This window comes from Ambystoma mexicanum, chromosome 4q, assembly GCF_040938575.1.
Source record: "Ambystoma mexicanum isolate Mex_15411 chromosome 4q, UKY_AmexF1_1, whole genome shotgun sequence".
In the NCBI taxonomy this organism is placed as follows: domain Eukaryota; kingdom Metazoa; phylum Chordata; class Amphibia; order Caudata; family Ambystomatidae; genus Ambystoma; species Ambystoma mexicanum.
In genome coordinates, this window is record NC_090928.1 from 1,297,893,700 (window position 1) to 1,298,182,057 (window position 288,358).

At 48.3% G+C, this 288,358-nt stretch overlaps 1 protein-coding gene across 6 annotated transcripts; it reads left to right on the plus strand.

The window, feature by feature from the left end:
- The first annotated feature begins 16,251 nt into the window (after positions 1 to 16,251).
- Positions 16,252 to 170,566, plus strand: LOC138468396 (zinc finger protein 850-like). Of its 6 annotated transcripts, XM_069608941.1 has the most exons (6): positions 16,258 to 16,868; positions 28,194 to 28,291; positions 28,370 to 28,541; positions 34,366 to 34,427; positions 108,627 to 108,697; positions 163,248 to 170,566. In XM_069608941.1, the coding sequence occupies exon 6, from the start codon at positions 164,890 to 164,892 to the stop codon at positions 167,125 to 167,127; it is 2,238 nt and encodes a 745-aa protein (XP_069465042.1). In that variant the 5' UTR covers positions 16,258 to 16,868; positions 28,194 to 28,291; positions 28,370 to 28,541; positions 34,366 to 34,427; positions 108,627 to 108,697; positions 163,248 to 164,889; the 3' UTR covers positions 167,128 to 170,566. The 6 variants fall into 6 exon arrangements, 5 of the variants coding, with proteins under 5 accessions (XP_069465042.1, XP_069465043.1, XP_069465041.1 ...); XM_069608942.1 differs by lacking the exons at positions 28,194 to 28,291; positions 28,370 to 28,541 and adding an exon at positions 88,334 to 88,393; XR_011268254.1 differs by lacking the exons at positions 28,194 to 28,291; positions 28,370 to 28,541; positions 163,248 to 170,566 and adding an exon at positions 156,652 to 157,233 and having other exon boundaries at positions 16,252 to 16,868.
- The last annotated feature ends 117,792 nt before the right edge of the window (positions 170,567 to 288,358 follow it).

Sequence of the window (288,358 nt, forward strand, 5' to 3'; positions counted from 1 at the left end):
CTTTGCAAGAGAGTAAAATGTATGTGACATCCAGCGGATGTGTGCAAAAACTGTATGGAAATCATTACTATGGCCCTCATTACGACCCAGGCGGTAAGGGGTTTACGCCGGCGTAAACTTCGCCGACCCTTACCGCCTGAGTACGAGTTCCCGTAGCGCCATGGCGGATTTAACACCTGCTTTTAGCAGGTGTTAAAATCCATGGCGCTAAGGGACCTTGTTGTTAATTACGCCACCGTAATTTACGGTGGCGTAATTAACGCCTTCCCCACTCCCATTATGCCCTATGGGGCAAAAATGGGAATGGGGAAGGGTAAATGGGGATTGGGGACTTACCGCCCCGCCAAGGTCGGAATGGGGCGGTAAGTCCGCCAACCACCATGGCGGAGTTGGCAACTTAGCGCCATGGACCATGGTGCTAATAGCACCATGGTTCTCCGCCAAGGTCGTAATGAGGGCCTATGTGTTAGGCAGAATCCTGTGCAGTTCCCTTGGGGAACACTACAAGAAGATTAAGGGCCTCATTACACGGTAGGCGGTAAGGGTTTACCGGTACCGGTAAATCCTTACCGCCTTCCTACGAGGTCCCTTTGCGGGTTGGGGTATTTAACACCTGCTTTTTGCATGCGTTAAAAACCAACCCGCAAAGGGACCCTGGGAGCTAATTACGGTACCGCAATTTGCGGTACCGTAATTAGCGCCTTCCCCATTCCCATTATGCCCTATGGGACAAAAACGGGAATGGGGAAGGGCAATGGTGGAAGGGGGAATTACCGCCCCGCCAACCTTGGAATGGGGCAGTAATTCCCCTTTCCACCAAGGCGGTGCCGGTATTTTACCGGCATGAACCATGGCGCTAATAGCGCCATGGTTCTCCGCCTACCGTGTAATGAGGCCCTAAGACTACAGGAGTAAGCAGTACACCCAATTGGTAGCAGTCTGCACCACCCAGATTTACCTGGTAGCTGTGGCTGAGCAGCCAGACTTCTCTCAAGAAGAGTTAGGTAGTATACAGAGGATACAAAATAGGGCCAGAAACACAGTGGGCCTCATTACGACCCAGGCGGTAAGGGGTTAACGGCAGCGTTAACAGCGCCGACCCTTACTGCCTGAGTACGAGGTCCCTTAGCGCCATGGCGCTTTTAACACCTGCTTTTAGCAGGTGTTAAAATCCATGGCGCTAAGGGACCATGGAGTTAATTACGCCACCGTAATTTACGGTGGCGTAATTAACGCCTTCCCCACTCCCATTATACCCTATGGGGCAAAAATGGGAATGGGGAAGGGTAAATGGGGATTGGGGACTTACCGCCCCGCCAAGGTCGGAATGGGGCGGTAAGTCCGCCAACCACCATGGCGTAAACGTAGTTTACGCCATGGTGGTAAAGTCACGGCCCAGGCGGTAACTTACCGCCTGGGTCGTAATGAGGCCCAGTGGAACAAACAAACACTGACCAGAGCTTGGTATCAAAAGTATATAATTATTTATTTAATCACACTTTAGGAAATACACTAGCACTATAGATCAAATAAAGTTCAAACACAATCAGAAAAGTATACACACCTCCCTTAAGAATTATTAGACAAGTCTAAGTCAAAACACCACTATTTTTTTTTTTTTTTGTAACGTTAGTTTATTACAACAGAAAGAAAAACTTTTTGTTACATTTGTGCCTCAAGTCCTCAAAGCTTTTACTAGCTAAAATCACTAATTATATTTCAAGTTGTTTAACTGTAGTGCGTCCATAAAGTTTATTATTGCGCAGGTTAACTGAGTATTAAAACCTGCGATCAGGTAGCACCACCAGGAATCCATGTTTCCTGACGAGGGAGCAAAACGATCTAAATGCAGACTACGCTGCGCTGTAATGGCATCACAATCCAATATTAGATGTCTCACTGATTCTTGGCCAAATTTGCAGAATCTACATTTTGCCGTCTGCACCAATGGATCATTTCTCAGGAGCTGTATCTCCCTAGTTTTGTATAAATTAAGTCTCATCCGCAGGAACATGTTACGATGGTATTGTGATGGAAATTTCTCCAAGTATTTTGGAATTGCATCAAGTTTATTTAGCGCAGTTCCAAGGTCCAAAGAAGTTGTCAGTTTATTTCGTCGTTCTTCATTTCTTAGCCAATTATGGTGACGAATTTTTTTCTTCGCAATTTGGGGGAGAAGTATTACAGTCTCTACAGAAACTCCAGCATCTTCTAATACAAGAAGTAGTTTTTTCTCCCACTCCTTTAGTAACAAAGCAGATGAATGTTCAGAAACAGAGTGTAGTATTTCATAAGGTTTTACTACCGTCTCCATCCGCATTTTCCTAAACATGGAGATTGATTTCCACAGAACAGTTCCATATAGGGCCTCAATACACCACTATTTGTAAAAACAGATGCAAGCGCGTAACTTAGATGGCACTCCAATAATTAAGTTAAAGGGAGAGAAAAAGGCAGGTCATGAAAATAAAACAGTTCCCAACACTTTTCTAAGACCAAAACAAGTTAGTGAAGGCAGAGTCTACTGTAGAGCCAAAGTTCATAGGCCAGGGCCACTTTAAATGCAGCAAGGCGAAATGTGCCCAAGATCACACCGTTTAGAAATGCATTCAAGTTTTTGTAGAAATGTTCAAAAGAGGTTGGTTTGATTCAGAAGGTAAAGTTAGAAGGTCTGGGGGCCAACCCAGTTGGAAAGCCAAGGATTTAAGGGTGACTTTTAGCAAACCGTGGAAAGGGAGGCCAGGTGGAACACAGTACCTTTAAAAGTGAGAAAGCCCCAGCAGTGGCAGTTGTTCCTGGCAGCGGGTGCAGTTCGTGGTTTCGACCAGGGGAAGAGAAGATCTCGTCGAGGAGGAAACTTGGAGTTGTTGCACTGCCCAGGGAAGAGACCAGCCGCGGAGTTCGTTCAGTTAAAAGGTGCGTTCCATTTATTCGCGGTCACAGTGGTGAAGCTTGGCTCTTCGGCCGTCGGATGCTTGGCACTGGCGATTCGACCAAGGGACATCCTGGAAGGCGAATGGCGAACTGGTTGTTCCAACCAGCTCAGAGGGAGAAAACTCTTACAGCAGAAGATCTTCTCTTGTCGGGAAAGTGGTGAGGTCGTTGCAGTAGGGCTCCACCGGAGGTGTCGTCGTTGCAGATGGCTCAGCTTCTCCCCTCTTCGGATTTCTTAGGGCCTGTTGCACTTCTGAAGTTCCAGTCCCAAAAGCCCTGCTTTTATGCAGAAAACCCCCCATTCAACAGCCTAGCTGTCACTCATACATGCTAAGTGGTGAGCCGGGCAGCTCACCACTGGGCCAATCAGAACAGAGTGTGACTTGGGTTGCTAAGGCAACGCAGTCCAGGGTGCCAGTTCCCCCACCCACACATCATGTGAATCCCAGACAGAGTGGCACCAGTTGGGGGGCTTCTGTGGAGACGGACACAAACGCCATTTCGGAAAAGAGTTCTGGCGAAAAGACCCAACCGGTGATTTTATATTAAATAAATAAACCAGCGGTATCTTTAACATTGCACCAAAAAGTGGTGCGTTTAAAACCAAATGGAAATCCCATAGGAAATATTCCGGTGGAATATTTTGCGTGGTAACCACTGCCACCAGCCAGAAACTCGACAAGGGGGGACTGGACAGTGCCCCCTTGGAAACAGACCCAGGGGCAATCTAATTAACCCCTTCCAGTACTTCCACAATATGATGGTTTGTACTGGTTCTGTTCACAATTTTTGGACTAATAAAGCCAATGGTGACTTTACATGCCCTGGGAGACAGTAGTCAGTCCCAGGGTATGGAGTCTATGTTTGGGGGTCACTATGATACCCCTGTGTTACTGCACTGAGGGTGCTGTGTAACACATATACCAAAACAGATGATACCCTATGGAGTAAAAGACCCCATAGCCCATAAGCACATAACAAGTCAAAGACATACCTCAAATCATGCCTAAGAGTGGGAGGAAAAGAGTCTCACTCTTAGCAGGAGAAAAAAACAAACCCCAAAACTCCAGCAAAGCTGCTGGGGGACTCACAAGGTTTGGGAAATTAGCCTTATAAGAGAATTCTCCCTAACACTATGGGGCAGCTTTCTGCATTGTGACAGAATACACCTTTCATTATTTCTCCAAAGTCTAGCCATTTGATCTCTCCTGTATATATTTAAATGTTGACATTTCAAAAGCCTGGTCAATTACATAGTAAAGCAAACATGCATTGTATTGTGTGTTTTAAGGTTCGATAGCAGAAGTGTCTTTTGATGTTTAATAAAAGTCCTCATTTCCTGGAGCTATTACTACCCAATGGTATGCCAATGTTATGATACAACAGTGTCGAGAGACAAGTACTCCATGCTAAATGATATATCTAATCTAATGGTCAAATGGTTATTTACATAGCACTTTTGCCAAAAGTGCTGTACATAGAACATGTTTATCACAATTATCAACAAACCAAAGTTGGTACTCCTTTATCGACCTCAAAAGTATGAAAGGCTAAATTGGCCTTGCCAGGATTTGAACCTGCAACCTACAGATCATGCACAGATTGCAGCAATGAGTGTTCAACCGGCTGAGCTATCTTATTGGCTAACATCCTTCAGACTGAGGTATAATAATAACAGTACCTAGATGTGGGACAAACCATTCATGAAGTCTACATAAAGTTAAATACCTATCTGGATTATCACAGGGACAGGTTTTGCTGAGCTTCTATTTCAATTACCAATGTAACTTTCATTTGTTTGTTTTTGAACAGTGCTTGCACTTCCCGGAGAGTCAGGTTTTGGATGTTTTAATTGTAGTCTTAAAGATTTGAAACGCTAGAATGGTGTAATGACAATCATTCATCCTTGAGCAAAGACTCTGCTGCCACTGACCATTTATAGTATAGAACCCCATTGACTGCAAGGTTGAATGGATGTAAACTAGACTGTGCATGGTCCTATGAAAAATACAATTGTGCAATATTGGTTTGCTTTCACTCGGGAAAAAAAGCATAATTTGTAACAAAATATTAATTCTCAATTGCAACTTAGTTTTCCATCTTATTGATTATACAATATTAAATTCTAGGAAAAATATATATGCACTTTGCTTCTGTTTGCTCCATTCAGCAGAAGCTGAATGTAAAGAAATCATTCTTTTTATCACAGTGTGCAGTTTCTTTTTTTGAAAAGAAGCCTTCTGGTTTCTGTCAAGTACCCTGACCTTTGCACTGCCTCTGCTGTAAACCTATGTGTAAATGTACACAGGAAATTAATAAAGCTGTCGTATTTACAAGATTTTCATGCGTAAAATGGCCTAGTACGCACCTTATCTGGAGGCCTGTGTGAAATACTAAAACAAGAATAGAATATTGAACTTGTCATGCTCAAAAAGAAAGACTAATTGATCAGGGTTTATTTTGCCTTGATCAGGGCTTACTCAGTAAAATCAATAGGTTCCAAAATTTGTTTTGCCTTGAGCCATATATGATAGGCGTTGAGTTTCTGACAAATGAGAAACCTGGTGCGTCAGTGTTTGAACTCTATTGTTAAGGAATACTTTGTATCGTAGTGGTTGCGTGTCACAGAAGAACATGTTTTCGAAAGTCTCCAGTGTTAACCATTGTGGATTGTGGAACAGCCAGGAATACTTTGTATCGTAGTGGTTGCGTGTCACAGAAGAACATGTTTTCGAAAGTCTCCAGTGTTAACCGTTGTGGATTGTGGAACAGCCAGGAATACTATGTATCTGAGTGGACGCGTGTTTAAGGAAACATGTTTTCGAAAGGCAATTCATGTAAAATGAATTGAACGAATATTGAACAGCAGATTACATCAAAAATAAGTCACAAGCAAAACCCATAGCTATTGCATACTGAACTGAATGGAAAACTTGGCAAGAAAACAGAACTATTACATGTTCAATCCAGAAGGGTACTGTCGGGTCCCCATTTAGTATTTCTTCCAGACTGAAGTTCAGAGTTAGGCAGAAAAGTGTTTGGCGCAGGAAGGATGAACATTTTAACTTTACTGTTTAGGGTGGCAATCCTGGGGAAAGACTTTCTTTTCCTTAATATTGCCTTTCAGGAAACTGGAGTGGTCCCAATCCAAAATGGTGGGCATGCAGAGTAACTATGATTGGCTCAGGGGAGTTGTGAGGTAGTTCAGAATCTATGGAAGATTCTAAACTGCCTTTCATTCAAGTCAAGCCCGAGGAGGGTCACAGGCACTGTTATGTCCTGGCCTGCGGTCATGCAGCCAGGCAGACCAAGGCTGGGGACACCCAGCCGACATACTGGGGGCACCCAGCTGACATCTGTTGAAAGGGGGCACCCTGCCAGCCCGTGAGCACACAAACTGTTCCATGGCCTGGGGGCACCCAGGGCAACAGCGCTGGAGTTGCCCAGCAGGGGCACCGGTGCCTACACGCAGAGTTGCCCAGCAGGGGCTCTGCAACGCTCGTATCTAGAGTTGCCCAGCAGTGGCACTAATACCATGGGTGACCATCATATACAGCGTTGCCCCGCAAGGGCACTGGTATGTAGTAGGGCCCGGCAGCAGCGGGCCCTCTGCCAAGGCATTGCGCTGCAGCAAGGACACAACCAGGAGTTAGGATTAGATCGACTGACTAGCCGGAACTGGCTAGTCCCGTTTACCATGTGACCATAGCACAAGCCCTGGGAGATACCATGCTCCCAGGAAGGGGTGACACATCATACTCCACCTTTTCCATAACAAACAAACAAATGGGAAACACCATTGGACATTGACTCAACCAAATGACACAAACAGTAATATGCACTATCACAGTTTCGCATAGCCCATTGACTGGGCCATTATAAGCAAGTCCAGGGTCTGCAGGCTCCCAACTTTCATGAGGATGGCTACTGAGCCCAAATTACGCCATTGCGGGTCCGCAGGATAGTCCGACTTCCGTTGACATCTTTCAGGACAGTTCAGTTCACTGTTCAGGGGCTGGCAAAGCCGTACCTGGGGCACAAAGGGCTACCTCGACCATGTGCTGATGGCAGAATGACAGGCCACTCATCTCACTCTCCCCTCCCACACGGCTGGTAGCAGGACACTGCCGACGGCAGAGAGCGTACAAGCACTCACGAGAGCTGCAACCCTCTTCCGCTCCTTCCTTCCTTCTTTGGCAGTCATTGCCCCCCTGCCCCGCAAGGTTGGTGACAGCACATCAGGTGCACACTGGCTGGAGCTTGCCACTGTATATTGGGCATGGGCAGCCACACACCTTTCTTATGTGCATTACATTGCTCCAACCCGGAGCACATAACCTTGCCTGGCATGTTGTATGAATGGGCAGTGTCTTGCCCTTGCACATCAGCCACCTTTTTTTCTTGTCCACTCCATTTTTTTTCATTCATCGCCAGCTGGGCCCGGTATGTAGCTCTCCTGAGGGTTGGAGGCATGTACCTCTCATGAGGGTTGCAGGCCCTCACGTGGTATTCAGGCAGGGGGCACACAACACATGTGTAGCCTTGTTTCCCCTGTTTTCATTTTGGAAGCTCCGAAACTTGGAGCATTTCAATTGTCCCCACCAAAGAGCCGAGCAGCAGGGCCTCTATTTTCTAAACTCTGATACCGGAGCACCTTGGTGTTCACCCCTGGGCAGCACGGAACTGCAAAAGGACTACATGCCTTTACTTTGATTGCGCCATTTCACCGCTAGGAGGCCCGGGATATTTCTTTCCTCGCCCTGACCAGGAGCAATACCTCTTTTCACCGCCCGCCTGGCCCGGGAACATACAGGTGCTTTGGCAATGCGGCCACTGTTAGGAAAGATTTCTTAATTGTAGGTAATTTTCCTTCCATGTGGCAACCCCTAAACTTTTTGCTGTTGTTTTCACCCTGATCTAGACTTTGCCAGAGAAGCCCAGCCTTCCGCCGCACTCCTCTGGGCTTTCGCTCCATTCTTACGGGGAAACTGACATGCCCTTAATACAGTCAGTACCGGAAAAACGTTGTTTTTCGTAGTTCTTTTCTCATGTTGCAGCTTTCGTGCAACATGGCACAAGAGGGCACTGTAAGCTAAGTTACTGCTCTCTAGCGTCTCTAGTCACTCTACAGGCCCTAGACACTCTCATTGGATTGTTAACGAACGGTGCAAGTGAATCACGGACGGGACTGGTGGCAGCGATCGTTTCTTTGTGTTTTGAGCTCCTTTTGGCTGTTTAAGAGCGTTTCTCGCACTTAGCCCAAAATGGTGGCCTGGCTCCCAAAATGGCCGGACCACGAGGCTCTTTGTCCTGCCCGCTGACCGTCTTGCCCCCTCCACGTTGCCCAGGTCGAGCCGACCTGGGGCCTTCCTTATTTGTGCATGTACTTTCCCGCGAAATACAGATGCTTTCGCAGGCTTCTACAGGCCTTGTGTGTGCCTCCAGGATGTGGGCTGGGATGTCTGGTCCCAATACACATCCTGGGTGCCAGAGAGTCTAGTGTGTCTTCAATGCCTGGGACCACCGTGGTCTGTGATAAGTCCACGTATGGAGGGAGTGTTTTGTGAGCAGATCTCCCATTGGGTCCTCTCTATTTTGGCACGAAGGGAACTCTGGATAAGAGCAAGCTGGAAACACCACTACCATGTCGATCTCCTGAGTTCTCACGAACGACAGATACAGGAGCCAAGTATCCTGCAACTAAGAGGCTGAACCGAGGAATCGCTGGTGACCCGCTGAAGGGCTGCTCCTCTGACCTGCTGTCGCCCTGTGAGACCATTCTGCCTCTGATCGAACGAGAAGGCCTGTACTGGTACTTCGACCCTTTGGAATAGTGGAAACAACTATTCTCGGCATCTTCATCATCTCCTGCACATAAGCCTTCGGAGGCGTCTCTGGGCCATCCAGTGGACTGACAATCCTACCCAGGAGTCTTGCTCTGTAACCGCTGTCAGGTTGTTGCTGTATTCCGAGTCCTTAGCACTCTCACACGATTCGTACACTTGGCATTCCCAGGTCTGAAGTGAGAAGTGTGCATTGGGCTGAAATACACACGGCCGCTGCGTTGCCCTGCTGTGGTAACAAACTATGTGGGTTCACTGCGTTTGGGACATCCTCAACTCTAACTTCTGCTGCCGCGGAATCTACATGACGCCAAGACATCCCCTGCTCGTATCTGAACCTGCCAGCACTGAAACTGACGCGGAGAAGCCTGGGTCTGCCTGCAGCGGGGAGCGGTGAGTAGCAACGCTAGGAACCGGTTGCCCTCCTGCAGTAGCCTGTAGCTTTTCCTTGCTGTGTTAAACAGCACGCCTTTTTCGCACTCGCGCTCTGCTTCTGCCCACAAGTGGAGGCCGCGCTGAAGTAGCAGAGATCTGTTCGTCCTCCTTTGTTCACCGCTCTGAACTGCCTGATTCCCTTGAAGAGACTCCCCTTGGCCTGTTGGCACCAGCGTGTGCAGGTACTTTTGAGCACAAGGCTCCACTCTTCGTAGGGCTCGGACTTCCTTCTAGTTAGGTGGCCTCTGAAGGCGAACTGGGTCTAAACGATTACTTGCACTGACTGTTTTCCTCCCCATCTAGGTGGTCTGCATATTTCGTGCTTCTAACTCTTTAGACCCTTCGGTAATTGTATATATATTGTATTTGATTGTGATGTGTTGGTTTACTTGAGTTTTACTGTGATTCTTTCATATGGTCAATGTTACAGAGGCCTTGTGATAAATGTGTCTATATTTTTAATATAACACCTGCTTGGAGTAATTTGTAAGTGTCCTTGCTTTGTGTGCTCATTGCGGGCCTCACCCCTCTTGAGACCTAGTCTTGACCGCCGCCATCGCTACCCTGATTGGTCTGGCTTGTCCAGAGGTTACCCTGTTCCAAGAAACTAGGCTGGCCTTCTGAACATCTGCCCCTCCAAGACAGAGTTCAGAAATCCATCTTAACAGCCACGTACAGGCATGCACCGCCTCTTGCGGGGTGGGGACTCACCCTGCAGTGCAGCCGCACACACCCCTCTCCATGCGGCCACTGTGTCAGGCTGCACACCCACTTTCTTCTTCGCTCCGGAGTTTAACAGCGGGGCCACTCCCACCACTCACCGGTGGGAGATTCCTTTGTGTACAGCGGCAGCACCGCCTGAAACACTCTCCCGAACATGCGGCGGAGACCGCCCAGCATCTTCCTTCTTCTTGGTTGGGGGGAAACACTTGATCCGCCTCCACATGGGCACCTTCTCTCCTTACTTGTGGGGGGGAGAAAACACCATGCAGACCCCTCGCAGGACCCAGCACTAGATGCCGGACAGCCATGGCGGCCTCCTCCTCTTCTTCCCTCAGGCACCGCAGCCCGCACCTGAATGGGCACAGGGGCCCAGACCTCCTCATTGCTAATGTTATGTCCTGACCAGCGGTCACGCAGGCCAGGCAGACCAAGGATGGAGGCACCCAGCTGACATCTGTTGACAGGGCGCACCCTGCCAGCCTGTGACCACACAAGCTGTTCCATGGCCTGGGGGTACCCAGGCCAACACCACAAGATGGCGCTGGAGTTGCCCAACAGGGGTACCGGCGCCTACATGCAGAGTTGTCCAGCAGGTGGTCTGCAACGCTTGTATCTAGAGTTGCCCAGCAGGGACACTAATCCCATGGGGGACTATCATATACAGCGTTGCCCCGCAGGGGCACTCGTGTGAAGTAGGGCCCGGCAGCAGCAGGCCTTCTGCCAACTGCACAGCGCCAGCATTGGGCTGCAGCCAAGGACAAACACAGGAGTCAGGATGACATCGACTGACTAGCCGGAACTGGCTAGTACCTTTTATTATGTAGGTCACATGGTCACCACCATGTGACCATAGCACGAGCCCTGGGAGATACCATGCTCCCAGGAAGGGGTGACACACCATAGGCACTAGGTCCTCCTGAGAAAGTTTAAGGGAAAACCAGAGATTAGCTGAAGACAGAAGCAAACTACTAGAAATCAACTTTCAGAGTGATCCAGTATAAAAGAAAACGGATAGGTGAAGTTTTAAATCAGAAAACCTTTATCTTGAGAAGGCGTGTAGAGAAACATGCTTTGAACTGTATTTAAGTGCCTTGCCTTGTGGAGGAAATGTAATTAAGACTGTGCAACTCTATGCTTTTCGTTGACTTTCAGTAACATTGCTGTAATAGTTAATAGAGGGATTGTGGAGTCTAATGTGCGTGCGATAAACTGCGTAAGGTTCGAGTGTCATCTCATTTGTTTAATGGGGCGCGCACATGCGCATAGCCGGACGGAGAGGATCTGAGTAAAGGACCCTAAGGCGCGTCTTTGCGTCAATTGCGCGAGTCGGAGGAAGGCGGCTGCGTTCGTTGAAAAGGCCTGATTAGGACTGCGCAGCCACAGGAGAACAGTCGTGGGAGCCTGAGGCGTCGGTTTCCGGTTTTGTGCCGGAAGTGGGGGAAACCAGTGTTCCAGGTGGCGCGCTGAGTGAAAAGCAAGTTTTTAAAAACCGGAACAGGCACGGTTCAACTTCAAGTTTCGTTTGGATACAGAGTTAGAAAGTGAAAATGTACTTTCTAAGATCCTGCGGAAACTCGAGAATATTCTTCAGTTTGGGACACCAGACAAGCAGACATTTATTTTTAGAAGAGTATCAGTAAATTAATCGAACCAAGATTGGGTAAAAGATAAGGAAAACAGAAATAAGCAATTCTGAAAAGAAAGATGTTAGATATCTACAGGAAGAGAACCAAATAAGAAATATATTCAGGAGTTAGGAAGTCTAAGAGTTTTTTGTGATACAGAAGTACTGTTATTGGCAGCACCAATGCATTTCTGGATTTCCCAAAATAATTTTAATACAAGCAACATACAGAGAAGTGTACAGAAGCAAACAGAGTCTAGAGTTCACACATCCTGTACAGAAGAGAACCTCCTAGCATGGGCCGGAGGAAGTCAGGTAATCAATGGTTTGGGAATATAACTCTAGGAAGAAATATTTATGGTGTAAAGATCGTGTAACTATAAGATGTATTCATTTGCAGGTTCCCTGAAGGTGCAAGATATTGGAGACTGAGGCTTTCGAAGGGAACCCTTGAGATTTGAGACATTTGCAGACTTGAGGACAGTTTCTCAAGGTTCTCTTATGTTTAAACTGTGTTACTTGGAACTTGGGGAAGGGAACCCCAAGTATTGCTTAAAACTATATCACATTGAATCCAAGGAAGGTAGTTTTGAGACTGTGTGTGGAATTGTTGGATACTTGGGGATGGAAGCTGAAAGGAAGCTGCGAGCTGGAGGAAGCTCCGAACTTTATGTTTAACACTGTTTCTTTTGGTTGCTGAGATCCCTGGACATTGTACAGATTTAGTTGTTATGGCAAGTGTAGGTTTTAGACACAGATTCTTAAGTTGAACTCTTTGACTCAGACTTTCCTTAGTTTTATTTAGGTAGAGAAATCTCACCTTAGCATAGGGCAAATTAGGCCTTTTTCAACTATGACATGTAAGTTAATGAAGTACATTATTTTGATTTCTAAATCTGCCATTTATTTCTTGATTCGTGATGCCTTCACAAATGGTATCAGAGTGCGATGCAGCTCAACCATTGATGGGAGAAACTAAGTCCCAGAGCATCAGACTCCCGAGTAGCCACTAAAGGCTCTTTTGGGTTTGATATCTGTAGTAGTAGGGATTCAGGTGACACAAAACTGATTCCCACTGATTTGATTTGGATTCCACCCCCTGATACATACATTAGACTAGCACCCAAGTCAGGGTTAGCGTGGAGATTTGGGATGGATGCTTTAGTTTAGGTGATAGACCCACACTTCCTAGGTGATGTTAAGGTCTTGTTACAAAATCACGGAAAGGACTCATCCCAGATTCAGCAAGGGTATAAGGGGGCCCAAGAGGTCACCAGAGACTTAAGGAAACAGCTGGAGAGTAAAGCACCCAGAGGGGAAGCCAGAATTTTGGGGAGGCTAATGAGACATCTGGTGACCTTCCCAACCATGAACCCCGAAAAGATTGTATGGGAGAACCAACTACACCTCTGGATTTAGCTGTAGCCCAAAGGAACGACCCCTATTTAGCCAAGGCATTTTCACAAGTGGTGTCAGAGACGGAGACAGAGGTCTGTGAGAAAGGGGAACCTTTCTTCCTTCTGAAACATGGGTTTCTCTATAGGGAAGGCACCTCTACAGAGGGCACGTTAAAACTACAGTTGGTGATCCCAGAAAGAGTCCAGTCACATTTGATGGGAGATCAACCGGAATACTTGAAAATGCAAGCTTACTTAAAAGAAGAGAATGGACTCTGACATTAAAACTATCATGCAGACATGTGTGACCTGCCATAAAATGAACACTCCTATACTGTCTGCTTGTTCCACCAATGGACTAAAATCCCAAGAAGCAGAGGCTGGCCTAAAATATTTTTGCGGGCCACCTCTCCAAAGTACGAGTCCATGGGAAAACACTAACATTCCCAACCAGATAGACCATCATGTAGGGGTAGCCTTTCAGGCTTTGAATTCACAGGCCATCCTCCCCATCAGAAAGTCCGTAGAGGGGAATGATTTCCATCTTTCTTGTCCCCACAATTGTTGAGTGCCGGAGAGGGACAAAATAATATTATCTTTGGGTTTACATCTTAGTTTTCGTTATGGCATGGGCTCTATGTGCTACCCCCTAGAGGAAAAGGATTAAGAATACAGCCTATATTATACTCTCATGGGGAGAGGAGTTAAATTGTGTACTTTTGAATTTTTCTGATGACGCCATTGAGATCAAACAGGGCCAGTTAGTAGGAGTTTTAAGGTATGAAATCTCATGGGAACCTTTTACCTATCCATCTTTGAGAGAATATTCTTTGGGAAAAATATCCGGCAAGGAGAGGAGTCAAAGTCTTATATCTGGTCCTTTAGAAAGAGAAAGTCAATTCTCCAGTGGGAAATATGTTACCAGAATCAGTCCACCCCCAAGAAAGTTTGGGAATCCATAAATCCATGAAGGGCAAGAGCTGGGAACCTGACATCAAAAGCTGAACGCTGTGTGACTTGCGCTGCTGGAAGCAGTGGTCGAAGTGGGCGGGAGCGGTCGGGAGCGGTGCTCCTCTACTTCTTTTAATTACATTTTACAGTTCCTATACTTTTATTTTAAAAAGAAACCGTTCCGGAATAGTTTAATTTTAAAATAAGTGTAGGAAGAAGTCATACATGCCAACCCCCCCCCGAATTAGGCAGGAGACTCCCGATTTTACAGTGAACAATATTGGTATTTTTCACATTCTCCCGCCTAAAATAATTATTTTCCCAATGCGTTCCTATGGGAAAATTGTTGTCTCCCGATTTCTTTTATGAAATCTCCCTCCCAGGTGCATCAGAATGTTGGCATGTGTGAGAAGTTGAAGCTTTCACTTTCAGTGCACTGCACTGAGTTCCCCAAAACAGCAGGAGCATGTGTCTTTGGGTTTGTATGTTTGTATTATGCGTGGGAGGGGGGTGGTGATGGGGTTTGTGGGGAGCTGTGCAGGCTGGTAGGGAACATAGTTCCACTACTTCTTTTCGTACACTTCGACCACTGGCTGGAAGAGCTGTTGTTAAAGGGACCTGTGAGTTTCTGACAAATGCGCAAGTGTTTGAATTCTATTGTTAAGGAATACTTTGTATCGGAGTCGTCGCGTGATTAAGAAAACATGTTTTCGAAAGTCTCAGAGTGCTGGGCACTTCATTTAAAGTGAATCGAACGAATATTCAACAGTGGATTAAATTGAAAATGAGTCATGAGCAAAACCCATAGCTATTGAATACTGAACTGAATAAACTGTCCCTTCCCATGCATCTTCCTTCTCAAGCCATCCGCTCAGCCACCTCCAACTCTCTGAGGGTCAGGCGCTTCTCCAGGCAGAAAGTGGGAGGTAGATCTCTGTCTTCAGCTCGGGCCTCCCTCTGGAACAGCCTCCTGACCTCTCTCAAACTTGAGCAGGACCACCTAAGGTTCTGCAAGCAACTCAAGACCTTCCTTTTCACTTCCTCTTTCTCTCTTCCTTGCCCCTGCTGATGTCGCTGACTGCTCTGCGCACTGTTCACCTGGCCACCCCTCTACTTGGGCCCAGGATCCTGCATGACCAGTTGCCCTTGCGCTGCCTCTGGACTTAAGGGTCTGTATCTGCAATCCTACAGTCCCCTCTCACTGCACTTATAGGCCACCCTCTGGCAGCACCTATTGAGTTAGCGGCACTGCCCCACCCCCCTGGCACTTCTCCCGTCCCTCTTCCCTGTACTTGCGCACTTGCACGATCTGAATGACAGAAGGCCTAATAAGATTGCTGTTTTGTCCTCCTGTTTTCCCCTACTTGTCTTGTCACGCCTAGAAACGCTTGTGTACATGAGCGTTATGAATGCCTTATATCATAAAAAGATGTATTTTTTGTCTAGGAGTCACGTGTTCTTCCCAGGTCCTGCGGTTAATGCTCTGGGTGTGCCCTGGTGATTAGTGTCCCGCATTGTGCCCGGGTCCTGAGTTATTAGTGTTTCGCACACTGCCCGGGGCCTGTAGTTAATTGTCTGGATGTGCCCTGGTGATTAGTACCATGCATTCTGCACAGGTCCTCCGGGTAATGCTGTGGGCGTGGCCTGATGATTAGTGTCACAGACTCTGCACACTTCCCTGGTGATTTGTGTCATGCATTCTGTACAGGTCCCTGGTGAAAAGTGTCACACATTCCGCACAGGTCCTGTAGTGAATGCTCTGGGCCTGCCCTGGTGATTAGTGTCACATGTGCTGCACGGGTCCTTGGTGACTTCTGTCACGCATTCTGCCCGGGCCCCGTAGTTAATTTTCTGGACGTGCCTTGGTGATTAGTACCATGCATTCTCCACATGTCCTCTGGGTAATGCTTTGGGCGCAGGTCCTCTGGGTAATGCTGTGGGGGTGCCCTGGTGATCGCTATCCCGCATTCTCCACATGTCCTCTGGGTAATGCTTTGGGCGTGGCCTGATGATTACTGTCTTGCATTCTACACAGGTCCTCTGGGTAATGCTGTGGGGGTGCCCTGGTGATCGCTATCCCGCATTCTGCACATGTCCTCTGGGTAATGCTTTGGGCGCGGCCTGGTGATTAGTGTCACAGACTCTGCACACTTCCCTGGCGATTGTGTCATGCATTCTGCACAGGTCCCTAGTGATTAGTATCACACATGCCGCACAGGTCCTCTGGGTAATGCTTTGGGCGCGGCCTGATGATTAGTGTCACGCATTCTGCACAGGTCCTCTGGGTAATGCTGTGGGCGTGCCCTGATGATTTTTGTCACAGACTCTGCACACTTCCCTGGCGATTGTGTCATGCATTCTGCACAGGTCCCTAGTGATTAGTATCACACATTCCGCACAGGTCCTGTAGTGAACAGGTCCTCTGGGTAATGCGGTGGGCCTGTTCCGGCGATTACTTCAAGTTTTCGCAAAAGTCCTGCAGTTAAGTGGTCTGGTGAATAGTGTCACGCGAGTTGCGTGCTTAATATCTCCGGTCCCCTGACTCCACTCATAGTACTAGGAGCGGACTCTGGTCTGAACGGTACCAGGAGAGACATCCCAGCAGCAGTAACATTACAGCTGAGTTCAAGGGAGCAGAGGGATAAACCCGCAGCATTCAAATAAGGAGAGACATATCCCAGACGTGTTTACATGATAAGAGACACCCCCGCACTGTTCAGATAAGGGGAGAGACATCCCAGGCGTTCTCACACTAGAAGAGACATCTCGCCACCCCTCTGAAGCAGAGAGAGACACCCCGCAGCGTTCTGAAGCAGAGAGAGACACCCCCGCAGCGTTCTTACATGAGGAGAGATATCCCGCCACCCCTCTGAAGCAGAGACACCCCCACACCGTTCTTACATGAGGAGAGACATCCCGCCAACCCTCTGAAGCAGTTAGAGACACCCCCGCAGCGTTCAGGTAAAGTGCACGGGGTTATGCTGTTGTTGAGGATTTCAATAGCGCTGTCCTGCACCTGTGAGGGTGCATCGAGTCATGGGGGGTCTTGTCTGTCCTGCCTTCCTCGCAGAAATGTACATAATGATGAGGCAGGGCTCCCACTATAGCCAGTGCTTGTACTATTGCACTCCATTCCCCACCGGTGTGACGCTGCTCACCACGTGTGTATCCCCTGAGCACAGGAATTCAGGGCAGGGCAGCACCACAGGCGCTTCAGGCAGCGGCAAGGTGCTTCAAGGCGCTTTGGCTGGATTACTGTCAGGCAGGCAGGCCCTGGACTCCGCGGGGCTCGCTCAGGATGCAGCCTCGGAGGCAGACCTTAGTACTACCTGGCTTGTCCCAAACCCACGAGACGTGAACAACCTCTGCTGAGTTCTCGGGTTTACACATCTCCCTAGGGGACTCCATGCTCCCTGACTCAGTGCAATTCCTCGGCGTGGCCTCAATGTCCTGCATTCACCAGTGTGGAATTCCTAGTGCCCCCTGACTCAGTGCAATTCTATGGCAAGACAGGAGGCTCCTATTATGCATTCAATCTTTACTCTGACGACACAGCAGCAAAGAAGAAAAACTTTGAATAAAACTTTTTGAAGAACATTTTTACAACTTCAATAAACAATATATAAAATATTACCAATCCAAAATGGAGGACAGGTCATGACCTCAGAGTAACCAATGGGCATTGAGCCAGTTCCATAAATGTCCCTTCCTCTAACACCAACCCCTCTTTCTTTGCTGCTGACTAACACAGCTAATTTACTCCTTCTAGTTCGTGCCTTACTGTGCATTGTATGGAGTATAGTGTGTTCATTTAGTGTTACTTTGTTTCATATTGTTAGAGCTTGAAGTGTTTTATAACATTGCCGGTAGAAATTGTCATTTCAACTTCGTTTTACTAGTGGGCTGAAAGCGGCGTTCGTGCTCATACGCTGTCCTCAGGTCAAGAGTGTTACATTGTGTCGCCGCTCCGTGTGGAGCGTGCGCTTGGTAATTGTGTCTTTTCTTTTTCGTTGTAAGGCGTTCGCGCCGTGTTAATTGCGGATAATTTACTCGTCGCTTACCTTCTCAACCCGGGCAGCGACTCGTGCAAGGAATTTTCCCTCAGGAGAAGGTTTTGTTTATTTTAGCCCGGCCTTCCAGAGCGTTCGCGCTCCTTTCTGCAGCCGGGCTCGTGACGCGTGCGGTTTATTTAAAGAAGCTGAGCTTCTTGCCGACACAGGTCACGGCAATTAAGATTTACTGCTTGGATTGTTCCACACGCATCGCATGTGTTTGTTTGTATACGCTGCTCGGGTATGATAAGAGGCACGCAGCCTAGGCCTGCTGGTTTGTGCCTTTGACTTGTTAGGTGCAGGGGCATTCCAAACATTTATAGCACCTTAAGGAGTGGTTTGTTATTTTATTTCATTTAATTTCTTTTTGTTTCATTTTATTTTAAGTGCTCTGTTTGATCAGCCTGCTCGGTTGTACCCACTCCTCTTACCCTGCTCGGGTGTGTTTGTATACTAAGCCTTATTAGGCAGAAACCTGTGCAGTTCCCTTAGGGACCACTGTAAAAGATTTAAGACTACAGGTGTTTGGCAGTAAACCCACTTGGTAGCAGTCTGTACCACACAGATTCACTTGGTAGCTGTGGCTGAGCAGTCAGACTTCCCTCAAGAAGAGTTAGGCAGTATTCAGAGTATACACAATAGGTACAGAGACACAGTAGCACAAACAAACACTGACCAGAGCTTTGGTGTAAAAGTATATTGGGACTTACACTAGCAAAAAACGAGGTAAGTAAATTCAGCACACAGTCATTATCATATATATACAACCCTATTCACTTATTAGACAAGTCTTAGTGAGAAACACCACTTATTTTCAGACAGAGGTGAGCCTTTAACATAAGATGACACTCTAATAAGTTATAAAGAAAGGGAGGGAAAAAGGCAGAGTTAAGGAAGCACACAAGTTTCAATACTTTTAAAAAGAACCACAGTAAGGCAGGATAGGCAGAGTTCTACTGGAGAGCCAGGAAGTCAATTGCAAGGCCCACTCTTGAAGAGAGCAAGCAGAAGGTGTCCAGGTTCACACAGTGGGGTTATGCCCAACGAGTCTTGTAGATAGTTCCCACAAAAAGGATGAAATTAAAGTCAGGAAACGTTAGCTAGGTTTTCCCAAGCTAGCCCAGGTTTGAAAGTCAAGGCTTTACTGTCACCCCGAACGATCTGTCGCAAGGGAAGCCAGGCAGGACACAGTACCTCAAGTGTGAAGGACGCTCCAGCGGGGGCAGTTGTTCCTGGCAGCAGGTGCAAGTCGGCGTTTAGTCCAGAGGAAGAAGAGGTCTCGCCGTGGAGGAAAGATGAAGGTCGTTGCACTGCCAGGGAAGAAACCAGCCGCGGAGTTCTTCGGTTAAAAGGTACTACCCTTCTCTTCGCGGTAGTGGTAAACCGTGGTATTCTGGTTGCCGGGGTGCTTGGCACGGGCAAGGCGGCCACGAGATGCTCCAGGAAGGTGAAAAGAAGGCAAAACTGGTTATCCCCACCAGTCAAAGGAAGAAGACTCTCCTGTCATCGGGAAAAGCGGTGAGACGGTTCAGCAGGCCTCCACCAGTGGTGTCGTCATTGCAGGTCGGCTCAGCTTCTCCCTCCTAGGATTCTTAGGTCCTTTGGCGACTTCTGAAGTTCCAGTCCCCAAAGCCCTGCTTTTATGCAGCACACCCCCATTCACTCAGCCTAGCTGTCAATCCACTTGGGCCAATCACACAAGAGTGTGACTTGAGTTAACAAGGTAACTCAGTCCAAGGTGCCTAAACCCCCTCCCACATCCCCTGTGGTACCCAGACAGAGTGGCACCACTTTTGGAGGCTTCTGTGGAGAAGCCCGCCAAAAAGTGGAACAAAGGGCTCGACTTGGGTTGGAGTCACAGAAGAGAACACAAACGCCATTTTAGAATCGAGTTCTGGCAAAAAATACCAACCGGTGAATTAATATTAATTAAATAAACCGGCGGTATGTTCGAGGCTATAAGAATTAAATAATTAAAGTTGGTAGCCTCGAACAATGGGAAAATCCCATAGAGATATATTCGCGGTCGAATATAAAAAGTAGTATCCACTGCCACCAGCCAAAACTCGATCAGGGGGGACGGAGACGTGCCCCCTCGAACAACAGACCCCGGGGCAATCGAATTGCCCCAACCAGTACGTCCACAATATGATGGTTTGTACTGGTTTCTGTTAATAATTTGGGACTAGTAAAGCCAATGGTGACTTTACATGCCCTGGGAGACAGTAGTCAGTCCCAGGGTATGGCGTCTATGTTGGGAGGTCGCTACCCACACCAAAAACAGAATTTCTCTCAGATTGTTAGCCAGAATAGTGGGGATGTTGTCAGCTTCCATCCAAGCTATTTTCCCAGCCCCTCTTCATTACAGAGCGTTGCAACGTCTGAAAGCCCGACATCTTCGCAGATGTCTTTCTTACTCTCAAATGCTGGTGCTGTCCCCGGAGGCCAGGGTGGAACTCCTTTGGTGGCTCAAACACATGGAAGCCTGGAATGGCAAAGCAATTTTTGGTCCCTCCCCGAATGTAGTTCTGGAGTCTGACGCCAGCAGAGCAGGTTGGGGAGCCAGGTTGGGTCAGGTCTCCACGGGAGGAAAGTGGTCCGCGGGGGAGAAGGAGCTTCATATCAACTGTCTGGAATTGTTAGCAGGGTCTTTTGCAGTCCGAAGTTTCCTAAAGGATCAGGGGAATTGTTGTGTACTCCTTCGCATGGACAATGTCTCAGCAGTGAGGTATGTCAATCATTTGGGAGGGACCAGGTCCAAGGTCCTAGCAGATCTGGCGATGGAATTTTGGCATTTTTATCTGGACCGCAATATTGTACTGAGGGCAGAATACCTTCTGGGGATCAGCAACGAGGTAGCGGATTGGAACTCCAGACACCTCCAGGACAAAAGGGACTGGATGTCAGACAGGGGCCTCTTTGCCAGGATAGCATCCCTTTGGGGTCAGTTTACAGTAGATCTGTTTGCCTTGAGACTAAATTGTCAGGTGCCCAAGTTCTTCAGTTGGAGACCAGATCCTGGCGCTCTAGCTACCGATGTGTTTCTTCAGGACTTGTCAGGTCAGAGGCTGTACGCCTTCCCTCCCTTTGCAATGATACCCAGGGTATTGGTTCAAGTTCACAGACAGGAAGTCATGCTGGTCATAATAACCCCCTTTTGGCCTTCCCATATTTGGTTTCCGGCTCTCCTAGAGCTCTCAGTAGACATTCCTCGTCTTCTTCCTTTTCATCCTCAGTTACTAACGAACCCGGGAGGTTTCCCCCACGAGCTGGTCCTTCAGGGGCACCTCTCCCTTATGGCATGGAAGATTTCAGCGCTTCCTGGTGCTTCCGAGGACTTTCACAGGACTTTATGTCAGTCATCAGAGACTCTTGGGCCCCCTCTACCAAGGTGGGATACTCTTCGGCCTGGAACCGCTGGGTTAGCTGGTGTGTGGTTAGACACCTCGATCCCATTTCTGCCCCTCCTGTAGAGGTGGTTAATTTTTTGGTGGATTTATTTAAGGAAGGCAAAGCTTAAAGAACCATTAATGGCTTTAGATCTGCTATTTCAGCAGGACATCTTTTGGTAAAAGGGGAACCGGTAGGTAGACATTTTTTGGTACGAAGAGCCCTCAAGTCTATTCGTATCAAAATCCCTCCAATAGCCTAAGTATTCAGTTCTTTGGGATGTTAATTTGGTATTAGATCTCTTTAGAGCCTGGCCCCCTAATGAGGATCTGTCTTTACAACAACTTTTCTCCAAGTTAGCAATGTTGCTGTGCCTGGTGTCTATCAAAAGAGTGTCAGATATCAGAGCTTTAGATGTGGATAATAAAAAGTTTACTCCTCAAGGAGTTACCTTTTTTGTTTCACGAAGAACAAAGTGTATGACTTCCTCAATATCTTATCCAGCTTTCCCTGAAAACAATAAATTGTGTGTTATAGCATGTTTGAAATGTTTTGAGTTAAAAACTGTGAGTCTGCGGCCTCCTAATACCTCTCCGCTGTTGATTTCCTATAGGAAGCCCCATAAACCGGTATCCCCTTCCACTTTGGCCAGATGGATTAAGTGGGTCATGCGGGAGGCAGGAGTTGACGCTTCCTCTTTTGGTCCCCATTCTGTCAGGGGTGCTATGGCCTCTAAAGCCGCCTGTTTGGGCGGCAGCCTAGAACAGATCCTTAAAGCAGCTGATTGGTCAAGAGAGTCAACTTTCAAAACGTTTTATCATAAACGCATTGCTCACGTAGCTGTTAATGTTCTGCAAGGGCTTTGAACTTGCATAATAGGAGCCTCCTGTCTTGCCATAGAATACCTAATCCCCCACACTAGCGTGAGATGGGGGTTTAGATTCTATTAAAGACAAGGCGGCGAATATTATCCCAACCACCCACCCTTACTTGTGTTCTGGTTATTTCAGATTTCGGGTGAGAGTTCAAGTTCGCCTGTTTTCATGGAATCACCGCTCCCGGTGCTACGCTGAGGATTGCTGCAATGATTATTCAAGGATGGACAGCTTCAGAAAGAGGAGTTGGTGTTAGAGGAAGGGACATTTATGGAACTGGCTCAATGCCCATTGGTTACCCTGAGGGCATGACCTGTCCTCCATTTTGGATTGGGAATATTTTATATATTGTTTATTGAAGTTGTAAAAATGTTCTTCAAAAGGTTTTATTCAAAGTTCTTTCTTCTTTGCTGCTGTGTTGTCAGAGTAAAGATTGAATGCATAATATTCGCCTCCTTGTCTTTAATAGAATCTAAACCCCCATCTCACGCTAGTGTGGGGGATTAGGTATTCCTGGGCATGGCCACAGTGTCCTGCATTCACCAGTGTGGAATTCCCAGTGCTCCCTGACTCAGTGCAATGTGTGGGCGTGGCCACAGTGTCCTGCATTCACCAGTGTGGAATTCCCAGTGCTCCCTGACTCAGTGTAACATGTGGACGGTGCCACAGTGTCCTACAGTCACCAGTGTGGAATTCCCAGTGCTCCCTGACTCAGTGTAATGTATGGGTGGGGGCACAGTGTCCCACATACACCAGTGTGGAATTCCCAGTGCTCCCTGACTCAGTGTAATGTGTGGGCAGGGCCACAGTGTCCTACCATCACCAGTATGGAATTCCCAGTGCTCCCTGACTTAGTGTAATGTGTGGGCAGGGCCACAGTGTCCTACCATCACCAGTATGGAATTCCCAGTGCTCCCTGACTCAGTGTAATGTGTGGGCAGGGCCACAGTGTCCTACCATCACCAGTATGGAATTCCCAGTGCTCCCTGACTTAGTGTAATGTGTGGGCAGGGCCACAGTGTCCTGCATTCACCAGTATGGAATTCCCAGTGCTCCCTGACTCAGTGTAATGTGTGGGCAGGGCCACAGTGTCCTACCATCACCAGTATGGAATTCCCAGTGCTCCCTGACTTAGTGTAATGTGTGGGCAGGGCCACAGTGTCCTGCATTCACCAGTGTGGAATTCCTAGTGCTCCCTGACTCAGTGTAATGTGTGGGCAGGGCTACAGTGTCCTGCATTCACCAGTGTGGAATTCCTAATGCTCCCTGACTCAGTGTAATGAGTGGGCAGGGCCACAGTGTCCTACATTCACCAGTGTGGAATTCCCAGTGCTCCCTGACTCAGTGTAATGTGTGGGCATGGCCACAGTGTCCTGCATTCACCAGTGTGGAATTCCTAGTGCTCCCTGACTCAGTGTAATATGTAGGCGTGGCCACAGTGTCCTGCATTCACCAGTGTGGAATTCCTAGTGCCCCCCTGACTCAGTTGGGGTCATTACAACCCTGGCGTTAAGGGTTTAACGGTGCCGTAAAAGGTGTCGGCGCCGTTAAACCCTTAATGCCTGATTACGAGGTCCCTTTGCGGGACCCGACCTTAACGGCTGGTTTTACCAGCCGTTAAAGTAGGGTGCCGCAAAGGGACCTCGGTGCTAATTACGGTACCGCAATTTGCGGTACCGTACTTAGCGCCTTCCCCAGTCCCATTGAGCCCTATGGGGCAAAAATGGGAATGGGGAAGGGCCATGGTGAAATGGGGAAATACCGCCCCGCCAACCTTGGAATGGGGCGGTATTTCCCCATTCCACCATGGCGGACTCGTTACAACACCGGCACCAACCATGGTGCTAATAGCACCATAGTTTAGCGCCGGGGTTGTAATGAGGGCCAGTGTAATGTCTGGGAGGTGCCACAGTGCCCTGCATTCACCAGTGTGTAATTCCTATTGCTCCCCTGATTCCGTGTAACGTGTGGGCGGTGCCACAGTGTTCTGCATTCACCAGTGTGGAATTCCTAGTGTTCTCCTGACTCTGCAAGGTGTGGGCGGGGCCACAGTGTCCTACATTCACCAGTGTGGAATTTCTAGTGCTCCCTGACTCGGTGTAATGTGTGGGCGGGGCCACAGTGTCCTACATTCACCAGTGTGGAATTCCTAGTGCTCCCTGACTCAGTGCAATTCCTGGGCGTGGCCACAATGTCCCAAATTCACCAGTGTGGAATTCCTAGTGCCCCCTGACTCAGTGTAATGTGTAGGCCTGGCCACAGTGTCCTATATTCAATAGTGTGGAATTCCTAGTGCCCCCCTGACTCAGTGCAATATCTGGGCGTGGCCACAGTGTCCTGCATTCACCAGTGTGGAATTCCTAGCGCCCCCTATCTCAGTGTAATGTATGGGCGGGGCCACAGTGTCCCACATACACCAGTGTGGAATTCCAAGTGCTCCCCTGACTCAGTGTAATTTGTGGGCGGGGCCACAGTGTCCCACATACACCAGTGTGGAATTCCTAGTGCCCCCTGACTCAGTGGAATGTGTGAGCGGTACCACAATGTCCTACATTCACCAGTGCAGAATTCCTAATGCTCCCCTGACTCAGTGTAATGTGTGGGCGGGGCCACAGTGTCCTACAGTCACGAGTGTGGAATTCATTGTGCTCCCTGACTCAGTGTAATGTGTGGGCGGTGCACACTGTCCTGCATTCACCAGTGTGGAATTCCTAGTGCCCCCTGACTCAGTGTAATGTATGGGCGGGGCCACAGTGTCCCACATACACCAGTGTGGAATTCCTAGTTCCCCCTGACTCAGTGGAATGTGTGAGCGGTACCTCAATGTCCTACATTCACCAGTGCAGAATTCTTAATGCTCCCCTGACTCAGTGTAATGTGTGAGCGGTACCACAATGTCCTACATTCACCAGTGTGGAATTCCTAGTGCCCCCTGACTCAGTGTAATGTATGGGCGGGACCACAGTGTCCCACATACACGATTGTGGAATCCTAGTGTTCGACTGACTCTGACTTGCACTGAACAGAAGTAGGTACAACTTCCATTAATTTTCATCAGCTGCCCTCTGGGTGAGATTTGGCACATTATGTGAGAGTGGGGCAGAAGCTTGTCCTGTCGGACTTGTCATGAGAGGTTGCTGTGTTTGGGAAGAAGCCTCAAAACACTAAGTGCTTCTCATCTCTCACAAAGGCAACCTTTATTCATTCCACATACTTCTAGGCATACTGTTTTTTCAGAAACAGCCAGGGCAGCACTAGGAATTTCACACTGGTGAAAATGTCATCCCTTATTGTGTTGCATGCATGCCTTACTAACTTTGTGTGGCATTTTTGGGCTAACCTTTTCTACTTTACTACTTGCATGTTCTTTTTCCTTGGAACAGATATACACACTGTACATGTAGCCACCACGATGGCTAGAGAATTTGATAATTGGGGCATAAATGTTTCCCATTAATAAGTCTGAGCAACAGAGCATACCACAGGAGAGAAAATGCTTTTTTGGGGGTACTGTGTCTCTGAAGAAATGGCTAAAAAGCCAATGAATTTCCATTTGGTTCTTTAGGGTAACACATGAACAATTCCAAATGATGCATAGTCACTAGGAGTACCCTACCCACATGAGCATTTTCCAACTCATTGTAAGGATGCCAGCTCCAAGATATATATGCCTGTATTTCTGTTGTAAGATCATATTCATGTTAGCTTTGCCCAATAAGGCCAATAGCGCAACAGTGAGAACACACCCATGATGGCTTTTCCCAATGAATTTACAGACTTTGGCGAGGACCTATCTATGATGGCAGTGTAGAGTAGCAGGTGGACGCATTATCCCCAACTCCCGCCCCTCACCGCCAAAATACTGCAATAGTAGGAGAAGAGCCCTATATGGAACTTGTGTTTTTCCAATATTGCCTCGACTGTACGAAAGACGATATGCACTCAGACAACCGTATTGAATGTATCCCCGCACTGAGAGAGTGGAAGGATGTCGTGTGGAAGGATGTTAGCACGCACCATTGGACATCATGTAATGCTGAGTGAAATCTGACGAGGGCAGAGTGTTGTCATAAAGAAGATATCCAAGGACATACTGAAATGATATGAAAATACTTAAGAGTGACAATGTAACTGAAGCATTAAGAGAAACATGTTGTCAAGTAACTGGTCTCGTCGCTGATGAGGTCGTGAAGAAGTCTTCCTAACCTTGGCTTTTGTTGACTTATCCAGTGTGTTGCCGGAAGAATGAGTGACGTGAGAAGCCATCTCTCTGCCCACCACTTGCTAGAACTCGAGGGGAGTGCAAGGAGAACTCCCCACAGCATGGGATAGCTTCCCCAGATTTACGTGGTGTAGGGACAGCGCAGAGATGCTGGCCCGGGAAGCTACAGGGTTGCAGAGTTGCTGGTAACTGATGATGTCAGCACTGGTTTCAAATCAAGTGCTGAAGACTAGTACAGGAAAGAGGCACAGCCAAGGAGGGTCAAAGAGTATCTGGCAATAACTACAGGCAAAACCAGGAGGACCAGGAAAAAGGTAGACAGCAGATGAGAGAGAAGGCAGAATCAGTAGCAAGTCAGAGGAAGAAGTGATGGTCAGACTCAGCCAGAGGCCAAAGGAGAGCACAAGATATAATGGCCACAAGCAAAACAGACCAGAGTGTAGAAAACACAGGCAAGTGAAGATAAGGCAAGGCAAGGAACACTCACACTTACGGAGTGCATTCAAACGCATCCAAGCCGTGTGAAGGCATAGTTTATATACTCTGTGCCACGGGCGGCGTTGCCATGGTGCCATAAGGCGCTGCTACATCTGTGAATGTGCGAGAGACTAGTGCAGAGTCCTCACGCAAGCTCACTGGAAGCAACATGGTGGCGCCCTGTATGAGGATGCTGGTGTCATGCCTGCTGGTTCACGTTTATCACGTTTATCCATTAGCAACGTGCCCGGCATCAGAAAACGGACAAGTATTCCATTCGCTCATAGATCAGCTGCGAGACCATTCTTCCCGCAATGGAAACGCTGGCACAGCTTGTTGCAACGCTATGCTTCAGTCGCACGCAGCACTGTAACGCTGCGTTCCAGACAAGCTCTCCGATCACGTGACTCGCATCCTGTTGCATCACGGTAGGCTATAAGGGGCGCATCTATTTAAACTGCCCGCATCTGGACCACCGTGCTTCTGATTACGGTTTTTCCCCAAAGCGTTTTCGTTGTCACGCCGTCAGGCGGTTTGCATTTGATTCCTGTTGCCGACCCGTTTTTCTGCCTACATACCTTCCCTGGATTTGCCTTTCATAGTGTTACGTTGCTTGCTGTTCACGGTCTGGTTACTGTACCTTTGTTTGGACTTTGCTGTTGTGCCCCAACGTTATCGACCTTGGCTCATACACTGGACTGTCTTCTCTTGCTGAACTGTACTTCCTCTGCCCGCACGTTACCGACCCTGGCCCGTACACTGGACTGCCTTCTATGCTGAACTGTACTTCCTCTGCCCGCACGTTACCGACCCTGGCCCGTACACTGGACTGCCTTCTATGCTGAACTGTACTTCCTCTGCCCGCACGTTACCGACCCTGGCCCGTACACTGGACTGCCTTCTATGCTGAACTGTACTTCCTCTGCCCGCACGTTACCGACCCTGGCCCGTACACTGGACTGCCTTCTATGCTGAACTGTACTTCCTCTGCCCGCACGTTACCGACCCTGGCCCGTACACTGGACTGCCTTCTCTTGCTGAACTGTACTTCCTCTGCCCGCACGTTAACGACATCAGCCCGCTCATTGGACTGCCTTTTATCTGTGGATTGGTCTTCCCCTTTCAAGCTACAGTGCACCAGACATTGGGACGCCTTGCTGATATACCAAGGGTGGACCAACCTGACTCTAGCACGAACCTCGTGCCGCCCGGGTACAAGTCCCCTACTAATCTACCCTTTTTGTTGTTGTTTTTCCTCTACTATCCTCAGATCCTGACACCAGTGCATTCGTCGTCCTGAAGACCCACGGAGGAAGCAGGAAGAGGCGCATACCTGTTCATACCGGAGCATGACCCATTACCCACCAGGTCAGTTATACGGATTTGGGAACCTTGGGATTTCCATTAGCATAAGGACCATTACTGAATCTTGCCCTTCTGTTTCAGTCCGGTGTGTTCCTGTACCGATCCACTACCCTTCCAATTGATCGGCTCATCTGGTTCTTGCCTTTAATAGCCAGTGGGGCATATCAAAGGCGGAAGGTCTATTCTCTACAATAGACCAGTGTCTCCGGCCCAGAGCCTCAAGGTCCGGACCGCATTCCCCCCGGGTTTTCTGGTGAGTTATTGGTTTTTATGGCATTGTTGTGCGTAACCTGACAGCTGGGAGAATGATGGATGCCGGGCCAAACTCCAGGCCCTGGCACACGATAGCCAAGACACCTCTCTTTCCTCCCGAGTCCAAGGCGACATCGTGGGTAGTACCGCCAGGTAGGTCTCCATGGGCCACAGCGGTGACAGGTCTGGGACCAGACACATTTATGAAATTATAAAATGTATCATATATACAGAGAAGACAAAGTATCTTGCTGATCAATAAGTGTAAATGAGCAGCAACGCAAGGTAGACAAGACGAGCTTTCTATAGAGGACAATATGATGTAGCAGGGACGGCCATGATAGGAAAATGGACGCCGGCTCGTGCAAAGATTCAATTCATCTACCTCAGAAACAGACCAGGGTTGCAGAGTTGGAGAATTAGCTTTGTGTGCAAAACAAAGAGGAGTCTATTTTGGCCTGGGATCAAGGATGCAATTTCAAGGAATAGCTGCAAAGCACAAAGGAAGGCAGACAGGTAAGTCATTGTTAGGGAGAATTCTCTTAAAAGGCTGATTCCCCAAACCTATAGAGCCCCCCAGCAGCTTTGCTGGATTTTTTGGGGTTTGTTTTTTTCTCCTGCTAAGAGTGAGACTCTTTCCTTCCCACTCTTAGGCATGATTTGAGGTATGTCTTTGACTTGTTATGTGCTTATGGGCTATGGGGTCTTCTACTCCATAGGGTATCATCTGTTTTGGTATATGTGTTACACAGCACCCTCAGTGTAGTAACACAGGGGTGTCATAGTGACCCCCAAACATAGACGCCATACCCTGGGACTGACTACTGTCTCCCAGGGCAAGTAAAGTCACCATTGGCTTTATTAGTCCAAAATTGTGAACAGAACCAGTACAAACCATCATATTGTGGAAGTACTGGAAGGGGTTAATTAGATTGCCCCTGGGTCTGTTTCCAAGGGGGCACTGTCCAGTCCCCCCTTGTCGAGTTTCTGGCTGGTGGCAGTGGTTACCACGCGAAATATTCCACCAGAATATTTCCTATGGGATTTTCCCATTCATTTTACCACTTTTTTGGTGTAGTATAAAGATACCGCCGGTTTATTTCATTAATATAAAATCACTGGTTGGGTCTTTTCGCCAGAACTCTTTTACAAAATGGCGTATGTGTCCGTCTCTGTAACTCCAACCAAGGTCGGGCCCTTTATTCCACTTTTTGGCAGGCTTCTCCACAGAAGCCCTCCAACTGGTGCCACACTGTCTGGGATTCACATGATGTGTGGGTGGGGGAACTGGCACCCTGGACTGCGTTGCCTTAGCAACCCAAGTCACACTCTGTTCTGATTGGCCCAGTGGTGAGCTGCCCGGCTCACCACTTAGCATGTATGAGTGACAGCTAGGCTGTTGAATGGGGGTTTTCTGCATAAAAGCAGAGCTTTTAGGACTGGAACTTCAGAAGTCGCCACTGGACCTAAGAAATCCGAAGAGGGGAGTAGCTGAGCCATCTGCAACGACGACACCACCGGTGGAGCCCTGCTGCAACGACCTCACCACTTCCCCAATGACAAGAGAAGATCTTCTGCTGTAAGAGTCTTCTCCCTCTGAGCTGGTGGGAACAAGCAGTTCGACATTCACCTTCCAGGACGCCCCTTGGTCGAATCGCCAGTGCCAAGCACCCGGCGGCCGGATAGCCAAGCTTCAGTCCACTGGAACCGTGAATAAAAGGAGTGCACCTTTTAACCAATCGAGCAACTGGGCAGTGCAACGACTCCAAGTTTCCTCCTCGACGAGATCCTCTCGTTCCCTGGTCGAAACCACAAACTGCACCCGCTGCCAGGAACAACTGCCACCGTTGGAGCTTCTTCACTTTTAAAGGTACTGTGTTCCACTTGGCCTCCCTTTCCACGGATTGGTAAAGGTGACCCTTAAATCCTTGGCTTTCCAACTGGGTTGGCCCCCAGACCTTCTAACTTTATCTTTCGTATCAAACCAGCCTCTTTTGAACATTTTAGCAAAGACTTGAGTGCATTTTTAAACTGTATGATCTTGGGCACATTTCGCCTTGCTCCATTTAAAGTTGCCCTGACCTATGAACTTTGGCTCTACAGTAGACTCTGCCTTCACTAGCTTGCTGTGGTCTTAGAAAAACGTTGGGAACTGTTTTATTTTCATAACCTGTCTTTTTCTCTCCCTCTAACTTAATTATTGGAGTGCCATCTGAGTTAAGCGCTCGCATCTGTTTTACAAATAGTGGTGTTTTGACCTAGACTTGTCTAATAATTATTAAGGGAGGTTTGTATACTTTTTCTGATTGTGTTTGAACTTGCTTTGTTCTATAGTGCTTAGTGTATTTCCTAAAGTGTGTTTTAAATAAATAATTATATACTTTTGATACCAAGCTCTGGTCAGTGTTTGTTTGTTCCACTGTGTTTCTGGCCCTATTGTGTATCCTCTGTATACTGCCCTACTCATCTTGAGAGAGGTCTGACTGCTCAGCCACAGCTACCAGGTAAATCTGGGTGGTGCAGACTGCTACCAATTGGGTGTACTGCTTACTCCTGTAGTCTTAATCTTTTTGCAGTGTTTCCCAAGGGAACTGCACAAGATTCTGCCTAACAGTCATGGACGTGAGACATATTTCTTTTAGATTAAAGAAGAAGAAAACATTCCCAAGAGCCAAGTATTGGACAATTAACAATGGACAAGGCTCCTACAAGATGGAGTGCGCAAGTCTCTAGAGGTCAAAAGGAGCAATGGCACCCAGCATAATTGAATTAAATAGCAGTAAATAAGAGGTTGAAATGGACACATTTGCGGTCTCGGCTCAAGTGATTCAGAAGTCGAAAACAAGGGCTATTCATTAAGCTTTGGACAAGGATAGTGGTATGCTCACACTCCCATTAATGTCCCAGAACAGAGAGCAGGCTACAAGGCCAACTACAGATGGGAAACTTTGGCTCATGGCCGGACCGATGAGAGATGATGAACTAATTGGGAATGTGGGAGTAATCTGACGTGACTCAAGCACCTCTGTTTCGTTTCGCTTACGTGCTGCTAGACGATCTGAAAGTCCAAGGTTGGGTGGGAATGCCAACCAATAAGTGGGTCTATGCGGCAACCTGCTATACAATGTTGCATAGACCAATTTGCTGCCATTTTGTCTGCTATAATCAGTATTATATGTATTTAGAGGAGTTTTGTGGTGTCCCTCATAGATAAGAGACAGCCAATGAAGTACTAACCTAGATATGTTCCCCTAACAAATCTCTCCCGTCGAGGGTGACATCATATATGAAGAATTTTGGGGTATAACACCTCTGTGGAAGAGAAGGAGAGAGGGAGAGAGGGAGAGAGAGAGAGAGAGAGAGAGAGAGGAAGAGAGAGAGAGAGAGGAAGAGAGAGAGAGAGAGGAAGAGAGAGAGAGAGAGAGAGAGAAAGCCTGCTTTATTAAATTGAGAATAAAGTAGTATTTTGCCATATTTTCTGAGTCTGTCCGATTATTTGGTCTGAGATCTATATTGGTAATCCCATCTAGCACAAGAGATACTTCAAGGTGCTAGAGCATAGCAGGGGAGTGGCGAAGGTGGAGGCGAGTTGGGAGTTGATGGTGTGGGGGAGGCGGTGTGATGCGGCATGTGGACAGAAGTATACATTGATGGAGCGGGAAGAGAAGGCAAGTGAGGGGATTTCAGATAGAACTGGGGTCTTAAGGGAATACAGAGGTGAGACCCATAAAGGCAGAACCATTGGGCACAACTGAATCTTCTAATGCTTCATCCCCACCACCTTACTCCTTTTGTCCTCCTCCGTCTCAAAATGTTCCATCTCTCCACCTCTTTTCTGCTCTCCCCTCCTTTTTCTCTCAACATTATTTCTTCTCTTACTGTCCTTCTCACTTCTCGTGATCTGCCCCTTTGCCTCTTCAGTTCTCCCCTCCTCACACTCCCTAATGCTCCTCCTCTCCACCTCCTCACATCTCTCCCTTTCTTCCACACTTCTTATCTCTCTCCTTGCCACCACTTTACTTCTCTTACCCTCACCCTCTCTTCTTAAAGTCTTCCTTTCACCTCTTTTCTCTATCCCCACCTCGTCTCTTCCCCGTATGTGCCTTCTCTCCGTCTCTTTACTTCTCTTTACTTCTATCATACTTCTCCACATGCCTCCCTCATCTCCACCTCTCCACTTCCTTCTCCCTGCAGGCCACTCCCTAGGCTTCTACTCTTCGCCGCTTTACTTCTCTCACCCTCCTCATTTCCGCATGTTCCTCCTCTCCATCTCTTCCACTATTCTACCTCTCATCCTCACCTCTCCTGATGTTCTGCCTACCCACCGCCTTGCTTCTCAAAGCTGACCCACAGCCAGAGAGCAGATGAGCCAGAAACGATTTCCTTTCACTAATGCTTTCAGCAGAAGTGACAGTCAGATTGACAAAACAAATACAACTTCCTGAATCTGAAATTATGTCTGTAAATCCATGTAACATATGCTGCTACTGTGAGCTCTCAGCACCTGATATCGCATTCAGCCCGTGTCTACCAATGTCCCATGGACATGACAGAAACCAGACTGAGCCAACTATACCAATACTAGAGGCAGCCTGCTAGTTCCCAGGCTTATGCATTACCTGTCTGACATCCAAGCACAGTTCTCTACCGTTTGAGTGTCATGGCATCAAGCTTATGCATGTATTTCTGCCTAAAGCGATTGGGTTCCAGCAAAGGATGGGGTCCTTCACAGGGAATGCCATCTGGATGCTGTGGAGTCCTCGCCCCTCCGCTACAGCACACATCTGATTCCTCAGTTAAAGTCATCATGTGTGCTTTGGTTCCCACTGAATAATCAGTTAACCTGATGGGGTTACTCAATTGAGAGGTTTAGGGATTGACCCCACTGTTAGGATGGGAGCACCCTGGGAATAGCTCGGCTCCGGCATAAGTACCCTGCTGGCGGACTTGCATCGAAAGACCTCTACTCTGAGAGAGTTTGGAGGCCCGGTTGGGTGTCTGCTGTACTTTAGGATGGCAAGGGAATTTTAGGACCCATTTGGACTGTTACTGCCTCTTATCTCAGCAGACCCCTTAACTTCAGTGTATGGGGACGACTGTAGAGGCTTTGCCTCCTCTATCTACAGTCTTGCTCAGAACACTCCTCTCCTCATCCCGCCCAATTCCCGATGGTTCGGGCAAATTGTGGGAGAGAGATCCAGACTTCAGTTTCTCTGATGTTCCATGGGAGCTGGCATGTTATTAGTCTAACTTGGTCTCCCTGAACTGCAGGCATAAATGTGTCCAAGGGAAGATCCCCCAGAAGTCCTCCATCCCCGGCCAAGCTGGCTTCCTTCAGTCCTGGCGGAGGCTCCGGCTGCCCGTGGGAGGCTGTGTCAGGGGCCAGAGTCTTCCATGGTTGTGTCCAGTAGTCCAGAGGTGATGCTGTTCAATACCTCTCAGATTGAGGGAGTTTTGGGGTTTTGGTTTAGGACTCGATCCAGTAAAGTGCCTGCTGGGGGTGGCGGGAATGGCATGCTACTGGGACCCTAATCATCATTGGTGGGGCCCAGATGAAATTGTCTCATTTGAAAATAATGATTAACTACAGAAGGGGAGAGTGGGGTGCTTGCACTGTGGCTTAAGATCCTAGAATGCAGTGTTCTGTACTTGTTGGCGTTTATGCACATATCGTACTTTCTTACTAAGTATTATTTTTTCCAGGAACTATTAGAAGAAATATTCAATGTGTAACTATTTGTGCGGTGTCAGGGATGGGGGAGCTCAAGATGTCCGCCTGCGGTCTGTACACATCCCTAACTTATCATCTTTGGTTCCCTGTGCAGGTGGCTCGTATAGCGCTAACATGCCAGTTTATGGCTGCTTCTAGGAACAAGCAGAAAGTCAGGTATGTACCACTTCACTGTGGCCTTAACGATGTTAAATAGCCCCTGAGAGGGATCGTTTCACGTGTGAGTTTGCCTGTAAATTCAGTATGTACTGTAATAAACTGTCTGCTGTTTCTTTGCTAGGAGAAATCACTTTTAAAAATGTACTTAAACTTGCAAAACTCAAGTGCAACTTGTGGACTGTTTAGGGGACAAGTGTACTGTGAATAAGTACTGCTCTGCTCCTAATTTTATTTAGCAACACACGCAATTCAGTAACTGCTAAAATCCCCTAACTATTGTAAACGGCTAATTTATGTAAAGGCAGCGTTTTACATGTTGGCCACTCTTTTTGTATTGAAATAGTCGCATACAATATGCTGGGCACCCAGAGAGCGTGTAGAACATGTTCTCTCTTCATGTGTGTTGTATGCCGTGGCACTAAATCTGTGTGCATGGTGTTTTCTGACACTGCATTGAAATGAAATGAAATGAAGCCAGACCGGCTAACTAGGAGTTCGGGTTTAACCTGGCGGGCGTAACGCCACCTGCCTGCAGACGGACCCAGAATCACTGGCACCATTACTGCATGGTGCCGGTGTTTCCACTTCCCCATTCGGGATTTACAGAATGCCTGCTCCAGAAATACCGGATCACCGGGGCTGTAATGCCCCGGTAAATCCGGTGAGTCTGGAGCCAGTAAATCCCTACGGTCCAACGGTAGCCTGCCGGTTTACCAGCACGGCTACTGCCGGTTTTGTAATGAGCCCCGATATTTTATTTATGTCGCGCTCGTACACAAGTGTTTCAGAGCGTGACCAGGCAAAAGGAGGAGAACAAAAACAACGATCTTACTAGGCCCAGTGACATTGAGAACGTGCGAGTGCCTGGGAAAGGGGAAGGCGGAGAAGTGGGAAGTGCGGAACAGAGGAGAGACAGAATAAATAATAAGTAAAAATAAATAAATAAAATAAAAAGTTGAGCAACATTCAATGCTGTGTTATTACTAAATGCACTGTAACAAAGGCATGGTATCAACAGTAAGACAGACACAAGTGAGCACAGTTAAAGGGTGTTTATTGAACTTCAATAAGGGTTTGAAAAATGCCTATCTAATCCTATATCTAAAGATGGGCGCAAGCTACGATCATCAAATAATAATAATGCAGTCGTAGTGGTGTGTTTCCTGTCAAAATAAAAGGGCCTATACTAATAAACCTATTGCCAATTCTTACCTCTGAATACAAAAAGTGTGGGAAACAATGTTATGCAAAAGAAAGAAGTGTTCGAGAAATGATATGTCAGGATATTGAGGCCGTTGGCCTCCCATCGCCACGTTTTCAGCATGGGACACGGCCGTATACTTGAGCTTTGCACAGTCTCTGGCTTCTCTAGCACAAGGGTGCAGTTCAAACATTAGCATCAAGGCCTTCTGTATCCAAGTCTCTTTGCCTTTCAAAGTCTCTTCTTTCAGAGGGCCTGATGCGACAAACAAACAATAAAGTCCCTTTCCTCTTAGGATTTCACACGCACTCAATTTTTCAGGTGATTCACCCTGGACACCCCTCTGCCGGCTCAGATCGCCTTTAACACAATGCTCGTAGGATTTTCACGTATCCAATTTCTTGGGTGATTCACTGTTCACCCCGGATGCCCCTCAACCGGGCTCAGATTTGTTTTAACACAATGTTCAATCAGTCTCCCTCGCCGGGCTTCGACCAGTTTAATTCACTTGAACACAAACTTGCTTTAACCCAAAGATTCAATTGATCTCCCTCGTTCGGGCTCGGACCAACTTTATCTACTTTTTCATCAACTTTCTTGGCAGTATCAACATCGAAGACTTTCGATTGTGCATGGGATTTTGCTCGACTAACTGCAGGACCACTTTGATGCACAGTTCTTAGCTACTCTTTCACCTTTGTCAACTCTCAGTCGGATACCTTGCAGAGACCTTAGAATGAGCATGCACGTGGTGCCGGACCACACTGTGAAAAGATATTGTATATTGGTTTAAAAGTTCAATCACTCATCTGTTGTTCAATTTTACTCGCCTTGGTTATCACATACATTTAATACACTGTTCGCTTCAGCGCTCACAATACAATGTTGTTGCTTGCAAACTTAACTTCAACACAGACCGGTCTGGTATCGGTCTCCCCAACTCACTGGTTGTGTTGATTTCACTTGCGCTGCTTTGTTCTTGGAGCCAAGGACAGTACCACAGCAGCTGCCGATTCGCCCCACCTTGATTAGCGACGCAGGAGGGCCACGAATACCTCCGACACACAATGCAGGATTCTTCAGCCTGGTTTGCTGGTCTTAGGCTTTCTATTCTTGTGGTTTTGTGAAAGTAACAGTTCCTTGTCAAAAACGTCAAGCACACTTCCTTCCTTGCATTCTCCTTCTGTTTCGCCATCTTTCTCCTCATGTTAAACTGCCATCTTGGAACTGCTGTTTCCTTGTGTGCTTTGCCTCGCTCAGAGTGTGCTCTAGTGCTCTGCCTTTTATCCGTGTGGGGAAGTGTAATGGAAGTCAGGTGTGCATGATGGTCAGTAATTGCCTGACCCTGCCTGGCCATTGTATTGGGACACATCAGGTAGACAGCTCGGATGTTAGTCTGTTTTCTCTCATAGCGGGCTGTCCGTGGGAAAGTGTTTGTGTTGTGAAAGGGGTGGGGTTGAGTTCCTAAGTATCCTACCTGGTAGGATGGGGGTATAGGTGTTACAGGGAAGGGGATACTGCGTCTCACCATTCAGTGTCCCACTCCCACTCCCTGAAGACTCCTCACTCAGGTGATCCTCCTGCACTGGTTCACCCCCAGGAACAGGATCCAAAAGTGATGGCTGTGTCCTGGCCTCCTGGATGACAGATCCACGGGGACTAGTGGGTGAAACACCTACCTTCAGGTTTCTCACATGCCCTTCCCCTATGCGAGGTGGATATAGTTGGTTTTTGGCCAAGTTCTTAAATTTGAAGACCTGGAAAAGAACAAGAACAAGATATATCCAAGGAATCTCACATATTTCGCAGGTTTCTTTCCCTCTATGCTGGCAGAGGCGAGGTGTTCCTATTTTTCTCACAAAGGTATCCCAAAAACTGGTCTTGAGGGGGTGACCCTGGATTTTTGGGCTCCTTATGTCTTGTGGAAGGTTCTTGGTAAATGGTAGGTTCATGGTGTTCTGTCTCCTTCCAATCCCATATTGGAGAGTTTTGGGAATAACAGAGTGCCAGTAGGCTTGAGGTATAAATTCCCTAGGGAGCCCAGGAACGATGGCTGATCAGATTAGGATATTAGGCATGACTCGACCCTGATGTTTATGTATCTTAGGATATATTTCGTTATCCCCCTGTACACAAGTAACTCTAACTAGGGTGGCATTCTCGAGGTCTGTTGTGACCAAATTGGCCTTTCTAATGAGTCAATGAATGCTTTCACGTGTTTCCCATTTACCCAGTTCTTTTCATATGTGAAGTCAGCTGAGGACTGACACAGACATATGTTAAAGTTTTCCAGCTTGTCTTTGGGTACTTCTCACTCTTCCCCCTTTAAACACCCTATTTACATGGGATCTTCCTTTAAATTATTTGGACAGTGTCTAGCCAAATGGCTAGTTTCTCTACATGAAAAGCAAATAGGAGGAGGTGGTTTGCTTCTTTTAGGTTCCTCCCTTTTACTTTCCTCTCTACTTCTGGGCTCATGATTTTTAAATTCCATCCATTTCTTCGGTATCCATTCCTTAGTTATATATGGTCCTCCTCCCCTGTCTGATACCTGGGGATGGGGCCAGTGAGTAGGTTTTTGATTTTTCCACTCCTCACCTTGGTTTACCGAGTCGAAGTGTTTGGCCTCATCCGACTAGTTTTGGGCCGTCTCAATAGCCATGGATAGGGTAGGTTGATTTAGTTGTAATACTGCCTTTTCCAAAAAAGGGAGAAAAGAATTGGTGAATTGTTCTAAAGTAATAATTTCTACCAATTCTTCCATTGTTTTGTTAATATACAGAGCAACTGTATTTTTAATTTGTTCTCCCTTTTCAAGGGGCGGGGGGTTCTCCGGGGTTTAATCTAATGGCCCTTAATTTTTGCCGATAGAAATTACAGGCTTGACCTACTTTTTTCAAAGGCCCCTCTTTTATGGATATAAAGGTAGCTCCCTGGGCAAGATTAAGCATCTGGTTGGCGGTTTGTAGCTCTCCTTTCAGCAGAGGTCCAAGATAAGCATTTTCTTGATTTTCTTCCCATCCCAATTGTTCGGCCAATTGTTCGAAATTCAGAGAGAAATTCCCTAGATCTTCGCCATCCAGGTATGGCTGAAGTATCCCTTGAAGTAGCAGGGGTCTTGCTTGTAACTCAACCAATTTTGTCAAATTCTCTTGAAGCCTAGCTTCGGCTTGAATTTGATGGGTGGCCAACTGGGCCATGAGAGCTGCCAGGTCGGACATTTCTTCCGGCGGGGTAAGGATTCCTTCTGTAGTTTTTTCTGAATTGGAAAACAAACAGGTCTCGACTCCCTCTGACAGAGTTTCAAAGTCATCACACTCTTCCGAGTCTGATTCTGCCTGAGGGAAATACTTAGACTGGTTTCTAAACCTGATGCACCAGGGACTGACGTTAACTTGGTACCGAATAAAAAAGGTTTGAGACAAGGGGGATTTAGAGCACTAGGTCTAATGAAGGTGTGGGCTGGCTCTGTTTGTAACCCCTGAACTGCCAATGATTTCCCTCCCAGTGCCGAGCCCTTTTTTGGTGTATTTGGTATGTTGCGATTCACTCCCTTGTAACCTTTCCGTTACATGTGATATCTCGGCCACACTTGGCCCCTTTTCTTCCCACGTGTAGGCAGTCATAACGCCACCAAGGAATCCTAGTTTGCTGTATGGGGGTGAGGAAAAATAACCAAAAGGAGAGCACATTTAGTGTTTTTACAAACAATGGCAATAAAATGATGTACAAAGAAGCCTATAGTTTTTCCTTGTAAGAGCTAGGAAACAAATGGTTTGCTGTTTTGAATTTGCCATTTTCCAGGATTTCAAGAACAGGTTGAGTGGAAACCAAAAAAATATATTTTTATAAGGTTACCATCAGTTTTGTGAGAGGTAGGCGATTTTACCCTTTTTTTCCAATAGGAAAGCGTGGACGGAATGGAAGAGGAGGGTAGGAAAGCTGAATGGGAAGACAGAAAGGCATACATTTCTGGAAAGTAGACAAAATTCCAAGTTTAGGAAGGGATCATTTGCGCAGGTCAGGCAACACCTATGTAGGTAACATTTCCATAGTTTGGGGAACAATTGGAAAAATGACAGAAAAAGAGGTATGTACTGGACATGGTTGGATCTGTAAGGTAATGGCTTCTGGGAATATTTAAAAAGCAATGCACTGCTACATTCCCCGTCTCTTCTAGTTATGAAATCACAAATGTTTCGTATTGTTTCACAAAACAAACAATACCACAAACCAAAAACTGAGCCATGGTACACAGGATTTTTATGCTGACTGCCTAAACAGACGTACTTAGCATGTGTAAATAAGGACAATAAATGTGGTGAGGAAGGGCAAGCATAAATGTTTTGAAAGATCACAGGCAGACCTTTTGAAGGGTAGGTGATTTGTGTAGGTTAAAAAAATGTACAGTGCCTAAAGCAGCGACTAAATGTAGGTTACATTTGGGAAATTAAACGGTTGTCTAACAAAGTGCTGTAGCAAATGTATGAAAACGTTATGAAACCCAAGAGAAAACAACAAATGTCCTACCTTCCCACATTCCCACTGGTGCCCCTACGAAAATGTTACCTCCCATGTGGTGGTGCACATACCTGGGCGCAAAGGGAGAATGCCAAACCACTGATATCCCAAAGTGTGTCGTGAGAGCAGATTTGACAGGAATTTGCTCTTGTGGACAACCTACAGATTTGGGCCTGGGGTGTCACAGCCACCAAGGAAAACAGGGAAGCATTGCATTTCTGAAAAGAAAACACCCGTGGGAATCCACAGAGGTCTTAATTGCGTGAATCGCCCTAGAATGTATTACCCACAAGCCCCGGCAAAGTCTGAAATTTAGGGGGAAAAAACACAATTTACAGACAATTCCCACATGGAAACCACTGAAACACACCGCCAACAACACCTGTCCTACCTTCACGTGTTCCCAGAGGTGCCCCAACGAAAACGGTAGCTCACATGTGTTGGTGAACCTACCTGGGCGCAAAGGGAAAAGACTCAACCACTGGTAACCCCAAGTGTTTCGGGAGAGTAGATATTGCAGGAATTTGCTCTTGTGGACAACCTACAGATTTGGGCCTGGGGTGTCGCAGCCACCAAGGAAAACAGTGAACCCCATGCATTTCAGAAAAAAGACACCCGTGGGAATCCACAGAGCTCTGACGTGCGCATATCGCTGTAGAATGTATTACTCACAAGCCCCGGCAAAGTCTGAAATGTATGAAAAAAAACACAATTTCCAGACCCTTTCCACCTGGAAACCACAGAAACACGTCGCCAACAACACGTGTCCTACCTTCTTGCTTTCCTACCGGTGTCCCAACGAAAACGGTACCTCACATATGTGGATGCACCTACCTGGGCGGAAAGGGAAAAGACTCAACCACTGGTAACCCCAAGTGTTTCGGGAGAGTAGATATTGCAGGAATTTGCTCTTGTGGACAACCTACAGATTTGGGCCTGGGATGTCGCAGCCACCAAGGAAAACAGGGAACTGCATGCATTTCTGAAAAGAAGACACGCGTGGGAATCCACAGAGGTATCCCATGCACGAATCACCCTAGAATTTATTACCCACAAGCCCTGGCAAAGTCAAATATTTAGGAAAAAAACACTATTTCCAGACATTTCCCACCTGGAAGCCACAGAAACATGCCGCCAACAACAAATGTCCTACCTTCCCGCGTTCCCACAGGTGTCCCGACGTAAATGGTACTTCACATGTGTGGGTGCACCTACCTGGGCGGAAAGGGAAAAGGCTAAACCATTGGTAACCCCAAGTGTTTCGGGAGAGCAGATTTTGCAGGAATTTGCTCTTGTGCACAACTTACAGATTTCGGCCTGGAGTGTCGCCTGGAGGAAAACAGGGAACCCCAAGCATTTCTGAAGAGAAGACACCCGTGGGAATCCACAGAGGTCTGACTTGTGTGAATCGCCCTTGAATTTATTACCCACAAGCACCGGCAAAGTCCGAAATTTAGGGGGAAAAAACTCAATTTTAGACATTTCCAACCAAGAAACCCCTGAAGAACACTGGCAACAACACATATCCTACCTTCCCACATTCCCACAGGTGTCTGGATGAAAACAGCACCTACCTGGCAGAAAACGAAAAGCGGCGCCCGTCCACAAGTCCAACGGCAGTCCCAGGGAGCTCCGGCAGGGTCCCCATTCATTCCCTGAGGGAAATTCAGTAATGCTACCTAGCCAGAGTTCCAGGATGGTCGGGGGTGATGTCCCTGGCCTTGGGTGGCATACAACCGCACGTCACGGAAAGACGCATGACGTCACTGCGTCCTTACGCGATGACGTTACCGCAACCACGTCATCATGATGACGTTAACAAACATAAAGGCGGCCATTTTACGGCATCTATCCTTGAGCGGCCGCTACATTAGGACGCAGCTGACATTTGGATGAGACCAGACCGTGATAACTCAGGTAAAATGTCTACATTGGGACTCCTTAATGATAGAAGTCAACTATAATAACCGGCATATTACACTAGGATATGGGATATCTAAAAATAGTATTTACTATTTACAGTGGCCACCAGAAAATATTAAGAACCCCAGGAGGGATCCATAGCAACCAACTACAAGGGCGGATGAAAACAATTACAGCCTATGGGGGTAAGAAACCTTATCTATACACAGTCACCACAAGTTAATAGCTACATCGTAGTATCAAGGCATGAAACGTTTATATACAACAATGGATTCTATATTTACCTTGCAGAGAATTAAAGGGATAGCTAGCGGTGAAGAGAGGTCCCCCCAGAATTATCACGGACATCAGGTCCATGAGACATTGAGGAGGAAATGTGCACAACCAGACGAGAAATGAATCCAAGGTGAATACTTAATACACTATGAGATAAGATATATATAGATTTTGAACACCCATACAGGTGTTTTTTTAACTGGAAGTAACTGGGAATTGTTTGAGTGAACCTTCTCTATACTATATTTTATGTTTTTGGTTTTTACAGGAAGCATTTCTAACCCATTGATGAATAATATATACCGAATAGAATACACTCAGGTAATTATGAGATTTTGAACAGTGTGACAGAATTTAACACAAGTAGTGTGGAAAACTAAAATATTAATTACTTATTGTAGATGGAATACAAGACTTATTGAAGCGAGTAGACAGATCCTGGAGAAGGGGACAAACAAACCCCGAAACGCGTAGAGACACAAGTCAACGATTGAACATTTGATAAGAAATTGCTCTTATGGGTTATTATTGAATGCTCTAAAGACATGAAAATCAAGATTTGTAATTGTCTATTCAATTGTATAATGGTCAACAAAGTGTTGAACTCTGAAGTTGGAAGTTTGTGAAATTGGGTACACTATATGATTGTATGAAACAATATTTTTAAGTAAAAATCTCCTTATAAAAACGATCTACATCTGAAGAGTGGTACTATTGAATTTCAAAATTGAATATTTAAACATTATATATTATTTGTTTGTTTATACAATACAAATCTGGGTGTGCAGGGGCAGGCGAGAGATCCACAAAATTGTGGTCATCTGTTGTTTGTTTCATTAAATGACCCCCTACCACCCTGGAGCTCTGGCTGGGTTGCATTACAGCTTCTTCCTCTGGGAAAGGACAGGGACCCTGCCGAGGCTCCCTGGAGCCTCTTCTGGGCTTGTGGACGGTCAACCCTCATGAGGGACAGCCGCCCAAGGCCAGGGACATCACCCCCGAACATCCTGGACTGCTGGTTGGGCTGCGTTACAGGATTTCCCTCTGGGAAGGGAAGGCTCCCTGGGACAGCCGCTGCACTTGGGGATAGTCGCCCCATATGGGAGACAGCCGGCCAAGGCCAGGTACATTACCCCCTCACCTCCCGACTATCCTGGAGATCTGGCTGGCCTGCGTTACAGTTTCTCCCTCAGGGAAATGTCCGGACCCTTCCGGGGCCCCCTTGGGACAACCGCTATGCTTGAAAACGGTAGACCTACATGGGAGACAGATGTCCAAGGCTGGGGACATCACCTCCAACCATCCTGCAGTTCTTGCTGGCCTGTGGTAAGGCTTTTCCTGACCAGGGAGTCCCAGCAGTGTGTCAATACCTCCCCAGAGGTAACATCTTTAACGCAACTCAGGCAGAGGTGCTGCTGTGCTTGGGGATGGTCAACCCACAGGGGAGACAGCCGCCCAAGGCCAGGGACATCACCCCTGTCAAATCCGGGAACTCTGGCTGGCCTGAATTACAGAATTTCCACACCAGGGAGCCTAGGGAGGCAAACGTAACTGTTGGTTTAAAGCTAACCAGGCTCTCCTAGAGTAGAAGCAGGAGCTAGTCAGTGGTGGAAGTGCACTGGGACGCTGCGCCACAAACATGCGTACCTATAGTTTGAATGAGGATTGTGCCAGGCACCTTTTCTTCATTTCGCAGGAGCAGGCAGCAGTATGCGGCGCAGGCTGCTGACCCATGTGTAGTCAGAATGTGATGGGAGGATCCCAAGTGCTAGAGTTGATCTCTAATTCTAAATCCTGTACCTTTCCTTTGCATATAATCTCATAAGGATGTAGGCAACCCACCCTCGCATGTGTTCCGATCTACTCTTCTAATGCACGGTCAATTCATGGAGACCATTATATAGCTAAGATTCAAGTGTCTGACAGAAAATACATATTCACATTTATTATTAAATAGTCATCATGTATACAAACTAGCTAAGCTATCTTACTGGCTCAGATGCAAACTGTATCAAATAATGACCAAGAACAGGCGATATTCACATTCACATGTGCACACTGTCCTTTTGGACTCCTGATTTCTGGCCCTCTATTCCTGGTCCTTTCCCCCCTCCTGTAACTTCGGTGAAGGATTTGTGGATAAAAATTTCGGACCCACGGTCGATGCATGACCGGCCTCTATCTGCCAAATGGCCCGCTGTCTTAGACATGCTAAGAAGTATGCACTGATCAGGTGGGGAGCGAATGGGGAATGCACCAGGCCTGTGGTCTGGCCATCCTGATGTTTGTTCTGTAAATAAATGATTGCTTTGGCTGTTAAATACCCCAGCGGTAGACGCTTGGGGGCCACGTGTGGGGAATTCTGTTATTCCAATGGGCTCCAGCGCAAATTGATTACTTTTGCAGCCATTTGTGAAGAAAAAGCTCTTCAGATAAACAGCATAAAAAACAAAACAAAGATCTGTAAATTGCCCAGAATTGGCTGTCCACAAGCTTTACCCTGGACAGTAAACCCCTGCAAATGGTCGAACCGTTTTATGATTTTGGCAATTGCTTTCATAGGTCTACTCCCTGGTCTGTCCAAATTGAGAAAAGTGATATCATTCTTAAAAGAAGGGGTTAGGCAGTAAAACATTGTTCCACAATTCCTGAGGGAAAGACTATAGTCCTCATTACAACTTTGCCAGGCTGGATAAAATGCTGGTAATTCTGGCACCGCCATTTTTTCCAGACCAACAAAGCACAAGTCTGCCGTTGGCGGCCGTGGATCTCCCTACAGGCCTGATCTGGCCCCACGGGCAGATAAATGCCTGAATCACCGGCACCGGTAATGCAGTGCTTCAGTAAATACCAACCCATGGAGCCCTCTGGGACTCCATGCTAAAGGGAACTTACCGGCTCTCTGCCTCCCGTAATATTGCGATATCAGGGGGCGGGGATGGAGAGTGGACTATGCTGGTATCCTGTCCCAATTACCGGCGGGATACCGGCAACCTCCTAATGAGGGCCTTTCTCTTATTCGCTGGAGCGCAAGCGATCCCAGCTACAACATATTGGGCCGCGATCTGTGCCTGTATACCCCAAATATCCTACAGACAAGTGAGAATAACATGTGTAAACATGCATTGGGCTTCCCCTACAGTGCGCCATCATTATCTGTATATCTTGAACTTGATTTAGCGCCATTGCTTTTACCATCCGCCTGAAGCCCTCCTTATATTGGATGAAATGATGGAACATTCGCGAGTTGAAGAAGTTCCTGGAAGCATTAGATCCTGTTCTAAAAACGGAAGGAGTTATTCACCTCCAATAGTTCCGACATGTCTAAAATGTGCTCATTACATTGGGCTCGCAACGTCTATGCGACGAGCCGTGAGAAAGGATGAAACTGTGAATTAATACCCTATCAGCCTCTGGGGACTGGGTTCTGTTGGCCCACTTAGTCATTTGCACCTAACATAGTTTTTCATCCAAAAAACATCTGATAAAATCAAGTTCATGTTTTGAAAATTAATTACATTTCTAAAAATCTCTGCATATTAAGAACCACCTTGGTGACCTCCCCTTGGTCTCCTTTACATCTCGGTGGAAGACGAGCAGATTGTTGACATGTCTGCATGGTATCATTTGGATCGAGGGCAGTATAGCAAATATCTTTATGGCCACTGTATCATAGATTAAGAAGCAAGTGGTTCACACCAATCCTGGTTATGTCATGAACCATGGACATAGCCCCTTCTGGTATTCCTGGTCGTGGTCCAGACAGAGAGTGTGCTCCTTGATACTTCCAACATGGCCGTGCCCAGTGGCGTGTTCCGTACTAGCCTGTACGTCGGACACGGCACGTTCTATAAATGGGCCACGCCCCTGCGCCTCCGAGCGTCTCAACGCTATCTCTAGGTAGTGTCTGGACGTGTGTGTGCTGCTCGGCGTTACCCTTCCAAGTTCCTGGCCAACTCCCTTATTCTTTCTTCCCTTTTCCCCTGTTTCCAGTATCTCTTACCTTTCTTCGATCCTCTTCCTGGACGTCCTGGAACACGCGACTTCCTTTAACTTTCAACGCTCGCGCTGGAGTCAGACTCGACTCGCGCGCACTTATACAAGTCCCGGTCCGGCCGGGAGAAGGAGTCCTCCGCGGAACGCCACAAGAAGAGAACTCAGGTGAGCCGGGGGGAAACCTTTGACAGGTTAACCAAGAAATCAGGAATTTGAATGAAGCACTTCATCTTTTTCAAACGCACCATTCAGAAGAGCCGCTTCATGCAATGTTATCGTGCTTAAAGCAGGCATGGATTACCAGATGCAACTCTCTAATGAATGTTTTAAAGAATGCTAAACGTCTTATTTATTCAATTGAACACTGATTTTAAATTTATATTATTTTATACTTACTGGCAATCCTCGATCCAAAGCTCATGCCCAACGATCATGGCTATGAATGGGTGATAATCCAAATCATTAGACTAGCTCTAATGTAGCCCTTTCCTGTACAGTTCGTAGCCCTTTTCTGTACAGTTCCACATCATTAGACTGGCTCTAATGTAGCCCTTTACTGTACAGTTCCACATCATTAGACTGGCTCTAATGTAGCTCTTTCCTATACAGTTCCAAATCATTAGACTGGCTCGATTTGTAGCCCTTTCCTGTACAGTTCCACATCATTAGACTGTCTCTAATGTAGCCCTTTCCTGTATAGTTCCACATCATTAGACTGGCTCTAATGTAGCCCTTTCCTCTACAGTTCCACATCATTAGACTGGCTCTAATGTAGCCCTTTCCTGTACAGTTCCACATCATTAGACTGGCTCTAATGTAGCCCTTTTCTGTACAGTTCAACATCATTAGACTGGCTCTAATGTAGCCCTTTATTGTACAGTTCCACATCATTAGACTGGCTCTAATGTAGCCCTTTCCTGTACAGTTCCAAATCATTAGACTGGCTCGATTTGTAGCCCTTTCCTGTACAGTTCCACATCATTAGACTGGCTCTAATGTAGCCCTTTCCTGTATAGTTCCACATCATTAGACTGGCTCTAATGTAGCCCTTTCCTGTACAGTTCCAAATCATTAGACTGGCTCAATTTGTAGCCCTTTCCTGTACAGTTCCATATCATTAGACTGGCTCTAATGTAGCCCTTTCCTGTATAGTTCCACATCATTAGACTGGCTCTAATGTAGCCCTTTCCTCTACAGTTGCACATCATTAGACTGGCTCTAAAGTAGCCCTTTTTCTGTACAGTTCCACATCATTAGACTGGCTCTAATGTAGCCCCTTCGTGTACAGTTCCACATCATTAGACTGGCTCTAATGTGCCATTTTCTGTACAGTTAAAGGTTTCTATTTTAAGGAACACTCCGACAATCTTAACAGGTAGCAATATGTGCATTATATATTGATCGTTTCAATAACCATTTTCCTAACTTTTACCTATAAAATAGTCATTATTCATAGAGGTGGCTGGAGATCAATGGAAATAGATTAAGGGAGTTAAAGATGGAGGGATAGAGATAGATGGGGATTGAGATATAGGGAGATGGATGGATGGAGAGAGAGGCAGATAGGGATAGAGTAGCTGGAGAAGGAGATGGAGGGAGACGAAGATGGAAATGGAGAGGGATATGGTGATGGAGGAAGATAGAGGGAAATCGAGGACGAGGTGGATAGAGTTAGAGGGAATAGAAAGAGAGGGAGATGGAGGGAGAGGGTGATGGAGGGTAATGGAAATGGAGGGAGATGGATATGGATGGAGAGGGAGATGCGGATGGAAAGGTGGATAGAAAGAAGGCAGAGAGAAATGGAGGGAGAGGAGGATGAGATGTATAAATGGAGAGGTATCGGGAGGGAGAGGGACATGAAGAGGGAGACGCAGATGGAGAGAGAGGAGGTGGAGATAGAGGGAGCTGAAATGAGAGGAAGAGGAGAGGGAGGAGAATTTAGAGGGGGTGGATCGAGAGATGGAGTGAAAAAGATGAGGAGAGGGAGATTGAGATGGAGGGAGAGGAAGACGAGTGAACTGGAGGGAGAAGGAGATGGAGAGGGTGAGGGAGATCCAGATGGGGACGGATCTGGGTGGAGGGAGAGGGAAAGTGAGAGGGAGGTGGAGGGAGCGTGAGGGGGAAATGGGGAGAGAGAGGGGCATTTCCCACTGCTACAAAGACAGCTTTTCCCACCGCTCCACGGCTACAAAGACAGTCTTTCCCACGGCTACAAAGACAGCCTTTCCCACCGCTACAAAGACAGCCTTTCCCACGGTTACAAAGACAGCCTTTCCCACCGCTACACGGCTACAAAGACAGCCTTTCCCACGGCTACAAAGACAGCCTTTCCCACCGCTACACGGCTGCAAAGACAGCCTTTCCCACGGCTACAAAGGCAGCCTTTCCCACCGCTACACGGCTACGAAGACAGCCTTTTCCCACGGCTACAAAGACAGCCCTTCCCACGGCTACAAAGACAGCCTTTCCCACGGCTACAAAGACAGCCTTCCCCACCGCTACAAAGCCAAACTGTCGGCTCTGGCCAGGCTTTTTTTGTCAATAGTTTGCTGTCTCATGCCCGTGTTCTGTATGAATGATGCTGGCACTGCATGTTCTGTCCATGATCTGTGCCTAGAGGCAGCCTTGTGCTTGGTCCCACAGCGTAAAGATCCGCATCTCCCCAGCTCTTTTTTCGTGCCTTCTTGTCAGAACACTGTACTCTCTCTATTTCTTCCTTCTTCCTTCTTCTCCTGCTCTCTACCACAGGGATCTGGAAGCTGTTTATCTTCTGGTTGCATTTTAGGAGAGCCTGGTTGCGTGTTACACCAATAGCTACCAGGAGCTACTTTTGACTCCCCAGGCCAGCCAGTGTCCTATAAACCTACCTCTGTGATATGAACTCAGTATGTTTCGGGTTGGGCACAGTGGCGGATCAGGGCACACGTAAAGGACATTTAAAGCATAATGGAGCCTCCACACTGGACAGGAGCGAGCATGTGTGTGCATCTGATGTGCAGGTTGGATTTGTGGCATGCTAGTTACTAGCTCCTGGCTCCCCGGCCTTCCTACGGGTTTATGTTTGAGACCCCAGAGCTGCCTTGAGCTCTTGCTCATACAATCTAAATTTCAGCCATTACTGCCAGCTTCTCTACTCTTCCCTTTATCGGTTCCTCTGACTCTTCTCTTGATCCTCTCTTGCTCCACTCATCCAGCCTTGTCTCTTTCTTCTCTTCCCCCTCTGTTGCTTTGTGTTTTCTTTGTACCTTATCAACACTTCTTGTCATCTGTTCCCTGACTCGTATCCCTCTCTTGCTCTCCTCGACCAGTCATCGCTCTTTCTTCTCTTCCCCCTCTGTTGCTTTGTGTTTTCTTTGTACCTTATCGACACTTCTTTTCATCTGTTCCCTGACTCGTATCCCTCTCTTGCTCTTCTCGACCAGTCATCGCTCTTTCTTCTCTTCCCCCTCTGTTGCTTTGTGTTTTCTTTGTACCTTATTGACACTTCTTTTCATCTGTTCCCTGACTCGTATCCCTCTCTTGCTCTCCTCGACCAGTCATCCCTCTTTCTTCTCTTCCCCCTCTGTTGCTTTGTGTTTTCTTTGTACCTTATCGACACTTCTTTTCATCTGTTCCCTGACTCGTATCCCTCTCTTGCTCTCCTCGACCAGTCATCGCTCTTTCTTCTCTTCCCCCTCTGTTGCTTTGTGTTTTCTTTGTACCTTATCGACACTTCTTTTCATCTGTTCCCTGACTCGTATCCCTCTCTTGCTCTCCTCGACCAGTCATCGCTCTTTCTTCTCTTCCCCCTCTGTTGCTTTGTGTTTTCTTTGTACCTTATCGACACTTCTTTTCATCTGTTCCCTGACTCGTATCCCTCTCTTGCTCTCCTCGACCAGTCATCGCTCTTTCTTCTCTTCCCCCTCTGTTGCTTTGTGTTTTCTTTGTACCTTATCGACACTTCTTTTCATCTGTTCCCTGACTCGTATCCCTCTCTTGCTCTCCTCGACCAGTCATCGCTCTTTCTTCTCTTCCCCCTCTGTTGCTTTGTGTTTTCTTTGTACCTTATCGACACTTCTTTTCATCTGTTCCCTGACTCGTATCCCTCTCTTGCTCTCCTCGACCAGTCATCGCTCTTTCTTCTCTTCCCCCTCTGTTGCTTTGTGTTTTCTTTGTACCTTATCGACACTTCTTTTCATCTGTTCCCTGACTCGTATCCCTCTCTTGCTCTCCTCGACCAGTCATCGCTCTTTCTTCTCTTCCCCCTCTGTTGCTTTGTGTTTTCTTTGTACCTTATCGACACTTCTTTTCATCTGTTCCCTGACTCGTATCCCTCTCTTGCTCTCCTCGACCAGTCATCGCTCTTTCTTCTCTTCCCCCTCTGTTGCTTTGTGTTTTCTTTGTACCTTATCGACACTTCTTTTCATCTGTTCCCTGACTCGTATCCCTCTCTTGCTCTCCTCGACCAGTCATCGCTCTTTCTTCTCTTCCCCCTCTGTTGCTTTGTGTTTTCTTTGTACCTTATCGACACTTCTTTTCATCTGTTCCCTGACTCGTATCCCTCTCTTGCTCTCCTCGACCAGTCATCGCTCTTTCTTCTCTTCCCCCTCTGTTGCTTTGTGTTTTCTTTGTACCTTATCGACACTTCTTTTCATCTGTTCCCTGACTCGTATCCCTCTCTTGCTCTCCTCGACCAGTCATCGCTCTTTCTTCTCTTCCCCCTCTGTTGCTTTGTGTTTTCTTTGTACCTTATCGACACTTCTTTTCATCTGTTCCCTGACTCGTATCCCTCTCTTGCTCTCCTCGATCAGTCATCGCTCTTTCTTCTCTTCCCCCTCTGTTGCTTTGTGTTTTCTTTGTACCTTATCGACACTTCTTTTCATCTGTTCCCTGACTCGTATCCCTCTCTTGCTCTCCTCGACCAGTCATCGCTCTTTCTTCTCTTCCCCCTCTGTTGCTTTGTGTTTTCTTTGTACCTTATCGACACTTCTTTTCATCTGTTCCCTGACTCGTATCCCTCTCTTGCTCTCCTCGACCAGTCATCGCTCTTTCTTCTCTTTCTTCTCCGCTCCTCTGTTTCTTTTACACCTCCTCGGCTCTTCCCTCTCTCTATTTTAACTACTTAAATCCTGTTCTTATCGCCTGTATCTCCTGTCGCTCTCCTTTTATTCCTGCATGGGGCCAGGGAAAGGTCAAGTCATTCTCTGAATGTGCTCAGATATGTGTGCCAACAGAACATGCCTCCTGATTGGACGTTGGCTGTGTGGACTGTCAGCAATGGCATGGATGCAACACACCGGAAGGTTGTGTGCTGGTGGACATACCCATCGGCTACCCTAGTGTTTCAACAGCATCTGAACCACTGGTTGATGCAACAGCTAGGGAGCAGATGGTCAAAATGCGGACAGCCAGCTCCTAGAGCGAGGAGAGAAAAGAGAAGAATCAGATCCTAGGACAGGGTTGGCGCCCCGCTTCCCAGAAAGAACCCACGAATGACCTGTATTTGTGTCATGGATAAACCAGCAGAAATTCAAGGCATCTGGCACGAAGGGCATACAACAGGGTAGGAACCACTTCAAGATGAGGAACGACGGAGAAAACAAGGAAATACATGGACCTACAGTACAGTACGAGGGTCCAACTAAAGGTGGGTGGGTACAGTTCCAATATCCAAACAGGAAACGAAGCAAACAAAAGTTCCATTACTTTGTACAAATTTCTGTAGGAGCAAGATCCAGGTGGGAACCAAGAAGTAGCCAAGCGGCAGAGAAGCACCAGGAGTCCAAAATCCAGAGGGCATGATCATACAAAGGGGCAAGGATAGGCGCTGAGTGAATGACCAAAGTACAGGCTGTTGAAGAACAGAACAGGAGACCAGGGTGGGTAAGGCAGTCCAGTAATCAGGCCAAGGTCGAGTCCCTTTGCATCAGATGTACCTCAAGTAAACGAAAAGAGAGTGCCGCATCAGAGAAGGTAACAGGGTGTGCGTCGAGGAGGCCAATTGCACTGTGGGGTTGGATCCCCTTCGATGCCTCAGCCAGCAGTGCAGCGTAGCATGTGCCTGGGAGTCTCTGGCAGTAGGAACTCTGGAGCTGCCTCTGGTGCACGGTCCACCGAGGGTCATCACGGCAACGGCGCATCGCAGTTGTGCTGCCTCTCCCCGCTGAGGTATAGTGTGTGGCTGTACTGAAGGTTGTGTCACAGCAGCGTGAGAGGAGGCAGAGGGCGCTTTTCAGTGGCAACAAGCAGTGCGCCGGGCCTTGACTGATCAACCTGCGGCACAGTGATGGCATCTGTCACTGGGGAGCAGCTGCAGTGCCAGCAGGATGGTGGGGCGTTCCATCGGGAGCGTCTGTTTCCACCCCAGCCGGTGGGGCTGAAGGTTGTAGCTTCTGCGCCGCGCTGAGGCGTCATGTGAGGCAGCCAGAGGAGGTGTTGCGGGGTGAAATGAAAGGTCTGATCCTCAGGTAAGGGAAGTGAACTTCTTTACTAAGTTCCAGTGACAAGGTACAAACATCAGGTAAGTCCAAGGATAAGTAAGTAGGAAGGTACACAGGAGACGTCCACCTGCCTCTTCTCTCATAGGCTGCTTCACTCCAACTGACCTTCATGGAGTTTACAGGGGCACTCACACCACAACATTCCATTAGGCATTCTCTCACACAAGCATTCATGCAGGACCAAGGCAGGGAACACAAGACACAACACATTTCCCTCCTCAACAGAAACCAAGATAAAGGTATGGAAAGAAGTGGGAAGGAAAATACATGGGGTAATGCGACCAACGTATGAACCAACAACACTCTGGTCACCTCCACTGCAAACTCCAACACTCCAATCCAAGACCCACTCACTCCATTCCGAAGAACAAGGAGACATGCCTCATGCTCCCACCAACATAGACCCTTCAACGTCCTGCAAAGCGGCCAATCCACTATCCACTAAACTTACAATCTGTAGCAGGCCTACCACAGACACTCAGGGAAATGCTGCTCCAGTGGCCAATTAACTGAATGGTGGACCTGCTGGGAAATGCTGCTCCAGTGGCCAAATACTATAAGGTGGCCAAGCTGGGAAATGCTGCTCCAGTGGCCAATTAACTGTAAGAGGGCCCCGCTGGGAAATGCTTCTCCAGTGGCCTATTAACTGTAAGGTGGTCACGCTGGGAAATGCTGCCCCAGTGGCCAATTAACTGTAAGGCGGCCCCGCCGGGAAATGCTGCTCCAGTGGCCAATTAACTGAATGGTGGCCCTGCTCGGGAATGCTGCTCAATGGCGAAATAACTGTAAGGCGGCCACGCTGGGAAATGCTGCTCCAGTGGCCAATTTTCTGTAAGATGGCCCCGCTGGGAAATGCTTCTCCAGTGGCCTATTAACTGTTAAGGTGTCCACGCTGGGAAATGCTGCTCCAGTGGCCAAATAACTGTAAGGTGGCCCTGCTGGAAAATGCTGCTCCAGTGGCCAAATACCTGTAAGGTGGCCACGCTGGGAAATGCTGCTCCCGTGGCCTATTAGCTGTAAGGTGGCCACGCTGGGAACTGCTGCTCCAGTGGGAAAATAACTATAAAGTGGCCCTGCTGGGAAAGGCTGCTCCAGTGGCCAAATAACTGTAAGGTGGCCACGCTGGGAAATGCTGCTCCAGTGGCCTATTAACTATAAGGTGGCGATGCAGGGAAATGCTGCTCCAGTGGGCAAATAACGATAAGGTGGCCCCGCTGAGAAATGCTGCTCCAGTAGCCAAATAACTGTAAAGTGGCCCTGCAGGGAAATGCTGCTCCAGTAGCCTATTAACTGTAAGGTGGCCACGCTGGGAAATGCTGCTCCCGTGGGCAAATAACTGTAAGGTGGCCCTGCTGGAAAATGCTGCTCCAGTGGCCAAATACCTGTAACGTGGCCACACTGGGAAATGCTGCTCCAGTGGCCTATTAACTGTAAGGTGGCCACGCTGGGAAATGCTGCTCTAGTGGCCTATTAACTGTAAGGTGGCCACGCTAGGAAATGCTGCTCCAGTGGCCAAATAACTGTAAGGTGGCCCTGCTGGGAAATGCTGCTTCAGTGGCCAATTAACTGTAAGGTAGCCCTGCTGGGAAAGGCTGCTCCAGTGGCCAAATAACTGTAAGGTGGCCACGCTGGGAAATGCTGCTCCAGTGACCAAATAACTGTAAGGTGGCCACGCTAGGAAATGCTGCTCCAGTGGCCAAATAACTGTAAGGTGGCCCTGCTGGGAAATGCTACTTCAGTGGCCAATCAACTGTAAGGTAGCCACGCTGGAAAATGCTGCTCCCATGGCCAATTAACTGTAAGGTGGCCCCGCTGGGAAATGCTGCTCCAGTGGCCAAATAACTGTAAGGTGGCCACGCTGGGAAATGCTGCTCCAGTGACCAAATAACTGTAAGGTGGCCACGCTAGGAAATGCTGCTCCAGTGGCCAAATAACTGTAAGGTGGTAAGGTGGCCCTGCTGGGAAATGCTGCTTCAGTGGCCAATTAACTGTAAGGTGGCCCCGCTGGGAAATGCTGCTCTAGTGGCCTATTAACTGTAAGGCGGCCCGCTGGTAAATGCTGCTCCAGTGGCCAATTAACTGTAAGGTGGCCCCGCTGGGAAATGCTGCTCTAGTGGCCTATTAACTGTAAGGCGGCCCCGCTGGGAAATGCTGCTCCAGTGGCCAATTAACTGTAAGGTGGCCCTGCTGGGAAATGCTGCTCCAGTGGCCAATTTACTGTAAGGTGGCCCTGCTGGGAAATGCTGCTCCAGTGGCCAAATAACTGTAAGGTTGCCCCACTGGGAAATGCTTCTCCAGTGGCCAAATAACTGAAAGGTGGCCACGCTGGGAAATGCTGCTCCAGTGGCCAAATAACTGTAAGGTGGCCATGCTGGGAAATGCTGCTCCAGTGGCCTATTAACTATAAGGTGGCCACGCTGGGAAATGCTGCTCCAGTGGGCAAATAACGATAAGGTGGCCCCGCTGAGAAATGCTGCTCCAGTAGCCAAATAACTGTAAAGTGGCCCCGCTGGGAAATGCTGCTCCAGTAGCCTATTAACTGTAAGGTGGCCACGCTGGGAAATGCTGCTCCCGTGGGCAAATAACTGTTAGGTGGCCCTGCTGGAAAATGCTGCTCCAGTGGCCAAATACCTGTAACGTGGCCCCACTGGGAAGTGCTGCTCCAGTGGCCTATTAACTGTAAGGTGGCCACGCTGGGAAATGCTGCTCCAGTGGCCAAATAACTATAAGGTGGTCCTGCTGGGAAAGGCTGCTCCAGTGGCCAAATAACTGTAAGGTGGCCACGCTGGGAAATGCTGCTCCAGTGACCAAATAACTGTAAGGTGGCCACGCTAGGAAATGCTGCTCCAGTGGCCAAATAACTGTACGGTGGCCCTGCTGGGAAATGCTGCTTCAGTGGCCAATTAACTGTAAGGTAGCCCTGCTGGGAAAGGCTGCTCCAGTGTCCAAATAACTGTAAGGTGGCCACGCTGGGAAATGCTGCTCCAGTGACCAAATAACTGTAAGGTGGCCACGCTAGGAAATGCTGCTCCAGTGGCCAGATAACTGTATGGTGGACCTGCTGGGAAAGGCTGCTTCAGTGGCCAATTAACTGTAAGGTAGCCACACTGGAAAATGCTGCTCCCATGGCCAATTAACTGTAAGGTGGCCCCGCTGGGAAATGCTGCTCCAGTGGACAATTAACTGTAAGGTGGCCCCACTGGGAAATGCTGCTCTAGTGGCCTATTAACTATAAGGCGGCCCGCTTGTAAATGCTGCTCCAGTGGCCAATTAACTGTAAGGTGGCCCCGCTGGGAAATGCTGCTCCAGTGGCCTATTAACTGTAAGGCGGCCCCGCTGGGAAATGCTGCTCCAGTGGCCAATTAACTGTAAGGTGGCCCTGCTGGGAAATGCTGCTCCAGTGGCCAATTTACTGTAAGGTGGCCCTGCTGGGAAATGCTGCTCCAGTGGCCAAATAACTGTAAGGTTGCCCCACTGGGAAATGCTTCTCCAGTGGCCAAATAACTGAAAGGTGGCCACGCTGTGAAATGCTGCTCCAGTGGCCAAATAACTGTAAGGTGGCCACGCTGGGAAATGCTGCTCCAGTGGGCAAATAACTGTAAGGTGGCCCTGCTGGGAAATGCTGCTCCAGTGGCCTATTAACTGTATGGCGGCCCCGCTGGGAAATGCTGCTCCAGTGGCCAATTAACTGTAAGGTGGCCCTGCTGGGAAATGCTGCTCCAGTGGCCAATTTACTGTAAGGTGGCCCTGCTGGGAAATGCTGCTCCAGTGGCCAAATAACTGTAAGGTTGCCCCACTGGGAAATGCTTCTCCAGTGGCCAAATAACTGAAAGGTGGCCACGCTGTTAAATGCTGCTCCAGTGGCCAAATAACTGTAAGGTGGCCACGCTGGGAAATGCTGCTCCAGTGGGCAAATAACTGTAAGGTGGCCCTGCTGAGAAATGCTGCTCCAGTGGCCAATAACTGGAAGGTGGCCACGCTGGGAAATGCTGCTCCAGTGGCCAAATAACTGTAAGGTGGCCACGCTGGGAAATGCTGCTCCAGTGGCCTATTAACTATAAGGTGGCCACACTGGGAAATGCTGCTTCAGTGGGCAAATAACTGTAAGATGGCCACACTGGGAAATGCTGCTCCAGTGGGCAAATAACTGTAAGGTGGCCACGCTGGGAAATGCTGCTCCAGTGGCCAATACCTGTAAGGTGGCCACACTGGGAAATGCTGCTCCAGTGGCCAAATAACTATAAGGTGGCCATGCTGGGAAATGCTGCTCCAGTGGCCTATTAACTGTAAGGTGGCCACTCTGGGAAATGCTGCTCCAGTGGCCAAATAAGTATAAGGTGGCCCTGCTGGGAAAGGCTGCTCCAGTGGCCAAATAACTATAAGGTGGCCATGCTGGGAAATGCTGCTCTAGTGGCCTATTAACTGTAAGGCGGCCCGCTGGTAAATGCCGCTCCAGTGGCCAATTAACTGTAAGGTGGCCCCACTGGGAAATGCTGCTCCAGTGGCCTATTAGCTGTAAGGCGGCCCCGCTGGGAAATGCTGCTCCAGTGGCCAATTAACTGTAAGGTGGCCCTGCTGGGAAATGCTGCTCCAGTGGCCAAATAACTGTAAGTTGGCCACGCTGGGAAATGCTGCTCCAGTGGCCTATTAACTATAAGGTGGCCACACTGGGAAATGCTGCTTCAGTGGGCAAATAACTGTAAGGTGGCCACGCTGGGAAATTATTCTCCAGTGGCCAAATAACTGAAAGGTGGCCACGCTGAGAAATGCTGCTCCAGTGGCCAAATAACTGTAAGGTGGCCACGCTGGGAAATGCTGCTCCAGTGGGCAAATAACTGTAAGGTGGCCCTGCTGGGAAATGCTGCTCCAGTGGCCAATAACTGGAAGATGGCCACGCTGGGAAATGCTGCTCCAGTGGCCAAATAACTGTAAGGTGGCCACGCTGGGAAATGCTGCTCCAGTGGCCTATTAACTATAAGGTGGCCACACTGGGAAATGCTGCTTCAGTGGGCAAATAACTGTAAGGTGGCCACGCTGGGAAATGCTGCTCCAGTGGGCAAATAACTGTAAGGTGGCCGCGCTGGGAAATGCTGCTCCAGTGGCCAATAACTGTAAGGTGGCCACACTGGGAAATGCTGCTCCAGTGGCCAAATAACTATAAGGTGGCCATGCTGGGAAATGCTGCTCCAGTGGCCTATTAATTGTAAGGTGGCCATGCTGGGAAATGCTGCTTCAGTGGGCAAATAACTGTAAGGTGGCCCACTGGGAAATGCTGCTCCAGAGGCCAAATAGGTGTAAGGTGGCCACGCTGGGAAATGCTGCTCCAGTGGCCAAATAACTGTAAGGTGGCCACGCTGGGAAATGCTGCACCAGTTGCCAAATAACTGTAAGGTGCCCCTGCTGGGAAATGCTGCTCCAGTGGCCAAATAACTGTAAGGTGGCCCCACTGGGAAATGCTGCTCCAGTGGTCAAATAACTACAAGGTGGTCCCACTGGGAAGTGCTGCTCCAGTGGCCAAATAACTGTAAGGCGGCCCCGCTGGGAAATGCTGCTCCAGTGGCCAAATAACTACAAGGTGGCCCCACTGGGAAGTGCTGCTTCAGTGGCCAGAGACTTTAAGGTGGCCCCACTGGTACTCCAACTGCTACTACAGTTAACTCCCTCCCTGTGCTGCCTCCTTCCTGCCATGCAACTGCTGTTGGGCTTTGGGACAGGGGTCAGCTCACCTTTGGGGGCAGGGGGCCGGTGGATGTCCCCTGCCGTGGTCTCACGCCTTCCTTTCTTCCGTCATGGAATGCTTACTCTGGACAGCTGTAGGTTCCTGGCCCTTCCCTCAAGCCAGCTCGTCACCAGTGTTGCGGGGTGAAATGAATGGCTGGTACGCAGGTAAGGGATGTGAACTTCTTTACTAACTTCCGGTGACAAGTTATATACATCAGGTAAATCCATGGGTAAGTAAGTAGGAAGGTACACAGGAGATGTCCACCGGCCTCCTCTCTCCCAGGCTGCTTCACTCCAACTGACCTTCATGGACCTTACAGGGGCACTCACACCAGAACATTCCACAGGCATAACATTCACTCAGGCATTCTCTCAAGCAAGCATTCATGCAGGACCAAAGCAGGGAACACAAGACACAGCAGGAGGCCCTGCGGTTCAGTTGCAGGGGATGCCGACCTGAGGTGTGCTCATCGGGGGGCGGGTAAGGGGGATGAGGTGGCTGTTGAGGGGCACAGGATAGGGGTTCGTCTGGGCTGCAACGTCACTGTGAGATCCCATCCTCATCGCCAATGTTAAGTGCTGAGGGGGGGAGGCCCTCTGGTGGTTACGGGGAGCAGGCAATGAGACTCAGGAGGCAAGTGTTGTCTGTCTACTCAGGCGGGAAGCCGTTCGCCTGCATTTTAGTAAACATGCGACAGTATGTGCTTAACATTTCAGTGTTAAGAATTGAAAATGGGGCATTTGTATTCACCAGGTCAGCACAAGTATCAGTTAGCTCTCCAAACCTATGCATTCTTCAAAGAGAATTAACGTGCCACACAGAAAAGTGCTAATCTATTTTACTTATTTTCATGTCTCTTTATTTGACACACCAAAACGTTTTTATTTTGTATATTACTTTTTAGTTACATATTACGCATCCCTGGGAAGGTTAACTGTCATTTTCCTGCTTTCGTATTCTAGTGGCTGCTTTGGGACATGGACTAAATGCATCAGCTTAGAATCAAACGTCTTTTAATTTTCTAAACAAGCCTTTTAATTTTCTAAACAAGCCAACCACTACCTAGCGTGCACACCAGATGGCACCTCAATGGTACTTGGCACCTTGATTAGGAAAGAAAGGTTCATTGTGTGTCACCATGCAGACAGTAGTCCATGGCAAATCAATGCAGTGATATGTGTGCAGCAATCATTTGCACAGTTCACCACCCTGTTGGTTAATGGCGTCTATGTGGTGCTCCTCAATGTAAGAGCACATATACCTGTTTTTGTCTGATGTGCCCAATGTCGATACAAGAGCACACTGGAATGTTTAGTGTATGTGGCTCTGACGAGCATGCCATACTGTGCGCACACTTAACCACATAAAGCAATCAAAGAAGTAGCCTCAAATTGTACTTTCACTAGGCCAAATGCACTTTCTACACTGCCACACCATGATTTTCACTAGCTGCAGGCCGGCAGAGATGCTAATGCCGGCTTGTTAGAGCATGGGCCTGCTCTTTTTTTCCGAAATAACCCCTGAGGCTTGCGTAATAGTGAAGAGGTAGTGGCTGAGGAACTGTGGGCCCTTCACCATGCATTAGAAACCAGTTTTGTTTAAAACGCTTTATCAGCTTGTTACTGTTAGGCTAAAGTTTGTAAGAGGTACAATCCTTTCTGTGTCTCCTTTCTGTCCATTTTTTATTGGGTCTCTCTTGTACGGTATCCTGTCCTGCCTGTAGATAAAATTCTCTAAAAATGTTTCTGTATGGGGTTGGGCATGATCACACTGAGACCCAGCCCTTCCTCCTCTAAAATTCTTCAGAAACAAGAAGCAAAAGATCTCTTGTACCCCATTTGAGTGGCTGATGTTGCAGCCATTTTATACTCACATGCAATAACTTAAGCTGTTCATGGTTACAAACATTTTAATGTTAGGGTGAGTACTGAGAACCGTGATGTGAGCACCAAGCAATGCCTCAGTTATGCATTTAGAGATCCACAAATACAATCCTTTTATCACAGACTTGTTTATCAAATGTAGAGCTCTCTGATCACTGTTATAGTCCTGAAATGTTCTGTGATTTAATGCAAAGCATACAGGAATCCTCATTGGTGCGATTTTGTCCCCTTTCCCACTCTCGTAGAGGTATTTTGAAAGAGTATAATGGGAGTGTACCAGACTGTCCATCTTGGAATAACCTTCTATTAGAAAATTATTCATATGGTTAGTCTAGCATTGCCTCTTGCAAAATACAAGGGAGGTGGTACGAACAGAACACTTGCAACACAGGGCCAGTGGTCAGTACGCCTTCAGACCCCGGCAGGCTGGTCACACCGCAGTGTGCCAGTACGAACAGTTTGAAACTAAATTCAGGCAAGTCCTTCCCTAAGAGCAGGTGACAGGAGAACCATTTCCTTGGGCAGCAACAGCTGTGTTTTCCCATTAGATTTCTTCTGTAAAATACTTGAATTACAATGTAATGAAACCAGCTTCATTTATATAGCAATTATTTATTCATATTGGGGAGGGGTTTTGTCACACGACAGAGGTGTAGTTTGTGAGTCACTGTTAGGCAGAAACCTGTGCAGTTCCCTTAGGGACCACTGCAAAAGATTTAAGACTACAGGTGTTGGCAGTAAACCCACTTGGTAGCAGTCTGTACCACCCAGATTTACCTGGTAGCTGTGGCTGAGCAGTCAGACTTCCCTCAAGAAGAGTTAGGCAGTATGCAAAGTATACTCAATAGGCACTCAGATACAATAATACAAGCAAACACTGACCAGAGCTTTGGTATCAAAGTATATAATTATTTATTTAAAAACACACAGTTGAAACACTCCAGCACTCTTGTTGTAAAATATTCTAAACACAGTTACTATTGTAATATATACACCCCTTTTTCCCTATCAGATAAATCACAGTAAAACACCACTTATTTTCATACAGAGGTGAGCGCTTAACTAGATTGTACTCTAATAAGTTTGTGAGAAAGTGAGGGAAAAAGACAGAATATGAAGAGGTACACCACTCTACGATTCAGGAACACTATAGCAAGGCAGAGAGCAAAAAGTCACTGGTGAGCCAAAGTCCAAAGGCTGGACCCACTCTTAGAGAGAGCAGAGCACAAATGCGCCCAAGATCACACAGTTACACTAGGCTTAGAAAGTCTTGCAGAGGGTTCAAAAAGAGTTAAGAGAGACGTTAAGACAGTTTAGCCAGGGTGTCCCAGACTAACCCAGGTTCGAAAGCCGGGGGCTAAATCTACCCCGTACAGTCGGTAGCAAGGGAAGCCAGGCGGGACACGGTACCTTAAGTGGGAAGGATCCTCCAGCGGTGGCAGTTGTTCCTGGTAGTGGGTGCAAGTTGCGTCGTCGTCCAGGGGAAGAGAAGATCTCGACTTGGAGGAAAGATGAAGGTCATTGCACTACCAGGGAAGAGACCAGCCGCAGAGTTTTCCGGTTAAAGGTGGTACCTTTGTTTCGCGGTCGTGGTAAAACGTGATATCCCGGTTGCCGGGGTGCTTGGCACGGGCAAGGCGGCCACGAGGTACGTCGGGAAAGTGAAAAGACGGTGAAACTGGTTATCCCCACCAGTCAAAGGAAGAAGACTCTCCGGCGGGAGATCTCCTCTGTCGTTGGGAAAAGTGGTGAGACAGTCCAGCAGGGCTCCACCGGTGGTGGTGTCGTGGCAGGTCAGCTCAGCTTCTCACTCATCGGATTCTTAGATCCAGTGGCGACTTCTGAAGTTCCAGTCCCCAAAGCCCTGCTTTTATGCAGCAAACCCCCATTCACTCAGCCTAGCTGTCACTCAAACATGCTAAGTGGTGAGCCGGCCGGCTCACCACGTGGGCCAATCAGGATGGAGTGCGACTTGAGTTGCCTAGGCAACTCAGTCCAGGGTGCCTAAATCCCCCTCCACCCCTCCTAAGTACCCCAGACAGAGTGGCACCACTTTGGAGGGCTTCTGTGGAGAAGCCCGCCAAAAAGTGGAACAAAGGACTCGACTTGGGTTGGAGTCACAGAAGAGAACACAAACGCCATTTTAGAATCAAGTTTTGGCAAAAAATACCAACCGGAGAATTAATATTAATTAAATAAACCGGCGGTATGTTCGAGGCTACCGTAAATGATTAAATAAAGATAGTAGCCTAAAACAGTAGGAAATCCCATAGGAAAATATTTGCGGTTGAATATAAAAAGTAGTATCCACTGCCACCAGCCAAAAGTCGATCAGGGGGGACGGAGACGTGCCCCCTCGACTAACAGACCCTGAGGCATTCAAATTGTCCCAGCCAGTACGTCCACAATATGATGGTTTGTACTGGTTCTGTTCAGAATTTAAGACTAGTAAAGTCAATGGTGACTTTACATGCCCTGGGAGACAGTAGTCAGTCCCAGGGTATGGAGTCTATACTGGGGGGTCACTATGACACCCCTGTGTCACTGCACTGAGGGTGCTGTGTAACACACATCACAAAAACACATGAAACCCTATGGAGTAAAAGACCCCATAGCCCATTAAACACATCTAGAGTCAAAGGAACACACTCAAATCATGTCCAAGAGTGAGGGTAAAAGAGTCTCACTCTTGGCAGGAGAAAAAAATAAACCCCAAAAATCCAGCAAAGCTGCTGGGGGACTCACTAGGTTAGAAAATTCAGCCTAAACAGAGAATTCTCCCTAACAGTCACGTGTGCCATTCGGAGTAGGGTGTGGGGGGCGCATTCTGATGTTTCGCCCTGGGCACCAAGTTGGCTAGAAACTGCCCTGGCTGTCGGGCGACCAGACGTCCCAGTTTTGCTGGGACTGTCCCGGAATTTGGTGCCCTGTCCCCCTTTCTCAAGAATATGTTCCCATTGGAAAGTGCAGTGGTCCCGGTTTTTGGTGCTCTGTCCCCCTTTCTCAAGATTATGTTCCCATTGGAAAGTGCAGTGGTCCCGGTTTTTGGTGCTCTGTCCCCCTTTCTGAAGATTATGTTCCCATTGGAAAGTGCAGTGGTCCCGGTTTCTGGTGCTCTGCCCCCTGTCTCAAGATTATGTTCCCATTGGAAAGTGCAGTGGTCCCGGTTTTTGGTGCTCTGTCCCCCTTTCTCAAGATTATGTTCCCATTGGAAAGTGCATTGGTCGGGTTTCTGGTGCTCTGTCCCCCTGGTTTCTGGTGCTCTGTCCCCCTTTCTGAAGATTATGTTCCCATTGGAAACTGCAGTGGTCCCGGTTTTTGGTGCTCTGTCCCCCTTTCTGAAGATTATGTTCCCATTGGAAAGTGCAGTGGTCGGGTTTCTGGTGCTCTGTCCCCCTGTCTCGAGATTATGTTCCCATTGGAATATGCAGTAGTCCTGGTTTCTGGTAGTAGGTATTCATAGCTGGCAGGCAGGAATGCACAATCCCGCACAGCATAAATGCTGCATTTTTCAATTTAAGATTGTGTTAGTTTGTATTAAATTAATTATACTATGTTCTTATTTGAACAGTAACAAAAAACCATTCTCCTCTAACAGCTACTGAAGTGTAGTGCCTTGACAGCCACTTTCAAGAGTTAGTCCTACTTTTAAGTTAGTTTCCCTGTCTCGTTTTTTCACTTTTTAAATCTGTTCACCCTATGTGTGTGGTCACAAGAATGTCCTGTACAGGACCTGAGGGTAATTCTCTGGGCATGACCTGGTGATTGGGATCACATGTCCTGCTGCAGTTAATGCTCTGGGCTTTCCCTGGCGATTAGTGACACATGCCCTGCACGGGGCCTGCAGTTGATGCCCTGGGCTTTCACTGGCGATTAGTGACACATGCCCTGCACGGGGCCTGCAGTTGATGCTCTGGGATTTCCCTGGTGATTAGTGACACATGCCCTGCACGGGGCCTGCAGTTGATGCTCTGGGCTTTCCCTGGCGATTAGTGACACATGCCCTGGACGGGGCCTGCAGTTGATGCTCTGGGCTTTCCCTGGCGATTAGTGACACATGCCCTGCACGGGGCCCGCAGTTGATGCCCTGCACGGGGCCCGCAGTTGATGCTCTGGGCTTTCGGGGCCCGCAGTTGATTCTCTGGGCTTTCCCTGGCGATTAGTGACACATGCCCTGCGCGGGGCCTGCAGTTGATTCTCTGGGCTTTCCCTGGCGATTAGTGACACATGCCCTGCGCGGGGCCTGCAGTTGATGCTCTGGGCTTTCCCTGGCGATTAGTGACACATGCCCTGCGCGGGGCCTGCAGTTGATGCTCTGGGCTTTCCCTGGCGATTAGTGACACATGCCCTGCGCGGGGCCTGCAGTTGATGCTCTGGGCTTTCCCTGGCGATTAGTGACACATGCCCTGCGCGGGGCCTGCAGTTGATGCTCTGGGCTTTCCCTGGCGATTAGTGACACATGCCCTGCGCGGGGCCTGCAGTTGATGCTCTGGGCTTTCCCTGGCGATTAGTGACACATGCCCTGCGCGGGGCCTGCAGTTGATGCTCTGGGCTTTCCCTGGCGATTAGTGACACATGCCCTGCGCGGGGCCTGCAGTTGATGCTCTGGGCTTTCCCTGGCGATTAGTGACACATGCCCTGCGCGGGGCCTGCAGTTGATTCTCTGGGCTTTCCCTGGCGATTAGTGACACATGCCCTGCGCGGGGCCTGCAGTTGATGCTCTGGGCTTTCCCTGGCGATTAGTGACACATGCCCTGCGCGGGGCCTGCAGTTGATGCTCTGGGCTTTCCCTGGCGATTAGTGACACATGCCCTGCGCGGGGCCTGCAGTTGATGCCCTGGGCTTTCCCTGGCGATTAGTGACACATGCCCTGCGCGGGGCCGGCAGTTGATGCCCTGGGCTTTCCCTGGCGATTAGTGACACATGCCCTGCGCGTGGCCTGCAGTTGATGCCCTGCACGGGGCCCGCAGTTGATTCTCTGGGCTTTCCCTGGCGATTAGTGACACATGCCCTGCGCGTGGCCTGCAGTTGATGCCCTGCACGGGGCCCGCAGTTGATTCTCTGGGCTTTCCCTGGCGATTAGTGACACATGCCCTGCACGGGGCCTGCAGTTGATGCTCTGAGCTTTCCCTGGCGATTAGTGACACATGCCCTGCAGGCTGCGCGGGGCCTGCAGTTGATGCTCTGGGCTTTCCCTGGCGATTAGTGACACATGCCCTGCACACATGCCCTGCACGGGGCCCGCAGTTGATGCTCTGGGCTTTCCCTGGTGATTAGTGACACATGCCCTGCACACATGCCCTGCACGGGGCCTGCAGTTGATGCCCTGGGCTTTCCCTGGCGATTAGTGACACATGCCCTGCACACATGCCCTGCACGGGGCCCGCAGTTGATGCTCTGTGCTTTCCCTGGCGATTAGTGACACATGCCCAGCGCGGGGCCTGCAGTTGATGCTCTGGGCTTTCCCTGGCGATTAGTGACACATGCCCTGCACGGGGCCTGCAGTTGATGCTCTGGGATTTCCCTGGTGATTAGTGACACATGCCCTGCACGGGGCCTGCAGTTGATGCTCTGGGATTTCCCTGGTGATTAGTGACACATGCCCTGCACGGGGCCTGCAGTTGATGCTCTGGGCTTTCCCTGGTGATTAGTGACACATGCCCTGCACGGGGCCTGCAGTTGATGCTCTGGGCTTTCCCTGGCGATTAGTGACACATGCCCTGGACGGGGCCTGCAGTTGATGCTCTGGGCTTTCCCTGGCGATTAGTGACACATGCCCTGCACGGGGCCTGCAGTTGATGCCCTGGGCTTTCACTGGCGATTAGTGACACATGCCCTGCACGGGGCCTGCAGTTGATGCTCTGGGATTTCCCTGGTGATTAGTGACACATGCCCTGCACGGGGCCTGCAGTTGATGCTCTGGGCTTTCCCTGGCGATTAGTGACACATGCCCTGGACGGGGCCTGCAGTTGATGCTCTGGGCTTTCCCTGGCGATTAGTGACACATGCCCTGCACGGGGCCCGCAGTTGATGCCCTGCACGGGGCCCGCAGTTGATTCTCTGGGCTTTCGGGGCCCGCAGTTGATTCTCTGGGCTTTCCCTGGCGATTAGTGACACATGCCCTGCGCGGGGCCTGCAGTTGATTCTCTGGGCTTTCCCTGGCGATTAGTGACACATGCCCTGCGCGGGGCCTGCAGTTGATGCTCTGGGCTTTCCCTGGCGATTAGTGACACATGCCCTGCGCGGGGCCTGCAGTTGATGCTCTGGGCTTTCCCTGGCGATTAGTGACACATGCCCTGCGCGGGGCCTGCAGTTGATGCTCTGGGCTTTCCCTGGCGATTAGTGACACATGCCCTGCGCGGGGCCTGCAGTTGATGCTCTGGGCTTTCCCTGGCGATTAGTGACACATGCCCTGCGCGGGGCCTGCAGTTGATGCTCTGGGCTTTCCCTGGCGATTAGTGACACATGCCCTGCGCGGGGCCTGCAGTTGATGCTCTGGGCTTTCCCTGGCGATTAGTGACACATGCCCTGTGCGGGGGGCCTGCAGTTGATTCTCTGGGCTTTCCCTGGCGATTAGTGACACATGCCCTGCGCGGGGCCTGCAGTTGATGCTCTGGGTTTTCCCTGGCGATTAGTGACACATGCCCTGCGCGGGGCCTGCAGTTGATGCTCTGGGCTTTCCCTGGCGATTAGTGACACATGCCCTGCGCGGGGCCTGCAGTTGATGCCCTGGGCTTTCCCTGGCGATTAGTGACACATGCCCTGCGCGGGGCCGGCAGTTGATGCCCTGGGCTTTCCCTGGCGATTAGTGACACATGCCCTGCGCGTGGCCTGCAGTTGATGCCCTGCACGGGGCCCGCAGTTGATTCTCTGGGCTTTCCCTGGCGATTAGTGACACATGCCCTGCGCGTGGCCTGCAGTTGATGCCCTGCACGGGGCCCGCAGTTGATTCTCTGGGCTTTCCCTGGCGATTAGTGACACATGCCCTGCACGGGGCCTGCAGTTGATGCTCTGAGCTTTCCCTGGCGATTAGTGACACATGCCCTGCAGGCTGCGCGGGGCCTGCAGTTGATGCTCTGGGCTTTCCCTGGCGATTAGTGACACATGCCCTGCACGGGGCCCGCAGTTGATGCTCTGGGCTTTCCCTGGTGATTAGTGACACATGCCCTGCACACATGCCCTGCACGGGGCCTGCAGTTGATGCCCTGGGCTTTCCCTGGCGATTAGTGACACATGCCCTGCACACATGCCCTGCACGGGGCCCGCAGTTGATGCTCTGTGCTTTCCCTGGCGATTAGTGACACATGCCCTGCGCGGGGCCTGCAGTTGATGCTCTGGGCTTTCCCTGGCGATTAGTGACACATGCCCTGCACGGGGCCCGTAGTTGATGCCCTGCACGGGGCCTGCAGTTGATGCTCTGGGCTTTCCCTGGCGATTAGTGACACATGCCCTGCGCGGGGCCTGCAGTTGATGCCCTGGGCTTTCCCTGGCGATTAGTGACACATGCCCTGCACACATGCCCTGCACGGGGCCCGCAGTTGATGCCCTGCACGGGGCCCGTAGTTGATGCCCTGCACGGGGCCCGCAGTTGATGCTCTGGGCTTTCCCTGGCGATTAGTGACACATGCCCTGCACACATGCCCTGCATGGGGCCTGCAGTTGATGCTCTGGGCTTTCCCTGGCGATTAGTGACACATGCCCTGCGCGGGGCCTGCAGTTGATGCTCTGGGCTTTCCCTGGCGATTAGTGACACATGCCCTGCGCGGGGCCTGCAGTTGATGCTCTGGGCTTTCCCTGGCGATTAGTGACACATGCCCTGCGCGGGGCCTGCAGTTGATGCTCTGGGCTTTCCCTGGCGATTAGTGACACATGCCCTGCGCGGGGCCTGCAGTTGATGCTCTGGGCTTTCCCTGGCGATTAGTGACACATGCCCTGCGCGGGGCCTGCAGTTGATGCTCTGGGCTTTCCCTGGCGATTAGTGACACATGCCCTGCGCGGGGCCTGCAGTTGATGCTCTGGGCTTTCCCTGGCGATTAGTGACACATGCCCTGCGCGGGGCCTGCAGTTGATTCTCTGGGCTTTCCCTGGCGATTAGTGACACATGCCCTGCGCGGGGCCTGCAGTTGATGCTCTGGGCTTTCCCTGGCGATTAGTGACACATGCCCTGCGCGGGGCCTGCAGTTGATGCTCTGGGCTTTCCCTGGCGATTAGTGACACATGCCCTGCGCGGGGCCTGCAGTTGATGCCCTGGGCTTTCCCTGGCGATTAGTGACACATGCCCTGCGCGGGGCCGGCAGTTGATGCCCTGGGCTTTCCCTGGCGATTAGTGACACATGCCCTGCGCGTGGCCTGCAGTTGATGCCCTGCACGGGGCCCGCAGTTGATTCTCTGGGCTTTCCCTGGCGATTAGTGACACATGCCCTGCGCGTGGCCTGCAGTTGATGCCCTGCACGGGGCCCGCAGTTGATTCTCTGGGCTTTCCCTGGCGATTAGTGACACATGCCCTGCACGGGGCCTGCAGTTGATGCTCTGAGCTTTCCCTGGCGATTAGTGACACATGCCCTGCAGGCTGCGCGGGGCCTGCAGTTGATGCTCTGGGCTTTCCCTGGCGATTAGTGACACATGCCCTGCACGGGGCCCGCAGTTGATGCTCTGGGCTTTCCCTGGTGATTAGTGACACATGCCCTGCACACATGCCCTGCACGGGGCCTGCAGTTGATGCCCTGGGCTTTCCCTGGCGATTAGTGACACATGCCCTGCACACATGCCCTGCACGGGGCCCGCAGTTGATGCTCTGTGCTTTCCCTGGCGATTAGTGACACATGCCCTGCGCGGGGCCTGCAGTTGATGCTCTGGGCTTTCCCTGGCGATTAGTGACACATGCCCTGCACGGGGCCCGTAGTTGATGCCCTGCACGGGGCCTGCAGTTGATGCTCTGGGCTTTCCCTGGCGATTAGTGACACATGCCCTGCGCGGGGCCTGCAGTTGATGCCCTGGGCTTTCCCTGGCGATTAGTGACACATGCCCTGCACACATGCCCTGCACGGGGCCCGCAGTTGATGCCCTGCACGGGGCCCGTAGTTGATGCCCTGCACGGGGCCCGCAGTTGATGCTCTGGGCTTTCCCTGGCGATTAGTGACACATGCCCTGCACACATGCCCTGCATGGGGCCTGCAGTTGATGCTCTGGGCTTTCCCTGGCGATTAGTGACACATGCCCTGCACACATGCCCTGCACGGGGCCCGCAGTTGATGCTCTGGGCGTGCGCCAGTGATGAGTGTCACGCGTTTTGCGTGTTATGGTCGCCTCCCCCTCCTAATGTTGTGGTGCACTACGTTCTCTAGGGAGGAACTTTGGCCTGCAGGGGGCAGCAGAGATACACCGCAGACTTATGTAAATGAGTAGAGACAACGCATTATTCTGACACACACAGAGAAAGAGAGAGAGACCGCGGCAGCATTGAGATAAGTGGAGAGACGTCCCAGGCGTGTTTATATGAAAGGAGACATCCCATCCGCATTCTGATGGAGAGCGACATCCCCGTAGCATTCGGATAAAGAGGGAGACATCCCAGGCGTGTTTATATGAGAAGAGACATTCCGCCACCCCTCTGATGCAGAGAGAGACACCCCCGCAGCGTTCAGGTAAAGAGAGAGACATCCCAGGTTTTTTTACATGAGAAGAGACATCCCGCCACCCCTCTGAAGCAGAGAGAGACACCCCCGCAGCGTTCTTACATGAGAAGAGACATCCCGCCACCCCTCTGATGCAGAGAGAGACATCCCAGGTTTTTTACATGAGAAGAGACATCCCGCCACCCCTTTGAAGCAGAGAGAGACACCCCCGCAGCGTTCTTACATGAGAAGAGACATCCCGCCACCCCTCTGATGCAGAGAGAGACACCCCCACAGCGTTCTTACATGAGAAGAGACATCCCGCCACCTCTGATGCAGAGAGAGACATCCCAGGTTTTTTACATGAGAAGAGACATCCCGCCACCCCTCTGATGCAGAGAGAGACATCCCAGGTTTTTTTACATGAGAAGAGACATCCCGCCACCCCTCTGAAGCAGAGAGAGACACCCCCGCAGCGTTCTTACATGAGAATAGACATCCCGCCACCCCTCTGATGCAGAGAGAGACATCCCAGGTTTTTTACATGAGAAGAGACATCCCGCCACCCCTCTGATGCAGAGAGAGACATCCCAGGTTTTTTACATGAGAAGAGACATCCCGCCACCCCTCTGATGCAGAGAGACATCCCAGTTTTTTTACATGAGAAGAGACATCCCGCCACTACCTCTGATGCAGAGAGAGACATCCCAGGTTTTTTACATGAGAAGAGACATCCCGCCACCCCTCTGATGCAGAGAGAGACATCCCAGGTTTTTTTACATGAGAAGAGACATCCCGCCACCCCTCTGATGCAGAGAGAGACATCCCAGGTTTTTTTACATGAGAAGAGACATCCCGCCACCCCTCTGAAGCAGAGAGAGGCACACCCGCAACGTTCTTACATGAGAAGAGACATCCCGCCACCCCTCTGATGCAGAGAGAGACATCCCAGGTTTTTTACATGAGAAGAGACATCCCGCCACCCCTCTGATGCAGAGAGAGAGACACCCCCACAGCGTTCAGGTAAAGTGCACGGGGTTATGCTGTTGTTGAGGATTTCAGTAGCGCTGTCGAGCACCTGTGGGGGGCATCGAGTCATGGGGGGGCGTGGGGGGTCTTGTCTGTCTACCTTTGTCGCAGAAATGTACATAATGATGAAGCAGGGCTCCCATCATAGCCAGTGATTGAAATAATACCCAGCATTTTTTTTAAATTATGGGTCAAACTGCTGAATTTTGAGTACTGTTTCTGGAAAAAAAATGCTGTAAAAAGTAACAGATGTTCCAGTCGGTTCTGGAGGGCAACACATGCCTTAGCCTCGAAAAAGCGTTCAGGAGCATTTTCAGGATGCCAACGATGTACGCCAGTATTTCCACCGTAAAACATATTCATGTTGCCTTTGCCTAATAATACCAGGAATGCAACAGTAAGAGCACACTACTGATGGCTTTCCCCAGTGAAGCCAATCTTACCAGCCGCTGTAAGACAGTACTTGTCTTGCGATTGCTGAATAATGCCAGTACTTTAAGAGCAAACCTGCGATGGCATTGTCCATAAATGCAGTACTTCCAGCCACTAAGAACACATCTGTCTTGGCTTTGCCCAATAAGCCAGTAGGGCCCGCCCCTGTAAGGACACCATTGTCGTGGTGTTTCCTGATCATGCCGGTACTATGTCTCACTTATAGTACTGCCATTTCTGGGCAAAGCCAAGCCAGGTCTACAGACCCACCTGTGATAGCATGGGAGGGGTGGACGTAGAGCTGTGTTGATGGGGTGGGGGAGGGGGCGTGACGCAGCATGAGGACAGGAGAAGTCTACAGTGATAGAGTGTGAAGGGAAGGCAAGTGAGGGGATTTCAGCTGGAGGAACCCTGAATAGTGTGAGCGCCTGGAGTCCATGCACGTGGCATCGGTGAGCGATCTAAACACCCTTAACATTACCATAAATGACTTCTCCTGAAGTTCCTTGCCGGCACATCTTTTCTTCTCTCACTTCCAGTGACCCTCCCCTGCACCCTTTCGCTTCTCCCCTTCTCACTTCTCTCTCCTTTGTATCTCTGTATGTCTCTGCCCTCCTCTGGCTCACATCCTCCTCCCCACCACTTTACTCCTCTCACTCTTCTCATTTCTAATGTTCCTCCTCTCCAGGTCTTTACTTCTCTCACCCTCATCCCCACCACTTTACTCCTCTCACTCTTCTCATTTCTAATGTTCCTCCTCTCCAGGTCTTTACTTCTCTCACCCTCATCCCCACCACTTTACTCCTCTCACTCTTCTCATTTCTAATGTTCCTCCTCTCCAGGTCTTTACTTCTCTCACCCTCATCCCCACCACTTTACTCCTCTCACTCTTCTCATTTCTAATGTTCCTCCTCTCCAGGTCTTTACTTCTCTCACCCTCCTCCCCACCACTTTACTCCTCTCACTCTTCTCATTTCTAATGTTCCTCCTCTCCAGGCCTTTACTTCTCTCACCCTCATCCCCACCACTTTTTTTTTTTTTTTTTTTTTTATTGTATATGGTTTACAAAAAACCTTTACAAATAGAACAAACTTTATAATTAAAAACAAAATAGTAAAAAAAAAAAAAAAGATAAACATTCATTGCTTTGCATTTGCATTTGAAAAAAGAAGAAAAAGAAAATGCCCGCTAAAGAAATACGAAATTACAGATTTACATAAGTTGCAAAAGTTTGCAAATTTTACAAAAAAGGGACAGACAATAGATAATCAACCGGTTTCAGATTTGAAATTTGATTGTCTAAGATTAGTCAAGTCAATATAAAGTACTAGTTACAAAGAATAACAGATAGAATAAATACAAGGTATAAAATATGAAATACATTGCTCATATTAAAAACACTGTGCTCATATAGTAAAAAATTCATAGTTCCAAGAATAGGAGCAGAAATCAGACCAAAGGGGCATATAGGTCAAGGGCTCTGATAAAGCCCGCCACAGCCAGACCAACCTTGATGTTCGAGATTGAGAGACATTGTGACCAAATCCAATTGTCTACCCCCAGTCACCCCATAACATTAAAAATGCCTAGATATTTGTCCCTTAAAGAGGTCAAAGCCTTGCAGTCAAGAATGAGATGCCGAGAAGTTTCAGTGACCCCCAAAAGTTTGCAGAAACGACAGGTGGGATCCAAATCAGAAAACTTCTTCCTTTTGCGTAGGACTTCCCGAGTGGGAAGAAGGTTCCATCTGAGTTTTATAAGAAGAGAGCGGTAGTGTCTATTAGGAAATTGGATCAAAATAAAGGACATCACACCTCTCTTCTTATGATCAAATTGAAGATCACTCAGTGAGGAATAACCATGAAGTTTTTCGATAGTGTTGCTCCAATCATGGCTGAACAGAGACTCCTTTACCTTGTTAGGGTTTGTAAGTAATGTATCCCTGTCGGAGGATATGTCCATCAGGGTCTTATCGCAGAGAGTGGAGAAAAGATGGAGATATATGTTGTGGCCCGAGTGTGTCTGGGAAAAAATCATGTGGCCCACATCAACATATAAAGTATCAGGTCTAGGGGAAAGCAAGGCTGAGAACAATGAGAGAACCCTCCAAAGAATCCTAGCTCGTAGAGAAACCAGACCCAACTCATATCTAATGGCAACAGTAGGAATTGAATTGGGCAGTTTTAAAACTTTCCTCCAGTAAATACCTTCAAGAGAGTCCCAGAAGGGCAGAAGTGTAAAATAATGGAGTTCCATACCATACAATAACTTTGGAGTCACCTTACCCTTGAAAAAGTCTACCACGGGTTTGAGGGAAAACATACAATATTTATTCTCCAAAGTACGTGATTGGGAGATGAGAGGGAGCAGTTTCTGTCTAAGAAATCGTCTCAGTTCTATCACCGATGGTTGGGCCAAGATCAAAAAGCCCAAATAGACGATTTTGTTAACTCGAGAAATGTTTGTTCCCCCCATTTTCCATACTTTGTTGTTTCGGGTTCTCCCCTTTGAGAATTCCATGATACGTGTTTTACCAGGATTGATCTTCAGCCCATTTAGCAGTGCGTACTGTTCAAATTTACACAGGAGCCTCTGCAGGCCCACTTTGGTCTGGTCGAACAAGAGAAAGTCATCGGCATATGCCAACCATGAGAATCTCAGGTCCCCAAGTTTAGCACTCACCATGCCTGCATTTTTCAGGAAGTTATCCACATCAGCCAAATAGAGGATAAATAGACAGGGAGCTAACGAGCAACCCTGTCTCACCCCGATACGCGTCCTAATCCTCCTAGAGAGAGTACCAGCCAAATCGAGCCTGATGTGTACCCCCGAGTTTTCATAGAGGGCCATAATGAGAGAAAGGAGGCCCGCCGGGATGCCCCATTTAGTTAATTTTTCCCATAATCTGGATCTAATGACCAGATCAAATGCATTGGATAAATCAATTGAGGCGACATACAAAGGACCATCAGATTTTCCCCAAGAAGAGGTCTGAAGGGCAGTTATAATAAGACCATTGAGATTGGTAGAGTGGCCGGCCCTGAAGCCAGTTTGGTATTTGGGGAGAATATGATTGTCCCTAATCCATATGTTAAGATGGGAGAGGAGCAGAGAAGCAAAAAGCTTACAGTCCGCGTCTATAAGAGAGATCGGTCTATAATTCTTTACCTCAGAGCGTAAGCCTCGCTTAAAGATTGGGACAATATGGGCCGTATGCCAACTCATAGGGACCTTCCCGGAATTTACTACGTCCTGAAAAAGCAGGAAGAGTAGATTGGCCCAAATCTCGGGCTCGGCTTTGAATGTATTGTTCGTAAGGCCATTTGGGCCTGGCGCCCTAGATTTCTTAGCCTTAGAAATAAGACAGAACACTGTCTCCAGATCAAAAACTGGTTTCCATGCGTCTTTCGATGGGTAAATCATCAATGCATCCGAAGCCAAGTCTTCCTCCCCAATATCAAAAAGTTTAGAGTAATAGTCAAACCATTTGGCCTCTGGGATTGCATTAAGCTGATCAGCCATCAATGTGTTATCAAGGCTGGAAACCGAAGCCCAGAAAGCCCTCACATCTCGTTTTATTATTACTGCAAGCATATACTGTGCGTCATTTTGAATCATAGTAATTTTTCTATGCTTACAGTAGTTTTTGTATTTTTGACGAATGGTTTTAATTTTTGTTGTTTTATCTGCCCAATCCATATCAAGGGCTTGAACATCCCTAATAAGTTTCTTAGTAAGGGCCTTAACATTGGCCAATTGTTGGTCGAAACTATGGTTGTGAAATTTTTTGAAGACTCCTTTCCTTAGCTGGCCATAAATACTACTCTGTAAGACATTGAGAAAACTATCAAAAGAAGAGGTGTTAAAGACTGCTATTTTCCAGCAGAGCGAGGTGTGGTTAAGGGAAGAGATCAGTTTGTTATTAAGAACACTGATGTTAAAAGGAGACCACCTTATCCCTGTCCCTTGACTAACAGTATAAAGCTGAGTGGGTCCACCCTCCGGCAGAAGCTTGGTGAAAAAGGGGCATAGAAATTGAACCCGGAGAATACCATGGTCGCTCCATGAGTTGAAGGACACCTCGACATTAGAAGAAAATGGAATCAGGGAATGGTCGACAAAGACGTAGTCTAAGGTGGAAGATGAGGACGATCTACGCCAGGTTGGGCAGGAAGGATTAGTAGCATCATAATGGCTGTTAAGACAAGTTAGGCCAATTGAATCCAAAGCCAGATTCCAAGATCGGCCCCATGTAAGTTTTAGTCCTATACGTGGATCGTCTTCCATAACCAAGCCCAGGTCATCATAATTGGATTCCAGACAGAGAGTGCAGTCTGAATTTAGATCGCCCGCCAGAATGAGTTTGCCCATGGGGTGCAGATATCTCCAGGCAAGGATTATATCAGTTAACTTCTCCAGAAACAATTCGAGAGGAGAGATTCCCATATGCCAGTAAACATTGACCAAGAGAAAGTAACAATTAGAATCCGGAAAAAACACCTCTAAGGCCATAAAGCCAAAAGGTGTATCCGAAAGCTCCTTAGCAACAGAGCCGAAGGAGGTTCTTACCCCTATAATGAGTCCCCCCGATGCGCGGCCTCCCAGGCTAGGTTTGGCACATTGAGAGAAAATATCGAATCCATCAAGAACTGGAGTTGAAAGTAGCCAAGTTTCTTGGAGAAAAAAACAATGCGAAGCCTTAATCACGGCAACCGTTTCTAGGTTCGTGAGCAAATGGGAATTACCTCTAGAGTTCCAAGAAAAGAAACTGAAGCTATTTAGAGGGCGGGCCTTCGAAGAGGATTCTGATTTAGCGGGAATTAAATCATTTCCATAAGCCTGCGGTGACATGTGCCCAGCTCGCGGAGTCTCCATTAGATTTGGGCAAAAAATGCCTCCGTTGGGGTGGGGGAGTTCTTTCTGGATGGTAGACCATTGTAAGATTACCTCTATATTCAGCCCCCTCTCCTTTATTTTTGGCAAATTGAGAAGAGTCCACTATTTTTGCTTCAAATCCTAGTTGCTTCAACCCTTCCATATGCCCCATGATCAAGTTTAAAACTACCTTCGATCTAAGAATAATATTACTAACATCTACCCGATCATGGAAAGGGAATAAAATGCAATCTATGTCATAGCTAGAGATAAGCGAAAGCGAAGGAAGTTGGTGAAAGATTTTAAGTATGTTACCACGATTTAAACAGATTGGCATATCTTCGCCCCAAAGACTGGAAAGCTGTATAACATCACCAGGAACTTTTGTTGTTGCAGAGACAGGTAAGGACTCAGTAATTTTTTTGGTAAAGTGACCAAGGGGGTCAGCCGCCAGATCACAACCCCTTGCCCCTCTTAGTATAGTCCTATTATGGTTGACATTTGGCCCCAGTGGAAATCTTTCCCAAGATTTGGAAACGTTCTTATTATGGGCAAAGTCAAACCCAGAGGGGACCGCTTCTCGAGCCGCAGACATGCGCATATTTGAGATGCTAAGAGAAGCATGGTTAAAAGGGGGGAGAGTCGATAAGACATTGTCTGATCGATCTGTCATATCTCCATCCCTCTTAATGCAGTCCATATTAACAGGGGGCTCCTCAGGAGCAGACAAGAATGCCGGGTCAGAAGGAGAGAGCCGAGTAGTAGGAACCTCGTCCTGTGACAAGCTTACGTTGGAATTAGACACTGTCACCTTGCTGATCTTGGGAACAAGTAGTGACTGAAATAAATGTTTAACCATATCAATGTTAACCATATTAACAGTCGGCGTAGTTAGAGAAGTGTCCGGATGATTCAGGCTTTTTCCAGAAATAGACTCCAGAGAAGTAGAAGGGAGAATTGCTTCTGGGGCAGAGTCCATAGCCTCCGCTGCAACAATATCAGTTGGCAGTGCTACAGGGTTGGTACTAGTGGATGCTGGTACGGTAAGAGGTGTTATCCGAATGCTAGAAACTGCAATTTCACCAGTACCAACAGTCCTTGGCCCCGCATCTATAGAAGCAGAGGTATTAATCAACATACCCACCGCATCCGTTAAAACAGATGCAGGTGGTAAAATAGGTGGAGCATTGGTGGTATCTGGAGTGGTCACATGGATGGAAGAGGGGATTGGTTCAACAGAGTTATCAGTCCCCTGTGGAACTGCAACAGTGGTTGAAGGGACTAAAGAGTTTGCCATAAAGAGGTTTTTGAAAAATTGATTAGTATACGAAGTAATCTTTTTGACATTCTTCTGATTTTTTGTTTTCTTCATTTGTTGGCTCATTTTCCTTTTCTTTCCTAGACAGGGGAGGACTTTTGGACAGGAATTTTCCTCTGGGGGCTCAGAGGAAATTGCTGCGATTTCTGGAGTTAGGATAATCATGTTTTCTCCTAAGGATGCGATATGGTCACCTTTAGAACGGACGGCCGACTCTGCAGTCCCACCTGCACATGAACGATCTTGTATAGAGGGTTTGAGGGATACCCTTGGCAGATCCTCCTGTACTTTGTCCTCTCCTCTTTCCGTAGAGAATACAGTCGGGACACTGGGAAGTATATCTGTAGGGTCGTCAGCCTCTCGCAAACCATCAAAGGCAGCTCGGGGAGTCATAGAGGAAGAGCCCCGGGAATCAAGATCTAGTGGTTGGAGAACCAGAAGACCCGGGGCCGCATTGGGGACCACCCCTAAAGTAGTTGCCGTGGTCCCCGTAGGCCCCTGATGAAAATCGTGTATAGGGGCCAAAGGTGGATTGAAGGAGGTAGGGTCAAGACCTTGAGTGTTCAAAAATTGATTTTCTTCTTTTATAATTTTTACTAAATCTTCAAATCTATCTAGGCCCTCCAGCCTAGAATATATTTCAGAAAGTATACGTGAATGGGATGTAACCTCTGACCAGATGTTATCATAGAGACTCACAAAGGAACTCAGAACCATATTCAACGCAGAGATAGTTGGATGGGAGAGTTTAATTCTATCATCAACATCTTTAAGGGTATGATGTAGAATAGACTCACTGGGCGGATCAGTTTTGAAGTCCGGAAGAAGACCTCTTTCTTTTAACCAGTTTTGTTTTTCAGTATACTCGTCAATAAAGTTAGTGAGATCTGAAGGGGAACCTGCCCATGATTCATCACAAATTTGTTGTGTTACATTATTTGTTTTGTTAAGATGGGAGTCCAAGTGGCTATCAGCAATTGCCTTATCTGCACATTCTATGATACTGATATCGTCAATATCCTGGACTGAGAGATCTTCAATATCCAGTTTCTTAGCTACGTTAATTAAGTTAGTGTGGGCCGGGGTATGTACTGGAGGAAGAGGGTGAGGAGATTTAGCCAGAGTGCTAGAAACAGATTTCTTACCAAAAAAATGTGTGATGTTTTTCCCCTGGATTGGATTACCCTGGGTACCTAGATTAATTTTTATTTTTGATATTGAGTTACGGGGCTTGTGGAGAGGGGTTTTGAACGGCAAAGAGATCCCATTAGGGGAGAAGGGAGTTCCCACCACACTAGTAGAAAGGTTGACGTGAGAAGAAGATGTGTGCTTAATATCACTGAGTAATGCTTTGGATCCTAAAGAGGGTTGAGTGTGAGAGATAACAACGCTCCCACTGTCCTTCTTCTCTAATAGTTGTGATACAGTAACTTCTGATTCATCCACCATGACTGGGGGTATGGGCATACTAGGATTCAGTGAGGCAATCATTGGAAGAGGGATATTAGGCAAAGGGTTGTTGTCATATGCCATGTTGCTTTTTGTCTTTGAGAAACTGACCCCGACCAAAAGATTGGAGGCAAGAGTAGCAGCTAGACGTTCTTCCTGAGTATCTATAGAAATGTCATGTATTCCATTGAAAATACAGTTATTATGAGCTGTATTACGTAAAGTGATACCCATAGCATTGCAAACCTCAGACCTCTCTCTCAAATGAATTTGGGCCTGGGCTATGTCCCTTAAAAGGAGAGGGTTATAATGGGCCTGAAGTGGAGCATCATCAGAACTCCCCATAGCAATAGAAATGGGGGTTTCTGGCACAATAACTGTAGATGGCATGGAGGGCATACTGACAATGGGCGAAGGGGACAAAGGAGGTGAGACCTCCATAGCAGTCTGACTTCTAAGTCCCTTACGTGTCATTCAGATAAAACCTCAGCCTGACAGTAGGCAGAATGAGAAAGAAAATAAGAGTTATGCCAGAGAAGGTACCCAGAAATACACTGGAAATAAGCCTAGATGTCAGGGGAAGTTAGACATAGAGACACACAGCAAAAAATACTAGGCAATTTTTAAATTTTAAAAATGCAAGTGTTAGAGTATGGCACAAATAGCGAAAATCAAACTCTGAAAGACCAGTACATTGTCTAAAAACCCTATGAAGTATATATGTAACCTAGCATTAAGAGCGAATTAAAATAAAAAGCAATGTTACACACTCAATTAAATAAAAGTTTTAGTAAATGAGTTGTGTCAGCGTAATAGTCATTTTCTGGGAAGGGAACGCCCGACGGCTTGTGGAGCTGCCAGAGTCCGACTCTCCACCCCAAACCCTCGTAGTAAGAATACAACTTCAATTGGGTTGGCTTGGGAAGGCCCAGAACAGTGTACTCACAGATCACAGCCAAACAGCAAAACAGTATCTCCAGCCCTTACAGTCTCCAGGGCTTAACGCCGCAAGGGCGGCTGTGCCGGCAACTTGTGCAGGCTGGCAGTCACGTGCTGTGTCACGTGTTCAGGAAGGGGTCCGCCCCCTCCAGGAAGCAGAATGGGCTGCAAGAGCTCTGCTCGCAGTGCAGCTGTGAGGGATGGACCTTGCAAGCACGAGCGTTCGTAGGAGAAATGAAACGCTCCTTCCAATCAGCAGAAAATACGCCGCAAGGGCGGCTGTGCCGGCAACTTGTGCAGGCTGGCAGTCACGTGCTGTGTCACGTGTTCAGGAAGGGGTCCGCCCCCTCCAGGAAGCAGAATGGGCTGCAAGAGCTCTGCTCGCAGTGCAGCTGTGAGGGATGGACCTTGCAAGCACGAGCGTTCGTAGGAGAAATGAAACGCTCCTTCCAATCAGCAGAAAATACTTTACTCCTCTCACTCTTCTCATTTCTAATGTTCCTCCTCTCCAGGTCTTTACTTCTCTCACCCTCATCCCCACCACTTTACTCCTCTCACTCTTCTTTTTTCTAATGTTCCTCCTCTCCAGGTCTTTACTTCTCTCACCCTCATCCCCATTTCCTCTTACGTTCCTTTAGTCACCTTTTTTATTTTCTCTCACTCCTTTTCATTTTTCAAATGCACCTCCCCTCCAACTCCTTATTTCTTTGAAACTCCTACCCACCTCACCCAATGTTCCTCCTCTTAACTTCCCCCCCTCCTCACCTTTCCCAATGTTCCTCCTCTTTACTGAATCTGTTGGTTGTCTCCATGGCCATCAGCCTGGCTTCAGAGCTGCCAGAAGCACGGAAACTGCTCTCCTGAACATCCGTGAATACCTGGTCTCCAACCTTGATTCCAACACCCCCTGTGTCCTCATCTTACTTGATCTCTCTTCTGCCTTTGCCATGGTCAACCATGCCATCCTGCTCAACCGTCTCAGTGATAACCTGGGTATCACCAATCAGGCCCTGGCCGGGCTGACTTTTTTCCTCCCTGATCGACCCTCCCAGGTCCAACTTGGGTCCTTTCTCTCCTCTATCTCGATCTCTACCTGTGGTGTTCCCCAGGGGTCTAACCTCTCTCCCTGGCTGTACAACCAATACTTGGCACTTCTTGCCGACGGCATTGCCGCTCTCTGCCCCAACTTTCAGTGCAATGCGGATGACACCCAGCTCATCCTCAGGCTCCCTTTCGCCACCTCGTCTCCTTCACTCATCTCTGACTGCCTGTCTACTATCCAGGAGTGGTGTGCCGCCAATGATCTCTGCCTTAATGCCAGTAAGACAGAGATTCTCCTCATCGGCACACCTGCTCCCTCCTTTCCTGTGACTCTTTGGCAGGCCTCCCTTGACCCTCTTCCTGCTCCCGCCTGTGAGGCTAAAAGCCTTGAGGTCATCTTAGACTCCACACTCTCCTTCTCTCCTCACATCTCCCACGTCTCTAAGACATCACACTACCAGCTGCACCTCCTCAGAGGTATTCTTCCCTTCCTCTCCTTCCCCCAGAAGCTCACTGCCTCCAGAGCTCTGGTTTTCTCTAGGCTGGACTACTGCAACAGCCTCTTTCTAAATCTGCCTGCTTATACTCTCTGCCCTCTGCAACTCATCCAGAACCGGACTGTGAGACTTGTCCTTGGCCTCAATCCCAGGGATCGTATCTCTCCAGGATTGAAATCTCTGAACTGGCTCCCAGTGGCTGCAAGGATTAAGTTCTAACCCCTCTGCATTGTCCACAAGGCGTTCTGGGGACTCGACCCTCATTCCCTTCTACTCTCTCTTCCTAGATATCTTTCTTCTCGAGCTCTTTGCTCATCCGCCTCCACCTCCCTCAGGGTCAGTTGCTTCTCCAAGCAACGAGTTGGTGGTAGATCTCTTTCCTCTGCTGGGGCCTCCTTCTTGAACAGCCTCCCCACCTCTGTGAAACCTGAGGAGAACCATCTCCGGTCTGGAAGCACCTCAAGACCTTCCTCTTTGCTTCTGCTTTTTCTCCTCCTCTCCCCTGCTGATTTACTGGCTGAAACTGAAACTGCACTAGTTACCTGGGTACCCTCTGATCTCGGGCCCAGGTCCCCTCCCCGCCAGTTGCACTCCTGCCCTGCCCCCCTGGCAACCCATGCACTCATGGACTGTTTCTGTGTACCTACAGCCCAAACTCACTGTCTCTCAATACCGAGGTTCAAGCTCCAGACAGCAGGTGGGACCAGATTCCCAGTTCTTGCCACTACACTGTGGAACTCGCTACCCAATCCTCTCAGATCTGAAGCCTCCTACCACGCATTTAAGAGTAAAGCTACATTGTGGTTTATAGCGCAGGACTCTTAAAGCCTCCACTTGTCTCTTTGACTTTAAATACCTACACTGCTCTTATATATTGACCTTCTGTTGACTTTATCTTCTGGCTTTGCCAGGCCTTGCTGTCCTTACAAATTCATCTGTAATATCTTGTAAATTATCTTATAAACACAGTATAAGTATTCTTTGATTGCTATTTTGTTATATGTTTGCCTTATACTATGTCACTGTAACCACAAGAAATGCGCCCAGATGCCCTTGGTCCAGGGGCGCTATATAAATAAACAAAATACAAATACAGCCCCTACCTTCACTTGACAACTGATGTCTGCACTTACCCTTGCACTTGCCACCTGCTGGACGCACTTTTTTATTTATTGTCCTTATTTATTTACTGTTTATTTTATGCAATGCACTGCCCCCTCCCCCTTCCCGCTGCACTTTTCTCCTCCCCGCCCCCCCTGCACTTGCATAATCTCAATGTCACCTGGCCTAGTAAGATCATTGTCTCTGTCTTCCCTCTGTTCCCCCCTCCCTTGCCTCGTCGCACCTTGAAACACTTGTGTATTGGCGTGTTATAAATGCCATATCATATCATACCATATCATACTTCTCCCCTTGCCCAATGCTCCTCCTCTTTACTTCTCCCCCTCCTCTCTTTGTCCAATGTTTCTCCTCTTTACTTCTCCCCTCCTCACCTTGCCCAATGTTCCTCCTCTTTACATCCCCCTCCTCACCTTGCCCAATGTTCCTCTTTACTTATCCCCTCCTCATCTTGCCCAATGCTCTTCCTCTTTACTTCTCCCCTCCTCACCTTGCCCAGTGTTCCTCCTCATTACTTCTCCCCTCCTCATCTTGCTCAATGTTTCGCCTCTTTAATTCTCCCCCTCCTCACCTTGCTCAATGCTCCTCCTCCTTACTTCTCCCCCTCCTCACCTTGCCCTATATTCCTCCTCGTTACTTTTCCCCTCCTCACCTTGCCCAATGCTGCTCCTCTTTACTTCTCCCCCTTCACCTTGCCCAATGTTCCTCCTTGTTACTTCTCCCCTCCTCAACTTGCCCAATGTTCCTCCTCTTTACTTCTCCCCTCCTCATCTTGCCCAATGTTCCTCCTCTTTTCTTCTCCCCCTCCTCACCTTGCCCAATGTTCTTCCTCTTTACTTCTCCACTCCTCACCTTGCCCAATGTTCCTCCTCATTACTTCTCCCCTCCTCATCTTGCTCAATGTCCCGCCTCTTTACTTCTCCCCCTCCTCACCTTGCTCAATGCACCTCCTCCTTACTTCTCCCCCTCCTCACCTTGCCCAATGTTCCTCCTCGTTACTTCTCCCATCCTCACCTTGCCCAATGTTCCGCCTCTTTACTTCTTCCCCTCCTCACACAGACCAATGGTCCTCCTCTTTACTTCTCCCCCTCCTCACCATGCCCAATGTTCCTCCTCTTTACTTCCCCCCTCTTCCCCTTACATATGTTCCTTCTTTCTACCTCTGAATGTCCCCCTCCTCCTCACTTCTAATGTTCCTTATCTCCTTCACTCTACTTTTCTCACCCTCCCAATATTCCTCCTCCCACCTCTTGCAATGGGTCCCTTTCTTTTTCACGTCTTCTAATGTTTCTCTTCTTCACCTCTTTAATTCCCTCCACCTCCTCCCCACCTCTCCTAATCTTCTTCCTCTCCCACTCCCTACTTCTCTCTACACTTCTTATGTTCCTCCTTTTCACCTCTTTTTCTCTCACCCTGATTACCAGAATACTAACAGCAGAGAAATGGTCTCACCTTACTAATAATAAAAGCAAAAGTGATAATCATCTTGACAAAACGTGTACACCTCATTCAATCTGTGTTTGATGTATGTGTTGTCTGTCAATCCATGTTACATATGGTGTTATCAGGAGATCTCCGAACCTGATATAGCATTCAACTCATGCCTACCAATCACAGCGACAAGAAGGCAAACCTTGGACCAAGTCTATTATGCCAACACTAGAAGCAACCTTGTGCTTTTACCTGTTTGACATCCAAAGAACAGGTCTCCACCCTGTGAGTGTCCTCGCATCAAGCTCATGAATATATTTCTCCCTATAACAGGTGGGTCCCAGGATCGGAGGGGGTCCCAGCTGCCTGCATGTGGAGATTACACCTGGAGACTGTAGAGTCCTCCCCTCTATCCCTTACAGCACACACCTGACCCCTCAGTTCTCAACTCCCCCTTAAAGCACACACTTGACCCCCTAGTCCTCCCCTCTCCCCCTTACAGCACACACTTGACCCTCCAGTCCTCCTCTGTCCCCTTTACAGCACACACCTGACCCCTCAGTCCCCCCTGCCCCTTATAGCACACAATTGACCCCTCAGCCCTTCCCTCGCCCCCTTACAGCACACACATGACCCCCCAATCCTCCCCTCTGCACCTTACAGCACACATGTGGTGCCTAGGTCCTCCCCTTTCCCCCTGACAGCACACACTTCACCCCCAATCCTCCCCACCTTCCTTACAGCACACTTGACCCCTCAGTCCTCCCCTGTCCCCCTTACAGCACACACTTGACCCATCAGTCCTCCCCTCTCCACTTTACAGCACACACTTCACATCTCAGTTCTCCTCACCCTCATGACAGCACACACTTGACCCCTCAGTACTCCCTGTCCCCCTTACAGCAACACCTGACCCCTCAGTCCTCCAATCCCCCTTACAGCACACACTTGACCCCCTAGTCCTCCCCTCTCTCCCTTACAGCATACGTGTGACCTCTCAGTCCACACCCCTTACAGCACACACTTGACCCCCTAGTCCTTCCCTCACCCCTTTACAGCACACACTTGACCACTCAGTTTAAATCAGCCGAGCTTTGGTTCCTTCTGATGATCCAGAGAAATTGGGGGTGTTATTCAATTGGGCGGTTTTGGTATTGACCCCTATTTTTGCTTCCACATTTAAGACAATGGGGTGGGCTCTGGGCATCGCCCTCCTCTTGATAAGTACCCTGCTGGCAAGCTTGTATTGCAAGAGCTGTTTGCTGAGGGTGTGTGGGGGTCTGGTTGGGCTTCTCCTGTACGTGAGGATGGCAGAGGCATTTAGGACCCACCTGAAACCTCAGCAGACTCCTCAACCTAAGTATATTGTGAGCACTGTAGAGTATGTGTCCCTCTATTTACCTTCTCACTCAGGACACTCTCCCTCTGACCCTTCCTCCAGGGTCAGATTAGGTCAAAAAATAAGCTCGGGCAGCACAAAAAAGTGACCTGCAACAAAAAGAAAAAGTAGCCCACGTTTGCGACTCCCACACACTATTTGCGATGATTGGGTGCGGGCAAAGTTTTAGGTAAACACTTGGAAAATTCTGATTTAAAATGTCCTGTGCTTCTTGAAAATTATTTATTTGCTAAGATCAAAACCGTCCGCACTGTTCAGAAAAACTTTGCACATTGTCTTGTCAGTTTTCTCCACATCGGCAGAATGCCGGGTGGACCACATGCCTCATGGTAATTAACTGAATGTATAGTCCTCCTACCATCAGTATCCCAGATTGTCCACGTCTGAGCTACTCCGAAGCAACCAAAGACCCACTGGTAGCACCAAAACTGGCTCGAGTCTGGAACTGGTGGACTAATGGTACAAGGAATGTCAACAGATGCCATGCACATTGATTCACACTACTGGCAGAACGCTCCTAATGCTTGCAGAAGTGATACCCAACATTGGCAAAAAATAGGAGTTCTGCAGGTACTGTGAGCCACTTAGTATTGGCCTATAAAACTTCTGGGCTTGGTTAAGACAAACTGTATGCAATGTGGCCCAGGCATGAATGCCGCAATTTATTGAAACCCCAACTCACACCGGAAACAATGCACATCAATGCCCCTACTGATGCAATCCAATTACAAGCATGATTTGAGTTTTCCCATTTTATCCACGTCATCCCTCAAACATGCATAGTTGTTCATGCTGCAGTTCGGTGATACTGAGCCTTCTCATCTGAACAACCACAGCCATCTTCCCTACACACAGCAATGAAAATAACTGCTACCCTCTCTTCCTATAAAGCACAACCAGAAGACACCATTGGCTACTCCCCACAGTCCCCTTTCCATGGCAGGCACCCTTAAAAGACCCAGATGTGGCACACCCTGTCCGTGGACTACTGCGCTGTCCGTGGATCCTGTAACATAGGACAGCCCTTCTTCCCTTCTTCCCTTTCCACTTTCATCTTTGTAGCACTCCCTCATTGGCTACTTTCAACAAGTCACATACCCATCCACCAACCACATCCAAAAACTCTACATCTAACTCTGTCATCTCAGTTCAACACTTCAGAGGTACTGTTGAACACGCAGAGTACATGTCTCCAGCCATTCCCAAGCACCTGCATCAAAAACGACTATAAAAATCTCCAAGAGTTCTATTTGCAGATTCAACCACACCTGCATCTATCAACACAAAGTACATGCATGCATATATTTTTAAAATTACATTTCCATCTCTTTTACAAATTCATATAAACAGGGTTCCTGCCACTTACCCTACATTAGCCTACTCAATAATCATACTCTCGTTTATCCCACCTCCTGACATCAAGTGGCAGTTACGTACAATGCTGTGTGGTTGCTAAGATTTCTTTTAATGAGGATTTTCATAACAGTTTAAAAATACATTTTTGCAATTTCAGCAGCACTCTGTCTTTTTTGTGAATGAAAAGAAAACCACATTTAAAAACGTTTTTTCACAGAATGTTTAAGTGCCAGATCCTGTGTCAAAGTACAATATATTACCAGTACATGCATACCTGCCAATATGACCCAATATAATCTACCAAGTGTTATTTATTTCATTCTGACACCACTTCTCCCACTAACAAAGTTACACTAAAACTGGCACAATGCAAACTGCATGTATGTTACTAAAGCATGGCATGTACATGGAATGAAAAATGGCAAAATGCAATGTGTTTACAAATATTTATTTCAGCATCATTTCAAGTAAAACAAATAAATGCATGTATTCATTTACAACATTACTGCATGTAATTTTTAATAAATTAAAGAAAATGGAAACGATTTCTCCAACATTTTTCAATAACACTCAGTGTGTGCAATTTCATTAACTTTCCTGCACATGCATACTTGCTAACATTCCCCTTTCTAAACTGTACATTCTTATTGGCTCCTCGATTTTTCTGTGCATTCTGGGACTTGTAGTGCACCTTTTCTAATGCAAATAGTGCAACCAAAACTCCCACAATACAAACAAAAGAACCATCATTTAATAAACAACTACACATTACAATGCATCCCATTGGCAAGTATGCATGTACTGACAACATAACAAACCTTCACACAAGTGCCACTTAAATGTGTTCTACAAATATTTTCCATCTATATTTCTTTTTTTATACAGAAGTTGAGCACATTGCTGCTATAAATCCACAAAACAATTTTTTTACTTTCATGTACAGCCTCCCAAAAAGGAAAGCTTTTTAAACGCCCAGCATTTTCCATTTTGAATTGTATAAAAATGTCACACTTTCTTACTACGGCCCCGTGGGGCATACTTATCAAGGGACCAGCAGCCCCATTAGCAATGCTGCCAGTGCTCCTGTGTCCCCATTGCCGTGGAGTCCTATGCGACTCCACAGGAATAGGGACTAACATTTTCCGTCACCAGACTTTCCAGGCCAACAGGACCTGTAATTTCTTGGTGGCATCAGGAAGATAGGTGCCAAAAAATTATTATAAATCTGGTGGCAGCTGATCTGCAGCACCGGCAGGCTTACCACCATACTCGTAATGAAGCCCAATGTTATTAACTCTTCTTCCCATCAACTCCTCCTGCATTCATAAATAATGTCTTCTTGTACTAAAATGACTTCACCATTACCATACATACCCACTAATTTTCTTTTTCCACAATTGCAGTGAAGAACAACCCCCTGGAAGACAACAACCTGAAGAAAACTACTCTTCACATCCTACAAAGTAGTCTTTCTGTTACTCATACAGTACAGTTTAGCCGCATACTAGCCTACAAAATTCCTTTCAAACCAACATTTATTTCACTCTTATTCATTACACCTCATCATGTACACTCTTTGTATTCTCATCTGAGCACCATTATCATAACACCCACTATTATCCTGAAAACATTGTAATGTCCTCACTTATTCATTCACACTACCGCTCTCTTACGCACTAACCCAAGCCCTTCACATATCTATGCACACACAGCTACTCTTACAACCTTCCCAACCATAACCAGCAGCCCATTGCACAATCACACATCCCTCTATTTATGTCTGCCCTCATATTCAGACTCATTCACAATACACGCAAATATATTCCACAACTTTCAAACCCACACTTTCCTTTTTTCTCCAACAGACAGAACATAATGCCTACTAAAAAGCAACTCCGTAAAAAATAGAGCAGATACAAATAAAAGCATGCCAAATATTCATCCACATCTAGCATAATTTATAGAAAATATTCAAAGAAAACTGCTAATACAGTCAGTCAACAAAACTGAACTAGCTATCACAAAAAAACAAGGGCCCCTCTTCCAATAAATAAAAATAAAAAAATGTACAAAGTAGAATAAAACTGCTAATGACTCTACCACTATATCTACAAATGTTAACGTAGCCACAGTTAAGTATTACAAAAAATGTATTTGACAGAAAATGTTCCTCCGTAGAGTACTTCACAATCTTATGAAAAGAGCTGAAAAGTCACCCTGGACCCTTAAAAATTACTGCAGCAGACTAATCCTGGAAGCTCTCATTGACGGCGAAGTTCTACTAAAAAGAAAACGGTTTATATTCATTTTAACCAGAATGAAACCACTAACAAAATTAATCAGTAAATTACAAAAAGTACTTCTAAACATGCGTAATGTCAACATAGATACCTTTGCCAACTTATGTGAAGGTGAATGGATTCACACAGCAGCACAGAACCATATTTCAATGAAGAGGCTTATAAACAAGAACAGAAAAAGCGAGGCAGCTCACCCGTTAGCAGATTTCCATGGGGAGATCACAAGTTAAGCCCTTGTACGGACACTAAGAGCCCTGAAGATGGTGCGAGGCACCGAAATGCATTGGCACAGCAGTGTTTTTCAGCAGACCGATAGGTCTTTCTTTGCCTCAAAAACCGTGTGAATAAACACGCTTTTTTGAAAACTTAATTTAAATTGGCTAAAGCTCTTATTTTTATTATTTTTGTTCTACTGTTTAGAGGAGTTTTTTCTTCTTTGAGAATTATTGAAGAAAAAGGATATTTATTCATAATACAGTGGGAAATACGAACGTTAACGCAGTGAAACTAATGAATACAGCTCAGTTTGAGCAATTTGACAGTACCAGAGCTAATCAGATGGCTCCCACCTGATTTCTTTGGTTATAGTGTTGATTAAGGTATCTGGTGTCATAGGGCTTTTTTCCTCTGATAGCTCCTTGTACATACAAAAAATGGAATGTGAAGAATAAATGAAGATTTATGACAAATACAAAAAGTAGTGGCCACCTCTACCCCCCTTTTTTCATACTACAAAGATATAAACATTGAACAGAACTTACGAGAAACCATCTAAATGATTCAGGATTCATCACCAACTGGCCACTTTGAACTTTTAGATCCTGTTACTGCATCCAATATTTTGGACCAGTATACCATTCACCCACTAGATTCTAAAGACACCATAGACGATGCATTAGAAACATATCAGATGTGTCAAGCCAAAGGATCTCCAATCAGCATATGGGAAAAAAAGTATAGAAGCACGTGCCTTTCCTCTATTCTTTCTTACAGGAAAAGGGGGAAGATATGATGAAAGATCCACACATATAACAGCATCAGAATATCGCTCTCTACAAATGTATTCTGAAGACCCCAGATTGAGACAAAATGTTGACTACATATTCTTCCTCCTGTTCGAAAGTAAACTAGCAAATCTATGCTACGGAGTTGCGCACACATTGAAAACAGGCTGCAATTTTTTAAACATGTCTGCTATCCAACGACGTCAAAAGATAAAAGATTAGGTTTAGCAGTGAATTATCACAATTATCTTGGCAAACATGCGTGGTACAAAAGAATACTGGTTCCGACGTCACGCTGATTTACGGTGTAGTCTAAGGAACCTCGGCCCACCCACATGGTTTGTTACTCTTAAGTTGTGCAGAATATGCATGGGAGGACTTGCACGACTTCCTACGCATAGCAAACAAAGAAGGAATACACATAAAAACACCAGGAGAATTCTGATCTCTTGACCCTGTAAATGTACCAAGATACTTTCACCACCTCTTTATTGCATTTCTGCACTTCATCTGTAATAAAAATATCCCTCCCCTCGGAGAAGTGGAACACTTCTTTTGGAGATAAGAATATTAATCCAGAGGAGCACCCCACATCCACATGCTTTTGTGGATAAAAGATGCTCCTAAATTTGGTCATGACAGTGATGCCACTGTTTTGCGGTTTATCCACAAATACACACATTTTACACTTCCAAAAACATAAGTCTGGAAAATACTGCAGACGCTGATATCAAAACAAAGGTAAATACTACACCAAATGCCGCTTTGGTTTCCCGAGGCCATTTAAGCAAAAGAACAAGTAAACAGCTTCATGTCTTCTGTTAGACACAGTGGGAAAGGCAAATCACCTAAACGAAATACAGCATTGAAAGACGCAAAGCTTCAAAGTACATCAATGCCCTCTTGTGCGTTGAAAACATAGATGTACAATATATTGCAGATAATTCCACCGCTGTTGCAAGATATGTCACAACCTACCTAACCAAAGGTGAGAAAACAGAGCTAAAAGACCTCTGGGATGACATATCATCTGACAAACACTGTCACTCTCACAAAAATTGTACAGCTTTGGCATAAAAATTCTGTCTCATAGAGAATGTGGAGGCTATGAAGCTGCAGACCGTTTAACAGGTACAGTCTTATATGGCAAATCTGAACACATAGTCTGGCTAGACCTGGTCAAGAAGTAACCTACCAAGACATAGAAACAATAGCCAAAAATGATCCCAACAATCTTGGCATTTAAAAAAACAATCTAATATACACATACTACCGAAACAGAAGTACTGCTTTGGAAAACATGTGCCTATACCACATAGCCCAAAATTTCTCCTACAAAAATAATGTGAAACCAGATGAAAAATGTTGAAAATACGTGGTCTCAGCTTGTGAAGGAAGCCTCGTCAAACTTACCAAACCCAGCCTAATTAATCTTATGAAATTATCATTTAAAACTCCTCAACATAGAGAACTTTACTACATGGCCCGACTGCAACTTTTTAAAGCATGAAGAAAAGAAGAGGATATATTAGGAAACCATGACTCATTTGAAGCTGCATTCAATGCACATGAAAGCAGTGTAACAAATGTCAATTTCAAGCAATACAAAAACATGTTGGACAATGAACGCCTACAAGAGGAAGAAGTTCAAGCACAACTAAATGAAGACACTCCTGAGGGCTGTCAACCTTCTGTTACAGGAAGCCATGAACCACTTGGAAAGCCACTCTTTGTAAGTGAAGCAGAACTAGCCATGACTGAAGTAGTCAATGCCATGTATCTATGTGAGCAATCATAGGAAAACCTGTCAGTGCTGAAATCACAGCTAAATGTTGAGCAACTTAGCATTTTCCTAGAAGTGACTAAAGAAATTGAACATGGTTTGAAGCATGAAAGTAAAACTTGTAGCTGTCAAAATGATAAACCGCTGCTCCTGTAAGTGGTGAAGCTGGATCTGAAAAACATTCTTAATTAAAATCATCAGCAAATTCCTACAAAAGTTAACAAACAACAACCTTTCAGCTGTTGTAACAGCCCCCGCAGGTTTAGCTGCCTACAACAGAGGAGGTGTTACTTTACACCGACGACTGCTCTTTCTAGTAGAACACAGTACTACAAACTATCAACAGAAGCTGCTTCTGAAGTGCGCATAATTCTGAAACATATGAAAATGCTCCTAATAGATGAGGTAAGCATGGGTTCCAACCTAATGTTGGCTTTAATTCACCTCAGATTGTAAGAAGCTCTTAAACTGACAATGAAGAACTCTGTGGAGGAAAATACGTTATTGTTTTTGGAGATCTCCTACAATTAACACCAGTGAAAGGTGAACCTATTTTTAAAACCTTTGGACACAAACAGTGCTGTAGCGCACTTGGCAGCATAGGAAATGTAAATCTCTGGCAGCATTTCTAATACAGAGAACTCACTCAAAACATGCGTCAGTCTGCAGACCTCACCTATGCTAACATTTTAAAAAGCATTGGAACTGGGCTGCTTACTAAAGATGCACAATCTATCTTAAATAGTAGACTCATCCATTAGCTATCGGGCATGACACTACTGCTCCTAATGTCATGGAACAATTAGCACCAACATTTTTAAAATGTATGTCCTTAATGCCATCCCTAGCAAGCTGTACGCACTTCAATGAGACATTGTTAAAAAAAAGAAATGCAACCAATAGTGCATATTAGCTCCACAGACAAGCTAGGAGTGCACAGCACGACACTCCCTATGACTCAAAAAGCAACAGCACGACTTATTAGCTTAGAAAAATGTATCTCCAACACAGCTGGTTTGGAGAAAATGTTAATGGTTTCTTTAAAACTGCAGAGTAATTCTGAAACGTAACCTTCACGTGGTGCAAGGTTTAGTCAATGGAGCAATTGGTACAGTTGTTGGCTTCCAGACATATCCACATGACAACAACATTCAGTTTGTCAACATACACATTGACAAACTTTCAAAAGTTAAAAGGATAGGACTGCCATGCACCCAAGAATCTAGGCACTGACCACAACCACGTATTACTTTTTGTTGAAACAAAGTCCCCTAAGTGGGAACGCACACGTATAAAAGGATATAGGGTCTGATATATATGAAGATTGGAGGTAACCTGCAGCCGTATGGGAAGTTAGGCGATTTTCCACTATCACCTATATAATAAACATGTTTAAAAGGTACTACCCTTACAGATTGCACTTTAACAACCTATTATAATCATTCATTTCTTCACATACGTGGTTCGTAGTTTAGTTTTGTCATGTGACAACCCCAAAGAGAAAAATTGGTAAATGAAATTTGTGAATGGATATACTCCTGTATTTTCATTCAAACATATTTACATAGCATATTAAATGATTCTGGTGCCATGAGTAAGTCAAGCATATAGCATGAGAATGTTTTTGATCACAATGTCATAGCAAATGCAATCAATATATTATTGGTCACAATAGTGTGGTATTCATACACATCACAATGGTGTTATATTCATACACATTTGAACAATACTCATGTTCATATGTAAAGAAAACACTACGACACACCAACATGTGTTTCAACCTTTCAAGGTCATCCTCAGGGCATAAAAACACATTTTTTCAGTGCAAAAATTGAATTTAAGTCATTTATATGTGGCTTTTTTCAGCTCCTATAGCAGAGAGTGAGGAGGGGGGAAACAAAGAACCGGAGAGGGAAGAGAAGAAAACAAAAACAATGAATATATTGTCAGATAAATCGAGTTTTTAGAGGCAAGGTACTTAAACTGTAAATACACACCATGTAATAGAGTACTGGCCTGGTCAGAAATGTCTATGCAATGCTATATGCTACAAGTAATGATACATCCAATTTTGCTGCTACTGAAACAGAGACAAGCTAATAATCATTTAGTATCACTGATTCTACCCAGTATATTAGTTTAACACTCAGTGCACAACAAATTTTGGTTATGTACAAGGGAAAAAGCCTTTTAGTACGTTTTAAATTCAGTGGGTTCCCATCTATCCTATTACTGCTTGATAGAGCAAGAAGTAGTTGGAGGTTATAACTTCACCCACAGATTTGACAACCCTTTGAAATTCGCTCAAAAAGTATATTTTGTGTTAGTTAGCTGCAATGGAACAAACATAATGCAATAATTACTTGAAAGGGATTTATATATTTTTAGTAGATTGTATGCTAGAAGCTGTAATAATGGTTTTACCTGAGGTAGGTTAACCGTTCCGTATTGTGAATGGCAACCGGTGTACATGTGCAGCGTATTTAGGCAGGTTTTGCACTTGTAAAATTTGGGGCCGTAATCTGAAAGGATAAGGTGAAAGGAAAATGTGGAAGCGCGAGTCATTAACAGGGCTACTCATATCTACGTGCAATATATTCTGTGCACTGTTTAAACTATTCCATACATTCCATCATTGCTGGGTTTGCAGTAAACTCACCAGCATGAATCTTTGCATAAAGCGCGCAATGGCGAACGTCCTCAGGCAGCACCGCTGCATCGGCACACAAAGCTAGTAGCAACGAAAATGAGTGCCCGGTCAGGTGACTCATCACGTAACCCCTGTTGCTTAGAGACCAAAGTGTTTCCGGAAGTGGTAGAATAAACAGAGTTAAGGCGATTTTAGTGTTTGACAATGTTAATATGTGTAAAATGTGTAGCGGCATTGAAATGCACATGCCTGTGAATATGCTATTCTAGCTCTTAGCAATGTTTACGAAGGTATGTAACTAATTTACGGCACTCGACTCCTGTGAACTGGTATCCCAGTGGATATTAATGCTTGGAGATGCAACAAAAATGTTGCCCCGTAAACCAAAATATATGGACATATGTTAATTGGGTTATAGCACCTCCATCTTTTTCGGACGTAGTACAACAAGAACCTGTGTCTTGCAGGGCATTTAAAGGCGTACCCTTGAAACAAATGCACAAAACTGTTGTCTCTGGGTTGGACACACTAGTATGTTGAAACCAAATTAGGGCATTCAGATACAATATTTTTGTACCATATTTACTGAGCCACTAATGTCCACATTTTGAGTTTGATTTTGTGTGTGAGACATATAGGCAGGTTAAGTATCATACAAAAGCTACTACAGGTTTAACATAAATTATACGCTAGGGACTTTTTGTGTATCTATTTGCAGTACTACTTGGTATCTACTGAGAGAGAGTGTCAATGCCACGGTTACTAGCGCTCTATGTACACCTAGTCATTGATATCTAACATGCACTTGGTGACTTTAAATTGTTTGAGCATTCAAGAATAAGAATCATACTTAGTAATTATAAAAAGACATTGAGCTCATGTTCCTGGTTTAGGCCGAGTGAAAGACAACGTAATTTACATATCATTCTTGCTTCTTGTTGTCGTAGCATCAGCTCCCAGTCGCCACCTCTCTGATGTGGTTAGATCTGTTGGAGTCTAATATATTTGATATCTTTTGCGTTGTCCATTTGGCGATGTTTTTGCCAATGGGAGGCTAGTGGTAGTCTAATATCTTGACTACTAAGGTTGTTCAAGTGTTCCCGAATTCTAAAACGTACTTCACGTATGGTGCTTCCAATATATACTTTCTTTCAGATGCACTGGATACTGTTTATAACATATTTTGAGCGACAGTTAATAAAGTCTTTGATTGTAATTTTAAGTCCTCCATGTCAACTAAACACCTTAGTTGGTGATAGTGCGTACTGACAGAAGTTACATGACCCACATTTGTAAAAGCCTTCTATCTTAGTGCTTGCAGTTAGCCAGTTGTCCTGTCCAATTGGCTCAGGTTTGAGAAAGGAGGGACTCACAATGTCCTTCAAGGTAGTAGCTTTCGTTAAGATGATGTTGGGACGTTCCGAAAGGTAAGTAGACAAATCTGGATCTAGGAGCAGTATATGCCAATGTTTTCGTAATATATAATACAAGAATGTACTGTCTTACTGTCTTGCGAGTACTTAGTAATAAAACTAACATGTGTGGGATAAGTAGATAGATCCGATTTACTCTTGTCTTCCAATAGCTTAGGTCTTTCAACCATTTTCAAGGATTCTGTGGCTTGCCTGTTTAGTTTTTTGTGGGTACCCTCTTTCCTGAAATCTGTTGCCAATAGACTTACATTCTACTTTGAAAGTATCTTCTTGACTGCAATGTCTTTTGGATTTTAAGAATTCACCTCTAGGTATATTGCGAATAACACTTTGTCTGTGGCTGCTGGTAGCATGAAGGATAGCGTTAACTGCAGTGGCCTTCCTGCAAGTGCAAGTTTGAATTGTGTTGGAGATAATGTTAATTTGCAAATCCAAAAACATAATTTTCATCTACATCCATGTGTCCCATAAATTAAATATCAAAAGTATTGTTGTTGAGCATGAATGCCTCAAACTCTTCCCTGCTGCCTTCCCAGATGGCTAAAACATCATCAATATACCATCTCCAGATAATAATGTTATGTTTGAAAGGGTTATTATTGAAGATATATTTGTCTTCAAAAAAGGCCATGAACACATTTGCCAAAGATGGTGCATATTTTGCCCCCATGGCTATACCTTTGATTTGGGAATAGTAATCTCAGTTGAAAATAAACTGATTGTGTGTTAGAGTAAAGTCTAAAAAGTTTTTTAACATTTGTAAATGTGTATAGTGGGAGGCTGAAAAGGTTCTGAAAGTGAAATGCATTGTTTCCAAGGCCAAGTTATCGGGAATAGATGTATATAATGCTGTCACATCTAGGGTGACCAAAAAGTATGTTTGTTTCCAAGTAACATCTTTTAAGATTTGTAGGGTATGTTTAGTATCTTTCAGATATGCTGGAATAGCATGTACTACATTTTTAATGCTGCTGTCAATATAGTCTGCTAGTGCTTCCGTGGCACCCCGTTGCCCACTCATTATTGGTCTTACAGCTGGGAGCTCAACGAAAGGCTTATGAACCTTCGGCAAGAAGTAGATCGTCGGTATTAGTGGTTTAGACACCATTAGGAAAGCCTTTTCATCATCAGATAATAATCCCTGATTGTACCAATGTAGTAACATTGAGTGAAAGTCCTGCAATGTTTGGACTGTCAGATTTGTTGTAAGTTTCTTGTAACAACCAGGGGTTGATAGGTGTTCTACTGCCATTTTTATGTAGTCAGTTTTGTTGAGCATAACAATATTGGCCCCTTTGTCCGCCTCCTTGATAATAATTGTGCTATCTTCACATATTTCTTGTAGTGCACAACGTACCATTTTTGTGAGGTTGTTATTTTTGCTGCTGCAATTGGTTGTAAGCCATCAATATGTTTGTGAATTTCCTTGGTGATAGTTTTATAGAATCTTTCAATCACATTGTCTCCACAAATTGGGGGCATGAATTTTGACATATTTCTGTGCTCTTTTATATCCAGATTGCGCCCAAGTTCTTTTTGTATGTCACTTAAAGTTTTGGATTCTTCTCCCGATAGGCTCGAAAGTAAATGTATATTTTCAATTTCTTGAATGCTTTTAGAACTAATGGGTGGCAGATTTTCTGACGGTCTAAAGGTAGTTGGTTTGTTATGAAAGAATTTCTTCAGTTTAAGTTTTCTGGTAAATTTATAGAGGTCAATTTGGACTTCTGTCATATCTGAAGTTGCACTTGGTGCAAAAGAGAGACCATAATTGAGCACCGATAGTTGCTGTTGTGAGAGGTGTTTGTCAGACAGGTTGATGACTATGCTTTTAATTTTGGTTTTGGTCTGGCATTCTTGAGGCTGGATCTTGTGAATCTTGTGTTTGTATCTCTCCCGTCCTCTCCTCCTTGCGCGCTTCCTCTTCCTCCTCTGAAGTTGTTGGAGTAGGTGTGGTTCTCGGTCCTAAAGGGACATTTCTTTGGAAACGTACTTGCTTGTTAAGAGGATTGTAGGTGGTTTGATTGCCCTTCTTGTACCTCTTTATTTCGGCAAGAAAGCCTCTTCTATGGTGTCATGAAGATTCTGCCACAGGCTTTTGTTCTTGATCACTTGAATTTTCAGTTATCTCAGATTCTGAATCTGCATCCGACATTGCAGGTGTCACTGTCGGTGTGACAATTTGGGATTGATCACCATCATATTTTGACTGATAGGTATATACTCTGTCATTCAAATAATCTTTCTCGTCTCTGTAGAATTTCCTAAATTTCTGGAGCTTGATCTCGTCCTGGTATTCTCCTAAAATCTGGTTCATTTTCGCAAAGTTCTTGTCTTTGGTACTAGTTGGGTTTTTCATTTCCATAATTTCTCTCTTGATTCTGTCAATTTCTAGTGTGACTCTGGCATGTTCCCGTTCAGCATGTGTGACTAGTATTTTCATCATATTTTCTGAGCTGGTAGTTATGTTAGCTTCCAAGTCTGCTGCTAGGTCTTGATCGTCTTTATGAGTAAAATCTGGGAAAAATAAGATTCTCAGGCCTCTAGGTATGATGTTTTGTTGAATATAGTTTTTAAGTGAAACTTGCTCCCAATATTTGTTGATTTCCTTTTTGCATAGTCTCTCAAGTTTGATAAATTTTTGAGCCAGAGTTTCTGTGGCATTCAATTGATTTTTAAAGGGGTTGGTGTCAGTACCTCTGGGTGCAAAAAGGGCAGCACTATCTTCTTCTCTGTCTTTTAGGTAATCTGCCATTTTTGATTATTGTAGTAATTGTGGTTGTTTAATATGGTAAACAAAGTGCAGCATCCCCTGGGGCAAAGGTATAAAACGTATTACTTTTTGTGGAAACTAAGTCCCCTAAGTGGGAACGCGCACGTCTAAAAGGATATAGGGTCTGATATATATGAAGATTGGAGGTAAGCTGCAGCCGTATGGGAAGTTAGTCCACAACCACCACAGCGTAATATGGCCATGCACCCAACAATTTGGCCACTCGCAACAACCACCACACCACAACTTGCCCAGACCCTCCCAATTCAAATGACGTCTGCAGACATCGAAATGGACCAACAACCCTATTTTTCACCTATGCCAATGTCCCCATATCATCTAGATTCCACTCTCCTACCCTGACCAAGCCCTCTTGCATTCACAAAATAACCCCAAATGTATCTCTAAAGCTGTCCTCCCAAACCCCTTTTCAGTCACCAAAGGACCCCAAATGTGTTTCTCAAGACGACTGCCCAAGACTCTGTCCATGAACTACTGCGGTGTCCGTGGATTGACGCGCCACCCGTACGCTCTTCTTCCACCTAAACAAAGAGCCCCATATCATCTTTTTTCACTCGCCCACCCATCCCAGCACCTCTTTCCAACACCAAATGACCCAAAATGTGTTTTCCAGACTTTTTCCCCACTGCACTGTGCCTGGTCAGTTGTGGCTGTCCCCGGATACAACATTGCAGGCATTTTGTAAAATATGACGCACCTCACGCTTTTCACCATTCAATCACTGAGTGCATCAGATGTCCGCCAACATCACGTCGGCCCCTAGACCAATCGTAGGCCCGTCGACGGATTGAACCGAGATATCACAAATCATTTTTTTCCTACTTTTGGCATGTTTTAAAGAAAACTACTGGATGGATGTTCACCAAATTTACAAAGGCACACTTTCAGGACCAAGCCACCGCTCCTGCAGCAAATTTGGTGAAAATCCATCCAGCGGTTTGAGCTGTAGATGTGAGCAAAATATTTTTTCCATTGCATCTATGGAAAAACACAAATTATGGGATCCCCCTACAACTTTGCCCCACCCTTGATGAAACCTCACCAGCCTTGCCAGGAAAATTGAGACGGGCCATATACTTTTTTTTTGCAAGGTTTGGTAAGGACTCGTCCAGGGGGAGAAAAGTTATAAACCACCCAAAAAGTGCTTTTTCTATGGTTTGAGCAACTTAACCATAACTACATCGCCGCAACAGTAGGCCCTGTAATTTATATATTTCTTTTATAGCACCAGAGAAACATAAAAAGGGATGCAGAGAAGTAAGAACGACAGAGGTGATTTAGCCGGATCCCATATCTCATGTTGTACTTCAAGCTCCTGTCACTTTGCACAATCACCCTCCTCCTCTTCCTCCTTGTTCCCCTCATCTCAATACCCTCATGAGAGAGTTGTAGTCCATTGATGTCATTGGACATTTTGCTGACAACCACACTAACCACAGGATCCACTGTCTTATCGTGGCATACCTACAAAGCCTTTTTTTAAAAAATGGTAGCAGGCACCCCTCTCTAGAAAGAGCATAGCATGATAACCTGTTCTGTGGTTTTTTCCACTTTGAGAGGCCGGAGCCATCGCTTTTTGCTCTCTGTACCTTTTACAGATGGGAAATACCCATTTGCATATCAGTCTTTGTCCCGCCCACGTGGGCAGTCCAGCACCGAAATGCTATGGCAATTCCCTTCTGAACAAGAGTACCTACAGCAACCCCATACATGTTTTTCAGCCTTGTTGGGCCTCATAAGTGAGGTGGAGCTGTGCCTCTGAGAAATGCCTACATTTGGGATACCTGCGCAGTGAGAGAACATGCTTGTTTGAGACTCAACAGTACATGAAGAAACACCTACGTTTGAGACTCAACAGTACATGGCGAAACACCTACCTTTGAGGCACCGGAGTGAATGAAACTAATTACTAGCTGGCTAACATGGGTGTGCTAAGTTATGCAAGGCAACACAAGTGGTAGGGCTTTACTGGAACATAGTAATTGCTGTTTGCTCACATTGATGGCACAGGCACTGCGAGACAAACATAAAATCAATCCTTGAGGCGTGTCCACTACGGTGCCAGGTGTTTCTGGCTTCCAAGTCTCCCATCACATTTCCATTTAGTGGGGCAAGGTCCCACTGTATACAAAAGCCGACCCACCTTGTGCCGTCCTTGCTCAAACCCAGCTAAGCAGACCGTGTTGAAAATCTCCTGCAAGTCATACATGATCAGTGTTTAAATCATTCTGGTTGTGAAGGAGGATAGATTCCAACCGCTCGATAAGCACAGCCCGTTCTACTTTTCAGTAGTTGGCGTATAGATTACTAATCAACCATGAATCCCTCTTCCATCGTGTAGTGACCAACGCGGCCTGATACAAAAACATGGGCACAATTGAATAAGCCCAATCCCGCGTAGCTGCTACTAATAGCCCCCCACACCTCTGGCCTACCCAAGTAATTTGCCAGCGCCATCTGCTGACATATTAGAAAATGATCAATGATCTTCCATCAGGAAACATGCCTGTATTAGAATTAGTTCAACTGCAACCAGCTTTGCAATGGTGTTCTCCTGGCTAGGAAGTGCTCGAAACCCTGAGTGTTCCAGCTTACTATACTAAAGACTCATTACATCAGGTCCATCATCCCAGGCTTAGATCATCTAAGATTCCGGGACCCATCTTTATAACTACCAAGTGCCTCCCATCCTATGTAACGTGGCACTTTCATCTAGCCCGTCTTTCCACTTTGCATGCTGTGAGTTGTAGGCAAGGTTTCAATCTCAAACTACAAGGTCCAGGATTCAGTGTTATTAACCAGAATAGCTCAAGACGTCACACATGAGACAGTCACTGCACATCTATGCAGCTTTTCCTATGTTTTATACTGGACTGCTGAATATCGGTTGACTGGGAGGTGGGCAGTTCAGTAATGTAGATTTATGCTGGGATAATGTCATCCTACCTGAAGAGGACAGCATGGAAAATGACCATATTCTCAATTCTGGAGGGCTTCGGACGATTACTAGTTCCTGGCGCTCCTTCCCCCCTCTTTCACCACCCACCTGCAATTGCGTCCCTCAGTAATCGGAGGTGCCCCAGAACACCTAAATTTTATATTCTTTCCCTACGAGATCCACAAGGCAGTTAAGCGGGACATCAGCTCCTCTGTAACAGCAAAACAGCGACCCCCCACCTCTTGCCCAACTGCTTGTTAAGTGTATGCTGAAAACAACAGAAGCCAACATTTGCTGCCATGTGTTAATTAACGAATGAAAAAGTAACAAAAACTTTTTAAACTCATTTAAAATAATGAAAACTTTTTGAATTATTTTCTCTCTTTAATTTTGCCCCCCAGTGTGCCGTTTCCCTAGCTTTATTACCGCCCCAAATCGCACCCTTTTTAATCCCTTACCCCACCCCATGTATACTTTTAACCAAAAATGTTTTCATTGTTTATTTGTCTTTGTTTAAGTTTTTTTGTTATTTGTATTTCAATATAATGACTGTATACCCAGCATTTAACACACAAAGGCAAAGTGTCCACTGCCCCTCCTCTCCAGTGAGCCGTTTCTTACTATTAGCATCCTCAGAGGTCAATGCCCTCTTGTTATGGCTGTGCGGTGGGCACTGCCCCAGCGGACCCTTCCTCCTGCAACATGCACCGCTGACCAGGGCCCGAGAGCCTCTCTGCACCGTCCTTGTGTGCAGCTTATTCCACGCTCCACAGTGCAATACAGCCACTCTCACACTGATTCCATTTGTGAATCGTGAGACCTCTTTAAATCTGCCCTTTACCTTTTCCTCCTTCCTAATGGCTGCCACGCACTACCTGGGCTTCTGTCCAAATCACCGGCGATCCACCTCCCACTATTGCCTGCTAATTTGACAGATTTTTGGCCCTTCCAAGATGGCCAGCATAGTTTTCTTTGTTGTGTAGGCAGGCCGGCTGAACTACCTCTCCCTGTGCAGCACTCCCATTGGTTGCTGAGTGTTTCTTTCCATCCAACCAGGGACCGGCAGGCTTTTGCCGGCCCACTTCTAAGGCCCCTGTCTGCTTCTGGAATTCTAATTGGGGGCCTCCCTGCTCCTTAACCACAATGAGGCTGCCACCTCACTCCTCTAAGAAATCCGGACTGCCTTGACATTGTCCCCTCCAGAACTATGGGTTGCTGTTTTTTGCTATTTGCTGGAAAGTCAAATCTTGATGTTTAAGATTCTTCTAGAAAGTCAAATCTTGCTGTTTTTCGCTTTTTGGTGGAAGTCAAATCTTGCTGTTTTTTTGCTGGAAAGTCAAGTCTTGCTGTTTTTGCTTCTTCTAGAAAGTCAAATCTTGCTATTTTTGCGTCTTCTAGAAAGTCAAATCTTGCAGTTTTTTGCTTTTTGATTGAAAGTCAAATCTTGCTGTTTTTTGCCTTTTGCTGGAAAGTCAAATCTTGCTGTTTTTTGCTTTTTGCTGGAAAGTCAAGTCTTGCTGTTTTTGCTTCTTCTAGAATGTCAAATCTTGCTATTTTTGCTTCTTCTAGAAATTCCAATCTTGCTGTTTTGCTTTTTACTGGAAAATCAAATCTTGCTGTTTTTGCTTTTTGCTGGAAAGTCAAATCTTGCTGTTTTTTGCTTTTTGCTGGAAAGTCAACTCTTGCTGTTTTTGCTTCTTTTAGAAAGTCAAATCTTTATGTTTTTTGCTTTTGCTGGAAATTCAAATCTTGCTGTTTTTGCTTCTTCTAGAAAGTAAAATCTTGCTGTTTTTGCTAAATTCTCAGTATTTTGCTTGTATACTGTTGCTTCTCTGCAATTTACCAGCCCAGTGACCTCACCACTCTCTTTTGGCCCACACCTACCTGCCTTAGCCCTCCAATATTTCCATCCTCTCCTCGCTTCCACCCCATGGCGCTTTCTGTTTCTCCTATCTTTTCTAACTGCTTCTCCATTGACTATCCTTCCCTTCTCACTAAGTCTGGTAGGAAGAAGTTCAAAAGGGATATCTTGTCCTCTAACCCTGGTCTTCCCATTGCCGACACGTACTCCAATACTTCCTCCAGATAGACCCTCACCGATATCCTCTTTGTCGTTCCTTCGCCAGATCTATGGACTCTTCATATGATCTCTTTGCTCTGTCCTATCTCCTCCTTTCCCATTAATTGTGGCACTCGCTGGGAAGTTCTCATGGCTTCCTTCAACCCCTCAAAAGTCATCATTAATGTCTACCTTAATGGCACTGTCAGGGTCCAAAACACTCAGGCCATTCTCCTCCTCTTTGATGGGCACTTCCCTCACCTGATCAATTTCCTCTCATCTTCTGCTGTCCCCTCCTCTCCCCCCTTGGCTACCTTGCCCTCTCTCTCTTTCCTCCTCTGCCCTTCCTAGGGCTCTTTCTCCTCCACAGGGCGTACCTCTGATCTGTACCCCTCCCTGGAAGGTCTTTAAGGCTGGCAACCTTCTTCATATTGCCACTCTCAACTCTTGCTCTGCTGTCAAACACTCTTCTGACATCTGCCACCTCCTTGAAGAACTAGACCTTTATGTTCTTGGTTTTACTGAGACATGGTTCACGGCCAGCTCTGTCACAAGCTTTGACAGTCTCCTCCCTGATGGCTACACGATCCTCTCCACACCCAGATCCTCCCGGTCTGCTGGGGGGGTAGCCCTGATCTTTCCTGAGTGGATTCCTGCCTCTATCATTCCAACTCAGACCTACTCCTCTTTTGAATGCCTTGTCTGTAGGCTCTCTCTCTCTCCCCTACCCATTCTCTTACTGTGGCTACCATCTACCGGCCTCCTGGTCAAATCACCTAATTTCTCTTTGAGTGGGTGGATCTCTCCTCCTCCCTCCTGTCCTCTACCACACAACTCCTCCTCCTCAGTGAACTCAATATCCATTTAGACTCTCCTTGTTCCTCCTCTGTACTCTTCCATGACCTCTGCTACTCCTCCCTGTCCATCCTCCCCTCTGGCCCGACTCACTCTGCAGGGCACACACTTGATGTCTTGATCTCTTCTTACCTCCCCCTCTCCATCCCTCTGACCACTCCTCTCTCCTGGAGCGATCACTCCCTCCTCTCCTCTCATCTCCCCCTTTCTTCCCCCCCAAGCGAAGCCTACCCCAACACTGCTACCTACCTTATCGGACATCCGGCCCATGAAGTGTGTGTCAGTTGAGGCTTTCGCTGACACCCCCCCCCCCCACCTCTGGCTGCTGTCTCACATACTGACACAGCCCTGTCCTTGCTCTACTCTTCATTTTCCGATACTCTTGATGCTCTTGCCCCTGCCATGAGGATCCATTTGAAGTCCAAAGCCAAGTGCAATTTCTAGTATGACTCCGACCTAGCTGAACTTAAACCTAAATGTAGGGCAGCTGAGAGGAAATGAAGAGCTTCTTGTTCATCCTCTGACAAACTAGCCTGTCACCTGCTCCAAAGGCAATACCGACTCTGTCTTCACCAAGCAGAGAGTCCACGTTCAAGCTCGTGTCTCCGCAGCATCTAACAACTTGGCTGAACTCTTTAAAATCTGCAAGGAGCTGGCCAACCCTGCTGCAGTCTCTACCCCTCCTGTTGCCTCCCAGGCTCTTTGCAATGCCCTTGCCTCAAAAATTATCTCAAAAACCCAGGACATTCTGTCTACCCTCTCCACCTCTCACCCTCCTCTCCCCTCTCCATCTGTGCTTGCTGAACCTCCTTCAGCCACCTCCCACCCTCCTTCTCGTCCTTTCCTCTTTTCTCCCCTGATGAGGTTGGTAGACAAGTCCGATCTATGAAAGTCTCGTCAAAACAGGGTCCTCCCTATTCCTCTAAAACCATCAAGGACCACATTAACATCCTTGCTCTGGCCCTTGCTGAATTTTGTAACCACTCCTTTGCCTCAGGATCCTTCCCCTCCCCTCTGAGGCACTCCCTTCTGCATCCTCTTCTCAAGAAACCCACAGCTGATCCTTCATGTCCAGCTAACTATCGCCCAATTTCCATTACTCCCTTTCTGGGCAAACTCTTGGAAAAGTTGGCCATCTCTCAGCTTAAACTTCATTCCAATTATGTTGTCTGTCTCCATGACCACCAGTCTGGCTTCAGAGCTGCCAGAAGCACGGAAACTGCTGTCCTGAACATCCGTGAAGATCTGCTCTCCAACCTTGACTCTAACATTCCCTCTGTCCTCATCGTCCTCGATCTCTCTTCTGCCTTCGACACGGTCAACCATACCATCCTGGTCAGCCGTCTCTGTGATAACCTGGGTATCACTGATAAGGCTCTGGCCTGGCTGACCTGTTTCCTCTCTGATCGAACCTCCCAGGTCCAACTTGAGTCCTTCCTATCATCTATCTTCCTCTCTACCTGTGGTGTTCCCCGGGGGTCTAACCTCTCGCCCAGGCTTTTCAACCAATACCTGGAAACTCTCGCCCATTGCATGGCCATTTTCTACTCAAATTTCCAGTACTACGCTGGCAACACACAACTCATTTTCAGGCTGCCCTCTGCCACCTCCTCTACCTCTCTCATCTCTGATTGCCTAACTGCCATTCAAGATTGGTGTGCCACCAATGATCTGTGTCTGAACGCCAGCAAGACGGAGATACTCCTCATCGGCACACCTTCACCATCCTTTCCCCTCACTCTCTGGCCGGCCTCTCTTGTCCCTCCTCCCACCCCCACCTGCGAGGCTAAGAACCTCTGGGTCATCATTGACTCCACACTTTCCTTCTCCGCCCACATCTCTGATGTCTCTAAAAAGTCAATCACCTTCTGCACCTCCTCATAGGTACTCTGCCTTTCCTCTCCTTCCCCCAGAAGCTCATGGTCTCCTTAGCTCTGGTTCTCTCTAGGTTGGACTATCATAACAGCCTCTTTCTAAATCTACCTGCCTCTACTTTCCGCCCTCTGCAACTAATCCAGAACAGGACTGCGAGACTTGTCCTTGGCCTCAAGCCCTGGGATCGGATCTTTCCAGCTCTGGAATCTCCCCACTGGCTCCCAGTGGATGCAAGGATTAAATTCAAAACCCTCTGCATTGTCCACAAGGCTTTCTGGGGCCAGGGTCCAAAATACCTTCAGCTATCCCCCCGCAAATACCTCCCCTCTCGAGCTCTTCACTCCTGTACCTCTAACTCCCTCTGGGTCAATCGTTTTTCAAAGAAACGAGCTGGGGGTAGACCTCTGTCTTTGGCTGGGTCCTCCCTCTGGGAAAGCCTCCCTGCCACTCTAAAACTTGAGGAGAACCATCTCTGGATCCGGAAGCACCTCAAGACCTTCCTCTTTGCTTCTGCCTTCGCTTCTCCTCTCCCCTGCTGATCTGTTCTCTATTAGCACCGTGCACCTGGCCACCCTCTGTCCTCTGGGCCCAGGTACCTGCTCACCCTGCCACCCTCACGCACTGCCTCCGGGCCACCCCCTGCACTGTGGTCTGTATCTGTACCCATACAGTCCGTCCCCCCTTTTTTCTTCCTGCACTTTAATTAGACCTACCCTGTCTGCTGCCTTAAACCCAGCACTTGCCAATTGCTGGCTGCACTACCACTGTTTGTTGCCTTTATTATTTATTTATTGTTACTTATCTGTTTCTCCTCTGCTTCGCGCTTTCCACTTCTCCCCCCTTCCATGCACTTTTCCCCTCCCCCTCTCCCATGCACTTGCACGTTCTCAATGTCACTGGGCCTAGTAAGATCGCTGTTTTGTTCTCCCCTGTTCCCATCCCTTGCCTTGTCGCGCTCTGAAACACTTGTGTACGAGCGCGATAGAAATAAAATATCAATATCAATATCTGCACAGATGCCAAGATTCTGAAGCATCTGGTAGGGAGATTTAGTCAAGGAAGCCAGGAGAAATTAATGCTCCCATAGGAATGCATTTGGGTTAGAATGACTAATTCAAAATAGCATATCCCTCTGCTGGAGCCTCCCGCCAGTTGCAGGAGACTTGGCATGGCTGCCTGTCTCACAGCAGCCATCCAGAGTTGCCCATACCCATTGCACAGTGGAGAGACACAGCATAGTTTCCATCCTCCACTACTCATATCCTGGAGCTCTGCACCGCGCGCCCAGAGGTGATCACAACAGAGCATGGGCAACCGCGTGCTGACGCCTGCCTGGCATGTCCCACTTTGCGCGCAAGCGCACTATCAATTGACCCGCCCTGCCCATGCATATCAGTGAGCCAGGACGGCTCTACAGTTTGACTTGCTCGCTGTTACCAACTGTCCTTCCAAGCAGCCCCCACTGCTCTGACATTATTTCAGTGCATTTTGAATAGAGCAAAACCAGCCCTCATTAGCAAGGAATCTGGTGCACAGGGCCAGTACTGTTTTCGGCATTGGCCGAATGCCCGACTAAGCAGTCCGAGCCTGCCTTCCTCCCCTGGCTCCTGCCCCTTGGTGCCTTGGGGTGTCAGTACCTGCAGGGGTAGGTAGGAGGGCGATAATTATTCTTGGTGCGACCCCGATCGAGAGGTCCGATTTGAAAATAATGGTTTAATTGAGAAAGGCCCAGTGGGGGTGGACAGACCACGGCTTGCATAATGTGACCATGCAGTTTTATGTAGCTGTTGGCATGGTAGCATATATTTGCTTTTCTACAAAGTATTATTGTTAGTATTATTATTAATTCAGAAATTGTTCTAATAAATACTGTGTTTTAAAGAAGCCATAGGAAGTCCTTCAATGTGAAAACACTATTAGTTAAGTGTAAGGGCGTGGGGAGCTCAAGTTGTTTGCTTGCAGTCTGTATGCAAAGCTAATATGTAATGTTTGTTTCTTTGTGCAGGTGGCTCATATAGCACTAACATGCCAGTGTATAGCTGCTTCTAAGCGCACTAGAAGAAAGCAAGCATGCAGGTATGTATGGCTTCACTCTGACCTGAACCATGTTGAAGAACCATATAGAGGGGTTGTTTTATGTGAGTTTGACTGTAGGGGCGATTCCATTTAGCAAGTACTGTAATACGCTCAAACGTTTCTTTGATGGGAGAAATCACTTTGCAGCATGTACATCGAATTACTAAAGAAGTGTACATTCCCGTGTTCGTAAAGAGGAAGGTTCTACTCTGAATAATTAGTTCTGTTCCCGACTTCATTTAGCAACAAACACAATTCATCACTGTCTCTAGAGCTCTGGTTCTCTCTAGGCTGGACTACTGCAATAGCCTCTTTCTAAATCTGCCTGCCTCTACTCTCCACCCTCTGCAACTAATCCAGAACAGGACTGCAAGACTGTCCTTGGCCTCAAGCCCAGGGATCGCATCTCTCCAGGACTAAAATCTCTGCACTGGCTCCCAGTGGCGGCAAGGATTAAATTCAAACCCCTCTGCAGTGTCCATAAGGCCTTCTGGGGCCTGGGGCCTCAATACCTTCAACTCTCTCTTCCTAAATGTTGTCCTTCTCAACCTCTTCACTCAGGGTCAGCTGCTTCTCCAAGCAACGGGTTGGTGGTAGACCTCTTTCTTCTGCTAGGGCCTCCATCTAGAACAGTCTCCCTGCCTCTCTGAAACTTGAGGAGAACCATCTCCGGTTCTGGAAGCACCTCAAGGCCTTCCTCTTTGCTTCTGCTTTCTCTCCTCTACTCCCCTGCTGAACTCCTGGTTGAAAATGTAACTGCACTGGTTACCTGGCTACCCTCTGATCTCAGGCCCCCTCCCCGCCAGTTGCACACCTGCACTGTCCCCCTTGACAACCCTTGTACTCTGGGACTGTTTCTGTATCCCTACTGCCCCCACCAGCACTTGACACCTGATGTCTGCACTTACCCTGCACTTGCCACCAGCTGGCCGCTCTTCTTATTTATTTATCTTAATTTATTTTATTTATTCTCATATTTATTTTGTTTACAGTTATCTTTGGTACTGCACTGCCCCCTCCCACTTGCCCCCGCACTTCTCCCCTTCGCCCCTCCCCTGCACTTGCATGATCTCATTGTCACCTGGCCTAGTAAGATCGCTGTCTCTGTCTTCCCTTTGTTCCCCATCCCTAGCCTCGTCGCGCCTTGACACACTTGTGTATATGCGCGTTATAAATGCCACATCATATCATATCATATATCAAGTGAATGGCTATTTATGCAAAGACAAGGCCACTCTTTGTGTGCTTATCCATAGATTTGCTTAAGGGTCTGCTCCAGGGGTCTGCACTTTTGCTAACCAGGCTGCCCTTTGACTGGCAAAGCGCAGCTTCTCTACTGAAGCCCATACCCATCTGCCAAGTACCCTGTTGAGGCAATAGAGGTCTACTGTATGGAAATGATTTACCTTCACTTGCGTTGTAATATCTGGCACTGGATCTGATGCAATGACTAGGGCTCTGCAGAAGTACAGGGATGAGTAGTGTTTTCTAAACTCCTACTCAGCCCCACACTACTAGTAGGCCTGCAGTGTTCTCAGATGCCATCATTAAGGTGAAACAGGCACAACATGAATGGTATGCCTCCTCCACCTCCTAAGGTAGAGCAGGTTGAGCTCAGTTCATATTCCTCAGAAGGGATGTGAGCTGCCATAGGGGCATCCAAAACAACGTTAGTACAGTGAGACCAAAATAAAGGAATGTCAAACCAAGTTACTAAAAATAATAATAATAGGAGTCTTTAATCATACACTACTAACCCACCTCTTTGAAGGAGCGTACACGCTGTGGGCCAGATACTCAAAACCTTTTTTCGTGCAAGTAACTCTTTCCTTCTCGCCACTGAATAGTGTAAACTCTTCTATGCCTGATCATAGTCCCAAGACGTCGATTTATCGGTAATGACATAAGAAATTCTTTTGATGCATTAAGTTCATCAGCTTTGAGGAGTAGCCACTCAACAGCTTCCTGTCCCTGGCTGTGTGATATAGAAGTGTAGAGGCTTCTTACATCCGCTGTGAATATGATGTCATGATATGATATGGCATTTATAACGCGCCTATACACAAGTGTTTCAGGTTGCTTCCATTCAAGGTATTCAATATGTTAAGAAAGTGTTTGGTTTCCTTAATGGATGTGCTGGTGGCTTGTATAAGTGGCTGGAGGAATGAGTCGAGGTATGTGCCCAGGGGTTGCAGAATACTGTTGGTGGCAGATACTATAAGCCAACCCAGTGGTTTCACTGGGTTTTTGTGGATCTTGGCCAGCGTGTAGAAGATGGGTGTTCTCGGGTGCAGTGCAGTGAGGTTGTTGTCTGGTGGGGCACTTCCTACACAGATAGCTGTGCACCCAGGTCAGCAGCCCCTTCACTTGGATTGCTGTGTTAGTGAGTAATACTTAAAGGGGTCTCTCCACCTGGGTGACAAAGTTGACCTTTTGTTCAAAACACCTTAACTAAACTAAGTCTACCAGGTTTCTGTTGGTACCTTAGGCAAGGGCTTCCAAACCTGCGTGTGACTAGAACTGATAGAAGCAATGAGTTGCCTGACCTATTGAAGTTTATCATCTATTACATGTCGGCTCATTAATGCATTCTTCAGGGGAGGAGAGGAAGGCAGGCACATCAGGCATTAATATAGGACCTCATAAGGATGTTACTCAGTCTTTCGATTTGGAGCTCTCCATATGCTGAACAACACAAATGGCAGATCTCTGCACACCGTTGTGACCACTGTGATGAGGGCGTCACACTGAAGAACCACTCTGACACACAGAGTCCAGTTAAAGGGTGTTTATTTTAAAACAGTCAGGTTGGCTAATGGGATCTCTGGGTCTCAGGGCCAACTAATGTTTTGGGGAAGTTTGTCTCTAACGCCATTCCTCACTCTCCTGTCTCCCTTGGGCAACCGCAGCCCAGCCCTGGCATCCCTAACCCACAGTTAGGACTAGGGATGGGTAACCCCTACTGTCTGTTCGTCTGACTTGGGCTATGGCAATCTCCCTTAATAATGACTAACTGGCTCCCTACAGGCCTTCTAGCCACCCCTATCCTAGCCCGCTTAGTTATAATTATTATTTATTATAATGCGCAACTCGCCAATCGGCCTCAGTGCTTAGTGTTCTGTGGAAGTTCAGGTATGGTGCCTTCATCCACTCTGTTAGAGACACTCCGCAAGCACGTACCCTCTTGCCTTTGCCTCTTCTTTGCTTGTGTCCCAAGATGTTCTCCTCCCAACCACGCTACTATCCCCCCAAAGTTACACTCCTCCTTTCTACCTCTGCACTTAGGTGTTACTTCCTCTCCTCTCATTTCCTCTATTCTCTATCCCTCTACTCACTACTAAGACTGCCTCCAACTACCACCCTACTAGTGTAAAGACTGGAGGTGGGTATCTGTACTTTTGCCCTCTATATGGCAGAGTAGAAGCACAGAGGACCCCAGCCAAGATTTTCTATAGGGTAGCTATGGATGAGCAATCAAGGCCTAGCTTCTCAGGAGGTGATGCGGGCTGGTTCTTAGGTACAGTGTAGTCCCCAAGCCCCCCACAAAGGAATGTTCACACACTATCTTATGTGATAACACAGTTCTTTATATAAATAATGCTCAATATATATACACAGTTACTAACACACTTTATATTTTGGCAAATCTTCTATGGCAAATATATACAATGTCTTTGTGGTACCACAGTTAACTCTTGACTCCTTTAAAATGCACCAACTGCTGACAGTCTCAATGGTACACAAATCAAAAAGCAATGTGAATCGACATCAGACATAGGAAGGAAGACCAAGACTCAGTTCTGTGTAAAGATCCCCCCCACCTGGGCAATCTGTAAATAAAGTGTATCAACAAGAGTTTAGCAGGGTTTCGTCGACAGCTCATCGACGGATTCCTCGTGAGCAGACTCCCTTTAAAGCAGGAGCCACTGTCGGCGAGGTGCCGTGAAGATAAGGTGAACACCGGCATCGGGACTGCAGCTTCGATCTTTGCGGTGCTCATCGATGATCGGTCGTGGATATCCTGCGAAGGCGAGGCGTGCGATGCACTTCGATGACAAGAGTTTGTTGCCACAAAGTAGATGAGGTGAAGAACGTAGGACCAGCAAGGGCATCGAGCATCAGTGTTGGCATTGGTGACCGGGACTCAACCACAGCGGGCTGTCGGATCTTCGTTGGCATCTTTTGTTTTTCTGGACTTCAGATAGAAGGAAACCCACCGGCAGATTCTCCTTGGTTCATTGGCGACCTTGTCTTTCTCTGGCGGTACAAAGCGGTCGATGGTGATGGCAAGGGAGTCCTTGGCTTAAATGTTCTTAGGCAATGGTAAGTTACGACACCGGTCGACAAGGTTACAGCGGTCCTCCGATGGTCGTCGACAGCCTCGACATCCTGCTGCTTACTTCAATGTTTCTCGGCAGACCCCGTCTCCGGTCGACAGCTGTTTGAGACTGACTTCTAGGGCGCCTTGATGAAGATCAGCTTCTACACAATGTTCCCTCGTCGCTTTGGAAGAGGTCTCCTAGCCAGGTCCTCTTTTGGATCAGTCCTTGACAGACACAGCAGCTTTCTGATTGGCAAAGGAAAGCAACAGCAATTCTTCTTCCAGCAGGCTTCAAGGATAAGCAGCTTCAAGTTTCAGCTTCTGAACAATTCTGGTAAGGGTGAGGTCCCCAGATATACTGTTATGTCTCTCATTCACACTGCTGAGTCACACTCTGGCAACCAATCATTCAGAAGGGCATTCATGCAGGCAGGCAGCCAATCAGGCTCACAGTGCATTCAGGCCATTCACTTCCACCTAGACACCCATAACCAGGAATGTGGATTGGGGCAAGCACCCAGCCTTTCAGCACACCACACTGCATTCATGTCAGTTTCGGGTAGGGCTGTCTCATTCTTTGTGTCTCACACACAGAGATACCAGACACCCGTATATGAAATGTATATTGGTCACCCACTCCTTTCACCCAGGTCCCACCCCAAGGGTGTACCCACAAGATACCGTCACTGGAAAGGCTCCAGCCAATCTGGCCTGGACTTCCCCACAATACCATATAACGAACTTCCACCCAACAGCCAGTCAGGGGAAGGGACAGAGTCAGGGCTTCCCAGGACTTTGGGAAAACAAGGTAACAGGCAATGGAAACCAAGAGGCCACAGGGTCCACCTTGTCTCCTATCAGGAATCCACTAATTCCAATGGCAGGGCCTGGGTATCCCAAAATGAAGGATACTCGGAGCACCTGCCAAAATTCAGCATGGCGCTGTCACTAGCCAATACCCTGCCCTGTGGGCCCACACGGGTGCCCAAAAACATACACTAGTGGTACAGAGGGTTGTACCCCCACCCATTGGTGCCATAAGGGTAGCCCAAGGGTCTGTTCAACACAACCAAAAAGAGGAAGAGCTGCACTGCCAACACAGAACACACAAGATAAGGGGGTACAGGACAAGCTTATGGAGGCCCTGTCTCTTCAATGCATTTCCAGCATTACAACTACTCCCTCCGTTGTTGCTTCTCTCCCTTCTTCCTTATTACTGGACTTCCTTACCACTACTTCTTCTCCATGACTTACAACTACCTCTCCGCTTTTACCACTACTTCAACTCTTCTACCACTACAGTACTGCTGTTTACTACTACTACCGTCTCTCCTCTTCTCTGCTACCAGACAACACTGCCGGTACTACTACTAATGCTCCCTACTTCTCACTCCCCCTACTTCACTCACTCCTCATACCCATGCACAACCACTCCACAAACCCCTGCCTCCAACAACATCCATACTCCTTCAGCACTTGCCTACTCTGGTCTCTCGGACTTCCTCCTTCCACGTCCTGTCCTCTTCTAACTAACCCCCACCAAACAACTCACAGGCTACCTTTTAAATAGCCCACCCCCTCCCATGATTTGCCCACTATCTCTATTAAGGGAGGAAGCCGTTTTATGGGTTTTGTAGTGTTGGATCTCCTCTTACCTCTCCAATCGTTCCTTTGCAGTCTCCTGGGGCGGCCGAACCTCCTCCAACATCCCCTTGGACTGCGGTGTCCCCCAAGGCTCTGTACTCAGCCCTTTTCTTCTCTCACTTTATACCTCCCTTCTTGCCCCCGGCATCTCTCCTTTCGGTATCTCTCACCATTTCTACGCAGATGACACCCAACTTTTCCTCTCCTTCTCTTCTTTCACTCCTGAACTCCATCATACTTTATCTTCCTGCCTTACGGCTTTCAAAAACTGGATGTCATCCCATTTTCTCTCCCTTAACACTGACAAGACTGAAGTCCTTTTCTTTCCTTCTAACACACTTCCCCCTAAACCTCCCTTTCATCCACTTTCCCCCTTCCAATCTCCCCATCTCTACTCATGCTCGCAATCTCGGCCTCCACTTTGACTCCCCCCTCTCCTTTTCCCACCATATTTCTCTCACATCTCATGCCTGTCGCTACCATCTCTTCAATGTTCGTAAGATCCGTTCCTCCCTCACTTTCCATGCCTCTAAACTCTTAATCTCTTCCTTCATCTTCTCTCGTCTATTCTATAGCTCTACTCTCCTCTTTGGACTCCCTGCCTCTCACCTAGCCCCCCTCAAATCCCTCTACCACTTGTCTATCCATACCCTTTGTCGCCTTGCTCCTCGTGACTCCATTTCCTCCTCGCTCTCTTACCTTGGCTGGCTTCCCTTTCACTCCCAACTTGCATTCCAGTTCCTCTCGGCCTTTAGTTCATTTGCTAGCACGCATGCTCCGCAGAGTCCATGCGATAACAAGTGCAACAAAAGCCAAAAGGGACGCAGGAAATCTAAGAGTCCTCTTCAAGGGAAAATAACCGGACTGGGTCATGACCTAATAAGGGAGTGGTTATCCATGCAATGTACATTTTCTGCTTTAGATTCATTTTGATTTTATTCACTTTATTTTTGTTACTTTTCCCCCCTCACTGTCTAAGGAGTTTGGACATGCAATGTCCACCTACTACTCCGATTGTGAATGGGGTGGCGAGGGGTGAATGCCTGGGCTGGGACACTGGTCTTAGGAATGGGGGGTGCTTGCTTTGATCAGAGGGCTGACTGCATGCAGACAAGATGAACAGTAGTGTACTTTTACTTCACAAGACATGCCAGGTTGATAAGTATGCCATAGGGTATCACGTTTAGTTACATTGCAGGCCCCTCTGGTAAGCTTCTCGAGTGCTGCACTGGACTTCCTGCAGCCAGAAGACTACTGGCAGCTACAGGGTGTATGTACTAGTTCCGGTAAGCAGTCATTTCAAGTAAACGACTGTGAGCTGATATCACGGTTAATGACCAAAGCAGGGCGGCCCAATCGAAGAGTCTATGGAATGAAGCGAAATGCCCAGGCATGCCAGTGATGCTCTCTGGCGCTGTAGCTGGGAAAGTGTGCCTAGAACATGGATTCTGTGAACAGAGAAGGTTAGATGGGGGAGCTTGCAAACGTGTTCATTTTGAGGTCAGGGAATGTGGTTTGCTCGGCTGTTTGGGTCTTTCATTCCATATTGTTATAGTAATTGTTATAATGAACTCCCAGGAGGGGCACCCCCGCAAAGCCTTCTTCTTAACAATCCGCCCTATTTCCCTTCTGTTCCGAGGCGTAGAGGGGCAGCAAAGCGGAGTTTGCGTCTCCGCTTTGCCTTTTCCTCTGTCTTGGAGGGTACATGTTTTTAAGCCTGTGTGAGATTTTCATACAGGCGCAAAAACAATGCGCTCCAGCGGAATACGCCTCCCAGATGCCACTGCAACCCATTATAAACGCTGCCCGCAGAGCACCGTCTGCATGTACATTACCAGTGCACCTGCCAGGCAGACTCATCTCAGCAAGTATTGCAAACATGGCACACGTTTCTTTGATGGGAGGCATCACTTTTCAGCATGTTCTGTAAATTGCAGACTGTTTACAGAGGAAGGTGTGTTCATGTTAATGTCATACCGGGTAACTGTCTCCTTGATCCTGCCTTACCCCCGAGCTATCGACCTATTTTACTTTAGCATTTTCTCTCCAGACCTTTAGAACGCATAGTCACCACCCAAGTGTCTGCTCTCCTGAATCACTTCTCTCTTCTACCGCTGGATCAGTCTGGGTTCCATGCCTTGTATTCCTCTGAAACAGCGCTTCCGTTGTCTCTGAATCTGTTCTCTCTGCTCACTAGGGTAAGCAACCCTCTCTTGTTCTCCTAGACCTGTCGGCAGCATTTGATACTGGCGGCCATTTTCTGCTTCTCTGGACTCTTTGCCGTCTTGATGTGAAGGGGTCTCTTCTTGGCTGCTTCTTTTTGTATCTTTCTAAATGTGCCTCTTCTGTCTCCTGGGCAGGTCAGTGGCCCACTGTTTTTCCTCTTCAATAAGGTGTCCCTCAAGGTTTGGCATTAGGCCCCCCTTCTCTCTCCTCTTTACACCATGTCCCTTGCCTCAATTGCCTCTTCCTTCAGTCTTTTTCATCCTTGGATGACTCTCAAATCTTTCTTTCCTCTTTTTCCTTCCACCCTTTCTGCCTGCTTGCTATTCAATCTTAGATGTCTGAAAAGTTCCTGCATCTTAATTCCTTTTAAAACAAAGCTTCTCTTTATACCTGCTGTCTCTGTTGCTCTTCCAATCCCATAACTACTTCTCCTATTTCTTTTCCCCCCTGTAACCTCTTCCTTTACTCTCTGTGCTCGGTCCCAGGGCGTCATCTGTGAGTCTTTAGTCTCCGTCTTTCCCTTCGTATCTCGGCTCTTGCTCCCTCCTGTTGCTTTCACTTCTTTAATATTTGGAAGGCTCGTCCTTTGCTTTTCTTTCATGGCACTAAACGCATATTTCTTCTCTTATTTTTGCCTGACTATTCCGTTGCTCTAGTCTCCCTCCTGGTCTTCCCGCCTATCAGCGTGCCGTCTCTGTTGCCTCTATAGTTGTTCTATTCATGTTTTTGTCTCTTGCCTCATGACTCTATTCTTCCAGCTTTGATGTCAGTTCATTGTCTCACCTTTAAGTCTTCTTTGATTTTCAACTTTGTATGTATTGTGCTTAAATGCCTCCATAACAAGGCCCTTCTTACCTCGCCTCCTATATATTCTCCTACCCGTCCTCTTTGCTCAAAATCTCTACTCCTTCTGTCTGCTCCTCATTCCCCAGTGTCTTTCTTGCACCTAAATACTGTATTAAACCTCCGCTTGCCCTCTTATTTTTGTATTCTTTCTCACTGTCTTGTTAGTCTTAAAGATGATCTGCTGCCTGACTGACTGGCCATCCATTGTACGCATTACTTGTACCGTTGTTATCTTTGTGAAGCACTTTGGCCTATAGCGGTAGATGAGTTCAATAAAATACAAATGTTTGCCGGCGGTGCAAAGTGTGCACTGAACCTGCAGACGGCACCACTCCTCCTGAGAGTTAAGCCTGGGCTGCACTGGCACACTACCACTTAGACTGGTGATCCTGAGGGCGTCACTGGCACCTGACTCAGGAAGACATACCAGGTTCTCATGGGGCATGTAAGAAAGCCTGAATAAAAGCAAAGATACAATATCATTCGGACAGAATTGTACTCTAAGCACTACTCCAAATTCATTGTCATTCCCTAGTAATCCCACACAAACACTTTGAGATGTGCTTGCATTACGCTTCTCAAAGAAAGGTCTTAAAATCCGGATGCAGCTGTGCTTTGTTCCAATGCTGGTACAGAGACCGATCATGGTTACTTTTACCTAGTGTTTTCAGCCGGTAACAAAGCTATCATTTCTAAAATCAATGCCCTGTTGTCGGCCTACAGGACCTCTATTCCTCCCTCGAATTTTTGAAAAATGCTTTCACATTGGTCGTAACAGATCTCTGCAACCCCATCAATACCTCCTTTGAACGAATAGATCTGTGCTTAAGCTTCTTAAATCAGCTGTGGCTACTGATTTGCTGAAGAAGCATTTACTGGATCCAAATGGTCCACCTGGTGTTAGCCGAGTCCCGTAGCGCCACTATCCGGGAAGCTGATGGATGCTTTTTTAAATGACTAATTTCCAAAACGTTATATAAGAATCTGCCAGTATGAATGATTCTATTTCACCCAGGATGCAGTAGGGAATCAGTCACTGCAGCAGCTCTTGACGGCCTTCGGTGAATGGTTGGGGATGACTCTACTGGGCGCTGATTTGAGTAGATCTTTCTGCTCCCTTCCACACCTTTGGCCACGTCGCCCCCTGGGAATCTTTTCATTTTGGGGTGTAATCTTTTCTGTCACAGAGTACCGTCAGCTGCCCCCCCCCACCCCCTTTATATAAGAGTCTGGCATTTTATTATTTTCTACCCGTTATGCAGCAGGGAATCAGTCATTGCAGCGTTTGTTGACCGTAGGTGGATGGTTGATGGCAGTGATTTGATTAGATCTTTCTGCTGCCTTTGGCACACGTCATCCTCCTGGGTAGCTTTCTTTTTTGTTTGGGATTAAAGGCAACATTCTGGCTTGGGTTCAAACTTTTCTGTCACAAAGCACACAATCAGTTGCCCCCCTCCCTTCTGCTTCGGCCCCCATGCGGTTACTTGTGATGGCCACAGGCCTCTTCCCAGAGCCCTCCTTTTTATCTATCTCCAAAACCATTAGCAGGATGCTGATATGTCTCACAGGCCGGCCCTTTGTATGCTAATATCCCCTAATAAGGTGGGCCTTCGGCTTGGGGGGGGGGGCACGTGATCTGGAGTCTATTACAGATCAGTTTATGAGTTTCATGGAGGAGGTAAAGTCAGTGAATGAATAGAAATAGATTAAAATGTGATTAGTCAAAAACCAAAGTTCTTCTCTGTGTTGCAGATAGACCATCAAGTGCATTGTCTGACAATTGGGGCATTTGGCTCTTTAAATCCTTGCATCAGTCTTTGGATCAATGTTCACAATTGGCACTTCCTGTCCATTGTATTGGGCATCATCATAGATTCTTCACCGTCATTATCCCAACAGGTGGATCAGGTGTCAAGGATCTGTCGTTTTCACTCACATTCTGGATTATTTCACCTTAATCTCACTAACACATATGTTTTAAATCTTGTTGATTATTGAATTAAAATGTATTTAGTGTTACCTAAGACAAGTATGCATGGGCTCCAAATGATTCAAAATGAGTAGACTACTGATGCATCGGGGAACACAATCTCCCCATCAGAGCTAGCAGATCTGAGCCACATCGACAGTCCTCAATCTCACCTGCACAGCTTTCAGGGGAGTACCCAAACTGATAGAAGGAAGGCACAGGGTCCCCCCAGATATACACACTGGGCCTCATTACACGGATGGAGGTAAGGGATTACCGGTAAGGGCACCGGTGCCGGTAATCCCTTACCGCCCTACTATGAGGTCCCACAGCGGGTCCCGTCCTTAACGTGTGGTCAGACCACACGTTAAGGACGGGACCCGCTGAGGGACTTCAGAGCAAATAACGGTACCGCTAATTGCGGTACCGTTATTTGCTTCTTCCCCATTCCCATTGAGCCCTATGGGGCTCAAATGGGAATGGGGAAGGGCCATGGTGAATGGGGAATTACAGCTCCCACCAACCTTGGAATGGGGCAGTAATTCCACCATTCACCATGCCAGACTACGGCGGCAACCATGGCGCTACTAGCGCCATGGTTACCGCCATCCGTGTAAGGAGGCCCACTCACACAAGAGCTGTCTAAGCCAACCTATCAACCCACAGGCATGCAGCTACTTTTGGTGGCCATCAATGCTGGCCAGACCATTTCCAAACACTCACACACACCTACAGAGATGTACGTTGGGATGTCCAAGGGATGCCAGTCCAGTCCAAACTGGATCAGGCATTCACCAGAGAGGCCTTTATGGGTTTAGAAAGAGCTTATTTAGGCACTGTGATGGACCCTTGTGCTTGACGTCCAGACACACAATGCACAAACTATACAGATGCTGGCATTTCACTTATACAGATGCTGATATTTCACTTACACAGATGCTGGTGTTTCATTACACAGATGCTGATATTTCATTACACAGATGCTGCTATTTCACTTACACAGATGCTGGTATTTCACTTACACAGATGCTGGTATTTCACTAATACAGATGCTGGTATTTCATTACACAGATGCTGATATTTCACTTATACAGATGCTGATATTTCCCTTATACAGATGCTGGTATTTCACTTATACAGATGCTGGTATTTCACTTACACAGATGCTGGTATTTCATTACACAGATGCTGGTATTTCACTTATACAGATGCTGGTATTTCACTTATACAGATGCTGGTATTTCACTTACACAGATGCTGCTATTTCACTTATACAGATGCTGATATTTCACTTATACAGATGCTGATATTTCACTTACAGAGATGCTGGTATTTCATTACACAGATGCTGATATTTCACTTATACAGATGCTGGTATTTCACTTATACAGATGCTGGTATTTCACTTACACAGATGCTGGTATTTCATTACACAGATGCTGGTATTTCACTTATACAGATGCTGGTATTTCACTTATACAGATGCTGGTATTTCACTTACACAGATGCTGCTATTTCACTTATACAGATGCTGATATTTCATTACACAGATGCTGGCATTTCACTTAAACAGATGCTGGTATTTCACTTATACAGATGCTGATATTTCACTTACAGAGATGCTGGTATTTCACTTATACAAATGCTAGTACTTCATTACACAGATGCTGATATTTCACTTATACAGATGCTGATATTTCCCTTATACAGATGCTGATATTTCATTACACAGATGCTGGTATTTCACTTACACAGATGCTGCTATTTCACTTATACAGATGCTGATATTTCATTACACAGATGCTGATATTTCACTTATACAGATGCTGGTATTTCATTACACAGATGCTGATATTTCACTTATACAGATGCTGGTATTTCACTTACACAGATGCTGGTATTTCACTTATACAGATGCTGGTATTTCACTTATACAGATGCTGGTATTTCACTTACACAGATGCTGGTATTTCACTTACACAGATGCTGGTATTTCACTTACACAGATGCTGATATTTCACTTACACAGATGCTGGTATTTCACTTACACAGATGCTGATATTTCACTTATACAGATTCTGATATTTCACTTATACAGATGCTGGTATTTCACTTATACAAATGCTGGTATTTCATTACACAGATGCTGATATTTCACTTATACAGATGCTGGTATTTCATTACACAGATGCTGATATTTCACTTATACAGATGCTGATATTTCACTTATACAGATGCTGGTATTTCATTACACAGATGCTGGTATTTCATTACACAGATGCTGGTATTTCACTTATACAGATGCTGGTATTTCATTACACAGATGCTGGTATTTCATTATACAGATGCTGGTATTTCACTTATACAGATGCTGGTATTTCACTTACACAGATGCTGGTATTTCACTTACACAGATGCTGATATTTCACTTACACAGATGCTGGTATTTCACTTACACAGATGCTGATATTTCACTTATACAGATTCTGATATTTCACTTATACAGATGCTGGTATTTCACTTACACAGATGCTGGTATTTCACTTATACAAATGCTGGTATTTCATTACACAGATGCTGATATTTCACTTATACAGATGCTGGTATTTCATTACACAGATGCTGATATTTCACTTATACAGATGCTGATATTTCACTTACACAGATGCTGGTATTTCACTTATACAGATGCTGATATTTCACTTATACAGATGCTGATATTTCACTTATACAGATGCTGATATTTCACTTACACAGATGCTGATATTTCACTTATACAGATGCTGGTATTTCATTACACAGATGCTGGTATTTCATTACACAGATGCTGGTATTTCACTTACAGAGATGCTGGTATTTCACTTATACAAATGCTAGTACTTCATTACACAGATGCTGGTATTTCACTTATACAGATGCTGGTATTTCATTACACAGATGCTGGTATTTCACTTATACAGATGCTGGTATTTCATTACACAGATGCTGGTATTTCATTACACAGATGCTGATATTTCACTTATACAGATGCTGGTATTTCACTTACAGAGATGCTGGTATTTCACTTATACAAATGCTAGTACTTCATTACACAGATGCAGGTATTTCACTTATACAGATGCTGGTATTTCATTACACAGATGCTGATATTTCACTTATACAGATGCTGATATTTCACTTATACAGATGCTGGTATTTCACTTATACAGATGCTGGTATTTCATTACACAGATGCTGATATTTCACTTACACAGATGCTGGTATTTCATTACACAGATGCTGGTATTTCACTTATACAGATGCTGATATTTCACTTATACAGATGCTGGTATTTCACTTACACAGATGCTGATATTTCACTTACACAGATGCTGATATTTCACTTACACAGATGCTGATATTTCACTTATACAGATGCTGATATTTCACTTATACAGATGCTGGTATTTCACTTACACAGATGCTGATATTTCACTTATACAGATGCTGATATTTCACTTATACAGATGCAGGTATTTCACTTATACAGATGCTGGTATTTCACTTACACAGATGCTGGTATTTCATTACACAGATGCTGATATTTCACTTATACAGATGCAGGTATTTCACTTATACAGATGCTGGTATTTCACTTATACAGATGCTGATATTTCACTTATACAGATGCTGGTATTTCACTTACACAGATGCTGATATTTCACTTACACAGATGCTGATATTTCACTTATACAGATGCAGGTATTTCACTTATACAGATGCTGCTATTTCACTTATACAGATGCTGGTATTTCACTTATACAGATGCTGATATTTCACTTACACAGATGCTGGTATTTCATTACACAGATGCTGATATTTCACTTATACAGATGCTGGTATTTCACTTACACAGATGCTGGTATTTCACTTACACAGATGCTGATATTTCACTTATACAGATGCTGGTATTTCACTTACACAGATGCTGGTATTTCACTTACACAGATGCTGATATTTCACTTATACAGATGCTGATATTTCACTTATACAGATGCTGATATTTCACTTACACAGATGCTGATATTTCACTTATACAGATGCTGATATTTCACTTACACAGATGCTGATATTTCACTTATACAGATGCTGATATTTCACTTATACAGATGCTGATATTTCACTTACACAGATGCTGATATTTCACTTATACAGATGCTGATATTTCACTTACACAGATGCTGGTATTTCACTTATACAGATGCTGATATTTCACTTATACAGATGCTGGTATTTCATTACACAGATGCTGATATTTCACTTACACAGATGCTGATATTTCACTTATACAGATGCTGGTATTTCATTACACAGATGCTGATATTTCACTTACACAGATGCTGATATTTCACTTATACAGATGCTGGTATTTCACTTACACAGATGCTGGTATTTCACTTACACAGATGCTGATATTTCACTTATACAGATGCTGATATTTCACTTATACAGATGCTGATATTTCACTTACACAGATGCTGGTATTTCACTTACACAGATGCTGATATTTCACTTATACAGATGCTGATATTTCACTTATACAGATGCTGATATTTCACTTACACAGATGCTGATATTTCACTTATACAGATGCTGATATTTCACTTACACAGATGCTGATATTTCACTTATACAGATGCTGGTATTTCATTACACAGATGCTGATATTTCATTACACAGATGCTGATATTTCACTTATACAGATGCTGGTATTTCACTTACAGAGATGCTGGTATTTCACTTATACAAATGCTAGTACTTCATTACACAGATGCTGGTATTTCACTTATACAGATGCTGGTATTTCACTTATACAGATGCTGGTATTTCACTTATACAGATGCTGGTATTTCACTTACAGAGATGCTGGTATTTCACTTATACAAATGCTAGTACTTCATTACACAGATGCTGGCATTTCACTTACACAGATGCTGGTATTTCATTACACAGATGCTGATATTTCATTACACAGATGCTGATATTTCACTTATACAGATGCTGGTATTTCACTTACAGAGATGCTGGTATTTCACTTATACAAATGCTAGTACTTCATTACACAGATGCTGGCATTTCACTTACACAGATGCTGGTATTTCATTACACAGATGCTGATATTTCATTACACAGATGCTGATATTTCACTTATACAGATGCTGGTATTTCACTTACAGAGATGCTGGTATTTCACTTATACAAATGCTAGTACTTCATTACACAGATGCTGATATTTCACTTACACAGATGCTGGTATTTCATTACACAGATGCAGGTATTTCACTTATACAGATGCTGGTATTTCACTTACACAGATGCTGATATTTCACTTATACAGATGCTGATATTTCACTTATACAGATGCAGGTATTTCACTTATACAGATGCTGGTATTTCACTTACACAGATGCTGGTATTTCATTACACAGATGCTGATATTTCACTTATACAGATGCTGGTATTTCACTTACATAGATGCTGGTATTTCATTACACAGATGCTGATATTTCACTTATACAGATGCAGGTATTTCACTTATACAGATGCTGGTATTTCACTTATACAGATGCTGGTATTTCACTTACACAGATGCTGGTATTTCATTACACAGATGCTGGTATTTCACTTACACAGATGCTGGTATTTCATTACACAGATGCTGATATTTCACTTATACAGATGCTGATATTTCACTTATACAGATGCTGGTATTTCATTACACAGATGCTGATATTTCACTTATACAGATGCTGGTATTTCATTACACAGATGCTGATATTTCACTTATACAGATGCTGATATTTCACTTATACAGATGCTGATATTTCACTTATACAGATGCTGATATTTCACTTATACAGATGCTGATATTTCACTTATACAGATGCAGGTATTTCACTTATACAGATGCTGGTATTTCACTTACACAGATGCTGGTATTTCATTACACAGATGCTGATATTTCACTTATACAGATGCAGGTATTTCACTTATACAGATGCTGGTATTTCACTTATACAGATGCTGGTATTTCACTTACACAGATGCTGGTATTTCATTACACAGATGCTGGTATTTCACTTACACAGATGCTGGTATTTCATTACACAGATGCTGATATTTCACTTATACAGATGCTGATATTTCACTTATACAGATGCTGGTATTTCACTTATACAGATGCTGGTATTTCACTTACACAGATGCTGGTATTTCATTACACAGATGCTGATATTTCATTACACAGATGCTGGTATTTCACTTACACAGATGCTGATATTTCACTTATACAGATGCTGATATTTCACTTATACAGATGCAGGTATTTCACTTATACAGATGCTGGTATTTCACTTACACAGATGCTGATATTTCACTTATACAGATGCAGGTATTTCACTTATACAGATGCTGATATTCATTACACAGATGCTGGTATTTCATTACACAGATGCTGGTATTTCACTTACACAGATGCTGATATTTCACTTATACAGATGCTGGTATTTCATTACACAGATGCTGGTATTTCATTACACAGATGCTGGTATTTCACTTACACAGATGCTGGTATTTCACTTATACAGATGCTGGTATTTCACTTATACAGATGCTGGTATTTCATTACACAGATGCTGGTATTTCATTACACAGATGCTGGTATTTCACTTACACAGATGCTGGTATTTCACTTATACAGATGCTGATATTTCACTTATACAGATGCTGATATTTCACTTATACAGATGCTGGTATTTCACTTACACAAATGCTGGTATTTCACTTACACAGATGCTGGTATTTCACTTATACAAATGCTGGTATTTCACTTACACAGATGCAGGTATTTCACTTATACAGATGCTGATATTTCACTAATACAGATGCTGGTATTTCACTTACACAGATGCTGGTATTTCACTTATACAGATGCTGATATTTCACTTATACAGATGCAGGTATTTCACTTATACAGATGCTGGTATTTCACTTACACAGATGCTGGTATTTCACTTATACAGATGCTGATATTTCACTTATACAGATGCTGATATTTCACTTATACAGATGCAGGTATTTCACTTATACAGATGCTGGTATTTCACTTACACAGATGCTGGTATTTCATTACACAGATGCTGGTATTTCACTTATACAGATGCTGATATTTCATTACACAGATGCTGGTATTTCACTTATACAGATGCTGGTATTTCACTTACACAGATGCTGGTATTTCACTTACACAGATGCTGGTATTTCATTACACAGATGCTGATATTTCACTTACACAGATGCTGGTATTTCATTACACAGATGCAGGTATTTCACTTATACAGATGCTGGTATTTCACTTACACAGATGCTGATATTTCACTTATACAGATGCTGATATTTCACTTATACAGATGCTGATATTTCACTTATACAGATGCTGGTATTTCACTTACACAGATGCTGGTATTTCATTACACAGATGCTGATATTTCATTACACAGATGCTGATATTTCACTTATACAGATGCTGGTATTTCATTACACAGATGCTGGTATTTCACTTATACAGATGCTGATATTTCATTTATACAGATGCTGGTATTTCATTACACAGATGCTGGTATTTCACTTATACAGATGCTGATATTTCACTTATACAGATGCTGATATTTCACTTATACAGATGCTGGTATTTCACTTACACAGATGCTGGTATTTCATTACACAGATGCTGATATTTCATTACACAGATGCTGATATTTCACTTATACAGATGCTGGTATTTCATTACACAGATGCTGGTATTTCACTTATACAGATGCTGATATTTCACTTATACAGATGCTGGTATTTCACTTACACAGATGCTGGTATTTCATTACACAGATGCTGGTATTTCATTACACAGATGCAGGTATTTCACTTACACAGATGCTGATATTTCACTTATACAGATGCTGGTATTTCACTTATACAGATGCTGATATTTCACTTATACAGATGCTGGTATTTCACTTATACAGATGCTGATATTTCATTACACAGATGCAGGTATTTCACTTATACAGATGCTGATATTTCACTTATACAGATGCTGGTATTTCACTTATACAGATGCTGATATTTCACTTATACAGATGCTGGTATTTCACTTATACAGATGCTGATATTTCACTTACATAGATGCTGGTATTTCATTACACAGATGCTGATATTTCACTTATACAGATGCTGATATTTCACTTACAGAGATGCTGGTATTTCATTACACAGATGCTGATATTTCACTTATACAGATGCTGGTATTTCATTACACAGATGCAGGTATTTCACTTATACAGATGCTGATATTTCACTTATACAGATGCTGGTATTTCACTTATACAGATGCTGATATTTCACTTATACAGATGCTGGTATTTCACTTATACAGATGCTGATATTTCACTTACATAGATGCTGGTATTTCATTACACAGATGCTGATATTTCACTTATACAGATGCTGATATTTCACTTACACAGATGCTGATATTTCACTTACAGAGATGCTGGTATTTCATTACACAGATGCTGGTATTTCACTTATACAGATGCTGATATTTCACTTATACAGATGCTGGTATTTCATTACACAGATGCTGATATTTCACTTATACAGATGCTGGTATTTCATTACACAGATGCTGGTATTTCACTTATACAGATGCTGATATTTCACTTATACAGATGCTGATATTTCACTTATACAGATGCTGGTATTTCACTTATACAGATGCTGGTATTTCATTACACAGATGCTGGTATTTCACTTATACAGATGCTGGTATTTCACTTACACAGATGCTGATATTTCACTTATACAGATGCAGGTATTTCACTTATACAGATGCTGATATTTCACTTATACAGATGCTGGTATTTCACTTATACAGATGCTGATATTTCACTTATACAGATGCTGGTATTTCACTTATACAGATGCTGATATTTCACTTACATAGATGCTGGTATTTCATTACACAGATGCTGATATTTCACTTATACAGATGCTGATATTTCACTTACACAGATGCTGATATTTCACTTACAGAGATGCTGGTATTTCATTACACAGATGCTGATATTTCACTTATACAGATGCTGGTATTTCATTACACAGATGCTGGTATTTCACTTACACAGATGCTGATATTTCACTTATACAGATGCTGGTATTTCACTTATACAGATGCTGATATTTCACTTACACAGATGCTGGTATTTCATTACACAGATGCTGGTATTTCACTTACACAGATGCTGGTATTTCACTGACACAGATGCTGATATTTCACTTATACAGATGCTGATATTTCACTTATACAGATGCTGGTATTCCACTTACACAGATGCTGGTATTTCACTGACACAGATGCTGATATTTCACTAATACAGATGCTGGTATTTCACTTATACAGATGCTGATATTTCACTTACACAGATGCTGGTATTTCACTTACACAGATGCTGGTATTTCATTACACAGATGCTGGTATTTCATTACACAGATGCAGGTATTTCACTTATACAGATGCTGATATTTCACTTATACAGATGCTGGTATTTCACTTATACAGATGCTGATATTTCACTTATACAGATGCTGGTATTTCACTTATACAGATGCTGATATTTCACTTACATAGATGCTGGTATTTCATTACACAGATGCTGATATTTCACTTATACAGATGCTGATATTTCACTTACACAGATGCTGATATTTCACTTATACAGATGCTGGTATTTCATTACACAGATGCTGGTATTTCACTTATACAGATGCTGATATTTCACTTATACAGATGCTGATATTTCACTTATACAGATGCTGATATTTCACTTATACAGATGCTGGTATTTCACTTATACAGATGCTGGTATTTCACTTACACAGATGCTGATATTTCACTTATACAGATGCTGGTATTTCACTTATACAGATGCTGATATTTCACTTACATAGATGCTGGTATTTCATTACACAGATGCTGGTATTTCACTTATACAGATGCTGGTATTTCACTTACACAGATGCTGGTATTTCATTACACAGATGCTGATATTTCACTTACACAGATGCTGGTATTTCATTACACAGATGCAGGTATTTCACTTATACAGATGCTGGTATTTCACTTACACAGATGCTGATATTTCACTTATACAGATGCTGATATTTCACTTATACAGATGCTGATATTTCACTTATACAGATGCTGGTATTTCACTTACACAGATGCTGGTATTTCATTACACAGATGCTGATATTTCATTACACAGATGCTGATATTTCACTTATACAGATGCTGGTATTTCATTACACAGATGCTGGTATTTCACTTATACAGATGCTGATATTTCATTTATACAGATGCTGGTATTTCATTACACAGATGCTGGTATTTCACTTATACAGATGCTGATATTTCATTTATACAGATGCTGGTATTTCATTACACAGATGCTGGTATTTCACTTATACAGATGCTGATATTTCACTTATACAGATGCTGGTATTTCACTTACACAGATGCTGGTATTTCATTACACAGATGCTGATATTTCATTACACAGATGCTGATATTTCACTTATACAGATGCTGGTATTTCACTTACACAGATGCTGGTATTTCATTACACAGATGCTGGTATTTCATTACACAGATGCAGGTATTTCACTTACACAGATGCTGATATTTCACTTATACAGATGCTGGTATTTCACTTATACAGATGCTGATATTTCACTTATACAGATGCTGGTATTTCACTTATACAGATGCTGATATTTCATTACACAGATGCAGGTATTTCACTTATACAGATGCTGATATTTCACTTATACAGATGCTGGTATTTCACTTATACAGATGCTGATATTTCACTTATACAGATGCTGGTATTTCACTTATACAGATGCTGATATTTCACTTACATAGATGCTGGTATTTCATTACACAGATGCTGATATTTCACTTATACAGATGCTGATATTTCACTTACAGAGATGCTGGTATTTCATTACACAGATGCTGATATTTCACTTATACAGATGCTGGTATTTCATTACACAGATGCAGGTATTTCACTTATACAGATGCTGATATTTCACTTATACAGATGCTGGTATTTCACTTATACAGATGCTGATATTTCACTTATACAGATGCTGGTATTTCACTTATACAGATGCTGATATTTCACTTACATAGATGCTGGTATTTCATTACACAGATGCTGATATTTCACTTATACAGATGCTGATATTTCACTTACACAGATGCTGATATTTCACTTACAGAGATGCTGGTATTTCATTACACAGATGCTGGTATTTCACTTATACAGATGCTGATATTTCACTTATACAGATGCTGGTATTTCATTACACAGATGCTGATATTTCACTTATACAGATGCTGGTATTTCATTACACAGATGCTGGTATTTCACTTATACAGATGCTGATATTTCACTTATACAGATGCTGATATTTCACTTATACAGATGCTGGTATTTCACTTATACAGATGCTGGTATTTCATTACACAGATGCTGGTATTTCACTTATACAGATGCTGGTATTTCACTTACACAGATGCTGATATTTCACTTATACAGATGCTGGTATTTCACTTATACAGATGCTGATATTTCACTTACACAGATGCTGGTATTTCACTTACACAGATGCTGGTATTTCACTTACACAGATGCTGATATTTCACTTACACAGATGCTGATATTTCACTTATACAGATGCTGGTATTTCATTACACAGATGCAGGTATTTCACTTATACAGATGCTGATATTTCACTTATACAGATGCTGGTATTTCACTTATACAGATGCTGATATTTCACTTATACAGATGCTGGTATTTCACTTATACAGATGCTGATATTTCACTTACATAGATGCTGGTATTTCATTACACAGATGCTGATATTTCACTTATACAGATGCTGATATTTCACTTACACAGATGCTGATATTTCACTTACAGAGATGCTGGTATTTCACTTACACAGATGCTGATATTTCACTTACAGAGATGCTGGTATTTCACTTACACAGATGCTGATATTTCACTTATACAGATGCTGGTATTTCATTACACAGATGCTGGTATTTCACTTACACAGATGCTGATATTTCACTTATACAGATGCTGGTATTTCACTTATACAGATGCTGATATTTCACTTACACAGATGCTGGTATTTCATTACACAGATGCTGGTATTTCACTTACACAGATGCTGGTATTTCACTGACACAGATGCTGATATTTCACTTATACAGATGCTGATATTTCACTTATACAGATGCTGGTATTCCACTTACACAGATGCTGGTATTTCACTGACACAGATGCTGATATTTCACTAATACAGATGCTGGTATTTCACTTATACAGATGCTGATATTTCACTTATACAGATGCTGATATTTCACTTACACAGATGCTGGTATTTCATTACACAGATGCTGGTATTTCATTACACAGATGCAGGTATTTCACTTATACAGATGCTGATATTTCACTTATACAGATGCTGGTATTTCACTTATACAGATGCTGATATTTCACTTATACAGATGCTGGTATTTCACTTATACAGATGCTGATATTTCACTTACATAGATGCTGGTATTTCATTACACAGATGCTGATATTTCACTTATACAGATGCTGATATTTCACTTACACAGATGCTGATATTTCACTTACAGAGATGCTGGTATTTCATTACACAGATGCTGATATTTCACTTATACAGATGCTGGTATTTCATTACACAGATGCTGGTATTTCACTTATACAGATGCTGATATTTCACTTATACAGATGCTGATATTTCACTTATACAGATGCTGATATTTCACTTATACAGATGCTGGTATTTCACTTATACAGATGCTGGTATTTCACTTACACAGATGCTGATATTTCACTTATACAGATGCTGGTATTTCACTTATACAGATGCTGATATTTCACTTACATAGATGCTGGTATTTCATTACACAGATGCTGATATTTCACTTATACAGATGCTGATATTTCACTTACACAGATGCTGGTATTTCATTACACAGATGCTGATATTTCACTTATACAGATGCTGGTATTTCATTACACAGATGCTGGTATTTCACTTATACAGATGCTGATATTTCACTTATACAGATGCTGATATTTCACTTATACAGATGCTGGTATTTCACTTATACAGATGCTGGTATTTCATTACACAGATGCTGGTATTTCACTTATACAGATGCTGGTATTTCATTACACAGATGCTGGTATTTCACTTATACAGATGCTGGTATTTCACTTACACAGATGCTGGTATTTCACTTACACAGATGCTGATATTTCACTCATACAGATGCTGGTATTTCATTACACAGATGCTGGTATTTCACTTACACAGATGCTGGTATTTCACTGACACAGATGCTGATATTTCACTTATACAGATGCTGATATTTCACTTATACAGATGCTGGTATTCCACTTACACAGATGCTGGTATTTCACTGACACAGATGCTGATATTTCACTAATACAGATGCTGGTATTTCACTTATACAGATGCTGATATTTCACTTATACAGATGCTGATATTTCACTTACACAGATGCTGATATTTCACTTATACAGATGCTGATATTTCACTTACACAGATGCTGATATTTCACTCATACAGATGCTGGTATTTCATTACACAGATGCTGGTATTTCATTACACAGATGCTGGTATTTCACTTATACAGATGCTGATATTTCACTTATACAGATGCTGGTATTTCACTTACACAGATGCTGATATTTCACTTATACAGATGCTGGTATTTCATTACACAGATGCTGGTATTTCACTTATACAGATGCTGGTATTTCACTTACACAGATGCTGATATTTCACTTACATAGATGCTGGTATTTCATTACACAGATGCTGATATTTCACTTATACAGATGCTGCTATTTCACTTATACAGATGCTGATATTTCACTTACACAGATGCTGATATTTCACTTATACAGATGCTGATATTTCACTTATACAGATGCTGGTATTTCACTTACACAGATGCTGATATTTCACTTACACAGATGCTGATATTTCACTTATACAGATGCTGGTATTTCACTTACAGAGATGCTGGTATTTCATTACACAGATGCTGATATTTCACTTACACAGATGCTGATATTTCACTTATACAGATGCTGGTATTTCACTTATACAGATGCTGATATTTCACTTACACAGATGCTGGTATTTCACTTATACAGATGCTGATATTTCACTTATACAGATGCTGGTATTTCATTACACAGATGCTGATATTTCACTTATACAGATGCTGGTATTTCATTACACAGATGCTGGTATTTCACTTATACAGATGCTGATATTTCACTTATACAGATGCTGGTATTTCATTACACAGATGCTGATATTTCACTTATACAGATGCTGATATTTCACTTACACAGATGCTGATATTTCACTTATACATTTGTGATGTCATCTTTGATGTCCTGGGTGTTAGTCTTAGCAGTGCACGGTGGTGGCGCGAGTTATGGTTGCTTATCTTACCATAACTGGTGAATTTCAAGGGTTTTTTGGTTTTACTTGGAACCATAACGTCCCTTTAACAAAGTTTTTTCACTGAATTTCATAGGTTTTTAGTAGCGCAACTTAACCATAACGTCCCTTTAACAAAGTTTTTTTACTGAATTTCATAGGTTTTTATTAGCGCAACTTAACCATAACGTCCCTTTAACAAAGTTTTTTTACTGAATTTCATAGTTTTTTAGTAGCACAACTTAACAATAATAACTTTGACTTTATGTACATATAATATGGAACATACTGAACCCTTTCTACTGAATTTGACTGTCCGCAAACATGTTTGGACAACAGTACCACCACCTAAAAACTCTGGGGAGGTATGGGTAATAGTTATATCATAACATAGGAACATTTAACAAATTCACAAAGCAGCACACATACAAAGTATATGTAGTAATACTTAAAAAATGTTACCCATATATGTAACACACTAACCATTCATGTAAATACAATGGCCCTCATTACGACCCTGGCGGAGGTCCATGGTGCAATTTGCACCATGGACCATGGCGCAGAGCTGCCAACTCCGCCATGGGGGTTGGCGGACTTACCACCCCATTCCGACCTTGGCGGGGCGGTAAGTCCCCAATCCCCATTTACCCTTCCCCATTCCCATTTTTGCCCCATAGGGTATAATGGGAGTGGGGAAGGCGTTAATTACGCCACCGTAGATTACGGTGGCGTAATTAACAAGAGGTCCCGTAGCGCCATGGATTTTTCCGCCCGGAAAATCCGGGCGTAAAAATCACCATGGCGCTACGGAAAGTCGTAATCTGGCGGAGAGGTACGCCATGCATTACGCTGGCGTAAACCCCTCTCCGCCAGGGTCGTAATGAGGGCCAATATGTTTTAAAATGGAATATACCAAAAGAATATAAAGTGGCTTCCACCATAATTACCTCACAGACGCTCCACAACCAACAGCAAGACCAGACGTATACACTGCTGATTACATATCTCACCAGACATAGTAAGTGCACTTCTTTTTACTCATATATTTATAAACTTTCTATATTAGAAAAAAAAAACATATTACTTTTTTGTTTTCTCACAGAAATGTGTAGTACTCTCGACTGGCTAGAGGAGCATTTCCCACAAGAGGAAATGTTAGAAAATAGTCCACCTAATGGTACACACTTTACTATATAAACCAATTAATAAGTATTATTTTGTATACATTTAACATATACATTTTTCTTAATTACAGACCATACAAAAATTCCAAGCATCTCACAACAACAATCAGAGGATATCACTCTACAGCAGATTAATCAAAAAATGGACGACCTTATGCAAAATTTTATGGATTTGAAAAACTTTGTGGAAAATTATGTGAAACCCCCAACAGCACACCATTGTCCAACCTGCACTTGTCCCCCCTCACCCTATCCCACGCAGTTAACCCCAAACCCTGTTTATGGACCAAAGCGTTTCGATGAGATTTCCTTCCCTTCTTCACCTGATCCCAGTTATCTAGAAATCCCTAATTCTCCTGTTTTTGTTTCCGTTTCTGCCCCACCTTCCCAGTCATAATTGTATATATATATATGAAATAAAGTTACTTTTCTTATATTGTGTTGTAATTACTTTCAGTTCCTTGTGATAAAACCAATTTAGGTGTCCACGGACACCACGGTTGTTCGGAAATGTTCGTAAAGAAACGAAAATGTAACTGTCCTGAGGACACTACATCTGTCCGTAATGTTCTCATGCAAGTTCAAAATGTTCTAAGAACACTCGTAGTGTCCTGAAATGTTCGTAAAGAAACAAAAATTAAAGTGTTCTAAAGAACACTATATCTGTCCGTAATGTTCGCTATCAACTTAAAACTGTCCTAAGAACACAATTGGTGTCCCGAAATGTTCGTAAATAAACGAAAATGATGTGTCCTGAACAACAGTACAACTGTTCGTAGTGTTCGCTACCCAATTGAAAGTGTTCTAAGAACACAATTGGTGTCCTGAAATGTTCGTACATAAACTAAATTACACGTGTCCTGAAGAACACTATATCTGTCCTTACTGTTCGCTACCAAGTTTAAACTGTTCTAAGAACACACGCGGTGTCCTGAAATGTTCGTTTCACGTGTGACGCACTTTTAATTACTTCAGAACCCGAACAGTGTCCGTAGGACATCAATGCGCATGCGCTAACCAATCTCCGTGCACTTGGTGTCCTGCGGACAGGCGCTTCCTTCGCAGACTGGTTCGCAAACAGATCATATGACCGCGCCCACGCTCATCGTGTGTCCTGAAATGCGGACACTGTTCGTGTCCCCGAACAATTTAAAAGTACATTTTCAGTTAATCCATAATATTTTTCAATAAAATCTCACAATGCCACAAGTCCCACATAGCAATCTTGAGTTTCTATATACCTTTTGAAACTTTCCGATCCTTTTTTTGTGTTCGATCTGTCCGCGCACAGTGCGCATGTCTGCGGACCACGCACAAGCACCCCTATAAAAGACCACGCCCAAGAGCTTATTCCCATTGTGTTTCTGGCTATTCTTCAGAACACAGTGATTTTTGCTGCCACCTGCAGACTACACCATCATCGACATGGCATCCTTGGCTGCTGAACTGCCACTTGGTGCTGCACCTGATTCAGCACCACCACCACCCCCTCCACCACCACCACCTCCCCAAGGGCCTGAAGAGGGGAACAGGACTGAGGATGCGGAGGAGGAAGAAGAGGATAATGAGAATGAGGTAGAGGAAATCCCTACTACCCGCACTAGGCGTGAGTGTTGGGTGTGGCGGTTATTTACCATTCATGGGAATAGTCCTAAGGCTCGTGCGAACCATGTTACCTGTAATGAGTGCAAAATGATACTCAGTCACGGGAAGCACGGTAACTACAGCTTTGGGACCACTACTATGAAGCGACACCTGAGGTCATTTCACTCAGGGGCTATTCGCAGGGTTGTACCTTGCGAAGAACGTAGCAGGTTTCCTCTACTTCATCCTCTGTTTCTGATCCTGTCACCACAAGGACCACCTCTGTGGGACAGCGTCTTTCTCAAGCTGCCTCACAGGCCATACAGAATGCTGATGACCCTTACCTTTCGAGGGTCACAGTTGTATGTATGTACTGTGACACAGTACTCTGCAGGGGGGAGCGACTTCGGAGTGCTTTTGAGACTATCGTCTCAGATCACGAGAAGACCTGCTCACTACCCAAATAAAACCCACTCTACATCTTCCTCTCTCAGCTCGCCCTTTCTTATCCCTGTGGTTGGTGTCCCCCCCTTTACCCTCCTTTACCCTCCTCTCCTAGTGTGTCGTGTCTGAAAAACCAAACAAAATACAAAATTACAAAAATCAAAAAAAAATAAGGCTCTTTTCAGAGCCGCCTTTCCCAGTTAAAAAATAGAAGTGAAAATAAATGAAGCAGGGCTCTTTGTATTTTTTAGAAGTCTGCTGACAGTTCGCGAACATTAAAAAAATTGGGTTGCTACTCCATCACAAACATTGTAATTTTCTCTGGAAAGAAGCGGTGGCTCTGAAAAGAGCCTTTGTGTGGTGTTTGTAAGTCAAAAATTGTAAATGCTTAACATCTACTTCAAAATCGTTGTTGTAATTCCAAAAAAGGTTGCAATGCATTTTGTACATTTCTCAGAAAAATCTGATTGCCAGCATAAGTAAGATGGACTCCATCTCTGCGAAAAATGTATGTACTACAAAACATAATATTTTCATTGTGAAAAGAAGACATGCCAAAATCTCTTAGAAAGCCACAAACAGCCTTATTAACATTGCGCCTTGCTTTTTCCATTTGTGGACCAAATGAAGAAGAACGAAGCCACATTTGTCTCTGCGCAATCCGTGAAAATATCACTTGAGAATTAGGAAACATGTCCATAACCTTCCTCAGTCCTTCTTTCATAGCAAATTGCAAAAAAAAATTCCAGTCACATGTCCTAAACTGTTCCCTCCACAATGAATTACAATTATGTCTGGATGTTGCTCTGTCTCCAAAGTAGCACAGAGAGGTAGCAAGTCCAACCACTTCATTCCACGTACTCCATGCCAGTGTACTTCCACATGTGGGAATCCAGGATCTACAGCTACTCCACAGCTTTCTGCATGCACCTTCAACCAATGTATCCACGAATCTCCTAAAATCCAAACAATCTGTTTTCTGAAACACACAGCCATAGCTATCTTTTGTTCTCTCAGCAAAAAGAGTATCTGAGAAAATCTCTCCTGGCACAACACACCCACCAAACTTTCCTGACCAATCCCTTTCAGTGCTTATTCTCATTTGCATGACTTCTGAACCCAAAAATCCCCGGATGTAACTCCCGATGTCCGCGAACTACCGCCATGTCTGCGGACATATCGTAACATGAACAGCCCTTCTACCATTTCCACTACACTCTCTCTGCCATTCCCTCATTGGATGTACCTCAAAAATCACATGACCATGCACCAATCACATTCAAGACCTCTACATCTAACTGCATCATCACAGATCAGCACTGCAAATGTACTCTGAATCTCTCTGAGTACAAGTGTCATATCATTGGCAAGCAGCATCTACCAGAAATACTGTACAAGTCTTCAAGATTTCTACTTGCAGCTCCATGCATATCCATATGCATGAACACAAACTTCAGGTATGCATATTTTCTGTATAGTAGATGACATAGCTCTCAACCATTTTTGTTTTACAGGCGGGTGAAATCACCCGATTTTGTTTTTGGCGGGTGAGACGCCCATTGGAATGAATGGGCGTGCAGGAGGCTTGGCGGGTGGGTCTGCCCTTTACAAGGCGTGTGACACCCGCCAAAAGCATGTGAGTTGAGAGCTATGGTAGATGAACACATTTTCAAGCAGACTTTTACCTTGTAAAATCTGTAAAATGAATTTACTGTACTTTTTTCAATTTCCTAAAATCAACTATCACTTATACACCTTTATACTTTTTACTTTCTTTATACACACACACTCAAATCATGTTAAACTAACATTTTTTAAATGAAATATATAGACTACATATATTCAAACAAAATTGCATGCAAACGCAATCTATGTTTAAACCTTTATAAAAATACTTATACAATTTCATATTTTTTGTTTTTATTTATTTATTTACTTAATTACTTTAAATTAGACATGACATTGAGGCGCTATTACCTAGAACAGTTTACTTACAGAAATAGTGGTATTCACTAATATATTATAAATTTCACAAGACATAGTAAAGATATTTTATTTTTGCTACAGTTAGTCATTCAATACAATTTGTTCATTAAGAACATATCATATGTACTGAACTGATGCAATGTATCTTTTGTAAATAAATTAGTTTAATGGTTTTACAGCAGGCACTGAGGATTTCAATTAAAAAAATCAATATCTAAATTAAAACAGTGCTATATACAAACAAAGTTACTAATTTGAAGCTTTTACAGTTGCAGTGAAGACCAGTTTCCTGAAAAGAAGCAGCCGAATTCGAAAAAAAAGAAAGAAAAACTAAGAAGTTACCTGTTAATTTAAAATAAAAAGTAAGTAAAATATCACCATAATATTTATATTATTAATCAAATATACTATAACATTAATACCAGCTATTTTGGTTTCTTAAAATAGATATTTTGTACCATTTTGTCCAAAAATTTCCATGTCTTAAACAGCGATTTACAACCAGAATGGCCCACAAATTTCTATTTTTGGACACACAAATTAGCCAACTGAACCACTACAATTTTCATATTATAGAACAAACAACTGTTTTAATTGTATACATTAGATTTACTATTTGTAGTTTTCCACACCACTAGCTTACTTTTTTTTTGTCATCTGAACCCCAGTTTAGTAACACATAAATTCAAGAATACCTATCCCTACTAGTTTTAGTTCCCAATGCACAATCACACACCATTACATACATCTTTATCATCTTACTCAAACACTCATGCACACAGCACACATACATTCCAGAACACCCCAACCCATATCTTCTTTATTTTTTTCAACAGACCCTAAAGAATGCCTACCAAAAGACAACTCCGTAGAAAGCAACGCAAAATTAGAGCAAATGAAAATAAAGGTGTCCACCATAAGCATCAATCTCTAGCAGAATTTGTAAAAAAAAGTTGAAACAAAACAGCTAATACAATCATTTAGTGAAACACAAGAAGTTTCAAGTACAACAACTTCGCTTCCTCTATCAAAATGTAAAACAAACCAAAAAACAATTAACAGAAAATCAGCTATCAGTACAGATAAAACTACTTCTTCAAATTTTAATATAGTGCAAAGTAAGCATACCAAGAAAAGTATTTTAGCCAAAATATACCGTCACAAAGTCCTTCAAAATCTTATAAAAACAGGAGAGAAATCAGGTTCAAAGCTTAAAACCTATCGTAGGAAATTAATCTTAGAAGCATTGATGGACAGTGCAATTCTTCTCAAAAGAAATTTATTTATTTTACTGTTAAACAAAATGAAACCACTAACAAAACTAATAACTAAATTACAAAAAAGACTTCTCAATAAGCGAAATGTCAACATAAAGAACTTCTTAAGTATCTGCGGAGGTGAATGGAATCACACTACGAGCACAGAACCATATTTTAATGAAGAAGCGTACAAACAAAAGCAAACGAATACAATTGCCATAAATAGCAGTGGTCGAGGTTATGAAAAAGTGAATAATACCATAATGGAACAAGAAGTACTCCTTACAAAAATATGCCCTGAAAACTTAGAATTACCCCTCCATTCAACTGAATCAGAACGTCTAGTGTACAAATGGCCATGCACGTCAATGTGTAACATTCCCAAACAATGTTTCAAATCTTTACACCAATTCCTCAATAAATATGTAAAAAGCAAAGACAAAATCAAAATTAAATTACTGCAAAATATAGATACCTGTCCAGTGCACAAGTACACAGGACTACAAGGACATTCACTGGCCTGCATTACAGGACCTACTTGTAAAACCACTTTCCATGATATCAAAAGGATATCAACACATCATTCAACTATAAGAAATCTAGTCTGTAAACTGTACTATGCTAAAAGTCCTGCTTTAGCACTAGCAAAGTTAAATAACATCCTTCTACATGGTACAGCAAAAGACCTACTTGAAGAAATTCACTATATCCAGAAAAAATATTTTGGAAGTGAAAGCCATTTACAGAATGAAATAGCTTTAAACCAATTAAGCAACAATTCTACACATGGCAACCTTTTGCTAAACACATACAAAAAAGAAATACTAACATTTAAAAGTACATCAGCTGAAGTACCAAACCATGTATGTGTATGTTGCCGTAGAATTTTTTATAAAAGTAACACAAAAACTGTGGACCTATCAGACAAAATAGAAGACAATGAAGATTCTAAATGGTTTGAATTAGCTCTCTACCTTCTAGCAGAAAACAAATATGAAATAACTGAGCCCTTAATACTTTGCAGTTATTGCACTACAAAACTTGACAACAACCAAACTCCTTCACGTTCTATCACAAATAATTTGGAATTATACCCAGTACCAAAACCTCTACAACAACTTAATTTATATGAGAGCATCATAATTCAAACAGTACACCCATTTCAAGCAATAATACGCCTTCAACCAAAAACAGCAAAATTACCTCCCTCTGAATTGGTAAAAGGCATTTGTGGAAAAGTAGTTTATTTACCATAATTCATAGAATTCAGCGCACAAGTGGCGCACGCGGCTGGCGCACAGTGTGCGCGTGCGAATCCCTGCGCCAGCCGCGTGCGCAAAAATCCATTTCCGCGCACAGCGTATTCATGGATTCCAGCCACCAAAACCAGCCGTGGCGCACAGTGGCGCAGCGACCCTGCAGCAGCGCCAGTTACGCCCCCAAGAACGCCTCTCGCGCAGGTAAAAGCCATCAATATACCCAATCCAGCGCAAAGGGCTGCGCTAACCCTGTACCAGCACAGCAAGCGGGCTACGTGTATCACTGGGGTGTGCGGGAAGTACCTCATGTGATTGGCCCCGTGCGAGCAGGGTACGCGTATTTCAGGGGTGCGCGGGAAGTTCCACACGCGATTTCATCATGGTACGTGTATTTCAGGGGTGCGCGGGAATTTCCACACGCGATTGGGCCCATGCGAGCAGGGTACGTGTATCTCAGGGGTGCGCGGGAAGTTCCACACGCGATTCCATCAGGGTACATGTATTTCGGGGTGCGCGTGAAGTTCCACACGCGATTCCATCAGGGTATGTGTATTTCGGGGTGCGCGTGAAGTTCCACACGCGATATCAGCAGGGTACGTGTATTTCAGGGTGCAGGGGAAGTTACACACGCGATTCCAGCAGGGTACGTGTATTTCAGGGGTGCGCGGGAATTTCCACACGCGATTGGGCCCGTGCGAGCAGGGTACGCGTATCTCAGGGGTGCGCGGGAAGTTCCACACGCGATTCCATCAGGGTACGGTTATTTCGGGGTGCGCGTGAAGTTCCACACGCGATTCCATCAGGGTACGTGTATTTCGGGGTGCGTGTGAAGTTCCACACGCGATATCAGCAGGGTACGTGTATTTCAGGGTGCAAGGGAAGTTACACACGCGATTCCAGCAGGGTACGTGTATTTCAGGGGTGCGCAGGAATTTCCACACGCGATTGGGCCCGTGCGAGCAGGGTACGCGTATCTCAGGGGTGCGCGGGAAGTTCCGCACGCGATTCCATCAGGGTACGTGTATTTCGGGGTGCGCATGAAGTTCCACACGCGATATCAGCAGGGTACGTGTATTTCAGGGTGCAGGGGAAGTTACACACGCGAAATCAGCAGGGTACGTGTATTTCAGGGGTGCGCGGGAATTTCCACACGCGATTGGGCCCGTGCGAGCAGGGTACACGTATCTCAGGGGTGCGCGGGAAGTTCCACACGTGATTCCATCAGGGTACGTGTATTTCGGGGTGCGCGTGAAGTTCCACACGCGATATCAGCAGGGTACGTGTATTTCAGGGTGCAGGGGAAGTTACACATGCGATTTCCGCAGGGTACGTGTATTTCAGGGGTGCGCGTGAAGTTCCACACGCGATATCAGCAGGGTACGTGTATTTCAGGGTGCAGGGGAAGTTACACACGCGATTCCAGCAGGGTAAGTGTATTTCAGGGGTGCGCGGGAATTTCCACACGCGATTGGGCCAGTGCGAGCAGGGTACGCGTATCTCAGGGGTGCGCGGGAAGTTCCACACGCGATTCCATCAGGGTATGTGTATTTCAGGGTGCAGGGGAAGTTCCACACACGATTTCAGCAGGGTACATGTATTTCAGGGGTGCGCGGGAAGTTCCACACGCGATTCCATCAGGGTACGTGTATTTCAGGGTGCAGGGGAAGTTCCACACGTGATTTCAGCAGGGTACGTGTATTTCAGGGGTGCGGGGGAAGTTCGACACGTGATTCCATCAGGGTACGTGTATTACAGGGGTGCGCGGGGAGCACCACACGTGAATTGCACGTGTGGGCCCTCCCAGGTGTTCCCTCTACACCCTCCACGGCCCCTGCAGGTGGCTCACACCACAGGGGCCTACCCTGCACATGTCCTGCAGGAACCCCATCCACCATGGCCATGCCCCCCAGCCAACCCACATGTCAACTTGCACTACTGCCCACCAACGCATGTCCCCCTGCACCCCCAGCCACCAGGGGCACCCTCCACAGGCCCCCACCCATGTCTCCCACCACCCCCACCCCCCAGCCACCAGGGGCAGCCTCCACCAGGCCCCCACCCATGTCTCCCAGCACCCCCACCCCCCAGCACTGTGGGGCACCTGCCAGCAGGCCCCCACCCATGTGCAACTCATGTACCCCTGCACCCCCACCCCCCAGCACTGTGGGGCACCTGCCAGCAGACCCCCACCCATGTCCAACTCATGTTCCCCACCCCCCCACCCCCCAGCACAGTGGGGCACCTGCCAGCAGGCCCCACTCATGTCTCCCACTACCCCCACCCCCCAACAGTGCAGGGGCAGCCTTCCCCAGGCCCCCACCCATGTCTCCCACCACCCCACCCCCACTCCCCAGGGGCAGCCTCCACCAGGCCCCCACCCATGTCTCCCACCACCCCCACCCCCCCAGTCACCAGGGGCAGCCTCCACCAGGCCCCCACCCATGTCTCCCACCACCCCCACCCCCCAGCAGTGCAGGGGCAGCCTCCACCAGGCCCCCACCCATGTCTCCCACCACCCCCGCCCCCCACTCCCCAGGGGCAGCCTCCACCAGGCCCCCACCCATGTCTCCCACCACCCCCACCCCCCCAGTCACCAGGGGCAGCCTCCACCAGGCCCCCACCCATGTCTCCCACCACCCCCACCCCCCAGCAGTGCAGGGGCAGCCTCCACCAGGCCCCCACCCATGTCTCCCACCACCCCCACCCCCCAGCACTGTGGGGCACCTGCCAGCAGGCCCCCACCCATGTGCAACTCATGTACCCCTGCACCCCCACCCCCCAGCACTGTGGGGCACCTGCCAGCAGACCCCCACCCATGTCCAACTCATGTTCCCCACCACCCCCACCCCCCAGCACTGTGGAGCACCTGCCAGCAGGCCCCACTCATGTCTCCCACCACCCCCACCCCCCAACAGTGCAGGGGCAGCCTCCACCAGGCCCCCAACCATGTCTCCCACCACCCCCACCCCCCACTCCCCAGGGGCAGCCTCCACCAGGCCCCCACCCATGTCTCCCACCACCCCCACCCCCCTAGTCACCAGGGGCAGCCTCCACCAGGCCCCCACCAATGTCTCCCACCACCCCTACCCCCCAGCAGTGCAGGGGCAGCCTCCACCAGGCCCCCACCCATGTCTCCCACCACCCCCACCCCCACCCCCCACTCCCCAGGGGCAGCCTCCATCAGGCCCCCACTCATGTCTCCCACCACCCCCACCCCCCCAGTCACCAGGGGCAGCCTCCACCAGGCCCCCACCCATGTCTCCCACCACCCCCACCCCCCAGCCACCAGGGGCAGCCTCCACCAGGCCCCCACCCATGTCTCCAAGCACCCCCACCCCCCAGCCACCAGAGGCAGCCTCCACCAGGCCCCCACCCATGTCTCCCATCACCCCCACCCGCCCCCAGTCACCAGGGGCAGCCTCCACCAGGCCCCCACCCATGTCTCCCACCACCCCCACCCCCCAGCAGTGCAGGGGCACCCACCACCAGGCCCCCACCCATGTCTCCCACCACCCCCACCCCCCAGCCACCAGGGGCACCAACCACCAGGCCCCCACCCATGTCTCCCACCACCCCCACCCCCCCAGTCACCAGGGGCAGCCTCCACCAGGCCCCCACCCATGTCTCCAAGCACCCCCACCCCCCAGCCACCAGGGGCAGCCTCCACCAGGCCCCCACCCATGTCTCCCAGCACCCCCACCCCCCAGCCACCAGGGGCAGCCTCCACCAGGCCCCCACCCATGTCTCCCAGCACCCCCACCCCCCACTCCCCACGGGCAGCCTCCACCAGGCCCCCACCCATGTCTCACACCACTCCCACCCCCCCAATCACCAGGGGCAGCCTCCACCAGGCCCCCACCCATGTCTCCCACCACCCCCGCCTCCCAGCAGTGCAGGGGCACCCACCACCAGGCCCCCACCCATGTCTCCCAGCGCCCCCACCCCCCAGCCACCAGGGGCACCAACCACCAGGCCCCCACCCATGTCTCCCACCACCCCTACCCCCAGTCACCAGGGGCAGCCTCCACCAGGCCCCCACCCATGTCTCCCAGCACCCCCACCCCCCAGCCACCAGGGGCAGCCTCCACCAGGCCCCCACCCATGTCTCCCAGCACCCCCACCCCCCAGCCACCAGGGGCAGCCTCCACCAGGCCCCCACCCATGTCTCCCACCACCCCCACCCCCCAGCAGTGCAGGGGCACCCACCACCAGGCCCCCACCCATGTCTCCCACCAACCCCACCCCGCAGCCACCAGGGGCACCAACCACCAGGCCCCCACCCATGTCTCCCACCACCCCCACCCCCACCCCCCCAGTCACCAGGGGCAGCCTCCACCAGGCCCCCACCCATGTCTCCCACCCCCCCACCCCCCAGCAGTGCAGGGGCACCCACCACCAGGCCCCCACCCATGTCTCCCACCACCCCCACCCCCCAGCAGTGCAGGGGCACCCACCACCAGGCCCCCACCCATGTCCAACTCATGTTCCCCATCACCCCCACCCCCCAGCAGTGCAGGGGCACCCACCACCAGGCCCCCACCCATGTCCAACTCATGTTCCCCACCACCCCACCCCCCAGCACTGTGGGGCACCTGCCAGCAGGCCCCACCCATGTCTCCCACCACCCCCACCCCCCAGCAGTGCAGGGGCAGCCTCCACCAGGCCCCACCCATGTCCAACTCATGTTCCCCACCACCCCCACCCCCAACACTGTGGGGCACCTGCCAGCAGGCCCCACCCATGTCTCCCACCACCCCCACCCCCCAGCCACCTTGGCCAGCCCCCACCAGGCCCCCACTCATGTCCCCTATCACCCCCACCCCCCAGCCACCATGGGCAGCCTCCACCAGGTCCTCACAATCCCCAATCATGTGCGTTATGGTCAGCCTCCACAGCCAAAAAGCCCTACCAAGTAACCCATTCACCCACATGGAAATTGAAATTACATGTTACACCCCCAATGTTCATAAAGCAAATGAACCCATGTCCGTCACACACAATGGTTGCAATTGAATGGGAAAACACCCAACATGACATGCATGAAACCAATGAGATGATACCACACAGTGACGTATGAAAACAAAATTGTATTAAAAAAAAATGAATGCAAATGAAATGAAACAAACTACAATGGCAATGAAAAAAAGATAAGCTGCATGTCCGTCTAAAAAAATCAAAACTACTAATCCTAATCCAAAAAAATGTTGTCCAAAGTCAAATTAAAAATAAAATCAATCCAATGAAGAACTATGTACAAAACATCCAAGGGTCCATGAGCCCAACTGAACAAAGGAAACCTACAAAAAACCCTAACTAAAATGCAACTATATACAAAAAGTGGAGCAGTGTCCGTCGACTCCAAATCATAAGAAGAAACAAAGGAAACCTAAAACTAAAGAACTATATACAAAGGCGGCGGGCAAGTCCAGCGGCTCACTCCGTGGTGTTCCGGGCCAGGGCATCATCGAACTCCTGTTCGATGTCCCGGAGGCGGTCCTGTTCCATGGCCCCGAGGGTCCGCAGGGACGACGGCGTCTCCTCCTCCAACCCCCTGCGGATTGCCTCGAGGCACTCGGCCCGCCTCAGGGCCCTCTGCATGGAGTTCTCCGCCCTGACCATTGTGAGCCGCGCCTCTTCCGCCCGCCGCCGCTCCGCACCTATCTGCTGGCCCAACCGCTGCCACACAGAAGACACACCCCGTCCTGGGTCAACCTGCCCTCCGGCCGATGCCTGCCCCTCCGATGTTGAAGGCCCCGAGCCTTCATGGCTCCCACCACGTTGCTGCTGCTGCTGTGCCTCTGCCCGTGCACTGCCTCCTGCTGCCTGCACATCCTCAGCTGGCTGGGGTGCAGTTGTTGATGTGGCCACCCCTGCTGGACGTCCGACTCCCGACTGTGGCAGGGATGCCTCCTCCACCAGCCTGGCCGCACCGTCAGAGGCAGCTCCACAGGGCACCCAGGTGACTGATGGGTGGGAAGATGGCACAGAGGATGACTGGCGCGTAGGGGGTCCAGTTGAGGAGGGGGTCAGAGCAAGCCCCATCAGACGGAGGAATCCGGCCTGGGTGACCTGTCCCAGCAGGCTGACGTGGTCAACGAGCCATTCGAGATGACGTGCAGTCTCTCCATGAAAAGACTGCAGGTTACCTCGCATGGCCCGTTGACGCAACGCCACACCAGCCAGGACAGGCTCAACCCGGACCTGGATAGCCACGTCCGCAGGCAGAGGAAGGCCAGTTGACGTGAGCTCATCCCCTGCCTGAAAACGGGTCTGGACATAGGCATCCCTTCTGGTGCAAGATGATGCAGGGACAGGATCGGGGACAGGATTGCACACAGGCACCTCCGCGGCGGCCTGTGCTGCCTCCTGTCCCTGGTCCTGCACTGCACCACTAGCACCAGTGGGATCCCCACCTCCAGACCCCGTCTCTGGTGCTTGCACGGCCTCCTCCTCCACCAAACCCCCCACCAACCTGGATGACTCCGTGCCATCTTCCCCTGTTGGGCCCTGTGGGGTCCCAGCTGCCCCTTCTGCTGCCGAGGAGTCCAACTCCAACCTCCGCCTCTTGGACCTCCCCCCGGCAGCTGCGGCCTGGGACGCGGCACCAGACTCCTCACTCCCCGACGAGATGACAACACGGGAGGGGAGCCGGGCCTTGCGTTTCCGGCTGGCGGTGGGATCCCCGCTGCAGTGCTTCACAGCACCTTCTCCGCCCTCTTCATCAGTTGACGCTGCAGACAGGGAGAAACAAAACACAGGCATCAGGGCACTGTACAATGGACACATACACACATGACAGTTGCACATGAGTGGCATTGGCAAACCTCAGACATGTCATCACAATCCCCAACACACATGTCATTACAACTCGCACACATGAGCCATACCACAGACATATCGCAACTGCCACCACCATCCATACACATACAACAGCATGAGCAGCCAAAGGTGAGCCAGACATCACATGCAACACAGGAAGTGCACCACACATGTACACACACCACCACACTTGCATGCATGTGTACACCTCTGCCAAGTGTCGCACTGTTCAGACGGGCATCCATGTCACATCTGCCAATCAGGCTTCCACATACCGCTGTCACATGCATCCATGTTGCATCACTGTTGCACCCTTGTCAAATACACACACATGCACATGTACACAGTGCTGATACATGCAGCCGAAAAGAACATACATGCGTGACATCACGGACATGTCTACTTACATACACATCCATCCAAACATGTGTGCCCACACAACTGCATTTGGCATGCAAGCCTACACACACAAGCACCATCCATGTCTCACACATTACAGCCCTCGCATGTGTCAGCCCCACGGCCCTGTACACCCCCACCCATACTCGACCCCATACAAACAGATGTGCAACCTGCACACTACTGAATAATCACCACACGCACTGCTCACAATCAGGATGCATGTACACTCACCGCTCGACTCCAGACGGGTCTGCTTCTCTAGGACCTGGACGTGGAGCGCTGGGGATATGCGTTCCAGGACCCTCATCTGTTCTTCCGACAAGTGGCCCTGGCGCCCCTTGGCATCCGCTGCCTTCAAGAGGCGCCGGGCCTTGTTCAGGGTCCTGGACCTGAAGTCCTCCCAGCGCTTCCTGACATGTTGTAAGTCGCGGACTGCCACCCCCTCCGCGTTGATGGCAGTCACGATGTCAGTCCAGATCCGAGTCCGTCCTTCCTTGTCGGCGCGGGAACTTCCGAAAAGGGCATCATACTGCCCCAGGACTTGCTCCACCAGGACACCAACTTCGGTGGCACTGAAGCTGGTGCCCCTCTGCCTCTCTGGCCGGGGGTTGTCAGTGGTCACAGATGGTGTTTGCCCCGACATGACAACCCCAGAGGCAGGAGTGGGTGGGCAACTGGGTCCTGGGGATGGGCTGTGGAGCGATGGAATCCCAGTCGGGAGTCTTCGGTTCCAGCAGGGGTGGTCACAGCAACATCACCCCTGGCTGATATGCAGGCAGCAAATGGCAGTGCACGTGGGCAGCAGGCAGTCAGGCAGCAGCAGATGGCAGGTGGGAGCGTGCTCGGGGTTCTGGGGGGCAGTAGTTCGGCCTTCTGGGCAGGAGCGTGGTCTTCCGTGTGCTTACGCGTGGCCAGCTTGATACGGAGTGATTTGGCACGTGAAAAATCTGCACATCAGCGTGTAATTCGAGGAAAGGCCCTTAGCGCGTAAGCGCGTCTGCACGCATACGCATTTTCATTGGACAGAAGGCCCCTCAAGCGCAAGCGCCCCTGTGACGTGACGCGTACAGACGTGCATGGGCATTTCAGCACGCGTGAAAAACTGCACGTCCGCATGTAATACGAGGAAAGGGCCCATGCGCATAAGCGCGCGTGGAAAACTGCACGTCCGCGTGTGATACGAAGAAAGGCCCTTAGCGCGTATGCACGGCAGCACGCATATGCGATTTCATTGGACCAAAGGCCCTTAGCGCGTGAGCGCGTCTGTGACGTGACGCGCACAGGTGTTTCCCTCATTGCACGTGAATACAGAACACACGTGGATTTCCACAAATCGCGTGTGAAAGTTCCCGGCACCCCGGAACACACGTACCCAGGCTAATCGCGGGTGGAACTTTCCGCGCACCCCTTGAATACACGTACCCTGATGGAATTGCGTGTGGAATTTCCGCGCACCCCTGGAATACACGTGCCCTGCTGATGTTGCGTGGGATACTTCCCCCGCACCCTGAAATACACGTACCCTGATGAGATCGCGTGTGTGACTTCCCGCGCACCCCCGAAATACACGTACCCCGCTCAATCGCGTGTGTAACTTCCTGCACACCCCCGAAATACACGTACCCCGCTCAGTCGCATATCTGACTTCCCGCGCACCCCCGGAATACACATACCCCGCTCAATCGCGTATCTGACTTCCCGCGCACCCCCGAAATACACGTACCCCGCTCTATCGCGTGTGTGACTTCCCGCGCACCCCCGAAATACACGTACCTCGCTCAATCGCGTGTGTAACTTCCCGCGCGCCCCGATTTACACGTAGCCCGCTCCCCCAGGCCCGATCGCATGAAAAAGTTCACGCGAACCCCTGAGATACACGTAGCCCGCTCCCCCAGGCCCGATCGCATGTAAATGTTCACGCGAACCCCTGAAATACACGTAGCCCGCTCCCCCAGGCCCGATCGCGTGAAAAAGTTCACGCGAACCCCTGAGATACACGTAGCCCGCTCCCCCAGGCCCGATCGTGTGTAAATGTTCACACGAACCCCTGAAAGACACGTAGCCCGCTCCCCCAGGCCCGATCGCGTGAGAAAGTTCACGCGCACCCCGGAATACACGTACCCCGCTCAATCGCGTGTGTAACTTCCCGCGCAACCCCGAAATACACGTGCCCCGCTCGCACAGGCACTATTGCTGTATGTTGCCACTTTTGTAATGCGCAGGGACGCTACCGCCTGCCTTCCTGTGGCGGACGTGTTTGGGCTTGTGCGTGTCTTTCGCTGTGCGTGGCTTTGCCCTATTCGATTCCATGAATACGTGTGGTTCGGGTGCGTGTGGGCGTTCCGTCTGCTTCCCTGCAGTACATCCCCAGTTACGCCCTTGTTTTCGCGAGTTGTTCCCCATTCCGCGTGTTACGCCCCGTGTTCCGCCCACTTTCTAGTGTATGCGCAGAGGTTGTGCGCTTTCACTGTGCGCGTCGCGCACGTCTTTCGGGATGTTGCAGTGACGTGTGCGCCATGCACGGGTTTGGCGCACATCCCGAGAAAGACACGCGCAGGGACTTCCATGCTCGCACGCGTGCGCGTGCGCCTGTTTTTTTCCGCTTGCGCCTGCTTGCGCCTGCTTGCGCCTGCTTGCGCGTAGATTTTCGGCGCACGTTTGTTCCATGAATCGGCCCCTTAATGTCCGCGAACAATGTGAGTGTTCTTAGAACACTTTGAACTTGCCAGCGAACAATACGGACACCGTTTTCAGGACACCCCCTACCAACATTTCAGAACAACGCAATAGTTCTTAGAACACTTTTAACTTAACAACGAACAATACGGACAGCGTCCTAAGGACACCCCCTACGAACATTCCAGGACACCGGGAGTGTTCTTAGAAGCGTCTTCAGAACACCACCATCTTGTTTATTTGCGAACATTTCAGGACACCGCGAGTGTTCTTAGGACACATTCAACTTGACAAAGAACAATACGGACAGCGTCCTCAGGACACCCCCTACGAACACTCCCCGGACACCGGGAGTGTTCTAGAAGCGTCTTCAGAACACCACTATCTTGTTTATTTGCGAACATTTCAGGACACCGCGAGTGTTCTTAGGACACATTCAACTTGACAAAGAACAATACGGACAGCGTCCTCAGGACACCCCCTACGAACACTCTCCGGACACCGCGAGTGTTCTTAGAAGCATCTTCAGAACACCACCATCTTGTTTATTTGCGAATATTTCAGTACACCGCGAGTGTTCTTAGGACACATTCAACTTGACAGAGAACAATACGGACAGCGTCCTCAGGACACCCCCTACGAACACTCCCCGGACACCGCGAGTGTTCTTAGAAGCGTCTTCAGAACACCCCCATTTTGTTTATTTGCGAATATTTCAGGACACCGCGAGTGTTCTTAGAACACATTCAACTTGACAGAGAACAATACGGACAGCGTCCTCAGAACACCCCCTACAAACATTTCAGGACACCGGGAGTGTTCTCAAAAACGTCTTCAGAACACCCCCATTTTGTTTATTTGCGAACATTTCAGGACACCGCGCGTGTTCTTAGAACACATTCAACTTGACAGAGAACAATACGGACAGCGTCCTCAGGACACCACCTACGAACACTCCCGGACACCGCGAGTGTTCTTAGAACAGTTTCACTTTGCTTGCGAACAAAACGGACACATATTGACTCCTTAGAACGCCCCCTAGTCAGTTTATTTAGAACATTTCAGAACACCCGTGATGGCCGCAAACAAATCGAACACAAAAAGAACGTCTAACACATAAAAAACACAACTTTCATCCTATCTCATACACTCCCACCCTCCCCAAACACTCCTACACACCAACACACTCTACAAAATACACATTTTGAACAAAGTTTCACCGCGCTGTCCGGGGACGTCCGCGAATCCAAGATGGCGGGCGCTACCGAAAAATCTGACGCGCTTCACGCTCCACGCCGTCCAATCAGCGAACACTTTGCATGTCCGCGAACATCACGTAAGACGATTGGCCAATCAGGACACTTTCCGCGGAGCGAAAAGGGAAGTGTGTCCGCAAACCGAACACAGATATCACTAATTTTTTTTTACCTACTTTTTGGTCATTTTAAAAAAAACTACTGGGCGGATTTTCACCAAATTTGCAAAAGCACGCTTTCGGGACCAAGCCGCTGCTCCTGGTCCAAATTTGGTGGAAATCCGTACAGCGGTTTGGGCTGTAGGCGCAAGCAACATTATTTTCCCATTCACTCTATGGAGAGTGAGTATAATGTATACAAATATGAGCATATAGAGGGAAAGTAGAGTAATAAAAATAAAACTATGAGAAAGTGCTGATAACCATAATGATTATCTTCATGCACAGAAAGGATTGCTCTCTTTCAAGCCTGTATCTTCCGCTATGTATATGTTTCATATGATGTGACTGGACCCTAAGTCTACAAATATAGTACCTTTTCAATTTTTACTTCCTGACTGTTACTGAAGAAAACTATGTGGCTTCGATATGTCAGTAAAGGATAAAAAGGGAGAGCCAGCCATGTGATGTCATCAGTGATGTCATCAATGACATTTGTGATGTCATCTTTGATGTCCTGGGTGTTAGTGTTAGCAGTGCACGGTGGCGCGAGTTATGGTTGCTTATGTTACCATAACTGCCGAATTTCAGGGGTTTTTCGGTTTTACTTTGAGCCATAACGTCCCTTTAACAAAGTTTTTTCACTGAATTTCATAGGTTTTTAGTAGCGCAACTTAACCATAACGTCCCTTTAACAAAGTTTTTTCACTGAATTTCATAGGTTTTTAGTAGCACAACTTAACCATAATATCCCTGACTTCATATACATGTAACATAGAACATACTAACCCCCTCGTAGTGATTTTCATGTCCGCGGACTACCGCCATGTCCGCGGACACATCGAAAATCTGAGCATGGTGAATGTAAATTTAAATAGTGTGCCCCATTTCCCCTTTGAAGTTGGCTCTGAAAAGAGCCGTGTTTTTTTTTTTTACAGATGCTTGACAGACACCTGTTATTTTGTATTTTTTTTCTTGTTTTTTTTTCTTACTTTACTCCTAAAATCTTCACATAACCTTCTCCAAAGCAACCCTTACATTCCAAAATAGAAAGGCATTTCCCGTAAAAGATAAAGAAATGCCATCTTCTTTAAAATTAACAGCATTACTGGCATCAATATTCTCATTGTTACAGAAGAACATACCAGCTCTAAGCATGAAGGCACACATGCCTCGGTTGATGACACACCTAGCAATATTTTGCTGAGGACAAAAAACTGAACTATTGTCCCATATTGCCCTAGGTAGTAATCCAGAAAAAATTACTTTTGCATTTGGGAGGATCTTCATTACTGCTTGAACCAAGTGTTCCAAATCAGCCAACAAAGTAGGGGCACTGACGTTGCCCAAATGGAAAGCACCATAGTGCAAAACTACCACATGCGGACTGTTCATCATGGCCACATCCTCACAAACCTGTACAATTCCCTGTACATTGCAATCAGGCACACTGCTCCACACCACCTCCACTCCTTTCACATCAAAGTTCTTTGCAACATGCCTGCATTCAGCGTACTGCTGTAAACCATGCACAAACATATCTCCGAGCACCAACATCCTGACTTTCTCCACTTCTGCCATCTTCACCACACACAGTCTCTTCCAACACAAATCCACAACCTCGACATCTGATTGGCTGATCTGTACAGTCTTCTTTCCATGTTGGATTTCCTGGAAAAACCCGGATGTAGCACGCCCTGTCCACGAACAGCCGCGGTGTCCGCGGACGGCGTCCACTTTACTCTCTGTGCCATTCCCTCATTGCATACAGCTAAGCAATCACACAATACGAATAACGTCCTCAGAACAACCCCATTTTGTGATTTTTCGAACATTTCAGGACAATTATTATTTCATTATTCAACATATTAACATTACACATATTATACTTTCATCTTGTACTCTGCACACAATGCTATGTTTCTCCATTAGTAGCTCAGTATACTAGATAGAATCCCATAATACAATGCTATTTATATCAATGCATCGTTCAAAGCACTAATAACGGTATGATATTTATTGCAATATCCTTGACACTTTTTTCGAAACATTATAATAAAAATCCCTAGTACACAAATTTCATGAAAAGTACATACACACGTGATATCATCAGTGATTTCATCAATGACATTTGTGATGTCATCTTTGATGTCCTGGGTGTTACTCTTAGCAGTGCACGGTGGTGGCGCCAGTTATTTTTCAAAGCTTACCATAACTTGCGATTTTCAGGGGTCTTTCGGCTGTACTTAGAACCATAACGTCCTTTAAACAAACTTTTTTTAATATCACGCAAACAATATACAAACATGGCGTGCAAAAACCAACTTCTACAGATGGCTTTACACAGAATGTTGCAAAGTAAGAATTTATGCTCGTTCACAGTGAAGGTCAGCTGCTTCCATTTTTTTCTCCGGCCCCGGAGAGGCTCACGAAGCGGACTATAAGGTTGTATTGTGTTTTGACCTTGACAGACAGAGATTGTGATGAAAGACTTCTCTTGAAGGAGTGTTGCTAAAACTTAAGAGAAGATAAAGATGAAATTTCTGGAACGAAACCACTTTTATATATTATATCACTATGCGAAAGATCGTTGGCACACGCGGAGTCGTATTTTGGGACTGCACCACTCGTAGACAATGGAAATTGCAATTGTACTGTAAGTAACCCTTTAGATTACTTTATACCAAATATAATTACAATAGCGTAGCATTAAAGACCGCTCAAGTTGAACTTGTTCGTTGAAAGTGGCATAATGTTTTCTACCGCGCACTATCACCGCCGAATTGATCCCCTGTCGTTTTGAGGGCTCTGAAAAAGGCAGACGACACAGGGTGGGTTAATAGAAATAATTTAACCGGTCTATAGGCGGTCAAGCGCTCTACTCGCTGTGCCACTTCACTGTAGCCTGTCAAGTGGCACAGCGAGTACAGCGCTCGCTTTGACATCCGTGCACAGCTTGGTAACGCAAGTTTGAATCCCGGCAAGGCCAAACTCAGCCTTTCATCCTTCCGTGGTTGATAAATGAGCACCACACACCGTGGTTAATAATAAGCACCGCTTAGATACCTCACGGTTCTTAGCGCTATATGAATGGAAAAATATTATTATTTTATTATTAACATACTCTGTTGCACTATCTTCGATAGCAAATATTTTCACGCCCTAATAAATAAAATGATGATTTTTAATGAAGATCGGCTGGTGAGACTAATTTATGTTTTTTAAAACAGGTATGTGGCTCCATTTTGCCTATGTCACGATTTACAGACTCCAGCGGATGGGGTCTTCAACTGCCAGGTGCAGGTCTAAATATGCAACTTCATGACCCTCACCATTTTATGGGACAATCGCCAAGGACCAATATGCCCTTACGCAGTACTAGCGACTACAAACAACATACCAACCAATAGGGTGGTCTAATGGCTCGTTGTTGGAGCAACCTTACGATTATCAGAGCGACCATTTACTGCTTTTATCATAAACCAACAGCCTATCTACCGCAAAGAAACAACGCGTGGCTCCAAATAAACTTTTGCTGATCGACAACAGAGACAATAGCAAATCGCTGAATATTCACCAAACATTTCATGTGAAATAAATGTACTTTACCAAATGTACAATCCTGCTGTTTATTTTTAAACCACAGTTTCATATTCCGAATTGTGGCGCACTGAGTTGTAAGCTGATCTAACACTCTCTGTACCGCAAAGGAACATCGCGTGTCTCAACATGAACTTTTGCGGATCGACAACAAAGACAAATGCAAATTGCTGAATATTCTCTAAATATTTGATGTCAAATAAATGTACTTTACAACATTTACAATCTTGCTGTTTGCTTTTAAATCACAGTTTCATATTCCGAATTGTGGCGCGCTGTGTTGTGACATAATGTGTGTTGTCTTCCGTGTTCTGTGTAAAGTCGCGTAGTACTGGAGACGACTGGGCGCGTTTCATTACGCACCCTGTAACGTCACGGAGAGAGGCGGGGAATATGAATGCTTTGATAAAATCAGGCTTAGGGGCGGGAGATATGATTTAATGTCGCAAAAGCAAGTCAGCCAGGTCAATAGCGCCAGTCATAGGATTATCACATAATATCGGTGCACAACAGCCGGATTTATCGTTTCTTTAGAGGGCAAAAAGTCGGTTGACGCCCCTAGGAAATTGTACTATTAGCGGACAAAAGGAGTGCTCTTAAAACACTTTCACCCTGACAACGAACAATACAAACAACGTTCTCAGAACACCCCCATTTTGTGTAATTGCAACCATTTCGGGACACTGCGAGTGTTCTTAGAACACATTCAACTAGACAGATTACAATACGGACAGCGTCCTGAGGACACCCCCAGTTTGTGTATTTACGAACAATTAAGTACACCGCGAGTGTTCATAGCTCATTTTTACCTTCCTTGCGAACAAAAATGACACATACTCCGTCCTCTAAACACCCCACCATTTAGTTTATTTACAAAATATCAGAACAGCCGTGTTCTCCGCGGACAAATCGAACGCAACAAAAACGTCTAGCACATAAAAAAAAAAACATTGAACCTATCTCATACTCCCCCACCCTTCCCAAACACTCTTACACACCGACACACGGCACTAAATACAATTTTTTATCCACGTTTCACTGCGCTGTACGCGGTCGACTGCAAATACAAGATGGCGGGCGCCACAGAAAATCTGACGCGCTCCATGCCCCTCGCCGTCCAATCAGCGAACACGTCGCATGTCCGCGGACATGACGCAAGGCCATGGGCCAATCGGGGTGCTGTCCGCGGAGAGAACAGGGAAGTCCGTCCGCGAAGCGAACGCAGATATCACAAATTTTTTTGCCTTACATTTTGGTCATTTTTAAAAGAACTACTGGACAGATTTACACAAAATGTACATAAGCACGCTTTTGGGACCAGGCCGCCGCTCCTGCCGCAAATTTGGTGTAAATCCGTCCAGCGGTTCGGGCTGTAGCCGTGTGCAAAGTTTTGTCCCATTCAGTCTATGGGGAAAAAAAAAGTTTTGGGACCCCCCCTATAACTTTTCCCCCCCTGGACGAATCCTCACCAAACTTTGCAAAAAAATTCAGAGTGACCCAACTACTTTTTTTTCAAAGTTTAGTGAGGATCCGTCCAGGGAGAGCAAAGTTATAAGCCACCCAAAAAGTGCTCTTCCTATGGAAACAGCAACTTAACCATAACTACATGGCCACTACCGTGGCCATGTAATATATATATATATATATATATATATATATATATATATTATAATTCAGCCATAACAATGACTTTTTATAAACATTTAAATACAATTAACCATTATATATCAAGACTTCAAAATACTTTTGGTCCAATGCCTTCATTACGTAAATGAAGAAACAGCTTTATAAGGCAGTAAGGTTATCAAATGACATCCCCCCCCTTTTACCTAACTGCCCCCAGGAGTGAATGCATCACATTACTCCTTTGAGATCTCCAAAGAGTATCCTGTCCCCCTGGGAGCTACTCATTGAAAGGCGTGTTTATAATCTTCCTGATCAAAATCCAAAGGATAGTTAGATGGTAAATGAGCAGAATAGTATTACCCCTCAAGTAAAGGCTCCAAATACCATCACCTCACTATTTAATGGGGTTCCCCTATTAGCTGCTCTCAGGCTATTGACTCCTGCTTGATGAAGGTCCCACAATAGCGTAGTAAGTGTTTGGCAGTCTCAAGCTCCCCCCTCCCACACATTCTGCACTTACGCTCCACTCTCATAATTAGACACCTAGCCCCAAAAACCTCCAAGGTGTCAACCAAATTGAATTTCACCCTCGTGTATTCCATGTGAATGTATGAGTTGGGTAACCCTGATCGATATAATGCTGGTTGGTCAGGTGGTGACGCACCATCAATATAGTTTTGGCTACTAATCTTGGATGTCTGCGTAAGCCAACTTTTTGATCCCTATCCAGGGAAAGGATACCCTTCATTAAAAGCCTTTTTAGTTTTTTTTGATAGTTCCTCTGGGATTACCATTCATATTCATATGCATCATTCCAATTGGAGGGTAGCACAGACTACACAGCCCAAAATACTTTGTTCTCATGTTTAACACGTATAGAAACATGGAGGAGTGATATGATCAATCATTTATAACGCGTCTGTACACAAGTGCCTACCAGGAAGGTCTATAAGAAAGAGTCTCTTAAATTCTCTTACTGGCCAAGGGTGGGGAATTCAATCAATCACCTATTGGTTGGTCCCAACTTTCGTATTCCCATTTAAAGGGATTCACACCCAATGGTTACTTAGTATGTGATGAAAGCAGTCGGGTGGGAGGGTGGTTTAACGAGTGCATGGTCACCAGAGTCAAAGAGGCTTTCTGAGGCTGAACATAGGGTCCAACTCTCAAAATTAGAACTCCCCATGGAGAAGCGACTGGGATTGTGTAATGGGAAACTAGCAAGTACTAGATCCAATTGCACCAGCCAGTGGCGCAACCCAAAATGTGGGCCCACCCCTGCAAGCCCACCTGAGGGGCCCGCCTCTGCCACTGGCCCCCCTCTGGGCATGGGCAGCATGGAACCCGCAGCACCTCAGGGCTTATAGGGGCCCCCATTACACCAGTGGCACCAGCTGCTTACCAATAAAAATTAAAGCATTATCCTGAAAACTACACATAAATATTTTCAACAGGGCAATAAAAGCAGACTCTCTTGGCCAAGCAACTACCAGGTATTTAGCAATAGTGCATTTGCAAAATGTTAGGTAGGGAGATGGAATTATAGTGAGGCACGACTCCTAAAGTCTTGGCCTCCTAGCCAAATATCTGATTATTGTAGTCTCTTACCTGAGCTCCTGCTTTCCTGCAATCCTTCGAGAGATTGCGTTTGCAGTGGCAACTCAAGGTTTGGCCCTGCCATCATGTCCGGCATCATTCTTAAACTGACAACACACTTTTGCTTTTTGCTTTAAATCTCAGTTCAGTCTTTGCCTTTTCAGAAGTTCTGCTGCCTGCTCCAGAGGCAATACTGGCTCTCTGTCTGCACTAAGAAGAGAGCTCACATCCAAGCCCGCGTCTCTGCGGCATCTAACAACTCGGCCAAACTCTTGAAATTCTGCAATGATCTGGCTGATCCTGCTGCAGTCTCTACCTCTACTGTACCCTTCAAGGTCCTCTATATGGCCCTGGCTTCTCAGTTAATCTCTAAAACCCAGGACCCCCATCCTGTCCACCCTCTTGTCTTCTCCTCCTGCTACTCGCTCCTCTACCTCCAGACCCCCTGTAGCCACCTCTCCTCCCTCTTTCTCTTCCTTTCCTCCATTCTCCCCTGATGAGGTTTCTAGGCTAGTCCGATCTATGAAAGTCTTGTCAAAACAGGTTCTTCCCTGCTCTTCCAAAACCAACAAGGACCACATTGACACCCTCGCCCCTGCCTTGGCCAATTTCTGCAACCACTCCTTTGCCGCTGCAGCCTTCCCCTCCCCCTGAAGCACTCTCTTGTGCACCATCTTCTCAAGAAAACTTCAGCTGTCCCCTCCTGCCTGGCTGACTATCGCACAATCTCTATTGCTCCTTTCCTTGTCAAACTCCTGGAAAAACTGACCATCTCCCAGCTTAATCTACACACTGAATCTGTTGGTTGTCTCCATGACCATCAGTCTGGCTTCAGAGCAGCCAGAAACATGGAAACTGCTCTCCTGAACATCTGTGAAGTCCTGCTCTCTAACCTTGATTCTAATATCCCCTCTGTCCTCATCTTACTCAATCTCTCTTCTGCCTTTGACATGGTGGACCATGCCATCCTGCTCAGTCGTCTCTGTGATAACCTGTGTATCACTGATCAGGCCCTGGCTGACCTTGTTCCTTTCTGATCGAGTCTCCCAGGTCCAACTGGGGTCCTTCCTTTCCTCTATCTCACTCTGTACCTCTGGTGTTCCCTAGGGGTCTAACCTCTCTCCCTGGCTGTTCAACCAATACCTGGCACCTCTTGCCCACTGCATTGCAGCTCTCTGCTCCAGCTTTCAATGCAATGCGGAGTACACTCAGCTTGTTTTCAGGCTTCCCTCTGCCACCTCTTCTTTTTCGTTCATCTCTGACTGTCTGTCTGCTATCCAGGAGTGGTGTCTTGCCAACAATTTCTGCCTTAATGCCAGTAAGATAGAGATTCTCCTCATCGGCACAGCTGCACCCTCCTTTCCTGTCACTCTCTGGCCATCCTCCCTTGACCCTCTTCCTGCTCCCACCTAGGAGGCTAAGAAACTCGGGGTCATCTTCGACTCCACACTATCCTTTTCTCCTCACATATCTGGCGTCTCTAAGAAGTCAAACTACCAACTGCACCTCCTAAGAGGTATTCCTCCTTTCCTCTTCTTCCCTCAGAAGCGCACCGTCTCTAGAGCTGTGGTTCTCTCTAGGCTGGACTACTGCAGCAACCTCTTTCTAAATCTGCCTGCTTCTACTCTCTGCCCTCTGCAACTCATATAGAACCGGACTGGGAGACTTATCCTTGGCTTCAAGCCCAAGGATCATGTCTCTCCAGCACTGAAACCTCTGCATTGACTCCCAGTGGCTGCAAGGATAAACTGCAAGACTCTCTGCATTGTCCACAAGGCCTTTTTGGGCCTGGGTCCTCAATACCTCCAACTCTCTCTTTGTAAATATCTTCCTACTCGAGCTCTTCACTCCTCCACCTCCAGCTCCCTCAGGGTCAGTCACTTCTCCAAGCAACAACCTGGTGGTATATCTCTTTCTTTTGCTGGGGCCTCCCTCTGGAGCAGCCTCACTGCCTCTGTAAAACTTGAGGAGAACCATCTTTGGTTCCGGAAGCACCTCAAGACCTTCCTCTTTGCTTTTGCCTTCTCTCGTCCTCTCCCCTGCTGATTTCCTGTCTGATACTGCACTGGTCATCTGGCTACCCTCTGATTTCGGGTTCAGGTCCCTGCCCGCCCAGTTGCACACCCGCACTACCTCCCGCCAACCCTTGCACTTGGCTCTGTATCTGTAACCCTACAGTCCCCTTACCTGCACTTTTGGACACCTGCTGTCTGCACTTACCCTTGCACCTGCCACCTGCTGGCCGCACTTCTTGTTATTGTTTTGATCCCTTGTACGGCACTGCCCCCTCCCCTTTCCCTTGGCACTTTTCCACTCCCCTGCACTTGCACAATCTCAATGTCACTTGGTCTAGTAAGATCATTGTCTCTGTCCTCCCTCTGTTCCCCCTTCCTTGCCTCGTCGCACCTTGAAACACTTGTGTATATGCACTTTACAAATGCCATATCATATCATATACATTTGTATATTTGCACTACAGGAACTCTATATATCTGCCCAAATATAATCACTGATGGCCTACTAGGCTGGTCAGATGATGTATGTCAAGTGGTGACTTACTACTGACTTAGTGTGAAACATATATTGAGGCCCTGCTGAATAAATATGATGGTAAAACATAAGTGCAAATGAAAAGTCTGATGAGTAATGTATCCATATAAAATGTCTTTTCTTCACATGAATATGTCTTACTCCATAACACATTCTTGGATACTAAAAGCAAGTAACTCTAAACAGAAAACCATATTCCAGCTTTCTGCCACGTCTGCTGCTCTGTCACTGTTGCATTATTTGTAATTATTAGAACGTTACCCCTTACCATCCTTTCAGATTCTTTGAGATACCTGTATCCAATAGATGGAGTTTAACGTCATATCAGTTACTTTATTAAAGTAAGCAACTCGCACGCACACTAGCACAGCAAACCAGTCTGCCTGTCTAATAGCATGTCTGCGATCTTGAACATGTATTCATTATTAATGCAAATCTTCTTTTGACTCTATAGGTGAATGATGCCCAGAAAAATGCAACAACGGTATTTCTTTTAATTTCTCTGATGAACTAATACAGTGCAATGCTTCATTGAGAGAATATGCACTATCTACACATCTTTAAAGGATACATGTTTAGGAACAAGTTGGCTTTTCAACGTAACAAAGAACTGGGATTGGAGAAGCTCTCTGAATACATCAGGGATTTCAGCCAATCAGGTTCATGGTAACATCCAACATCCTACAACATAGATAAAATAAATATATAGGCTGGTAGACTGATCATAAGAACACAGATTATTTTCTGTCAGAAAAGCGTATCGGTTAGCCTGTGCATGAACAAACACATGTTGCATTTCATATATATTTTGACTATGAAGTTAGTTTAAGGGATTTTGTAAATCGCCAGTGAATACAAGTGGGCCAAAATTATCTGTGCACTGAACGTGTGAAAGCCGTCCGTAGGAAGAAGTCTTGCTCGGCTGCAAAGAAGATGTACAGATGAGAAACTTCATCAATACAATGAATATGTTAATGTTAAAGGACATTTGCACCGCGCACTATCACCACCGGAGTGGTCCCCTGGCGAAAGAGGCAGGGAGGGTGAGTTAGTGGGAGGAAGCAGGAAAAGTGCAAGAGAACAGTGATGTACTGTTGACGGCCACAGCCCGGTGGGTCCGTTGGCTTGGCCTGGGGTGTTTGCAGCCGGTAGTCGTCGTGTACTGTTGAGGAGGTCTATGTGTGTTTTTGTTTTGTTGTTGCAGTGTAGTGAAGTTTGTGCGGTTTGTTGTGCTGTAGGTTTGTGGTTGTGTTTGGTTTGGAGTTTGAAAGGTGTGTGCAGAGATGGAAATTGCTAGTAGAATTGGTTAGCTGGCATCTCTATCCTGAATTGAGGTGCTGGGCTTGCAAAGTCTCTCCTGATGCTCCTCTGTCCTAATCTGTGCCCATCTTGCACTAAAGTCCCTATCACATCTGGCCCCCACCTCAACCAGCCTCCATCACAACCCCTCCTGTCCTCCTTTCCTGCTCTTGTTGCCAGTGCACCTGCAAATGTCCATCACTCAGCTAGTGGTGATTGCCAGTGTCTCTGCAATACAGTTGGTATTTTGGTGCATGGTGGCAAATGAGGTGGAGTCGAGATGGTGTTGGCTGGGATAGTTGACTTCGTCTCGATGGGTGTCACCTGTGTTTTAGTCAATCCGGTGTCACCAGTCCGGCATTGCGGGAGCTTCCCTGTCGTTTCTAGGGATGTTAGTGTCCTTTCCCGTTCCGTCATCCTTTTTCTCTGTTCTTTCGATTTTCCGGTTGAGTCTGTGGTCTTGAAGAGCCAGGTTTTTAGTAATTCCCTGAATTTGTGGTGATCTTCGGTGTTTGATCTCTTTTGGGACGTTGTTCTGGGTATTTGCAGCTAAGTGGTAGAAGGAGGTGCCTCCACATACTTTCTTAAGGTATGGTTTTAGTTCCAGGCGGATTTCATTGCTGGATCGGAGGGGCCTCTTTGGTTTGTAGATTATTTTCTTTTGTAGGAATTCTGCTCCTTGTCCTCTGATTGCCCTGTGCGTTATATGGGAAAAGGTTCAGTATAAAAAGAGTTCTTATTCACACCAGAGGAAACGTACAAGTGGAAACACTCACCTGTGTTCTGAATGTGGGAAAATGTTCAATGGAAAGGGACCACTTATGCATCTGATGACACATACCGGTGAGAAATCTCATATGTGCCCTGAATGTGGGAAAAGCTTCAGTCAAAAGGGGTATCTTAAGATTCACCTGAGAAAACATGCAGGTGAGAAACCTTATGAATGCACTGAATGTGGGGTAAAGTTCGCTTGGAAGCCAAGTCTTATTCACCACCTGCAAAAACATACAGGTGAGAATCCTCATCTGTGCCCTGAATGTGGGAAAAGCTTTAGTCAAAGGGGGTATCTTAATCTTCACCTCAGAAAGCATACAGGTGAGAAACCTCATCTGTGCACTGAATGTGGGAAAAGCTTTAGTCAAAAATGGGTACTTAAGAGTCACCTGAGAAAACACACAGGTGAGAAACATTATGAGTGCCCTGAATGTGGGAAGAATTTTGCTTGGAAGTCAAATCTTATTCCTCACCTGAGAACGCATACAGGTGAGAAACCTCATCAGTGCACTGACTGCGGGAAAAGATTCATTCGAAAGGAACAGCTTGCTCACCACCAGAGTAAACATACAGGTGAGAAACCTCATCAGTGCACAGAATGTGGGAAAAGCTTCATTCGAAAGGCTTCTCTTAAGACTCATCTGACTACGCATACAGGTGTGAAACCTAATATGTGCACTGAATGTGGGAAAAGATTCAGTAAGCTGGAAAGTCTTACTATGCACCTGAGAACACATACAGGTGAAAAACCTTATCAGTGCACTGAATGTGGGAAAAGCTTCAGTAGGAATGGAAATCTTACTATGCACCTGAGAACACATACTGGTGAGAAACCTTATCCATGTACTGAGTGTGGGGCACCCTTCTTTTGCAAGGAAAGTCTTATTAACCACCAACTAAAGCATACAGGTGAGAAAGCTCATCTTTGCACTGAATGTGGGAAAAGCTACTGTAGGAAAGGAAATCTTATTATTCACCTGAGAACACATACAGGTGAGAAACCTTATCACTGCACTGAATGTGGGGAAAGCTTCCAAGCAAAGTATAGTCTTAGTTACCACCAGAGAACACATACAGGTGAGAAATCCCATGTGTGCACCGAATGCGGGAAAAGCTTCAGGGTGAAGGGGCATCTTATTATGCACCTGAGAGTACATTCAGGTGAGAAACCTTATCTGTGCACTGCATGTGGGAAAAGCTTCATGATGAAAGTTCATCTTACTATACACCTGAGAACACATACAGGTGAAAAATGTCATGTGTGCACTGAATGTGGGAAAAGCTTCTGGACGAAGGGGCATCTTATTATGCACCTGAGAACACACACAGGTGAGAAACCACATCTGTGCGCTGAATGTGGGAAAGGATTCAGTGTGAAGAGTAATCTTACTCTACACCAGAGAACACATACAGGTGAGAAACCTCATCTGTGCACTATCTGTGGGAAACGCTTCAGTAGGAAGAAACGTCTTACTACACACCTGACCACACATACAGGGGAGAAACCTTATCCCTGCGCTGAATGTGAGAAAAGCTTCTGTGAGAATGCATCTCTTATGAGGCACCTGAGGACACATACAGGTGAGAAGCCTCATCTATGCACTGAATGTGGGAAAGGCTTCAGTCTGAAGGGGAATCTTACTATGCACCTGAGAACACATACAGGTGAGAAACCTCATCTGTGTACTGAATGTGGGAAAACCTTTAGTGAGAAGGGCTCCCTTAAGATTCACCTGAGAACACATACAGGCGAGAAACCTTATCAGTGCACTGAATGTGGCAAAGGTTTCCATGTGAAGAATAACCTTACTTACCATCATAGTACACATACAGGTGAAAAACCTCATTCATGCACTGAATGTGGGAAAAGCTTCAGTGAGAAGGGAACATTTATTAAGCACCTGAGAACACATACAGGTGAGAAACCTCATCTGTGCACTGAATGTGGGAAAAGCTTCAGTCTGAAGGGAAATCTTACTATTCACCTGAGAACACATACAGGTGAGAAACCTCATCTGTGCACTGAATGTGGGAAAGGATTCATTCGTAAGGGGCATCTTTTTCACCACCAGAGAACACATACAGGTGAGAAACCTCATCTGTGTACCGTATGTGGGAAATGCTTCAGTGAAAAGGGGTCCCTTAAAATTCACCTAAGAACACATACAGGTGAGAAACCTTATCAGTGCACTGAATGTGGGAAAAGCTTCAATCAGTCTTTTCCTCTTAAGGTTCACATGAGAACACATACAGGTGAATAACCTTAAGATGTCGCAACCAACCAAACTTTCCCCCGTATCACTCATATTTACCATTGGAGAACACATACAGGTGCAAAACCTCAGCTGTACTTTCCATGGTTAAAATAAAATAGTGCAGGAGTTGTTTAAATAAATACATGAGACTGACTGTGGAAGCTTCAGTTTTCATTGGGAACTAAATCCCTTTGTATCGTATCAGCCTACGATTCAAATGAATGGTTACAGTTTCTGGAGGCACTGGTGTTTGAAATGCATCCCTCCAGGAATGTTAGAATGGGAGAGGTTGCCCTCTATGGTAATGTAACCATCTTATGAAACTCTGACTGAGGGCCTTTAGAAAATTAATGAGCACTGAAAAGTGTGAAGATGCTAAAGACATGACTTTTAAATTAATAAACCTATACTCTTGTCAACTACCCCAGAAAATCATACTACCAATCTAGTACCAAGAAGCCACCCTGCACTAAAACATTAGTGACTTGGTGCCAGAGAATGCATACATGAGGCAAACCTCATCAGTGCAGCGAATGCCGGAAAAACTTTACTGTCCTTATGGATATCTCTGACACATTTGATCCTTCAGCATAATCCGAGAGGCAGGCATCAGAGTTGATGTCCTTCCTGGCTGATCCAGCAAATGCCATTTAGAGGCCCCATTGAGTTCAAAGCACCTGCCCAAAGGAGGTGGCATGCCCCAGGACTTATTCTGGTAACCTATTCTTTTTAATAACATGTTCTACCATTGCAAGGCTCATTCAATCGTACATCTTCAGATTCTACTTCTATGCCAATGACTTACAGATCCTGTTTCACTTTTCCGTATTGGTATGATATGACATGATAGGATATGGCATTTATAACGCGCCTATACACAAGTGTTTCGAGGCGCGACGAGGCAAGGGAGGGGAAACATGGGGAAGACAGACAGCGATTTTACTAGGCTAGGTGTCATTCAGATCGCGCAAGTGCATGGGAAGGGGGAAAGGGAAAAGTGCATGGGGGAATGTAGGGGGGGAGTGCAGTACATGGGATAGTAGAATAATAAGATAATAAAACGGCCAGATGGTGGCAAGTGTAAGGTAAGAGCAGACATAAGTGCTGGTAGGGGGACTGTAGGGATACAGAAAACAGTCCCCAGGTACAGGGGTTGCCAGGGAGGCAGTGCAGTTGGGCAATTGGCAGGGCCTGGGCCTGAAATCAGAAAGGGTGGCCAGGTAACCAGTGCAGTTTCTGCCAGGAATTCAACAGGGGAGAGGGGGAGAGAAGGCAGAAGCAAAGAGGAAGGTTTTGAGGTGCTTCCGGAACTGGAGATGGTTCTCCTCAAGTTTCAGGGAGGCAGGGAGGCTGTTCCAGAGGGAGGCCCCAGCCGAAGCTAGAGATCTACCGCCAACTCGTTGCTTGGAGAAGCGACTGACCCTGAGGGAGTTGGAGGAGGATGAGCGAATATCTCGAGAAGGAAGATATTTGGGAAGAGAGAGTTGAAGGTATTGCGGCCCGAGGCCCCAGAAGGCCTTGTGGCCTGGTGGGGCTACATTTCCACAGCTGTTGGCCATTAACCAGAGGATTTCGCTCACATTGGCTAAAATTGAACTGTGACAAAACATCATCTCCTTCCCCCTCTGCTCTATATGCCCACACTGCCTGTCTGGCTGTCAGATTTGACGGTGTGCTCTCACTTTGCCTTCACTAAACCCTATTGTTGGCAGCTGTGTTTTCTGTGTTATGATGTTGCAAAGAGTCCTTTTCTTATGCCGCTGACTCTGCCATCACTGGTTACAACTCTAACCTGTTCCGCGCTGAACTGCTGTCATGTCATTCGTCTTGGCTGCCTTTCTTATGCAACTAAACATGTTCAGTTTCCACAGTTTCCACCAAACGTTGCCGCCCTCCTCTGAGGATTCTGAAATGTTAGCATATTGCTGATTTATTGCCATCAGCTGGCTATGATCTCATTCTTTTTAATGATGTCTTTTTGTACTCATGTGTTTTTATGCAACGTCCACTTTTATATTCTCCAAACTTCAACTCATATCGTCCTCTTGCTGAAGACCCATCTCTTCTTATGTGCCTTGCTGTGTTTTGCCGGGTTTGCTTATGTTTTCATTTCCATCTCATTGGGGTGAACAAGCACCCTAGAAAAAAAGAAAGAATGGAAATTATAATCCCACCTCTACAGATATACAATTTACTGACCATTTGCACTCTGCAAAAACAGATATCACCCACCTAAAAAAATGAGCCTCTCATCTAACAAATATCAAACAGAAATATAGCCTCCCCACTACCTTCACCCCCACACTTCACAGACGTGTTCAGATCAGTGGTGCCATCCACGCTATTTCAGAGAAAGAAATGATACAATTAAGACTGGCTAAAGTGAAGAACTCTAAGGTGAAATGTATTGTTTCGTTGTCATGAATTATTAAGTGCACACGTCTTTTTATACCTGCAATTTCAAAAATAGAAGTGAAATCCTACACTTTCTGAAAGTTATCTGGAGCACTGCTTAATGTGATTGAAGAAAATTGTGAAAATCAATGTTCATTGCAGGGGTAAACCGTGCACTGCGCATTTCATAAACCTGGAATCTCCAGTTCTGCGGTGGATGTAAAACACTTCTCTATATTTCAGAGAAACCTTGTCTGGAATCCATTGAACTCTGCAACATTTGCTCCTTTGGGGAAAATCTTTCACCTCTAGTCTCCTGCTCCAATCAGCATCTTGCAAACAGTCTGATACGATTCTCTCGTTATTAGTGCACTTGATGTTATCAGATTGGCTTCATGGAGTACACATTACAAAACTGTTTAAGCACTATTTTACAAGGACTTTGTTGGTGTGATGAGAAAGCTGAAGTTGTTAAAGGTTTTTCACTGTGTAATATATACTTGTCTTTCAAAAAGTACCTTTTTTGTAAATAGTGTAAGAGCAGCAAATTGAATAGAAAGGTTTAATGTGCTCTGATTAAATATATTTCCTGCACATGTGGCTATCCAATAGTGTACTTTCTGGATAAAATGATAAAGTGTTTTCAGCAAATTGCCATAGCGGTTCAATATTAATATAAAGAAGGAATAGTAAGCACAAGGTTTATTTGCCAATATGGGAAAAGGTTCAGTATAAAAAGAGTTCTTATTCACACCAGGGGAAACATACAAGTGGGAACACTCACCTGTGTTCTGAATGTGGGAAAATATTCAATGGAAATGGACCACTTATGCATCTGACGACACATACTGGTGAGAAATCTCATATGTGCCCTGAATGTGGGAAAAGCTTCAGTGATTCAGAAATCAGATCACAGTTCATTTGAGAAATGTCTAAATTAAGCTTAGTTGAATGCTGATGAAAGTGATACTGAAATTCAGCCACTATCTGTCACTATGTAATAATATTAAATAAACACATTTCCTACCAGTGCCTCCATTTGAATGTTTGTATCTGTTTCTTTTGCTTGACTTTGCTCAAGAGCAAACCACTTCCTGGAACAGGAGTGCATCACTTGTTTCAATTAGTCATTTCTGATTTCTGAGTTAGGCTCCTCATGTAGGATTTCCGTTGGAATGAGTGTGATTGTGAACTTTTTTATTTGTATATTTTACTTGTACACTTATTTTCTTCTACTGATTTCTGATTTAGGCACTTAAGTTGTGTTCTTTTTTAAATGTCCTGTCAGCCAGCCCACCCAGATTACCCTATTGGCACTGCCCTTTTTTTCTCTTGCCTTAGGCCTACCATTTATAATGATCGGGGGGTGGGGGGAGGGTTGGGGGAGATTTCCTCATGCAGGCCAATTATTCTTGTGTGCGGGTCTCGTCATAATGAACAGTTTTTCCTTTTTTTCTCTCATTTGTTTAATTGAATGTTTGGATAATCTCTATATATGTACATTGCCTGATAGGTCGCTGTTCATTCTTTCGTTTGGTCAGACACTGTTTTTCTTTTAAAATACATTTAAAGGAAACATTTTCTACCAGTTGTATTTCTGTGATTTGTTTTCTTTGAGGCAACAGGACCCTGATGATGCAACAGTTACAGTAAATGTCTAACACCTTATAATGTGTGTTGCAAATGTACACAACATTATTCCCAATGGTACCATCCATTATAACTCAGCGTGGTACGGATCAGACATAGGTTTAGGATTAGACTGAGGGCGCTTAGGAAATCCATAGGACCACCTCCAGCTGCCAGCGCACCTAAGCCTCCCTACAAACATACACACCACCTGGAAAGAATGACAGTAAGGAGAAATGAGAGGTTGCAGAGAGGGAAAAAGTAAATGGCGACTGCAAGAGACCACATTGGAGCAGTGCACTCAGGCTTATACAGCCAGAGTCAGCCATTATTCCTGCTATCCGATAGGATGCTTGTCGGCAGCCATTTGCTAATGCACACATTCATCTTAACCAAACGTGATTCCGTCCTGGTTGTGGCAGCGTTATCCATGATCACTTTCAGATGTAAAGGTTAGAAACAGTCAGACCAAAGTTCATACAAAAACAGTGCTTTATTCCATACCTTCTAACATCGTATCAATAAAGTATAATATATACACATTATTAAGTCGATACTTAGTTTACACAAATTAAACTAAATTACGAGAATTAGGTAATGTGATGGTGCGGCTCGCCACAAATAACCATGCTGACTCCTAGAGTAAAATTCAAGGGTGTTTAATAAAACATTTGCTGGTCAGAGGGGCTGGTTTTCTTCAGGCCCTAATGGGCTGGTGATATTTGGCCCTAGGGTCAGCCTTTTCCTCCCTTCTGCCCTGGGCTTGGTTCCCATCTCCCTAGCCCAGTCGTCTCGATCAGGGTTGTTAGTAACTCTCAAATTGGTAACCCTTAACTGTCTTTCCTCTCAATACACTTGAGTGGTTTGCCCCAAAGCGATGGCTACCTGACTCCTTAGGGAACTTCCTACGTTTCCTCTTCTGTCATCAGTTAGTTCTCAGGGAATAGGGAATGGTGCATTCTTTCTCCCAGCCTCACGTTCACTCCCAACCCTTTGCTATACTGATCTTTTAAACTGTTCTCCACTGACCATGTCACTGTCCCTCGACACTCACTCTGCCTTTCCACCTCCACCCTTCCATCTTACTTACTTTCCCACTGCTATTCTTGCTACTGCTTGTATCTCCAACTATCCTTCTACCTCCGTTATTCTTTTCCCAGCTTCATCTCACTCTACTTTCCCCGTCTCTTACTGTTCCTCTAATTATAACTTCAGTTTCAGTCTACACCAATATCTACGCCTACTCTCCCACCCACTGTTGCTCTTCCCGCTCTACCTCTACTACTGTTCTTATTCTGATACTACCCTTGCCTCTCTACTACCTTTACTAGTTCCTTTACTTCTCTGACACTCATGGATATGGTGCCCTGCACACCATCTACTAGCCCATGTTCTACCCTCAGGGATATGGTGCCCTGTTCACCCAACTCACTATTACAGAACTCAGGGATATGGTGCCCAGCTCACCCTCTACATGTTCAACCCCCAGGGATATGGTGTCCTGTTCACCCAACTCACTATTACAGAACTCAGGGATATGGTGCCCAGCTCACCCTCTACTAGCACCTGTTCAACCCTCAGGGATATGGGGCCCTGTTCACTCGACTCACTATTACAGAACCCAGGTATATGGTGCCCTGCTCAGCCCTCTACAACAGACTAACGCTGTACCACTTATATTAGTTACCCACTACTCCCACCACTTGCTACCTTTACTACTAACACCAGCCCTACTACTACTCCACTCTACTATTCCTACTCCCAATCTACTTCTACAACTCACACTCTTTCCTCTCACACACAAATACTCTCCCTGCACTCCTGCTCACGCCTCCTCTGGTCACTTGGATGTCCTCCACCACCTCCTGTACTCACCCACCTAACCCACACTTGCACACTCAGACACAACTCCTCAAACTCACACCCTCCCAGGATTGGCTACTTATCCTATCCAATCACTTACCTTCCTCCAAGGGGTGTCGCGCATCTCCTCTCTGACATCCTCCGTCCGGTGTTGTGCTGTCTTGCGGTAGCCCATGCCTGGTATGCTGCTGCGTGTCTCTGGTGTCCTCTGCTGCTGGGCTGCTGCGGCCTGGGGACATAGCTGGTGTTCACTGGTGTGGGGAGCGCTGCATTTTCAAAGGTATAGAGGGTTGTGGATAGGACTGCCTGTTTTCAGGAATCCCTGAGGAGTTGTGGTGGGCTCTCCCCTCTTGACAGGGCCTGTTTGCTGGCCCTGTCACAGTAATGAAGATCAGTTCACATAATGTCCACGCCCAAGCCTGGTCAGCATCTGCATTGTTATGCAGTTGATCATGTATCACAAATGGCGTCCCGGGTGCACTAGAACCTTTTTCCCCATGGACCAGCCAGAGAGAAGTACTAGCACACTCCCTGACCTACCGATGGGGCAAAAGGTCGAACAGGAACGGCACCACCAGGCACTCAGTCGCAGTAAACAAAAACAGTGTTTAAATATGTAACCAGTGCAGAAAACAGAATCAGTACTGTGAGGAGCCCGGAATGAGACTTGGACACAAGGGATTCATGGTTTTGGTCAAAGACCTTTATTAAAATAAAAAGGCCTTGGGAATTGCCTCTCTGGTTCTGCTCTAAGAGGTGTTTCCCTACCTAAAACCAAAGCTAAGGGTCTGTCAATGTCAGAATGTCCAAAGGAGAACCGCTTTGTGTCCAAAGTACTATTCTGGCCCTCACATTCTGACAAAATTAACTTTAAGGTGAAAAGGGTAATGTTGTTGGCCTTGAGTGGTTTATACATGTTCAAGAAAAGAAATGTGTAACTCACAAACGTTCCAGGAGGGTAGAGTTCCTTGTTCCAGAGGGCGATTCCCTTCCCCTGAATTTCTCTTCATTATGTTTTATATTCAAGAATATCCGTTGTTTAAGTTTCTCTCGATCAACAACACAACTGGTATACAAAAGAACTTGGCTGTTAGTCTGTATTATGTTAGAAAATCAGGGTTTCTCTCCTCATTAATATGTTTCCTCAGTCTTTTGCTAGAACTGATGTATCCTTATCAGGACTTCCTCGGATACTGCATATTACACACTGTTCTTCTTGATGATGCCTGGTGTGCTTTCTTGCCAGGGCTTTCTCACATGAGCATGCTTGCAACTTGCATCTGCCTGGTGTACTCTCCTGCCGGGGCTTTTCTCATGTGGGCTCTGCGCACACTTACAATCTTCATATATATATTCTTGCACCTTTAATCTGCCTGGTATACTCTCCTTCTTGGTATACTCTGCTTCCGGGCCTCTAATCTTCCTGGTATGCTCTCCTTCCAGGACTTTTTGCATGTGGGCTCTGCGCACACTTACACTGTTCTTACATTTTCTATTCACGTTTGTTTGTTTTGGGCAGGGCTGCCAATACTCTACGGTGTCCCCTCTTCTCTTCAGTGATTTTCTCGGTGCAAGCAGTGGTGATCTCTTGTGCTCTGCTCCTTCTCGCCTCCTCTACTTCTCTGCTTCTCCCTGCGGCTTCCGTGCATCCGCTTTGCGTCCCTCTGTGCTTCGGTGGCATGGAGGCTGACTTTGAGTACCTGCGAATGCCCAGAAGCCTCTGCTTACTTCTAGCGTTCTCGCAGCATACTCCCTCTTTCAGTCTGCTCCCTTCTTCCGTGTCAGCGAGCTGGTTCCCTCTACATGGACCGCTCCAGCCCCACGGTTCTTCGTCAGCACTGAGAACAGCAGCGCTCTCCAACCAGCATCGCCTGTCTGCTGGTCTGCCAGTTTAAATCTCCCAGCATCAGACTTGTTCCTGTAACAACTAGAGCTCAGCGTGCGCTCCTGGCTTTCTGTAATCTTCATTACTCCATTCATCTTCTTAGTCACAGTACGTTAGTTTATAGGGCAATCGTAGCCTGTTTCTGATATCTTGTATGCAAAGTCTGAATAGTCTGTTTTGAGTGATCTTAAAAGCCAGGTCAGTTCTTAGGGAATTGAATGCAGAGTCTGGAAAGGTATTCTCAGGAGTCTTGAAAGTCAAATTTTAAAGTCGTGTATACAGATCCTTTTAAAGTGTTTCCATTCCTTTCTTAGGTGGGTATGGCAATATGACATTAAGGCATAGGGAATGGGATGGGTATCCTCAAAAGAGAAAGGGGAATGCCATGTTTCGTCTGGTGAAATCGTGAACTCCCCCGAAGGGCTGCCTTCCCCATGTTATCCTCCCTCATTTAGCTGCACCCTGGTTCAGGATCAGGTAGCACCCGCTGTCACCTGGCCACATGGAGAGAGGTCAACACTGAAAAGGGGTGATGACACCATTGTATTCATCACAGTACACTTGCCCCACCCCTTTTCTTATGACATACCTATTGCATAGATGGGTAGAGAAGGTGTGGGGACAAAAGGATTTCATGATTCCCAGTGGTATGAGGGTGCAAGGGAGACAAGGAGGACCTTCCCAGAGAGGCACGAGTGCACAATTGGGACATGGGAAGCCGAAGTCCAAAAACACCAAATCCAAAGGACAATTCCACTAGAGTTCCAATGCCACAATATCTTTGTTATCCAAAAGCCACAAAATTCAAAGTTCCAGAGTACGAGTCACCAAATACAATAAGAGAAAATCCAAAGGCAGCCCAGGGTCCAATAAGCCAGGAGTTCAAGTTCCAGGAAATCAAAGAAAAGGAGAAACAGATTGCCAGTCGCCAAATCATATGAGAAGCACTGAGTCCAGGCATCCTGCATCACTTGAGATCATGCCATCACGTGACTGTCAGTGTGAGCCGCTGCTGACGTACCAGCCACGACTGTCGTATGGCATCGACTACATGCCAGGGAAGCTGCCTCCGATATCACCGCGTCCAGGAGCGGAGCGGCACCCTGGAAGACACACAACAGTGACGCTGTTGTGGTGTGGTAAGTGAGCGCGCCACATCTTGGCAATGTTATGCTTTTCTCTCACTTGAATCTGGCCCAAGGTTAATTTTATTTTGTCTGTTCCAAAGTCCTGATGGAGCAAATATATTATTGCAAACCCCACTATCGATCACAAAACAAAAATGATAAATGAATCCTTTAAGTCAAGGTGATACTGATTGGCTGCATTTGATACGTATCCTTTGAGGCAAGGTGTTTATTGTGTTTATAAAAGGTTATGTGAATAGATCTCAACCAATTGCTTGAATCTAATGCAAGTTGATTCCTCACCTATTTGGAACTCATTGAGGTTGATGAAGTGTTGTAAAACTGCTTGTCTATTTCCATGTTGCTCAAATAATATTGTATTGAACAGTTCTTGGGCATTAACCCACTGTTTGTCTGCATACTATCCATTGGAATAATGAGCTGGATTATATGGTCAAAAGCCCACTCGCTATATGAATTGCTTGCTTTGATGAGAAGGACCTTTACGGTTCTTGATAAACAGCGTTCGGATTCCCCATGCCATCTTAAGGTTAAGCCTCATTGTGGTGGCCCTTTTAGTATCCTGAAGCCACAAACATTTCCATGTCTCCTTCCTGAGCCACTCTCCAGCAAACTCCTAACTTCCACCCTTGAACCCTAGGCTCCCTCCCTCACAGCCCGGGCTGCCTTCCCAGCTGACTGAGCCACCACGCTATCTACCTCCCTGACAGCGGCAGGCTGTCTCTCCCATGCTTCCCTCGCTACATCATGCATTCCTACCCTGATAGTATCACAGACGGTCAGCGTTAACCCCAGCAGCAGATGGTAGAAGTCCTACCAGCTCCACTAAGGGGAGCGACACGTAGTGTCATCTGGCAGGTCCCTGAAAGGTGACAGAGCTTTATCTGCTGGCGTTACCAGAGTTGCATCAATAGAAGCAAGAGGCGCTGCCAGCACTGATATTATGTTAGATGTGGTTTACTTGTGTCAGGGAAAATTCTCTCTTTAGGCTGAAGTTCCTAACCTAGTGAGTCCCCCAACAGCTTTGCTGGATTTCTGGAGCTTGTTTTTTCCATCCTGCCAAGAGTGAGACTCTTTTCCTCCCACTCTTGGACATGATTTGTGGTATTTCTTTGAATGTTAATGTGTTCTATGGGCTATGGGGTCTTTTACGCCATAGGGTCTCATGTCTTTTGCTATGTGTGTTACACAGCACCCTCTGTGCGGTAACACTGGGGTGTCCTAGGTGACCCCCACCATAGACTCCATACCCTGGGACTGACTACTGTCTCCCAGGGCATGTAAAGTCACCATTGGCTTTACTAGACCTAAATTTACTAACAGAACCAGTACAAACCATCTTATTGTGGACGTACTGGTAGGGGTAATTCGATTACCCCTGGGTCTGTTGTTCGAGGGGGCACTGGCCCGTCACCCCTCGTCAAGTTTTGGCTGGTGGCAGTGGATGCTACTTTTTATATTCGACCGCGAATATATTCTTATGGGATTTTCCCATTGTTCGAGGCTAATACTTTTTCTATATAGCCTTGGTCATACCGCCGGTTTATTAAATTAAAATAAATTCACCGGTTGGTATTTTCTGCCAGAACTCGGTTTTTAAATGGCGTATGTGTTCGCCTCTGTAACTCCAAACCAAAGGTTGAGCCCTTTGTTCCACTTTTGGCGGGCTTCTGCACAGAAGCCCTCCAGAGTGGTACCATTCTGTCTCGGTACCACAGGGGGTGTGGGAGGGGGTTTAGGCACCCTGGACTGAGATGCCTTGCCAACTCAAGTCGCACTCTGGGGTAATTGGCCCAAGTGGTGAGCCGCCCCGCTCACCACTTAGCATGTTTGATTGACAGCTAGGCTGAATGAATTGGGGTTTTCTGCATAAAAGCAGGGCTTTGGGGACTGGAACTTCAGAAGTCGCCACAGGACCTAAGAATCTGACGAGGGAGAAGCTGAGCCGACCGGCAACGACGACACCACCAGTGGAGCCCTGCTGAACCGACTCACCACTTCCCAACGACAGAGGAGATCTCCCTGCTGGAGAGTCTTCTTAACTTTGACTGGTGGGAACAACCAGTCCCTTGCTTTTTCTTCGCTTCCAGGACGTCTAGTGGTCGAATTGCCCATGCTGAGCACCCCGGCAACCGAATAGCCACTAACCACTGTACCATGACCAAAAGGTGATGCCTTGTGACTGAGCACTCCGCGGCTGGTCTCTTCCCTGGTGGTGCAACGATCTTCAACTTTCCTCTACGACAAGATCATCTCTTCTTCTGGCAAAGCCCCGACTTGCATCCACCACCAGGAACAACTGCCCCCGCCGGAGCTCTCTCTCCACTTTCAAGGTACTGTGTCCGCCTGGCTTCCCTTGTGCCGGTTAGTGTGAGGTGTCTTAAATCCTTACCTTTCCACTGGGTCGCCTCCAGACCTTCTTAACTTTTGTTCTAAAACTGGTCCAACCTTTCTGTGACATTTTGCTACAAAGACTTGAAGTGCATTTCCACTGTGGTATTTTTGGGACATACCGCCTTGCCACTCTCCGAGTGGGTCTGGCCTCTGAACTTTGTAATCTGCAGTAGACCCTGCCTTGCTTGCCTTGCATTTGCTTTGTGAAAGAGTTGGTACTGAGTTGGTATCATACCCTGCCTTTTTCTCTCCCTTTCTGACAAATACTAGAGTGCCATCTAGGTTAAGCACTCACCTCTGTCTGCAAATAAGTGGTGCCTTTGAACCTAGACTTGTTGAAATATTGTTATGGGATTGATATATACTTATAGTAACTGTGATTGAAGTTGTTTGCCATATTAGTGCCATTGTGTTTTTCATAGATGTGTTTTTAAATAAATAATTATATATCTTTACACCCAAGCTCTGATCCGTGTCTGCTTGTTCTACTGTGTAAATTGCCCTATCTTGTATACTCCATATACTGCCAAACTCGTCTTGATAGAGGTCTGACTGCTCAGCCACAGCTACCAGGTAAATCTGGGTGGTTCAGACTGCTACCAATTGGGTTTAATGCTAACTCCTGTAGTCTTAAACTTTTTGCAGTGGTCCCAGAGGGAACTGCTCATGTTTCTGCCTAACATCTTGCGAGGCCTCTCTCCTTCAGGGATGTCATGTCCACATGTGGTGTCCTGCAATGCTAGAGGAGGGGGATGCCCCCATGTGTCTGGTTCTGTGCAAGATCCTGAAGGCAGGTAGTACTTGCAGCGGACACACGTTCTGAGACAGGTGACAATGATGTGTCTTCCAGCAGGTTGCCAGGCTGGGGTCCTCATGATCAGAGGAAGGGAGGACATGAAGGAATCTTGTGAGCCACTGCCGCAGATGTTTTTTGTGAGACACTTGCTCCAGCTGTTAGTGACTGTTGCTGGTCCTCCACCTTAATCCTCCAACATGTACCGCACCTCCTCCACCACTCTCCTTTGCAGGCTCTTCCCTGCGACCTCTGTCAGCTCTGGCACCCTTTCCTGGAGGGGCTGGGACTGGTCCTGGGCTAATGCATCACTGTAGCCAGAAGCTGCAAGAGACAGGAAAAGGACACATCAGTCAATCCAGCCATTTTCTGGGACTCAACACGTACTTTTGGTGAACCAAATAACTTGTAACTTCGACTCACACAAACCACTACCATATAGATCACATTGACATGTGCATCACGGTGCCATGGAAAATGTGTTAATATCGTTGAGCGACTGATGCAAAAAGCGCTGTACAACTTACCACTGTAGGATATGTCACTGTCCACATGTTAGTTTAGTTCTATGTAGGGCACATAATCGGTGCTGTGTGTCAAATGCAGCTGGACATACCCTTGCACAATCTTTGTGATGAGATGCTATTACCTAGACAGATAACAGCCATGACCATAGAAAAGCATGTGGACTATTTGCAGGCATTGCAACAGAAGAGGTGACACATCCATGTCAGAAGGGAGCAGTACATGGGACATGGCCTTGGATTGGGGACAACATTATTAAGTCTATTGTGAGACCAAGAGTCTCCAAGCATTGTAATGACTGCATGAAGCATGTGACTTCACCCCACAAAGGGGCCCCAGTCATAGCAGTTTACCCGCACCTCCAATCCCTGCCCTAGGGAGGATGGTTTGGGCCAGAAATGGATGGATATAAAAAGGTGTGTTATTACAAACAAGACTGCCCCAGCGTGGGAAAGCACTGAAAAGCTGTCTCACTGGCACCAACGACACATTGTTTCAGGACAGTATATTAAAGTGCTGGGATTCCTAAGATTGGCTTGATTTGAAAACATATATTACAAGACATTTCACGGGTAACTGTACAGTGCCCTGACCTTTCACTTTTCGGTAATGCAGAGCACTAAGTCTGCAGAACTAGAGTCACGCTCTAATGGTTAGAAGGATCTGATAGGTGCCTGGACATTTAAATCCCCAGCACCAGGAAGAAGATGGTGTCCCACTTTACCCGAGGCGGATCGGGAAGCGAGAAGGAAGCCAGTGACAGCAGGAAGCAGAGGAGCTCCTACCAGTGCCGTCACGAGAAACAGGAAGGAAGAAGAGACGCTGCACAAATCCCTACAGCAGGAGATGCTGCAAAGAGGAGACCCAGACGCGACAAGTACCGGAGTGCAGACAGGACGCCAGCAGAAGGAAGAGTTACCCAGCTGGAGAGACCGAAGGCCGTGGAGAACGCTGAAGCAGCCAGACTACACAGATGGCCCCAGGAAGGGGAATTGGGGCAACTGGACGCTTTGCAGCATTTATCGAACTGATGGAGAGACATTCACATGCCATACCTTGGCAAGGGAGCTGGGACACTGAGCATATTTGACAAAGAGATAAATGAAAAAAGGGTCAGAGACACAGTACCTGAATGAATTGGGTTGCTAAATGTGGAGAAAGCCCAGGCAGGAGTGTATACCAGGCAAACTATTGCTAGTCAGGGGCCAGCACCCAAATATAAAGTAAACACAGTGAAAGTCCTGGCAGGTGAGTATAACAGTCAACTTGTTGCGAGGCTTGGACCTGCACACAAAGCAGAAAGTGAACGTTGTGGAAGTCCTGGCAGGAGAGTATACCAGACAATGTGATTGTGAGTCTGGGACAATCTTTTGGATTGAAAGAAAGGAGTTGTCATTGTGATCTGTGAGGAACTTGGAAAACTCAGGGGTAGCACCCCCTTCCCAAGAGTTGTGGAACTTTGATCATTTGTTTATTCTCACACCTTTTGGAACATTGGACAAAGCTGCAGATGGCCAATTGAAAGACCATATCCCTTTGCAAGTTATTTGGAGTTTATCATGGAAGCGTCAGGTTAGGATTTTGGACACAAGATGGAGACCTCTTTATTTTTGGGCATTCTGACACTGACATCCTTTAGTGTCATTGAGGCAGGGAAACCCCTTGTAGTGACAGGGCGAGATAGGTCTTTTTCATACCCTCTTTTTACTTTAATAAAGATCTATAGCAGCCATCACAATGTCCCTGTGTCTGAGTCTTCCTCCTGATTCCTTTCAGCCCCCTGACCGTGCTTTGTCCCTCCTTCCTGCCATGTCACGGTTATAGTAGAGGTTTGTGGCTCTGGGTGCTCCGTGGATTGAGACTCACTTCCTTTTAGTCTGTCTCGTCATCTGAGTTTGTAATGTATGTCAATGGTGTAAGTTCCACTTCGATTTGGTAAACATTTTGCCAAACTGAGGCAGAAGTCCTGCTTTTCAATGTGTCATTTCCAGTCTTGCATCCATGAAATGGGAATCTCTCACTTTCATCAAATTCATCTAGCAGTGCGTCACGCCTTTGGCCTTGCTTCCTCATGTTGTCATCTGCATTACGCAGTATGTGAAGAAGCAAGTGACTGCAGTGACCATTCACTCACTGCTCCATAGGCTTTACCTGAGGTGACATGTTGCTGGGAGCATACGTGAGCTGTGACTGTGAAAGGTTTGCATTCCCCTCCATGTGCCAGACCAAACCATGCATGCATTCTTACACGCAATTTGAGTTTGCTCATTGCTTGGCCAAGCAACCTATGCCATGTGCTGAGGCAAGGCAACCCATGGCATGGTTGAGGGGAGTCTCTCCCTATAGGGCACACTGTGTTTGGGTCGTACTATGCACATTTGTTTGTCCCTGAATGCATGTGACTTGCATGCAGCTCCACCTACCTACATGTACTTATTTCAATGGAATTACAGACTACGCCCTCAATGTACCTTATTTAGCCTCAATGCATTGTCGGGATCCCCTTTAAAGACACTTACCACCTTTCATTGATGTGCATGTTACTGTCATCTGGGTGCTCTGGTGACAGTGCTGAGTGCGGATACGGGTAGGAAGCATGTATAGCTCTTGCTCCCAAGGTATTTTAGATTTTTATTGCACACAGGGACGCGTACATGTCAGCGGGATCAGGTGGTCAATAGAGAGATATAATACGAATGCAATAGGGAGCAGTGCTTGTGGAGCTAATGTATTTGAAAGAGGGACAACTAGCGGGAGATAGGGGAGTAGGAGAGATAGGAGGTTTGGATGATGCGAACCGTCCTACCCCACCACCACTATGAGTAATGTGTGGAGAGCGGGTGAAGGTGTAGGCAGTGTTGTGAAGGGCAGCAAGGGTTGCAGAGTCTGAGGGAGAAATCCAGGTTTCTATAAGGGTAATATGGTCAAGAGGGAGAATGGGAAAGAAGGAAGTCGGAGACAAATGATGTCTTGCTAAAGACAGATTGTGCATTCCAAAGAGCAATAGAAAGTTAGTGAGATGTAGAAGCAGAGTGATGTGGAGTCTGTGAACTAGAGCCGCTGGGGATGATGCGAGAAGAAGTGTGATAAAAGCTTGGGTTGGAATTTTTTTGACAAGAGAGAGTAGGTGAGCGAGAAGAGGGATGACGTTGGGGAAAAGAGATGATAGGAAAACAGGGTTTAGAATTACAATTCGATGAACAGGAGCTAAGCCAAGCTCCTGTGTGTCGGTCTTCACTGCGTGGGTAGGAACTACCGCTGGGCAACTAGGAGATGCTACTTTAACTTTTAACTCATTATGTATGATCCATTGTGTTTAAATGCATATTATATGTCTTCTAATTCTTCTTTATTTAAAATTCTCAAATACTCCCAAGTTAATGTCTCATACACATGTTTTAAGGCACCAGTTGGCCTGAGGAGCCATGAATAGCTCCTGCTAGCTGTTAGTTTCAAGTTAACCAGCTCTCCTAGGCTAGAAGCAGGAACAAAATAGTTCCCTGCAATGTGGAACCTTGTGGGGTAGGAAGAGAGTTGAAATGGTTTTGAGCAGAGGAGAATGAAGAGAGAAGTAGAGGAAAAAGAAAGGGATAGTAAGAACACTGCATGATGAGGGTGGGGCGGTTCCATGTATTAAAATCGCGGCAGAAATGGCCGTGATGACAAAATATTGCGGCAAAAATGCCATGGTTTTTTGTGCCACAATCATGTAAAGGATGCAGGGCACACCCCCGCAACCCCCAGACCATTATACGATTTAAGGGGAGCGTGGGACACCCCCCGCAACCAGCGCTCCACTTAAATGTTATAATGGGGTACACCTTTACCAGGTCAAACCACAGCATTTTTGCTGCGATTTTCTTTAACAGCGGCATTATTGCTGCGATTTTATTACCCGATACCGGTGGGGCTGAGGAAAGACGTAATTGGTACTCACAAGCAAGGAGCAGGACACAGCAAAGCAATAGCTCAAAGGCAAAGAGCTGGAGGAAGACATTGGACTAAAGCAAGGAGTCAGGTACTGCATGTTAGCTTTCAGCCCCATTGTATGCGGCAGTGGAAGCAGGAGCTGTCACTCTCCCTTTGGAATCATTGGCGACAGGGGAAGAGATGGCGATGGGATGGGTCTAGACCTACCATTGTTAACATCACACATCCATTGCTTGGGATATCATCCGAAAGGCACCCGACCCGTCAGACTGATTGGAAACGGGAAACAGTATAAAAGGAAACTGGATCCCAGTAAGCATTGCATCTCAACTCTGCTTTCCCCTTCGAGTTGCTTACGCTCTGCTTTCAGTTCCCTTCCCTGTTTGCTTCGCTTCTTCTTCCTTCTTTGCTCCTGGCTCTTTTTCCGCGTATGCTCTCTTCCTCTGTTTGCCTTTCTAATCCCCCTCAACCTGGTATTTGGTCCCTGACCACTGCGGCTCCTGTTGGCAGCTTGCTCCTCTGCTCCACCAAGGACTCGTTCACGCGTGTTGCCTTCAGAGAAGAGCAGAGATGGCCTTCCTCTCCCCCTGACATATGGAGAAAGTCTGATCCCCTACAATCCCACAAGTTGAGATCAACTCGTCATGGGGGCTGTGGGAAAGAAACAAGAAGGGGGGCACAAACAGAGGTTAGGGAGAACAGGAGCACAAAGAGAGGAGGTGACCGTGGAGCCCCCCTGTCCCTGTGGCGGGTGCTGGATAAGCAGCCGGAGAGAGCCGGCCCGGCGCTAGGCAGCACAGTTGATGGTGCCACCCAGCCATGATATCGAACCCGCAGCCACCACTGGCCTTTTGGATTGGACTGGATTGGGGGAGAGAGGCCGAGACAGGGGAGAAGGAAACCCCTTGTAAATTGGTGGGAGCAACAGAAGTGTAAAGGATCTGGTGGATCCTCCAACCTTGTATGGGATCAAAGAATCCCATCAAGCACCACAGCATGGGCTGAAGGAGCTCGTCTTCGAAAAGGAGGCCACACCAGGTACAGGAAGGTGACATCAGCCCAATGAAGAAAGAAGGGGAGGAACTAGCATGACAAAGAGGGTTTCGGGGACTTGGAAGTTCTGAAAAATGAACACACCCCCTTCAAGGAAGGGCTGAGACTTTCACATGAGGGCCAATGTGTATTATCCCACTGGGATGTGCGATGGGGCCCCCAGGGGGAATTGAATGCTAGTTAAGGGGACAGGGGGAAACAAATACAGTTCATTGAGGCGGGAAAAAAGGACGAGAAAGGGGTTGTGAACACGGGGGGAGTGGAGTTGAATAGAAGGCTGAGGGGGCACTATTTCTGGCAGCCCATGGTAAATTGGGCATCTCTGTTTGTTTTAGCAGTTGGGGGCAAGTTGAAATTCAGAAGGGGACGGGAGATGGGGAAGTCACAGGCGGTGTAATATCTCACACATTTCTATATAAGCCTTCAGTACATCATTATATCATTCAGAGAGGCTGGCAGAGGAGATGATGCAGATCATGTTATTTTATTTTTATTTTATTGTGCATTTGTAAGGCGTTTATACATCAAGTAAATTGTGTTTCAAAGCGCCCACAGGGCAACAGGAAGGGAACATGGGAATGACAATCAAATAAAACAATGAAAGATAGAGGCGGACCTACTAGGCCTAGTGAGCATTCAGAATGTGCAAGTGCAGAGAGAAAGAAGGGATGAGGGAAGTGAGGGAGTAAATGCTAGGTGTATCAGGAGGGAAGTGCTAGGGAGTGTGCAGCTGTAAGTGCCTGGGTGGAGTGGTCAGCTGCCAATAAATAGGTGCAGGCCTGTGGTGGCACAGGCCAGTGGGTGCCAAGGCAAGTGCTGGGAGCGGGCAGAGGCTACAGGCGATTGGGTGTGGGAGGCCAGGACCCAGGAGGACACAAAAGGGCCCTGGTCACCAATCTCAGCAATTGAGGGGTTTAGCAGAGGAGGGAAGGAAGGAGGAGGAGGTGAAAAGGAAAGTCTTGAGGAGCTTCCAGAATTTGGAGAGATCTGGCTCAAGATGAAGAGGAAGGGGAAGGCTGTTGCATAGAAGGGAGCCTGCTGAGGAAAGAGATCGACCTCCAGCCCGCTGTTTAGCAAAGCACTTGACAAAGAGAGTTGGTGCCAGAGGCATGTAAAGTTCTGGAGGGAGAGTATTTGGTGAGAGCCAGTTGAAGATAGCAAGGTCCTCGGCCCCAGACAGCCTTATGGATGATGCAGATGGATTTGAATTTGATCCTGGCAGCAACCGGGAGCCAGTGGGTGTGAGGGTGCTTAGGGCTGGAGAAAGGCGGTCCCTGGACTTGAGACCAATGATAAGCCTTGCAGCCCTATTCTGCATTAGCTGGAAGGGTCGTGGAGAAGAAGAGGGTAGATTAAGGAAAAGGCTATCGCAGTAGTCTAGCCTACAGAGAACCAGAGCTCTAGCGACATTGGACTTCTGGGGGAAAGTGAGGAAAGGAAGAATTATTTTGAGGAGGTGGCATTGAAAGTGGGCCTTCTTGGCAAGGTCCTGAATGTGAGGGATGAAGGACATAGAGGAGTCAAAGATCCTTCCAAGGTTTCTGGCTTCAGGTGAGGGAGGAGGGGTAGAGCCCATAGAAGATGGGAAGACTGAGAGGAAGAAAGAGGGACCAGGAGTCACAATAGGAAGGATCTCGGTCTTGCTGGCGTTGAGGCAGAGATCATTGGACTAGATGTCAGAAAGGCAGTCAGGGATGATAGAGGAAGTAAGGAGAGGGTCAGAGTGAAGTTTGAAGAAGAGTTGTGTGTCATTTTGGAAACAGAGGGAGCTAGGGAAGTAGGTGGAAATGAGGTGTTCAAGCAGAGCAAGATAGGTGTTAAAGAGCCAAGGAGAATGGTTGAAGCCCTGGGGTTCAATGGAGGCGGAGATAGCAGTCGGGTAGGAGAAAGAGCCCAGGATAACCTGGGGTGGACAGTCATTGAGTAAGAGGTCAGCCAATCCAGTGCCCCGTCTGAGATACCTAAGGTATCGTGGAGCTATTTAATGAGGATGAGTAGTTGACCGTATCAAATGCAGAAGAGAGATCAAGATGAATGAGAACAGCTGAAGAGCTGGAATCAAGAGATGCAAGCAGTTTCTCCGGGTGTTCAGAAAAGCAGTTTCCGTGCCTCTGGATGCTCAGAATCCAGATTGATTGTCGTGGAGGCAACCAACAGGTTCAGTGTATTGGGTCAGTTGGGGGAAGACCAGCTTCTACAGGAGTTTCCCAGGGAAGGGGGTGAAAGATATGGGACAGTAGTTGGCTGGACAAGACGGGTTTGCAGAAGGTTTTTTCAGGAGGGGGTCTACAAGGGAATGCTTGAGGGATCAGGGGAAAGATCAGTAGCAAGAGTGGTTGAAAAAATCAGCAAGTGCAGGGGCAAGAGAGCCAATATTGTCCTTAATGGTGCTGGAGGAACAGGGGGAGACCTATTTGGAGGAGACCTTCATGGAGCAGACAACTCTGGTGACCTCATCAGGTGTGATAGGAGAGAAGGAAGAGAGAAAGGCAGAGGAAGGATCGGAGGCTAGAGGAGGCAGGGGGCAGGTAGGGGACGGGGGAGAGGGACCCAAGGGTGCTCAGGATGCACTGAGTTTTTGCAGTGAAGTGTGTGGCCAGTGTGCTGCACAGGGCCTGGAGGGAAGAGATGAGGAGGAGACTGTGGAAGGGTTGGCTAGTTCCTGGCAGATTAAAGAGTTCAGCCGTGTTGTTGGATGCACCAGAGATTTGAGCCTGGATGTGGGCCCTTTTCTTGGAACACATAGAGAGTCGGTATTGCCGTTGGAGCAGGTGACAGGCAAGTTTGTCAGAGGGTGAGCCTGAGGTCTGCCACTTGCATTTCAGTGCTGCGAGTTCAGAGCCATATCATGTGCTAGGCTTGGAGGCATGTTTCAGGCGGATCCTCATGACTGGGGCAAGAAGGTCAAGGGTATTAGTGATGGCAAGATGGAGGCTGCTGAGAGCAGAGTCAGAGGCAGAGTCTGTATTGGGGGAGCGGGGTGTGAAGGTAGATGTGAAGGAGTGTAACTCCCTGACCAAGAGATCATTAGTAGAACACAAATATACCAAGTGCAATCTGGACATCCTCTTCCTCCGGAAAACCAGATTCGAGAGAGGCAAAGAACAGAGACTACCTAGCAAGAGGGCGAGACAAGCATTCTGGGCATCAGAACCAAAAAGGAAGGGGGGAGTTGGGATCACAGAGTGAAACACACTGAAGCTAGAAAAGTGGAGGAAGTGAAATGGGTGGTGGAAGGGAGGACGATGAGGATCAATGGCCGTATCAGGAACCTGAAACTGACACTAGCATCAATTTACGGCCCCATCTAGGGGCAGTATTACATTTGAGAATGAGGCCCTGGGATCAGTGCTGGGGGATGCAGAGCGCAGGAATATTGTGGGTGGGGACTTCAACCTGTACGCAGAACAGGAATGGGACAGGTTAGCACTAAGGGAAGGAGGAGAGGAGCGTGGAAAGGGTAACAATACACAATGAAAAAATCTCCTGTATTCCTACAATCTTTAAGATGTATGAAGGGAAAGGAACCCGGACCACATGTAATGCTGACTCTACTCAATGCCGCATGGCACGTACACGAGGATTGATTACATCCTAGTGGAGGAGGGACAAGCGGGAGGAGTCATGGAGTGCATAATGCAGGAAGGATGGACCGATCACAAGATGGCATTGGTGAGCATGGACATAGGGGATCTTATGCGTGTAGACAGGGTATTGTGATGAATCCTGCCTAAAGTCTCTTCCCAGTTGGCTAGGGAAAGGCAGACGCTTCCTGATCCTGACCCTCGGGGTGGTATTAGCCGGGAGGATCACCGGGCAGGAGAAGGACCCCAGGGGAACAGGAGAACTCCCTTGGGTGGGACGCTGTATTTATCTTCCCCTAGGAAGGAAATATCATTGATGCCAGAATATGTCATGGCTTGCTGTCATAGAGAGCTGCTATTCTCCAATGGTAACTTTCTGAATGTGGGTGAAAGCAATCATAACCAGTTATGTATTGACGGCAAGAAAACTCCCTTTAAAGTCACTGACATTAATAGGGATAAAAGCTCCTATGACTCCCAGGGGAATCATAGAGATGAGTCTTTAAATATTACCAATTTAGACCATGAAATCCCCATGCTTCTGCAAAGCCAAATCCTTCATGTAATCCTTATGATACTCCTTTAAGGAATAGAAGTGAGGAGAGAAATGAACTAGGTTTTGATATTTCCGTTAGAAAAGCTGATTTTGATATTTTGGACTATACGTCCCACAGTGCCCAAAGTACTGGGACAAGGAAGAGGGCGGCAGAGGCACGAGACTGCAAGTTGCAGCCTATTAGTGATAATGCAGGCACCAATTTGATGGATACCATCACCTCCCTTGGCCTTACCCAGTGGATGAAATCCCCCACGCAAAGTAAGGGACATACCTTAGACTGGCTCCTGTCTCAAAATGCCAATATCTCTGACATCTCGGCCACACCATGTATTTGGTCTGACCACTTTCTTATTCAAGCCAAGATTTCACTACCCTCCCCTCCTCCTAAACTTAATGCCAACCCACGCATACAGAAAATGTCTAGCAACCTTAAAAATCTTACAGCTCCAAACTTTGCCACACTGCTGTCTTCCAAACTTCAACCCCTTGACAACTTTGTTGACTCCTCGAAACTTATCAATCATCTGTCTACCAACATCAAAGAAACAGTTAACGACCTTGCCCCATTGAAAATAAAGACAATAAAGACCGAAACCACAAAGAACACCTGGTTCACTAATGAAATTCTTGTGGCCAGACAAGAAAAACGAGCCCTCGAAAGAGTCTGGAGGAAAGACCTCAACGATAACACTCTAACCAACTACAAAAAATCCATCCTTAATTAATAAAAACTCATCACAGAAGCTAAGGCCACACATTATAACGCAAAGATAGTGAATGCTCAATCCAACACTGGGGAGCTTTTCAAAATCTTAGCGGAGTTCCAAAGTCAGCCCCCAACCATTAATAATATCATTAAGGACAATAAATGGTGTCAGGGCATACATGATGCCTTTCTACTCAAGATTGATTCTCACAAAGAAAAAATAAATAGAGCTCTGGGCAATGTAACATCCCCGCAAATCCCCACAGACACTGCTCTGCCCAATACCTGCGAAAACAACATCCCTCAATTCTCCTTCACACACTACTCCGAGGATGAAGTACTCAAAATCATAAAGGACCTTAAAGACACGTCTTGCTGACGACTGCCCCACAAGCACTCTTAAGGAGTCTTTAGAAACTCTGGTTCCATGGATTACCAAACTGGTCAATCTCTCTTTTGATGAGGGCCTGGTACCGGAACTGCTTAAATCACCTTTATTGAAAAAGGAAAATCTTGATCCAGCGAACAGCGACAATTACAGGCCCATTACCAATGTGCCATATGTTCTCAAGATAATTGACAAACTTGCCTATTTACAGTTACAAGCCCATGTCGAAAAATATAACATCTTGGGTACCCGTCAGTCGGGCTATAGGGCTTGTCACGGGACTGAAACAGCAATGCTAGATCTTAAATCTACCTTAGCTAGCATAGCTGATAACAATCAAGCTGCTTTGCTCATGTTATTAGACCTCTCCGCAGCCTTCGACCTAGTTGATCACAGCTTACTGGTGTCAAGGCTCGGAAAGGTCGCCAACTGCTCCGTAATTGCATCCAGATGGATTGCTTCATTTCTGGGTCCCAGAATGGTGAGGGTCTGTGTTGGCGATAATCAATCTTCTCCAATATCTCAGACATGCAGAGTTCCTCAGGGCTCCTGTCTATCGCCTCTGCTTTTCAATCTTTATATTCGTCCCCTTCTTGACCTCTTAAACAAATTAGGAGTGCAATACACGAACTACGCTGATGACACTCAGGTGGTCATACAGCTAAGTGGCGCCTATAGCAGCGATACAGTAACCATCAATAAAATATACAAAGCCATACAAGACTGGATGGCCTGCAATTCTCTTGCCCTGTACGACAAAAAAACTGAACTCCTCATCGTGGCATCTAAAAACACCCGGGCGAAACTCGACTCCAACTATGCTAGTTTCCATATTGCCGACAATACCATTCTCGTCCAAAAGAAAGTCAAGACCCTAGCGTCGTTCTTGACGAAGAACTTTCTATGAAGTCCCATGTCCCCAGCATTAAATCTAGCTGCGGTCTTATAAATAAAAGAATAGGCTATATTCGACCATTCATCTCGGAAGAAAACTGTGCCCTTCTGTCCACTGCACTGATCAATTCTAGATTGGATTATTGCAACAGCCTCCTAGCGGGCAACAGAGCCTCCAATATCCAATCATTACAAGTGGCTCAGAATAATGCTGTTCGTAATATCTTCAATCAGTCCCGTCGTACACACATTTCCATCTTTAGGAAAAAACTTCATTGGCTTCCCGTTAAACATCTGATAACGCACAAGATATTGACCACGACCCACAAATGCCTCAGCCTCTGTAGCCCCACTTATTTGTCCGCCCGCATTAGCATTAAATCTAACGCGAGGAACCTTCGTTCATCCTCTGCCACTATTCTCAAGCATCCAAAATACAGGACAGCCAAATTTGGAGGTACCACTCTTGACGCTCAAGGTCCCCTTCTATGGAACAAACTCCCAGCCCAGATGCAGCAGATCCAGGACTACACTGCATTCAAACGTGCTGTAAAAACCCACTACTTCAATCTAGAATAACTCTTTGACACCTCTTTCTTCTTTGTCATGTGTGTTTGTTTGTTTGTTCAGTTTTATGTGCGCCCTGAGGCCTACGGGCATGTTGGCGCATTACAAGAATTAAAATAAATAATAAATAAATAAATAATGACGCACAACGGCGGGAGACTGGGAGGTAGTTATGGCGCCTCCATGTGGTAGCAGAAGTTAGAAGAGAGCAGAGACGCTGGGGCCACCACCATGTACCGAATGGATGCTGGTCCTGGGAGGGTCTCTGCAGTTTGAGACCTTGATTGCAGAGGTTGTCCTGCAAGAAGTGTTGGGATTGGCGGCTTTCCCCCTGAGGATCACAGCTGCAGATGTCACACAGCAAAAAGCGCACAATTTGAAGGCTTTCCCAATTGTTAGTTGGACACCAGCGGCAGGCGAGCACTGTAGAGCCGTAGGACCAAGGAGAGTTCCTTTGTCAACTGGCCTGGGTTGCAAGACGCAGAGGAAGAGAGGGTGCTGGGCCGCGCAGGAAAGCAGGAAAAGAGGACCTGGAAGCAGCAAGGGGAAGGACGCGTACCCCAGAACCGGTAAGTTCACGAGTCGATGGTGACACCGGAGAACTCCGTAACTGCCCGCTGGTCAAGTCCAGGTACTTTAATTACAAACAGAATATAAACAGAGTGAAGTGTAGAAAGAGGTTTTCTTTCAATACCGAACTGACATAAAGCAGATTAATTATCCTTTTGTAAACCAAACTGACTAAAAACGAAGCAAGTGGCTGAAGCAGAATTTAACAATCAGACCAGAAGGGTATGATTGTATCTTTGTGGGGCACATTAAAGACCAGCACCCAGAGAGGTCAATAACCTGAGAAACTGATACGAACAACTATTGCCAAAACCAAAAGAAACTCATGCCAAGGCAAGATATAAAGAACCAACATTGCCAAAGCCAGGAGAGGAACATTAAGAACTCAAGTGTTTGTAAAACATATTGCTATATGCAAAGGAGGTCCTAAGAGGAAGTAGCTTAAACCTACATTGCCAAAGCCAAAGAAGTATAAGAGAGAGAATTTTGTCAGCATTTGGTGAATGCGGAAGTGGTGAGACAAGAGCGGCAGGAAGGCTGCCCTTCTGATAAAAGGCATTCATGAGGAGTGTAACGTAACCTGCATTGCGTGTGGCAATCACAAGTGTGCAATAAATGGCACCAGTGTGTTTCATGTCTCCCCAGCAGAAATACTTAAATTTTATGTTGTAGAGCAAAAGACATTGTTAACCTGTTTGAAGCTAACCTTTACCACAAAAGTACATATAGTCACTGGTTTTCTTCTGTCCTGGCAGGAGAGTACACCAGGGCCGAGACCTTTTTTTTAGTAGAAGGCCTAGCAGGTGAGTGGACTAGGTGGAAGTTATTGTGATGTGGTTAAAAGTCTTGAAGAAGATGAACTATTACAGAATCATCCTGACAAATTAATATCGCTGAAGCAAGTGCTTTGTGAACTGTTCCAGAATCATCTAATATTGTCAAAACAAGTGTGTGGGAACTGTTGCAGAACTAACCTGACAAAGACATATTTTGTTAATCCTAATGAACTATGGAAATATCCTGGGTTTATGAAAATAAGTTGTTTTGAGCTTTTTGTCACAAGTGGAACGTGGAAAACCTTGTTGAATATTTTTGAACTGTTAGTGGAATTCAAGTTGGAACTTTTTGTTGTCAAGTTGGAACCAAAAGTACTGAATTGGAACTTTCTTGCAAGACAGGATTTCCTTATCCTTTTGGAACTGTTGAATAGAATCCTGCTTGAATCTGGGGAAGGCAAATTCACCCAGATTATAAGGAGAGACAGTTATCAGCTTGTGAACATAACCCTTATATCCGTTATATTGGAACTGCCATCAGTTACCTTGTTGAGTTATTGTATGTATAAGTGTGAGGGACAGAAACCTTTTGTTAAAGTGTTTCCTTTAGTTTATTTTAGGCAGAGGAATCCTCCTCAGGGTAGGGATAGTGAGGCATGTATCCAACCCTTTGAGTTAATAAAATGGCATCCTTTGAAAAATCCTCAAGTGGTCTGCATCACATTCCTGACCTCTCACATATGGTGTCAGGGCTGGGATGTGATTCAGTGGATGCAAACTTGGAATCCATGAAAATTAAAACTTGGGGCTTTATTATGAAAATAATCATTCAAACCACAGAGGCAGATGAGTTTGTTTTACATGACAAACCACAAGACACAATTTTCAAATTCAAACAACAAATAATGACCAAAACTGCTTTCCACCTAGACCAGCAAAAACCTTTTTCCTGCGAAGAGCCATTATCAAATCTAAACAGAATTCCAGATTAGAATGTGAAATCCATAGCCCACTGTAAAGTAGAGATGATTTTTATTAAACCTGCATGCACACTAAGGTACAAACAAGGGGAATTTATAAATCTGCATGTAGTGGGCTTTTATAAATTCATTCAGACTGCAGCCAGCAATTTCTGCAGTGAATTTCAGGTGGCTGGGAAAATCTAGTTCTGCGAGTACATCTAGGCTCAATGCTTGTATCTTGTTCTTGTAATGTTTCCTGTCACTACTTGTGATCTTGCCTATACCTTGTCTGGCCTGTATCCGGTAGAAATTTCACCCAAGTGCTGTGTACTTACTTTATGTGATATGCCACCACTTTGCCTTACCTGCATTTAGTCGAACTGTATCTAAGCGCTGTGCATCTCTCATTGTGCTGCCCACCTGCGACCTTGCCTCTACCCTGCCTGCCTGCTCTTGATAGTATTTATGCCTAGGCGCTGGGACCCTGTTGCCATAACTGTTCCCACATGTTTGCACATTGCATTTTAGCCCATACTTATACCGATTGTTACCATACTGATTTGGCCCCCACTTAGAAAATCGAATCTAGGCATTGTAATTGGTTGAATTGTTGCCCATTGCTGCCATACTGATTCTGCCCCCACCTAGAAAATCGAATCTAGCATTGTAATTGGTTGAATTGTTGCCCATTGCTACCATACTGATTCTGCCCACACCTAGAAATGCATATCTAGCCATTGTAATTTGTGAACTGCTGCCCATTGTATCCTACCACCATTAGCATTTGCCTGCCCCCACTCAGAAATTGTTTCTAGGCACTGTATTCTGCTGAAGTGTGACCCACTGCGACCTGCCTCCACTCAGCACTAATCGCACAATCTCCCGGTCATATACTATCACACACCAGCTGCTCGCATACACACAGCGACTCTCCTCTATCATGCTGCCCAAGAGCCCACCTCCCTATCAGAACACAGACCCACTCTCACAACCCAAATTCACAAATAGAAATGCCAGATTAAGCTCCTGCACTGCACCACTACCCCCACCAAGTTGAGCAACTGCACTGCCCTTCTCCCCTCACCACTCCAACCTGCTTCTACTCTACATCGCACTAAGTCCCCCATTACCACACAAAACAAAACCATCAAAGGCACACAATACCCACCTCTTAAATGTGCACTACTGAACGTCCGCTCCCTACCTGCACATGCCCTCGAGATAAATGATCTTCTTTCCACACTTAATCTGGACCTACTATGCATCACCGAAACCTGGCTCCATGATGCCTCCTGCCCAGCCATCGCCCTTGCACTACCCACAGGCTACTCCATCTTTAGGCAAGATAGACCTGATAAGATTGCAGGGGGAGTCGCCATTATCCACAAAGACTCACTGTCCATCAGACTAGGGTGGAAATGCTGATATCCTATCAGCCAAGCTTACGCTCTCCCCCAATAACTTAATAAATATCCACATCCTATACAGACCTCCCAGACTCCCAGCAGACTTCCAAGAGCACCTCTCCCATCTACACAGCAACAACATTAAAAAGTCATCCAAAATCCTTCTACTAGGAGACCTTAATCTAGGATATAATGATCACAAAGATAAATCTGCTACGACTCTAGTGAAAGAACTCGCTGATTTAGGATTCATCCAAGGAGTCCTCACCCCCACTCATTCCAAAGGCCGCACCCTAGACTGGGGCTTGGACCACAACTGTGCATCCCACATTACCTCAAATACTCCCCTCCCATGGACGGACCACACGTGCATCGAATTCCTCATCCCCACCAACCCTAAACCTAAGAATCTCACCTACGCACCACCTGCCACAACAAGAAGTTCAAAAAAACTCAACGCAGACAACTTCCGTCCCCACCTCAAAAACCCCTGCCTAGCACCACCTTTCTCTCAGGACCCAAACATACTATCAGCTATCTTTAATGATACTCTCACCAATGCCATAAATTCTATAGCCCCTCTTGAAAACAAAAAAGAGAAAAAAATCATTCCACTGCAACTCTTGGTTCTCCAAACCCTGCGATCTCAAAAGCGTCAGTCGCTATACAATTGGCAAAAAGACCCAGCGACCTAAATAAGAACCTTTTCAGACAAATAGCCCTCCAATATAAAAAAGCCATCTTAGCAGCAAAATCTAACTCCTTCAATGATAGGATCTCAAAGGCCAACTCCCAAGCTAAAGAATTATTCACAATCTCCAATGAATTAGTCACTCCTCCAGCTACCACTGACGAGATAACTAAAGACAAAGCCGGGTGCTCTAGCATTCAGTCCACCATGCTCAACAAAATAACACTCCTCCAGAACAAAATCCAAAACCATTGCAAAGCCCTCCCAAATCAAAATACCAACCGCCCTTCACAAGACAAGTGAAGTAATTTCAATCACGCTCAATTCACTTCCAGAGACGTCGCTGAACCGGAGGTCCTTAATCTCATAAAAAACCTCAAATCGTCTCTTTGCAAAGCAGACATCTGCCCTCCCAAACTCATCAAGGAATGCGCTAATGACCTAGCTCCCCTGATTACTGCATATTATTATCGCATCCTTCCAAACAGGAACTGTCCCAGACAATCTAAAGGAAGCATGAGTAAGGCCACTCCTAAAAAAGGCCACGCTTGACCCAACGCAACCCAACAACTACAGACCGATAACGACAGTCCCGTTCCTCTTAAAAATCCTGAACAAAGCAGCTCACAACCAGATCCGATCATACATAGAAGTTAACTCCATACTAGGCAAAAGACAATCCAGCTTCCGTGTCGGGCACGGAACAGAATCTGCCTTATTAGACCTAAAAAATAAAATCTCACAGATCATGGTCAAAGGCAAACCTGCACTGCTCCTCCTACTCGATCTATCAGCTGCATTTGACCTGGTAGATCACCAAACACTTACCACTCACCTCACCCATGCAGCAAATTTCTCTAAACAAGCAGCATCCTGGATCACATCCTTCCTTGAAGGAACGGCCATGAAGGTCTACTCGGACACCGCAAACACAGACCCTACCACCATCAACTGCGGTGTCCCCCAAGGATCTTGTACAGCCCCCACCCTCTATAACCTCTTCACAAAACCCCTTTTCGACCTACTGGACTCTATGGGTTTTGCATATACCAACTATGCAGAGCGACACTCAAGTACGTATACCTCTATCTGGACTCTATCACCAAGACGCCACGTCCCTTCACAACATCTATACCACTATCTAGGCTTGGATGGCAATCAATGGCCTGTGTCTTAACGGGGAGAAGACTGAAATCCTCATCCTTGGCCTACCAAATACAATAACAAATCTAAGCCCCCAATATGCTAACTTCAACATAGACAATTCTACCATCGCTGATTCATCCTCTGTCAAGACTCTAGGTGTTCACATTGACGCAAATCTATCGATGAACAAACAAGTCAGTGCCATAGCCTCTGCATCTGCATTTAGCACCAAACTCATCAATGCCATTAAACCCTACCTACCCACCCCCAACCGCTTGGCCATAGCTAGAGCAACTATAGGCGCCAAACTCGACTATTGCAATGCTCTCCTAGCTGGCAACTCCGCCAAAAACATTCACAGACTGCAAACCACAAAAAACAATGCACTTAGAGACATGATGAGCCTCCCTAGAAGAGACCATGGGCCTCATTACACGGTAGGCGGTAGCCATGGCCCTATTAGCGCCATGGCTACCCCCTACCGCCGTCGAAGTCCGGGTTCCCGGAATAGGGACTTACCGGTCTATTCCGACCTTTGCGGGACTGGTAAGTCCCCATTCCGGGAACCATTCCCCATTCCCATTTGAGCCCCCATAGGGCTCAATGGGAATGGTGAAGGAGCTTATAACGGTACCGCAATTTGCAGTATTAGCTCTGAGGTCCCTCTGAGCGGGAACCGTCCATAACTCCTGGGCAGACCACACGTTAAGGACGGGACCCGCTGAGGGACCTCGTAGTAGGGCGGTAGGGGATTACCGGCACCGGTGCCCTTACCGGTGCCGGTAATCCCCTACCGCCTACTGTGTAATGAGGCCCCGTATATCCCACGCCAGACATGAAGCACGTTGGCTCCAGGTCAAAAACTGTATCACTCTGAAAATCCTCACCATCACACACAGATGCATCAATAAAACTGCCCCAACATACCTATCTGAAGCATTATCCAGGACCTCTTCCACACGCCCCACCGGAGCTCAGTACTCCAACCAGCTACACATGCCACGCATAAGGAGAGCTACCGCTGGAGGTCTAGACTTCTCCTTTATTGCACCAAAAATCTGGAACTCTCTCCCAGCCATCCTTAGAGCTGAAACCTCCATCTCTGTCTTCCGCAACAACCTCAAGGCCACTTTCCTCAATTAGCATTGCTACATCCTCCTCCACTTTGGCTATCCTTATTGTAATATGGCACAAATGTATATAACTATATTGTAACCTGTATATTTACTACCAATGTCTATATAACTATATTGTACCCTGTATATATATTGCTAATGACTATGTAACTAAGCTTTGTACTGTAACAAGTGCCACGATGACCTCGGAATGTTGTACGCTATATAAATACGAATAAAACAAAACAAATAAAACAAGGATTAAGAGTTGGGAGGGGGAACGATGATTAACCAAGCAGATAGTTAACCGGTGAACAGGACACAATGTTTATGACTTAGTAGCTCTGCAGGGAATAGATGTAATCTCTTTTAGTACATTGAACTCTTTCAGAGGGCCCGGCCATTTGGTTTGGGCAGTAATAGATACAAGGTAAAGTGGCACCCGAGACCACAGTGTCAGATACTCAATTGTTTTCTCAGGGTGAAACTTGAAGCTGTGCGTGTTAAAATTGTAGTCATTTAGATTAGAATGTTTCAATGAAGCCAGTTAGCCGGGGCGGATGAGATGGCTATCGTCAGTTCAAAGAGAACTTGTTTACTCAGCTTTTCCTCATGTTGCTCGAAGAATCCATGTGAACCATGTGCAATTATATCTACGGTTAAAGGGACCAGGCCAGTTGTTACTAGTAATGAATTATTTTTGTATGTGAATGTTTTATTATGTCACAATGTCACAACCTACCACGGATGAATCCCAAGAAGGGGTGTGCTATGACTACGATCTGAAGATGGTAGGTGGTTAAGATAGTTGATGACCAAAGAGAATGGAAGAATTTGAGGAAGATGGGATATCTTTGTGTATGTCTTGTACAATCATGTGTAGGGGGTGATTTGTAATAAAATATATGAAAGTGTTTAACTCTTGCAAAAATGTATATAATGTATCAACTTATTTGGTTTGATTAGACTTTGGTTAGTTTGGCTCAATAGAGTAATCTAGCTGCTCCCCAGATGATTGTACAATCAACTTGCTTTACGTACAAAACATTCACTTGTTCCTCAGATGGTGGGCCCGCATTGGGTCAAGGGGATTAGGGACCCGCCCCTACACCCCCATCACCTCTTGAAGCCTGTAAGGTCACAAGACTGGTGGAAGTAGCAGGGACCTCGCTTGGTTGAGTCTGTTTGCCCCCCCGACCTCTCTGGAGGTATCATATCCTCGGTCTGAGGTAATGTGTTCAGAAGTGTGGGGATTGTGCAGGATTTTGGAACAGGGATATTAGAGTTAGCGCCTTCCTGATCAGCCATTGACTTCTTTGGATGTTTCTCAGTCTTATTTCCACTGTGTCAACACTGTCAGTTTCGTCACTCAAATCAGACAGGTAACTTCTTTCCTCACCTGATATTTCTGGACTTGAGGCAGACTCCCTGTTCCTTCCTTTCTTCTTTCCAGTAGATTGTTTATTTTTGCAGAGATATGGCCTACCTCAAAGGGAGGTCACTATGCCTGCCTGGATAACTGGTGGGCTATTGGCACCTTTCCCGAGATAGCCAAGTAGGGGAAAAGCCTGGGCAGGCAGAAAACCCCCTGGGAGTTATGCACAGACGAGACATGCAATCCGAGATCCAGTAAACCACGAGAGATCAGAGGAAATCCTTGTGAGGCGAAATCCAATGGGAGTCCAAGTTCAGAAGAGAGACCAGAGAACTGGTGATCTGAAGGACTAACGATTGCCCAAGGAGAAGGAAGCCAAGCACATGGATGAATCGCAGCCAGTGGCTCCGGTCAAGTGCTGTTGGAATGAGCAGAACAGCCTGGGAGAAAAGGGAGAGAGAGCAGCGGCGGTTTGGAGGAGTAAGAAATGAGCTCCGCCTTCGCAAGTGGCAAGGACAAGCAAGAAGGGGGAGCATAAAAGAAGAAAGCCAAGCCATGGCAAAGCGGTAAGCAAAGAGGGAGCGAAGGAACCTAGTACAGCATCTCAACCGTAAGGCAAGAAAGCATGGATTGCAATGCACCGACCTCCGAATTCGGAGTGATTAAACGAACGGCGGTGGTGGCCATCTTGGAAAAGACTAGACCGCAAGGTAACGTGATGTGCTTGTTCAATAAGCGCCAGGACATACCGCACGTGACACACTGGAAGTACGATTATGCAAGACCTCCATCGTTAGGCTGAGTTCACTCAGCATCAAAGTGTGGGCACATACTCCACTTCTACTCCCATCCGAGACCAGTAGAAATGGGCACAGAGCCTCTGCTTAGTCTTCTTGGTACCAAGATGACCAGCTAAAGGCACCTCATGCGCCAACTGCAGTAGGAAGGGCCTGTAACCCTGGGGTACCACCAACCTCTTGAGGGCTCCAGGTTCAGGCTTAGTGGGCTCACTAACAAGGAGCTCACCCTCTCAATAGATCTGGAATGTCCAAGGACAGGAAGCTTTGCTGTCTTGTCACTAATCATGAGTGTGACTAAGGCTACAGGCGATAATTTGGGAGGCCCACCAGCTAACCTGGTGGTTCTCAGAGGAGCACCTATATAGTCCTCTGGCTTGAGCAGGGTCCTGTCCACCACTGTGATGCTCGCCCCAGTGTCTCTCAAACCAGTAGAAGGCTGGCCATTCAAGAGGACACTTCTCAAAAACCTACGGATGTTCTGTGGGATAGTTGTCAGTACGTCTGCGTACTGGTCCCAGGCCCCAAGAGACACTAGGGAAATCTCTACAGGAGCACCGAATGTGATCCGGTAGAGGAGGGGAGGACAGTGGCCTCCACCTCAGGTACGGAGGAGGGGTAGGTCAGGCTGACAGCCTGGACTCCAAGTGCCTTACACTTGGGGTCACTCCTTCTGTGATCCAGAGCCCCACAATCCCAACAAGTGCCGGGAGTGTGGGGACCGGTACTGGAACCACTGGGACCCTGCTTGGCAGCAGGCAGACCACTACTTTTACTCCCACCCACAACAGACTTATCCCCACTAGATTTTTGGGTCTTAGGAGAGGAAGGTTTTGGTTTACCCGACTGTGATTGCTTTTGGGACGCCTCAGCTTTCTGAGAGGTCCCCTTTTCTTTGTCCTTGTCCTTCCCACTGGAGTCTTTAGGGGACACCCGGTGAGAGACCCACTTGTCATCCAGCCTGGCCAGCTTAAAGGGATCTAAAATGTTCTGGCCAGCAACATACTGACGCAGCTCTGGTGAACAGGCTTCCGAAAAATGCCCAAAATACAAAAGGTGGGACCATTCAACAAACGTTTTCACTTTGTAACCATCAATCCACCCTATCACGTTCAAATGTGCAGCACTCACCAGTCAACCCAAGACACATTCTCTCTTTTCTTAAAATACCTGGACCTTCTAAGGTATTGGGTAGGTGTCTTGCCAAACTTGGCATTTGAAGCAGACTTCATACACTCATACTGACCCCTTTCTTCAACACTCAGTTTCAGAATACAGTCATACCCAGTCTGAGGCAATCTGCTTAACAAACACTTAGCCCAATCTCTCCTATCAACATCATGAATTGCACAAGCCATCTCAAATGCTTCAATCCATTGGAGTATATCAGAACCCTACACATACACACCAACCAAATCTTCCATAAACTTGGTTGCTGGGGACCTGACACTCTCAACTGGTTTGCCTGAAGTCTCCACTCTAGCTCTCTCCAGTTGAATTTTCTGGTGCTCAGTGTCCCTATCCTTGAGTGTCACTTGCTGTGCCAACTCCTCTTTCTTTAACTCTGCTTCTGTTTCCAACTCTTTGTATTGAAAAGCTAACTGTTCCCGTTGAAGCTCCAATTTTAAAAGTTCAATCTTCAGGGCTTCCCCCTGAAGAGCAGTGCTGGGGTTCGGAACAGAGGTGGCAGGAGTGGTAGCATTCCCAGAATCAGATTCAATGGCAACCGCAGGGGCAGGGTCTTCAATGGTTGCATCCCCCCCGTCAAGAGCTTCACAATCAGTATGGTAGTCCACCAGGGCAGCTATCAGATCAGCCCTAGACTTATCCTCAAAGTCTAACTCCCTGGCTTCACAAGCACTCTGGAGAGCCTCTAAACTCATCCAAGTCAATTTACCATTTGCAATAGATTCCATTGACTGTAATGACCTTATCCTGTACACAACTAAACCTCAATTTAACAAAGTGTAGATATTATTGTAAGTGGCAAGGTTATACACTGATTCTTAAAACCATAAGCATCCCACCGCTGCCACCAGTGTAAAGGACCGGTGAGGGGAGTTTGTACTCCTGCTCTCTATACAGCAAGGAGAGGCACAGAGGACCCCAGCCAAAATTCTCTATATGGTAAAACATGGGTGAGCAATCAAGGCCTAGCTTCTCAGGAGCTGATGCAGACTGGTTCTTAAGTACAGTGTAGTCCCCAAGCCCCCACAAAGGAATGTCCACACACTGCATTAGTTAAAACATAGTCTTTATATAATTAAGGTTCACGATTATATACACTATCACGATAACTCACTTTGTACTCGGTTAATCTAAAATGGCAAATATATACAGTTCTCACTGGTACCACAATTACAATTAGATCTCTTTAAAGTGCATCAACTGTACGGTTAAATGTCACTCAAATCAGTTCATAAAGGAAACCAACAGTAGACATAGGAGGAAAGCAGTTGGTTAGAACAATAGGCAGAATACTGGCCCGATACCTAAACAGAGGTCTGTGTGGAGATCCCCCCCCCACCTGGGCAACCTGTAAGGTAAAGATATACTACAAGCCCAGTCCATATATTGTTCACAAGAGTTTTTCCAATAGTTCAGCAACCCCAAAGCACCTGGTGGTGTAGAGTTCCTCGTCGGGAAATCAACGGCCCTTCTTGAGTGCACCCCCTTTAAGGCGGGAGCCACGGCTCGTCAAACGTCCGGTGAAGAAAGAGGGTGAACTACCTTGGAGAAGTGGCAGCTTCGTTCCTAGCGGTGCTCGTCATTTTTCCAGCCTGTCCCACAGTCTCTGTCATATAACTGAATCAAAACCTTTGGAAAGATCTATAAAAGCAGATACACAGTTTATGCTTGTTGTGCAACAATGTGTTCCTGATCAAATGCACAGTGCCCAGATATTATGAAGCACACTCATCCCTTTCCTGAACCCAGTCTGCTGGCTCTTAAGAATATGTGTTCCTGTGCTCAGAGATTAAACTTTTCTTAAAAAGATAAGGAGAAAACATTTTGGACGACAAATCGGTAAGAGCCAACAAATGATAGTTCTCATGAGTCAATTTTAAACCCTGTTTATGCACCGGGATAAGGATGTCTTGTCTCCAACTCAAATGAATGGGGCCCAGAATGATAATGTTGGGAAACCTCATATATAGAAGATTAGCCCATCAAATAGGATTATTCTTAACAACACTGGCTAGCGCACCAGGGCCTGTAGCCCGGGAAGATTTCCATGTATTTATAATTCATACAATGTCGTCAATAGTAAAGGGAAACCATGAGGAGAACTCCTTAGAATCCAGATCAGAAAATGTGCCAAGATGCAATTGTTCCTGCCATACAAATTCCTTATTAAAATATATAATGGGTCTGATTCATGGAATATTGCGCAGACATCCCACAAATCCTGCGCTCCAAGAATGACTCGGCACAAGCCTGCATGCAGATTTTTTTCTGCATGCTATGTGTATTCATGGAATTGTTCACGCAAAGTAACCGTGTGTGCAAGTCGCAGCCGGAATGCCCCCAACACGCCACCACGCTAAGCTAAGACAGCCAGAACCAGCTACCTTTGCGTGCTCCATGGGCACGATTACATGCACCCTAAAAACAGTGTGTGGGATCCCCCGCAAGCAGACCTGCATCTCTCGTACCCTGCACAGGGTCCCCCGTAACTGTTACCGACTCAGGTGAAACTCAGAATATCTGCGTGCAAACCCCTGCATACTGTTCCTGTACCCTGCTACTCTGCGTACGTGCACCCTTAAGTTAGATCGGAACTCTGACTGCATGCACACACCACTAAATCTGACACTCAATCTTATTTCTGCACTGTGAATCCTATGCGCAAGTGTCTGTACGCCTGCCTTTGTGTGGTGGATAGTATGAGGGCTTTGCACTGCCATTTCCCTGCTGGGAGGTTGTGTAGTCGGATCCCTGAATACGTATTGTCCGTGCAAAAGAGGGTGTGTGAATGACTGCCTATGGGCCATCCCTCATAATGCCCACATTTTACATTGTTCTGCCTCATTTTCCGAGTTCTGGCCCCTTCCCTGCCCTCACTGCAAGCCACGCCCAAGCTCTGCGTGGTGTCTCGTGCAAGGCACTCGGATGCTCGCAGAGACGTGCTTTGCCTGTGTGAAGTGCCTGCATGTTACGAAAAAGTGCAGCGCTGTCAAGGTTCTACTCACACTGCATGACTGCATGATCACTTGCAATTTCAAGGTTCTACTCACACGGCAGGACTGCATGATTACTTGCAATATCAAGACTCAGCTCACACTGCAGGACTGCATGATCACTTGCAATATCAATATTCATCTCACACTTCTGGACTGCAGGATCACTTGAAATATCAGGATTTACCTTACACCACAGGGTTGGATGATCACTTGCAATATCAAGGTTCAGCTCACACTGCAGGACTGCAGATCACTTGCAATATCAATGTTCAGCTCACACTGAAGGACTGTGGGATCACTTGCAATATCAAGGTTCTGCTCACACTGCAGGACTGCAGGATAACTTGCAGTATCAAGATTCAGCTCACACTGCAGAACTGCAGGATCACTTGCAATATCAAAGTTCAGCTCACTGCAGGACTGCAGGATCACTTGCAGTATCAAGGTTCTGCTCACGATGCAGGACTGCAGGATCACTTGCAATATCAAGGTTTTGCTCACACTGCAGGACTGCATAATCACTTGCAATATCAGGGTTCAGCTCACACTACAGGAATTCATGATCACTTGCAATATCAGGATTAAGCCCACACTGCAAGACAGCATGATCACTTGCAATATCAAGGTTCAGCTCACACTGCAGGACTGCAGGATCACTTTCAATATCAAGGTTAAGCTCACGCTGCAGGACTGCAGGATCACTTGCAATATCAAGGTTCAGCTCACACTGCAGGACTGCATGATCACTTGCAATATCAAGATTCAACTCACACTGCAGGACTGCAGGATCACTTTCAATATCAAGGTTAAGCTCCCACTGCAGAACTGAATGAGCACTTGCAAATATCAAGGATCAGCTCACACTGCAAGGCTACAGGATCACTTGCAATATCAGGATTCGGCTCACACTGCAGGACTGCAGGATCACTTGCAATATCAAGATTCACCTCACACAGCGGGACTGCATGATCACTTGCAATATCAAGATTCAGCTCACACTGCAGGATTCAATGAACACTTGCAATATCAAGATTCAGCTCACACTGTAGGACTGAATGATCACTTGCTATATCAAGGTTTTGCTCACACTACAGGACTGAATGATCACTTGCAATATCAAGGTTCAACTCACACTGCAGATTTGCAGGATCACTTGTAATATCAAGGTTCAGCTCACACTGCAGGACTGCATGATCACTTGCAATATCAAGGTTCTGCTCACACTGCAGAACGGTATGATCACTTGCAATATCAAGGTTCTGCTCATACTACAGGACTGCATGATCACTTGCAATGTCAAGGTTCTGCTCACACTGCAGGACTGCAGGATCACTTGCAATATCAAGATTCAGCTCACACTGCAGGACTGCATGATCACTTGCAATATCAAGATTCAGCTCACACTGCAGGTGTTCATAATCACTTGCAATATCAAGGTTCTGCTCACACGGTAGGACTGCATGATTACTTGCAATAGCAAGGTTCTGCTCACACTGCAGGACTGCAGATCACTTGCAATATCAATCTTCATCTCACACTGAAGGACTGTGGGATCACTTGCAATATCAAGGTTCTGCTCACACTGCAGGACTGCAGGATAACTTGCAGTATCAAGATTCAGCTCACACTGCAGAACTGCAGGATCACTTGCAATATCAAGGTTTTGCTCACTGCAGGACTGCAGGATCACTTGCAATATCAAGGTTTTGCTCACACTGCAGGACTGCATAATCACTTGCAATATCAGGGTTCAGCTCACACTACAGGGATTCATGATCACTTGCAATATCAGGATTAAGCCCACACTGCAAGACAGCATGATCACTTGCAATATCAAGGTTCAGCTGACACTGCAGGACTGCAGGATCACTTGCAATATCAAGGTTCAGCTCACAATCCAGGAATGCATTACCACTTGCAATATCAAGGTTCAGCTCACACTGCAGGACTACAGGATCACTTGTAATATCAATATTTAGCTCACACTGCAAGACTGCAGGATCACTTTCAATATCAAGGTTAAGCTCACGCTGCAGGACTGCAGGATCACTTGCAATATCAAGATTCAGCTCACACTGCAGGACTGCATGATCACTTGCAATATCAAGGTTCTGCTCACACTGCAGGACTGCAGGATCACCTGCAATATCAAGGTTCTGCTCACACTACAGGACTGCAGGATCACTTGCAATATCAGGGTTCTGCACACACTGCAGGAATGTATGATCACTTTCAATATCAAGGTTAAGCTCACACTGCAGGACTGCAGGATCACTTGCAATATCAAGGTTCAGCTCACACTTCAGGAATGCAGGATCACTTGCAATATCAAGATTCAGCTCACACTGTAGGACTGCATGATCACTTGCAATATCAAGGTTCTGCTCACACTGCAGGGCTGCAGGATCACTTGCAATATCAGGGTTCTGCACACACTGCAGGAATGTATGATCACTTGCAATATCAAGATTCAGCTCACACTGCAGGACTGCATGATCACTTGCAATATAAAGGTTCGGCTCACACTGCAAGACTTCAGGATCACTTGCAATATTAAGGTTGTGCTCACACTGCAGGACTGCAGATCACTTGCAATACCAAGGTTCCGCTCACACTGCAGAACTGCATGATCACTTGCAATATCAAGGTTCTGCTCACACTGCAGGATTGTATGATCACTTGCAATATCAAGTTTCATCTCACACTGCAGGACTACAGGATCAATTGCAATATCAAGGTTCTGCTCACACTGCAGGATTGTATGATATCTTTCAATATCAAGGTTCAGCTCACACTGCAGGACTGCAGGATCACTTGCAATATCAAGGTTCAGCTCACACTGCAGGACTGCAGGATCACTTGCAATATCAAGGTTCTTCTCACACTGCAGGACTGCAGGATCACTTGCAATATCAAGGTTCAGCTCACACTGGAGGGCTGCAGGATAACTTACAATATCAAGGTCCAGCTCACACTGCAGGACTGCAGGATCAATTGGAATATCAAGGTTCTGCTCACAATGCAGGATGGCAGGAACACTTGCAATATCAAGGTTCTACTCACACTGCAGGACTGCAGTTTCACTTGCAATATCGAGTTCTGAGGATCACCTACAGAGGTCCCCACAAGAGATCATATGGAGACTAAGGGGGTAATTCATAGAATTCAGCGCACAAGTGGCGCACGCGGCTGGCGCACAGTGTGCGCGTGTGAATCCCTGCGCCAGCCGCGTGCGCCAAAATACATTTCCGCGCACAGCGTATTCATGGATTCCAGCCACCAAAACCAGCCGTGGCGCACAGTGGCGCAGCGACCCTGCTGCAGCGCCAGTTACGCCCCCAAGAACACCCCTTGCGCAGGGAAAAGCCATCAAAATTCCCAATCCAGCGCAAAGGGCTGCGCTAACCCCGTTCCAGCACGGCAAGCGTGGTACGTGTATCACTGGGGTGCGCGGGAAGTTCCTCACGTTATTTCAGCTGGGTACGTGTATTTCAGGGGTGCGCGGGAAGTTCCACACGCGAATGTCCTGTGTACGTGTATTTCGGGGTGCGCGGAAAGTTACACACGTGAATTCAGCAGGGTGCGTGTATTACTGGGGTGCGCGGAAAGCTCTACACGCGATTCCATCAGGGTACGTGTATGTCAGGGCTGCGCTGGAAGTTCCACACGCGAATGTCCTGGGTACGTGTATTTCGGGCTGCGCGGAAAGTTACACACGTGAATTCAGCAGGGTACGTGTATTACCGGGGTGCGCGGGAAGTTTCACACGCAATTGGCCCTGTGCGAGCATGGTACGTGTATTTCAGGGGTGCGCGGGAAGTTTCACACGCGATTTCAGCTGGGTACGTGTATATCAGGGGTGCGCTGGAAGTTCCACACACGAATGTCCTGGGTACGTGTATTTCGGGATGCGCGGGAAGTTACACACGTGAATTCAGCAGGGTACGTGTATTTCAGGGGTGCGTGGAAAGTTCTACACGCGATTCCATCAGGGTACGTGTATATCAGGGGTGTGCTGGGAAGTTACACACGTGAATTCAGCAGGGTACGTGTATTTCAGGGGTGCGCTGGAAGTTCCACACGCGAATGTCCTGGGTACGTGTATTTTGGGGTGCACGGGAAGTTTCACACACAATATCAGCAGGGTACGTGTATTTCAGGGGTGCGCGGAAATTTCTACATGTGATTCCATCAGTGTACGTGTATATCAGGGGTGCGCTGGAAGTTACACACGTGAATTCAGCAGGGTACGTGTATTTCAGGGGTGCGCTGGAAGTTCCACACGCGAATGTCCTGGGTCCGTGTATTTTGGGGTGCGCGGGAAGTTTCACACGCGATATCAGCAGGGTACGTGTATTTCAGGGGTTCCGTGGAGTACTACACATGAATTGGCCGTGTGGGTCCTCCCAGGTGTTCGCTCCACAACCTCCACAGCCCCTGCAGGCAGCCCACACCACGGGGGACTACTCTGCACCCCCACTCATGTCCCCCAGCACCCCCACCCCCCGGTACTGTGGGGCACCCTCCACCAGGCCCCCAACTCATGTCCCCCTGCACCCCCACCCCCCAGCAGTGCAGGGCACCCTCCACCAGGCCCCCAACTCATGTCCCCGTGCCCCCCACCCCCCAGCACTGTGGGGCACCCTCCACCAGGCCCCAACTCATGTCTCCCTGCACCCCCACCCCCCAGCACTGTGTGGCACCCTCCATCAGGCCCCAACTCATGTCCCCCCTGCACCCCCACCCCCCAGCACTGTGGGGCACCTTCCACCAGGCCCCAACTCATGTCCCCCTGCACCCCCACCCCCCAGCACTGTGTGGCACCTGCCAGCAGGCCCCCACTCATGTCCAACTCATGTCCCCCTGCACCCCCACCCCCCAGCACTGTCGGGCACCCTCCACCAGGCCCCCACACATGTCCCCCTGCACCCGCACCCCCCAGCACTGTGGGGCACCCTCCACCAGGCCCCCAACTCATGTCCCTCTGCACCCCCACCCCCCAGCACTGTGGGGCACCCTCCACCAGGCCCCAACTCATGTCCACCTGCACCCCCACCCCCCAGCACTGTGGGGCACCCTCCACCAGGCCCCAACTCATGTCCCCCTGCACCCCCACCCCCCAGCACTGTGGGGCACCTGCCAGCAGGCCCCCACTCATGTCCAACTCATGTCCCCCTGAACCCCCAGCACTGTGGGGCACCCTCCACCAGGCCCCCAACTCATGTCCCCCTGCACCCCCACTCCCCAGCACTGTGGGGCACCCTCCACCAGGCCCCAACTCAGGTCCCCCTGCACCCCCATCCCCCAGCACTGTGGGGCACCCTCCACCGGCCCCCACACATGTCCCCCTGCACCCGCACCCCCCAGCACTGTGGGGCACCTGCCAGCAGGCCCCCACTCATGTCCAACTCATGTCCCCCTGCAACCCCACCCCCCAGCACTGTGGGGCACCCTCCACCAGGCCCCAACTCATGTCCCCCTGCACCCCCACCCCCCAGCACTGTGGGGCACCCTCCACCAGGCCCCAACTCATGTCCCCCTGCACCCCCACCCCCCAGCATGTGGGGCACCCTCCACCAGGCCCTAACTCATGTCCCCCTGCACCCCTACCCCCCAGCACTGTGGGGCGCCTGCCAGCAGGCCGCCACTCATGTCCAACTCATGTCCCCCTGCACCCCCACCCCCCAGCACTGTGGGGCACCCTCCACCAGGCCCCCAACTCATGTCCTCCTGCACCCCCACCCCCAGCACTGTGGGGCACCCTCCACCAGACCCCAACTCATGTCCCCCTGCACCCCCACCCCCCAGCACTGTGGGGCACCCTCCACCAGGCCCCCACACATGTCCCCCTGCACCCGCACCTCCCAGCACTGTGGGGCACCTGCCAGCAGGCCCCCACTCATGTCCAACTCATGTCCCTCTGCTACCCACCCCCCAGCACTGTGGGGCACCCTCCACCAGGCCCCAACTCATGTCCCCCTGCACCCCACCCCCCAGCACTGTGGGGCACCCTCCACCAGGCCCCAACTCATGTCCACCTGCACCCCCACCCCCCAGCACTGTGGGGCACCTGCCAGCAGGCCCCCACTCATGTCCAACTCATTTCCCCCTGCACCGCCACCCCCCAGCACTGTGGGGCACCTGCCAGCATGCCCCCACTCATGTCCCCCAGCCAACATGTCATCACAATCTAGATCCCTGGCCCCTATGGTAAGCCTCCAAATGCCAAACACCCACCCGAGTATTGCATCCACCCACTTAGAAATGGCAATAACATGATAGAACCCCAATTGCAAGTTTGGAAATGAACACATGTCCCTCACATACACCCAATGGGTGTCAGTGAATCTCAAAAGCCATATCATGATATGCATGAAACCAATGAGATGATACTACACATTGAAGTTTGATCAAAAAATATGTATTAAAAGAAACATAAATTGAATCAAAAATAAACAAACAAAAATGGGAATTAAAAAAAATAAAAAGCAGCATGTCCGTGAAATAATGCAAAACCACAAATCATGATCCAAAGGAAAGGTGTCCAAAGTCACAGTCCACAAAAGTAAATCCAATGGAAAATTAAAATTGAAAGCCATTGCTCCATGGGTAAATTGTAAAAAAAATGAAAATCCAACAGTCAACTATATACAGATAAACAAGCCAGGGTCCATGATCCCAACAGAAGAAATGAAACCTATCTAATAACACTACCTAATAAAAAAAAACTATATACAAAAATGTGCCCCATTGTCCAAAAGATCCAAAAAAAATGCAAAACCAAAGGAAACCTAACACTAACTACAGAAATATTTACAAGGGCAGCGGGCTAGTCCGACGGCTCACTTTTGGATGTCCCGGGCCAGGGCATCATCGAACTCCTGCTCAATGTCCCGGAGGCGGTCCTCCTCCATGGCCCCGAGGGTCCGCAGGGCCGTCGAAGTGTCCACCTCCAACCCCCTGCGGATTGCCTCGAGGCACTCGGCCCGCCTCAGGGCCCTCCGCATGGAGTTCTCCGCCCTGACCATCCTGAGCCGTGCCTCTTCCGCCCGCTGCCGCTCTGCATCTATCGTGTGGCCCAACCACTGCCACACGGAAGACACTTCCCGTCCTGGGTCCTCCTGCCCTCCGGCCGATGCCTGCCCCTCCGATGTCGAAGGCCCCGAGCCATCATGGCTCCCACCACGTTGCTGTTGCTGCTATGCCTCTGCCCGTGCACTGCCTCCTGCTGCCTGCACATCCTCCGCTGGCTGGGGTGCAGTCGTTGATGTGACCACCCCTGCTGGACGTCCGACTCCCGACTGTGGCAGGGATGCCTCCTCCACCAGCCTGGCCGCACCGTCAGAGGCAGCTCCACAGGGCACCCAGGTGACTGATGGGTGGGAAGATGGCACGGAGGACGACTGGCGCATAGGGGGTTCAGTTGAGGAGGGGGTCGTAGCAAGCCCCATCAAACGGAGGAATCCGGCCTAGGTGACCTTTCCCAGTAGGCCGACGCGGTCAACGAGCCATTCGAGATGACGTGCAGTCGCCTCATGAAAAGACTGCAGGTCACCTCGCATGGCCCGTTGACGCAACGCCACACCAGTCAGGACAGGCTCAACCCAGACCCGGATAGCCACGTCCGCAGGCAGAGGAAGGCCTGTTGTCGTGAGCTCATCCCCTGCCTAAAAACGGGTCTGGACGTAGGCATCCCTGCTGGTGCAAGATGATGCAGGGACAGGATCAGGGACAGGATTGCAAACAGCCACCTCCGCGGCGGCCTGTGCTGCCTCCTGTCCCTGGTCCTGCACTGCACCACTAGCACCAGTGGAATCCCCACCTCCAGACCCCGTCTCTGTTGCTTGCACGGCCTCCTCCTCCACCAAACCCCCCACCAACCTGGATGACTCCGTGCCATCTTCCCCCGTTGAGCCCTGCCCCTTCTGCTGCCGAGGAGTCCAACTCCAACCTCCGCCTCTTGGTCCTCTCCATGGCAGCTGCGGCCTGGGACGCGGCACCGGGCTCCTCACTCCCCGACGAGATCACAACCTGGGAGGGGAGCCGGGCCTTGCGTCTCTGGCTGGCGGTGGGATCCCCGCCGCTGTGCTCCACAGCACCTTCTCCGCTCTCTTCATCAGTTGACGCTGCAGACAGGAAGAAATAAAACACAGGCATCAGGGCACTGTACAATGGACACATACACACATGACAGTTGTACATGAGTGGCATTAGCAAACCTCAGACATGCCATCACAATCCCCAACACACATGTCATTTCAACTTGCACACATGAGCCATACCACAGCCATATCGCAACTGCCAGCACCATCCATACACATACAACAGCATGAGCAGGCAATGGTGAGCCAGACATCACATGCAACACAGGGAGTGCACTACACATGTACACACACCACCACACTTGCATGCATGTGTACACCTCTGCCAAGTGTCGCAGTGTTCAGATGGGCATCCATGTCACATCTGCCAATCAGGCTTCCACATCCCGCTGTCACATGCATCCATGTTGCATCACTGTTGCACCCTTGTCAAATACACACACATGCACATGTACACAGTGCTGATACATGCAGCTGAAAACAACATACATGCGTGCCATCACGAACATGTCTACTTACATACACATTCATCCAAACATGTGTGCCCACACAACTGCATTTGGCAAGCAAGCCTACACACACAAGCACCATCCATGTCTCACACATGATAGCCCTTGCATGTGTTAGCCTCAGGGCCCTGTACACCCCCACCCATTCTTGACCCCATACAAACAGATGTGCAACCTGCACACTACTGAAACATCACCACATGCACAGCTTACAATCAGGATGCATGTACACTTACCGCTCAACTCCAGACGGGTCTGCCTCTCAAGGACCTGGACGTGGAGCGCTGGGGATATGCGTTCCAGGACCCTCATCTGATCTTCCGACAAGTGGCCCTGGCGCCCCTTAGTATCTGCTGCCTTCAAGAGGCGCCGGGCCTTGTTGAGGGTCCTGGACCTGAAGTCCTCCCAGTGCTTCTTGACATGTTGGAAGTCGCGGACTGCCACCCCCTCCGCATTGATGACAGTCACGATGTCCGTCCAGATCCGAGTCCGTCCTTCCTTGTCGGCGCGGGAACTTCCGAAGAGGGCATCATACTGCCCCAGGACTTGCTCCACCAGGACACCAACTTCCCTGGCACTGAAGCTGGTGCCCCTCTGACTCTCTGGCCGGGGGTTGTCAGTGGTGCCAGATGTTGCAGTGCCCGACATGACAACCCCAGAGGCAGGAGTGGGTGGGCAACTGGGTCCTGCGGCTGGGCTGTGGAGCGATGGAATCCCAGTCGGGAGTCTTCGGTTCCAGCAGGGGTGGTCACAGCAACAGCACCCCTGGCTAATGTGCAGGCAGCAAATGGCAGGGCATGTGGGCAGCAGGCAGCAGCAGATGGCAGGTGGGAACGTGCTCGGGGCTCTGGGGGGCAGTAATTCAGCCTTCTGGGCAGGAGCGTGGTCTTCCGTGTGCTTACGCGTGGCCAGCTTGATACGGAGTGATTTGGCACGTGAAAATTCTGCACGTCAGCGTGTAATTCGAGGAAAGGCCCTTAGCGCGTAAGCGCGTCTGCACGCATACGCAATTTCATTGGACAGAAGGCCCTTCAAGCGCAAGCGCCCCTGTGACGTGACGCACGCACGCAGGCGTGCATGGGCGTTTCAGCACGCGTGAAAAACTGCACGTCCGAGTGTAATCTGAGGAAAGGGCCCATGCGCGTAAGTGACGTGACACACGAGTGCGTTTCCCTCAGCACGGGTTAAAGGTGAGCAGGGCCAGCAGTTCGCAGTACGTGCCTTTCGTGGAGACCGACGTGTGTTGCTGCTTCCTGTTGTTTCGCGCGCCGTCACAACTTCACAGCTATCAAGGACGTATCTCTTCTTTTGATGGGGGTATTGGCTACGCGTGTTTTTCTGCATCGCGCTAGTCAGACGGTGAGTCGCACACGCTCTTTTTCCCACTGCGGGTGCCCCTGTGTATCGCACCCATTTTCAATGTCGTTATTCGTGTTACTGGGTGCCACCGGGTACTGCGGGAGGTTGAATCCACGCACATAGGCTGCAGGGTTGCGTGCACGGTTTTACTGCAGTTTTGGGGTGCCTGAGCATTGCGTGACCCGTCACTACATCACCGGGGTCACATACAGCCTTGCAGGTGCAGGGGGATGTTAACATCTTGCTTCCCACCCCCTTCATCCCAATTGCCCAGCTTAATTGTGGTGTACACCTCCCATTGGCACTACTCCATCTGTGCCGGCACTACTACATCTGTGCCATGGTTGGGAGGACACCAAAGGTGAGGGTCGCCTCAGCTGGGCGTACTCCTCGTGGCGGGCGTGGTCGGGGACATGGCCATGGTGACCAGGGAGTAGGGGGACTCCAGGGTGTCCAGGGCGGCCACAGAGGGGGAAGAGGCAGGGGTGCGCCACTTGAGCACAATGTTGTGCCGTGTGTCGGTGCAGTCATGCCACCACCTGTGGTTCCGGGGGATGCAGCTTCTGCATCTGGCACTGGCGCCCGTGTGACCCGGCAGTCCATTCCATCGACTGCCACGGGCCCAAGGGTAGGGGTAGCTGCAGGTGCAGCTCTGGACACCTCCACCCAGGCTCAGGGTCTGCCAGCGCAGGCTGCGTTGGCACTTGAGGAGCCCTTGGTAGATTTCCAACAGGCCAGGAGGGAAACCATACGGGCAGGCCGGGCTGCTCAGACCAAGACACGTGTCCCTGGGGCAGTTATGTCATCTGCTGCCCCGAACAGCCGGGTGTTGGCAAGTGCAGGGGCAGATGCACCCAACAACACCCCGGTTGTGAGTCTGCCAACCAGGACCGTTGCGGTCAATGTCCCTGCCACAGCTGATGTTGCTGCGCAAGGTCCATTAGAGGGCACCCAGCTGCCACTGACACAAGTCAGGCCTTTGGTCGTCCCTCCACCTGCCACTCCCTTGGCTCAATCCACCGAACCCACTGGCCATACTGGTCAGGGCGGCATTAGCCAGCCAGGGTCTGCGCCACAGTCCAAGAGGAGGAAGGTTGCACCTGCAGCACAGGCTGGGACCCCATACACAGCCACGACCTCCTGCATGTCGAGGAAGAAGCCTTTCTGCAAGCAGGAACTGGACTTCCTCGTGGGCTAAGTGCGGGTCCACAGCCGTGACATGCTAGTGGGTGCCAATAGTCAGACTACGCTGCCCAACGTGACACCCACTGGAAGCATGTTGCGGAACATGTCAGTTCATTCGGCCATGAGGTGCGCACGGCACAAGAGTGCAAAAAGCATTGGAATGACATCAAACGCAGCACTAAGGCTAAGCGTGCCTCTAATTACAACTTGACTCTGATGACTGGCGGTGGGCCTGCACCAGAGGAGGAAGAGCTCACTCCGCATGAGGCACTCGTTGAGGAGTTCATACCACCTGAATTGGTCGAAGGAGTGGGAGAGATGCTGGACTTTGATGCCCAGTCCAGTGAGTGTTGAATCGTGTTTGTTGAGGACGTGTGTGTTTCACTTGTGGGATGTGTTGTGCATGATTGCCACTACATGTGACGTGTGCATGGTTCTGATGTGTAAGTAATGCAATGCTTCCATGATGCATGTCTCCTCTGCCTGCATGCGGGGACTCCATGTAGGCATGCTCCCTCGCCCTTCCTCCGCCACTCTGCACCCCAGTTACACCTTTGCACTGGTCTGCTTCAATCTTGCCAATGTGTACTTTCCTGTTCATGCGTCCAGTGTAGATGCTAACTTCCAGCGTAGAATCTGCCAGAAATATGCAGAGTGGTACAGCCTTAGTACTTGATGCAGGGTATCTCACTTGTACTGTGCATAGGTCAGATGTCACGCAGGGACATGAGTGCCCATTCATGCTCCATATGCATTGCACGCATGACCCTATGTGTCCTTGACTGGATGATCACTGTAATACAAGTCCTTGGTTACATACATTGCATGGCATCTCATCAGCCTTCCCATGTCAACTGTGGCTCAGTACTGCGTTGCACACATGTTTAGGGTCTGACAATCTGTGTGGCTCACAGGCCTCAGCCTGTTCAATGGCCAATGACTCTGTCCAACTGTTTGTGTGTCTTCTTCACACGTGGGCGGCCTCCAGAGTTTTCATCATGTGTCCTGCTTACTGTCCCATCATCATTTGCAGTGTTGTCACTTGAATCACATTAAGCTGCTGATGCCAGTCAACACTGCCTGTCAATACACAGGTGTATGGTCAACCTTTTGATACCATGCTAGGCATCCCTACTTTGGTACTGGGGTGGAGGGGTGCTTGGCTTCTAGATATGGTACACATTGAATGCACAATGCACGTGATGCCTGAATTTGACCTTGCACTGCCTTCACATTTCGTGGCACACAGCATGGAGTCCTTGTACATGTAGGTAGTGAGTGGCATACACATTTTCTGCACTGCATAGACCCACTTCCATGGAAACTGCCACCTTTCAACAGGTCTGATCACAGAAGCAATTCAAAGTTGACCCAGCATGCATGCCAGATTATATGTTGTGTGTCACATGTCTTCCTGATGCGTTTGTTGTCGGTGTGTGTGTGTGTATTGTGTGCTTCTGACATGTGTAGTGACCTTTTTTCTCTCTATTTTTCAGGTGATGACGCAATGGAGGCGGAGGATGGTGTTGTCATGCCAGACACAGGGTTGGTACCACTACATCAAACCGGCACAAGTGGGGGTCATGGGGTGGTAGGCCACAAAACCCCCTAGTGCTACAGTCCATCTTGTCTCTGGCTGCCTATGAGTCCAGCCTTGATGACGACTCTGACGTCCATGTTGAGTTGGATGAGCATCAAGTCCATGTGTCAGGGGTGAGTGATTCTGATGTGGACACTCCTCTGTCTGCGACACCTGCACTGAGGGATCAGACAGTCTTGGTTCCTCCGCCCGTGGTGGATCGGGACGCAGGGTCACCCTCCACACCAGTCACTGATGTGCCTGGGACATTACGTCGACGGGGGAATGTAGTCGTGCAGCCGCGGGCGGTGCCAACACAGTGAGGACACCTGGTCCTTGGGTCCCGCAAGGGTCAAGCAACGTGGTTGCCGCGCACAACCGCAGTATACTGAGTGGGAGCAAGACATGACTGCCAATTCAGAACGGCAGGGGGCAGCAATGGAGAACATCGCTGAGAGCATGGAGCGTGTGGCCCGATCTGTGCTCCCCCCTGCTAGGCAGGTGCTTCTCCAGCAGCAGGCGGCACGGTCCACAGCCCGCTCGCTCAGGCTGGGCATGGCGGCCTCAGACAGGGCACGCCAGGCTGAAATGTCTCTGCATCAAGCAATTGCTGCTCACGCAGAGGCGCACATGGATGCCCTGAGGGAGGAGTATGCTTCCCTCAAATCCACTCTGGGTGTCCTTATGATGTCCCAGAGGCAGCAGGCAGAGGAGAGGTTTGCACAGCTTGAGCGTACCACCTCGGCTGAGCTACAGGCTTGCCGGGAGGTGCAGCAGTTGTCCAGCCAGGCCTTGCAGGAGGAACTCCGTGTTACACGTGCTACCTTGCATCGCCACACAGAACCAGGCTCACCCGTCCGGCAGACTTGCTGCCGACGAGGGGCAAGCTGCGGCTAGGCGTGGCCAGGCTACTGTGCCACGTCCTCCTTTCCAGGATGAGCCAGGCTCGGACGACCATCTATCTCCCACATTTGTTTTGGCTTAGCATCATCGCATGTGGGTGTTGAGCAGCGCCCTGTACCTCCCCCCTCCTGGGTGCCTCCCCTCCCCCCCCCGGGTCGTATGTGACCATTTTTTATTTTTCTTTTAGTTTAGTTAGTTAAGTTTCTGTTTGATAGTTAGTTTAATTAGGTAATGTAGGTTTTCCATAGTTAGTGTAATTAGTTAATATAGTTTAAAATTGCTTGTCTATTGTGCTTTCATGTGACGGTGCGGTGCTTTGTGGCTTTTGAAGGCATCCACTGTCTGTTCCAGCTGGGCCCTTCAGGCTTGTCTTGTGTATGTGTTTGCTGCTTGGGGTCCTTGACTCACATATGCCACTCCTGCCTCCCTTATCCATGGGCTCGCAAGGATGGTTCGGTGTGACAACCTATTACACAAGGGCTTTGGACTGTCATATCTGTGGCATGTCTGGTGCTGTGTGACTTGTGTTGAACCCCTAGTGGGGATGATTTTGGTGTTATTGTCCACTGTTCAGCTTTTGCTAGATGGGGTGTTTCATGATTAATGTGTACATTCATTGCTATGCATTGTTTAGTATGTTTCTTATCTTTACTGTACACGTGCTTGTTGCAATTCATGCCGTAGATAGTGTGTTCCACACTTTGGATGTGAAAGACGGACTGATGGTGTGATTTCTGATGTAAGTCTCTGACATGGTCAAGTAATGAGATGCCTGAAGAGACACACACAGATGACTTTAAAGCATTAATCATGTGTTTCATGCCCTTTCTGCAGGGGGATTAGCCTCCAGAGCACCTTTGCCAGCAGACATGGCCCATTGGACGTCTGAATTCTGGACACGTTTGTTGGTGCCCACATGCACATGTGTGCACAAGCAGAGGCACAGGGATTGCAGACCTACATCCTGGAACTGCTGACGTGTTCCAAGGAACTCCAGGCAAGGTGAGCAGCACAGGGGGGCCACAACACAGCAAAGCTTGCACCAGGCGAGTTGCACATGCAGGCTTAGTCACAGCACTGAGGGTGAGCTTGGACGAATATTGGCGTTGAAGCACACAATGCAGCTCAGATGTGTTGGTGGACTTATGGCTGTTGATTGTAAGGTTGTCTGGGACAACTGCAGGGGCAGTGGCACATACCCTCCGGTACACCAAGGTCCATTGACGCACTTGTATCAACCATGTAGCCTTCCGAGACATGGAAAGGGGCAGCTCACAGGGACGTACAGCAAGGGACAGACTCGGGTGCAGTGCATTTCATTTCCATGTACATTTTGATAAATGCACTGCCAACTTTGTTTCGGTCATGGTGGAACACGACTTGTTCTGAAGTCATGCCTTGCTATATGGGTCTATACCGGCGGCTGACTTACTGCATTGACTGTGTATGACCCATCACAGGGGTAATGTTATATATGGGTACGAAGCATCTACACCAGATTGTCTGTTTGTAGAGTAGTTTGTTGCTATGGGGCATGTTTGGTGGTGTGTTTTTGTGTAATGGGCATGTACAGGTTATTGTGGCTCTCTTTGCAGCATTGCAGTGCTCCTGTAACCGGACCTGAGAGTGCACAGGCAGGAGGCCAGCACTCAAAACCAGAGCTAAGTGTCTTGTTGTTTTCTTTCAAAATGCTCTGCATAGGCTTGCTGGGGGGTGCACTAATGCATGGATGAATGTGTAATTCAATTTGATATGTTTTTTCCCCCTAATCACCCGGAGTCCTATCCAATTTTAAACCCTGTACTCCCTACCCGGTGTTCCTGCTTCCCGTACCTATCCAAGCAACGTTCCCTAACCCTCTTTCCCCGCTGGGGTTGCGGATGCCTGTGTAAACCCCAAACTTGCAGGTGCCAAAACCCTAGAGGGGGTGGTTGGTTCGTGCCACTCCTAAGCCTGGACTACAGAAGGCCATGACAATGATGTCCAAGTTTGTTTGGATTGTGTATGTGTTCATGCAGGTAGTACATTTTCGTGCATTCCCTACTTTCATGTGTCATTCCTCCTCCCCTCTCCTGCCACTCATTCCAGTTATCCAGTGTGCCAACACCTGTCCCGATTGCATATCCCTGGCCCTCCTTCCCCACCAGGGTCTCAGAGGCCTGTGTGAGTTTGACCTTGCAGGCACCCGGGACACGGTGGGGGTGGTTGTTTCATGACACTCCCGCGCCTGTACACGGGACCTGTGACAGTACACATCCGTTCATGGTGCATCATTCTATGTCATGTACCACACATGGTTCACATCCTGTTGTGACATTGTTTTACTGTGCTACCTTGGTTGTTACATCATTGTGGTAGTACTTGGCCTTTGTGAGGTACTGCTACGTCAAGTCATCTACTGGAGGGTGTTCTGGTTCATTTTTCTGGCTTGGATTTTGTGATTTTGCAAATGAGGTGGACTCTGAGGGTGCAGGCACCTTTTTACACACAAGGTGGGAGATGGTGACGAACGGGGAAGGGTGATCCTGTGGCCAGGTGGAATTGAGGGTTGAAGGCTCTATGACCCAGGTGCAGTTGTTCAGTGGGTCATGGTCATTTGTGAGGGGGGGGGGGTTGTTGTTGATAGTTGCCCTGCCCTGCAGTGTGATGGGAACCCTGACATTGTAATGGTGGTATCCTATGTACATGTTGTGTTCTGCTGATCAATGCCTGTTCATGTGTTGTGTTTACCTTTCAGGTGCGAGGGGATAGTTGTGGTTTGACATGCTGGGGTGTACACATGGTGAATGTTCACATGTGATGTGTAGAGGACACTGATGGTCACTTGATTGCACATGCATATGTTGAGTGCATGTCCTTACTGACCCACACACTTGCACTCTGATGCACTACATGTACAACCACCCTTGCATATCCACGTGTACACTGTTTGCCTTCTGGTGCCCACTGTGTCCCTGCAGCACATGTTCTGTGACCAATTATGGATCCTGTACATGCCTAATTTGCTTTTTGATGTGGTCTGTCGCTTAGATGTGATGCTCAGGGTGTGCATCACACACAATGGCTGTTCACTGTGCTGTGCGCTGAGCAGTGTGTTGCAGGAGTTGGACACAGCACACAGAAGCTGCAGTGTTGATTTTGCAATGCACAATGGGCATGTAGACAGGCATTCATTGTTATGTTACGTCTACAACTCTTGTAATGCATTTGAAAATGACTTATTTTGGGTGGGAGGTTGTTGGTCAGTCGTTTCATCTGATTCCATATCAGGCATCATTGTCTGATGCCACTGTACATTTTTGACATGGCAATGTGTACCTTATTGTTACTGTGTTGGTGTATGGGTATTGCTTGCCATGTCATGTTGTAGTGTGGGAGGGTTTGAGTGACATAACAGTGATGCCCATGACCTGTTTTGCAGGTGTGTGTGATTCACACCTTGCATGTCAGGGTCATCCGCTTCTCAAAGCAACTAGCTGGGGGTAGATCTCTCTCCGCGGCAGGAGCCTCCCTCTGGAACAGCCTTCCTGCCTCACTGGAACTTGAGGAGAACCATCTCCGGTTCCGGAAGCACCTCAAGATCTTCCTCTTTGCTTCTGCTTTCTCTCTGCCTCTCCCTTGCAAAATTCTTCACTGGAACTTCACTGGATCTGCAACTGGGCCACTTTCACCGACCTCAGTCCCTGGCCCAGCCACTCTCCACTTGCACTGCCTCCCTGGCAACCCCTGCACAGCGGGACTGTCTCTCTATCCCTACAGCCCCCCCTTCCCAGCACTTGTCTGCACTTACCTTTGCAGTTGCCACCAGCTGGCCTATTTATTTGTTTTTTAGTCTACTTACCCTGTACTGCACTACCCCGTCCCCTTCCTCTTGCCCTTTTCCCTTCCCCCTACCCCTGCACTTGCACAATCTAAATGACACCTGGCCTAGTAGTATCGTTGTCTGTCTTCCCTTGTTCCCACCTCCCTGCCTCATCGCACCTTGAAATACTTGTGTATAGGCCATATCATGTCATGTCATATGTGTGCCTTTTGGTCACACAGGATAGCTTGTGTTTAAGTAGCTAGGGATGCAGACAATGTGGCACTTCCATGGCAACTATCTCAGGGTGGTAGGGTTGTGACAGTTGACTGTCTCTTTGTCATCATCGATTGTCACCTGGTATGTGCCAGGCCTGTGTGCACTCTGCAGGGGTGGGAGTTTAGGCAAAAAATGTGGCCACAAGCTGGGTCCGGGCTTCCTCGCCACGTGCCCTGTCCCCTCCCATGGGCAGCACCTGTGCCTGTGGTTGGGGATGTGGGGGCACCACCATGTCCACCGGTACGCCCTGCCGTGTTGCAACATTGTGCAATATGGGCGGCGTTGTATCTTACCTGGGGTGGTGTGGTGGGGTTCCGGATTGGCGTCATCATGTGGTTGCTCAGAGGGTAGGCACTGTCCCCTGGGGAGGTGTAAATGGTTGTGGTTATTGGGGTTTGTGTATTTGTGTGTGTGTGTGTGTGTGTGACATGCATGCATGTGCAAGGGCATTTGTACTCACCTAGGAGCCATGTGTCGCCATGCTGCCCAGCTTCCAGGGCCCGGCTCAGGGCGGACATTCTGTATATGAAACTGTCATGGGTGGAACCAGGGTGGTTTGCATAGACAGAGGTGATGATTCCCTTTGCATCGCATACCACCTGTACATTGATGGAATGCCAGTGCTTGCGGTTTCGGTAGATGTGCTCAGTGGCCCTAGGTGGACGTAGGGCCACATGGGTGCAATCTATGGCACCGAGCACTTTGGGGAAGTGTGCCACCCTGAAAAAATCCAGGACAATGGCCTGCCTTTCTGCGGGTGTTCTGGGCATGTATATGTGCCTGCGGACTGAGGGGCGCGCTGTCATGATTGCCAGTACCTGGTGTAGGCAGCATGACTGCGTGGCCTGTGAGACCCCCCCCCCCACTATGGCAGTAGTCCGCTGAAATGACCCAGTGGCCAAAAAATGCAGGACATTGAGCACCTTCTCCAAGGGGCTCAATGCTTGGGAGCAAAGGGTGTGGGATGTAAGGTCATCTTCCCACTCCCTGACCAGGTCTAGGATGATATGGGGTGGAAACCTATACCTGCCATAGACCTGGTCATCAGGCATCCCAAAAAGGCTTGTCCGTGGTGCGAAAATGCGTGCCCTGGCTATTCTCCTCCTCCTGCGGTGTCCCATGATCAGTGCTGCGACAAATGGGGCATTCATCGTAGCTGTATATACGTGTTTGTTGTTTGCGCGCACTTTTATACTGTGCGCGGGGACGCTTCCGCCTGCCTTCGTGTGGCGGACGCGTTGATGCCTGTGTTCGTCTTTTGCCGTGCGCGGGTTTCCCGTATTCGAATCCATGAATACGGGTTGTTGGCGTGCATGTGGGCGTTCCGTGTGGTTCCCTGCAGTACTTCCCCAGTTACGCCTTCTTTTTCACGCGTTATTCCCCATTCCGCGTGTTACGGCCACTGTTCCGCACACTTTGGTTGAGTGCGCCGCGCTATGTGCGCTTCTGCTGTGCGCGTATCGCACGTCGTGTGTGCCCGCGTGCGCCATGACAGGAGTGGGCGCACGCGCAGCGTCTTCCTTGAATCGCACGCGTGCGCGTGCGCTGCGTTTCTCACATTTGCGCCACCTTGCGCCTGCTTGCGCTGGGATTTTCGGCGCACGTTTGCTCCATGAATCAACCCCAAAATGCTGCAGTTCCCAGTATCGCCTGGAGATGTCCCAAAAGGAGATAATATGGAGAGTAGATGGTGCAGTTCCAAGGATCGCCTACAGAGGTCCCCACAGGAGATCATATGGAGACTAAATGCTGCAGTGCCGGGGATCGCCGATAGAGGTCCCCACAGGAGATCATATGGAGACAAAATATTGCAGTACCGAGGATCGCCGATAGAGGTCGCCACAATAGATCATACAGAGACTAAATGCTGCAGTTGCCAGGATCGCGGATAGCGGTCCCCACAATTGAGCATATAGAGTAAAGGCTGCAGTTCCCAGGATCGCTGCTAGAGGTCCACACCGGAGATGACGGGGCTCCCAGAGCTTCCGGTCATATTTAACGCCCCCGATATAGTCCTCGTGACCGGTTTTCATTCCTCTCTTAGAGTTAAAGCAGAGGTCTTCTAATTGTGGGGCGTGGCCACATCCAGAGGGCGGGGGGGGCGGCGTGAGAGCTCAGCATGAAATGTAAAAAAATACTTTAAAAAATATATATATTTTTTTTTAGATTGGAGGAAATGGGTAGGGGCGGCTCACATAGTTGGACTGGACCATAAAACTGCCTCAGACACCAATGAAAAAGTGGCCCACAGTTGTAAATAGATATTCATTCCTTTAGTTACAGACTGTTTTAATAGTACCCAAGGGGGTGTTCTTTGTTAAAATGTAAGCAATTTGTGAATTTAACGAATATTTATTCAGCAACAATGGTCAAAACTACAAGCTGCATAGTGAAGTAACTCATCAAACTTGCCCACATTGGCCAAAAAAGTGGCCCATTTTCAGTAGTATACACTAGCATTTAGCATTTGTATACCGCACCCTACTCCCAGTATAGTCCCTGGGATCCCCCACCTACTCCCATCACAGTCGCTGGGCTCCCTCATCCCACTCCTACCCAGTCCCCCTTGGCTCCCCCGGCCCCCTTTTGCAAACTGTTTGGCTTTTTTTTACCCAGTTTTTTTAAGTATGCTCTAAAATGCAAAATTTTAACCCATTATTTAACAAAATTTCATGCGGGGAAAACCTCCCGAACCCCCCTTGTTTAGGTCGGGCTATCCCTCACTATGCTCGGTCGCTATGGCATTTTTTGTGGGAAAAATTCATGCCCCTCACTTAAAAAATTCACTGGCCCTGGGACTGTGTTGGAAACTGTTTGGGGGGAACCCAGGGACAGTGGTGGGAGCTGTATGGGCGGGAGCAGTGGGATAGTGGTGGGAGTAGAGTGGGAAGAGCCCAGGCTCTGTGATGGGGTAGAGAGAGCCCAGGGACTGGGTAGGAGTGGGATGGGCGGCAGCACTGGGATAGTGGTGGGAGCAGGGTGGGGAGAGCCCAGGGTCTGTGATGGGGTAGAGAGAGCCCAGGGACTGGGTAGGAGTGGGATGGGCGGGAGCACTGGGATAGTGGTGGGAGCAGGGTGGGGAGAGCCCAGGGTCTGTGATGGGGTAGAGAGAGCCCAGGGACTGGGTAGGAGTGGGATGGGCGGCAGCACTGGGATAGTGGTGGGAGCAGGGTGGGGAGAGCCCAGGGTCTGTGATGGGGTAGAGAGAGCCCAGGGACTGGGTAGGAGTGGGATGGGCGGCAGCACTGGGATAGTGGTGGGAGCAGGGTGGGGAGAGCCCAGGGTCTGTGATGGGGTAGAGAGAGCCCAGGGACTGGGTAGGAGTGGGATGGGCGGCAGCACTGGGATAGTGGTGGGAGCAGGGTGGGGAGAGCCCAGGGTCTGTGATGGGGTAGAGAGAGCCCAGGGACTGGGTAGGAGTGGGATGGGCGGCAGCACTGGGATAGTGGTGGGAGCAGGGTGGGGAGAGCCCAGGGTCTGTGATGGGGTAGAGAGAGCCCACGGACTGGGTAGGAGTGGGATGGGCGGCAGCACTGGGATAGTGGTGGGAGCAGGGTGGGGAGAGCCCAGGGTCTGTGATGGGGTAGAGAGAGCCCAGGGACTGGGTAGGAGTGGGATGGGCGGGAGCACTGGGATAGTGGTGGGAGCAGGGTGGAGAGAGCCCAGGGTCTGTGATGGGGTAGAGAGAGCCCAGGGACTGGGTAGGAGTGGGATAGGCGGCAGCACTGGGATAGTGGTGGGAGCAGGGTGGGGAGAGCCCAGGATCTGTGATGGGGTAGAGAGAGCCCAGGGACTGGGTAGGAGTGGGATGGGCGGCAGCACTGGGATAGTGGTGGGAGCAGGGTGGGGAGAGCCCAGGGTCTGTGATGGGGTAGAGAGAGCCCAGGGACTGGGTAGGAGTGGGATGGGCGGCAGCACTGGGATAGTGGTGGGAGCAGGGTGGGGAGAGCCCAGGGTCTGTGATGGGGTGGGGGGAACCCAGAGACTGGCTAGGAGTGGAAATGAGGGAGCCCAGCGACAGTGATGGAAGCAGGTGGGGGAGCCCAGGGACTATAATGGGAGTAGGGTGCGGTGACGGCGCGCAATAGTTCATAGCCATTTGTACATACTGTCCATTTGGCATTTGCCATTTTTGGGGGGGCACGGCCTGCCCAACTTTTGCTCAGGGGGGGGCCCGAGGCCAAAAAAGTTTGAAGACCACTGAGTTAAAGAAACAAAATAGTTATTTCTATTTAATTCCTTGTTTTCGCCAAATGCAATGCAAATGACCCCCGGCCCTGCCCCCAATCATCAAGTCCTCTTTTTAATGAGACCTAGGGGGTCATTCCGAGTAGGGCGGTAAGGGTTAACGGTCACCGGTAACGAGACCGGTGCCGTTAAACCCTTACCGCCCTATTCCGAGTTCCCTTTGCGGGTTGGTACTTAACGCCTGCTTTTTGCAGGCGTTAAAAAAACAACCCGCAAAGGGACCTAGGCGCTAATTACGGCATTGTAATTTACGGTGCCGTAATTAGCGCCTTCCCCATTCCCATTGAGCCCTATGGGCCAAAAATTGGAATGGGGAATTACCGACCCCGCCAACCTTGGAATGGGGCGGTAATTCCGCCATTCACCATGGCGGAGTCGGAAAGATAACGGCGTCAACCAAGGCACTAATAGCGCCTTGGTTAACGCCAGGGTCGGAATGAGGCCCCTAAAGTACAATATTAAGAATATTTCTGTCTCAGGACCCCTAAGGTGCAGACAGACACAAAATTGCAGGACAGGCAAGCATCTGACATTGAGACTCCCACTATGAGCAGTAAGGTGCATATGGACACCACATGGCAGGACAGGCAAGCATCTGACATTGAGACTACCACTATGAGCAGTAAGGTGCAGATGGACACCACATGGCAGGACAGGCAAGCATCTGACATTGAGACTCCCACTATGAGCAGTAAGGTGCAGATGGACACCACATGGCAGGACAGGCAAGCATCCGACATTGTGACTCACCACACTATGAGCAGTTAGGTGCAGACGGACAAAACATGGCATGACAGGCAAGCATCCGACATTCTGACTCCCCACACTATGAGTAGTAAGGTGCAGATGGACACACCATGGCAGGACAGGAAAGCATCCATCATTGTGACTCCCCACACTATGAGCAGTAACGTGCAGATGGACACAAAATGGTAGGACATGCAAGCATCCGACATCGTGACTCCCCACACTATGAGCAGTAAGGTGCAGACAGACACCACATGGCAGGACAGGCAAGCATCCCTCATTGTGACTCCCCACACTATGAGTAGTAAGGTGCAGACAGACACCACATGGCAAGACAGGCAAGCATCTGACATTGAGACTCCCACTATGAGCAGTAAGGTGCAGACAGACACAAAATTGCAGGACAGGCAAGCATCCGACATTGTGACTCCCCACACTATGAGTAGTAATGTGCAGACAGACACCACATGGCAGGACAGGCAAACATGCGACATTGTGACTCCCCACACTATGAGCAGTAAGGTGCAGACGGACACAACATGGCAGGACAGGCAAGCATCCAACATTGTGACTCCCCACACTATGAGCAGTAAGGTGCAGACAGACACAAAATGGCAGGACAGGCAAGCATCCGCCATTGTGACTCCCCAAACTATGAGCAGTAATGTGCAGACGGACAAAACATGGCATGACAGGCAAGCATCCGACATTCTGACTCCCCATACTATGAGTAGTAAGGTGCAGATGGACACCACATGGCAGGACAGGCAAGCATCCGACATTGTGACTCACCACACTATGAGCAGTTAGGTGCAGACAGACACCACATGGCAGGACAGGCAAGCATCCAACATTGTGACTCCCCACACTATGAGCAGTAGGGTGCAGACAGACACAAAATTGCAGGACAGGCAAGCATCTGACATTGAGACTCCCACTATGAGCAGTAAGGTGCAGATGGACACCACATGGCAGGACAGGCAAGCATCTGACATTGAGACTCCCACTATGAGCAGTAAGGTGCAGATGGACACCACATGGCAGGACAGGCAAGCATCTGACATTGAGACTCCCACTATGAGCAGTAAGGTGCAGATGGACACCACATGGCAGGACAGGCAAGCATCCGACATTGTGACTCACCACACTATGAGCAGTTAGGTGCAGACGGACAAAACATGGCAAGAAAGGCAAGCATCCAACATTGTGACTCCCCACACTATGAGCAGTAAGGTGCAGACAGACACAAAATGGCAGGACAGGCAAGCATCCGACATTGTGACTCCCCAAACTATGAGCAGTAATGTGCAGACGGACAAAACATGGCATGACAGGCAAGCATCCGACATTGTGACTCCCCAAACTATGAGCAGTAATGTGCAGACGGACAAAACATGGCATGACAGGCAAGCATCCGACATTCTGACTCACCACACTATGAGCAGTTAGGTGCAGACAGACACCACATGGCAGGACAGGCAAGCATCCAACATTGTGACTCTATGAGCAGTAGGGTGCAGACAGACACAAAATTGCAGGACAGGCAAGCATCTGACATTGAGACTACCACTATGAGCAGTAAGGTGCAGATGGACACCACATGGCAGGACAGGCAAGCATCTGACATTGAGACTCCCACTATGAGCAGTAAGGTGTAGATGGACACCACATGGCAGGACAGGCAAGCATCTGACATTGAGACTCCCACTATGAGCAGTAAGGTGCAGATGGACACCACATGGCAGGACAGGCAAGCATCCGACATTGTGACTCACCACACTATGAGCAGTTAGGTGCAGACGGACAAAACATGGCATGACAGGCAAGCATCCGACATTCTGACTCCCCACACTATGAGTAGTAAGGTGCAGATGGACACACCATGGCAGGACAGGAAAGCATCCATCATTGTGACTCCCCACACTATGAGCAGTAACGTGCAGATGGACACAAAATGGTAGGACATGCAAGCATCCGACATCGTGACTCCCCACACTATGAGCAGTAAGGTGCAGACAGACACCACATGGCAGGACAGGCAAGCATCCCTCATTGTGACTCCCCACACTATGAGTAATAAGGTGCAGACAGACACCACATGGCAAGACAGGCAAGCATCTGACATTGAGACTCCCACTATGAGCAGTAAGGTGCAGACAGACACAAAATTGCAGGACAGGCAAGCATCCGACATTGTGACTCCCCACACTATGAGTAGTAATGTGCAGACAGACACCACATGGCAGGACAGGCAAACATGCGACATTGTGACTCCCCACACTATGAGCAGTAAGGTGCAGACGGACACAACATGGCAGGACAGGCAAGCATCCAACATTGTGACTCCCCACACTATGAGCAGTAAGGTGCAGACAGACACCACATGGCAGGACAGGCAAGCATCCAACATTGTGACTCCCCACACTATGAGCAGTAAGGTGCAGACAGACACAAAATTGCAGGACAGGCAAGCATCTGACATTGAGACTCCCACTATGAGCAGTAAGGTGCAGATGGACACCACATGGCAGGACAGGCAAGCATCTGACATTGTGACTCACCACACTAAGAGCAGTTAGGTGCAGACAGACAAAACATGGCATGACAGGCAAGCATCCGACATTCTGACTCCCCACACTATGAGTAGTAAGGTGCAGACGGACACCACATGGCATGACAGGCAAGCATCCGACATTGTGACTCACCACACTATGAGCAGTAAGGTGCAGATGGACACCACATGGCAGGACAGGCAAGCATCTGGCATTGAGACTCCCACTATGAGCAGTAAGGTGCAGATGGACACCACATGGCAGGACAGGCAAGCATCCGACATTGAGACTCCCACTATGAGCAGTAAGGTGCAGACAGACACCACATGGCAGGACAGGCAAGCATCTGACATTGAGACTCCCACTATGAGCAGTAAGGTGCAGACAGACACCACATGGCAGGACAGGCAAGCATCTGACATCGTGACTCACCACACTATGAGCAGTAAGGTGCAGATGGACACCACATGGCAGGACAGGCAAGCATCCGACATTGAGACTCCCACTATGAGCAGTAAGGTGCAGACAGACACCACATGGCAGGACAGGCAAGCATCTGACATTGAGACTCCCACTATGAGCAGTAAGGTGCAGATGGACACCACATGGCAGGACAGGCAAGCATCTGACATTAAGACTCCCACTATGAGCAGTAAGGTGCAGATGGACACCACATGGCAGGACAGGCAAGCATCTGACATTGAGACTCCCACTATGAGCAGTAAGGTGCAGATGGACACCACATGGCAGGACAGGCAAGCATCTGACATTGAGACTCCCACTATGAGCAGTGAGGTGCAGATGGACACCACATGGCAGGACAGGCAAGCATCCGACATTCTGACTCCCCACACTATGAGTAGTAAGGTGCAGACGGACAAAACATGGCATGACAGGCAAGCATCTGACATTGTGACTCACCACACTATGAGCAGTAAGGTCCAGACAGACACAAAATTGCAGGACAGGCAAGCATCTGACATTGAGACTCCCACTATGAGCAGTAAGGTGCAGATGGACACCACATGCTTCGACGATGCCTCCGGTCATAGCCATTGCATATCCACAGTACTAGATGGAAGTGCCCATACTTTGAATACAGCTCTACTGCAACTCGAGCTAAGTGAAGCTTCTATTTCTCACCAGCTCGTCATGTTCAAACACGAAAGAAATATTGTATGAAACGAATTTGAATACACGGCATCTTTATAGGAATTTGAAGAAAGTGCCATTACCATACACGACCCGAAGAAATGGAGGAACTCTCAGATGTCCTACTAATGGGAAAGTATTCACTACGAAAATAACATTGTCCTTGTCCTGAAGACGGCCATATTAACATCCAGACCAATGGCACAAGAGAGAGTTCCGTATGAGTCATTAGGGCCGAAACATATGTCGACATGCTACCAGGAACCTGTGTATTTGTAGATTCCTATCTCTCAGTTTGAATAACTTGGAATAGGATAGCTGTCTTGTATTAGACAACTCGCAGCGACCCTATATCAATGCAACCTAACTTAAACAGAGCGACCAAGACATCAAATACAGAATCAGATCATTCGCTCTGTTTACAAAACCTTTAAGATAAACATCAAAAATTGGGAGATTGCAATATATTTTGACTCTTCCCAGCAATTATACATGTGTATACTAGCAGTAATACATACTGTTGTTCCCATTACCTTTCTGTTTGATATTTTGTAAGAATTGGTGGACAGTCACCAGTTAGACTGTAAGTGATTAGCACAGCCTGTTTTTAAAGATTTAGGCTTTTTTAGACTTACGATTTGAATAATAAATTGAAAAGTGAAAAGTATCAGGTGTGGTATGTGTAATCTTAAAATTAAATGAGGTTACCTTGGATATAACCAAGTGTGACTTAGGCTCTTTAGGTAGGGGAAGGCGACCTATCACTCCTCACTCTTAACGTATCAGTCTCCCACTGATAGTGCCGCTCCCCCGATAACAAAAAACTGGGAGTACCCAATTTTACAAAACCACCACATGGCAGGACAGGCAAGCATCCGACATTGTGACTCACCACACTAAGAGCAGTTAGGTGCAGACAGACAAAACATGGCATGACAGGCAAGCATCCGACATTCTGACTCCCCACACTATGAGTAGTAAGGTGCAGACGGCCAAAACATGGCATGACAGGCAAGCATCCAACATTGTGACTCACCACAGTATGAGCAGTTAGGTGCAGACGGACAAAACATGGCATGACAGGCAAGCATCCGACATTCTGACTCCCCACACTATGAGTAGTAAGGTGCAGATGGACACACCATGGCAGGACAGGAAAGCATCCATCATTGTGACTCCCCACACTATGAGCAGTAACGTGCAGATGGACACAAAATGGTAGGACATGCAAGCATCCGACATCGTGACTCCCAACACTATGAGCAGTAAGGTGCAGCCGGACACATGGCAGGACATGCAAGTATCCCTCATTGTGACTCCCCACACTATGAACAGTAAGGTGCAGACAGACACAAATGGCAGGACAGGCAAGCATCCGACATTGTGACTCCCCACACTATGAGTAGTAATGTGCAGACAGACACCACATGGCAGGACAGGCAAGCATCTGACATTGTGACTCCCAGCACTATGAACAGTAAGGTGCAGACAGACACAAAATGGCAGTACTGGCAAGCATCCGACATCCTGACTCCCCACACTATGAGCAGTAAGGTGCAGACAGACACAACATTGCAGGACATGCAAGCATCTGACATCCTGACTCCCCACACTATGAGCAGTGAGGTGCAGATGGACACACCATGGCAGGACAGGAAAGCATCCATCATTGTGACTCCCCACACTATGAGCAGTAACGTGCAGACGGACACAAAATGGTAGGACATGCAAGCATCCGACATCGTGACTCCCCACACTATGAACAGTAAGGTGCAGACAGACACAAAATGGCAGGACAGGCAAGCATCCGACATTGTGACTCCCCAAACTATGAGCAGTAATGTGCAGACGGACAAAACATGGCATGACAGGCAAGCATCCGACATTCTGACTCCCCACACTATGAGTAGTAAGGTGCAGACGGACAAAACATGGCATGACAGTCAAGCATCCGACATTGTGACTCACCACACTATGAGCAGTTAGGTGCAGACGGACAAAACATGGCATGACAAGCAAGCATCCGACATCCTGACTCCCCACACTATGAGCAGTAAGGTGCAGATGGACACACCATGGCAGGACAGGAAAGCATCCATCATTGTGACTCCCCACACTATGAGCAGTAACGTGCAGATGGACACAAAATGGTAGGACATGCAAGCATCCGACATCGTGACTCCCCACACTATGAGCAGTAAGGTGCAGGCGGACACAACATGGCAGGACAGGCAAGCATCCCTCATTGTGACTCCCCACACTATGAACAGTAAGGTGCAGACAGACACAAATGGCAGGACAGGCAAGCATCCGACATTGTGACTCCCCACACTATGAGTAGTAATGTGCAGACAGACACCACATGGCAGGACAGGCAAACATGCGACATTGTGACTCCCCGCACTATGAGCAGTAAGGTGCAGACAGACACAACATTGCAGGACATGCAAGAATCCGACATCATGACTCCCCACACTATGAGCAGTAAGGTGCAGACAGACACCACATGGCAGGACATGCAAGCATCTGACATCATGACTCTCCACACTATGAGGAGTAAGGTGCAGACAGACACCACATGGCAGGACAGGCAAGCATCCAACATTCTGACTCCCGACAGTATGAGCAGTAAGCTATGGATGTATGACATTTGCTGACATGTGGCACCCCACAACCCTCCCAGTCCTGTCCATACTTGTCACTGGACACATCGAAGTACAACTGTGGCGTACACATTGCCTGATGGTCCCTGTCCCAGGGACAAGTACTGCACATGGGTCAGTGTAATGTTGAAGGCCATCACATGGCATCGGTCAGACACCCAAGTCCACAGATACTACCTTTTATGGCAGTCATGCTGATATAGAGGAATTGATTGATTGATCGATTGTTTGATTGATTGATTGATACTACCAACATGAAAACATGACACACAATACAATATTTCAACTGAGAATTGGGCAACCATTTCCAGTCAATAAGCGCATGTACACTGTTCCACCATTTCCAGTCAATACACACATGTACACTGTTCCACCATTTCCAGTCAATACACACATGTACACTGTTCCACCATTTCCAGTCAATACATACATGTACACTGTTCCACCATTTCCAGTCAATACGCGCATGTACACTGTTCCACCATTTCCAGTCAAAACGCGCATGTACACTGTTCCACCATTTCCAGTCAATCCACACATGTACACTGTTCCACCATTTCCAGTCAATACGCGCATGTACACTGTTCCACCATTTCCAGTCAATACGTGCATGTACACTGTTCCACCATTTCCGGTCAATGCGCACATGTACACTGTTCCACCATTTCCAGTCAATAAGCGCATGTCCACTGTTCCACCATTTCCAGTCAATACACACATGTACACTGTTCCACCATTTCCAGTCAATATGCACATGTACACTGTTCCACCATTTCCAGTTAATACGCACATTTACACTGTTCCATCATTTCCAGTCAATAAGCGCATGTGCACTGTTCCACCATTTCCAGTCAATACACGCATGTACACTGTTCCACCATTGCCAGTCAATACGCACATGTACACTATTCCACCATTTCTAGTCAATACGTGCATGTACACTGTTCCACCATTTCCAGTCAATACGCACATTTTCACTGTTCCACCATTTCCAGTCAATGCGTGCATGTACACTGTTCCACCATTTCCAGTCAATACACACATGTATACTGTTCCACCATTCCCAGTCAATACGCGCATGTACACTGTTCCACCATTTACCACCATCACCACATGTGCCGCAAGCCTGAAATGGCAAACTGTTAAATCCTTTGAAAAGTTCTCCCGTAGCTGAATTGGGACACGGCATACATGCATTCCCTCAAGCGCATGTACACTGTTCCACCATTTCCAGTCAATACACACATGTACACTGTTCCACCATTTCCAGTCAAAACGCGCATGTACACTGTTCCACCATTTCCAGTCAATACACACATGTACACTGTTCCACCATTTCCACCATTTCCAGTCAATACACACATGTACACTGTTCCACCATTTCCAGTCAATACACACATGTACACTGTTCCACCATTTCCAGTCAATATGCACATTTACACTGTTCCACCATTTCCAGTCAATAAGCGCATGTGCACTGTTCCACCATTTCCAGTCAATACACGCATGTACACTGTTCCACCATTGCCAGTCAATACGCACATGTACACTGTTCCACCATTTCCAGTCAATACGCACATTTTCACTGTTCCACCATTTCCAGTCATTACGTGCATGTACACTGTTCCACCATTTCCAGTCAATACACACATGTATACTGTTCCACCATTCCCAGTCAATATGCGCATGTACACTGTTCCACCATTTACCACCATCACCACATGTGTCGCAAGCCTGAAATGGCAAACTGTCAAATCCTTTGAAAAGTTCTCCCTTAGCTGCATTGGGACACGGCATACATGCATTCCCTCATCATTGGCATCCACAACATCCACCCAACATCACAACCACTTCCACATGTCACACTAATGGAATCATGCACCCTGACCAAGACAGCATGGCCCATTGCATGGCTCTGTTGAGCGCAGTCCATGTACAAAGAATGCTGTGATGTATGTGCAGCAAAGATGTGAGCACTTGCAATTTTACACACCTCTCAGTGTAGGGCGCCCAGTGTTTGGTCGGCAAAGTGACCACAACATATGACTGTTAACGTTGGGATGACCTCAAGGCCTGTAGCAATTCCTGGGTGGTGGCAGTCCCACCCACTGTGGAGGTGTACTGTGCAGGCTGCCACTGGTTCACCCAGGTAGAGCTGTGGGTCCTTGAGAGGTTCTATCTGGACCTCCACTCCCAGATCTTGACCTGGAGAAGTCGTCTGGAAGCTGCTGGTGAGTATCCATTTGGAGCAGTGCTCTACGTGTGGGATTAAGGAATACGTGCTGGGACAGTACGGATGCAGACATGCTATGTTGTGGACATGTATGATGGACATGTCCATGTATGGCACACCCGACAGTTCATCCATACAGACACATCTGCTGAGAGTGACACGTGTGCATGGATGTCTGTGTATGTCAGGTTGATGCATTGACATCTCCGGGACAGGGATGTGACATTTAATCCAACTGCATTTTGTGCACACATGTATGTGTGTATATGCACTATATGTATGCTGGGCCACATTACATGTGCAATTTGTATTTGGCGTGATACATGTTACTTGCTTGCAACTCATGCTGTTGCATGTGCATGTTGATGACTGTGTTTGTGTGGGCTGGTTCCCTGGTGCTGTTCCCATGCCCCTGGCTGCATGTCATACTTGTGTTGATTGGTCATTGATATGGTGGCGTTCCATGTTTTTGGTGATGTGTTGGTAGCTATTCAGCCATGTGTTTGGTTGATATGTGCATTTGTCATGACTGTGGTTCAGCCTTCACACTACACATATGCAGCAGATGACATGCAGTTTGCATGGGCAACTTACATGTGAGTGTGCATTGTGTGTGTGTGTCAGTTCCTGGTTGAAACATGCTGCATGTTTGGTGATGGTAATGTTGTGTATTACACACATGCATTGATGATGATTATTGATGTCCATGTGTTTTGTCCCATTTTCCACAGTTGCTGCAGCTCATGAAGAGGACAGAGGCATTGCTGTGGAGCAGAAGTGCAGGGACTGGGCCACCAGACCTAAGCGCACACCCTGACCATCCAGATTTGAGTCTACATCATCTGCGGGTGAGATGGCTGTGGGAGCGCAAGGAACATCTGGTGGAGCTGCTCGGGGTACGTCCCAGGAGGTAGTTGTGGTGGGTGACTCCACAGTGGCTGTGGTCAAGGGTGCAGGAACAGGGGGGCCATCCAGGGAGGAAGAGTCTCTGGAGCCCTCCAGGTCGTTGGAGGTGGTGGTGGAGGAGTAGGTAGATGAAGGCTAGCACACAGGGTCTGTTGGGGGCATCCCGGAGGGTGTTCAGGCTGCACCCCTGGGCCAGGGACAGGAGGATGTGCAGTGCACCATGGAGGAAGCTGCTCAACCTCCTGTCCCTCCTTTATCTGCTGCAGCAATGACCACTGTCCTAGATGCCTCTACCCAGACCATGCTCCCCCTTGGGGCCAGGGAGGTCACCCCTGATATGTTGCACGCCTTGCTGGCTGATCTTGCAAGGTGGGTGACCTCGATTTGTGATGATGTGAGAGCTATTTGTTCCAGGTTCTCACAGCATCATGTATCGATGTGCCTCTACCTGGACCAGCTGGCACGTGTGCTACTCTTAGGTGGTCTCTGTGCACTGGCACATTCATCTGCCCCCTCCTCCACTGCCTCCTCTGTTCCCCAGTCGTCCTCCGGGAAGCCTTCCTTGACAGTTCCCATCACGGCCCCGTCTACTCCAATCCCACCCACACTGCCCAGTCTGGTAGTAAGCACGTCCATGCCTATGGTGGAAGTCCCGGCAACTACAGAAGGGGTGGTCACTGTGCCTGTCCAGGCACCAACACAGGATAAGGCATTGGTAGGACAGCTGGCACCTCAGGGCAGTGCTGGTACTGTACCCCACACACCAAATTGTAAACATCCAGACGATGGGGGCCTGCACAGTGTACGCTCGGCTAGGCGTCAGCAGATTAGGAGAGCACAGAGGCAATCATTGCAGGGCCAGGCAACATCAAGGATGCAAGTCAGGCAGGCCAGTTCCATCACCTGACAGGAGGAATGCAGGAGATTCTGGCAAATGGCACGCGTCCAAATGGACTTCCGAATGCAGCTGATGGCAGAGAGGCAGCGGACTACGATGGCAAGGATAGTTAGGGACATGGCAGAGGTGGTGGAGAAAAGGACGCTGAGGCGGACTGCCATCCTGGAGGAGGCTTGCAGGGAGGTGGAGGAGGTGGAGAGATGAACTCTGAGGTTGGCTGCCATTCTGGAGGAGGCTTGCAGAGAGTAGGAGGAGGTGGCCAGAAGAACTCTGAGGTGGGCTGCCATCCTGGAGGAGGCTTTCATGGAGGAGGAGGAGGAGGTGGAGAGGAGAACTCTGAGGCAGGCTGCCATCCTGGAGGAGGCTTGCAGGGAGGTGGAGGAGGCAGTGGAGAGGAGAACTCTAAGGTGGGCTGCCATCCTGGAGGAGGCTTGCAGGGAGGTGGAGGTGGAGAGGAGAACTCTGAGACGAACTGCCCTCCTGGAGGAGGCTTGCAGGGAGGAGGTGTAGAGGAAAACTCCGAGGTGGGCTGCCATCCTGGAAGAGGCTTGCAGGGAGGTAGAGGTGGTGGAGAGAAGGACACTCAGGTGGACTGCCATCCTGAAGGAGGCTTGCAGGGAGGAGGAGGTGGTGGAGAGAAGGAAGCTGAGGCGGGCTGCAATCCAGGAGGATGCTTGCAGCGAGGAGGCGGTGGAGAGGAGAACTCTGAGGCGGGCTGCCATCCTGGAGGAGGCTTGCAGGGAGGTGGAGGAGATGGAGGGGAGAACTCTGAGGTGGACTGCCATCCTGGAGGAGGCTTGCAGGGAGGAGGAGGAGGTGGAGAGGAGAACTCTGAGGCGGGCTGCCATACTGGAGGAGGCTTGCAGGGATGAGGAGCAGGTGGAGAGGACAACTCTGAGGCGGGCTGCCATCCTGGAGGAGGCTTGCAGGGAGGAGGAGGAGGTGGAAAGGAGAACTCTGAGGCAGGCTGCCATCCTGGAGGAGGCTTGCAGGGAGGAGGAGGAGGTGGGGAGGAGAACTCTGTGGCAGGCTGCCATCCTGGAGGATGCTTGCAGGGAGTAGGAGGTGGAGAGGAGAACTCTGAGGTGGGCTGCCATCCTGGAGGAGGCTTATAGGGAGGAGGAGGAGGTGGTGAGAAGAACTCTGAGGAGGACTTCCATCGTGGAGGAGGCTTGCAGGGAGGTGGAGGAGGTGGAGAGGAGAACTCTGAGGCAGGCTGCCATCCTGGAGGAGGCTTGCAGGGAGGAGGAGGAGGAGGTGGAGAGGAGAACTCTGAGGCGGGCTGCCATACTGGAGGAGGCTTGCAGGGATGAGGAGCAGGTGGAGAGGACAACTCTGAGGCGGGCTGCCATCCTGGAGGAGGCTTGCAGGGAGGAGGAGGAGGTGGAAAGGAGAACTCTGAGGCAGGCTGCCATCCTGGAGGAGGCTTGCAGGGAGGAGGAGGAGGTGGGGAGGAGAACTCTGTGGCAGGCTGCCATCCTGGAGGATGCTTGCAGGGGGTAGGAGGTGGAGAGGAGAACTCTGAGGTGGGCTGCCATCCTGGAGGAGGCTTATAGGGAGGAGGAGGAGGAGGAGGTGGTGAGGAGAACTCTGAGGAGGACTTCCATCGTGGAGGAGGCTTGCAGGGAGGTGGAGGAGGTGGAGAGGAGAACTCTGAGGCAGGCTGCCATCCTGGAGGAGGCTTGCAGGGAGGAGGAGGAGGTGGGGAGGAGAACTCTGTGGTGGGCTGCCATCCTGGAGGAGGCTTGCAGGGAGGTGGAGGAGGTTAAGAGGGGGATTTGGGAGAACCTGCAAGCCGTGCAGGCGAGGTCGATCACCCGCCTCCATGTGGAGGACAATCAATGTGTCTCTGCCCTGGAGGTCGTGATGGGAGACTATTGAGCCGCTGCATATGTATAGAGTTGATTATGTGGATTTTCTTTTTGGACTTTTGTTCATTTGTGCCCATGGATGTTTCCCCTTCCAGGGAGCAGTGTTTCATAGTGTAAATATTTATAATACAGATTTGAGTTTCTTGAGCACACAGTTGTTGGTGTCTCTTTGTTCATGTGCTGCATTCGGTTTACTTTGGTTTTGTTATGCATTTGTTCTGTGACTGTCACGTGGGTTGGGGGCTCACTGTGAATGTGTGGCATTCACTCATCACTTGTGCAGTTGTTATTCAGTAGCTGCCTCCCTCCCAATGCGTGTCCTCCTACCTGCACACATCAGCTGCCACCCAGTGGATGCGCTCATCCCATGCTGCACGTCCGCCACAGAAATGCTTCATCTTCACTTGTGAGGTTTGAAAGTCTAGCTGCACACATTGTCCATCTCCTTGGCTCACACACTCTCAGGCATCCCTCACATCACCAGAACACATGCCTGTTCAACTTGTGTTAGTTGCAGAGGTTTGGAATGCTAAGCTTTCCTACCTGACTCCCTTCATTCCATGATTTTTACATGCTACTAAGCACTCACATTACATGTGACTCTGTCCTATCAGTGATGTCTTGGACTTGTGTCCTCCTACGTCATTCACCTACAGCGCTTTGAGGCCATTGCAATGGCCCATGGGCACATTGATATGTCACATTGCATTACATTGCTTTACTGTGTCACATGTACATGGTGCTTGCACTGTGTCACTGGTGCCACATTCTGCTGTCCTGTTGCTCTGCAACTGAGTGTGATGTACCAGGCAGTCCTGCGATGAGCTGTGGACATGGATTCTGCATCAGCGCCCCCAGTTGTTCAGTCGAGGGGTGGATATATGGCGGTGTGCTTCATGTTGGTGGCAGGCCAGTCGAGTTGAGGTAAGTTGTTGGTCTACATTAGACTGGTAAGGGTGTTATGTGGCAGGTCCAGGCTGGGGTGGTGTCGGAGGTGAGGAGGCTAGGGGTGGGGTCAGGACCTGAGGTGCTGCCTGGGGGTGGTGTCAGAGTTGAGAGGAGCTGTTGAGTGGTGTCAGGACCCGAGGTGCTGCCTGGGGATGGTGGCGGATGTGAGGGGGGCTAGTGGGTGGTTTCAGGGCCTGGGGGGGGTTGGAGGTGAAGGAAGTTGGTGGGGGTGCCAGGACCTGAGGGGCTGCCTGGGGGTGGTGTCAGAGGTGAGGGGGCTGGTGAGCAGTGTCAGAACCTGAGGGTCTGCCTGGTTGTGGTGTCGGAGGTGAGGGGGGCTGGTGGGTGGTTCCAGGTCCTGAGGATCTGCCTGGGGGTGGTGTCGGAGGTGAGAGGGGCTTGTGGGTGGCATATGGTATTGAGGGGGCTGCTGTGCATTAGGGGTATATGGCAGCAGTTTGAGTGCTTTGGGAGTAGGATGGAGGTTTTGCAGCATCACAGAGATGCAGCCGTTGGTTACATAGGACCGCATGCAGATTGGCAGGGGTACAGTTGTTACTTAAGGGGGAGGCTCACGCAGTATCGCGGGGTTGCAGTGGTTATTTACGTCGGACCTCGTGAAGTGATGCTGCGGTGCTGGTTTTGGGTCAGTGTTGGATGTGGAGGTTTGCGGGATGGTTGGTCAGTCAATGGTTATGGTTTTGTTTTGCAGGGGAGCGTGTTGTGGGCGTTTTCGTGCAGCTCGCTTTTCTGGGTTTGAATCCATTAATACATAGGGCCGCGCAGAGTCATTTCTGGCACGCAGACTTTGCAGGATCTATCTAAATGCTTCCATGAAAGAGGCCCAAAGTGCTTTCACTGGTGTGAAATTTGGCAATCCCAGAGTATTTTGCAACAGTCTGCCCTGAAGTCATTTTACCCAAAACATTTATTTCTCTAGGAACACCTCTAAACCATCCAGTGGGCAAGGCACTATACTAGTGTGTAACTCCAGCATCCCCTCCAATGAATAGCCCCCAATGGTAGAAATAAAGGTTTTAATAAGTTGAAATGTTTCCATTATCTTCAGGAAGATAGAATTTTATAAGATAGTACTACCCAACCACTACCAATCCTAACTACTAAATACTTATATACTGTCACTACTTCATCCTTTGTATCATTTAGGGCCTGATTCATGGAAAAATGTGCATTGATCATGCAAAGCCTGTGCGCCGAAAACGACATTGAGCATCACTGCGTGCATACGATGTTCTGCTCACGCGTATTCATGGAATTGTCCCCGCAAAGTAACCCTCTGCGTAAGTTGCTGACGGAACACCCATAACATTCCCCCACCCAAAGCAAATCTAACCATGTATACCGACCTTTGCGCTGTCCTCGTCCACAAAGTAAACCACCCCGGTAATACTGCGTGCATACCCGCCAAACCAAGGCAGCAACCCAACGACACAGCAAAGGGTTCCCAGTAACTATTTGCCGCACACCCTAAGCATGCGTACCATGTATCGGAAAGGCAATCATTTCCCAGTAAATATGCATGCAAACCCCTGTAAACAATGTCTGCACCCCATTACACTGCTTACCTGCACCCCTAACTTCGATCGGCACCCCAACTGCTTGCACGCACATCTAAATCCAGAATCTGATCTTTGTTTTATGCTGTGATTCCTATGCGCATAGGTCTTTAGCAATGTCTTCGGGTAGCGGTTAGACGGGTAGCGGTTATTACGGATGTCTTCGGGTAGCGGTTATTACGAATGTCTTCGGGTAGCAGTTATTACGAATGTCTTCGGGTAGCAGTTATTACGAATGTCTTCGGGTAGCGGTTATTATGAATGTCTTCGGGTAGCGGTTATTACGAATGTCTTCGGGTAGCGGTTAGACGGGTAGTGGTTAGATGGCGAGCGCTGTGTGGTGATTACGTGAGATTGCTCGGTCGGATCCATGAATACGCTTGGTTAAGGGCAATCGTGGGTGTGCGATTGGCTCATGCGGCCGTCACTCGACATGTCCACATTTCCGTTGTTCTTCTTCCTCATTCTGCGTGGTCCGCCCCCTACTTTGAATTCTGTTTAGGCCCAACCCACCCTCTGCATGGAGTCTCACACAATGTGCTCGACTGCAGGTAGAGACGAACAGGACCTGCCCAAAGGCCTCGCAGTATGCAGAACTTTCCTGCAAAGTCGGTTCCATGAATCGACAGAGTGACACGCAAAGTGCCTAAAAGCCCCACAAAAAATTCCATAAATCGGCCCCTTCGTTTCAATGCATGTTAGGCCCGGAGGGGCCTGCGTAATAAAGACAGGCACGCCGAGCGTTTGGAGTACGTCTTCTTTATTTCCCTTACAACTTCTTTCTCCCCGCAGGCACTCCCTCCCCCCAACGTCACGCGTCACGTGGCCGGACCACGTGACTCGGTCCATGTCTCTTAAAGAGACAACTCAGTGTAACATCACCCCCGGACAAATGTCCTTGCAACAACAACATTAACATTCTTCAACTAGGCGCGACGGTTTCTTCACGACCTGATGGGGTCGACTGTTGGCGGCTTCTCCCGGATCATCTTCTGTCTCTTGCGCTCTCCTCACTCCTGGGCGAGCTAAAAATCTCGGTGGTGACCACAGCGAGTCTCTCGGGTCCATAGGCATTGGTTCCGGATCCGGGGGATCTCGTTCCTGCTGGCCCTGAACGGTGGTGAGTTTGAACTGCGAGCAATTCCGAGTTATTTCCCGCTCTTCATTTTCAGCTGTTACCATGGTTCCTTTCGTGGCCGTCACGAGAAGTGGCTGTGGGGAGAACCTTGGGTCAGTCTTTTTGATTATCGTCTGTTGGACCAGTACTTCGTCTCCTACCTGGATCTCTTTCGGGCGAGCACCTCTTTTCTCATCTGTTCGGATGCGGGCCCGTTAATTCCGTTCCGCATCTCGCTCTAGGACTTCCGGATCTGCTTCCGGTTTGCTGTTGGGGTGTCTTATGATGCGAGTGCGAACTTGGTATTTTACCATCATCTCAGCCGGCGTCCAGTTTGTGGCCTCTTGTGGCGTGTTTCGATAGTCCCAAAGCATCCTGCACAGGGCCTGGTGAGGGTCAACATTTTCTAGTCTGGCTCTTTGTAAGGTCTTCTTGATTGATGACATGAATCTCTCGGCCATCCCGTTGGCTTGTGGCCATCTTGGTGTTATCTTCTGGTGTCTGAAACCCAGATGCTTGTCGAAAGTTGCGAAGTCGTGACCACAGAACGGCGGGCCGTTATCCGACTTGATAACTTCTGGTATGCCCCACTCGCTCACAACCTCGTCGAAGACAGCTGCTATGTGGGCGAAGGCTGTTGACGGCGACTTTTTCACGATTGGGAAGCGAGAGTGCTCGTCAATGAACAGTAGTAGGTACTCGCCAGACTCGAGGGGCCCGTAAAAGTCTATTGCCACTCTTTCCCATGGGTGATCGGGGATCTGAAGTGACTGTAGTGGTGCGGGGGCTTCGGCCCTGGCTGTGCATTGACATGCCATGCAGTTTCGTACCCATCGGTCTACTAGCGCGTCAAGGAATGGGAACCATACATGGCACCGAAGTTGCGGTTTGGTGTTGTCTGCCCCGCGATGGCCTTCATGGGCCGTCTTTATAATGTCCGGTCGTAGTGCTGCTGGGATTATTATTCTGCACCCTCGGAGGAGTATGGACTTGTCCTTGACGGCTAGTACTGTATGAACTTTTGCCAACCTTTCCAGTTCATCTCGATTCGCGTCCGGATGTTCCGTCAGAAGCTTCCTGTATGACTTCCATCTGTTGTGTTCTGTGAGGTTGATAGCCAGTGCTATGGACGGATCAGCAGCTGACGCCTCCGCGACTGTCTCGAGTGAAATTGCCGGAGGGAGTGCGTTTGTGGTGACATAGCTGATGTATTCTACATCTCCCTTTCGCTGTGTGGCTTCTCCCGTGGGGTGTCTCGACAAGTAGTCCGCTGGGTTGTGTTCCCCCCCCTGGACGATGTATTATCTGATAGTCATATTCCTGCAGGCGGATACCCCACCGTTCAATTCGTGGTGGCATCTTGGTTTGTGGGTTGCCGAACAGTGAGAGGAGGGCTTGATGGTCCGTTATTAGGGTAAATTTTTTTCCTATGACAAAGTTGTGGAAATGCTCGCATGCCCAGACTGCTGCTAGGCTTTCCTTTTCCGCCTGCGAATACGCGGACTCAGGTTTCGAGAGAGCTCTGCTGGCATAGGCCACCACATGTCTCGGGTGGGTGTCTGTTCCATTTGTTTGGGCGAGGATGGCACCCAGCCCGACTGGACTTGCATCGACCACGATTTCAGTGTGCCAGCTGGGGTCAAAGTAGGCAAGTTTTCTGGCTTCCGCTAGGTTTTGCTTGATGGAGTCGAACGCATCTTGGCATTCTGCCGTCCAGGCGAAGAGCATATCTTTTTGAAGGAGTTTCCTGAGCGGTTCCGTGATTGTGGCATAATGGGGTATGTATCTCGCGCAGTAACCTGCCATCCCCAGAAACGATCGCACGTCCGCTATTTGCCTTGGTTCTTGTAGGCTGAAGATTGTCGCCACTTTGTCGGGATCCGGTGTCATTCCATCCGCGGAGAATATGTGGCCAAAGAACTTCAGCTTGGTCTTGCTGAATCGACATTTGTCGACATTGAGGGTGAGTCCAGCGTCTTGAATGGCTTTGCAGGTGGCGCGGAGAGCTACATCGTGTTCCTCCTTCGACTTGCCAAATACTAGGATGTCGTCGCTGTAGTTAAGTGATCCTCTGATTGGGCGAATGATTTGCCTGATGGTTTCATGGAAAATCTCTGCGGCCGACGAAATGCCAAAGTTAAGGCACTTATAACGGAATAAGCCATCGTGCGTGGCGAATGTGGTTATGCCTCTGGATTCTGGATGAAGTACCAGTTGGTGGTAACCCTGGTTAAGGTCCAATTTTGAGAAAAGGGTGGACTTATTTATTTGGACGATCATGTCCTCGATTCGGGGGCCGGGGTGTCGCTCACGCTGGATCGCGGTGTTGGCGACGCGCATGTCGACGCAGAGTCTGAGCTGTCCCCCCTCTTTTGGGACGATGACTAGTGGGGAGACCCACGGGGTCGGGCCCACTGCTGGTTCAATTATGTCATTTTCTAGGAGCTGTTTGAGTTCAGCTGACACGGCAGCTTGGAGGTGGAACCTGACTCTCCTCGGGTGCTGGGGAACCGGGCGAACTGCGGGGTCAATATGTAGTTTAACTGAGGGTCCTTTCAATTTTCCTAGGCCCTTGCAGATGAGGACTCAGAAGGCACTAAGGCCGGTTTCTTGGGAATTTGGTGGAACTCCTTTTCTCCCATTATGTTGACTGTAGCTCCTGAGTCAACCAGGAAACAGAATTGGTGGCCTCCTATTTCCATTGGTATCTTGGGTGCCTCCCGTGCTTGTCCTTCGTCCATGATGAGGTTGACGTATTCATCTTGCCGATAGTGATCAAACTGATAACCTTCCTCTTCGGGGTGCTGTTGGCCCGCCTCGTAGTGAGAGATGGGTGCTGGGGGCCCGTCGTATTCATCTCTAATGCGGGATATTTGTTCATATTCTCCGTCGCCTTGGGGATCTTCCGAAGGGTAGACGTCTTCGACTACCCTGACATACCTTCTCGGGTTTTGTTGAAAAGGGCGCGATGGATAGCCTTGGCTTTGTGGATTCCTGTAGGGTATTTTGAACTGTGGGGCGACTGGCGGTCTTTGGGTTGGGAACGGTTTGCCCTCTCTGCCGACCGATTGGAAATGTCCCTCTCTCCCGCAGTTGCCGCATTTCTGGGACAATGCGGGGCATGTCCCTGCATGGGGATACGGCATTCCACAGCGGTAACACTGGCGTTGCATTCTCGGAATTGTTGAGTAGGTGAGGTTGGGTCCTCTCTCTGTTGTCCTGGCATTATTGGCCTGCATGGCTGCGATCACCTCGTTGTTATCATGCTTGGAGGAGGCGGTGCCAGTTATCTGCGTCACTTGCTTTTCGACTCTCTCCAGGATCCTTGCCATCTGGCTGACTTCATCAATCGTGATGGGTTTTTTTAACAGTTGCTTCTTTAGCGTTTGGTATACGCACCCTTCAATCACTCTCAACCTAATAGCTTCGTCTAGGGAGAACGCGTGGAACTGGCAGTTCGCACCTTTTATTCGTAAGCGGGTGATGAACTCGTCGACCGTTTCATCTGCCCTCTGCGTGCACTGATTGAAAATGTATCTTTCGTAATCCCTGTTGGGTTCAATCACCAGCCGTCTGTTCAGGGCTGCAATAAGGGCTGGGAAGTCCGCTTGCTCTGCCGGTGGAATGGTTTTCAGTAGTATTTTAATGTCGTTCCCCGCGAGGTTCAGAAACATGCTGCGTAGTCTTGGGGATTTCTCTTCACCCGCGGCGTCAATGAAGGTGTTGAAATCTTCCAACCACTCGACCCACCTTGGGCCTTTATCTGCCTGCGGCATCATGGAGAAGGGGGGGGGCATGCGCCATGCCGTGGTTGCTGTGCTCCCCGCTGGGGCAGGGGGGCCCGGGGCCTGCTGGTCTTGGGGTGCGCGCATTGTAGCGGTGAGCAGTGCAGTTCACTTGCGTGTGTCTGTCTCTGGGGGACCGTTGCCTTGGTGGCAGGTGCTGTGAGTTGGCGGGCAGTGCAGGGTGACACCCACCTTTCACCGGGGTCCCGCTGGCGGTCTCCGGAGCCTGTATGGTGCGGCAGGCGGGTGGTCGTATCCTCGATGTCGGTCTCTTGCTGTGGGTGGCCGGGCCTAGGTCAGGCGTGCTGGTGGGTGCCTGGGCCTGGGCCTGCTGCTGGGTTGGGCCTGGGATCAGGCTTGCCGCTGGAGCCCCCGTGGAGCTGGGCCTGGGATCAGGCTTGTCGCTGTAGCATGCGTGGAGGATCCGTTTTATTATTATTATTTTTTTTTTTTTATTTTTTTTAGGGATCGTACACGCGCCCTTCCTGCGTGTCGTGGGAGCCTCGGAGGAGTGTGTTGCTGGTGGGCCTGGATCGGCATGTCGTAGGAGCCGGAGTGGAAAAGGAGGCGAGCGCTCGCGGGTCGTGTCTGATCGCCCGACGTGCACTGCGGAGCTGGGTTGGCGCTGTGGGCGAGGAGGAGGAGGACTCGGCGGCCCTGGAAGACACCTCGTCGCCAGTTGTTAGGCCCGGAGGGGCCTGCGTAATAAAGACAGGCACGCCGAGCGTTTGGAGTACGTCTTCTTTATTTCCCTTACAACTTCTTTCTCCCCGCAGGCACTCCCTCCCCCGAACGTCACGCGTCACGTGGCCGGACCACGTGACTCGGTCCATGTCTCTTAAAGAGACAACTCAGTGTAACAATGCATACTTCTGAGCGCTTTTCCCTTTTCTCCTATTACCATCATTTTTGTTTTATTAATATTCATTTCTACTCCATTAAATTTGGAATACATAAGCAAAGCAGATATGTGTTCTATGTAGGATACGGTATCATGCGCGTAATACAAGCATTCCAGCGCTTTAGCACCCACTTGTGGAGGGAAGTTGTTCACTTTTTCCATCACTTGACCTAAGTCTGCCACGTATAAATCATATACCAAAGGGGCAAGCACACAGCCCGGCTTTACAGCATGGCTGGTGGGAATCTCAGTAGAGCACACAGACCTGCTTTACACCATGGCTGGTGGGAATCTCAGTAGAGCACACAGCCCTGCTTTACACCATGGCTGGTGGGAATCTCAGTAGAGCACACAGACCTGCTTTACACCATGCCTGGTGGGAATCTCAGTAGAGCACACAGCCCTGCTTTACACCGGGGCTGGTGGGAATCTCAGTAGAGCACACAGCCCCTGCTTTACGCCATGGTTGGTGGGAATCTCAATAGAGCCCACAGCCCTGCTTTACAGCATGGCTCGTGGGAATCTCTGTAGAGCACGCAGCCCTGCTTTACGCCATGGCTGGTGGGAATCTCAGTAGAGCCCACAGCCCTGCTTTACACCATGGTTGGTGGGAATCTCAGTAGAGCCCGCAGCCCTGCTTTACAGCATGGTTGGTGGGAATCTCTGTAGAGCACGCAGCCCTGCTTTACACCATGGTTGGTGGGAATCTCTGTAGAGCACGCAGCCCTGCTTTACACCATGGCTGGTGGGAATCTCTGTAGAGCACGCAGCCCTGCTTTACACCATGGCTGGTGGGAATCTCTGTAGAGCACGCAGCCCTGCTTTACACCATGGCTGGTGGGAATCTCAGTAGAGCACACAGCCCCTGCTTTACACGTGGCTGGTGGGAATCTCAGTAGAGCATGCAGCACTACTTTACACGTGGCTGGTGGGAATCTCAGTAGAGCATGCAGCCCTGCTTTACACCGTGGCTGGTGGGATTCTCAGTAGAGCACACAGCCCCTGCTTTACACCATGGCTGGTGGGAATCTCAGTAGAGATGGCAGCCCTGCTTTACACCATGGCTGGTGGGAATCTCAGTAGAACACGCAGCCCATTCTTTACACCATGGCTGGTGGGAATCTCAGTAGAGCACACAGCCCCTGCTTTACACATGGCTGGTGGGAATCTCAGTAGAACACACAGCCCCTGCTCATCTCAGTAGAACACACAGCTGTGCTTTAGACCATTGCTGGTGGGAATCTCAGTAGAGGACACAGCCTGCTTTACACCATGGCTAGTGGGAATCTCAGTAAAGCACACAGCCCTTGCTTTACACCAGGGCTTGTGGGCATCTTAGTAGAGCTTGCAGCCCATGCTTTACACCATGGCTGATAGGAGCCTCAGTAAAGCACACCGCCCTGCTTTACACCATGATTGGTGGGAATCTCAATAGAGCACACAGCCCCTGCTTTACACCATGGCTGGTGGGAATCTCAGTAGAGCATGCAGCCCTACTTTACACCGGGGCTTGTGGGAATCTCAGTAGGGCACACATCCCTGCTTTACACCATGGCTGGTTGGAATCTCAGTAGAGCATGCCGCCCTGCTTTACACCGTGGCTGGTGGAAATCTCAGAAGAGCACACAGCCCATGCTTCACGCCATGGCTGGTGGGAATCTCAGTAGAGCGCACAGCCCCTGCTTTACACCATGGCTGGTGGGAATCTCAGTTGAACACACAGCCCTGCTTTACGCCATGGTTGGTGGGACTCTCAGTAGAGCACACAGCCCCTGCTTTACACATGGCTGGTGGGAATCTCAGTAGAGCATGCAGCCCAGCTTTACACCATGGCTGGTGTGAAATCTCAGAAGAGCACACAGCCCCTGCCTTACACCATGGCTGATGGGAATCTCAGTAGAGCACGCAGCCCTGCTTTACACCATGGCTGGTGGGAATCTCAGTAGAGCACACAGCCCCTGCTTTACACCATGGCTGGTTGGAATCTCAGTAGAGCACACAGCCCTGCTTTACACCAGGGCTGATGGGAATCTCAGTAGAGCACACAGCCCTGCTTTACACCATGGCTGGTGGGAATCTCAGTAGAGCACACAGCCCTGCTTTACACCATGGCTGATGGGAATCTCAGTAGAGCACACAGCTCTGCTTTACACCATGGCTGGTGGGAATCTCAGTAGTGCACACAGCCCCCGCTTTACACATGGCTAGTGGGAATCTCAGTAGAGCACACAGCCCCTGCTTTACACCTTGGCTGGTGGGAATCTCAGTAGAAAGTAACCCTTCATTATTCAGTCTGATCACAACTGAATTGTGCATTTACAATTGTTTTATAAAAATATAATAAACCACGATTAATACCCCATTTTCCCAGCTTGTCCCACAGTCTCTGTCATATAACTGAATCAAAAACCTTTGAATATTCTAAAAACGAAAATACACAGTTTATGATCATTGTGCAACAATGGGCCTCATTACGACTTTGGAGGTAGCCAATGGCGCTATTAGCCCCACGACTTTGGAGGTAGCCATGGCCCCATTCCCATTGAGCCTCCATTGGGCTCAATGGGAATGGGGAAGTAGCTAATAACGGAAGCCGCAATTTGTGGTACCGCTATTAGCGGCCTGGTTCCTTAGCGGGACCCGTAAAGGACATGTGGTCAGACCACAGTTTCTTTGAGGCTGCCGCTAAGGGACCTCGGAATTGGGCGGTAAGGGATTACCGGCACCGGTCTCCTTACCGGTGCCCGGTATCCCTTACCGCCCAACTTGTAATGACCCCCAATGTGTTCCTGATAAAATATACAAGTGCCCAGATATTATGAAGGACACTCAGCCCTTTCCGGAACCCAGTCTGCTGGCTCTTAATGTGTTCCTGTGCCCAGAGATTTAGCTCTTCTAAGACATGGGGAGCAAACATTTTGGACCCTGGATCAGTAAGAGCCAAGAAACAATAGTTCCCATGAGTCGATATTCAACCCTGTTTATGCACTGGGATAAGGATGACAACTCAAAGAAAAATCATATGCAGAATATTAGACCATATTGGACTTTGTACTCAGTTAATCTAAAATGGCAAATATATACAGCTCTCCGTGGTACCACAATTACTATTAGATCTCTTTAAAGTGCATCAACTGTACGGTTAAATGTCACTCAAATCAGTTCATAAAGGAAACCAACAGTAGACATAGTAGGAAAGCAGTTGGTTAGAACAATAGGCAGAATACTGGCCCGATACCTAAACACAGGTCTGTGTGGAGACCCCCCCCCCCCACCTGGGCAACCTGTAAGATAAAGATATACTACAAGTCCATATATTGTTCACAAGAGTTTTTCCAATAGTTCAGCAACCCCAAAGCACCTGGTGGTGTAGAGTTCCTCGTCGGGAAATCGACGGCCCTTCTTGAGTGCACCCCCTTTAAGGCGGGAGCCACGGCTCGTCAAACGTCCGGTGAGGAAAGAGGGTGAACTACGGTGGAGAAGAGGCAGCTTCGTTCCTAGCGGTGCTCGTCATTTTTCCAGCCTGTCCCACAGTCTCTGTCATATAACTGAATCAAAACCTTTGGAAAGATCTATAAAAGCAGATACACAGTTTATGCTTGTTGTGCAACAATGTGTTCCTGATCAAATGCACAGTGCCCAGATATTATGAAGCACACTCATCCCTTTCCTGAACCCAGTCTGCTGGCTCTTAAGAATATGTGTTCCTGTGCTCAGAGATTAAACTTTTCTTAAAAAGATAAGGAGAAAACATTTTGGACGACAAATCGGTAAGAGCCAACAAATGATAGTTCTCATGAGTCGATCTTAAACCCTGTTTATGCACCGGGATAGGGATGTCTTGTCTCCAACTCAAAGGAATGGGGCCCAGAATGATAATGTTCGGAAACCTCATATATAGAAGATTAGCCCATCAAATAGGATTATTCTTAACGACATTGGCTAGCCCACCAGTGCCTGTAGCCCGGGAAGATTTCCATGTATTTATAATTCATACAATGTCGTCAATAGTAAAGGGAAACCACGAGGAGAACTCCTTAGAATCCAGATCAGAAACTGTGCCAAGATGCAATTGTTCCTGCCATACAAATTCCTTATTAAAATATATAATGGGTCTGATTCATGGAATATTGCGCAGACATCCCACAAATCCTGCGCTCCAAGAATGACTCGGCACAAGCCTGCATGCAGATTTTTTTCTGCATGCTCTGTGTATTCATGGAATTGTTCACGCAAAGTAACCGTGTGTGCAAGTCGCAGCCGAAATGCCCCCAACACGCCACCACGCTAAGCTAAAACAGCCAGAACCAGCTACCTTTGCGTGCTCCATGGGTACGATTACATGCACCCTAAAAACAGTGTGTTGGATCCCCCGCAAGCAGACCTACATCTCTTGTACCCTGCACGGGGTCCCCCGTAACTGTTACCGACTCAGGTGAAACTCAGAATATCTGCGTGCAAACCCCTGCATACTGTTCCTGTACCCTGCTACTCTGCGTACGTGCACCCTTAAGTTAGATCGGAACTCCGACTGCATGCACACACCACTAAATCTGACACTCAATCTTATTTCTGCACTGTGAATCCTATGCGCAAGTGTCTGTACGCCTGCCTTTGTGTGGTGGATAGTATGAGGGCTTTGCACTGCCATTTCCCTGCTGGGAGGTTGTGTAGTCGGACCCCTGAATACCTATTGTCCGTGCAAAAGAGGGTGTGTGAATGACTGCCTATGGGCCATCCCTCATAATGCCCACATTTTACATTGTTCTTCCTCATTTTCCGAGTTCTGCCCCCTTCCCTGCCCTCACTGCAAGCCACGCCCAAGCTCTGCATGGTGTCTCGTGCAAGGCACTCGGATGCTCGCAGAGACGTGCTGAGCCTGTGTGAAGTGCCTGCATGTTACGAAAAAGTGCAGCGCTGTCAAGGTTCTACTCACACTGCATGACTGCATGATCACTTGCAATGTCAAGGTTCTACTCACACGGCAGGATTGCATGATTACTTGCAATATCAAGACTCAGCTCACACTGCAGGACTGCATGATCACTTGCAATATCAATATTCATCTCACACTGCTGGACTGCAGGATCACTTGAAATATCAGGATTTACCTTACACCAAAGGGTTGGATGATCACTTGCAATATCAAGGTTCAGCTCACACTGCAGGACTGCATGATCACTTGCAATATCAAGATTCAGCTCACACTGCAGGACTAAATGATCACTTGCAATATCAAGATTCAGCTCACACTGCAGGACTGAATGATCACTTGCAATATCAAGATTCAGCTCCCACTGCAGAACTGAGTGAGCACTTGCAAATATCAAGGATCAGCTCACACTGCAGGACTGCATGATCACTTGCAATATCAAGATTCAGCTCACACTGCAGGACTGCATGATCACTTGCAATATCAAGATTCAGCTCACACTGCATTGCTGAAGGATCACTTGCAATATCAACATCCAGCTCACACTGCAGGAATGCAGGATCACTTCCAATATCAATATTCATCTCACACTGCTGGACTGCAGGATCACTTGAAATATCAGGATTTACCTTACACCACAGGGTTGGATGATCACTTGCAATATCAAGGTTCAGCTCACACTGCAGGACTGCATGATCACTTGCAATATCAAGAATCAGCTCACACTGCAGGACTGAATGAGCACTTGCAAATATCAAGGATCAGCTCACACTGCAAGGCTACAGGATCACTTGCAATATCAGGATTCAGCTCACACTGCAGGACTGCAGGATCACTTGCAATATCAAGATTCAGCTCACACAGCAGGACTGCATGATCACTTGCAATATCAAGATTCAGCTCACACTGCAGGATTCAATGAACACTTGCAATATCAAGATTCAGCTCACACTTTACTGTAGGACTGCATGATCACTTGCTACATCACGGTTCTGCTCACACTACAGCACTGAATGATCACTTGCAATATCAAGGTTCAGCTCACACTGCAGGATCAATTCCAATATCAATATTCATCTCACACTGCCGGACTGCAGGATCACTTGAAATATCAGGATTTACCTTACACCACAGGGTTGCATGATCACTTGCAATATCAAGGTTCAGCTCACACTGCAGGACTGCATGATCACTTGCAATATCAAGATTCAGCTCCCACTGCAGAACTGAATGAGCACTTGCAAATATCAAGGATCAGCTCACACTGCAAGGCTACAGGATCACTTGCAATATCAGGATTTGGCTCACACTGCAGGACTGCAGGATCACTTGCAATATCAAGATTCAGCTCACACAGCGGGACTGCATGATCACTTGCAATATCAAGATTCAGCTCACACTGCAGGGTTCAATGAACACTTGCAATATCAAGATTCAGCTCACACTGTAGGACTGCATGATCACTTGCTATATGAAGGTTTTGCCCACTGTACAGGACTGAATGATCACTTGCAATATCAAGGTTCAGCTCACACTGCAGATCTGCAGGATCACTTGTAATATCAAGGTTCAGCTCACACTGCAGGACTGCATGATCACTTGCAATATCAAGGTTCTGCTCACACTGCAGAACGGTATGATCACTTGCAATATCAAGGTTCTGCTCATACTACAGGACTGCATGATCACTTGCAATATCAAGGTTCTGCTCACACTGCAGGACTGCAGGATCACTTGCAATATCAAGATTCAGCTCATACTGCAGGTTTGTAGGATCACTTGCAATATCAATGTTGTGCTCACACTGCAGGAGTTCATAATCACTTGCAATATCAAGGTTCTGCTCACACGGTAGGACTGCATGATCACTTGCAATAGCAAGGTTCTGCTCACACTGCAGGACTGCAGATCACTTGCAATATCAATGTTCAGCTCACACTGAAGGACTGTGGAATCACTTACAATATCAAGGTTCTGCTCACACTGCAGGACTGCAGGATAACTTGCAGTATCAAGATTCAGCTCACACTGCAGAACTGCAGGATCACTTGCAATATCAAAGTTCAGCTCACTTCAGGACTGCAGGATCACTTGCAGTATCAAGGTTCTGCTCACGCTGCAGGACTGCAGGATCACTTGCAATATCAAGGTTTTGCTCACACTGCAGGACTGCATAATCACTTGCAATATCAGGGTTCAGCTCACACTACAGGGCTTCATGATCACTTGCAATATCAAGATTAAGCCCACACTGCAAGACAGCATGATCACTTGCAATATCAAGGTTCAGCTCACACTGCAGGACTGCAGGATCACTTGCAATATCAAGGTTCAGCTCACAATCCAGGAATGCATTACCACTTGCAATATCAATATTCAGCTCACACTGCAGGACTGCAGGATCACTTTCAATATCAAGGTTAAGCTCACACTGCAGGACTGCAGGGTCACTTGCAATATCAAGATTCAGCTCACACTGCAGGAATGCATGATCACTTGCAATATCAAGGTTCTGCTCACACTGCAGGGCTGCAGGATCACTTGCAATATCCGGGTTCTGCACACACTGCAGGAATGTATGATCACTTGCAATATCAAGATTCAGCTCACACTGCAGGACTGCATGATCACTTGCAATATAAAGGTTTGGCTCACACTGCAGGATTGCAGGATCACTTGCAATGTTAAGGTTGTGCTCACACTGCAGGACTGTAGATCACTTGCAATATCAAGGTTCTGCTCACCCTGCAGAACTGCATGATCACTTGCAATATCAAGGTTCTGCTCACACTGCAGGATTGTATGATCACTTGCAATATTAAGTTTCATCTCACACTGCAGGACTGTAGGATCAATTGCAATATCAAGGTTCTGCTCACACTGCAGGTTTGTATGATATCTTTCAATATCAAGGTTCAGCTCACACTGCAGGACTGCAGGATCACTTGCAATATCAAGATTCAGCTCACACTGCAGGACTGCAGGATCACTTGCAATATCAAGGTTCTGCTCACACTGCAGGACTGCAGGATAACTTACAATATCAAGGTCCAGCTCACACTGCAGGACTGCAGGATCACTTGGAATATCAAGGTTCTGCTCACAATCCAGGATGGCAGGAACACTTGCAATATCAAGGTTCTACTCACACTTCAGGACTGCAGTTTCACTTGCAATATCGAGTTCTGAGGATCACCTACAGAGGTCCCCACAAGAGATCATATGGAGACTAAGGGGCCGATTCATGGAACAAACGTGCGCCGAATATCTTCGCGCAAGTATGGAAGTCCCTGCGCGTGTTCACCTCGGGATGTGCGCCAAACCCATGCATGGCGCACAAGTCACTGCAACATCCCGAAAGGCGTGCGCAACGCGCACAGTGAAAGCGCACAACCTCGGCGCATACACCAGAAAGTGGGCGGGACACGGGGCGTAACGCGCGGAATGGGGAACAACGCGCGAAAATAAGGGCGTAACTGGGGATGTACTGCAGGGAAGCAGACGGAACGCCCACACGCACTCGAACCACACGTATTCATGGAATCGAATAGGGCAAAGCCACGCACAGCCAAAGACACGCACAAGCTGAAACACGTCCGCCACACGAAGGCAGACGGTAGAGTCCCAGCGCATCACAAAAGTGGCAACATACAGCAATTGGGCCTGTGCGAGCGGGGCACGTGTATTGCGGGGGTGCGCGGGAAGCAACACACGTGATCGAGCGGGGTACGTGTATTTCGGTGGCGTGCGGGAAGTTACACACGCGATTGAGCGGGGTACGTGTATTTCGGGGGTGCGCGGGAAGTTACACACGCGATCGAGCGGGGTACGTGGATTTCGGGGGTGCGCGGGAAGTTTAATACGCGAATGAGCGGGGTACATGTATTTCGGGGGTGCGCGGGAAGTTACACACGCGATTGAGCGAGGTACGTGCATTTCGGGGGTGCGCGTGAAGTTAAATACGCGATTGAGCGGGGTACGTGTATTTCGGGGGTGCGCGGGAAGTTACACACGCGATTGAGCGGGGTACGTGTATTTCGGGGGTGCGCGGGAAGTTAAATACGCGATTGAGCGAGGTACGTGTATTTCGGGGGTGCGCGGGAAGTTACACAAGCGATTGAGCGAGGTACGTGTATTTCGGGGGTGCGCGGGAAGTTACACACGCGATTGAGCGGGGTACGTGTATTTCGGGGGTGCGCGGGAAGTTAGATACGCGATTAGGCGGGGTGCGTGTATTTCGGGGGTGCGCGGGAAGTTACACACGCCATTGAGCGAGGTACGTGTATTTCGGGGGTGCGCAGGAAGTTGCACACGCGATTGAGCGGGGCACGTGTATTTCGGGGGTGCGCGGGAAGTTAGATACGCGATTGAGCGGGGTATGTGTATTTTGGGGGTGCGCGGGAAGTTACACACGCGATTGAGCGAGATACGTGTATTTCGGGGGTGCGCAGGAAGTTAAATATGCGATTGAGCGGGGTACGTGTATTTCGGGGGTGCATGGGAAGTTACACACGCGATTGAGCGAGGTACGTGTATTTCGGGGGTGCGCGGGAAGTTACACACGCGATTGAGCGGGGTACGTGTATTTCGAGGGTGCGTGGGAAGTTAGATACGCGATTGAGCGGGGTACGTGTATTTCGGGGGTGCGCGGGAAGTTACACACGCGATTGTGCGAGGTACGTGTATTTCGGAGGTGCGCGGGAAGTTAAATACGCGATTGAGCGGGGTACGTGTATTTCGGGGGTGCGCGGGAAGTTACACAAGCGATTGAGCGAGGTACGTGTATTTCGGGGGTGCGCGGGAAGTTACACACGCGATTGAGCGGGGTACGTGTATTTCGGGGGTGCGCGGGAAGTTAGATACGCGATTGAGCGGGGTACGTGTATTTCGGGGGTGCGCGGGAAGTTAGATACGCGATTGAGCGGGGTACGTGTATTTCGGGGGTGCGCGGGAAGTTAGATACGCGATTGAGCGGGGTACGTGTATTTCGGGAGTGCGCGGGAAGCTACACACGCGATTGAGCGAGGTACGTGTATTTCAGGGGTGCGCAGGAAGTTACACACGCGATTGAGCGGGGTACGTGTATTTTGGGGGTGCGCGGGAAGTCACACACGCGATCTCATCAGGGTACGTGTATTTCGGGGTGCGGGGGAAGTATCCCACGCAACATCAGCAGGGTACGTGTATTCCAGGGGTGCGCGGGAAGTTCCACATGCAATTCCATCAGGGTACGTGTATTACAGGGGTGCGTGCAAGTTCCACACGCGATCTCATCAGGGTACGTGTATTACAGGGGTGCACGGGGAGCAGCACACGTGAATTGCACGTGTGGGTCCTCCCAGGTGTTCCCTCTACACCCTCCACGGCCCCTGCAGGTGGCTCACACCACAGGGGCCTACCCAGCACATGTCCTGCAGGCACCCCATCCACCATGGCCATGCCCACCAGCCAACCCACATGTCAACTTGCACTACTGCCCACCAACGCATGTCCCCCTGCACCCCCAGCCACCAGGGGCACCCTTCACCAGGCCGCCACCCATGTCTCCCACCACCCCCACCCCCCAGCACTGTGGGCCACCTGCCAGCAGGCCCCCACCCATGTCCAACTCATGTTCCCCACCACCCCCACCCCCCAGCCACCAGGGGCAGCCTCCACCAGGCCCCCACCCATGTCTCCCACCACCCCCACCCCCCAGCACTGTGGGGCACCCGCCAGCAGGCCCCCACCCATGTCCAACTCATGTTCCCCAGCACCCCCACCCCCCAGCACTGTAGGGCACCTGCCAGCAGGCCCCCACCCATGTCCAACTCATGTTCCCCACCACCCCCACCCCCCAGCACTGTGGGGCACCTGCCAGCAGGCCCCCACCCGTGTCCAACTCATGTTCCCCAGCACCCCCACCCCCCAGCAGTGCAGGGGCACCCACCACCAGGCCCCCACCCATGTCTCCCACTACCCCCACCCCCCAGCACTGTGGGGCACCCGCCAGCAGGCCCCCACCCATGTCCAACTCATGTTCCCCAGCACCCCCACCCCCCAGCACTGTGGGGCACCTGCCAGCAGGCCCCCACCCATGTCCAACTCATGTTCCCCAGCACCCCCACCCCCCAGCAGTGCAGGGGCACCCACCACCGAGCCCCCACCCATGTCTCCCACCACCCCCACCCCCCAGCCACCAGGGGCACCCACCACCAGGCCCTCACCCATGTCTCCCACCACCCCCACCCCCCCAGTCACCAGGGGCAGCCTCCACCAGGCCCCCACACATGTCTCCCAGCACCCCCACCCCCCAGCCACCAGGGGCAGCCTCCACCAGGCCCCCACCCATGTCTCCCACCACCCCCACCCCCAGCAGTGCAGGGGTTGCCAGGGAGGCAGTGCAAGTGGAGAGTGGCTGGGCCAGGGACCGAGGTCGGTGAGAGTGGCACAGTTGCAGCTCCTGTGCAGTTCCAGTGGAAAATTCTGCAAGGGAGAGGCAGAGAGTAAGCAGAAGCAAAGAGGAAGGTCTTGAGGTGCTTCCAGAACTGGAGATGGTTCCCCTCAAGTTCAAGTCAGGCCGGAAGTCTGTTCCAGGGGGAGGGCCCTGCAGCACAGAGAAATCTACCCCCAGCTAGTTGCTCTGAGAAGCGGATGACCCGGACATGCAAGGTGTGCATCACACACACCTGCAAAACAGGCCATGGCCATCACTGTCATGTCACTCAAACCCTCCCAAACATCAACATGACATGGCAAGTAATACCCATACACCAATGCAGTAATGATAAGGTACACATTGCCATGTCCTAAATGTACAGTGGCATCGGACACTGCTGCCTGACCCGGAATCAGATGAAATGACAGACCAACAAAATCTCCCACCCAAAATAAATCATTTCCAAATGCATTACAACAGTCGTAGACGTAACATCACAATGAATGCCTGTCTACATGCACATTATGCATTGCAAATTCAACACTGCAGCTCATGTGTGCAGTGTCCTACTCCTGCATCACACTGCTCAGCGCACAGCACAGTGAACAGCCACTGTGTGTGATGCACACCCTGAGCATCACATCTAAGTGACAGACCACGTCAAACATCAAATTAGGCATGTACTGGAACCATAATCGGTCACAGAACATGTGCTGCCGGGACACAGTGGGCACCAGAAGGCAAACAGTGTACACGTGGATATGCAAGGGTGGGAGTACATGTAGTGCATCAGAGTGCAAGTGTGTGGTTCTGCAAGGATATGCACTCCACATATGCATGTGCACTCAAGTGACCATCAGTGTTCCCTACACATCACATGTGAACATCCACCATGTGTACACCCCAGCATGTCAAACCACAACTATCCCCTCGCACCTGAAAGGAAAACACAACACATGAACAGGCATTGATCAGCAGAACACAACATGTACATAGGATACCACCATTACTATGTCAGAGTTCCCATCACACTGCAGGGCAAGGCAACTATCAACAACAACCCCCCCCCCTCCCTCACAAATGACCATGACCCACTGAACAACTGCACCTGGGTCATGGAGCCTCCAAACCTCAATTCCACCTGGTCACAGGATCACCTTTACCCTTCGTCACCATCTCCCACCTTGTGTGTAAAAAGATGCCTGAACCATCTGAATCCACACTCATTTCCAAAATCACTAAATCCAAGGCATAAAAACGAACCCGAACACCCTCCAGTAGATGACTTGACGTAGCAGTACCTCACAAAGGCCAAGTACTACCACAATGATGCAACAACCAAGGTAGCACAGCAAAACAATGTCACGACAGGATGTGAGACATGTGTGGTACATGACATAGGATGAAGCACCATGAATGGATGTGTACTGTAACAGGTCCCCTGTACAGGCGCCGGAGTGTCACGAAACAACCACCCCCACCATGTCCCGGGTGCCTGCAAGGTCAAACTCACACAGGCCCCTGAGACCCTGGTGGGGAATGAGGTTCAGGGATATGCAGTCGGGACAGGTGTTGACACACTGGATGACTGGAATGAGTGGCAGGAGAGGGGAGGAGGAATGACACATGAAACTAGGGAATGCACGAAAATGTACAACCTGCATGAACACATACACAATCCAAACAAACTTGGACATCATTGTCATGGCCTTCTGTAGTCCAGGCTCAGGAGTGGTACGAACCAACTGTTAGGAAAGATTTCGTAATTGTAGGGAATTTTCCTTCCATGTGGCAACCCCTAAACTTTTTGCTATTGTTTTTAACCTTGTTCTTGACTTTGCCAGAGAAGTACAGCCTTCTGCCGCACTTCTCTGGGCTTTCGCTCCTTTTCTTATGGGGAAACTGACATGCCCTTAAGACAGTCAGTACCGGGGAACGCTGTTTCCCGTAGTTTCTTTTATCGTGTTGCGGCTTTAGTGCAACATGACACAAGAGGGCACTGTAAGTTAAGTTACAGCTCTCTTGGGTCTCTAGCCTTCTACAGACCCTAGATACTCTTTTAGGATGGTATTTGATCGGTGCAAGTCATTCAGGGACTCGAATGGTGGCAGCGATCGTTTTGTTTATTTTGAGCTCCTTTTGGCGTTCTGAGCACGTTTTTGCCCTGAACCCAAAATGGTGGCCTGGCTCTCCAAAATGGCCAGACCACGAGGCTCCTTTGTCTTGTCCACTGACCGTCTTGCTCCCTTCACCTTCCCCAGGTCGGGCGACCCGGGGCCTTCCTTATTTGGGCATGTACTTTCCCGCGAAACGTAGTTGCTTTCGCGGGCTTCTACATGTCGTTTGTGTGCCTCCAGGGTGTGGGCTGGGATGTCTGGTCCCAATACACATCCTGGGTGCCAGAGAGTCTGGGGTAGTGTGAATGCCTGGGACCACCGTGGTCCGTGATTGGTCCACGTATGGTATGTGTGTTGATGAGCGGATCTCCCATTGGCTCCCCTCCGTTTTGGCGCGAAGGGAACCGTGGATAAGAGGGAGCTGGAAACACCACTGCCATGTCGATCTCCTGAGTTCTCACGAACGAAGGAATACAGGAGCCAAGTATCCTGCAACCCAGAGGCTGGACCGAGGAATCGCTGGTGACCTGCTGAAGGAATCCTCCTTTGCACTGCTGTCGTCCTGTGAAACCCTTTCCTCCTTGGATCGAACCAGAAGGCCTGTACTGGTGCTTCGACCTTTGGAATAGCAGGAACAGCTATTCCCGGCGACTTCATCCTCTCCTGCCAAGTAAGCCTTCGGAAGTGTCTCTGGGCCATCCAGTTGACTGACCAGCTTACAAGGGAGTCCTGCTCTGTAACTGCCGCCAGGTTGTGTTGTATTTCGAGTCCTTGTCACTCTCCCACGCTTCGTACACTTGGCGTTCCCAAGTCTGAAGGGAGGAGTGTGCATTTGGCTTGAATACACACGGCCGCTCCGTTGTCCTGCTGCGGCAACAAAACTGTGCTGTTTTCGTCGATTGGGACGTCTTTTTGCTCTACACGACTACGAGGCGTTCCCTGCTCTTCTGAACCTGCCAGCTGCTGAAACTAACGTGGAGAAGCCTGGGTCTGCTTGCTTCGGGGACCGGTGAGTAGTTTAGCTAGGATCTGGTCGCCCTCCTGCAGTATCCCATTGCTTTTCCCTGCTGTGTAAAAACAGCACCCTTTTGGCCGTACTCGCGCTCTGCTTCTACCCGCTGTGGAGGCTGCGCTTGAGTTGCGGAACCTGTTCTCCTTCTGCTGTGCACTAACCCGAACTGCCTGACTTCCTCCGAAGAGCTTCCCCTTTTGCCCGTTGGCACCGGCGTGGCAGGTACTTTGAGCACAAGGCTCCACTCTTCGCAGGGCTTGGACTTCCATCTAGTTAGGTGCCTCTGAAGGCGAACTGAGTCTAAAGCGTTATCGCACTGCCTGTTTTCCTTTCCTTTCAGGTGGACTACATATTTCGTGCTTTAAACGCTTACGACTGTGTATTTGTATATATATTGTGTTGATTTGGTATGTGTTGGCTTAATACTGTGTTATTGTGATTTTCTCGCTACGGTCGTTGTTTTAAAGGCCTTAAAATAAATGTGTTTATATTTTTGATATAACAACTGTTTGGAGTAGTTTGTAAGCGCTCTTGCTTTGTGTGCTCATTGCGGGCTTTCAGTCACCCTCACCCCTCTTGAGACCTAGTCTTGACCGCCGCGATCGCTACCTTGATTGGTCTGGCTTGTCCAGAGGTTACCCTGTTCCAAGTAATTAGGTTGGCCTTCTGAACTTCTGCGCCACCAGGACAGAGTTCAGAAATCCGTCTTAACAAATTGGTGTACAGCGGTGGGATACGACTGAAGGTATCCAGTGTTGCGCTCGAACTAAGGCATTTCAGGTTATTCCAAACAGTGCACGTAGTGAATTGTTGTAATATAACTTTAAAAAGGCCATAGTCCTATCAAACAGTATGGAAGCAAATAACTTGTTAACTTTAAATGCTTCCAAATCAGAAACGCTGAAAAAGATGTGTGCGGAGAGAGGTGTTTCCTCTCAAGGCACAAAATTGGAAATGATCCAGAGAATCGTGGCGTGGCAAGAAGCGCAGCTTGACGCTATAACTTCCGAGGACAGTGCAGAAGGTGGTGGGGCTGCTCTCACTGGTAGAACCGACGGTTCTGCCGCTGCACTGATCCATCGCGACCACGAGGACAGGGAGGATGTAATGTCTAATGTTTCCTCTGCCAGTGTTGATGGGGAGGCTATGCTTGAATTCAAGAAGCAAGAGCTGCGGTTTAGGCAGCAGGAGCTTGAATTCAGCATAGCCAAACTAAAAACCGAACAGGCAGAAAAACAGAAAGACAGGGATCACCAGTTGGAACTGGCCAAGCTTCAGGTTGCAAATGGATCCAAGGGTCCTAGACATGGGTCTGGGGCTTCCTCTCATCCACGGTTTCCAAAAGATCTGCTCAGTGTGTATGAAGAAAGGAATGACATTATGAACTGGTTGAATGCGTTTGAGTATGCATGCGAGGTCCAGGAAGTTGACAATGCTGATAAGATTGCGTGGTTGCTCAGTAGACTGCCCCATTCTGGCTGCAGTGCCATTATGGAAATGTCGAAGGCTGAGCGGGCTGATTTCGCAATGTTAAAGCAAACTCTCATTTTAAAGTTTGGGAAGACTCCGGCCCAATATTTAAAGCGTTTTCGAGAGTATAAGAAAAAGGAAGGTGGTACTTGGGTATCTTATGTCGCTGAATCTTTGAAAAACTTAACTGGCTGGGTCGAAGGTTATAAGGTTTCTACCTTCGAAGGCATGATCAATCTGGTCATGCTGGAACACATTTTTGCTTCTTCTTCCCCGGAGCTTAAGCAGCATTTGGCCGATTCGAAGGAGATAGATCCTAAGAAGCTGGCCATTGCAGCAGACTTATGGGTGTCACATCGAGTGTCCCATAAGGACAAAACTCATCCTGGTAAGCAGGAGGAAGGGAAAAAGTCTAAAGATGTGGAGGGTGGGGAATCTGCTAAATCTTCTTCCCATAAGGGCCACAAAAAGAAAAACAAGGGTAAGACACAAGAGAACTCACAGGGTAGTGGAGGTCAGCCTCCGAAACAGAACTCTGGTTACAATAAGCCTCCCTACGTAAACAGACCCAATGGGGCTTGTTTTTCTTGTGGAGCAACTGACCATGTGAAGGGGGATCCCCGTTGTAAGGTTAGACCTTTGGGGGTCCACTCCGCTAATCTGGCCTTCTCCTCCTATGAGGAAGAAGAGATTACAGGAGCATCCTTCTCCTCAGACTCATTTCCCAGCGGAATAGAGGCTGAGGTAGTTTTAGTGTCCCTGGGTTCCTGGGAGCCTAAAGTCGCAGAGGCTTATGCTAGGATTCCGGATAATACCAAGCACTACTTTAAAGACAGTGTGCTGATCAATGGAGTGGATACTCCAGCTCTTAGGGATAGTGGGTGCAGTCGAACTGTAGTGGATTCTACCTTGGTAGACTCAGAGGAAGTTGCCAGAGCTACTCTGATGCCCACTAAGTTGGCTGACGGCCCCCTCCGTATGTTTCCCGTGATCCCTGTAAATCTTACTTTAAATGGTACAGCAGTCAGGATTCCAGTGAGCATTCAGAGAAACGTCCCGGGAAAGGTCTTGTTGGGCAATGATCTCAGAGCTTTAGGGCTCGTAGGAGACACTGCCGAAAGACCCTACACACGGTCTCAAGCACGGGCAGCATTGGCCAAGTCCAATACGCCGCCCCAGCCGAAGGGGAAACCCAAGGCGAAAGGAGTCTACAAGTCAAGACGAGGGAAAGAGAATATTCCCCCGAGCTCGCCTACCACTGCGGTGGAGGAAGTTGGATGCCTGAAGTATTCGACCCCAACGATCATCCTGAACTAAAAGACTTGTTAGTTGAAGGAGGTCCTGATAGGGACGAATTCAGTAAAGGCCAACGTGAGTGCCCATCTCTGGAAGGCCTAAGGAGACAGGCCTGCTCCCAGCTTGAGGGTGAGCCTCCTGGGAAGCATAGGATTTATTGGGAAGGTGGACTCCTGTATAGTGAGCCCACAGAGTCTACAGAAGGAGACCATAGGAGGTTGGTGGTTCCCCTTGCTGTTAGGCCCTTCCTCCTGCAGTTGGCGCATGAAGTTCCCCTTGCTGGTCACCTTGGTATGAGGAGGACCAAGCAAAGGTTATCCATGCACTTCTACTGGCCCAAGATGGGGGAGCAAGTAGAAAGTCACTGCAGGAGTTGTGCCGCCTGCCAGTTGTCTGGTAAGGTTGGCGCGACAATCCAAGCTCCGTTGGTACCGCTCCCAGTTGTGGGGGTACCATTTGAAAGGGTAGGGATCGACATGGTTGGTCCCCTTGACCCGCAAACATCCTCAGGCAATAGGTTTATCCTGGTGCTGGTCGACCATGCAACCAAGTATCCTGAGGCCATCCCATTGAAAACTGTAACTGCCAAGTCAGTTGCAAAAGCTTTACTCGGCATATTTACTAGGGTTGGCTTCCCTAAAGAAGTTGTGTCAGATCGTGGCAGCAACTTTATGTCGAAGTATATGCAGGCTATGTGGAAAGAATGTGGGGTCACCTACAGGTTCTCTTCTGCATACCGCCCCCAGACCGATGGTCTGGGGGGGCGTTTCAACAGGACGTTGAAGAGCATGATTGGGGCTCTGGAGGAGCCTCAGAGAAGAAAATGGGATCTTCTTGCTTCATGCTTACTGTTTGCCTACAGAGAGGTACCACAGGAGGGTGTTGGCTTCAGCCCCTTCGAACTTCTGTTCGGTCATCCCGTACGGGGACCCTTAGCCATCGTCAAAGAGGGATGGGAGATGCCCACTCCCCCTGTTACTACCAATGTAGTTGATTATGTGCTAGGGCTCAGAAAACGGATGGTACTTCTGATGGGCTTGACTAGTGATAAATTGAAGGCAGGGCAAGCGCTGGTGAAACATTGGTACGACCAGAAAGCTTCCCTCATCAACTTTACACTTGGTCAGCAAGTCCTGATCATGAATCCCATAAGGCCTCGAGCTTTACAGGACAAATGGTCAGGCCCTTGCCCAGTGGTGGAGCCCCTGGGTGAGGTTAACTATTCAGTGGACCTTGGAAGGCCTGGACAGGCTCCAAAAGTGCTTCCCGTGAATAGGCTGAAGGCTTTCGGCCCAAGCGTCGAAATTGCAGCACTGCTACTGGCTTCAGACGTTGAGGAAGAGGAGTCTGAACCTCTCCCCGACCTGTTCCCAAGCAGTCCTTCAGTTAGCTCTTTTGAGGGTGTCCGAGTGGCCCCTCACCAAAATGGACAAGGCTCAGTGGTTTACCTTGGACATGAAGTAGGTGGAGGGAGGAGACAGCCTCTATCCAGTAAGGTACCAGCGGTACAAGACTGGCCTACCCCCACTACGCAAACCCAAGTGAGAGCCTTTTTAGGACTCACAGGGTATTACCGCAATTTTGTGGCAGACTATGGTACCATAGCTGCTCCTAGGACTGCCCTCACAACTCCGAAGAAACCCAAGAAGGTAACTTGGACTGACGAGTGTGAGAAGGCCTTCAATGGCTTAAAAGACTCCTTGTGCCAGGCCCCTGTCCTACGGGCCCCTGATTATCAAAGACCTTTTATCGTGCAGACGGATGCCTCTGACACTGGGATAGGAGCTGTACTATCACAAGTAGATGAGAAGGGTAAGGAACACCCTATCGGTTTTATTAGTCGCCAGCTTAAGGACAGAGAGCTCAGATGGTCCACGGTAGAGAAAGAATGTTTCTCTGTTGTGTGGGCCCTAAGGAAGCTGAGGCCCTACCTCTATGGGACCCACTTCACTGTGCAGACTGACCATAAGCCGTTAAAGTGGCTAATGAACATGAAGGGGGAGAATCCAAAGTTGCTTAGGTGGTCCATAAGTCTACAAGGCTTCGACTTCACTATTGAGCATAGGCCAGGTGTCCAACATAGCAATGCTGATGGGTTGTCCAGAATGTTTTACCGACCTGAACAAGAGACTCATCCAGGGGTGGATTAGTTCCCCCTGTCCATAGTCTGGGAGGGGCGAGTGTTAGGAAAGATTTCGTAATTGTAGGGAATTTTCCTTCCATGTGGCAACCCCTAAACTTTTTGCTATTGTTTTTAACCTTGTTCTTGACTTTGCCAGAGAAGTACAGCCTTCTGCCGCACTTCTCTGGGCTTTCGCTCCTTTTCTTATGGGGAAACTGACATGCCCTTAAGACAGTCAGTACCGGGGAACGCTGTTTCCCGTAGTTTCTTTTATCGTGTTGCGGCTTTAGTGCAACATGACACAAGAGGGCACTGTAAGTTAAGTTACAGCTCTCTTGGGTCTCTAGCCTTCTACAGACCCTAGATACTCTTTTAGGATGGTATTTGATCGGTGCAAGTCATTCAGGGACTCGAATGGTGGCAGCGATCGTTTTGTTTATTTTGAGCTCCTTTTGGCGTTCTGAGCACGTTTTTGCCCTGAACCCAAAATGGTGGCCTGACTCTCCAAAATGGCCAGACCACGAGGCTCCTTTGTCTTGTCCACTGACCGTCTTGCTCCCTTCACCTTCCCCAGGTCGGGCGACCCGGGGCCTTCCTTATTTGGGCATGTACTTTCCCGCGAAACGTAGTTGCTTTCGCGGGCTTCTACATGTCGTTTGTGTGCCTCCAGGGTGTGGGCTGGGATGTCTGGTCCCAATACACATCCTGGGTGCCAGAGAGTCTGGGGTAGTGTGAATGCCTGGGACCACCGTGGTCCGTGATTGGTCCACGTATGGTATGTGTGTTGATGAGCGGATCTCCCATTGGCTCCCCTCCGTTTTGGCGCGAAGGGAACCGTGGATAAGAGGGAGCTGGAAACACCACTGCCATGTCGATCTCCTGAGTTCTCACGAACGAAGGAATACAGGAGCCAAGTATCCTGCAACCCAGAGGCTGGACCGAGGAATCGCTGGTGACCTGCTGAAGGAATCCTCCTTTGCACTGCTGTCGTCCTGTGAAACCCTTTCCTCCTTGGATCGAACCAGAAGGCCTGTACTGGTGCTTCGACCTTTGGAATAGCAGGAACAGCTATTCCCGGCGACTTCATCCTCTCCTGCCAAGTAAGCCTTCGGAAGTGTCTCTGGGCCATCCAGTTGACTGACCAGCTTACAAGGGAGTCCTGCTCTGTAACTGCCGCCAGGTTGTGTTGTATTTCGAGTCCTTGTCACTCTCCCACGCTTCGTACACTTGGCGTTCCCAAGTCTGAAGGGAGGAGTGTACATTTGGCTTGAATACACACGGCCGCTCCGTTGTCCTGCTGCGGCAACAAAACTGTGCTGGTTTCGTCGATTGGGACGTCTTTTTGCTCTACACGACTACGAGGCGTTCCCTGCTCTTCTGAACCTGCCAGCTGCTGAAACTAACGTGGAGAAGCCTGGGTCTGCTTGCTTCGGGGACCGGTGAGTAGTTTAGCTAGGATCTGGTCGCCCTCCTGCAGTATCCCATTGCTTTTCCCTGCTGTGTAAAAACAGCACCCTTTTGGCCGTACTCGCGCTCTGCTTCTACCCGCTGTGGAGGCTGCGCTTGAGTTGCGGAACCTGTTCTCCTTCTGCTGTGCACTAACCCGAACTGCCTGACTTCCTCCGAAGAGCTTCCCCTTTTGCCCGTTGGCACCGGCGTGGCAGGTACTTTGAGCACAAGGCTCCACTCTTCGCAGGGCTTGGACTTCCATCTAGTTAGGTGCCTCTGAAGGCGAACTGAGTCTAAAGCGTTATCGCACTGCCTGTTTTCCTTTCCTTTCAGGTGGACTACATATTTCGTGCTTTAAACGCTTACGACTGTGTATTTGTATATATATTGTGTTGATTTGGTATGTGTTGGCTTAATACTGTGTTATTGTGATTTTCTCGCTACGGTCGTTGTTTTAAAGGCCTTAAAATAAATGTGTTTATATTTTTGATATAACAACTGTTTGGAGTAGTTTGTAAGCGCTCTTGCTTTGTGTGCTCATTGCGGGCTTTCAGTCACCCTCACCCCTCTTGAGACCTAGTCTTGACCGCCGCGATCGCTACCTTGATTGGTCTGGCTTGTCCAGAGGTTACCCTGTTCCAAGTAATTAGGTTGGCCTTCTGAACTTCTGCGCCACCAGGACAGAGTTCAGAAATCCGTCTTAACACCAACCACCCCCTCTAGGGTTTTGGCGCCTGCAAGTTCGGGGCTTACACAGGCATCCGCAACCCCAGTGGGGAAAGAGGGTCAGGGAACGTTGCTTGGATAGGCACGGGAAGCAGGAACACCGGGTAGAGGGTACAGGTTTCAAAATTGCATAGGATCACGGGTGATTAGGGAGAAAAAAACATACCAAATTGAACCACACATACATCCATGCATCAGTACACTCCCCAACAAGCCTATGCAGAGCAGTTCGTAAGAAAAACAACAAGACACTTAGCTCTGGTTTTGAGTGCTGGCCTCCTGCCTGCGCTCTCTCAGGTCCGGTTACAGGAGCACTGCAATGCTGCAAAGAGAGCCACAGTCAACAACCTGTACGTGCCAATTACACAAAAACACAACACCAAACATGCCCCATAGCAACAAACTAATCTACAAACAGACAATCTGTGGTTGATGCTTCGTACCCATATATAACATCACCCCTGTGACGGGTCATACACAGTCAATGCAGTAAGTCAGCCGCTGGTGGGTGCGTGGCAAATGGAACACCAATGTGTCACAATTCACACAACATGCAATGTTCCCTGGGTAAGCAGACAGACCCATATAGCAAGCCATGACTACAGAGCAAGTTGCGTACCACCATGACCGAAACAAAGTTGGCAGTGCATTTATCATGAGGTCCGTGGAAAAGACATGCACTGCACCCGAGTATGTCCCTTGCTGTATGTCCCTGTGAGCTGCCCCTTTCCATGTCTCGGAAGGCTACATGGTTGATACAAGTGCCTCAATGGACCTTGGTGTACCGGAGGGTATGTGCCACTGCCCCTGCATGTGTCCCAGACAACCCTACTATCAACTGCCATCAGTCCACAAACACATCTGAGCTGCTGTGACTAAGCCTGCATGTGCAACTCGCCTGGTGCAAGCTTTGCTGTGTCGTGGCCCCCCTGTGATGCTCACCTTGCCTGAAGTTCCTTGGAACATGTCAGCAGTTCTAGGATGTGGGTCTGCAATCACTGTGCCTCTGCTTGTGCACACATGTGCATGTGGGCACCAACAAACGGGTCCAGAATTCCGTCGTCCAATGGGCCATGTCTGCTGGCAAAGGTGCTCTGGAGGCTCATCCCCCTGCAGAAGGGCATGAAACACATGATTAATGCTTCAAAGTCATCTGTGTGTGTCTCATCAGGCATCTCATTACTTGACCATGTCAGAGAGTCACATCACAAATCACACCATCAGTCCGTCTTTCACCTCCAAAGTGTGGAACATTATCTACAGCATGAATTGCAACAAGCACATGTACAGGAAAGATATGAAACATACTACACAATGCATAGCAATCAATGTCCACATTAATCATGACACACCCCATCTAGCAAAAGCTGAACAGTGGACAATGACACCTAAATCATCCCCACTAGGGGTGTCAACACAAGTCACACAGCACCAGACATGCCACAGATATGACAGTCCAAAGCCCTTGTGTAAAATGCTGTAACACCGAACCATCCTTGCGAGCCCATGGATAAGGGAGGCAGGAGTGGCATATGTGAGTCAAGGACCCCAAGCAGCAAACACATACACAAGACAACCATGAAGGGCCCAGCTGGAACAGACAGTGGATGCCTTCAAAAGCCACAAAGCACCGCACCGTCACATGAAAGCACAATAGATTAGCAATTTTAAATTAACTCAACTATTAACTATTTACACTAACTATGGAAAACCTACATTACCTATTTAAACTAACTATCAAACAGAAACTTAACTAACTAAACTAAAAGAAAAATCAAAAATGGCCACATACGACCCGGGGGGGAGGGGAGGCACCCAGGAGGGGGGAGGTACAGGGTGCTGCTCAACATCCACATGCGATGATGCTGAGCCAAAAAAAATCCTCCATGGGCTCAACGCCTGCACAGCACGACCTATGTGGGAGATAGATGGTCGTCCGAGCCTGGCTCATCCTGGAAAGGAGGACGTGGCACAGTAGCCTGGCCACGCCTAGCCGCAGCTTGCCCCTCGTCGGCAGCAAGTCTGCCGGACGGGTGAGCCTGGTTCTGTGTGGCGATGTGACGTAGGTCTGCATGCAGAACCTCACGTGATACACGTGCTTCCTCTTGCAAGGTAGCACGTGTAACACGGAGCTCCTCCTGCAAGGCCTGGCTGGACAACCGCTGCACCTCCCGGCAAGCCTGTAGCTCAGCCGAGATGGTACGCTCAAGCTGTGCAAACCTCTCCTCTGCCTGCTGCCCCTGGGACATCATAAGGACACCCAGAGTGGATCTGAGGGAAGCATACTCCTCCCTCAGGGCATCCATGTGCGCCTCTGCGTGAGCAGCAATTGCTTGACGCAGAGACGACATTTCAGCCTGGCGTGCCCTGTCTGAGGCCGCCATGCCCAGCCTGAGCGAGCGGGCCGTGGACCGTGCCGCCTGCTGCTGGAGAAGCACCTGCCTAGCAGTGGGGAGCACAGATCGGGCCACACGCTCCATGCTCTCAGCGATGTTCTCCATTGCTGCCCCATGCCGTTCGGAATTGGCAGTCATGTCTTGCTCCCACTCAGTATACAGCGGTTGCGCGCGGCGACCGCGTTGCCGGGCTGGACCCCTGCGGGACCCAAGGACCGGGGGTCCTCGCTGTGTTGGCACCGCCTGCGGCTGCACGACTACATGCCCCCGTCGCCGTGATGTCCCAGGCACATCAGTGACTGGTGTGGAGGGTGACCCTGCGTCCCGATCCACCACGGGCGGAGGAACCAAGACTGTCTGATCCCTCAGTGCAGGTGTCGCAGACAGAGGAGTGACCACATCAGAATCACTCACCCCTGACACATGGACTTGATGCTCATCCAACTCAACATGGACGTCAGAGTCGTCATCAAGGCTGGACTCATAGGCAGCCAGAGACAAGATGGACTGCAGCACTTGGGGGTTTTCGTGGCCTACCACCCCACGACCCCCACTAGTGCCGGGTTGATGTGGTGTTACCAACCCTGTGTCTGGCATGACAACACCATCCTCCGCCTCCATTGCGTCATCACCTGAAAAATAGAGAGAAAAAGGTCACTACACATGTCAGAAGCATACGACACACACACACACCGACAGCAAAGGCATCCGGCAGACATGTGACACACAATATATGACCTAGCATGCATGCTGGGTCTACTTTGAATAGCTTCTGTGATCAGACCTGTTGAAAGGTGGCAGTTTCCATGGAAGTGGGTCTATGCAGTGCAGAAAATGTGTACGCCACTCACTACCTACATGTACAAGCACTCCATGGTGTGTGCCAGGAAATCTGAAGGCAGTGCAATGTCAAATTCAGACATCACATGCATTGTGCATTCAATGTGTACCATGTCTAGAAGCCAAGCACCCCTCCACCCCAGTACCAAAGCAGGGATGCCTAGCATGGTATCAAAAGGATGACCATACACCTGTGTATTGACAGGCAGTGTTGACTGGCATCAACAGCTTAATGTGATACAAATTACAACACTGCAAATGATGCTGGGACAGTGGGCAGGACACATGATGAAAACTCCGGAGGACGCCCACGTGTGAAGAAGACACAAGAGTTGGACAGAGTCATTGGCCATTGAACAGGCTGAGGCCTGTGAGCCACACAGATTGTCAGGGCCTAAACATGTGTGCAAAGCAGGACTGAGCCACAGTTGACATGGGGAGGCCGATGAGATGGCAGGCAATGTATGTGACCAAGGACTCATATTACAGTGATCATCCAGTCAAGGACACATAGGGGCATGCGTGCAATGCACATGGAGCATGAATGGGCACTCATGTCCCTGCGGGACATCTGACCCATGCACAGTACAAGTGAGATACCCTGCATCGAGTACTAATGCTGTACCACACGGCATATGTCTGGCAGTTTCTACGCTGGAAGTTAGCATCTACACAGGACACATGAACAAGAAACTACACATTGGCAAGATTGTAGCAGACCAGTGCAAAGGTGGAACTGGAGTGCAGAGTGGCGGAGGAGGGGCAAGGGAGCATGCCCACATGGGGTCCCGCATGCAGGCAGAGGAGACATGCATGACGGTAGCATTGGATTACTTACACATCAGAACCATGTACACGTCACATGTAGCAGCAATCATGCACAACACATCCCACAAGTGAAACACACACGTCCTCAACAAACACGCATCAACACTCACTGGACTGGGCATCAAAGTACAGCATCTCTCCCAGTCCTTCAAACAATTCAGGTGGTATGAACTCCAATGAGAGCCTCATGCGGAGTGAGTTCTTCCTCCTCTGGTGCAGGCCCACCGCCAGTCACCAGAGTCAAGTTGTAATTTGAGGCACGCTTGGCCTTAGTGCTGCGCTTGATGTCATTCCAACGCTTTTTGCACTCCTGCGCCGTGCGCACCTCATGGCTGAATGACCTGATATGTTCCGCAACATGCTTCCAGTGGGTGTCACGTTGGGCAGCCGTAGTCTGACTATTGGCACCCACTAGCATGTCACGGCTGTGGCCCCGCACGTAGTCCACGAGGAAGTCCAGTTCCTGCTTACAGAAAGGCTTCTTCCTCGACGTGCAGGAGGTCGTGGCTGTGTGTGGGGTCCCAGCCTGTGCTGCAGGTGCAACCTTCCTCCTCTTTGACTGTGGCGCAGACCCTGGCTGGCTAATGCCGCCCTGACCAGTATGGCCAGTGGGTTCGGTGGATTGAGCCAAGGGAGTGGCAGGTGGAGGGACGACCAAAGGCCTGACTTGTGTCAGTGGCAGCTGGGTGCCCACTAATGGACCCTGCGCAGCAACATCAGCTGTGGCAGGGTCATTGACCGAAACGGTCCTGGTTGGCAGACTCACAACCGGGGTGCTGTTGGGTGCATCTGCCCCTGCACTTGCCAACACCCGGCTGTTCGGGACAGCAGATGACATGACTGCCCCAGGGACACGTGTCTTGGTCTGAGCAGCCCGGCGTGCCCCTATGGTTTCCCCCCTGGCCTGTTGGAGATCTACCAAGGGCTCTTCAAGTGCCAACGCAGCCTGCGCTGGCAGACCCTGAGCCTGGGTGGCGGTGTCCACAGCTGCACCTGCAGCTACCACTACCCTTGGGCCCGTGGCAGTCGATGGAATGGACTGCCGGGTCATACGGGTGCCAGTGCCAGATGCAGGAGCTGCATCCCCCGGAACCACAGGGGGTGGTGGCATGGCTGCACTGACACATGGCACAACATTGTGCTCAAGTGGCGCACCCCTGCCTCTTCCCCCTCTGTGGCTGCCCTGGACACCCTGGAGTCCCCCTACTCCCTGGTCACCACGGCCACGTCCCCGACCACGCCCGCCACGAGGAGTACGCCCAGCTGAGGCGCCCCTCACCTTTGGTGGCCTCCCAACCATGGCACAGATGTAGTAGTGCTGGCACAGATGGAGTGGTGCCAATGGGAGGTGTACACCACAATTGACCTGGGCAATTGGAGTGAAGGGGGTGGGAAGCAAGATGTTAACAGCCCCCCTGCACCTGCAAGGCTGTATGTGACCCCGGTGATGTTGTGACGGGTCACGCAACGCTCAGGCACCCCAAAATTGCAGTAAAACCGTGCACGCAACCCTGCAGCCTACGTGCGTGGATTCAACCTCCCGCAGTACGCGGTGGCACCCAGTAACACGAATAACGCGTACGCGTGGGACACGCAGGCTACTATGACATCGAAAATGGGTGCGATAGACATGGGCACCCACAGTGGGAAAAAGAGCGTGTGCGACTCACCGTCTGACTAGCGCGATGCAGAAAAACACGCGTAGCCAATACCCCCGCCAAAAGAAGAGATACGTCCTTGATAGCTGTGAAGTTGTGATGGCGCGCGAAACAACAGGAAGCAGCAACGCACGTCGGTCTCCACGAAAGGCACGTACAGCGAACTGCTGGGCCCGCTCACCTTTAACCCGTGCTGAGGGAAACGCACGCGCGCGTCACGTCACTTACGCGCATGGGACCTTTCCTCGTATTGCACGCCGACGTGCAGTTTTTCACGGGCGCTTACGCGCATGGGCCCTTTCCTCGCATTGCACGCGGACGTGCAGTTTTCCACGCGTGGTGAAACGCCCATGCACGTCTGAACGCGTCACATCACAGGGGCGCTTGAGGGGCCTTCTGTCCAATGAAAATGCGTATGCGTGCAGACGCGCTTACGCGCTAAGGGCCTTTCCTCGAATTACACGCTGACGTGCAGATTTGTCACGTGCCAAATCACTCCATTTCAAGCTGGCCACGCGTAAGCACACGGAAGACCACGCTCCTGCCCAGAAGGCCGAACTACTGCCCCCCAGAGCCCCGAGCACGCTCCCACCTGCCATCTGCTGCTGCCTGACTGCCTGCTGCCCACGTGCCCTGCCATTTGCTGCCTGCACATCAGCCAGGGGTGCTGTTGCTGTGACCACTCCCGACTGGGATTCCCTCGCTCCACAGCCCAACCCCAGGACCCAGTTGCCCACCCACTCCTGCCTCTGGGGTTGTCATGTCGGGGCAAACTCCATCTGAGACCACTGACAACCCCCGGCCAGAGAGGCAGAGGGGTACCAGCTTCAGTGCCACCGAAGTTGGTGTCCTGGTGGAGCAAGTCCTGGGGCAGTATGATGCCCTCTTCGGAAGTTCCCGCGCCGACAAGGAAGGACGGACTCGGATGTGGACTGACATCGTGACTGCCATCAACGCGGAGGGGGTGGCAGTCCACGACTTACAACATGTCAAGAAGCACTGGGAGGACTTCAGGTCCAGGACCCTGAACAAGGCCCGGCGCCTCTTGAAGGCAGCGGATGCCAAGGGGCGCCGGGGCCACTTGTCGGAAGAACAGATGAGGGTCCTGGAACGCATATCCCCAGCGCTCCGCGTCCAGGTCCTTGAGAGGCAGACCCGTCTGGAGTCGAGCGGTGAGTGTACATGCATCCTGATTGTGAGCAGTGCGTGTGGTGATTATTCAGTAGTGTGCAGGTTGCACATCTGTTTGTATGGGGTCGAGTATGGGTGGGGGTGTACAGGGCCGTGGGGCTGACACATGCGAGGGCTGGAAAGTGTGAGACGCGGATGGTGCTTGTGTGTGTAGGCTTGCATGCCAAATGCAGTTGTGTGGGCACACATGTTTGGATGAATGTGTATGTAAGTAGACATGTCCGTGATGTCACGCTGCATGTATCAGCACTGTGTACATGTGCATGTGTGTGTATTTGACAAGGGTGCAACAGTGATGCAACATGGATGCATGTGACAGCGGTATGTGGAAGCCTGATTGGCAGATGTGACATGGATACCCGTCTGAACACTGCGACACTTGGCAGAGGTGTGCACATGCATGCAAGTGTGGTGGTGTGTGTACATGTGTGGTGCACTTCCTGGATGTGATGTCTGGCTCACCTTTGGCTGCTCATGCTGTTGTATGTGTATGGATGGTGGTGGCAGTTGCGATATGGCTGTGGTATGGCTCATGTGTGCGAGTTGTAATGACATGTGTGTTGGGGATTGTGATGACATGTCTGAGGTTTGCCAATGCCACTCATGTACAACTGTCATGTGTGTATGTGTCCATTGTACAGTGCCCTGATGCCTGTGTTTTGTTTCTCCCTGTCTGCAGCGTCAACTGATGAAGAGGGCGGAGAAGGTGCTGTGGAGCACAGCGGCGGGGATCCCACCGCCTGCCGGAGACGCAAGCACCAGAGACGGGGTCTGGAGGTGGGGGATCCCACTGGTGCTAGTGGTGCAGTGCAGGACCAGGGACAGGAGGCAGCACATGCCGCCGCGGAGGTGCCTGTGTGCAATCCTGTCCCTGATCCTGTCCCTGCATCATCTTGCACCAGCAGGGATGCCTACGTCCAGACCCGTTTTCAGGCAGGGGATGAGCTCACGTCAACTGGCCTTCCTCTGCCTGCGGACGTGGCTATCCGGGTCCGGGTTGAGCCTGTCCTGGCTGGTGTGGCGTTGCGTCAACGGGCCATGCGAGGTGACCTGCAGTCTTTTCATGAAGAGACTGCACGTCATCTCGAATGGCTCGTTGACCACGTCAGCCTGCTGGGACAGGTCACCCAGGCCGGATTCCTCCGTCTGATGGGGCTTGCTATGACCCCCTCCTCAACTGGACCCCCTACGCGCCAGTCGTCCTCCGTGCCATCTTCCCACCATCAGTCACATGGGTGCCCTGTGGAGCTGCCACTGACGGTGCGGCAGGCTGGTGGAGGAGGCATCCCTGCCACAGTCGGGAGTCGGACGTCCAGCAGGGGTGGCCACATCTACGACTGCACCCCAGCCGGCGGAGGATGTGCAGGCAGCAGGAGGCAGTGCACGGGCAGAGGCACAGCAGCAGCAGCAACGTGGTGGGAGCCATGAAGGCTTGGGGCCTTCAACATCGGAGGGGCAGGCATCGGCCGGAGGGCAGGAGGACCCAGGACAGAGAGTGTCTTCCGTGTGGCAGCGGTTGGGCCACGCCATAGATGCGGAGCGGCAGCGGGCGGAAGAGGCACGGCTCACAATGGTCAGGGCGGAGAACTCCATGCGGAGGGCCCTGAGGCGGGCCGAGTGCCTCAAGGCAATCCGCAGGGATTTGGAGGTGGAGACGTCGACGGCCCTGCGGACCCTCGGGGACATGGAGGAGGACCGCCTCCGGGGCATTGAGGAGGAGTTCGATGATGCCCTGGCCCGGGACATCCACAAGTGAGCCGTGAAACCTAGCCCGCTGCCCTTGCCTTGTACATAGTTATGTAGGTAGTGTTAGGTTTCATTTTTGTTTTGATTTCATTTGGACCTTTCAGACATTGGCCACATTTTTGTATATAGTTTATTTTATTAGTTAGTGTAGTTTGATAGGTTTCCTTTATTTTGTTGGGATAATGGACCCTGGCGTGTTCCCATGTACATAGTTCACTGTTGGATTGTATTTTTTTTCCACTTTTTAACCATGGAGCAATGGCTTTATTTTTTATTTCCCATTGGATTTTGTTTTGTGGACTTTGGGCCTCATTACGACCCTTGCGGAAATGGAAAAATGATGGCGGAAATGCAATACCGCCATCGAACACCGCTCGTTGCGATCATGACCCGTCACCGTAAAGTACGATGCCATTAGCGACACCGCAGTGAACGGCAACGCTAACTGCACCAAGTACGCGCACGCGCGCCTTGCAAAACCGGAATCACCGCCATGGCGCAACGGTACGCGAATTCTGACCCTAGCGGACATTGTACTGAACGCCATCAAGCACGTCGTAAAGTACCATTCCGCCATGGCGAGAAATACGGCAACGCGAACCAACCGTAAATGGCCCACTGAGTGCCTGTACTCCACTCCCTGGCCTCATTGCACAACTCCTGGCAGGCGCAATGTACTCACACTATGCAACCAGTGAAATCCACTATTCACCCATGCATGCCAACGTAGAAAAGCATGCAGGGGCTCAAAGCGCCCCGTGAGTGGGCATCCATGTACGGCATGTCACCATAGCCGTACTGACGCAGCACAGGCATGTGAAGGTACAACACATCAAAATGAAAATCAAGAACACATGACACAAAACAACAGTAGTCCCCCATCGCTTGCCACCAGCGCAAGGCAACATCCACAACAGCATCCTGAGGGGGATTGCACCAGCCCTGTACTCATGCCAGTAAACAAACCAACCATCAGCAGAAGCATGTACCACACAAGTCGGCAGAGTGACTGAGCAGCCAGGCTCATCCCAAGAGGGGCCGATGGGAGCTGCAGGGCACAGATGGCATCAATACAGAAGCTATTCCAATGGACATGACCCCAGTCCCCCTCCAACAAACGCACGCAAACACAGTCACCTGTGACCAGCCACATTCTGAACAACCCATCATTCCACCAATCGACCTGGCTGACAGGCACCAGTCGGCCAAAAGCCAATCCCCCGCCCCTGAACAGCACATCATGTAAACAGACACAATGGCAGCCTCTATCCGTGACCATACTGTGCTACGTAGGCAAACGCGGCCAGTACTGTACCACACAACCAACTCAGAAGGCGGAAACACAAAGCAGATCATCACGCAATACATACCGCCACAAAGCGAAAATTGCCACATCACCTGCAAAGAACAACGCAACACGACAAATATCGGAATACAATTTAAATGCACATCCAAATGACAAAGGCCCCACATCAATTTGCAAAATCCCACCAAAACAACCATCATCACCGAGGGCTGCATCTGCAATAATTGACCGGCTTCCACTTGTGTGACGCCCTGTACCATCATGGCACACAGGGCTTACATCAACGTTCCAAAAGGCAACATGGAAGCGGCAAGAACCGCAGGTCCGTCCCATGAGGCAGGCACTAGTCGAGCTGAAAGGCCGAAATGTTGCACCTAGCCACCAGTACAGCGTAAGGGCATGTGGCCCATTGGCGATCGTCCCATATGATCGAAATGGTGCTCCACTGATTCACCCGAAGCTGCAGGAGTCGAGAGTAAAAACCATCTGGAGGAGTGGCGTAGAGATGGCATCTGCAATAGGGCAGGAGATACCTGTCACCCAAAAGAAACACAAATCAACCGATTGCATTACGGGTCTCATGATGCATTACAATCTTCATTCAACACACCAAATCCACACCCATATGCATGCTAGCCCACTCCAAAGGAATATACACACCCCTAATCCAGTATCGAATCACAACGAAACCAATCGAGCTAAATACACCATTGGCAACGTCGGTTACTGTGCATGCGTCCGTCAAGATAGAACCCATGACATGGGATCAGTAACGTGCCTAGACACAAGTGTATGAAGGCGCGTCGAGACAGGGAGGATCCGACAAGGGCAGAGAGACGTATGTCCCACTATGGCAGCCTTGCATCACATAACGCAGGGGAAGGGGAGTGAACCAAAAAACCCATGTACATGGCAGACCCTAAACGGATTCATCAGTCCATGCATCCACACATCATTCCCTCATCCCGCAATGAAAACGCATGAATATTCACTCACATAATATGTGAAACTTCCATCGCGTCTGTGCGTAATGCAGTCCGCAAAAACCACTGTGCCCCTGGCCGGATCTGTAGTGTTGTGAAGCAAGATGGATTTGGGAACGTCCTGCCTCATCGTCCACTACGCTATTGCGCATCCCCTTCAATTCATATCATTCATTGCCTGCTCGTTATGGGCCATGTCCCAAGGACATTCTACAATAGAACGTTACATTTCCAGCCAGACCTGTGGGCGTATCCTCGCCGCTACTTCAAAACCCAAAATGCTGGCCTTCGAATTCCTCACTTGCAACATTACGTCGAAAAGGCTTCTGTGAACGCTTGCATTCACAATTACATCAATGTAGTGCGGCTGTGTGTCATGATGCTAACTGGCTGCAATCACAAATGGCACGCCACGCCCGTCGGTGAAGTACGTTACTGTGCTGCATGAGGGTCGGCCATCGATCGAGCCCTACATACCACTGACTCTTCACAGGTATGTAAGCGGCTGCAATCATAGCATGTGTAACAATGGGAGCATAGCATGAAAATCAGTCAAAGTACATCACACTGCCATCGGGATTTGATACATGATTCCAATCCCAAGATGCCATGCGGCCAAATGCAGCCTTACGTGCGGGCCGTGCTCGACCAGAAGGGATTGCATCTGCCACAGATTCATTCAATCAGCACAGGTGGAGGCCATACAGGCCGACAGCACATATATTGCAGACCCAAACCCCTCCCACAACCACTCCCACTCCAAAATGCTACCGGCAGGACTAGCGATGTTGGGCCTGGGGTACCAGATAGCACTGCAAGTGCTACAACTACAAGAAGACGACGAACAACAACAGGTACAACAACCGGGCGCACAGGGGAGACGGAGGAGGAGGAGGAGGAGGAGGGCAAGGCAGGGTCAGCAAGGCCCACAAGCACTGCCACTACCACCACGCAGGCGGCCCGCAATCCCACGCCTCCGAGCCGATCCGTTCAACCTCACTGCTGAGCAGATCCACACCCTCTACCGTTTGGACCGGGACACCATAATCGCCATTGTGGACATGACACATGCTGACCTCGTGAGCATGATAGATAGCCCAACCGCCATCCCACCCCTACTGAAGGTGGTGTCTGCACTCCACTTCCTGGCCACAGGCACCTACCAGCACACAGTGGGACAGTTGCATGGCATTTCACAGCCACTGTTCTCACGGACACTCTTCCAAGTGCACGATGCCCTCCTGAAGCACGCCGACGACCACATCACACTACCACGCACGTACCAGGAGATTACCAACGCTAAAGTGGGATTCCATGCACTTGGCGGCATCCCGGGTTGCATTGGTGCCATCGACTGCACCCATGTTGAATTGGTTGTCCCACATGCCATGGAGGTCCAGTACCGCAACCGGAAACAATTTCATTCAATCAATGTGCAAATGGTGTGTGACTCCAACAAGATATTTACGCATTGTTGTGCCAGATTTCCAGGATCTACCCATGATTCTATGGTCCTGAGGAACACAAGAATACCACGCTACATGGAGCGACACGCAGGGCACAGATCCTGGCTACTCGGTGAGTCTCATTCCATGCATGACATCGTGGCCCATTTGATGCGTCAATGACCTTGCAGGGGGGGGGGGGGGGCTACTTAGCACTATCATTCCACTGACACCCTTCATTCGTCTCATACAGGTGATGCCGGGTATCCACTGAAGAGATGGCTCCTTACACCAATCCGGAACCCACAGAACGAGCATGAGGAGGACTACAACCATGCCCACTCACGTACCCGTGTGGTCATTGAACAGGCATTCGGCCTACTGAAGGCTCGTTTCCGCAGCCTCAGCAGGTCTGGCGGGGCACTCATATACAGCCATGAGAAGGTTTCTAAGATGGTCATGGCATGTGTCATGCTGCACAACATGTGCATACGTAGGAATGTGCCCATGCCCCCTGACGCTGTACTGCATGCACCTGAAGATGATGATGATGATGAGGGTGGGGATGTGGAGGCACCTCAAGGAGTCCATGAGGCACAGGATGCACGTGCAATCCGACAGAGCATCATAGATGCATGCTTCTAGCAACCACGCATGGTGCCTATTACACGGAAAGGGGACCTGTGGCACTGTGTGTGTGTAGTACAGGCACATTGTGGACTGTACGCCTATGAAGGCCTCGTACGCAAATATCAATGTCCACACATGTCATTGGATGATAATGAGGTGCTGTATTGTTGATGTGATTTGATTTATACACCCTATGGACCCGCCACCCAGTGAAGCCCAACACACCCCCTCCACCCTACTACCTCCCCCCCCAACACCAGTGTCCAAATATGCATGCTGTCCGTGGGTAGACGCTATTGCAAGCCCCCTCTACGGGTATCAGGGGCACCCCTGCCCGTGGAGCGCAGGTTCCTGCCAGATCTGCGTTGGGGGCTGCCCTGGACGGAACTTGCCACGGATGAGGTCTCTGCCTGCTCGCGTCCATGCATGTCTCTGAGGGTTTGTGAGAGCTCCGAGAGCACACGGCGCACAGCAGCAAGTTCAGCACAGACGTCTTTGGACGTCGCATGCAGTTCCCCCCTCAGGCTCTCGGTGCTTTTCTCCATTTGTGCTCTCAGGCTCTCGGTGCTTCTCTCCATTTCTCCCCTGAGGCTCTCACTACTTTTCTCTATTTGTGCCCTGAGTGTCTCGGTGGATGTTTCCATGGCTGCCCTGGAACCCCCGCATTCATTTGCATGGTCCTTGAGTAGCGTGGACGCTTCCTGCTGTTGCTCGATCAGCAGGTCGAGGGACTGTTGCCTCTGCTGGGCCATGGACATTTGCGGTGGTGTGACAGGGGGGCTGCTCAACACATGTTGCCTTGGCACAGGACTTGTGGGGGTTGGCCAGTCGTCGTCTTCAGGGTGCCCCTGCGTGGTTTCGTCATGGTGTAGGGGATGGAACATGCAGGGGGATTGGGAAAGGTCATGGATGGTACCTACGTCGCCAGCACTGTTTTCCGTGTCGGAGCATGCTGGCATGACAGCTGTGTCACCTATGGTGCTGCTACCACCAGAGGCAGTGCCATCAGATACGTTCTTTGGGGGGACCTGTGGTGCTGGGGTTGTGGACTTGCTGGCTGCTGGGGTGCCTGTTGCAGTCCCCTCCAGTGTGCTGCCACTTGATTCCTGCTGCTGCCGTGTCTTGATCCTTGCACCTGAGGTGGAGGCTCTTGGGACGTTGGTCCTGGCCCTCTTTGCAGGCGTGCTGGTAGGGGTGTCCTGCAGCTCGTCGTTGGTATCGGACCCTGTGGTGGAGTAAAGAGGGGCGAGCGTTAGTTATGGGTCTGTCGGATTTGGAATGGCAACGTATCAAATGCATTGGGGTGGTACATGAGGCTGATTTGGGACTGGGCCTTGGAGGTGGTCTCATTTTCGTGTGGATTGAGGATGCATTCATTTGGCTGCCTGCAGTTAGGGGGTGCATGCTGCACATGTAGGGGTTGTTTATGGCTTCTTGATTGATTTGTTTGTTCATTCTGACTTTTAGAGGGCGCTGTCAGGGCTAAGTATGTATTGCACTATGGGGTCACATGGTACTGCACATGTTCGTGGTTTGTGGATTTCGCATTGTTACTCTTGGCCAACCTACCTGATTCTCCGGATGTCGGCACTCCTTTCTCCATCCCTCCGACTCCCTCTATGCTCTCCATTCCTATGGTGGAGGCGCAGATTTCCTCCCAGGGGGTCAACTTGATGGGCGACTCTGAACCCCCCCCGGTAGCTGTGGCGATGTTCCTGTTCGCAGAAAGTATGCTGCGTACGCGGATCCGCAGGTCGTCCCACCGCTTGCGACATTGCTGTGGCGTGCGGGGTGTTGTCCCCACCGCACTTACGCGCTGTGCCACCAGGACCCATATGGCCTTCTTGTTGGCAAGGGCCGTCCTGGTCATTTGACTGGAGAAGACGACGGCGGAATTTTCCTGTAGGGTCTCGGTGAGCACGGTCAGTTCCTCTCGGGAGAAGTGTACCTGCCGCTTGCGGTCACACGCTTTCTTGGCTACCTTTCCCATATTTATTTTTTTAACTGGGGTTGCTAACGGGTTGGGATGTGTGTCAGGGTCGGATTTTTTATGGTTGTGTTGGGATTCGGATTTTATAGTTGTGCGGCGTGCTGTTTCCCGTTCCGGCCACATGCTTTTACTTCCGTTTCCGTATATTTACGGTGGCCGTAATTTGCGGTGCACGCTCGTTACGGTGGCCGCTCATTACGGTGACCGCTAAGATGGGTGGCGGTATTGCACCTGGTGCAGCGTACGGCGGCGGTAAGGGCCGTTTTGGGGTCATTTCCGCCATCGCAGCCTTTCGGATTCCGCCATGGCGTAATGCTCGTGCCCGATGGGTCGTGATTGGCCGCACTTTGCTCCTTCGTGCTATGGCGGAAACGCTATTTACGCTGTTGCGGTCCGGTCAGTCAATTTCCGCAAGGGTCGTAATGAGGGCCTTTGACTTTGGAGAACATTACTTTGGAATTTTATTTTTGGTTTTGCTTTTTTTCACGGACATGCTTCTTTTAATTTTTGTACATTCACATTTCTGTTTATTCATTTTTTTATTCTATTTATGTTTCCTTTAATACATATTTTTTTTTGGTGAACTTCAATGTGTGGTATCTCATTGGTTTCATGCATTTCATGATATGTGTTTTGAGATTCACTGACACCCATTGGGTGTATGTGAGGGAGATGTGTTTGTTTCGGAACTTGCAATTGGTGTTCTGTGATGTAATTGCAAATTATGAGTGGGTGGATGCAATACTCGGGTGGGTGTTTTGCATATGGAGGCTGACCATAGGGACCAGGGATCTAGATTGTGATGACATGTTGGCTGGGGAACATGAGTTGCACATGGGTGGGGGCCTGCTGGCAGGTGCCCCACAGTGCTGGGGGGTGGGGGTGGTGGGGAACATGAGTTGGACATGGGTGGGGGCCTGCTGGCAGGTGCCCCACAGTGCTGGGGGTGGGGGAGGTGGTAGACATGGGTGGGGGCCTGGTGGAGGCTGCATCTGCACTGCTGGGGGGGTGGGGGAGGTGGGAGACATGGGTGGGGGCCTGGTGGAGGCTGCCCCTGGTGGCTGGGGGGTGGGGGTGGTGGGAGACATGGGTGGGGGCCTGGTGGAGGGTGCCCCACAGTGCTGGGGGGGTGGGGGTGCTGGGGGACATGGGTGGGGGCCTGGTGGAGGCTGCCCCTGCACTGCTGGGGGGGTGGGGGTGGTGGGAGACATGGGTGGGGGCCTGGTGGAGGCTGCCCCTGGTGACTGGGGGGGTGGGGGTGGTGGGAGACATGGGTGGGGGCCTGGTGGTGGGTGCCCCTGGTGGCTGGGGGGTGGGGGTGGTGGGAGACATGGGTGGGGGCCTGGTGGTGGGTGCCCCTGCACTGCTGGGGGGTGGGGGTGCTGGGGAACATGAGTTGGACATGGGTGGGGGCCTACTGGCAGGTGCCCCACAGTGCTGGGGGGTGGGGTGGTGGGGAACATGAGTTGGACATGGGTGGGGGCCTGCTGGCAGGTGCCCCACAGTGCTGGGGGTGGGGGTGCTGGGGAACATGAGTTGGACATGGGTGGGGGCCTGCTGGCGGGTGCCCCACAGTGCTGGGGGGTGGGGGTGGTGGGAGACATGGGTGGGGGCCTGGTGGAGGCTGCCCCTGGTGGCTGGGGGGTGGGGGTGGTGGGGAACATGAGTTGGACATGGGTGGGGGCCTGCTGGTAGGTGCCCCACAGTTCTGGGGGTGGGGGTGGTGGGAGACATGGGTGGGGGCCTGGTGGAGGCTGCCCCTGGTGACTGGGGGGTGGGGGTGGTGGGAGACATGGGTGGGGGCCTGGTGGTGGGTGCCCCTGGTGGCTGGGGGGTGGGGGTGGTGGGGAGCATGAGTTGGACATGGGTGGGGGCCTGCTGGCAGGTGCCCCACAGTGCTGGGCGGTGGGGGTGGTGGGGAACATGAGTTGGACATGGGTGGGGGCCTGGTGGTGGGTGCCCCTGCACTGCTGGGCGGTGGGGGTGCTGGGGACCATGAGTTGGACATGGGTGGGGGCCTGCTGGCAGGTGCCCCACAGTGCTGGGGGGTGGGGGTGGTGGGGAACATGAGTTGGACATGGGTGGGGGCCTGCTGGCAGGTGGCCCACAGTGCTGGGGGGTGGGGGTGGTGGGAGACATGGGTGGGGGCCTGGTGGTGGGTGCCCCTGCACTGCTGGGCGGTGGGGGTGGTGGGAGACATGGGTGGGGGCCTGGTGGAGGCTGCCCCTGGTGGCTGGGGGGTGGGGGTGGTGGGGAACATGAGTTGGACATGGGTGGGGGCCTGCTGGCAGGTGGCCCACAGTGCTGGGGGGTGGGGGTGGTGGGAGACATGGGTGGGGGCCTGGTGGAGGCTGCCCCTGGTGGCTGGGGGGTGGGGGTGGTGGGGAACATGAGTTGGACATGGGTGGGGGCCTGCTGGCAGGTGCCCCACAGTGCTGGGGGGTGGGGGTGGTGGGGAACATGAGTTGGACATGGGTGGGGGCCTGCTGGCAGGTGCCCCACAGTGCTGGGGGGTGCGGGTGGTGGGGAAAATGAGTTGGACATGGGTGGGGAACTTCTGGCAGGTGCCCCACAGTGCTGGGGGTTGGGGTTGGCGGGAGACATGGGTGGGGGCCTGCTGGCAGGTGCCCCACAGTGCTGGTGGGTGGGGGTGCTGAGGAACATGAGTTGGACATGGGTGGGGGCCTGCTGGCGGTTGCCCCACAGTGCTGGGGGGTGGGGGTGGTGGGAGACATGGGTGGGGGCCTGGTGGAGGCTGCCCCTGGTGGCTTGGGGGTGGGGGTGGTGGGGAACATGTGTTGGACATGGGTGGGGGCCTGCTGGCAGGTGGCCCACAGTGCTGGGGGGTGGGGGTGGTGGGAGACATGGGTGGGGGCCTGGTGGAGGCTGCCCCTGGTGGGTGGGGGTGGTGGGGAACATGAGTTGGACTTGGGTGGGGGCCTGCTGGCAGGGGGCCCACAGTGCTGGGGGGTGGGGGTGGTGGGAGACATGGGTGGGGGCCTGGTGGTGGATGCCCCTGCACTGCTGGGCGGTGGGGGTGGTGGGAGACATGGGTGGGGGCCTGGTGGAGGGTGCCCCACAGTGCTGGGGGGTGGGGGTGGTGGGGAACATGAGTTTTACATGGGTGGGGGCCTGCTGGCAGGTGGCCCACAGTGCTGGGGGGTGGGGGTGGTGGGAGACATGGGTGGGGGCCTGGTGGAGGCTGCCCCTGGTGGCTGGGGGGTGGGGGTGCTGGGAGACATGGGTGGGGGCCTGGTGGTGGGTGCCCCTGCCCTGCTGGGGGGTGGGGTGGTGGGAGACATGGGTGGGGGCCTGGTGGAGGGTGCCCCACAGTGCTGGGGGGTGGGGGTGCTGGGAGACATGGGTGGGGGCCTGGTGGAGGCTGCCCCTGGTGACTGGGGGGGTGGGGGTGGTGGGAGACATGGGTGGGGGCCTGGTGGAGGCTGCCCCTGGTGACTGGGGGGGTGGGGGTGGTGGGAGACATGGGTGGGGGCCTGGTGGAGGCTGCCCCTGGTGGCTGGGGGGTGGGGTGGTGGGAGACATGGGTGGGGGCTTGGTGGAGGCTGCCCCTGGTGACTGGGGGGGTGGGGGTGGTGGTAGACATGGGTGGGGGCCTGGTGGAGGCTGCCCCTGGAGGCTGGGGGTGGGGGTGGTGGGAGACATGGGTGGGGGCCTGGTGGAGGCTGCCCCTGCACTGCTGGGGGGTGGGGGTGGTGGGAGACATGGGTGGGGGCCTGGTGGTGGGTGCCCCTGCACTGCTGGAGGGTGGGGGTGGTGGGAGACATGGGTGGGGGCCTGGTGGAGGGTGCCCCACAGTGCTGGGGGTGGGGGTGGTGGGAGACATGGGTGGGGGCCTGGTGGAGGCTGCCCCTGGTGGCTGGGGGGTGTGGGTGCTGGGAGACATGGGTGGGGGCCTGGTGGAGGCTGCCCCTGGTGGCTGGGGGGTGGGGGTGCTGGGAGACATAGGTGGGGGGCTGGTGGAGGCTGCCCCTGGTGACTGGGGGGTGGGGGTGGTGGGAGACATGGGTGGG

What these genes read in the sequence shown, in the direction of transcription:
- LOC138468396 (XM_069608941.1), top strand. Translation starts at nt 164,890, where the DNA reads ATGTTCAATGGAAAGGGACCACTTATGCATCTGATGACACATACCGGT.